Genomic DNA, 288,358 nt, shown 5'->3' with positions numbered 1-288,358 from the left:
CTATTTATTTTTTTATTTTATTTTATGTTATTTTTTTTTCGTTTTTTGAGACAGGGGTTCTCAGTGGTTTGGAGCCTGTCCTGAAACTAGCTCTTATAGACCAGGTTGGTCTTGAACTCACAGAGATCTGCCTGCCTCTACCTCCTGAGTGCTGGGATTAAAGGCCTGCGCCACCACCGTCTGGCTCCAAACAATTTTAAACAGATGGAATTAACAATGCAAAGAAAGTAACAAATTACTGAGACCATATGAAATAATTTGGCCATTTAAATTTTAGAACTGCAAGAAACATTGCTATTCATCAAAACAAAGATGCTCCATTTTATATCTTATTATTTCTTTCTCTGATTCAATTCAATTAAAATTTAAATTCAGTGCACTTAAAAAAAATTTCAACTGGATATAGAATTGTATGGCTATAATTACAACATACAGGCGTGTGGGCTGGGCTGATCTCAGTGAGGCCAGCATATTCCCCAAAATAAATTCCTGGCATCCATGGCTATGTGGAGGTAACCTGTCTTAGAAATAAAAAAAACCCTTAAATTATGGATCTTATGTTCATAAAATATGAGTGGTTCTTGGTTGGCCAGGAAGTACAACCACCTTGTTTTCATTTATTGGTGGCACCAACTATTGGTGACAGTAAAAATAAAATCACTTGTATGCTTACACATAACAAATTTCTCTTATCCCGACTTTTGTTTATAGACCACAATTAACCATCATGCACTTAACTAATTCATCATTCTGAACTATCAATCAATCAGATACAATTAAAAATGGGAGACAGAGCATTCCATAGTAGAAGTCAGCAAACATATCTTTGGCTCCAGAACTTCGTGGTAAATTTTTATAGGGTCTAGTGTGTGGTAATCAAGTAGATCAGTGGTACTAAGAAAGGACATTTCTGGGAAGGAGTTGGAGGTAATTCCCAGTAATACTGCCCAGAAATTATTCAAGATGCTGACATGTTGAATAACAGACCAGACATGGGCTGGAGCCACAAACAAATGCATGACCTTGATACCTGTGGGTGTCTGTCCTAGAGAATTAAATCAGGGCTCCACACATTTTTTTGATTTACAGAAATACAGGGAAAGTGGCCAGCAGGTGTATGACCTGAGCCCTCAGGTCAGATAGAGAAAGAAGACACACAAATAGTAAACTTAGGGTCTCTTAAGAGAGCTGCTTGATTTGTTGCTAATGCTGAGTCATGAAGCCCTTGGTTGAAGGAGGCAAGCTTCTGGTCACTGCTAACAAGCATAGCCCACCAAAGAAAAGGCAGTTACAAAGACGTTGCATTTGACTATGTTTTTGGGTGTTCAGAATTTTTTCCATATTATTTCAGATTTTTTGTGAAAGTTTTGGCTACACATTGGAATGCCATTTGTGAACAGACTTTTTTTCCTAACTAGCAGCTCAAGATTACCAAACAGAGGCTTTTAAGATTTTAAGAATTGAAAATGTTTACCCAAAGATCATAGTTATTACTAGCCTGCTCTTACATTTTAAGTTAACCCATATTCCCCATTTAGTGTCTTCCACTGGTAGAACATTTATCAGCATGGCACATTCATGTCTTCCTCCCTCTGCCTCATGCCCAGCTTCTGGCCAGTCAGTGTTTTATTAAACCCATTTGAGTGACAAATCATTGGAGTATACAAGAGAATTATTCCAACATAGATGTTACTTAGAAATGGGATTTAGTTTACCAAAAACCTTGGTACTCATGGAACAGTGACTTCATTTTTATGTAAAACCTACTCAATGGCTGGGAAAGTTCATGTTACAAATATAAATAAGCATACACAAACATTTAGAAAGCTACACAAAGTTAGTATTGATTTGTATGTATATTTGTAGGTGCAAGTGTATATTGTGTGGAGATGTATGTATGTGTATGATTCTGTATGTGTGTATGATGAGGAAGCTCTATTAACCAATCATGCCTAGTTAAGACATGGCTACCTGGAATCCAGGGACTTACCAGGTGCTCACTCTCTGCATAATTCTCACTGACACAGAGGACGTTGGACTCCCCATTCTTGTGGTGTGAGTTTCCCATTGTAACCATTAAAAATATAATTGTTATCCTTAAGCTGGCCTGGTTATTTCTCATATCGAGCTAATTCACAACATGCATGTTTATATGTGTGGAATACAAGAGAAAATCTGGTGTTATTCCTCTGATTTTCCCAAACTTATTTTTTATTTCTTTTGAGATAGAGTCTCTGATTACTCTGTGACTTTCCAAGTAGACTAGGCTAGCTGGCCAACAAGCCCTATGTAGCCAATATTCTCTGTGTCCCAGTACAGTATTAAAAGTCCTTGTGACCATACTTTTTTTTCTTTTTCTCTTCAGCATGGATTCTGGGCCTCAAATTGATTTCCTTAAGCTTACAAGGCAGGCTCACCTGTCTTCTCATCCCCACACAACTTCAGGTTTTTTGTCCTCTCCCTTTGGTTTTGGCTTAGTTTTTTGAAACATTTTTATGTAGCCATGGCTAGGTGACTTTAAACACACCTATAATACCAGTGTTTATGAGGCTGAGGCAAGATGTTGATAAACTTGATGTCAGCCTGTGCTACACTGTATGACCCAGTACCAAGTAAATAAATAGATACTACTCGTTAGTATTGCCCTCTTCAGTGTCTCCTCAGTCCAGCATCAGGAGTGCCATTTTAGTTACCAATTAAGATTGCATCAATCTGCTGCCTGACATCCATAAATGGCTCCGCATTCCTCTCGAGATGATGAAGATGCTCATCAGCAGGGCCTCACTGCTGTCTGCCTGACTCCCTAGCTCCCAGTTTCTCCCCACTCTTTCATAGTCAATGCAATAAATAACCAAATGTGTCTTTCAATCTTACCGATACTCAGGATGTGACATATCAAACCATGAGCCTCATGGTAAAATATAAAATAATGGAAATGGGTTAATTTAAGATGCAAGTACTAGGTTGGAATAAACCTGAGCTGTTGGCAAAATAGTGTTGTAATTAACAACGTTTTGTGTGATTATTCAGGTTTGGGTGGTCAGGAAACACAAGTGCACTCTCCGTTTACACATCATCCACACCATAGTGAGCTAGGCCTGAGCTCTAACAGTGGTCTGCTGTTGTGGAATATTATTTTCACTGTGTAAAGGTGTGCTACAATTTTCTACTACTTTGTAAAATGATGCAAACATGATACAGTTTTTGATTAAAGGGGATTAACCTGGGGTCAAGGGGCTTTACAGCAATCAATGGACAAGACGTTGTAGGGAGAAGCTAAGAGTAGCAAGTGTTCTTAAGCGGGCTGAGTAGAAGGACAGCACATTTTGGAAGGAGCACGCAATGAGAACATATTAGGTTGCTATTCAATGTCTTTGAATACTTCACCTCAACTTTTAAGTCCTGTGTTCTATAGAAGGATAGAGACTTAGATATGTATTTCCTTACTCGCTTTCATAGCATCCCCTATCTCATGTCTCTATGAGTGTGAGGCTGGAGACCAAGGGACAAACTGCTGCTGGTAAATGTAGAGTTGCAATCATGGGTTGAGACAGCAGTTGCTTGAGGTACAATCACTGGATTAAATGCAAAACATCAGTCTGGGGAACTGGAGAGATGGTTCAGAGGTTAAGAGCACTGACTGCTCTTCCGGAGGTCCTGAGTTCAATTCCCAGCGGAGACATGGTGGCTCACAACTATCTGTAATAAGACTGGTGCCCTCATATGACTAGCAAGGAGACAGACAGAACACTGCATACACAATAAATAAATAAATAAATCTTAAAAAAAGAAAACAAAAATCAATTAAAAAATTGCAAACTTGATGCTCAAGTAGAACAGAAATGCTTAATTAAATTTCTGTGGAGTACAATGTTGAAATGCAACAGATAGAAAACATTTTTAAAGAAATATTGGATTCTTGGAAATTATCATGATGTAATCAATGGGAGGGGAAATATGCAGACCATAAAACATTGTATTAACTTCGGTCCTAATCTTATTTTTTTAATTATTATCCTATGGATATATGTTAAGTCTAGAAAATTCTGGAAAATTGTGCTGAGATACTAATAGTTGCTTCCTTTCTGGGCAATGTGGTTACAGATAACTACTCTTCTTTTCACCCTTTTAGTAATGTTAGATATTTCTAAATAAATATGACCTTGGACCAGAGAAATGATGGTATTCTTTTTAAGAAGGCAGGGGACACCTTGTTCCAAACAGATGGGCTCCATGAGGGTGTAAGTGGTGGAGATGGTGATGCAAGCTCAGCCATGTGGGAAGATAGACAGAGAGGGTCAAAAACAAAAGTAGGAAATACTGACAGGGATGAATAAAATAGTTGGGAGAAGGACATATGTGGGATAGAATATGGGATTTACCTATACTATTTGCCATCCTAGAAAAGGGTGAGGAAGAGGGAAGACTGTGGGCTTCAGGAGATTTCTTGGATGGGTAGAGATGCTACTGCTATCTACTGTGGTGCAAAAAATATGTGCAACACAGGTAGCCTGTGCTGGGGAACTCCTGCAGTCAATAGCCTTTAAGATACCTGCCCACCTTGGGCATCATCTCATGTACGATAAATACAGACAAAGCCTCTTGGCTGTTGGATTTGGTTCCCATTCCCATTGCTCACAGAAGACTCTGGACTAGTATTCTTTCTGTTAGTTTATTTCCAGATGAGTAAACCTTTGTTATCTCTGTTCTGGACTATTTAGGAACTCTTTGTACAACAACAAATTGGTGACCATATGGCCAGAATCCTCACTATTGCTGGGTCTCTCCTGCAGCCTTCTCCCACCACACACAGCTGAACTACCTCTCTGCAACTTAACCACCTCCCCTCTGGCACACAGCTGCACACCATTGTGTTGGCCTCCTGGAAGACAGCTTTACAATTTCCTTCCTCCTATGCCCAAGTGGCTTAGTCCTTCCTACTAAGTGGCTGACTTACTGCTGCTTGTGGCTTTTGGCTGAAACTCCTCTGCAGCTTCCAGCTTCTCTGGATTCTGCCAGCCCTACTCTGATTAGGCTGAGATCTGACTCTGGGAGGAGGGGCGGCTCCAGCTTGCATTTTAGATCAGCAAATGCCTGACCCAAGCTTTGTTCTGTAACCTCATAGCTCACAGCTGTCTGTAAGCTCTATGTTCCTTGATAGTCTGCCCAAAACAAACCTGTATGGGGATATGCTGTTCTTAAGTACTTAGCTAAATTTTGTTGTGATTTGTTTTTGTTAAGATTGATAGAGCATTGTATTTTTTTATTTTTTTTAAATTTATTGAAGCCGGGCAGTGGTGGCGCACGCCTTTAATCCCAGCACTCGGGAGGCAAAGGCAGGCGGATCTCTGTGAGTTCAAGTCCAGCCTGGTCTACAAGAGCTAGTTTCAAGACAGGAACCAAAAGCTACGGAGAGGGCTGGAGAGATGGCTCAGAGGTTAAGAGCACTGGCTGCTCTTCCAGAGGTCCTGAGTTCAATTCCCAGCAACCACATGGTGGCTCACAACCATCTGTACTGACATCTGGTGCCCTCCTCTGGCATGTGGGCAGAGGCAGAATGTTGTATACATAATAAATAAATAAATCTTTAAAAAAAACAAAAACAAAAGCTACGGAGAAACCCTGTCTCAAAATCAATCAATCAATCAATAAATCAATAATTTATTGATTGTTAGATTTAAAATTTCCACCTCCTCCCATCCTCCCATTTCCCTCCCACTCCCTCTCCCCCTCACTCTCCAGGCCTAAGAGAAGTCAGGATGCCCTTTCTTTTCTTTTTTTTTTTTATGAATGAGGCAATTTATTAACCCAGCATCCTTTGTCCTAATGCTTCTTGTTGGCAGCTGCCACCTGGTACGGCAATCCTGTCCAGATCTCTCTGTCCCTGAGGTGTTACCTTGCGGGCCCCCGTCCTGGTCCTTTTCCAGCATTTTCAGTCCCTCCAGGGCTTGGAGAACGCGGCGGGCCACACTTTTGGAGCCTCTACTGAAGTGGCTGGGCCTGATACCATTTCTCTGCCGTCCTCCATAGATCTTGGTCATGGAGCCAACCCCGGCACCACCACACAGGTACACAGGTGCGGTGCTGTAGAGGCAGCTCATGTGTAGAACCAGTTCTCATTATAGGGGCAAGCTCTTTATGTTTGGCCAAATTGACTGTGTCCACCCATTCAGGGACTTTCAGCTTCCCGGACTTTTTGAGGAAGGCTGCCAGAGCTCTGACGAACTCCTGCTGGTTAACGTCTTTTACAGTAACTCCAGGCATTGTGCGGCCTCCGCGCTGCTAGCCAGGGGAAAGGGCAGGATGCCCTTTCTTGTGGGAAGTCCAAGGCCCCCCTCTCCATCCTAGGAAGGTGTGCATCCAAACAGACTAGGCTCCCAAAAAGTCAGTAATGCAGTAGAATCAAAATCCAGTGTCATTATCATTGGCTTCTCAGTCCACCCTCATTATCAGCCACATCCAGAGAGTCTGGTTTGATAACATGCTTGTCCAGACGCAGTCCAGCTGGCCTTGATGAGCTCCCACTCGATTGGTTCGAGAGTCTCCATGGGTGGACGCACCCCTCGTGGCCCTGCCTTCCTTTCTTATATTCTCCCTCCTTCTGCTCTTCATCTGTGCCTTGGCGGCTCAGTCCAGTGCTCCAATGTGGGTCTCTGGGTCTATCTCCATCCATCACCCGATGAAGGTTCTATGATGATATTCAGGATATTCATCAGTGTGGCTATAGGACAAGGACAGTTCAGGCACCCTTTCCTCTACTGATCAAAGACCTAGCTAGGGACATCCCTTTGGACACCTGGGAAGCCCTCTAGAGCCAAGTCTCTTGCCAACCCTAAAATGGCTCCCTTAATTAAGATATCTTCTTCCCTGCTCCCATATCCACCCTTCCTCCATCTAAACCCTCCCAGCCCCCCAAAATCTCCCCTTCTCCCTTATTTCTACCCTCTCTCCTTCCTTCCACTCCAACTCCATCCCCATGCTCCCAACTTTTGCTTGGTGATCTTATCTGCTTCCAATTTCCAGGAGGATCTATATATTTTTCTTTGGGTTCACCTTGTTATTTAGCTTCTCTAGGATCATGAACTATAGGGTAAATGATCTTTGTTCATGGCTAGAATCCACTAATGAGGTAGTACATACCATATTCATCTTTTTGGGTCCTCTCACCACATAATAATCAAAACACTAAACATACAGAGTAAAGAAAGAATATTAAGAGCTGTAAAGGAGGGGGCTGGAGAGATGGCTCAGTTGTTAAGAGCATTGCCTGCCCTTCCAAAAGTCCTCAGTTCAATGCCCAGCAACCTCATGGTGGCTCACAACCATCTGTAAAGAGGTCTGGCACCCTCTTCTGGCCTTCATAGGGACAATGGGGGAGTGTTAAAGGGGGTAGGGAAAAGACAGGAAGGGAAGTAAAGAGCAATGTAGAACTCAAAATTCAATAAAAATGCATTCCTAAAAATATCATCTAGTCATAAAAATATTAGAAACCCCAGTAGCACAGACAATGATAGCAACAATGAACACATGGGACCTTCAGAAACTGAGAAGCTTCTGTAAAGCAAATGATACTCTCATTAAGACAAAAAGGCATCCTACTGGATGGGAGAAGATCTTCACCAACCCTATATTAGACAAAGGACTGATCTCCAAAATATATAATGAACTCAAGAAACTAGACACTAACCGGGCAATGGTGGTGCATGCCTTTAATCCCAGCACATGGGAGGCAGAGGCCGGCGGATCTCTGTGAGTTCAAGACCAGCCTGGTCTACAGAGCTAGTTCCAGGACAGGATCCAAAGCCAAAGAGAAATCCTGTCTTGAACCCCCCCCCCAAAAAAAAAACTAGACAATAAATTCTAATTAACCCAATTTAAAAATGGGGAGCTGAACTGAACAGAGAATTCTCAACAGAAGATGTTCAAATGGCCAAAAGAAACTTAAGGTCATGTTCAACTTCCTTAGTGATCATGGAAATGCAAATCAAAACCACTTTGAGATACCATCTTACACCTGTCAGAATGGCTAAAATCAAAAACACCAATGATAGCCTTTGCTTGAAAGGATGTGGAGTAAGGGGAACGCTCACTCATCCACTGCTGGTCGGAATGCAAACTTGTGCAACCATTTTGAAAATCAGTGTGGTGGTTTCTCAGGAAATTCAGAATCAACCTACCTCAGGATCCAGCCATACCACTCTTGGGAATATACCCAAGAGATGCCCAATCATACTACAAAACCATTTGTTTGACTATGTTTATAGCAGCACTATTTGTAATAACTAGAACCTGGAAATAAGCTAGATGCCCCTCAATGGAAGAGTGGATAAAGTGTGGAATATATATATATATATATATATATATATATATATATATATATATATATATGAGTACTACTTAGTGGTAAAAAAATGACATCTTGAATTTTGCATGCAAATGGATGGAAATAGAAAACACTATCCTGGGTGAGATAACCCAGACCCAACAAAATAAATTTGGTACGTACTCACTCATTTGTGGACTCTAGCCATAAACAAAGGATACTAAGCCTATAGTTCACAAGCCTAGAGAAGCCAAATAACAAGGTGAACCCAAAGAAAAACATATATAAGTCCTCCTGGAAATTGGAAGCAAAAAAGATTTCTAGGAAATAGTTGTGAGCATGGTGGTGGGAGCAGGGGTGGGGGTGAAGTTGGGGGAAGGGGAAAGGGGAAGAGAGAAGGGAGAAGGGAAGGACTGGCAAGAGCTTGGGGGAGGGGGAGTGGAGATGGAGGAAGGGCTGATATAGGAGCAGGGAAGAAGATAACTACATTAAGGAATGCATTTTAGGGTTGGCAAGAGACTTGCCTCTAGAGGAGATCCCAGGTGTTCATGGGGATGTCCCCAGCTAGGTTTTGGACAGCAGAGGCAAAGGTGCCTGAACTGTCCTTGCCCCACTATCACACTGATGTGAGATCAGAAACTCACACTGATCCCAAATATCACCATAGAATCTTCCTTGGGCTGCGACGGATGGAGATAGAGACAGAGACCCTCATCAGAACAACGGACTGAGCTCCCAAGGTCCAGTTGAAGGGCAGAAGGAGGGAGAACATGAGCAAAGAAGTCAGGACCTCGAGGGTTTGGTCCACCCACTGAGACAGTGTGCCTGTTCTAATGGGAGCTCACCAAATCCAGGTGGACCGGGTATGAATGAGCACGTGATCAAACCGGACTCTCTGAATGTGGCTGACAATGGGGGCTGACTGAGAAGCCATTGTTAAAGGCACTGGGACTTGTTTTATGGCATGTTCTGGCTTTTTGGGACCCTAGTCTATTTGGATGCACAGCTCCCTAGGCCTGGATGCAGGGGGGGGGGATAGGGGAGAGGGCCTTGGACTTCCCACATGACAGGGTTCCCTGCCCTCTCTCAAGCAGGGAGAGGGAGGGAGGAGGTAGATTGGGGAGTGGGAAGGGATTTGCTGCAGCCTCTAAGCCATGGCTTGCACTGTTCTCACTATCTGGAATATTTTCATTTTCCTACACTTGTAGTTGATCTGTCTCTTCTGGTTCTGTTTGCACACACCACATGCTTTCTGTCTCAGGAAGGGAGCAGCTACTGACCTATAAGCCTGTGAGTGAGCCCACCCCCAGAGAGATAATCTGTTAGGTGCTTTTTATGGGCTACAGCTTTAGATGTCTCCTTTGTATTTACATCTCTACTTCAGAATCAGAAATGGTTTTAGAATTAGACAGTGTCAATCCTTCTCTAAATCCAAGCAGAACGTTAAAAGAATAACTCTAAACTTCTGTCTCATATCAACAGCCTTCTGCTATGGGACAGAAAGAAGATAGATTTTAAAGGAACATTTTACTTTCCTTCATGCCCATTTTATCTATATCTTATATTTCACTAAAAATATGTCTACATGAATAATATTTATATTTTCAACAATGAACAGCTTCCAAGAAGAAGACATTGGAGCTCCACAATGTCTCTACCTGATTGATATGAATGCATGATGCTAATAGCACTATGAGACCGACTTATGGGTACAAGCTGCAGATATGGTGCACCTTCTTACAACATTCTGGCTACAATTCCAAATAAGAACTTCAGAACAACCCTATCAAATACTTAGAAATCATTTTACTTTTATAATATCACATAGAAAGAACATCGCCCCCATGACATCTGGAAGCAATTCTAGAAGATGCCATCCCCTCTCCCAACAAAGTTTGTCTCCATGGTCAGGGACAACATTTAAGAGTTGATTATTACTCATATAGGGTTGGGTTAAATTATGTATACCCAGAGATCTCAAAAAAAGATGGAAAATTGAATGGGATAATAGGTAGATTACTTACTCACACTACTAATAATAGTTTGTAATAGAAGGAATACTTGTGAACTATTATTTTTGGATAATTTACATTGGTATAGACTTTTCTTTGATACAAATTCAAATTATACATATCATATAGAATATTTCTATTTTTGTTTAGAATGTTTGTAACACCTATGCAAAGTTATTTTGTCAGATTGTATCTATGCATGATTCTACCTGTTTAAAACATTTTGTTTATTGACACAATTTTATGAGATATTTATCATATTGCATTATATAATTCTACCTCTGATCAAGATACTTATACATGGTTTATATTTTGATATCATTTTCCTGCTTTACTGCATAGCTGATTAAAGATTTTTTATATTCTGATAAGAAGTCTTAATCTTCAACATTGTAATGAGACTTTAGTTGATTGCTCAGGCAGTCAGTCGTCTCTGTCATCTACTACACTTTTTGCGGGCTGCTGGACTTCACTACCTGCCTACTCAAGTAATATTAATGCTCTTCTCAGGTCTTTGATGGGGCTGAAGATAAGATAATCATACTTACTAATCATCCTCTTGTGATCTAGCCAAGCCATTTCTACAAGACATGAATTCCTTAGGATAGAATGCTTATCAAAACATTAGTATATATTCCTTCCTTAATATTGATTATGCTTATAACTCTAACTTTATATTTGACATCTGTTTCTTGTATACATAGTTTTTTTTTTTTTGTTTTTTCGAGACAGGGTTTCTCTGTGGCTTTGGAGCCTGTCCTGGAACTAGCTCTGTAGACCAGGCTGGTCTCGAACTCACTGAGATCCGACTGCCTCTGCCTCCCGAGTGCTGGGATTAAAGGCGTGCGCCACCACCGCCCGGCTTGTATACATAGTTTTGTATTGAGTTTGGAATTTCTTTTCTTTTTTTTTTTTGGTTTTTCGAGACAGGGTTTCTCTGTGGTTTTGGAGCCTGTCCTGGAACTAGCTCTTGTAGACCAGGCTGACCTCGAACTCACAGAGATCAGCCTGCCTCTGCCTCCCAAGTGCTGGGATTAAAGGCGTGCGCCACCACCACCCTGCCAAGTTTGGAATTTCTTATTTAAGCAAAAGGGTTAGGTGCTGGGAGAGCTTCTTCAGTCAATAGCCTGTAAGATACCACTCCACTTGGGCATGGTCTCGTACATTATAAATCAATCTGTAAACTGTGTGGTCACTTCCTTCAATTCAGCTCTTGATTTTGCCTGCTAGATTCATTGGATACAACATCCATTGCCCTGGGGCTGGAGATATGGCTCAGTGGTTAAGAGCACTGACTGCTCTTCCAGAGGACCTGGGTTCAATTCCCAGCACCCACATGGTAGCTCACAACTGTCTGAAGATCCAGTTGCAAGGGATCTGACACCTTCACACATAAAAATAAAGTTAAATAAACCATAAAAATATTTTTTTTTAAAAAAATTCATTGCCCTGTAGGTGCTCATCTGACCTATAAAAGCCCAAGATATTCTTATACCCTAACTTGGTATTTTCAAAAGTTAACGATTCAATTAGTACTCACATAGTTCAGGGTCTGTCACTCTGATTTGTACAACCTTCAAAATTAATAATAAAAACATGAACTCAGTGTTTAATGGTGAATTTAGAATGAATGCAGCTATATTAAGTAAAAACAAACACTTCTCTCTCTCATGTGTGTGTGATCATAGGTTTGGAAACATGGGGAGATATGGTATACACCTTCAATTTTCTTTTGGAAAATATGTGTGGATTGCTTTTACTTAAATGTCACAAATCAGTTTGCCTTGGAAAGAGGAATTATTTTATTCAGCTACAAAATTAAGCATATTTCAGCTATTCATTTTGTCCTTTGTATAATTCACCCATGAACTGCTGTTTACCAAGGATTTTTTAAATATCTTTTATTCAACTACTCTCCCTTCCAGTCCCCTTTCCCTTTCCCATGATCCACACGTTCCCAATTTACTAAGATCTTGTCTTTGTCTAAGTCAATATAGAATAGATTTATGTATATCTCTTTGTTTCCATTTTGTTGTGTATGTTCTTTGAGAATTGTAGACTGGTTGTCCTCTGTTTTATATTTAAACACCACTTAGGAGTGAGTACATTTATATTTTTCTTTCTGGGTCTGGGTTAACTCACTCTTATCTTTTCTAGATCCAAAAATTTGCCCATAAATTTGAAGATGTAATTGTCTTTATCCATGTTAATTTCTTTGTCCATTCTTCAGTGGAAGGGATGTTTTTAGGTTCTGGCTGTGAACAAATAATATTGCTGTGAACATAGTTGACCACTAGTCCTTGTAGTATGCCTGAGTATCCACTAGGTACCTATCAAAAGTGGTATTGCTGGGTTTTAAGATAGGTTGTTTCCTAATTTTCTTACTTTATAATTTTTGGTTTTCCAAGACACGGTTTCTCTGTAGATTTGGAGCCTGTCCTGGAACTAGCTCTTGTAGACCAGGCTGGCCTTGAAGTCAGAGGGGCCTGTCTCTGCCTCCCAAGTGCAAGGATTAAAGGCATGCCTCACAACCAGGCAGTTGGCTTTCTAATTTTCTGAGAAAACACCATATCAAAGTGGCTGACTCAGTTTGCACCCCCATCAGCAATGGAGGAGTGTTCCCTTAACCCCACATCCTGTCCAGCGTAAGTTGTCACCAATGTTTTTGATTTTGCCTATTATTACAGATATGAGGGAATTTCAGAGTTGTTCTGATTTTCATTTCTCTAATCGCTAAGGAGTTTGGAAATATCACTAAGTGTCTCTCAGTAATTTTAGATTTATAAGTTGAAAGTTGTTTATGTCTGTACTCCATTTAATATTGGATTATTTATTCTTTTGATGACTATTTCTTTTATTTCTTTATATGTTTTAAAGATCAGTCCTCTGTCCAATGTGGGGTAGGTGAAGATCTTTTCCCATACTATAGGCTGCCTTTTTTGTATTTCTGATCATGTCTTTGGTTCACAGAAACTTTTGTTTCAAAAGGTCTCATTTATTAATTATTTCTCTCAGTGTCTGTGCTGCTGGGGTTATAATTTGAAAGTGGTCTCTTTTGCCAGTGTGTTCAAGTATACTTCCTATGTCTTTTATGTGGCTTAGTGTGTTTGGCTTTCTGCTATGGTCTTTGATCCATTTGGACTTGAGTTTTATTCATGATGATAGATGTGGATCTACTTTCATTCTTCCCCACATTGATATTCAGTTATGCCAGCATCATGTTGAATATGCTTTCTTTTTCCATCATATATTTTTTGGTTCTTTGACAAAATTCAGGTGTAGTAGGTGAGTGGATTGATATACGATTCTCAGAATCATTTCCATTGGTCCTCCTGTCTGTTTTTGTGCCAATACCAGGCTATTTTCAGTACTGTAGCTCTGTAGTAGATTTAAGTCAGGGAATGTGATGACTCCCGAAATTATTTTTTGCATACAGTTGTTTTGCATATCCTGCATTTTTTTTTTTTTGCTTTACTATATGAAGTTGAGTGTTTCTATTTTTGAGCTCTGTGAAGAATTTTTCTGATGTTTACATGGGAATGGCATTGAACCTGTAGATTGTTTTTGGAAAGGTTTTCATTTTTACTATCTTGATTTCTATTTAACAGGGGCAAAGGACATCTACCCATTCTCCGGTGTCTTCTTCAGTTGTTTGCTTCAAAGTTTTAATGTTCATTTCCTACAGTACTTTCACTTCTTTAGTAAGTGATTCCATAATATTTTATATTATTTCTGCCTATGGTTAACGGTCAGATTTCCATAATATATTAATTCTAGCCAACTTTTTCAAAAAATATTCCTTGTAACCACCTTCTTTCTACCTTCCTGATGACCATTCCCAATCTTCTGATAACCATAATTATACCCCAACTTCTAAGGGAACTTTTAAACAAAACATACAAGTAAAGGTATGAGAGATTTGACTGTTCAAGCCTCTCGTATTTCAGTTAATGGTATCCTTTGGGCTTAAAAACATCATTGAATTTTATGATTTTATGGTTCTGGTTTGAGAGCCAAATTGGGTTTCTTTCACAGGCCGTTTTTTAATGTTTTGGCTGTCTTCAGGGACATTTTTTTTACCTAGTTCTAGATTCAGAGATAAAGTGCTTTTCTTTGGCTCTGGTTTCAGGCCCAAGGTTATAATACCCTTGCTGTAAACCATAATACTTCATAAAAGGTTTTATGAAATACAATCCTGGTTTAAAATAGAATAAATAGAGGTATCATGATGCTTAAACAGATTGTGGACAGTATCAAATTTTTCTCTACACAATAGCTGCTTTTGGTTAACTGACTGTAAGTGGCTTAAGATCTTAAAGAATAATTTAAAATGAGCCCCTAGCTTTTTCCTCAGGTCCAAAAGATTATGATAATATGCACAAGCTTTATCAGATTGATTACACACAAAGTCTTACCCTCATATGAAGCACAAAACAATATAACACTGAATTAGTTTATAGAGTTTCACTACAGTATGATGTTTTCTCATGGTTTTGAAGAATAAAGACATTAACTTCAGAGTTGCTCCACAGGTAGGCTCATATTATGTACTTGGAGGTGATTCAAGGAGCTGCCGGCCACAGCTAGCCTCAAATGGGGCCAAGGAAGATCCTCTATTAATCAATGACCTTCCTCCATCATATCCCCTTTATCTGTTTAACAAGTAGGAAAAGCTTTCACTTTAACATGGTAAAATTACATATAACAAAACAGTTACAATTAAGAATTACAATATTTACACCTATTTTATCTTTATCATAACTAAGGAATACTAAAACTATTCTTCAATTCCATCAAAGACTCCAGAAAGATACAATATTAGCTGGACGGTGAGAAATAAGCAACTTAGAAAACTCTAGAAATCACAGAGACATCTCACTTCCTGGACAGTCACCCAAAGTTTCTCTGTACAGTTGGGGCATCCATCTTCGGCCTACAGTGCCATAGTTTCCAGCAGACATTTCAATGAAGCAGGAAATTTCAAAGGCAGTTCAGTCACTATCTGCTGTGTCCTGCAGAATGTCTCACAGACTCTTTCATGAATCAGGAACTCCGAATGATCATCTCACCTTTAGGCAAGCTCAGCAGTCCTCTCTCTGAGGATTTTCTGTGTCCAGTTTATGCAGTATTCCAGGCAAGAGCAGTTTCTTGCCCAAATGGCTATCAAACTCCATAAGGAGCCTCTTCGATGCCCATCTTCCTCTTGAAGCAGCTGATGTTGCCAGGAGCAGATGTGTCTCATTGCCATGCAAAACCCTAAGTTATTAAAATATTTTAAATGCCATATTCTGCAGTCTTTGAAAGATATGAAGAATGCCTATCTAAAATATATCTATGCACATCTAAAAAATCTAACATGACTACAAACTTGACTATTATAGATGAATATCTATTAATAACCTATATACATTACATTTTTAAATAAACTACACAATCACAATACCTTAATCAATATCAGAAATATATACACACATAACAAAATTGACCTTAAATTAGTATCAGAAAAGCAAGATTCATTTCAATCCAAATTATTTATATCAATATTATATCACCCTTTATATATAAAAGAATATTTATAAACAATATTTGGGAATATGGACATAGTTATTTCTCTCCAAACTGCTTCCTGCTGTAAAGGGGCGCTGTTAGTCAGGTTTTTGAGGGTATAACCTGTGTGCTAGATTTGTCTCAGTTTGCAGATAATTAATTTTCTGAAGGTGTTCACAGCAACCTTTCAGAAGGGCACGGTCTATTATACCATATTAGAATAGAAGCAATCCATATGGTCTAATCCTGTGAAAACAAAAGAAGAATCTCTTTTCCAAAGTATCATATCCTTAGATGCAAATTCTGAAGTCAAGGTATTTTCAAAATATCTATCTTGGATTAGTTCAGCAGCATTTATAAACAAATATCTTTTAGCAGATGTTGCTCTTTCCTCACCATTAAAACAATTCAAAGAGCACAATAGCATACACTATCAAGATTCTCTGTGTATTTTCCATCTTTGTGCGGTTTTACTTTAACCTCTATTTCATTTATTTTTACTTTTATTTTATATTCTCTGTATATCTTTGTCCTGGAATAACTCTGTAGAGAAGGCTGTCCTTGAACTCTAAGAGATCTGCCTCCCAGGCATTGGGATTAAAGGTGTGTGCTACCACACCTTGAAGTCACAGAAGTCAATCTCCCTCTGCCTCCCAAGTGTTGGGATTAAAGGTGTGTAGTACCACAACCAAACACTCTCTTTCCTTTTTGTTTTTTACTTTAAGAACTTTAACTTTTAGCCTGCATATATTCTTAACACATTGTAAATCATTTAAAGGTTTTCTTTGTTTTTGAATCTCTCTTTACTATATATCTCCCTCTTTTTTTCTGACCACACGAGCTTTTAAACTACTGAGCAATATGGGCAGGATTAAAGCCGCGGCATTGGCGGCTAGATCCAGCCTTAGCTTTCAGCTTCACGGTGAAGGTACAAGCTGTAGCCATGTTTATTGCCACAAGTCTATGGCGTTTCAAGGTCCCTGCCAGCAAGCAAGCTGGAGCATTCTGCTCCCAGACCACACTCAGTCAACTGCATGCTTTAAGAGTCAGAGTCTGCCCTGGCAGGACAGCCCAGAACAGGGCATTTTAAAATGGCACTTTTTTCCTGCTACTGCTGAAAACAAACAAGCATTCAGTTGGCTTTTATCAACACCATTTAAGTGTTTCTTGGCAGGATCTCTTAAGAGATGCAGGGTTTTGCAGCTAAAGCTCAGTCAGGAAGGCTCTCTTAGATGAGAATGCTTGCTTGCCTCTAGAAAGCAGAGCAGAATGAGAAATTGCTGCTACCAAGAAAACATGCTTTACTCTATTCTTTCCCAAGCTTTCCCACGCTTTTTGTGGAAGTAGTTGTCCACATCGGCACCATTCTGTTGAAGGACCTTCGGGCTGCTTCCTGAAACCCAGCTCCCAGGTGCCTAGCTAGCTTATGCCCAAAAATAACAACACACAAATGGTATAAATTAAAACACTGCTTGGCCCATTATATCTAGCCTCTTCTAGGCTAATTCTCACGTATTAATTTAGCCCATTTCTAATCTGTGTAGCACCAAGAGGTGCGCTTACCGGGAAAGATTCAGCATGTCTGCCCTGGTGGCAGGCTGCATCGCATTTTCCCCGGACAGGAGAGGAAATGACGTCTGCTTCACTTCCCTCTCCCTCCTGGCATTCTGTTCTGTCTACTTCAGCCACCTAAGGGCTGGCCTATCAAATGGGCAAGGCAGTTTCTTGATTAACCAATGACCTTCCCCCACCTACCACAAATTCTATTCATTAATATCTCTACAGTAGGTGCTATATTATGCCTTTCAAGAGTACAGGAGTTCTGTTCTGTAAAGGCCTTACCACACTGATTTCACTCCTAAGGTTTCTTTCTAGCATGCATTCTTTTATGATGTGAAGACTGTTTTCATATTCAAAGGTCTTAACACACTGATTGGATACATAGGGTTTCTATCCAGTATGTGATCTTTTATGCCTTTGAAGTTGACTATGATGGGCAAAGGCCTTGCCACACTGATTGCATTCATAGGGTTTCTCTCCAGTGTGTATTGTTTTATGTATTTGAAGACCACGAAGTTGGGTAAATGCCTTACCACACTGATTACATTCATAGGGTTTCTCTCCAGTATGTGTTCTTTTATGCAATTGAAGATGACTATGGCGTGCAAAGGCCTTACCACACTGATTACATACATAGGGTTTCTCTCCAGTATGTGTTCTTTTATGCAATTGAAGGTGACTATGAGTTACAAAGGCCTTGCCACACTGATTACATTCATAGGGTTTCTCTCCAGTATGTGTTCTTTTATGCAATTGAAGGGAACTATGACGTGTAAATGCCTTACCGCACTGATTACATTCATAGGGTTTCTCTCCAGTATGTGTTCTTTTATGCAATGTAAGAGAACTATGACGTGCAAAGACCTTACCACACTGATTACATTCATGGGGTTTCTCTCCAGTATGTGTTCTCTTATGCAACTGAAGATTACTATGATGTGCAAAGGACTTGCCACACTGATTACATTCATAGGGTTTCTCTCCAGTATGTGTTCTTTTATGCAATTGAAGGGAACTATGACGTGTAAATTCCTTACCGCACTGATTACATTCATGGGGTTTCTCTCCAGTATGTGTTCTTTTATGCAATTTAAGGGAACTATGATGTGCAAAGGCCTTACCACACTGATTACATTCATAGGGTTTCTCTCCAGTATGTGTTCTTTTATGCAATTGAAGATTACTATGATGTGCAAAGCCCTTACCATACTGATTACATTCATAGGGTTTCTCTCCAGTATGTGTACTTTTATGTTTTTGAAAAGCACTGTTGTCAGCAAAGGCCTTTTGCACACTGATTACATTCACAGGGTTTCTCTCCAGTATGTGTTCTTTTATGTTTTTGAAAAGCACTGTTGTCAGCAAAGGCCTTAGAACACTGATTACATTCATAGGGTTTCTCTCCAGTATGTGTTCCTTTATGCACTTGAAGATGACTACGTTGTGCAAAGGCCTTACCACACTGATTACATTCATGGGGTTTCTCTCCAGTATGTGTTCTCTTATGCAATTGAAGATGACTATGATGTTCAAAGGCCTTACCACACTGATTACATTCATAGGGTTTCTCTCCAGTATGTGTTCTTTTATGTTTTTGAAGAGCACTGTTCTCAGCAAATGCCTTAGCACACTGATTACATTCATAGGGTTTCTCTCCAGTATGTGTTCCTTTATGAGTTGGAAGAACACTGTATTGAGTAAAGTCTTTACCACACTGATTATATTCATAGGGTTTCTCTCCAGTATGTGTTCTTTTATGGCTTTGAAGATGATTGTGATGAAGAAAGGTTTTATCACATTGCTTAATTTTCGAGCATTTTTCTCCGGTACATGTTTCATTTTTTAGAAGATGAGTGTTATAACACAAGGCTTTACCACAGTGAGAATATACGGAAAACGCCGCTCCAGTTTGATTTCTTTCAATCCTGCAAGGATAATTTACACATGTAAAAGTTTCACCACATTCAATGCACTGTGAAACCTCATATCTATAGGAATTAACTTCATATTTTTTCCAATTATAAAAAGGAATCAAACATTATGCTTCTATATCTTTGTTTTAAATCATGTTTTGTTCACCCATTAGGGGTCATTTTGCATCTCAAAAAATATTTGTGATGATAATTTCCTTTGTGCCATGGTTTTCCTTTTCATCTATACCTATATTTTTCTATTAAATTTTTTACATTTTTGAAGAGAACTGCATACACTGAGTGCTTTACCAACTTTACTACATTTATAAATTTTACTATATCGTAAATCATTATACATTTGCTAAGTGAACTAAGACACCTAAAAGTATTTGCACAGACCTAGAACTCATCGTGGTTTTTTCATAATGTATGTTTAAGTATTAACAATGATGGTAGAAAATGAATTAATGTTGTATTCTTGTATCAAATTCAACAAGTATACTCTACATAGGAACTACATTTTATCTTCTTAATTGTTCTTAAGGAAAGGTATGCTAAATATTTGCATATCCCTATGCTCATACTCTTGTATCAAGAGTAACATATGATATATATAGGAAAGGAAGAATAGTCAATAAAAGATTTCCACATTGAATCCTCACGGTTTGATTTTCTGTTCCTCAGAGACTTGTGGTATAGGTATTAAGGTTCCTCCACAACACCTGCCCCTTGATCCTTGACTCCAACAGCTGCTTTCATTAAACTTACCACAGTCACAAAAACTATATGACTAATACAAGACTTACTTACCATGGGCTATTGATTTAGTAGAAAGGTTTGCAGCTATATTCATCATCACTGAAATGTGTATACATTTTCTGTCATGAGTAACAAGAAACAAATGGACTGGCAGATGTATAATCTAGCTCTCATGTTTAATGCTAAAATCTGTTTAGTCATTGCTTCCCAGAATTTTTCTTAAATGAATGCCTTGCAAATGCAATTCATATACAGGAAATTGAGTTATATGGATTTGTGAGAATTTATTAACCATCAATTCATTTGAAGCTGTGCTTATTTACACTGTTGTTTTGTTTAAAAGTGTCATAACACATTACAAACTCATCAGAGGCACATTGTTATGAACTTGCATAAGAAAATTACCTTACATGCCTTCTACACCATTGACGATGTTTTTCAGTGTTATGGTCTTCCCAAATGTATCCTATAATATAGTACCAGAATATGTATGTTATATTATTTAACATTGTGAAATAATTAGCTTATATCCTAAGAACTATGACTGTGTTGTTCACCTCATTCTCCTTCTTTCTAAATCAAATTACAGAACAACAACATAAACCAAGGAAGTGTTGTCTCCATATTTTGAAACATGAAAGAAATTTATTTTTACCGATAGTAGTGAGGTTCCTGTAGGTCTCGAGCATCACATCTTTGTAGAGATTCTTCTGGGAAGCATCCAGCAAATCCCACTCTTCCTTACTGAAGTTGATATGCACATCATCATAGGTCACTGCCTTCAAAAATATACCACACATGTGTACAATGTAAGCATGACAGTGGCAACATTGGAATGCATACTTCTTTGAAAGTATAGTTGTATAATGCTGGTGTTATCCACTCTTATTCCATGACATAGACAGTCACTTTAGAATGAAATTTAAAAGGAGAGTCAATTCTTTTATTTCTGTACCCTTTGTACCACCTTATAAGAGAAATATCTATTCATAGGGAGAGAAAAACAGAAAAGATCAACAGTACATTGTATGCATGAGAATATTGTAGAAAAAAACTACTGACTACAGAAAGGAAGAAAAGATGGACAAACTGGGTGTATTGAAGTATTGTGCCTTTAACCACAACACTCAGAAAACAGAGGTGGGAATATTTGTCTCTGAGTTGAATGTCAGTCAAGTCTAAGCAATCAGGTCCAGGAGAGGTGGAAATACACATTGAGACCCTGTTTCCATTGAAAACCGGAATGAAACAAACAATGGGATACAAATAACTGAAAGACTTTTATTGAACTTTCCACAAAGAATTGTTTTCACTCCAGTTAATGACTCAGAACACTCAGGCAGTATTAATGTTATGAATACATGGCATCTTGGCAATCAGAGTGATGCCCTCTGTCAATTTTTAAAATTCAAGAAATTATGAAGCTCAGCACAGCAGTATATACTTGACATAAAAAATACCTACATGCCGGGCGATGGTGGCGCACGCCTTTAATCCCAGCACTCGGGAGGCAGAGGCAGGTGGATCTCTGTGAGTTCGAGACCAGCCTGGTCTACAGAGCGAGTTCCAGGACAGGCTCCAAAGCTACAGAAAAACCCTGTCTCGAAAAACCAAAAAAAAAAAAAAAATACCTACATTCTAGCACCATCATCCAATAACATAAAAACAAATAGAGCCAGGAATGATACCTCCCTTTAGTTACAGGAATTGAGAGCCACACAGTTACTCAGATAAGCAAACGAAACAATTAAAACAGCAGGTTACCTGAGGACTGAATAACAACTGTTTCTGCTATATTTTATGTGATTTAGAGATCGAGCCTATAATGATGTTAAAAGCATTTCAGTATAAGTAGGAAGCTGGCTGATTAATGTCAAGCACAACACAGTAGATATATTTTATTTTATTTATTTTTTTGGTTTTTCCAGACAGGGTTCCTCTGTGGCTTTGGAGCCTGTCCTGGAGCTAGCTCGGTAGACCAGGCTGGTCTCAAACTCACAGAGATCTGCCTGCCTCTGCCTCCCGAGTCCTGGGATTAAAGGTGTGTGCCACCATCGCCCAGTTAACACAATAGATTTAGATGTCAGGAAATTACTTGAGGGTATTGAGATTCATTGGATACAATGAGAAATTTCATATAGAAGGGCTTCTTCTCCTACTAAGGATCCACAGATAATTGAAAGAAAACCACTATGGAGAGAAACTTGTTCAAATACATGATCTTTTCTGGGAAGTTGTTCATTCAGTCAGGTACATTGTGAACCCGGTTACTATTAGTTCATGGTCAACAATGGAAAAAAATGCATTTAGTCATTTCAATGATTCCCATTTAAGGTTGCTTGAAGAAGGATGCTTTAAAGAAATACAACACCAGCTCAGAATTGAGAAATAAATGTATACTTATTTAGGGATGGACTCAAATCAGAAACTTATGCTTGAACAGAGATCAGAATCTGAATCACACAGCCAGAAGAGAGGCCAAACTCATGCTCTACATTGGCAAGTATAGTATAAGATGCCACGCCCCAATGTGCAGGAAACCACTCCCTGTAATTCTTTCTACAGCATCTCCCCCTTTTGTATAAATAAGAGAGTTCTAAACCCAATACAAAATTATATACAATAAGAACAATATATTCAACAATTTTCCCATCCTAACTAGTTTAATTCTTGTTTAATAAATAATTTGGACAAGTTATGAGAGGAAAGTAACTACAACTATCTAGTTTTCAACCCCATTGAATCTGAGAAGGGAAATATTACTTGAGTAAGCAGGAAGTGCAATCAAGCAACTTTTCAAAATGTGCAACAGGGCTGGAGAGATGGCTCAGAGGTTAAGAGCACTGACAGCTCTTCCAGAGGTCCTGAGTTCAATTCCTAGCAACCACATGGTGGCTCAGAGTCATCTATGGTGAGATCTGATTCCCTCTTCTGGCAAGCATACATGGAAGGAATGTTGTATACATAATAAATAAATATTCTTTAAAAAAAACAAAATGTGCAACAAATTACAGAGATAACTGGCTACCTGGGCAATCATGCAAAGTCTCATTTGCAAAGTTGAAGGGACCAACTTTTGCAAAGACCTAGAATAACTGACAGATCATTTTCAGAGAGAGGAAATTTTTCAAAACCATCTTACCCTGTCTTGTCAAGATTTAACAGACCTGTTTATCCATATTCAGACATCATCTATCTTTTCAGTAGTTGAGGCATGAGCATGTTTTTGCCCAAAAGACAGTTTTGCCAAGAAAAAAACAAGCTCCAAGTGGAGTGCTTTCTGTGCTCAACATTCTCTGGGGGAATAGATCAATGCTACCAGGAGCAATAGTGCCTCACTTCAAAAGAACTCTAAGTTAGTTAAATGCCATATTCTACAGTTCTTTGAAGTGGTTGAAGATTGCCTATCTATGCAGAATATAATCTCTACTTATCTAAAGAACCTGATTATTCTAACTATAAGTATGACAAACATAGATGACTATTTTTTTTTTTGGTTTTTCGAGACAGGGTTTCTCTGTGGTTTTGGAGCCTGTCCTGGAACTAGCTCTGTAGACAAGGCTGGTCTAGAACTCACAGAGATCCGCCTGCCTCTGCCTCCCGAGTGCTGGGATTAAAGGCGTGCGCCACCACTGCCCAGCTCCTGTTCTCTCCTTTACCAATAATAGAAAATGGGTTGACTGTTTCACCAAAATTTACAATATTCTCTTGAAGTCTTCTGATGTTTTTCTACTGCAACCCAAAATCCTATACCAATTATAACCAACCCCTAAATGATGTCCCTAACCCTGAGGACAAACTTTGTTGGGAGAGGAGAGGAAGTCTTTTAGAATTACTTCTAGCTGTCATGGGGGCGATGTTCTTTCTTTAGGATCCTGTGAAAGTAAAATGATGGTTAAGTTCCAAGATTACTGTCTGGTATAATTGCAAATAGTCTGACTATTTGGTAAGGTTTTTCTGAGCTTCCTATAAGAAGGTCAATCCAGAACATTGTAAAAAGGGTACCATTTCAGCTAAGATGGAAGCATCTTGAGCATCTGGTACTCAAAACAGATCTTATAGTAGTACTATTATCATCCTGATGTAATGATATCAAGCAATTTGACTTGTTGTGGGGCCCCATCTTCTTCCTGGAAATTTAAAAATTACTGCAGGAAAATACATTGTTCATCGTGGAAGACTTACACATTATTTATATAGACATATACAGACATACATATTCAATGCCATGTACAATAGAGACAAAAATAGATATTAAGAGAAGTGAAAATTTTTCCTAATTTTAAAAGTAACTACTTATTTATACATTTTACATTGATATAGATATGGATGCTTCCTTTTGATACAAACTTGACATTATTTTTGTTAAAACATACTGTCTATGATGTTATATTCTTACTCAAGATATTTTACCTAATACAATTCACTTAAACATACAATGAAATTTTCTAGTCCTCAAAAGTTTTATCATAAACAAATTAGGATATAAAGTACTGCAGGTTAGTAGTTTGTTACTTAATATAATTGAAATTATACTCAAGTTAGCTTTGTTTTCAACATTATACAGAATTTTATTAGATGATTCAACTGGATATACTTTAGAGAAAATGTTTGCTGAAGTAAAGCAAACTTTGTCTCCTTGGGGATTAAAAATTTACAAAATATTCCGAAAATATAAAAAAAGGATATTCTATTAATTATTCAGCATGTAAAATGCTTTTACAAAAATTTGAGCCCTAAATTTAAAAATTAGGAGAAATTATTTGTGAAATCTTAATAATTTTCTGAAATTGCTGCAAGGCATTTACCATCTATAGTCCACTCTTTGGGTAAAAATTTCAAAACAGTAATTAGAACCAAACTATAAAGGGTGACAAAGATTTAAATAGTCAAAGAGAATTATCATCTAAAGCAGAGAAAAAAATTGGATTAGTGGAAATAAAATTATAGGACGCACATATGGATGGTTTGGATCTGAAGTTTGGTTACATTCAAGACATTTTTCTTGATACAGGGTTTCTCTGTAGCCTTGGAACATGTACTGGAAGTAGCTCTTGTAGACCAGGCTGGCCTCAAACTCCACCTGCCTCTGCCATCCAAGTGCTGGGATTAAAGGCATGAGCCACCACCTCATTGTCTTCATTTTAGGCATTTTAACCTCTACGCATTCCCCTATAGGAATTTTACAGCAGAGGAAAAATATTATTTTATTTTATTTTTTCTTTATATTTATTTATTTATGTGCATTGGTGATTTGCCATGGGTGTTGGGTCCCCTGGAACTAGAATTATAGACAGTTGTGAGCTACCATATGGGTGCTGGGAATCGAACTCGGGACCTCTGGAAGAGCAGTCGGTGCTCTTGACCGCTGAGCCATCCTGAAAGATATCATTTTAAAATCTATATTTTTCGCACATAAACAGACAAAAAGTTATAAATTCATGTGGAAAAAATCTGAGTTGATATTAAAAAGAAAATTGAAACATCATCTATTAGCAAGAATTGACCAAGGTTAAATTATAGACTGTTTTACTAATGTTAAAATTGAATCATAATGGACAGCAAGTAAACACTGGCAAAGTGCTTGCAGTAATTTCTTGGGGGAGATTAACAACAAATATCTCTTTTGCCATAATATTAATAATTATAATGATCATCCTGAGTCATTTCAGACTTAAGGAAGCCTTGAGTTCAAGCATGCCTGCTGTACTTCTTCCAGTAAACTTGAGGGCTGTGAATAATATCTGCGTTAGCCAACAGAAAAAGCATTTTGCACAGCTGAAGGAGTCCATTTTTTCTATTAAGATTTGGGCTTGTGCAGGCCAGCCAGAGGCACTCCTTGTTAGTGATTAGAAGCTGCTTAGCTAAATCAGATAATGCGCAGGTTTGAGCTGCCTCCAAGCACAGTGCAGGGAGGTGGGGAGCTGACTGTACTGCTTTTTGATCTGCCATTTGGCTATATTTAGTATATATGCTGGCTGAGAAATAAACTCAGGCTGTTTTCTATTGACCTTTCTCCTCTAGGTCTAACCTATGATCCTGTCTTCATTTCTCTTAATCTAACTTTTCCTAAGCCTCGGCATCCCCTCCAAGGGAACCCCTAGGTGAATTTTGCTAGACTGATTAAATGGGGTATCCTGTCTCTGTAACTCCTCAGACTGAATGCTGTTTCTACAAAGACTCAACCCTCAGCTCCTCTCTCGTACCACCTTATATTCCTCTCTCTGTCCAGACATGTCACTTCCTATCTGCAACTCCTTAGTGATGGGATTAAAGATATGAGACACCAGCATTTGACTCTACAACAAACTAGTGTGACTACTGGGATTAAAGGTGTGTGTCAGACTTGCCTGTGGTGTAAGGCTGGCCATGGCATCTGTTTTACATTATGATCATCAGGCAAGCTTTATTATTAAAATATAAATGAAAAAATAAAATTAAATAATTAGAAGCAAGCATATGAGATCAAGAAGAGAAATGTACAACTGTTTATCACCAAAGAGTATAAGAAATATTCTGAGTACAAAATGGTGAAGGTCCATCATTTTCAAAGACAATGACTGATACGATGAAATTATAGTTCACAAAATCAGCAATATAGATGACACTATTGACAAAACAAATGACAAAGACAAATATATATACATATACATATATATGTTTCTTTTTTTTTTGTGGTTTTTCGAGCCAGCGTTTCTCTGGGGTTTGGAGCCTGTCCTGGAACTAGCTCTTGTAGACCAGGCTGGTCTCGAACTAGCAGAGATCCGCCTGCCTCTGCTCCCCGAGTGCTGGGATTAAAGGTGTGTGCCACCACTGCCCAGCTCCTGTTCTCTCCTTTACCAATAATAGAAAATGGGTTGACTGTTTCACCAAATTTACAATATTCTCTTGATGTCTTCTGATGTTTTTACTTTACAGAAAATAGTTTTGATTACTGAAAGCATCTCATTCTCTTATGATAATAAAATGATGTATGTTAGGATCACTACCATGTTGTTTCTTACAATTGGTGATTGAATCCAAGTCTGCACCACAGTGAGGAAATGAAATTTTTTTAAATGGAATTTCAAGAGAACAACTTTTTAAAGAATCAGTGTACATGTAAAGCAACTTGCTTTACTCCATCTGCTCTATAAGTTCCAAGCACTTTTGAAAATACTGATATTTTTGTGTGTTTGTGCATGACAGAGAATAAATATCATACACACACACAGACACATACATACATACACACACAAACAGGTGACATACAGAAAGGAAGGTTGCTGAATTGGAAATATTAGAGATTTGTTAACTGTAGGCCCATATTTCTGTATGGTGTAGCAGCCAAGCATAAAAGCCATAGCCCTGGTATGAGCTGATCATGTAGCTCATCAGACAAGTTGTCTCTGCATAACAATAGCAAGAATGTATAGTTCCTCTCTTCTTTTGTTACAAATGTAGATTTCCTGAGGAGAGGTATTGGCTGAAACTTGTCATAATGTTTGGTGCCTATTTCTTGGTAACTTGGAGGAAGTCTTATAGAGATGCTAATTCATGGCCTGCTAGACAGCTAGCAGACACTTAGGTGAGGACCTGACTAAAAGCCCATTCACCTGGTTGCCTAGGAGATAGCCTAATGTGTTTTCCCACTCAATAATAAACAAAAAGAGATCTTCGAGAGATCTTGCCCTACAAGGATGACCCTCTAAATTGCGTCTGATCTTTCCTCGTGACTCCATTCCAGTCCAGTTAGGAAAAATAATTATCTGTGTTGGACCCACATGGGCTTCAACAATTAACCTATCAACTAGCATGTAGGTATCTGAATTCAGGTCATCCACATAAAGAATATGTGCGGATCCACCTGCCCAGACACATAAAAGCTTTTATCCAGTAAGTCAAGTCTTTCTCAGATTAATAAAAACAAGAAAAACAAAACATAAAAAAGAAAAAGATGACTCTTATGAAGACGATCTATAAAAATTATGATTTTGTGTATGATAAGTTTTTACCATTAAATGAATACAAATAGCTTTGCCCAACAATTTATAACTGGACAACTTATAATAAACCAATATTCACAGTGGAAACACTCAGAAAGCTCAAGGGATTATGTATTGATTATACCAACACTTAAGTAGCAAAGATTCAAACATGAAGATATCAACAACTGGAAAACATAGAAATGCCAGGAAATGGAAAGAACCAGGCATCAAAGATGAATAAAAGCAGTCTTTTAACATAAACTTTCCAAAAAACAATAATGACCTGATAAAATTAGAAATTTTCTGAATAAAATAGATGAAGGTCCATTATTTTAAAGATAACTAATAATATATGTAGATTACAGTCAGATTACAGAAAAAGTAAGTGTAAAAAATCATGTATGACTTCTATACTTTCCACAATTAAACATAAATAAAAAATGTGCACAATTTTTGTGAAAGCATTAAGGGGAAGGATATAAAAAGGCAAAAGCAGATGCAGAAATCTATAGTCAACTTTTAATCAAAAGACCAAAGAAAACTTAGGCAAGGAAAAGTGTGATCTTGACCAATGTTACCCAGCTACGTTTGATTGTATGTGTACAGAAATTAAATAAACACTGGGCTGGAGAGATGGCTCAGAGGTTAAGAGCACTGGCTGCTCTTCCAGAGGTCATGAGTTCAATTCCCAGCAACGACTTGGTGGCTCACAAATATCCATAATGAGATCTGGTGCCCTCCTCTGGCATGTGGGCATACATGGAGGCAGAATGTTATATGAATAATAAATAAATAAATCTTTAAAAAAAAGAAATTAAATAAATACAAATTGCACAACTTTCAAAAAGTTATATCAAAGTAACACTTAAACTGTTGTTTCTGGCTGGGCGGTGGTGGCACATGCCTTTAATCCCAGCAATCTAGAGGCAGAGACAGGCGTATCTCTGTGAGTTTGAGGCCAGCATGGTCTAAAGAGCTTGTTCCAGAACAGGCTCCAAAGCCACAGAGAAACCCTGTCTCGAAAAACCAACAAAAAAAAAGAAAACAAAAAAACTGTTGTTTCTGACCTCCAATTAGTGACATGTCTTCCAAAGACAGAAACCTCATGATATAGTTGCTCTCTTTGCAAACAGAGGAGATCTATTGTGATGGCTCCCCAGCCCCTTGTGTTTTCTTCTGGTTTCAGATAAATGCTGCTCCACTGATGCCCAATCCCAAACAACCTAGAAAAATGATTTAAGGAGCAGTGGGGGAAGCAGGTGGTTGGAGATTCGTGCCTGAGCAGTGAACCCGGGGCTTTGGGAAGCCTGAGAGGGAGAGAGCCAGGGGTGCAGGGGACCATGGGAACAACCTTCCCAAAGAGCACTGATCCTGTGCCCCCTCTCCAGGTTCTGGGCACATCTGGGGACTCCCTGGCAGCCAGAAGCAGGAAGAAGAGCCAGTACTACTTAAGGTGAACCCCAGGGATAGCATAATTGAGGGTCCAGACGTAGATGTGATCAAAGGTTCCGGGAGTCAGGGAGATAGAGGAAGAGGATGAGAAGTTAAACAAGCTACAAAATGAGGCAGAGAAGAAGATGAATAAGAATACAACCCCAAAATAAGAGTACAACCCCAGGCAATGCTGGCTCAGTGATCGTCTCTTGAGGAGAAGATGGAGGCTGATGCCAGTTCCATCTATGTTGGCAATGTGGACCATGGTGCAACAGCAGAAGAGCTGGAAGCTCACTTTCATGGATGTGGTTCAGCCAAACATGTTACTACAGTCTGTGCCAAATTCAGTGGTCTTGCCAAAGGGTTTGCCTATGTAGAATTCTTAGACAAAGAGTCAGCGAGGAATTCCCTAGCTTTAGATGATTCCCCATTTAGAGGGAGACAGATTAAGGTGATTCCCGTCAGCACAACAGATGGGTTTCCAATGTGCCCAATACCGTGCATGAACTGCCAATTACAGCAGCTCCCAGTCTTGATTCTGGGATAAAAAAAAAGTTAAAAGAAAAGAAAGACAGAAGATGGAAAAATATTTTTTAAAAAAGATATACTGTGGAAGGGGGAGAATCCCATAACTAACTGAGGAGGGACCTACTCTGTGTAGTAGGGCAGGCCCAGGGACTGGGGCAGTGGTGACATGTTCCCTCTGGAGATTCAATATAGACACTTCTTAAATGTGCAACCTGCTCCCTGTTTGCCTGATCCACCTCATTCTCTTTGGGCCTGCTCAAGGGTAGGTGGGCATGGGTGGTAGGAGGGCATTTTTTCAACCAGAGCTCTGGAAGGGCACCAATCTGTTCAGCTTGTTTCCTTCCCTCATTTTCTCCCTGCCTTTCGCAGACCCTGCCTGCCTTCTCCTGTCCTTTCAGGTCTAGTCAAAGTCTGCCTTTCTTTCCTATGGGCTCCTGCTCCTCAAGATTTTCTGGTGAACTATTGTTTGCTTTTTTGTTTCTTTTTCTGTCTTGAGTGTCTTTCTTTGCAGGTTGTTGTAGCAGAAAGAACTCACTCCAGGGGATTCAGTGTGAATTACACTTTCCCTTGGAGAAATACACTACTTTGTTTTGGGAAGTTTTGCAGTGTATTTTTGTTGTTGTTGTTGTTGCTCAAAGAGGAGGAAGCTGAATTTTGTTTATTTTTTTAAACTCATTAAAAAGGAATGGGGTTTAGGCTGGGTGGTGGTGGCACACGCCTTTAATCCCAGCACTTGGGAGGCAGAGGCAGGTGGATCTCTGTGAGTTTAGACCAGCCTGGTGTACAAGAGCTAGTTCAGGTACAGGCTCCAAAACCAGAGAAACCCTGTCTCGAAAAACCAAAAAAAAAAGGGGGGGATGGGGTTTTTTAAAAAACTGTGTCATGAATAAACTTGTTTATGAAAAGAAAGAAATATGATTTAAAATTTATTTTCTCCTACATGGATTATGGTCCAAGATGTGAATTATGCTCTATCTACCTGACCAACACAATGCACTCCTGAGAAATGTCTGCAGATCAGAAACTCCTTTGTCCCCTGGAACTAAGCTTCACTGGATCACATGTTTGCAGCTAACAGCAGGATTACATTAAAAGCATTCTAATCATGCATCGCTAAAAGATCAATATCATCATTTCTTACCAGTTCCTAAACTATTTGTAATCTTTATAACACAAATCTGAAATTGCAATGCAATACTGACAACTTCTGGAATCTAGATCTTCAGTTTTCTAATCTCTCTTCCCACTGCACACCAAGAGCAGTGTCCATGTGTGTACTCTAGACAATCAGCATCATATCCTGAATTTCCAGAGTCTCCCCTGCCCCAACAAATTCATATACAGGGAGGCTCAGAGGATAAGGGCCACTGCCAACATGAACCACATGGACCAACATAACTACAGTCTTGTCATGATCAGTCCAAGTCATAGCAGAAATGACAGTTCAACAGATCTGAACACCCAACACTCACCACGGTATAGCTTGTGATCTTCCTTACTACTCCTTACAGCAGAGGCAGAAGAGAATCATGGAAAGAACCCACAAACTGTCTGCCACTAGTACTCCTGATTTCTAACCCTTACCAGAATTCCTCACAGGCTGGGGCCACCCAGCTGGGCCTCACAATATGAGCAGCTCCTCTATCAGAGATCAAATGACTCAGACAGAAGAGTCCTTCCAGTTCTGCCCTCCCAGCCCAGCAGACAGGGACCTAGTTTAGAAAGACTGTATTTAGTACACCTTATTCTACTCTCCTATACCACATCCTGTTTCTCATCCAAAGCACAGGGTCCTTTCTGTGCACATTCCATTGTACACTCACTTTCCAGTGCAGCCATCCCACTGCCTCAGAGATGGCAAATCCTGCAGACAAACACAAGTCACATTCATAAAGTAATCACTGTTCCTGTGTAACTGTGTTTATTTTATAACTGTTGTTAGACAAAAACAGACCATGAATTAGAAAACAATCAGGATCATGTTAGGGCTTGGAGGGAGCAAAGACAATGTGAATATGTTGTGCTTTTAATTTCAAAAATTATTTTGAAAAGTTGAAACAGGCTTTATGACCCTGTGCTCCAGAGACTAGGGATTTGTATTAGAGCACAATATATATTTCTCATGTATTTTCCCTAAAGATGAAGATCTTATTCCGAAAAGTAATGGTCCTGCTAAGCAGGGACACAACATTTTACCCAGATCATCTATTTTGGAGAAACTACTGAAATATCACACATTAGGTTTCAAGATAAGGTCAGTCCATACCCAGATTGCCATTGTCTGTGGACTGCAAACAATGGTCAATCAGGATAATAATACAGCATCACAACTGACTAACTGATTCCACATAAGTAATCTCTGTTGAAGGAGGAAAGCTCTTACCCTCAGGGGAACCTCTCAGTTCCTGTACCGTATCTCCAACAGCTTCAAAGTTGGTCAATGATTTCAATTATTATACCAATCCCTCTTCATTTCTAAGTACACAGTAAAAGTCAGAAAGTTCAACAGACACTCATTAACTGCTCTATTTTTCTTTCTAACTGACTAGTGCAGGACAAACCTGGAAGGAGTTGCAGGACTGTCGTCCCAGAACTGGGCAGCAGAGGCAGAATTAGGTGTTCAAAATAATTCTCAATTTTTTTTTTCGAGACAGGGTTTTTCTGTAGATTTGGTGACTGTCCTGGAACTAGCTCTTGTAGACCAGGCTGGCCTTGAAGTACCAGAGATCCACTTGCCTCTGCCTCCCGAGGGCTGGGATTAAAGGTTTGTGCCACCACGGCCCGGCAAAATAATTCTCAATTACACAGCATGAGGCAGGCCTAAAGTATAGGAGACATTGATCTACATAGAAATCAACTTAACTTGAAAGGAATGAAATGAAACTATTAATTACTTAGAAACATTGCATAGGTGTTGGAGAGATGGCTCAGTGGTTAAGAGCATTGCCTTCTCTTCCAAAGGTCCTGAGTTCAATTCCCAGCAACCACATGGTGTCTCACAACCATCTGTAATAAGGCCTGCAGACATACACACAGACAGAATATTGTATACATAATAAATAAATATTTAAAAAAGAAAGAAAGAAACATTGGATAACAGAAAACAATAGAGATAAGAGCAGCAATACACTTAAAGAAAGTATTTGAACCAGCGGTGGTGGCCTTTAATCCCAGCATTCAGGAGGCAGAGGCAGGCGGATGTCTGTGAGTCTAAGGCTGGCCTGGTCTACAAGAGCTAGTACCAGGACAGGAACCAAAAGTTACGGAGATCCTGAATTTCCTGAGGAACCGAAACACTGACTGATGAAGAAAGTATGGAATATATACACACTAGAGTACTACGCTGCAGTAAAAAACAATGACTTCTCGAATTTTGCATGCAAATGGATGGAAATAGAAAACACTATCCTGAGTGAGGTATCCCAGACCCAAAAAGATGAACATGGGATGTACTCACTCATAAATGGTTTCTAGCCATAAATAGGGGTCACGGAGTCTACAATAGGTGAACCTAATGAAGCTAAGTAAGAAGAACCTTCATCTAGTGATGGATGGAGATAGAGACAAGGACCCAAACTGGAGCACTGGATAGAGCTCCCAAGGTCCCAATGAGGAGCAGAAGGAGGGTGAACATGAGCAAAGAAGTCGGGACCACGAGGGGTGCACCCACCCACTGAGACAGTGGAGCTGATCTACTGGGAGTTCACCAAGGCCAGGTGGACTGTGACCGAAAAAGCATGGGATAAAACTGGACTCTCTGAACATGGCGAACAATGAGGGCTGATGAGACGCCAAGGACAATGGCACACGGTTTTGAACCTATGCAATGTGCTGGCTTGGTGGGAGCCTAGCCAGTTTGGATGTTCACCTTCCTAGATATGGACGGGGGGGGAGGACCTAGGACTTACCACAGGGCAGGGAACCCTGACTGCTCTTTGGACTGGAGAGGGAGGGGGAGTGGAGTGAGGGGAAGGGGAGAGGGGTGGGAGGAGGGGGAGAAGAGTGGGAGGAGGGGGAGGGAAATGGGAGGCTGGGAGGAGGTGGAAATTTGTTTTTTTTTTATTCTCCTTTTACCAATAAAAAAAAAAAAGTTACGGAGAAACCCTGTCTCGAAAATCCAAAAAAAAGAAAAAGAAAAAGAAAAAAAGAAAAAAGAAAGTATTTGAAACTGATACAAAAAAGTGATTTTTAAAGTGATGATAATAATGCACTTTTAAATGGGCAGTGTGACTCAGGCCTCTAATCCCAGCACTCAGGAGGCAGAAGCAGGCAGATCATTGTTAGTTTGAGGCCAACCTGGTCTACAAGAGCTAGAGCTAGGACAGGCTCCAAAACTACAAGGAAACCTTTCTCAAAAGACCAAAAAAAGGTGCACTTTTAAGATTAAATAAAATTTTCTATATTGACTTTAAAAAAGAGTACGCCCTTCCCGCGGAGAGGGGATGTCATTAACAAGAGATAGGTTGATGGTGCCAATATACATATGTTGACTTCTGAGATCTGTAACCTGACACATAGAGTTAGGAAATGGCCTGTTTCTCAAATCTCCAAGTCGACATAACTCTGTCATGCAAGATTGATCATATTTCTAACCAAATTGAATTTCTTACCAAATTACAGATTGAATACAATGCTCATAAAAATCTTAGAAAAATTCTTCAAAGACTTCAAAAGAATGGTATTCAAATTCATATGAAAAAAAAACAAAAAAAACAGGAAAGCCAAAACAATCCTATACAATAAAAGAACTTCTGGAAGCATCACAATCCCTGACTTCAATCATTACTATAGAGCTACAATACTGAAAACAGCCTGGTATTGGCGTAAGAACAAACAGGAGGAACAATGGAATTGAATAGAAGACACGGATATCAATCCACACATCTTTGCACACCTGATTTTTGACAGGGAACCAAAAAAATATCAAATGGAAAAAAAAGAAAGCATATTTAACAAGTGGTGCTGGCATAACTCGATATCAACATGTAGAAAAATGAAAATAGACCCATATCTATTACCATGCACAAAACTCAAGTCCAAATGGATCAAAGAACTCAACATGAAGCCAGCCATACTGAAACTTATAGAAGAGAAAGTGGGAAGTACACTTGAAGGCATTGGCACAGGCAACCACTTACTAAATATAACGCCAGCAGCACAGACAATGAGAGAAACAATTAAATGGGACCTCTTGAAACTGAAAAGCTTCTGTAAAGCAAAGGACATGGTCAACAAGACAAAATGACAGCCTACAGAATAGGAAAAGATCATCACTAACCCCACATCAGACAAAGGTCTAATCTTTAAAATATACAAGGAACTCAAGAAATTGGACATCAAAAGAACACATCATTCAATAAAAATGGAGTAAAGACCTAAACAGAGAACTCAACAGAGGAATCTAAAATGGCTGAAAGACACTTAAGGAAATATTCAATATCCTTAGTCATCAGAGAAATGCAAATCAAAACTCTGAGATTATAACTGACACCTGAATATATGGCCAAGAAAAAATACTGATCACAACTTATGCTGGAGAGGTTGTGGGGAAAAGGGAACATTTCTGCATTGCTGGTATGAATGCAAGCTGGTACAGCCCCTTTACATGTCAGTGTGGCAATTTCTCAGAAAATTAGGAAACTACCTTTCTCAAGACCAAGTAATACCATTTTGGGGTATATATCCAAAGGATGCTCAATCGTGCCACAAGGACATGTGCTCAACTATGTTCATAGCAGCTTTGTTTGTCCTAGCCAGAACCTGGAAACCACCTAAATGCTGCTCAACTGAAGAATGGATAAGAAAAATGTGGTACATTTACACCATAGAGTGCTACACAGCAGAAAAAATGATGACATCTTGAATTTTGCAGGGAAATTGATAGAACTTGCAAACATTATTTTGCATGAGGTAACCCAAACCCAAAAAAACAATTATCTCATGTACTCACTCATAAATGGTTTTAAAGCACAAAGAAAAGAAAGCCAGCCTACAGACCACAAATCTCAGATCTTAGACAAAAATGAGGATGCTAAGAGAGACTTACAGAGCTCTAATCTACATGGGAAGTATAAAGTATAAAAAGACAAGATATCCTGAGTAATCTGGGTTCATGCGGACCACGGGAGAGGGTTGAATAGGGGAGTGGAGAGGCAGGGAGTGAAGAAAAGGAAATTGTAGAGCTCAATAAATACCAATAAACAAAGATCGATCATATCTGCAGAGGATAGTTGTCTAATTGCAAATTCAATGTTCCTTCAGTCAAGATAACCTTCCTAATCTGGACACCCACACAATCTGCTCTGTGTTCATTCACATGACATTAATTTACACATGCTGGGCAATTACAAACCACTCCTGCTACCACAGTCAGGCCCTTTTTCATAGTGATGGCTGCAACAGCTGATTGCCTATGCTGTGCCCCCTGCAGTGCACACAATAATCTATTCTTCCTATTGTGGTCTGAGGACAGAAGAAATGCTCCATATGCAAATCCTTTTCCTGGGACTGCATTGGGCAGTCAACTACATGCCTCAAATGTATTATTGTATTTTATTTTATTGGTTTTTTTTTTTTTGAGACAAGGTATCTCTGTAGCTTTGGTGACTGTCCTGGAACTGGCTCTTGTAGACCAGCCTGGCTTCAAACTCACAGAGATCTGCATGCATCTGCCTCCTGAGTGCTTGGATTAAAGGCATGCATCATCACTGCCCAGTAAATACATAATTTTAATACTGTGAAATGATTCAGTCACTTAAGAACTTTGAGGGTGTAATATAGAGGACACTCAGGGATGCCTAGGAAAGCAACAAACAGGGACCAAGGCCACCTGAGTCAACATAACAGAAGTTGTATCAGAAGCAATATTTCTATCAGGACAGAAATGCAGCTCTTGTAGAATTAATATGCCTTCCCTCTGAGAAATCACATCACACACTTAGGAGATTAATAAAGAAAAGTATGTTTAATGATGTTATGCATTGATCTCTATCCAATGCTCAAGGGACCGAGGTTAAATAGATTTTTGCATTCATTATATGCTGTTAGTCATAAGTATCCCTTAGGATAATGGTCCGGATTATACTCTGAACAATTGAAATAGAAACAGGCAACTTGCCAGTCTAAATATATAGGCAAAAATATTCTCAAGATATTTTCTTAAGTATGCCCGTGACCTTTTACAGCAGGTCATTCTTCACTGACAGGGTTCTAAGGTGAAGATCAGAAGGGAAGAGAAAGACTGGACTGGACAAGTCAAAGATAAAAAAGATAGGGTGGAGAGGTGTTGCGGAAGATATGTGCAGCCTAGTAAGCTTCTTAAGAAAAATAGCATCTTAGCTGAGCAATGGTGGGACGTGCCTTTAATCCCCGCCAGCAGATCTCTGTGAGTTCAAGGCCAGCCTAGCCTATAAAAGCTTGTTCCAGGACTGGCTTAAAAGCTACAGGGAAATTTGAAAAACCAAAAAAAAAAAAAGAAAAAAGAAAAAAGAAAAATAGCATCTTGCCAGGTGGTGGTGGTTTATACCTTTAAACCCAAGACACAGGGAGAAGAACCCTGTGCCTCTCTGTGAGTTCAAAGCCAGCCTGGTCTGTTACTTCCTAGGGGGAAATGAAATAATTACATGAAGTCAGCAGAAAAATGATGCAATGAGACCAATTTAGGGAGAGGCTAGTCCAACAATTCTACACAAAGGGTATACAGGGTATTTTGAAATCTTTGCTATGTCCAGAATGGCCTTGGTACTGAGAACCATAGCCCCATATGGTGGGAAATGTTGAATTGTCAAGAACTGAATCAACCCCTCCACAAAGGCCTGGGCACCAGACCATTATGGGCTCTCCAATGCACAGTACTGGTTTTAGAAAAAGCTCTCTTTTAGCATCAATACTTCAGGTCCTTAGGGAAACTCAAAGGCTTATGTCCCACGCTGTTACTAGGTCAGCAAGAATGTCCCTCCTCCCTGCCTGAGGTCCTAAAGGAAAGCCTTGATTGATCAGGCGAGTCATTCACACAACAGTGTTTTACATTTCAAATATACGTAACCGGTAATATTGCTCTTCTGACAGAACTATGCCTCTCTCAAAAAGAAAACTGGAACTTTATGGCATGCCAGGTCTTAAGGTTGGTTGTGACCTGTAATGTCTCCTTGAGCAGCTTGTTAACAGGTCTATTCTTTGATATTTGGGTGGGTCTAGTGATATTTTTTTATTTCTTTATTTTTTTGGTTTTTCAAGACAGGGTTAATCTGTGGCTTTGGAGCCTGTTCTGGAACTAGCTCTTATAGATCAGGCTGGCCTTGAACTCACAGAAATCGACCGGCCTCTGCCTCAAGAGTATTGGAATTAAAGGTGTGCACCACAACCACCCAGCAGTGACTTTTTATTTTTAACTCAGTGGTGGCTTCTTTGAAATGGTTTGGAGTCAAATATCTGGACAATCCTGATAAACAATGTATACCTGGGCATTCTAATCTCTACCAGCCCTCATTAGCATAGACTCACAGTTTGGCTGTTTAGACGCATTTCTCCCTCTGATAAATTCTACTTTGTGAGACTTAATAATTTTTTATTTATTTATTTATTTATTTATTCGTTTATTATGTGTACAATCTTCTGTCTGTGTCTATGCTCGAAGGCCAGAAGAGGGCACCAGACCCCATTACAGATGGTTGTGAGCCACCATGTGGTTGCTGGGAATTGAACTCAGGACCTTTGGAAGAGCAGGCAATACTCTTAACCTCTGAGCCATCTCTCCAGCCCGAGACTTAATAATTTTTTAAGCATTGGTCAATGTATTGTATCACCAATTCTACTCTTCTACATTATGACACAGTAGTGGAGAGCTACACAACATGTGAGATGCCTTTGATAACGTCCACAAATTTAAATATAAATTCAGATTATATTTAAAGCTTAAATGCAAAGTGCTCAATATTGAGAAGATACTGGAGAAATGAGGCTTCTCTGAGTTTGGCAACTTGTTTCCATGAATGCAGGAACCCTGTTGAAGTTCACTAGGAAGGTTTTTGTACACGCACCTTCCTGCTCCCAATACTCTAAGCAGATGAAGCCACAGAACAAAGTTATTCAGAGGCCTGCCCCTAGGTCCAGGAGTTAGCAGGGACCATGAGGGACTTCACAATACACGCAATATGGCGGCGGGTTCCCACCCAGACCCATGGAGATAACACCATAGTGTTTTCCGCACCTCGCCCTCTGCTCCTCCCCATCAGGAGACGGCATTCCCTCACTCACCATGTTGTGCTTCTCCATTTTGCCAAAGTTCTCAGCTCATCATCTCCTTGCAACAGCAACTGCACCCGAGAACAGGAATCCACTGGTGCCAGCTCCTCTTCAAAGCCAAGACTGAAGCCGGCTGCCTGAAAGAGACCTGCACTGCTTCTGACTGGCAGGTCATCTGGAGTGCTGATTGGCTAATGAGTCCTGAATGGCTAGAGCACCGCCCATAGGGGTACAGTGTGCTTAAAGAGACAGAATACTGGTTCCTGTCCATTCCACTCACCCCAAGAGAGAACTTCTCCAGATCTGAGAACATATGCATTTTAATAGCACTGGCCCCTGCCTACTAAAGCAATCAATGTCATCTTCTTGCACTCCTAGGAACTTCCCTTTTTTTTCCAGCACACTGCGTGACTTGTAGGGTGCACTGTGCTAGGCGGGTGGAGGAATTTCCTGTCCCACAGATATAAGGATGCCTAGAATACTAACAACTAAACAGTGTTTTAAAGTTACAAAATGAAATATTTGTTCTGTGGCTTCATGCTGAGGTCAGATGAACTGAATGTACTTTTTACATGGCTTTCACAGGGATTTTACACAACAGGAAAGAGAAAAGCAGGAACCAGATCTAAATCAAGATGATTGGTCTTTCCCCCATCAGAAAGCTGGATGATGACTCCATTGTTTATGGGCTTTATTCCTGAAATTCGAAGCAAACTCCAGGCAAATGAATAATAATAAAAAGGGTAATGTTCATGGAAATTTGAATATGTAGAGAATAATGGAGCTAGAAAGAATGTCTTCATGAGCACTATTGTTAGCCAGCACTTCTTCCTCTATAGTCAGGTGAATAAAATATACAGCTGCAGTATTTAAGATTCTCTACATGACCAGGACAGGTAGAATGATTCTCACCATGGATGTAAAAAGTAGGCTTATTAGAATGTCTCACAAGCTGTGGTCCACGTAATTTATGAACAGCTGCATACCAATGGCAATTGAAGAATCCAATAGCTTGCTTCTCAGCCTTTTGTCTAAGATAAAGAGAAGAATCCAGTAGTTGTTCTACCCACAAGGATCTGTGACTCAGCTGGTTTTAAGTATTCACCAAAATTACAATGACTAATGCTAGTAAAAGGATGAGTTTGGTAGCCAGTGCCAGAGCACAGAAGCAAAAAACAAAAAGATATTTCTTCTTCAAAATACTTTATACATGACTGCTGCTGCCAGAATGTAAGATGCTGATTAAAGTTGGGTCATTGGGCTGGAGAGATGGCTCAGTGGTTAAGAGCATTGCCTGCTCTTCCAATTGAGTTCAATTCCCAGCAACCACATGGTGGCTCACAACCATCTGTAATGAGGTCTGGTGCCCTCTTCTGGCCTGCAGACATACATGCAGACAGAATACTGTGTATATAACAAAAATAAATAAATAAATAAATAAATAAATAAATAAATAAATAAATGAAGTTGGGTCATAGTCTTTGTTTGATTCAGTTTTTTGGCTTTTTGTTTGTTGTTTTTTTTTTGTGACTTCAAGACAGGATTTTTCTGTGTATTTGTAGAACTCATTCTATAGTCTAGACTGGTCTCAAATGTAGAAAATCCCACTACCTCTGCTCATGAGTGATGGTGTTAAAACTGTTCACAGACATGGGTGGGAGAGATGGCTCACTGGTTAAGTGTGCACACACACCAATCAGCTTAAGGTGGGTCTTATCATCTCAAATTATACAGATTAATTGAGGATTTTCTCATTTCAAAAACCTTAAAGTAAAATCTCTCTCAGATATAATTAATTCTTTGTGTATCAGATGATCCTAGAGGTAGTCAGTTTTGACAACCCAAAACAGCTATTTCAACAGCCAAGACAGAAGAAATGATAAAAAAAAAATCTTGCCTGCAGGAGCCACAAAGAGCATGAGAATTGTTTACCTAACAGTGTTTTTCTTCAACAAATAAAACATGGAGATTTTATGTAGGGAGTCTGAACATGCTCATGCAATGTTCTCCCTTTGTTAAGCATGCTCAGTTAGCAAATCCACATCTAACCACAATCACAATGTAAACGCAGAGATATTTAGGGACATTCTTACCTCAAAATCATGTAGGAACAAAAGTAAATTAGACAAATGACGGAAAGAAATGCCTCTGGCATGTTCATACTGTACCATAAGGTTTTAGTTGAAATTCAAGTAGATAACACTGTGGAAAGTCGACTATCAATCCTGATGCTAATTCTAAAAGTTAACTTTACCAACACCATAATTTTCACAAACACAAAAGATAGAGAACACAAAACCAGAAAATGCCAAGGAAAAGTAATCTAACAGCCCTCTATAAAGTGCTTCTGGAGAAACAGTTATGATGATCTCTATTAATCTCAGTGAAAGCTGCTTTTGCTCTGTACAAACAGACGAGGCAGAAGGCCACAGCTGCTACATAGTCTACAAACAAAAAAAAAAAAATCCCACCACCCAGGAAAACAAGAAACCTGAATATCATCCAAAAAAGGACCTGTGGAGAATTGGAAAAATATTACCTCTTTTTTTTTTTCGCGATGGGGTTTCTCTGTGGTTTTGGAGCCTGTCCTGGAACTAGCTCTTGTTAACCAGGCTGGTCTCGAACTCACAAAGGTCCGCCTGCCTCTGCCTCCCAAGTGCTGGGATTAAAGGCGTGTGCCAACACCGCCCGGCAAAATATTACCTCTTAAACTCATTCCAAATATCTGCCACTGCTGCCCATAAAAGCATTTGCAAAAATAAATATACTCAAATGTGCAAGCACATACTATTAATTCAATTCACTGGGAAAAACCAAACGTTTGACAGTGGGTCAATGAAATTACTTGGCACAAGTGAGAAGTGTTAAGTCTGGAGCTTAGCCTCCAGCCCCTGGCATTCATCCCAGTACCCCCTGGCCTGGGAGTTGCATTATCCTGGACTCCAAATCCCAGCATACAAGGTACTGATCCCCCATGGAGGAGTCAGGAACTCTCCCACAGCATATTTAGGTGGGATCCTAGAGGAGAAACACTTGGTTCCCAGTTTGCATGGGCTCCCCCCCTGTCCTGATTCCCAACATGAGATCATCCACTAGAGGGCGCTGTACTTAATAAAATGATGGATATTTTGATTTGGTTTTATTTCACCTAATTGGACTTTGTGCTAGTAGAGCTGCGCAATCTTAGGATTTTTTCTTACCAAGAAGGAAACACAGAACACACAAAAAACACTCTTAGGAGATTATTAGAGGGGTCATGCAAAGGCCTGGGAAGTCAGCGTGAAGAGACAGGGAGGAGAATGGTTCATCCAGCTTTTAAAAGCTTCCTGGTGCATGCACACAGGGGTTGACATGGCTCCATCATATGCAGATGATGGGGCTAATGGAAGCGGGCAAGGGCTTAGCTGAGTCATACGTGGATCATGCAGGAGGGGGCCTTTAATATCCCCAGGTGACTGAGGGCTTGTCTGCCCCTGCATGACCCCTAGAACCCAGAAGTACCAACCATATGTGGCTTAATCCATTGCAGTAACCACCTTACCAAGTGATGTGAAATGCCCATCATGAGCTGAATATTACTGATCTATCAAGTTATAAAGTAGGACATGTACACCTGCAACCTGTTATCAAATGGAAGTGGTATATTAGAGATCAGGACCACGTAGGTCCTGAAGACACAAGGAAGATACATGAAGAAATGGCCAACTTCCAATGGTTTCTACTCCTGTTACAATGCCTTCTGCTGTCAAGCATACACCTATAGTCTATTCCCTATGATTGGTTGAATGAGGAAGAGATGACTAGGCCCTGGCTGATGGTTCAATACATCATGTACAAACCACCCAGAATTAGGCAGCTGCAGGATTACAATCCCTGGCTGGGACAACCCTGAAAGATGCTTGTGAAAGGCAATGTTCACAGTGGGCAGAAAATCAAACAATACACATTTGAATGTGGTTTATTTGGAAGGAGAAATGATCTAATCAACAACTAACAATGCACTGATTGATAAACTTTATCCAGCAGTTTGACTGGATGCTGAGGGATTAGTAAAGAGCATGATTAGAAAATTGGTGAGAGAAGACATCTGAGGAAGAAGGATGTGAATAATCTCTGTAAATGGGAGAGGGGGATAAAGATCCTTGTATTCCATGTAAATGCTGATCAAAAGGTGAATGCAGCTGAGGAGGAGTTCCATACTCAAGTAGACAGGATGACTCTTCCGTGTACAATCAGCCTCTTTTTCCAGTTAGTCATGTCAGTGTCCAATGGGCCCATGACCAAAGTGGCCATATTGACAAAATGGGAGAGAGGCATGTGCTCAACAACATGGACTTGCACTCATCATGGCTGACTTGGCTACAGCTTTTGCTGAGTTGCCATATCACACATCAGCAGACACCAAAACTTAGCCCCATATATGACACCATTACTAGAGTGACCAGTCACCAACCTGCTGGCAGGTTGACTACACTGAGAAACTTCCTCTGTGAAAAGGACATTTGGGGTTCAAATGCTCTTAAACCAACAGAATAAAGAAAGAATAACAACTTTAGGCAGGGTGATATATCCAGATTATCATGGGGAAATTGGATTGTCTCTTCACAATAGAGATAAGAAGGATAATATGTCCAGAATGCAGGAGATCTTTTAGGGCATCTCCTTGTGACACCAGGACTTGTCATTAAGATAAATGAGAAACAAAAACAGTGTAATCTAATAAGTATGACAAAGATCACACATTCATCAGGAATGAAGGCATGGGTCACTTTTCTAGGAAAAGACCCAAGACCTTGTGAAGTGCTTGCAGAGGTTGGGAGAAATACAGAATGGGCAGCAGAGTCTGGCAGTTCTAAATACATCTAAAGTCACGTGACTATTCCAGCAATGAGAACTTTAACTGATATGAGTGTTTCTGTTGTATTTTGTTGATAATGCATTTGTAAAGTTATTTCTGTCCTTTAAATTTCCTTATCATATGTTTCAACATCAATTAAGAGAATATTTGTGGTTATCAGAAGTTTGAGATACTAGAAAGATATTCTCCAAGAGACATTGCCACTATTCTAAATATATACTTATTTGTATTTGACATAATTATGTTATGTTTAGTCATAATTACAACCCGGTTATTGATTTTCATTTGAAAATTAATAAGGTGATATGATTGTATGTCATGTTGACAATGGATTGATTATGAAAATTGTTCTTGGTTTTCAACTTTATTATATCAGGAATGAACTACAATTCAAAACTGGAGGGCACAGTTGTGATCTGTACCTTAAGGGAGGAGGACAACAGGCCAATGATCCAAATAGTAAGGAGGGATGACACTCAACTTTGATCTAGATCTTGAAGCTAGAAGGCACACCTTCAATTTGTGTCCCACCTTCTGCTGGAAGGACAGTGGAAGAAGAAAGATGGGGTATTATTTCTCTCTACCAGGGAGCCTTGAGTGCCAGCCTCAGTAACCCCAGAGTGCTTAGAATTGGATGTGTACAACAGGCAAGGATCTGAGTGTAAAAGTTAAACTGAAGTACATTACCACTGCATCTTCTTTAGTTTTCATGCAAGGGTAAAGAAATGAACTGAAGAATGGTAAAGAAAAGAAAAGAAGGAGAAGGGGAAGGGACTGAGAGGAAGGAGAAGGAGAAGAAAGAGTAAGGGGAAGAAGTAGAAGTAGTGAAGAGAAGAACTGTAAGAGTAAAGGTTGATCTCCACGAGGTTTCTAGTCTTTACAGACATAGTTGGAATATTCCCCAAGCAAGAACAATGATAATAGGCATATCAGAATGACAAAAACAGGCAGGTAGAACCTGACACAGCAGTACTCCTTAACACGTGACCTGACCCAGGAAAGATCCAGCATTCAAGGGGAAGTGCCAATATTCCAAATCATTAGATAAGGTTAATAAACAAGCCTGAATCCTGAATTCACCCATTCTCCTTATCTAATCTCTTTGTGATAACCAGTTTTGGGAATGCCCAGATTTGTTTTTTAGCAAAGGTGGGGCATGCTGTCTTACTGCTCAAGGCCTGCCTTCTATAGAAATTTCTATGTGGTCTGTTAGAGGGTAAATTTGTGGGACTGACAAATGTCAATTTGACTGTTGGAAAAAGGAATGAATGTTATCACTCTAAATCCCACTGTAGTGGGGAGGCAAGTTCACACCATTGCCCAGAGAACTCACACTGCTGAGGTGTTTTGGGAACAAATCCCATTTCAAAGGGAAGAATCATGGCTCCACAAATTAACACAGGTACGACAGTGACTTTTCCAAAAGAGAAGTATTCCGACAGCACAGAAAAATGTGTTGCTCCATGTTTGGGTGGATGTATACACTTCCTGTGGATCTGCCTAGTGCTCTGTCACATGTGCATTCCCTGTACAGTCCTGTGGACTCTGACATCGCTGCATTTCCTCACCTTGTCAGCACATGTATTCCTTCATTGTCAGTGAAGTCTACTTTGGGATTCCAGCATATACACAAAACCGCTGAGACACCCAGTCTGGTGGGTCTGAGCTAGATTCTTGAACCTTCCATTCACTGACAGCCATTTTTGGACTGCACTCTGAAAGTTATTCCAAAAAAAATCCCCATATGAACACAGATAGATAGATAGATAGATAGATAGATAGATAGATAGATAGATGATGGATGGATGGGTGGGTGGGTTGGTGGGTGAATGGGTGGATGCATGGATTGATGGACAGACAGATAGATATGATAGATGAATGGAGAGAGATTTAGTCCATAAGTTCCATGACTCGAGAGAACCCTGACTAATATACTGTGAGTTCCAGTCAATTAAATTTTTAAACTTTTAGTTTCTAATTTTTCTATTTATACTCTAACTACACATCAGAAACATTTTAGCAAAAAGTTTAGTATCACATTATAAACATTTTAAGACAATAACCCTTTATACTGTAATTGTAGATGTTTAAGACAATTCTGAAGCCATTTCTGACAACTCTCAGTACTTCCCCACCTCCCCTGGGAACCAACATAACAGCTAAGCATTATGAGATGTTACAAGCATGTACTGAGAGGGGTTGGGAACTTTCCATCTCCCTGAATAGGGAGGGGCAAGATAACCCTTAGGTGTTGACTCAGTTACTGATGTTTTGACTTAGTCCCTGGGAAGGGGCAAAGTGACCCTCAGAAGTTTCCCTTTACCTCACCTCATCTGGCAACCACTCTCCAGCCAATTATTGCTATTTGCCCTTTTGAATAAGCCAATCATAATAGTTAAAGAACACCCCCCAGACACCCCTTCCTTCTATGGTTTTCCCCTTTAAAAATAGCCTGTTCCATACATTCAGGGTCTTCTGGCCTCCTGACTGCTGGAAGACCCTGTCATGATGGAATTAATAAAATTTTCATGCTTTTACATCAGCTATCATGAGAGATGGTCTCTTGGGGTAACTCCTCCTCCTCCTCCTCCTCCTCCTCCTTCTCAGTGATTGGACACTAGGGTCCAATATAATAAGGTAAAAAAAAAGTCAAACAGTGAAGCAAAGGACTGAGTGCTATTTCTGACAAAAGAAAACTATAAAACAGTATGAGGCATTAGATCTACGCAAGATTTGGTTATTTGTTTTAATCAAGTTGAGAGGTACTTGTTAGTGGAAAGTGATTTACCTATTAGTTTATTTTTGCATTCATGTGTCTATTAAAATTGAAAAGTCAAGTAAATTGATGCTTACAAGGAAAATCAAAGCTTGTACCACCAAAGCATGGGAAAGTAAACTCTGTCTCCTGTTCTAAAGCCACATTTAGAATTGTACTTGAACGATGGCAATGGAGAGATGGTACTGTGGTTAAGAGCACTCACTGCCTGCTCTACTAGAGGAACTTGGCTCAGTTCTCAGCAACCACATGGAAGCTCACAACTGTCTATAGTTCCAGTTCTAGAGGACATGACACTATCGCACAGACATCCATGAATGCAAAGCATGATGCACATAACATAAAATAAATACATTTAACATACAGAATGAAATTCACCATTACTTTCTAAATGGAGGTCTCATCTAGTGTCATCTATACTTAATGGATTTTCAGAGGTATGTGTGCATGCTTCAGTAGCTAAACCTGAAGGGATAAAATTGGAATAAAACACTCTAAAACTAAGTGTTAATAATGATGTCGACTCTAAAAATCAATATACCTAAGAAACTTTTGTGGGATTTTTGAAAGTAAATGGTTTGATGAAATTTATTTTACATATCACTCTAGTACAACATCTAATTGTTTTTTATTATAAAAAGACAGAGTCAGATATTGGAATAAATTCTGAAAGATCAGAGAAGTAAATGAGTCAAAGATCTTTTATGTCTACTGAATCCTCAGACCAAAGTGGGCAAGATTGTGTCTCCATGAATACTCAGATTGAATGCTGTGGGCTCCTGTCCCCTCCCACAATATATTCCTCACTCTACCAAGTCAATTTGAGCAGTATAGGTGTTAACTCTTCTTTGAAGTTCTGGTAGAATTCCTCTCTGAACTCATCCAGCCCTGGGGTTTCTTTTGGGGTGGCTGGGAAAGAGACTCTGATTTTCTTTTTTCCTTTTCCTTTTTCAAGACATAGTTTCTCTGTATTGCTTTGCTGCCTGTCCTGGAACTAGATTTTGTAGACCAGGCTGGCCTTGAACTCACAGAGATCTGCCTGCCTCTGCCCCCAAGTGTTGGAATTAAAGACATGTGCCACTACTGCCCAGCTGGAGAATCTGATTTTCTTTCTTTCTTTTTTTTTCTTTTTTTTTTTTGGTGTTTCGAGACAGGGTTTCTCTGTGGCTTTGGAGCCTGTCCTAGAACTACCTCTGTATAACAGGCTGGTCTCGAACTGACAGAGATCCACCTGCCTCTGCCTCCTGAGTGCTGGGATTAAATGTGTGCACCACCATCGCCTGGTGAGAATCTGATTTTCAAGTCACAATAAGACATATGTATCTTTAGTAGGTAGAGCCCAGTTACTATAAATTTTACATAAATCACAGATCTTGCTTAGAGTATGTGATGAATTAATTCATGTAATGGAATATGATTTTAAGATGTGTCAAATGCATTTATGCTGTGGAATATTTGTTTAATGATGCAAAGATTTATTGCATTCATTTTTTTCATTTGTTTAACTCTATAAAGCTGTGTTAATGTGCCTGTCTAAAACACCTGATTAATCAAATATAGACCTTAATAGCCAATGGCTAGACAAGAGAAAGAAATATGTAGGGCTTGTGGGCAGAGACAATAAAGAGGGAGAGCTATCTAAAATTGCAAAAATATGAGAAATGAAGAAGAATAAGAGTCCATGAGCATGCTACCCAGCCACCTGGTCAGCTACAGAGTCAGAAGGAAAGAGATATATAAAAAGCAAAAGAAAAAAATCTCAGAGGTAAAATGTAGTTAAGGAGAAATGGGATAATTTCTTGGCGGTAGCGCATTGTATCACGTGGGCTCTGTTTGCTAGCAGAGGAAGATTTCCTTTAAGAGAGGGTTCCTGACTCAGCATTAAAGGCAGAAACCTTATAGTTCTTTAAGGAAGATCTACCATGAAATATTTAAACTGTATTTATAAGCAGTCAGCTGCAGGCTTCTTGGTGTCTTCATGGACCTAGAAACTCCAGAGTTGTGATAATAAACCTGTCTCTCTTCAGTACCTCCTCAGTGAAGCTAGACTCTCAGCAATCTATGGAATGCAGTGCAGCCAGCCAAAAAAGATGCAGCTTTAATCCTAGCCACGCTGCTAAACAGATTAAAAACTCATTTGCAGACCTCAGAAGAACTCTAAAGCACAGACTGAGAGGACACACAGTGGAACAGTGGAACAAGAGGTGTGTGAGCACACACCCCACTAGGCACCCACTCTCCAGGCCCTTGGCTCCACGCAAAACCTTGGGCCCTGTCCCACCTGCATCAGCTTCTCTAGTCAGCCAGCTGGTAAGATTCCTACAGGTAGTGTGCTCCAAATCCACCACCCTCTCTATTGCACCCTGTAAGCTACAAGTCCCACTCCACCCCCAAACCTTCAAATCTCCTGTGACCTAAGAGGAACTTGCAAGCACAGGCCACTACTGTTAGACTCTAGCGTCCAAACACTGAGAAGGAGTCGCCCCCAGAGACCATCTCACACACCACAGCCGATGGAAACGCATGAGGATTTTATTAATTCTGCAATGACAGGGTCCCCCAGCATTCGGGAAGCCAAGGGACCCCGAATAGCTGGTACAGTCAACTTTTAAAGGGGCCACAGAAGCAAGGGGGGTTGTTCTTTGACTATTCTGATTGGCTGATTTGAAAGGGCTATTACCAATAATTGACTGGGGAGCTGTTGCCAGATCAGATGAGGTAACAGGTCATTTTGACCCCGTTTCCCAGGGGACCGAATCAAAACATACGTATATGGGTAATTGTTCAGGAACTGAGTACGTGCATGTGAGCTGTTAGGTCCTTGGTTCCCAGGGGAGGAGGGGAAGCACTATGGCACAGCGGCTGAGAGGATTCAGAATTGTCAAAAATGGCTTCAGGATTGTCTTAAAGTCTTACATTCCCTCCTCTTATTTGGTCAAATATCTCAATCTTGAGATATTAGTAAATTTGGAGGACCAATTGGATCTATACACAGAGATTAACAAACCAGTGTTGTAGGCCCATCATAGATCAATAGAAGGCACCAGGTCTGTTGTCCTGGGACTTGGGAGAGTTAGGTTTGTTCCCAATTATAGGACGTATGAGAGGTGATATTGTTGAAACTGCCAGATGAGGCTATTCCCTCATAATAGGGAGGTCCTGCTTATAAGCATAGCCAGCAAGATTGTGTCAAGCTGGGGTCAGTACTATTTAGCAAGGAAAAGGCTCTCACTATCAGATTATACAGTCGCTGGCCTGTATTAGAGCTTGCCAGCAGTGGAGCAAGGGTTGCAGAAGGGTTCTTAGCATTAGGAGTAGGGCCTAAGGCCCTGGCAAGGGGGGCTACTTCGGCAGGGGCTAGCTGGCCCTGGTCAGGCAATACCACGTTGGGCCCTAGTACTATGGTCATTGGAGGTGTTACAACAACTCATAGGGTAAACAGAATCCCTATGTCTTTTTTTTCTGGATCATACAACTATAAACCCCAATTTAACCAGCCTATTAACTGGTTAGCTCTTTTTTTTTTTCTCAGTGAAAGTGATTGTTTTTTCTGGTGTGGTATGGGTAAAAGAGACTAAGTCCTTTTTGTTAACCCTCAACCAGGAGACATTGACATTGGTTTTACATCCCCAGGCAGCATAATAAAGTATTTTAGCCCCCCTCCCACATACTGCAGAGTTTGCTTTTTCCCCCCAGACAAATATATCATTCAGAATATTTGTATACAGGATAAAAGTTTCTGGGGTTTGCTCAGTATCCTCCCAAGAGTAATTTGCTAAAACTCACAGGTCAAAAGTTAGCCGGGGGAACCAGGCATCCAGGGGATGAACTGCAGTGGCTAGCCTTAAGGGTGGCCCAGTCTCAAAGTTAATCAGGGTCCAGGTTAAGTAGTCCTGGGTCGTTCTGTGGAGGTGCAGGCTTGATGTGAGAGGCAGGCAGGCTGTAATACCGTCCACTTTGAGGGCAGCAGGTTTAGGGACCCTTCCAGCGAAGTCCAAGATTCTGAGACTAGTGTCTTCGAACATACATAGAATCGCCAACCTGGAACGGGTGTGAGATTTCCGGGTGCCCGGGCTGGTGGTGGGAGGTGCCAGCAAAGAAGCAGGGAAAATAGCTTAGTCCAGCGGACAGCAGCAGGAATAGCTAGGGCCCCTTTAGGGAGGGTCTAGTCTGGCCGGCAGCAGCAGGCTCTGGTCAGATAGTACTTGGTTTTAAATACTATCTCATGCCCCAAGTCCTTCCCCACACCCATGGAGACAGTCCCGCTGCTCGCCCCTGGGAGACAAGTGGGGGAGATGTCACAGGTCCCTGTGCTCCACATGGAGCATTGTTTTGGGGAAGTATCTATGTTCTGGACCCCCGTGCCCAAATATTTTCTCCAGGGGTAAGTCTGCCAGCCTCCAGGGGCAGCTGTGGGGGATATGAATCTCAGATAGCCCAGGAGGCTAGCTCTGCCACTAGTTGACAGAAATTAGGGGTAAGGGCAGGGGTATCAAAGCAAGGGCTTGAGGAGGCATGGATTGCAGGCATGAGCGGGCAGCTGCTGTTCTGGCTGTGGGGTGCTGTAGCTTTCCTCATGTCCCTCCAAATATACCTCAGGTGTCAATTCTGGAATGAATGCGAGATTTCCAGGTGTCAGGGTGGCCAGGGGTCTCTATGCCTGGGCTCGGAGATCTGGAGAGCCTTCAACCACGCCTGCGGATGGGGTTTGTGAGCAAATGGGTCATGAGGGGCCTGAGGAAACTAAGAGGGAGGTCCCCAATATTGGATCTCATAGGGGGTTAGTCCAAGCTGAGATGGGGTGTTTCGTACACAGAACAGGGCTAGGGGAAGGAGCTGTACCCAGTCTCTAGTGCCAGATTCCAAAGGCTAATTTGGTAAGGGTCTTTACTTATCCTTTTTACCTGTCCTGAACTCTGGGGTCTGTATGCACAGTGTAATTTTCTCCAGTCTTACCTATGCCCTGACTCTTCTGAGCAACAAGGCAGCTTTACCATCAACCTCGATTACCTTGAGCAGGCCAAACCTCGAGAAGATTACCTCTTTGATCTTCTTAGTCCTGGTAAGAAAAAGCTTCTCTGCCTTCCGGCCGACGTCCCTTTAAGTAGGCTGCTCAGCTCATTCACCATTACTGCCCTGTCTTCTTCAGCAAATCCTACCAGCATACGTCACCAAAACCGGCTCTGCGGGCGGTGGTGGCGCACGCCTTTAATCCCAGCACTCGGGAGGCAGAGGCAGGCGGATCTCTGTGAGTTCGAGACCAGCCTGGTCTACAGAGCTAGTTCCAGGACAGGCTCCAAAACCACAGAGAAACCCTGTCTCGAAAAACCAAAAAAAAAAAAAAAAAAAAAAAACAAAACCGGCTCTGCTTGGGCATTGCAGTACCCCAAGCTTCCCACAGCTGAGGTCTGGGAGCTGGGAGCAGTTGTTCTCTGTGAAACTTGCAAGCAGCTTGGGAAGGCCATTTGGAATTGGGCTCCAGCATCTCCCAGCCCCTCCTCATTTCAGTCAGTCGCTACCTGCCGGGCCAGTGGCTGTAAGCAGAGTTCTCAGGCTTGGGATGTGACCAAGGCAGCTGGGAGGAGGATTCAGCTGGCAGTGGCTGCAAAGCCTTCCTCAGCGAGGTGGGCATGGCAAAGGCAGAGAGCAGCCTGCTATTCTTTATAGCCCTGGAGAACAGTAGGGGAAGTCAAAGTCTCCAACAGGTCTTTTTGTAATAATAGTGTGGGACACTCAGGAATAATCAGCCATCCTTTTGTCCATAGTCAAATGCTTTAGACATAGCGAGGGGGAACTCCTCCCCCTTTTTCCCCCATACACCCCAGAACTGGACACCAGGGTGTACAGTGTAAACAAGGGGGGGGAATTTCAGTACTGTCACTGTGGATACTGCGTAGGCCTCTCAGGTGGGCAGAGCATCGCTTCAGTAGCCGGCTGTACTCGGTGTCGTTCTCCGACCCGCTTCTGCTCAGCAGCTGCTTTGGGAAGTGTCTCGAGCCCAAAGTCCTGTAGTCCATTTTTCCTCACTGAAGTCCACATTCGACCACTCAGGGGCTGCTCTGTCTGAGGTGTGCAGTCTCTGCAGCTGTCATCTTCTGTTGCCTCCTTATCTGTCTAATTTTTTTCTTTACTAAGTCCTGGAGGGAGCATCTCTGCAGTCCCACCATTCTCTGCAACTTGCTACGAATATCTGATGCTGACTGGCCTATAAAAGACATCACTGCATTGGCTTGGCAATCTGCTGCCATGGGATCAAAAGGGGTTTACACCCTGTACCCCTCCAATAGTTTTTCTAAAAATCCTCTAGGAGTACTATCAGACCTTTGTACTATTGCTCTTACCTTAGCCAAATTAGCAAATTAGTGGGGTGCTTTGCAACCCCCCCTTTCTTTAGACCTGCCAATTGGACTCTGGCAATAAAGACGGAGCTGTTCCCTACCAGCTGGAGTATTGAAGTCCCATCCTCTATCTTGTCCGGTGATTGGGTTGGCCTGCTGTCAGCTCCTGGGATATTTTTTTTTTCCTCTGTGGTTAGGAGCACCTGTAAGAGCTGTTGGCAATCATCCCAAGTGGGGTTATGAATAACCAGAAGAGATTCTATAAGCCTGGTCACAGCCTGAGAGTTTCAAGAAAAGAAGGGTTATAAGTAAAGATTAGAGGCAGAAAAGAACAGTATTGTAATTGGCCTGTGTAACACCCGATTTGGTATTACACCCTCGGTACAGTTCCCTCGCCACTGTACCAAATGCTAGTCGGGCAAAGGCCTGGAGGTTGAAAAGAATACACAGAGAGACCAGGGTCATTCAAAAGGAGATCAGCTGCATGCCACTTTATTCAGCCTTTGGGAAGTCCTTATCTACCTAACTGCAGCACAAGGATTTCCGCCCAGGCAGGTGGGAAATTACCATATTAACAAAGGAGTGAATGCCCTGCAGCTAACCACCAGATGGGGCAGGGTTAGCACAGAAACACACAGGAAGCTTAGTTAATTGATCATAAACTGTCCCCGCAAATGCACCACAGGAATAAGGGAGACCAGGGTATTACATGTCCCCCTTTTGTATAAATTATGGCTAGGCCTGTCTTGGGTGGCATTGGTCGTCAGGCAATACCCCTTACCAGTCATGGGAAAGCATCCAGGTGAAAACACATTTCCTGTCTTAGGTTGAGGCAGCCCCCCAAAAGCCTTTCCCGTCTTTGGCTCATTAGTCATCCATCACCGAGTTCAGCCAGATTTGTGTTGAAAGATTCTCTGGGGCAATAGCTAAGAGGACTTGCCACGTGGCAACATTGACCTGAGCTTGCCTTTGGCTCTGGCATCACAACCATGAAGATGATGCTCCAGCACATGTAAGCGTCCCTTAAGGAGACTGTGCCTGCTCAATTCTTAATAATTTTGCCCAAATTGGAGCCCTGTAAGTAAGGTCTCAGCGCTGGAGAAAATAACCCTGGTATAGCTAACTAGAATAATTTTAAGAGCCAATTTGTAAATTGTACACCTCAGGGTCCGTGAATAACATCAATAAGCTTATTACTGTAACAACTAGCAGTGGTCTTTAACCACAACCAAGAGCAAAATTAACTGCAATATTCATTTGTAAATTTAGCTCAATTTGAATGGCTATGGCCTTTGCAACCTGCCCTTAGAAGGTATCCTTTGTGCTAGCAGGAAGCAACTGACTGACTAATGAAAAATCCAGCAGCTTTAGCTGCTGTGGCAGCAACAGCTGTGGCTGCCGATATCATGGGATGTGTAGATGGGTAGACGAGTAGAGGAACAATCCTATGGTCGACCATCTGGACTGCCAGCAGGGGACTTGGGGTCCATAAGAACAGTTTGTACCCTAGATGGGCTGAGTCAGCATGCATATCTGATTTCTTGGAAACCACAGAACTGTACTCAGTTTGAACCCAAGCCTTATTCAAATTGCCCAATCAGAACCCTGTAACTATGCCTCTCGCTTCTGTAATCGCGCTTCTGTTTCCCTACCCTATAAAAAACCCACTGCTCCAACCTGAAGGCGCGCAAGTCCTCCGAAAAACTTGCTGCCCGCAGGTACCTGTATTTACTTAATAAACCTCTTGCTGTTTGCATCCACACAAGTGGCCTCGCTGTTCCTTGGGAGGGTCTCCCCAGACTGAAAGGCAGCCCACCTTGGTGGTCTTTCATCTTGGTACATTGGCCGGAAATAGGAGACCCCCGCCCAGGGATCATTGACCCACCAAAGGGAGGTAAGCTGGCCAGCAATCGTTCTCTGTGAATATCTGTGCTTCTGTGTTTCTGTGTTTGCGCCTGCGACCGTATCTGTACTAGTTAGCTAGCTAGAATCTGTATTTGGCAAGTTCGCAAAGGAGCTGACGAGCTCGTACTCCCGACTGCAACTCTGGGAGATGTCCCAGAAGTGTCTGGGGCCAAATTTGTGGACCGTCCATATTATATGAATCCTACCAAGATAGGACTGTTCGGGAAGGGGCACCCCCGCTGTCTGAAGGGTATGTGATTCTTCTGGGAGACGAGAGATCCGGACTCTCGCTGTCTCCGTCTGAACACTTGCTTTTGGTTTTACGCCGAAGCCGCGCCACGCATCTGTATTGTCTGTGTATTTTTGTGCTTAATATGTTCTTTGTTTTGTACATCTGTTTGTACTCGAATCTAAATCTGGTACCATGGGCAGTAAGTAACCATCTCTTTGACCCTAACTCTGTGAAAATCCAAAAGGAACGCTGACAGCCTGCCCCTCCTTCACTTCTCTAGGCTGTGCTGCTGAACTGCCCTGCTCGCTACTGAGGCTATGTTCAAAATTCAATTTATATTGTTGCCCTTATGCTAATGTCTTTAATTTGTTTGGATTTCAGTTTTGTACATACAGATGAATATGGATCTATTTTCATTCTTCTACATGATAATGTCTAATTAATTCTTAAAGGGAGAAACTGACAGTCAAAATGTTGGGCTCATGGCAAATCTCAGGGGGGGGGGGCTGCAAGGCACCGAACTAATTCGGCCAAGGTAAGAGAGGTTCTCCAGGGGCCAGTTAAAATCTGTGTTCCTTAAATGATTAATAAAGTTTACAGGCATTTTACCCAACCTCTGAAGGTCAGCAGACAGCAGTAGCCATGGCCTACATAGAACAGGCAACATCAGATATAAAAAAAAAAACCCAAGTAGATGGGTTAAAAGATTGTACTTAGTAAAATTTGGAGGAAAAAATGTTAAACAAGGGACAGAGAAAGAAAGACAGGACTCAGACAGATAAGGAGCCTGGGCAACAGAAGATCAAAGACAAATAAAGAGGGACACTGGAACTGAGTAAAAAGACAAATAAATGACTTGTTCCTCCCTGGTCACTTGTGAATGTATGACCAAAGCCTTTTGTTGACCAAACGAGGGACTTTTGCTTTCGATGCTGTTTTCAGTTCTGCAGGAGACGCAGGCTGCTTGTCTGCCTCTGCTTCTACCATGCCCTCCTCACCAGGATGACCACCTCTCCCTGCCATCACCGCTGAAGAAATCCTCACCTCCTAGCAACTGCCTTGATGCTGTGCTTGCTCTAAAGCCTGCATGAGCCCTGACTGCTCACTCTACAGTCTTGCTCCCCTCACACATGTCAGACCGCGATACAGCAGTAACAATGCTACCACAGATGCCCTCCTGTGCCAGACTACTGCTCCTGTGCTGGGCTGACGTTGATGGACTATGGATCCTGCCAGCATCTGCATAAAGGACAGGTGAATGGCAAAATGGCAGACTAAGCTGTGCCAGGCAGAGCTGAAAATGAGGGTGAAGCTTGCCTGGGGCACAAGGCTGGTGGTCCAAGCTGAGCAGACACACAAGACTGAAGGTAAGCAGAAGACAGGGGCAGCATTGTTGGACAGGAAGGAAATGATCTAGGCCAGTACCCTCCCTTCAGGGATGGCGGCCTGACCAGAACGCTGAACTTGTGGCTTTGATACAAGCTCTACAGATGGCAGAGGGAACGTCTATACTAACAGCAGGTATGCTTTTACCCTCACCTATATACACAAAGCAATATACATCTGCAGAAATTTTGAGCCTCCAGGAGGCCACACATTTGCCAAAGAAGATAGCCATCATACATTGACCAAGATTGAGACACCCAATATAATGGCTAAGAAGATCATAAAAAAAAAATCATCCTAAGATTGGGGATGCCCAAGATGATCGTGTCCCATAATAGACCTGCCTTTGTTGCCCAGGTAAGTTAGGGTGTGGCCAAGATATTGGGGATCAATTGGAAATTAAGCTTACCAACCCCAAAGCTCAGGTCAGATAGATAGGATAAATAAAATTCTAAAAGAACAAATTGACATAATTGGCCCTGGAGACCAGCAAAAATGACTGGACAGACCTCCCTCCCTCCTGTCCTGTTCTGGGTTCAAAACACCCCGGCATCGTTGCCACTAGTTCTGTTGCCTGGCTAGTTAGCTGCCGCTCATGTATCTGCTGACAATGGCTGACATCGATGATGAAATCCTGAGCTCAAGGCTTGCACAGGGCAGACACATCTGCTATAAGATGGGCTTACATCACCTTTAAGGCTCTTCTTTCCTAAAGTCAGAAACCCACAGGGCTCTGCTCATTTTTTTTAATGTCTTTTAAAGCACAATATCAGACAGCGGAAGCAAAAGGCAATTCTGTTCTGTTCCTCCTCTGTGTGTCTGGGACCTATTGACAGGAATTATTTTGTAAAGTTTGAGACTTTTCCAGATCAGACCGTTTTGTGCAGATAACTGCAGAGAGAAGCAAACACACCTAAAGCCTCCTTATCTCTTGACAGGTTTTGTTTTTCTAAAGCCTGGGTATTTATGTCCTCATTGGCTGTCCTCTGGCTTTAGGGCTTTTTGTTTATTTTGAACATTTGTCATCCTGTATTGCATTTTCTCTCATTGTTTGTTAAAGTTCTCACAATGGACACAACCCTGTACATTTGGATAAAGCTGATGCTACAGGATGCAATGGAAACCCGTAAATGCCATGTGTTGCCAGCTGGACCAAAACTGACCTATCCGGCACATTCTCTGGAGTTGAGGATCAACACTCCCGGTGTCTACAGTAAAAGAGATTTGTCTTCATAATACCGGAACTTGTCTCTTATGAGAAGGCATCCATGTGTTTCTTAAGGCTGAGTTAAGCTCTTTGTAGTCAATAGACTATTATTGCCAGAGTGTTGGGTGCTATTCTCTGGTCTACAGTGGTTCACAATGTCTACCATATAGTTACTTTCAAGCCTCATTCAGATAACTTTGCTAAGAGATATTCTGCACACCCTAGAGATGTTCTACTATCTTCTCAACAAGGATAGTTTAAAGGATGGTTTAATAAATCGCCATGGTTAAAAAACCTTAATTTCCACTATAGCTGGGCCCCTATTTATTTTACTTCTTATCTTTACAATCGACTCTTCCATTTTAAATCGCCTGGTGCAATTTATAAAAGACAGACTTTCAGTTATCCAAACCATGGTACTCTCCCAGCAATATCAGATATTAAAGCAGAATGACGTAGAGGTTTTTGAACATATGGATTTATGATTAAATCCATGAAAAAGAAAAAGGGGGAAATGAAAGACCCTCTGGACACCCCCTCCCAGAACCAGCAGCTGGCCTGCTCTCATGAGAACATCCCGTTTGCTTAGGGAAACAGGATGCCTATAGTCAGCACATGTGCCCAACTTATGAAAGACCCCCACCTAGCAGCATTAAGTTAGCAGCAGCAATAACGCAATTTACATGGCTTGAATTTTTGAGCAACATAACTGAAAGCTAGGACAGGGGAGTTCAATTTAGAGATAAGGGCATTGGTCAACTTAGGACAAGGGCGGTTGAGCCAGACAAGATATCTATGGTTGACTATCTGGACTTTAACATACATAAAACCCCACATACTAATAGTGTAAACTTCAATGTTCCCCTCTCACCACTGGACAGGTCATTCACACAAAAAATTAACAGAGAAATAAGGTATCTAACAGATGTTATGACTCAAATGTACTTAAGAGTTTTATAGAATATTCCTTTCGAACAGAAAACAATATATATTCTTCTCCATACCTGATGGAACTTACTCAAAAATCAACCACATACTCAGTAACAAAACAAACCTCAACAAATACAAAGAAAAATCGGAATACCCCTATGTATTTTATCAGATCATCATGGTTAAAAACTAGAAGTCAACAGCAATACTAATTTCATCAAATCCACAAACATGGAAATTAAACAATGCTAACCTGAATCATCAATGGGTAAAGGAAAAAAAAGAAGAAATTAAAGAATCTGTAAAATTCAATGAAAATGATAACACAACATATCCAAATTTATGGGACACAATGAAAGTATTGTTAAGAGAAAAGTTCATAGCACTAAATGCCTACATATAGAAGACAGAAAAATCCAACATTAGTGAATTAAAACCTTTGAAAAGTTTTGAACAAAAAATAGTAAATTCACCAAAGATTCAAGACACCAGGAAAAATCAAATTAAGCGGTGAAATCAACAAAATAGAAACAGAAACAAACAATACAAAGAATCACTGAAACAAAGAATAGGTTCTTATAGAAAATCAGCAAAATAGACAAAACTTTATCCAAATTAAGCAAAAGGCAGAGAGAAAATATGCAATTGAATAAAATCAGAAATGAAAAGGGGGGGCATAACAACAGACATGGAGGAAATACAAAGAATCATCAGGTCATATTTCAAAAACTCCACAAAATTGGAAAACTTAAAGAAATAGACAACTTTCTGGATAAATATCACTTACCAAAATTAAATCAAGACCAGATAAACAAATTAAACACACCTATAACTGCTGAATAAATAGAAACAGCCACCAAAAGACTCCCAACCAAAAAAAGCCCAAGACCAGATGGTTTCACCTCAGAATTATACAAGACTTTCAAAGAAGAACTAATACCAATACTCCTCGAGTTATTCACATGATAGAAACAGAAGGAACAATGGCAAACCCCTTTTTTGAGGCTACAATTACCCTGATACTCAAACCACAGAAAAACATTATAAAGAAAATTGCAGACCAATCTAACTCATGAGCAAAATACAAAAATACAAAAAAAAAATACTGGCAAATCATTTCCAAGAACACATCAGATCATTCGTCCACCATGATCAAGTTGGCTACCTCCAAGAGATGCAAGAATGGTTCAACATACAAAAATCAGTCAGCATAATCCACCATATAAACAAACTGAAAAATAAAAACCACATGATCATCTCATTAGATAACGAAAAAGCATTAGATAAAATACAACATCCCTTCATGATAAAAGGAATATACCTAAACATAATAAATGCAATACTCAGCAAGCCAACAGCCAACATCAAACTAACTGTAGAGAAACACCCAGCTATTCCACTGAAATCAAGAACAAGACAAGATTGTCCACTCTCTTCAAATCTATTCAATATAGGTCTTGAGGCCCTTGGTAGGGCAATAAGACATCAAAAGGAGATCAAGAGACTACAAATCAGAAAAGAAAAAGCCAAATGCTCACTGTTTGTTGATGGCATGATAGTTTACATAAGCGATCCCAAAATTCTACCCAGGAACTTGTAAAACTCATAAACACTTTCAGTAATGTAGCACAATTCTGGATCAGAAAAAAAAATAATATCCCTCCTATACAAAGATAATAAAAGGGCTGGAAAAGAAATCAGAGAAACAACACCCTTCACAATAACCAAAAGTAGCATAAAATATTTCGAAGTAACTCTAACCAAACAAGTGGAAGGCTTGTATACCATTAACTTTGAATCTTTGAAGAAAGAAATTAAGAAGAAAACAGAAAGTGGAAAGATCTCCAATACTTTTTGCTAGGCAGAATAAACATAGTAAAAATGGCAATCTTACTACAAAAGCACTCTACAGATTCAATGCACTGCCCATCAAAATCCCAGAAAAATTCTTCACAGACCTTGAAAGAACAGTACTCAACTTTATATGGAAAAGAAAATATCCCAGGATAGACAAAACAATCCTGTACAATAAAAGAACTTTGGGCCTGGAGTGATGGCTCAGAGGTTAAGAGCACTGACTGCTCTTCCAGAGGTCCTGAGTTCAATTCCCAGCAACCACTTGGTGGCTCACAACCATCTGAAATGAGATCTGGTGCCCTCTTCTGGCCTATAGGTGTACATGCAGACAGAACATGTGTTAACATAATAAATAATTTAACAAAAAAAAAAAAAAAGAACTTGGGAAGGCATCACAATTCCTGACTTCAAACTTTACTGCAGAGCTACAATACTGAAAACAGCCTGGTATTGGCAAAAGAACAGACAGAAGATGAATGAACCAAATCAAAGAACTAGATAATAATCCATACACCTTTGAACACCTGATTTCTGAAAAGCAAAAAATATCACATGGAAAAAAGAAAGCATATTTAACAAATGATGCTGGAATGACTGGATATCAACATGTAGAAGAATAAAAATAGACCCATATCTATCACCATGCACAAAACTCAACTCCAAATGGATCAAAGACCTCAACATGGAGCCAGCCTCACTGAAATTTATAGAAGAGAAAGTGGGAAGTACACATAAACACAAGGACACAGGAGACCACTTCCTAAATATAATCCCAGCATCACAGACACTGAAAGAAACAATTAATAAATTAGACCTCCTGAAACTGAAAATCTTCTGTAAAGCAAAGGAGATGGTCAACAGGACAAAACAACAATATACAGAATGGATAAAGATCATCACAAACCTCACATCACAGGTCTGATCTCCAAAGTAGACAAAGAACTCAAGAAATTGGTCATCAAAAGAACAAATAATCTTATTTTAAAAAATGGAGCACAGACCCAAATAGAGAACTCTCAACAGTGGAATCTAAAAGGGCTGAAAGATACTTAAGGAAATGTTCAACATCTTTAGTCATCAGAGAATTGCAAAACAACTCTGAGATTCTATCTTACACCTGTAAGAATGGCCAAGATCAGAAACACTGATCACAACTTATGCTAGAGAGATTGTGGGGAAAAGGAAACACCTCTGTATTGCTGGTGGGAATTCAAGGGGTACAACCTCTTTGGATATCAGTGTTGCGATTTCACAGAAAATTAGGAAACAACTTTCCTCAAGACCCAATAATACCACTTTTGGGTATATAAACAAAGGATGCTCAAAAATGCACAAGGACATGTGCTCAACTATGTTCATAGCAGCTTTGTTTGTCATAGCCAGAACCTGGAAACAACCTAAATGTTCTTTGACCGAAGAATTGATAAGGAAAATGTGGTACATTTACAAAATGGAGTACTACACAGCAAAAAAAAAATAATGGCAGGTTGAATATTGCAGGAAAATGGATATAGCTAGAAAACATTATTTTGAGTGAGGTAACCAAGACACAGAAAGAAAACTGACACATATCCTCACTCATCGGTGGTTTTTAAACGTAAAGCAAAGAAAGCTAGCCTACAAACCACAATCCCAGAGAACTTAGACAACAATGAGGACATTAGGAGGGACTTACATAGATATAATGTACATGGGAAGTAGAGAAAGACAGGATCTCCTGACTAAATTGGCAGCATAGGGACAATGGGGGAGTGTTAAAGGGAGTAGGGAAAAGACAGGACGGGGAGTAAAGAGCAATGTAGAAGCCAAAAAAAATCAATAAAAAATACATTCCTAAAAATATCATCTGGTCATAAAAATATTAGAACCCCCAGTAGCATAGACAATGAGAGCAACAATGAATAAATGGAACCTCCAGAAACTGAGAAGCTTCTGTAAAGCAAATGATACTCCCATTAAGACAAAAAGGCATCCTACTGAATGGGAGAAGATGTTCATCAGACAAAGACTTATCTCCAAAATATATAATGAACTCAAGAAATTAGAAACTAGCCGGGCGATGGTGGCATATGCCTTTAATCCCAGCACTCGGGAGGCAGAGGCAGGCGGATCTCTGTGAGTTCGAGACCAGCCTGGTCTACAGAGCTACTTCCAAGACAGGCTCCAAAGCCACAGAGAAACCCTGTCTCGAGAAACAAAACAAAACAAACAAACAAACAAAAAAAAAACTAGACACTAAAATTCTAATAAACCCAATTTAAAAATGGATGGGGAGCTGAACTGAACAGAGAATTCTCAACAAAAGAAGTTCAAATGGCCAAAAGACACTTAAGGTCATGTTCAACTTCCTTAGTGATCACGGAAATTTAAATCAAAACAACGTTGAGATACCATCTTACACCTGTCAGAATGGCTAAAATAAAAAACACCAATGATAGCCTTTGCTTGAAAGGATGTGGAGTAAGGGGAACGCTCACTCATCCACTGCTGGTGGGAATGCAAACTTGTGCAACCATTTTGGAAATCAGTGTGGTGGTTTCTCAGGAAATTCAGAATCAACCTACCTCAGGATCCAGCAATACCACTCTTGGGAATATATTCAAGAGATGCCCAATCATGCTACAAAAGCATTTGTTCGACTATGTTTATAGCAGCACTGTTTGTAATAACTAGAACCTGGAAATAACTCTCTCAAGCAGGGAGAGGGAGGGAGGAGGTAGATTGGCCTGCAGGCATACACACAGACAGAATATTGTATACATAATAAATAAATATTAAAAAAACAAATTATTTATATCTATATTATATCACCCTTTAAATGTAGAAGAACATTTATAAACAATATTTGGGAATATGGACGTAGTTATTTCTCTCCAAACTGCTTCCTGCTGTACAGGGGTGCTGTTAATCAGGTCTTTGAGGGTATAACCTGTGTGCTAGATTTTTCTCAGTTAGCAGATAAGAAATTTTCTGAAGGTGTTCACAGCAACCTTTCAGGAGGGCGTGGTCTATTGTACCATATTACAATAGAAGCAATCCATAGGGTCTTATCCTGTGAAAACAAAAGAAGAATCTCTTTTCCAAAGTATTATATCCTTAGATCCAAATTCTGAAGTCAAGGTTTTTTCAAAATATGTTTCTTGGATTAGTTCAGCAGCATTTATAAACAAATATCTTTTAGCAGATGTTGCTCTTTCCTCACCATTAAATCAATTCAGAGAAGACAATAGCATACAGTATCAAGATTCTCTGTGTATTTTCTATCTTTGTGCGGTTTTACTTTAACCTCTATTTCGTTTATTTTTACTTTTATTTTATATTCTCTGTATATCTTTGTCCTGGAATAACTCTGTAGTCCAGGCTGTCCTTGAACTCTCAGAGATAAATTAAAACACTGCTTGGCCAATTATATCTAGCCTCTTCTAGGCTAATTCTCACATATTAATTTAGCCCATTTCTAATCTGTGTAGCACCAAGAGGTGCGCTTACCGGAAAAGATTCAGCATGTCTGCCCTGGTGGCAGGCTGCATCGCATCTTCCCCGGACAGGAGAGGAAATGATGTCTGCTTCACTTCCCTCTTCCTCCTGGCATTCTGTTCTATCTACATCACCCACCTAAGGGCTGGCCTATCAAATGGGCCAAGGCAGTTTCTTGATTAACCAAGGACCTTCCTCCACCTACCACAAATTCCATTCATCAATATCTCTACAGTAGGTGTTATATTATGCCTTTCAAGAGTAAAGGGGTTCTGTAAAGGCCTTACCACACTGATTTCACTCATAAGGTTTCTTTCTAGTGTGCATTCTTTTATGAATGTGAAGACTATTTTCATATTCAAAGGTCTTAACACACTGATTGGATTCATAGGGTTTCTATCCAGTATGTGATCTTTTATGCCTTTGAAGTTGACTATGATGTGCAAAGGCCTTGCCACAATGATTGCATTCATAGGGTTTCTTTCCAGTGTGTATTGTTTTATGTATTTGAAGACCACTAAGTTGGGTAAATGCCTTACCACACTGATTACATTCATAGGGTTTCTCTCCAGTATGTGTTCTTTTATGCAATTGAAGATGACTATGGCGTGCAAAGGCCTTACCACACTGATTACATTCATAGGGTTTCTCTCCAGTATGTGTTCTTTTATGCAATTTAAGAGCACTGTTGTCAGCAAAGGCCTTAGCACACTGATTACATTCATAGGGTTTCAATCCAGTATGTGTTCTTTTATGCAATTGAAGATGACTATGACGTGCAAAGGCCTTACCACACTGATTACATTCATAGGGTTTCTCTCCGGTATGTGTTCTTTTATGTTTTTGAAGAGCACTGTTGTCAACAAAGGCCTTAGCACACTGATTACATTCATAGGGTTTCAATCCAGTATGTGTTCTTTTATGCAATTGAAGATAATAATGGCGTGCAAAGGCCTTACCACACTGATTACATTCATAGGGTTTCTCTCCAGTATGTGTTCTTTTATGCAATTTAAGGGAACTATGATGTGCAAAGGTCTTACCACACTGATTACATTCATAGGGTTTCTCTCCAGTATGTATTCTTTTATGCAATTGAAGATGACTATGACGTGCAAAGGCCTTGCCACACTGATTACATTCATAGGGTTTCTCTCCAGTATGTGTTCTTTTATGCAATTGAAGATGACTATGATGTGCAAAGGCCTTAGCACACTGATTACATTCATAGGGTTTCTCTCCAGTATGTGTTCTTTTATGCACTTGAAGATCACTGCTGTCAGCAAAGGCCTTAGTACACTGATTACAATCATACGGTTTCTCTCCAGTATGTGTTCTTTTATGTTTTCGAAGAGCACTGCTGTCAGCAAAAGCCTTAGGACACTGATTACATTCATAAGGTTTCTCTCCAGTATGTATTCTTTTATGTTTTTGAAGAGCACTGTTGTCAGCAAAGGCCTTAGCACACTGATTACATTCATAGGGTTTCAATCCAGTATGTGTTCTTTTATGCAATTGAAGATGAGTATGACGTGCAAAGGCCTTACCACACTGATTACATTCATAGGGTTTCTCTCCGGTATGTGTTCTTTTATGTTTTTGAAGAGCACTGTTGTCAACAAAGGCCTTAGCACACTGATTACATTCATAGGGTTTCAATCCAGTATGTGTTCTTTTATGCAATTGAAGATAATAATGGCGTGCAAAGGCCTTACCACACTGATTACATTCATAGGGTTTCTCTCCAGTATGTGTTCTTTTATGCAATTTAAGGGAACTATGATGTGCAAAGGTCTTACCACACTGATTACATTCATAGGGTTTCTCTCCAGTGTGTGTTCTTTTATGTTTTTGAAGAGAACTGCTGTCAGCAAAGGCCTTAGCACACTGATTACATTCATAGCGTTTCAATCCAGTATGTGTTCTTTTATGCACTTGAAGATGACTACGATGTGCAAAGGCCTTACCACACTGATTACATTCATAGGGTTTCTCTCCACTATATGTCCTTTTATGTTTTTGAAGAACACTGTTGTCAGCAAAGGCCTTAGCACACGGATTACATTTATAGGATTTCTCTCCAGTATGTGTTCCTTTATGAGTTTGAAGAACACTGTTGTCAGCAAAGGCCTTAGCACACTTATTATATTCATAGGGTTTCTCTCCAGAATGTGTTCTTTTATGCCTTTGAAGATGATTGTGATGAACAAAGATTTTATCACATTGCTTAATTTTAGAGCATTTTTCTCCGGTATATGTGTTTTCATTCCTTAAAAGATGAGTGTTATAAGACAAGGCTTTAGCACAGTGAGAATATACGGAAAACGTCGCTCCAGTTTGATTTCTCTCAATCCTGCAAGAATAATTTACGCATGTAAAAGTTTCACCACATTCAATGCACTGTGAAACCTCATATCTATAGGAATTAACTTCATATTTTTTCCAATTGTAAAAAGGAATCTTTGTTTTAAATCATGTTTTGTTCACCCATTAGGGGTCATTTTGCATCTCAAAAAATATTTGTGATGATAATTTCCTTTGTGCCATGGTTTACCTTTTCATCTATACCTATATTTTTCTATTATATTTTTTACATTTTTGAAGAGAACTGCATACATTGAGTGCTTTACCAACTTTACTACATTTATAAATTTTACTATATCGTGAATCATTATACATTTGCTAAGTGAACTAAGACACCTAAAAGTATTTGCACAGACCTAGAACTCATCGTGGTTTTTTCGTAATGTTAGTTTATGTATTAACAATGATGGTAGAAAATGAATTAACTTTGTATTCTTGTATCAAATTCAACAAGTACACTCTACATAGGAACTACATTTTATCTTCTTAATTGTTCTTAAGGAAAGGTATGCTAAATATTTCCTTATCCCTATGCTCATACTCTTGTGTCAAGAGTAACATATGATATATATAGGAAAGGAAGAATAGTCAATAAATGATTTCCACATTGAATCCTCACGGTTTGACTTTCTGTTCCTCACAGACTTGTGGTATAGATATTAAGGTTTTTCCACAACATCTGCCCCTTGATCCTTGACTCCAACAGCTGCTTTCATTAAACTTAACACAGTCATAAAAACTATATGAGCAATACAAGACTTACCATGGGCTATTGATTTAGTAGAAAGTTTTGCTGCTATATTCATCATCACTGAAATGTGTATACATTTTCTGTCATGAGTAACAAGAAACAAATGGACTGGCAGATGTATAATATAGCTCTCATTGTTTAAGCTAAAATCTGTTTATTCATTGCTTCCTTGAATTTTTCTTAAATGAATGCCTTGCAAATGCAATTCATATACAGGAAATTGAGCTATATGGATTTGTGAGAATTTATTAACTATCAATTCATTTAAAGCTGTGCTTATTTACACTGTTGTTTTGTTTAAAAGTGTCATAACACATTACAAACTCATCAGAGGCACATTGTAATAAACTTGCATAAGAAAATTACCTTACATGCCTTTTACACCATTGACGATGTTCCTCAGTGTTATGGTCTTCCCAAATGTATCCTAAAATATAGTACCAGAATATGTATGTTATAGTATTTAACATTGTGAAATAATTAGCTTATTATCCTAAGAACTATGACTGTGTTGTTCACCTCATTCTCCTTCTTTCTAAATCAAATTACAGAACAACAACATAAACCAAGGAAGAGTTGTCTCCATATTTTGAAACATGAAAGAAATTTATTTTTACCGATAATAGTGAGGTTCCTGTAGGTCTCGAGCATCACATCTTTGTAGAGATTCTTCTGGGAAGCATCCAGCAAATCCCACTCTTCCTTACTGAAGTTGATATGCACATCATCATAGGTCACTGCCTTCAAAAATATACCACACATGTGTACAATGTAAGCATGACAGTGGCAACATCGGAATGCATACTTCTTTGAAAGTACAGTTGTATGATGCTGGTGTTATCCACTCTTATTCCATGACATAGACAGTCACTTTAGAATGAAATTTAAAAGGAGAGTCAATTCTTTTATTTCTGTACCCTTTGTACCACCTTATAAGAGAAATATCTATTCATAGGGAGAGAAAAACAGAAAAGATGAACAGTACATTGTATGCATGAGAATATTGTGCAAAAAAATTACTGACTACAGAAAGGAAAAAAAGATGGACAAACTGGGTGTATTGAAGTATTGTGCCTTTAACCACAACACTCAGAAAACAGAGGCGGGAATGTTTGTCTCTGAGTTGAATGCCAGTCAAGTCTAAGCAATCAGGTCCAGGAGAGATGGAAATACACATTGAGGCCCTGTTTCCATTGCAAATTGGAATGAAAAAAACAATGGGATACAAAGAACTGCAAGACTTTTATTGAACTTTCCACAAAGAATTGTTTTCACTCCAGTTAATGACTCAGAATACTCAGGCAGTATTAATGTTATGAACACATGGCATCTTGGCAATCAGAGTGATGCCCTCTGTCAATTTTTAAAATTCAAGAAATTATGAAGCTCAGCACAGCAGCATATACTTGACATAAAAAAATACCTACATTCTAGCCCCATCATCCAATAACATAAAAACTAATAGAGCCAGGAATGATGCATCCCATTAGTTACAGGAATTGGGAGCCACACAGTTACTCAGATAAGCAAATGAAACAATTAAAACAGCACGATACCAAACTTCTGAGGTCTGAATAACAACTATTTCTGCTATATTTTATGTGATTTGGAGATCGAGCCTATAATGATGTTAAAAGCATTTCAGTATAAGTAGGAAGCTGGCTGATTAATGTCAAGCACAACACAGTAGATTTATTTTTTTTTATTTTTTGGTTTTTCCAGACAGGGTTCCTCTGTGGCTTTGGAGCCTGTCCTGGAGCTAGCTCGGTAGACCAGGCTGGTCTCATACTCACAGAGATCTGCCTGCCTCTGCCTCCCGAGTGCTGGGATTAAATGCGTGCGACACCATCGCCTAGCTAACACAGTAGATTTAAATGTCAGGAAATTACTTGAGGGTATTGAGATTCATTGGATACAATGAGGAATTTCATATAGAAGGGCTTCTTCTCCTACTAAAGATCCATAGAAAATTGAGAGAAAACCACTATGGAGAGAAACTTGTTCAAATACATGATCTTTTCTGGGAAGTTGTTCATTCAGCCAAGTACATTGTGAACCCGGTTACTATTAGTTCATGGTCAACAATGGAAAAAATGCATTTAGTCATTTCAATGATTCCCATTTAATGTTGCTTGAAGAAGGATGCTTTAAAGAAATACAACACTGCCGGGCGGTGGTGGCGCACGCCTTTATCCCAGCACTCGGGAGGCAGAGGCAGGCGGATCTCTGTGAGTTCGAGACCAGCCTGGTCTACAAGAGCTAGTTCCAGGACAGGCTCCAAAACCACAGAGAAACCCTGTCTCGAAAAAAAACAAAAAAAAAAAAAAAAAAGAAATACAACACCAGCTCAGAATTCAGAAATAAATGTATACTTATTTAGGGATGTACTCAAATCAGAATCTTATGCTTGAACAGAGATCAGAATCTGAATCACACAGCCAGAAAAGAGGCCAAACTCATGCTCTACATTGGCAAGTATAGTATAAGATGCCACGCCACAATAGGCGGGAAATCTCTGGCTGTAATTCTTTCTACAGCATCTCCCCCTTTTGTATAAATAAGAGAGTTCTAAGCCCAATACAAAATTATATACAATAAGAACAATATATTCAACAATTTTCCCATCCTAACTAGTTTAATTCTTGTTTAATAAATAATTTGGACAAGTCATGAGAGCAAAGTAACTACAACTATCTAGTTTTCAACCCCATTGAATCTGAGAAGGGAAATATTACTTGATTAAGCAGGAAGTGCAATCAAGCAACTTTTCAAAATGTGCAACAGGGCTGGAGAGATGGCTCAGAGGTTAACAGCACTGACAGCTTTTCCAGAGGTCCTACGTTCAATTGCCAGCAACCACATGGTGGCTCCAAGTCATCTATGGTGAGATCTGGTGCCCTCTTCTGGCAAGCATACATGGAAGGAATGTTGTATACATAATAAATAAATAAATCTTTAAAAAAAAACAAAATGTGCAACAAATTACAGAGATAAATGGCTACCTGGGCAATCATGCAAATTCTCATTTGCAACATTGAAGGGACCAACTTTTGCTATGACCTGGAATAACTGACAGATCATTTTCAGAGGGAGGAAATTTTTCAAAACCATCTTACCCTGTCTTGTCATGATTTAACAGACTTGTTTATCCATATTCAGACACCATCTATCTTTTCAGTAGTTGAGGCATGAGCATGTTTTTGCCCAAAAGACAGTTTTGCCAAGAAAAAAAACAAGCTCCAAATGGAGTGCTTTCGGTTCTCAACATTCTCTGGGGGAATAGATCAATGCTACCAGGAGCAATAGTGCCTCACTTCAACAGAACTCTAAGTTAGTTAAATGCCATATTCTACAGTTCTTTGAAGTGGTTGAAGATTACCTATATATGCAGAATATAATCTCTACTTATCTAAAGAACCTGATTATTCTAACTATAAGTATGACAAACATAGATGACTATTGATCTATAATTTTTAATACCTATATAACTTAAAGACTAAGATTTCATATGAGAACATTATACAATATTGCAACAAATGAGGACAATGACCTCAAAATGTAAACACTGTATAGGTATCTTGATCAGTGGTAGAAATGTGCCATGCAATATGAAAAATATATATCAATATATAAAATATTTTAAGGAGAGGTAGAAGCATGAATGCATATAATATTCAATATGACTTAACATTATATCAATATAAGAATATATACAAATCACCGGGCGGTGGTAGTGCATGCCTTTAATCCCAGCACTTGGGAGGCAGAGTCAGGAGGATCTCTGTGAGTTCGAGGACAGCCTGATCTACAAGTGCTAGTTCCAGGATAGGAACCAAAAGCCACAGAGAATCCCTGTCTCGAAAAGTCAAAAAAATAAAAATCACTATTATTAGTGTGTGTAAGCTCACACTAATCTATTATTTCATCCAATTTTCGCACTTTTTTTAAAGACATCCCTGAGCCTTTAAAATTTCCCCTCCAGCCGTGCGGTGGTGGTGCATGCCTTTAATTCCAGCACTTCGGAGGCAGAGGCAGGTGGATCTCTGTCAGTTTGAGACCAGCCTGGTCTACAAGAGCTAGTTCCAGGACAGGCTCCAAAACCACAGAGCAACCCTGTCTCAAAAAACCAAAAAAATTAAAAATAAAATTTCCCCTCCAACCCACAATCCTATACCAATTATAACCAACCCCTAAATGATGTCCCTAACCCTGTGGACAAACTTTGTTGGGAGAGGAGAGGAAGTCTTTTAGAATTACTTCCAGCTGTCATGGGGGCGATGTTCTTTCTTTGGGATCCTGTGAAAATAAAATGATAGTTAAGTTCCAAGATTACTGTCTGGTATAATTGCAAATAGTCTGACTATTTGGTAAGGTTTTTCTGAGCTTCCTATAAGAAGGTAAATCCAAAACATTGTAAAAAGGGTACCATTTCAGCTTCTAAGATGGAACCATCTTGAGCATCTGGTACTCAAAACAGATCTTATAGGAGTGCTATTATCATCCTGATGTAATGATATCAACCAGGTTGACTTGTTGTTTGCCCCATCTTCTTCCTGGAAATTTAAAAATTACTGCAGGAAAATCCATTGTTCATCATGGAAAACTTAAACATCATTCATATAGACATATACAGATATACATATTCAATGGCATGTACAATAGAGACAAAAATAGAGAATTGAAAATTTTTCTGAATTCTTTTTTCTTTTGATCCCATGCTCCTGACATGAGACAGAAACTCTAAATTATTTTTAACAACATGCTTGGATTTATAGAGGGACATAGCCAGTTTCCACCACTATATACTCATAAATATACATCCACCTAAAAAAAGGCACCCAATGAAATGATAGGATAAAAGTGTAGATTGCTGAATCTGCTCTAAAAAGAATAAAGTGGCATATGCATGTATGATGAGATAAAAGGGTAGATCATTGAAATAAATTTTAAAAGTAACTACTTATTTATACATTTTACATTGATGTAGAAATGGATGCTTCCTTTTGATACAAACATGACATTATTTTTGTTAAAACATACTGTCTATGATGTTATATTCTTACTCAAGATATTTTACCTAATACAGCTCACTTAAACATGCAATGAAAATTTCTAGTCCTCAAAAGTTTTATCATAAACAAATTAGGATATAAAGTACTGCAGGTTAGTAGTTTGTTACTTATTATAATTGAAATTATAATCAAGTTAGGTATGTTTTCAACATTATACAGAATTTTATTAGATGATTCAAATGAACATACTTTAGAGAAAATGTTTGCTGAAGTAAAGCAAACTTTGTCTCCTTGGGGATTAAAATATACAGAATATTCTGAAAATATACAAGAAGGAGATTCTATTAATTATTCAGCATGTAAAATACTTTTACAAAAATTTGAGCCCTAAATTTAAAAATTAGAAAAGATTATTTGTGAAATCTTAATAATTTCAGGAAATTGCAGCAAGGCATTTACCATCTATAGTCCACTATTTGGGTAAAAAATTCAAAACAGTAATTAGAACCAACCTATAAAAGGTGACAAAGATTTAAATAGTCAAAGAGAATCATCATCTAAAGCGGAGAAAAAAATTGGTTTAGTGGAAATAAAATTATAGGACGCACATACAGATGGTTTGGATCTGAAGTTTGGTTACATTCAAGACATTTTTCTTGATACAGGGTTTCTCTGTAGCCTTGGAACGTCTACTGTTAGTAGCTCTTGTAGACCAGGCTGGCCTCAAACTCCACCTGCCTCTGCCATCCAAGTGCTGGGATTAAAGACCTCATGGTCTTCATTCTAGGCATTTTAACCTCTATGCATTCCCCTATAGGAATTTTACTGCAGAAGAAAGATATTATTTTAAAATCAATATTTTTACCATATAAACAGACAAAAATCTATAAAGTTATGTGGAAAAAAATCTGCGTTGATATTAAAAAGAAAATTGAAAATTCATCTATTAGCAAGAATTGACCAACATTAAATTATATGAATAACATCTGCATCAGCCAAGAGAAAAAGCATTTGCCCAGCTGAAAGAGTGCATTTTTTCTATTAAGATTTGGGCTAGTGCAGGCCAGCCAAGGGCACTCCTTGTTAGTGATTAGAAGCTGCTTAGCTGAGTCAGATAATGCACAGGTTTGAGCTGCCTCCAAGCACAGTGCAGGGAGGTGGGGAGCTGACTGTACTGCTTTTTGTTCTGCCTTTTGACTATATTTAGTATATATGCTGGCTGAGAAATAAACTCAGGCTGCTTTCTATTGACCTTTCATCCTCTAGGTCTAACCTATGATTCTGTCTTCATTTCTCTTAATCTGACTTTTACTAAGCCTCAGCATCCCCTCCAAGGGAAGCCCTAGGTGAATTTTGCTAGACTGATTAAATGGGGTATCCTGTCTCTGTAAGTCCACAGACTGAATGTTGTTTCTACAAAACACTCAATCCTCAGCTCCTCTCTCGTACCACCTTATATTCCTCTCTTTGTCCAGACATGTCACTTCCTATCTGCAACTCCTTAGTGATAGGATTAAAGATGTGAGACTCCAGCATTGACTCTACAACAAACTAGTGTGACTACTGGGATTAAAGCTATGTGTCAGCCTTGCCTGTGGTGTAAGGCTGGCCATGGCATCTGTTTTACTTTATGATCTTCAGGCAAGTTTTATTATTAAAATATAAATGAATAAAATTAAATAATTAGAAGCAAGCATCTGAGATCAAAAAGAGAAATGTAGAACTGTTTATCACCAAAGAGCATAAGAAATATTCTGAGGGGCTGGAGAGATGGCTCAGTGGTTAAGAGCATTGCCTGCTCTTCCAACGGTCCTGAGTTCATTTCCCAACAACCACATGGTGGCTCACAACCATCTGGAATGAGACAAACATAAAAATATATACATATACATATATATGTTTCTTAAAGAAGAATTGTATATGTGTGTGTGTTTCTTAAAGAAGACCTGTATATATGTGTGTGTGTGTGTCTGTGTATGTGTGTGTGTGTATTTCTTAAAGAAGTATTGTAAGATTCTAATCAAAATCAATTCCCGAGAAATCACTGGCCGTCATTCATCCTGTACACTCCTGTTCCCTCCTTTTTTTTTTTTTAATTGGTTTTTCGAGTAGAGACAGGGTTTCTCTGTGGTTTTGGAGCCTGTCCTGGAACTAACTCTTATAGACCAGGCTGGTCTCGAACTCACAGAGATCCGCCTGCCTCTGCCTCCCGAGTGCTGGGATCAAACGCGTGCCACCACTGCCCGGCTCCTGTTCTCTACCAATAATAGAAAATGAGTTTGGTGAAAAGGACTGTTTCACCAAAATTTACAATATTCTCTTGAAGTCTTCTGATGTTTTTACTTTACAGAAAATAGTTTTGATTACTGAAAGCATCTCATTCTCTTTTAATAAAGAAAATGATGTCTGTTAGGATCACTTACCATGTTGTTTCCTACAATTGGTGATTGAATCCAAGTCTGCACCACAGTGAGGAAATGAAATCTTTTTCAATGGAATTTCAAGAGAACAGATTTTTAAAGAATCAGTGTACATGTAAAGCAACTTGCTTTACTCCAACTGCTCTATAAGTTCCAAGCACTTTTGAAAATAAGGTTACTGATATTTTTGTGTGTTAGTGCATGACAGAGAATATCATACACACACACAGACACATACACACACAAACAGGTGACATACAGAAATGAAGGTTGCTGAATTGGGAATATTAGAGATTTGTTAACTGTAGGCCCATATTTCTGTATAGTGTAGCAGCCAAGCAAGAAAGCCATAGGCCAGGTATGAGCTGATCCTGTAGCTCATCAAACAAGCTGTCTCTGCGTAACAATAGCCAGAATGTGTAGTTCCTTTCTTCTTTTGTTAGAAATGTAGATCTCCTGAGGAGAGGTATTGGCTGAAACTGGTCAGGATGTTTGGTGCCTATTTCTTGGAAATTTGGAGAAAGTCTTTTGTTTTTTTTTTTTTTGTTTTTTTCTTTTTTGTTTTTCGAACAGGGTTTCTCTGTGGTTTTGGTTCCTCTTCTGGAACTAGCTCCTGTAGACCAGGCTGGTCTTGAACTCACAAAGATCCGCCTGCCTCTGCCTCCCAAGAGCTGGGATTAAAGGCCTATGCCACCACCGCCTGGCTTGAAGGAAGTCTTATAGACATGCTAATTCGTGGCCTGCTAGACAGCTAGCATACACTTAGGTGAGGACCTGACTAAAAGCCCATTCACCTGGTTGCCTAGGAGAAAGCCTAATGTGTTTTCCCACTCAATAAGGTGTTTGGTTAATAAACAAAAAGAGATCTTCCAGAGATCTTGCCCTACAAGGATGACCCTGTAAATTTTGTCTGATGATTCCTAGTGACTCCATTACAGTCCAGTTAGGGCAAATAATTATCTGTGTTGGACCCACAAGGGCTTCAACAATTATCCTATCAACTAGCATGTAGGTATCTGAATTCAGGTCATCCACAAAAAGAATATGTGCTGAGCCTCCTGCCCAGACACAAAAAAAGCTTTTATCCAGTAAGTCAAGTCTTTCTCAGATTAATAAAAACAAGAAAAACAAAACATAAAAAAGAAAAATAAGACCCTGATGAAGACGATCTATAAAAACTATGATGCTGTGTATGATAAGTTTTTACCATTAAATGAATACAAATAGCTTTGCCCAACAATTTATAACTGGACAACCGATAACAAACCAATATTCACAGTGGAAACACTCAAAAAGCTCAAGGGATTATGTTTTGTTTATACCAACACTTATGTAGCAAAGATTCAAACATGAAGATAGCAACAACTGGAAAAGATAGAAATGCCGGGAAATGGAAAGATGCAGGCATCAAAGATGAATTAAAGCAGTCTTTTAACATAAACTTTCCAGAAAACAATAATGACCTGATAAAATTAGAAATTTTCTGAATAAAATTGATGCAGGTCCATTATTTTAAAGATAACCAATAATATATTTAGATTACAGTCAGATTACAGAAAAAGTAGTATACATATATATACATACATAATTATATATAAATAAAAATATACATAAATATAAATTTATACATAAATAATTATGCATAAATAAAAATTTAAATAAATGAAAATACATAAATAAAAAATGTGCACAATTTTGTGAAAGAATTAAGGGGAAGGATATAAAAAGGCAAAAGCAGATGCAGAAATGTATAATCAACTTTTAATCAAAAGACCAAAGAAAACTTAGGCAAGGAAAAGTGTGGTCTTCACCAATGTTACCCAGCTACCTCTGATTATATGTGTACAGAAATTAAATAAACACAAACTGCAAAACTTTCACAAAGTTATCTCAAAGTAACACTTAAACTGTTGTTTCTGGCTGGGTGGTGGTGGCACATGCCTTTAATCCCAGCACTCTGAAGGCAGAGACAGGTGGATCTCTGTGAGTTCGAGGGCAGCCTGGTCTAAAGAGCTAGTTCCAGGACAGGCTCCAAAGCCACAGAGAAACCCTGTCTCGAAAAACCAAAAAAATAAATAAATAAAATAAAATAAACAACAACAAAACTGTTGTTTCTGACCTCCAATTAGTGATACGTCTTCCAAAGACAGAAACCTCATGATATAGTTGATCTCTTTGCAAACAGAGGAGATCTATTGTGATGGCTCTCCAGCCCCTTGTGTTTTCTTCTGGTTTCAGATAAATGCTGCTCCACTGATGCCCAATCCCAAACAACCTAGAAAAATGATTTAAGGAGCAGTGGGGGAAGCAGGTGGTTGGAGATTCGTGCCTGAGCAGTGGACCCGGGGCTTTGGGGAGCCTGAGAGGGAGAGAGCCAGGGGTGCAGGGGACCATGGGAACAGCCTTCCCAAAGAGCACTGGTCCTGTGCCCCCTCTACAGGTTCTGGGCACACCTGGGGAGTCCCTGGCAGCCAGAAGCAGGAAGAAGAGCCAGTACTACTTAAGGTGAACCCCACAGATAGGTCCCAGATATTGAGGGCCCAGAGCTAGAAGTGATCAAAGCTTCAGGGAGTCAGGGAGATAGAAGAAGAGAATGAGAAGTTAAAGGAGCTACAAAATGAGGTAGAGAAGCAGATGACTAAGAGTACAACCCCAGGCAATGCTGGCTCAGTGATCATCTCATGAGGAAAAGATGGAGGCTGATGCCAGTTCCATCTATGTTGGCAATGTGGACCATGGTGCAACAGCAGAAGAGCTGGAAGCTCACGTTCATGGCTGTGGTTCAGCCAAACATGTTACTACAGTCTGTGACAAATTCAGTGTTCTTGCCAAAGGGTTTCCCTATGTAGAATTCTTAGACAAAGAGTCAGTGAGGACTTCCCTGGCTTTAGATGATTCCCCATTTAGAGGGAGACAGATTAAGGTGATTCCCTTCAGGACAACAGATGGGTTTCCAATATGCCCAATACCGTGCATGAACTGCCAATTACAGCAGCTCCCAGTCTTGATTCTCGAAGAAAAAAAAAAGAGTTAAAAGAAAAGAAATAAAAACAGAAGATGGAAAAATATTTTTTTTAAAAATGTTATACTGTGGAAGGGGGAGAATCCCATAACTAACTGAGGAGGGACCTACTCTGTGTAGTAGGCCAGGCCCAGGGACTGGGGCAGTGGTGACAAGTTCCCTCTGGAGATTCAATATAGAAACTTCTCAAATGTGCAACCTGCTCCCTGTTTGCCTGATCCACCTCATTCTTTTGGGCCTGCTCAAGGGTAGGTGGGCATGGGTGGTAGGAGGGCATTTTTTCAACCAGAGCTCTGGAGGGCACCAATCTCTTCAGCTTGTTTCCTTCCCTCATCTTCTCCCTGCCTTTCGCAGACCCTGCCTGCCTTCTCCTGTCCTTTCAGGTCTAGGCAAAGTCTGCCTTTCTTTCCTAGTGGCTCCTGCTCTAAGATTTTCTGGTGAACTATTGTTTGCTTTTTTATTTTTCTGTCTTGAGTGTCTTTTTTTGCAGGTTTTTGTAGCAGAAAGAACTCACTCCAGGGGATTCAGTGTGAATTACACTTTCCCTTGGAGAAATACACTACTTTGTTTTGGGAAGTTTTGCAGTGTATTTTTGTTGTTGTTGTTGTTGTTCAAGGAGGAGGAAGCTGGATTTTGTTTATTTTTTTAACTCATTTAAAAGGAATGGGTTTAGGCTGGGCGGTGTTGGTGCATGCCTTTAATCCCAGCACTGGGTGGGCAGAGGCAGACCGATTTCTGTGAGTTCGAGACCAGCTTGGTCTACAAGAGCTAGTTCCAGGACAGGCTCCAAAACCAGAGAAACCCTGTCTTGAAAAACAAAAAAAAAAAATAAAAGAGGATGGGTTTTTTTTAAAAAACTGTGTCATGAAGAAACTTGTTTATGTAAAGAAAGAAATATAATTTAAAATTTATTTTCTCCTACATGGATTATGTTCCAAAATGTGAATTATGCTCTATCTACCTGACCAACACAATGCACTTCTGAGAAATTTCTGCAGATCACAAACTCCTTTGTCCCCTGGAACTAAGCTTCACTGGATCACACCTTTGCAGCTAGTGGCAGGATCACATTAAAAGCATTCTAATCATGCATCGCTAGAAGATCAATATCATCATTTCCTACCAGTTCCTAAACTATTTGTAATCTTTATAAAACAAATTTGAAATTGCAATGCAATACTGACAACTTCTGGAATCTAGATCTTCAGTTTTCTAATCTCTCTTCCCACTGCACACCGAGAGCAGTGTCCATGTGTATACTCTGGACAATCAGCATCATATCCTGAATTTCCAGAGACTCCCCTGCCCCAATAAATTCATATACAGGGAGGCTCAGAGGATAAGGGCCACTCCCAACATAAACCACATGGACCAACATAACTGCAGTCTTGCTCAGGATCAGTCCAAGTCACAGCAGACATGACAGTTCAACAGATCTGAACACCCAACACTCAGCACGGTATAGCTTGTGATCTTCCTTACTACTCCTTACAGCAGAGGCAGAAAAGAATCATGGAAAGAACCCACAAACTGTCTGCCACTAGTACTCCTGATTTCTAACCCTTCCCAGAATTCCTCACAGGCTAGGGCCACCCAGGTGGGCCTCACAATATGAGCAGCTCCTCTATCAGAGATCAAATGACTCAGACAGAACAGTCCTTCCAGTTCTGCGCTCCCTGCCCAGCAGACAGGGACCTAGTTTAGAAAGACTGTATTTAGTACACCTTATTCCACTCTCCTACACCACATCCTGTTTCTCATCCAAAGCACAGGGTCCTTTCTGTGCACATTCCATTGTACACTCACTTTCCAGTGCAGCCATCCCACTGCCTCAGAGATGGCAAATCCTGCAGACAAACACAGGTCACATTCATAAAGTAAACACTGTTCCTGTGTAACTGTGTTTATTTTGTAACTTTTGTTAGACAAAAACAGACCATGAATTAGAAAACAATCAGGATCATGTTAGGGCTTGGAGGGAGCAAAGACAATGTGAATATCATGTAGTTTTAATCTCAAAAATTATTTTGAATAGTTGAAACAAGCTAAAAGCCATGTCCTCCAGAGACTAGGGATTTGTATTAGAGCACAATATATATTTCTCATGTATTTTCCCTAAAGATGAAGATCTTATTCCAGAAAAGTAAAGGTCCTCTTAAGCAGGGACACAACATTTTACCCAGATCATCTATTTTGGATAACTACTGTAAATATCACACATTAGGTTTCAAGATAAGGTCAGTCCATACACAGATTGCCATTGTCTGTGGACTGCTAAAAATGGTCAATCAGGATAACAATACAGCATCACAATTGACTACCTGATTCCACATAAGTAATCTCAGTCGAAAGAGGAAAGCTCTCACCCTCAGGCTAACCTCTCACTTCCTGTGTCTCCACCAGCTACAAAGTTGGTCAATGAGTTCAATTCTTATAACAATCCCTCTAGATTTCTATGTTCCCAGTAAAAGTCAGAAAGATCAACAGACACTCATTAACTGCTCTATTTTTCTTTCTAACTGACTAGTGAAGGACAAACCTGGAAGGAGTTGCAGGACTGTCCTCCCAGAACTGGGCAGCAGAGGCAGAATTAGGTGTTCAAAATAATTCTCAATTTTTTTTTTCGAGATAGTGTTTCTCTGTAGATTTGGTGAGTATCCTGGAACTAGCTCTTTTAGACCAGGCTGGCGTCGAACTCCCGGAGATCTGCCTGCCTCTGCCTCCCAAGGGCTGGTATTAAAGGTGTGTGCCACCACCGACTGGCAAAATAATTCTCAATTAAACAGCATGAGGCAAGCCTAATGTATAATAGACATTGATCTACATAGAAATCAACATAACTTGAAAGAAATGAAATGAAACTATTAATGACTTAGAAACATTGGATAACAGAAACAAATAGAGATAAGAGCAGCAATACACTTAAGGAAAGTATTTGAGCCGGGCAGTGGTGTCGCACGCCTTTAATCCCAGCACTCGGGAGGCAGAGGCAGGCGGATCTCTGTGAGTCTGAGGCTTGCCTGGTCTACAAGAACTAGTACCAGGACAGGAACCAAAAGCTATGGAGAAACCCTGTCCGGAAAATCCAAAAAAAAAAAAAAAAAAAAAAACAAAAGAAAAAGAAAAAGAAAAAAAGAAAGTATTTGAAAATGATACCAAAAAGTGATTTTTAAAGTCATCATAATAATGCACTTTTAGATGGGCAGTGTGACTCAGGCCTTTAATCCCAGCACTCAAGAAGCAGAAGCAGGCAGATCATTGTTACTTTGAGGCCCACCTGGTCTACAAGAGCTAGTTCTAGGACAGGCTCCAAAACTACATAAATCCTTTCTCAAAAAACCAAAAAAAGTACACTTTTAAGATTAAATAATATTTTCTATATTGACTTTAAAAAAGAGTAGGCTCTTCCCTAGGAGAGGGGATGTCATTAACAAGAGATAGATTGATGGTGCCCATATACATATGTTGACTTCTGAGATCTGTAACCTGACACACAGAGTTAGGAAATGGCCTGATTTGCAAATCTCCAAGTCGACATAACTCTGTCAAGCAAGATTGATCATATTTCTTACCAAAAGCAATCTACAGATTGAATACAATGCTCATCAAAATCCCAGAAAAATTCTTCAAAGACTTCAAAATAATGGTATTCAAATTCATATGAAAAAACAAAAAACAAAAAACAAAAAAAAAAACCCAGGAAAGCCAAAACAATCCTATACAATAAAAGACCTTCTGGAAGGATCACAATCCCTGGCTTCAATCTTTACTACAGAGCTACAATACTGAAAACAGCCTGGTATTGGTGTAAGAACAGACAGGTGGAACAATGGAACCAAACAGAAGACCCAGATATCAACCCACACATCTTCGAACACCTGATTTTTGACAGGGAACCAAAAAAATATCAAATGGAAAAAAAGAAAGCATATTTAACAAGTGGTGCTGGCATAACTGGATATCAACATGTAGAAAAATCAAAATAGACCCATATCTATCACCATTCACAAAACTCAAGTCCAAATGGATCAAAGAACTCAACATGAAGCCAGCCACACTGAAACTTATAGAAGAGAAAGTGGGAAGTACACTTGAAGGCAATAACACAGGCAACCACTTCCTAAATATAACCCCAGCAGCACAGACACTGAGAGAAACAATTAAATGGGACCTTCTGAAACTGAAAAGCTTCTGTAAATCAAAGGACATGGTCAACAAGACAAAATGACAGCGTAGAGAATAGGAAAAGATCATCACTAACCCCACATCAGTCAGAGGTCTGATCTTTATTTATTTATTTATTTATTTATTTATTTTTTTTTTTTGGTTTTTCGAGACAGGGTTTCTCTGTGGTTTTGGAGCCTGTCCTGGAACTAGCTCTTGTAGACCAGGCTGGTCTCGAACTCACAGAGATCCGCCTGTCTCTGCCTCCCGAGTGCTGGGATTAAAGGCGTGCGCCACCACCGCCCGGCGAGGTCTGATCTTTAAAATATAAAAGGAACTCAAGAAATTGGACATCAAAAGAACACATCATTCAATAAAAAATGGAGTAAAGACCTAAACAGAGAACTCAACAGAGGAATCTAAAATGGCTGAAAGACACATAAGGAAATATTCAATATCCTTAGTCATCAGAGAAATGCAAATTAAAACAACTCTGAGACTATAACTGACACCTGAATATATGGCCAAGATCAAAAATACTGATGACAACTCATGCTGGAGAGGTTGTGGGGAAAAGGGAACATTTCTGCATTGCTGGTATGAATGCAAGCTGGTACAGCCCCTTTAGATATCAGTATGGCAATTTCTCAGAAAATTAGGAAACTACTTTTCTCACGACCCAGTAACACCACTTTGGGGTATATATCCAAAGGATGCTCAATCGTGCCACAAGGACATGTGCTCAACTATGTTCATAGCAGCTTTGTTTGTCCTAGCCACAACCTGGAAACAACCTAAATGCTGCTCAACTGAGGAATGGATAAGAAAAATGTGGTACATTTACACCATGGAGTGCTACACAGCAGAAAAAATAATGACATCTTGAAATTTGCAGCGAAATGGATAGAACTTGCAAACATTATCTTGCATGAGGTAACCCAGACCCAAAAAGACAATTATCACATGTACTCACTCATAAGAGGTTTTAAAGCACAAAGAAAAGAAAGCCAGCCTACAGACCACAAATCCCAGATCTTAGACAAAAATGAGGATGCTAAGAAATACTTACAGAGCTCTAATCTATATGGGAAGTATAAAGTATAAAAAGACAAAATCTCCTGAGTAAACTGGGTGCATGCGGACCATGGGAGAGGGTTGAAGTGGGGAGTGGAGAGGCAGGGAGTGAAGCAAAGAAAATTGTAGAGCTCAATAAATACCAATAAACAAAGATCGATCATATCTGCAGGAGATAGTTGTCTAATTGCAAATTCAATGTTCTTTCACTCAAGATAACCTTGCTAATCTGGACACCCACACAATCTGGTCTGTGTTCATTCACATGACATGAATTTACACATGCTGGGCAATTACAAACCTCTCCTGCTACCACAGTCAGGCCCTTTTTCATAGTGGTGGCTCCAACAGCTGATTGCCTATGCTGTGCCCCCTGCAGTGCACACAATAATCTATTCTTCCTATTGTGGTCTGAGGACAGAAGAACTGCTCCATATGCAAATCCTTTTCCTGTGACTGCATTGGGCAGTCAACTACATGCCTCAAATGCATTATTTATTTACTGGTTTTTTTTTTTTGAGACAAGGTATCTCTGTAGCTTTGGTGACTGTCCTGGAACTAGCTCTTGTAGACCAGCCTGGCTTCAAACTCACAGAGATCTGCATACATCTGCCTCCCGAGTGCTTGGATTAAAGGCATGCATCACCACTGCCCAGCAAATACATAATTTTTTTTAAATGTATTTTATTTTATTTTTTATTTATTTATTTTTTTTGGATTTTCGAGACAAGGTTTCTCTGTAGCTTTTGGTTCCTGTCCTGGAACTAGCTCTGTAGACCAGGCTGGCCTTGAACTCACAGAGATCTGCCTGCCTCTGCCTCCCGAGTGCTGGGATTAAAGGCGTGCGCCACCACCGCCCGGCCAAATACATAATTTTAATACTGTGAATTGGTACAGTCACTTAAGAACTTTGAGGGTGTAATATAGAGGACACTCAAGGTTGCCTAGGAAAGCAACAAAGAGGGACAAAAGCCACCTGAGTCAACATAACAGAAGTTGTCTCAGAAGCAATATTTCTATCGGGACAGAAATGCAGCTCTTCTAGAATTAATATGACTTCCCACTGAGAAATCAAATCACACACTTAGCAGATTAAAAAGAAAATTATCTTTAATGATGTTATGCATTGATCTCTGTACAATGCTCAAGGGACAGAGGTTAGATAGATTGTGCATTCAATATATGCTGTTAGTCATAAGTATCCCTTAGGATAATGATCCGGATTATACTCTGAACAATTGAAATAGAAACAGGCAACTTGCCAGTCTAAATATATAGGCAAAAATATTCTCAGAAGGGGGCTGGAGAGATGGCTCAGCGGTTAAGAGCATTGCCTGCTCTTCCAAAGGTCCTGAGTTCAATTCCCAGCAACCACATGGTGGCTCACAACCATCTGAAATGAGGTCTGGTGCCCTCTTCTGGCCTTCAGGCATACACACAGACAGAATATCGTATACATAATAAATAAATAAATAAATATTTAAAAAAAATATTCTCAGAATATTTTCTTAAGTATGCCCGTGACCTGTTACAGCAGGTCATTCTACACTGACAGGGTTCTAAGGTGAAGATCACAAGGGAGGAGAAAGACTGGACTGGACAAGTAAAAGATAAAAAAGATACGGTGGGGAGGTGTTGCAGAAGATACATCCCAGCCTAGTAAACTTCTTAAGAAAAATAGCATCTTAGCTGAGCTGTGGTGGGGCAGGCCTCGAATTCCTGCCAGCAGATCTCTGTGAGTTCAAGGCCAGCCTAGTCTATAAAAGCTTGTTCCAGGGCTGGAGTGATGGCTCAGAGTTTAAGGATGCTGACTGTTCTTCCAGAGGTCCTGAGTTCAATTCCCAGCAACCACATGGTGGCTCACAACCATCTACAATGAGATCTGGTGCCCTCTTCTGGCGTGCAGGCATACATGGAGGCAGTGCACTGTATTGTATACATAATAAATAAAATCTTTAAAAAAAAAAAAAAAAAAAGCTTGTTCCAGGACCGGCTCCAAAGCTACAGAGAAACTTGAAAAACCAAAAAAAAAAAAAAAAAAAAAAATGAAAAGAGAAAAATAGCATCTTGCCAGGTGGTGGTGGCCTATACCTTTAATCCCAAGACACAGGGAGAAGAACCTTGTGCCTGTCTGTGAGTTCAAAGCCAGCCTGGTCTATTACTTCTAGGGGGAAATGAAAGAATTACATGAAGTCAGCAGAAACTATGATACAATGAGACAAATTTAGGGAGAGGCTAGTCCAACAATTCTACACAAAGGGTATACAGGATATTTTGAAATCTTTGCTAGCTCCATATAATGGGAAAGGTTGAGCTGTCAAGATCTGAAGCAACCCCTCCACAAAGGCCTGGGCACCAGACCATTATGGGCTCTCCAATGCACAGTGCTGGTTTTAGAGAAAGAGCTCTGTTTTAGTATCAATACATCAGGTCCTTAGGGAAACTCACAGGCTTATGTCCCAGGCTGTTACTAGGTCTGCAAGAATGTCCCTCCTCCCTGCCTGAGGTCCTAAAGGAAAGCCTTGATTGATCAGGCAAGTCATTCACACAACAGTGTTTTACATTTCAAATATGTGTCACCGGTGTAATATTGCTCTTTTGACAGAACTATGCCTCTCTCAAAAAGAAAACTGTGACTTTATGGCATGCCAGGTCTTAAAGTTGGTCGTGACGTGTAATGTCTCCTTGAGCAGCTTGTTAACAGGTCTATTTTTTGATATTTGGATGGGTCTAGTGATTTTTTTATTTTATTTTTCAAGACAGGGTTTCTCTGTAGCTTTGGAGCCTGTCCTGGAACTCACTCTTGTAGATCAGGCTGGCCTTGAACTCACAGAAATCCACCGGCCTCTGCCCCAAGAGTATTGGAATTAAAGGTGTGCACCACCACCACCCAGCAGTGACTTTTTATTTTTAACTCAGTGATCGCTTCTTTGAAATGGTTTGGAGTCAAATATCTGGACAATCCTGATAAACAATGTATACCTGGGCATTCTAATCTCTACCAGCCCTCATTAGCATAGACTCACAGTTTGGACGTTTTAGACACATTTCTCCCTCTGATAAATTCTACTTTGTGAGACTTAATTATTTTTTAAGCATTGGTCAATCTATTGTATCACCAATTCTACTCTTCTACATTATGAAACAGTAGTGGAGAGCTACACGACATGTGAGATGCCTTTGATAACGTCCACAAATTTAAATATAAATTCAGATTATATTTAAAGCTTAAATGCAAAGTGCTCGATATTGAGAAGATATTGGAGAAACTATTCTTCTCTGAGTTTGGCAACTTGTTTCCATGAATGCAGGAACCCTGTTGAAGTTGACTAGGAAGGTGTTTGTACACGCAGCTTTCTGCTCCCAATACTCTAAGCAGATGAAGCCACAAAGCAAAGTTATTCAGAGGCCTGCCCCTAGGTCCAGGAGTTAGCAGGGACCATGAGGGACTTCACAATACAGGCAATATGGCGGCGGGTTCCCACCCAGACCCATGGAGGTAACAACATAGTGTTTTCCGCACCTCGCCCTCTGCTCCTCCCCATCAGGAGACAGCATTTCCTCACTCACCATGTTGTGCTTCTCCATTTTCCCAAAGTTCTCAGCTCATCGTCTGCCTGCAACAGCAACTGCACCCGAGAACAGGAATCCACTGGCGCCAGCTCCTCTTCAAAGCCAAGACTGAAGGCGGCTGGCCGGAAGAGACCTGCACTGCTTCTGACTGACAGGTCATCTGGAGTGCTGATTGGCTAATGAGTCCTGAGTGGCGAAAGCACCGCCCATAGGGGTACAGTGTGCTTAAAGAGACAGAATACTGGCGCCTGTCCATTCCATTTACCCCAAGAGAGAACTTCTCCAGATCTGAGAACATATGCATTTTAATAGAACTGGCCCCTGGCTACTAAAGTAATCAATGTCATCTTCTTGCACTCCTAGGAACTTCCCTTTTTCTTCCAGCACACTGTGCGACTTGTACGGTGCACTGTGCTAGGCAGGTGGAGCAATTTCCTGTCCCACAGTTGTAAGGATGCCTATAATACTAACAACTAAAGAGAGTTTTAAAGTTACAAAATGAAATATTTGTTCTGTGGTCAGGACCTCTCCCACAGCATATTTAGGTGGGATCCTAGAGGAGAAACACTTGGTTCCCAGTTTGCATGGGCTCCCCTGTCCTGAGTCCCAACATGGGATCAACCACTAGAGGGCGCTGTACTTAATAAAATGATGGATATTTTGATTTGTTTTCATTTCACCTAATTGAACTTCTATGTGCTAGCAGAGTTGCGCAATCTTAGGATTTTTTTTCTTACCAAGAAGGAAGCACAGAACACACAACAAACACTCTTAGGAGATTATTAGAGGGGGCGTGCAGAGGCCTGGGAAGTTAGTGTTCAGAGACAGGGAGGAGGATGGCTCATCCAGATTTTACAAGCTTCCTGGTGCATGCACACAGGGGTTGACATGGCTCCATCATATTCAGATGATGGGGCTCATGGAAGCGGGCAAGGGTTTAGCTGAGTCATACGTGGTTTATGCAGGAGGGAACCTTTAACATCCCCAGGTGACTGAGGGCTTGTGTGCCCCTGCATGTCCCCTAGAACCTAGAAGTACCAACCATATGTGGCTTAATCCATTGCAGTCACCACCTTACCAAGTGATGTGAAATGCCCATCATGAGCTGAATATTACTGGATCTATCAAGTTATAATGTAGGACATTTACAGCTACAACCAGTTATCAAATAGAAGTGCTATATTAGAGATCAGGACCAAGTAGGTCATGAAGACACAAGGAAGATACATGAAGAAATGGCCAACTTCCAATGGTTTCTACTCCTGTTACTATGCCTTCTGCTGTCAAGCATACACCTATAGTCTATTCCCTATGATTGGTTGAATGAGGAAGAGATGACTAGGTAGTGGGATTTTCTGAGTTTGAGACCAGTCTGGCATACAGAATCAGTTCCACAATTACACAGAAAAATCCGGTCTTGAAATCACCAAAAAAAAAAAAAAAAAAACTGAATCAAACAATAACTATGACCCAACTTCAATCAGCATCTTACATTCTAGCAGCAGTAGTCACATATAAAGTATTTTGAAGAAGAAAAGTCTCGTTTTGCCTCTGTGCTCTGGCTCTGGCTACCAAGCTCATTCCTGTACTAGCATTGGCGCCTACGTCATTGTAATTTTGGTGAATACTTAAAATGAGCTGAGAAGCCAAGCTTTGTGGGCTGAACAACTACTGGATTCTTCACTTGATCTTAGAGAAAAGGCTGAGAAGCAATCTATTGGATTCTTCAATTGCCATTGGTAAGCAGCTGTTCTTAAGTTACCTGGACCACAGCTTGTAAGACATTCTAATAAGCTCACTTTTTACATCCATGGTGAGAATCATTCTACCTGTCCTGTTCATGTAGAGAATCTTGAATACTGCAGCTGTATATTTTATTCACCTGACTATGGAGGAAGATGTGCTGGCTGACAATAGTGCTCATGAAGTCATTCTTTCTAGCTCCATTATTCTCTACATATTCAAATTTCCACGAACACTACCCTTTTTATAATTATTCATTCGCCTGGAGTTTGCTTCGAATTTAAGGAATAAAACCGATAAACAATGGAGTCATCATCCAGCTTTCCGATGGGGGAAAGACCAATCATCTTGAGACCTGGTTCCTGCTTTTCTCCTTCCTGTTGTGTAAAATCCCTGTGAAAACCATGTAAAAAGTTCCTTCAGTTGATCTGACCTCAGAGTGAAGGCATAGAACAAATATTTCATTTTGTAACTTTATTTTTTATTTATTTATTTTTTGTTTTTTCGAGACAGGGTTTCTCTGTGGTTTTGGAGCCTGTCCTGGAACTGGCTCTTTTAGACCAGGCTGGTCTCGAACTCCCAGAGATCCCCCTGTTGAGTGCTGGGATTAAAGGCGTGCACCACCACTGCCCAGCTCATTTTGTAACTTTAAAATTCTCTTCTCGAGGGGCGGGGTGGAGCTGCGGCAGGAAGGCGAGGGCGGGTCCTGCTGGGAGCAAGGCAGAAGCGGCGTGAGCGGGCGCCAGCGAAGGGCCTGCTGTGTGCTCAGGCACGGCGGGCGCGCTCTGCTCGTGTGTGCGGGATGCAGGCTGTTGTGCTCCCGGTTCTGCTCGGTCCCACCTCTGCGGCTGGCTGAGGCCCCAAGCGCTGAGCTGTGGGGCGCATCCCTTCCTTCCCCGCTTGTCCTGCCTGGCTCCTCTGGCGCTGAGCTGTCTGTGAGAGGCCAGACAGGCCCGGCCCGGATATGGCTCGTGGACAGCAGAAGATTCAGTCTCAGCAGAAAAATGCCAAAAAGCAGACTGGACAAAAGAAGAAACAAGAACACGACCAAAAGGCTGCTGCCAAAGCTGCCTTAATATACACCTGCACAGTCTGTAGGACACAAATGCCAGACCTGACTCTTGTACTGTCTCAGACCTAGGTAACAATCCTGCAGCTGCTTTTTTTTCTTTTCTTTTTCTCTCTCTTTTTTTTATTTTTTATTTTTCGAGACAGGGTTTCTCTGTAACTTTTTTTTTTTGGGGGGGGGGGTGTTCCTGTCCTGGAACTAGCTTTTGTAGACCAGGCTGGCCTCGAACTCACAGAGATCTGCCTGCCTCTGCCTCCTGAGTGCTGGGATTAAAGACGTGCTCCACCACCGCCCCGCGGCAGCTGCTTTTTTAAACAAACTGTTGATCAGCAAAAATAAAGGGGCTACAGAAACATTCATTTTCATGCTGTTCCCTTTGGGCTTCATGCAAAGACAATTCTGTGTAAGTGTGCAGTCAACTTTGATTTGGAAATCTGAAAAATCACTCCATTCTTGTTATAAAATTTTTTTACAATTGTAATTATATTGATATTCATATTGTGTAAAATAACTCATTTAATAAAGTAGTGCTTTGATTTTACAACATCACAAGAAATAAAAACTCTTTATAGTTGTTAGTGTTCTAGGCATCCTTACCCCTGCTGGACAGTAAATTGCTCGATCCACCTAGTACAGTGCACTGTACAAGCTAGCTAGTCACCATTGCATCCAATAGGAAAAAAGGAAAGTTCCTCTGGAGAACAAGAAGATGACATTGATTGCTTTAGTAGCCAGGGGCAAGTGCTATTGAAATGCATACATTCTCAGATCTGGAGAAGTTCTCTTTTGGGGTGAATGGAATGGACAGGAACCAGTATTCTGTCTCTTTAAGCACACTGTACCCCTATGGGCGGTGCTCTAGCCACTCAGGACTCACTAGCCAATCAGCACTCCAGATGACCTGCCAGTCAGAAGCAGTGCAGGTCTCTTCCAGCCAGCCGCCTTCAGTCTTGGCTTTGAAGAGGAGCTGGCGCCAGTGGATTCCTGTTCTCTGGTGCATTTGCTGTTGCAGGGAGACGATGAGCTGAGAACTTTGGCAAAATGAAGAAGCACAACATGGTGACTGAGGGAATGCCGTCTCCTGATGGGGAGGAGCAGAGGGCGAGGTGCGGGAAACACTATGGTGTGTCCTTCCGTCATCTGCATGGAAACCTGCCGCCATAGTCCCTGTACTTTAAGTCCCTCATGGTCCCTGCTAAACTCATGGATCTAGGGGCAGGCCTGTGTATAATTTTGCTCTGACTCAATCAGAGCTAAGGATATGCTAAGCAGGGCTGGTAGAGATTAGAATGCCCAGGTATACATTGTTTACCAGGATTGTCCAGATATTTGACTCCATACCATTTCAAAGAATCCATCACTGATTTTTTTTTTTTTAAATTGCCGGTGGGCAACCGTGGTGCACACCTTTAATCCCTGTAATCCTGAGGCAGAGGCAGGTGGATCTCTGTGAGTTCAAGGCCAGCCTTGTCTACAAGAGCAAGTTCTAGGACTGGCTTCAAAGCTACAGAGAAACCCAGTCTCGAAAAATCAAAAGTAAATAAATAAAAATCACTAGGCTCATCCAAATATCAAAAAACAGACCTCTTATGAATCTGCTCAAAGAGGCATTACAGAGTCACAGCCAACCATAAGGCCTGGTCTGATTTAAAGTTCCTGTTTTCCTTTTGAGAAAAGCATAGTTCTACCAGATGGTAGAAATATATGACGCCAGGTGACACATATTTGAAATGTAAAACTCTGTTGTGTGAAGAACTGGCCTGAACAATCAAGGCTTTCATTTAGGACCTCAGGCAGGGAGGAGGGACATTCTTGGGAGATCTAGAAACAGCCTGGGACATAAGCCTTGTGAGTTTCCCTAAGAACCTGATGTATTGATAATAAAACAGAGCTCCTTCTCTAAAACCAGGAATATGCAATGGAGCTGGTAATGGTCTGGTGCCATTTGTGGAGGGGTTTGCTTCAGATCTTGACAACCCAACCCTTCCCACTAGATGGAGCTCTGCGCTTAGCCAAGATTTCAAAATACCCTGTATATGCTTTGTGTAGAATTGTTGGACTAGCTTCTTCCTAAATTTGTCTCATTGCATGATAGTTTCTGCTGACTTCATATAATTCTTTCATTTCTCCTCAGGAATTAGGATACAAAATGCTAGACATCATCTTCTCTCTCTCTCCCTCTATTCTTTTTCTTGATATAGTGTTTCTCTGGCCTTGAACTCACAGAGAAGCACAGGGCTCTTCTCCTTGTGTCTTGGGATTAAAGGCATATGCTACCACCACCTGGCTGTTTTTCATAAGAAGCTTAGTAGCATGGGATGTATCTTCTGCAACACCTCCCCCCCTGTCTTTTTTTATTTTTTACTTGTCCAGTATTTCTCATCCCTTGTGACCTTTACCTTAGAACCCTGTCAGTGAAGAATGACCTGCTGTAACAGGTCACTGGCGTACTTAAGAAAATATTCTGGGAATATTTCTTGTCTAAATATCTAGACAGACATGTTGCGTGTTGTTTTCTCAATTGTTCAAAGTATAATCTGGACATGGTGGTGGCGCATGCCTTTAATCCCAGCACTCAGGAGGCAGAGGCAGGCGGATCTCTGTGAGTTCAAGACCAGCCTGGTCTACAACAGCTGGTTCCAGGACAGGTTCCAAAAACCACGGAGATACCCTGTCTCAAAAAACCAAAAAAAAAAAGGGGCTGGAGAGATGGCTCAGTGGTTGAGAGCACCTGCTGCTCTTCCAGAGGTTCTGAGTTCAATTCCCAGCACCCACATGGTGGCTCACAACCATCTGTAATGAGATCTGGCACCCTCCGGTGTTTGGACATACATGGAGGTAGAATGTTGTATACATAATAAATAAATGAATCTTTAAAAAAAAAGTATAATCTGGACCAAGTGCCTAAGAGATACTTAAAAGATAACAGCATATATTGAATGCAAAATCTGTCTAACCTGGTTCCACTTGAGCATTGGACAGAGATTGATGCATACTCTCATTATAGAGATGTTTTTTCATTAATCTCCTAAGTGTGTGATGTGATTTCTCAGTGAAAAGGCATATTAATTCTAGAAGAGTTTCATTTCCATCCTGATAGAAATATTGTTTCTGAGACAGGTTGTGTTATGTTGACTCAGGTGGCCTTGGTCCCTGTCTGCTGCCTTACAAAGCAGTGACCTTGAGTGTCCTCTATATTACACCTTCAAAATTCCTAAGTGACTACACAAACTCACAATTTTAAAATTAAGTATTTGCTGGGCAGTGGTGGTGCATGCCTTTAATCCCAGCACTCAGGAGGCAGAGGCAGGCAGGTCTCTGTAAATTCAATGATAGCCTAGTCTACAAGAGCTAGTTCCAGGACAGACACCAAGGCTACAGAAAAACCCTGTCTCAAAAAACAAAACAAAATAAATAAAATAATGCATTTGAGGCATGTAGTTGACTGCCCAATGCAGTCTCAGGAAAAGGATTTGCATATGGAGCAGTTCTTTTGTCCTCAGACAACAATAGGAAGAATAGATTATTGTGTGCACTGCAGGGGGCAGAGCATAGGCAATCAGCTGTTGCAGCCACCACTATGAAAAAGGGCCTGACTGTGGTAGCAGGAGTGGTTTGTAATTTGCTAGCATATTTAAATTAATGTCATGTGAATGAACACAGACTAGATTGTGTGCTATACATATTGGGAAGGTTGTCTTGAGTCAAGAAATATTGAATTAGCAAATAGGCAACTATCCTCTGCAGATATGATTGATCTTGCTTGACACAGTTATTTCGGCTCAGTGATTTGAAAAACAGGCCATTGACTAACTCTATGTGTCAGGTTACAGATCTCAGCAGCAAACATATGTATATGGGCATCATCAATCTTATTAATGACATCCCCTCCCCTAGGGAAGGGCCTTCTCTTTTTTCAAAGTTATTATAGAAAATTTTATTTAATCTTAAAAGTACATTATTATCAGCACTTCAAAAATCACTTTTTGGTATCAGTTTCAGATACTTTCTTTAAGTGTATTGTTGCTCTTATCTCTATTTGTTTCTTTTTTATTTACTAGCATGAGTTCTCAGCTTTTAATTTGTAATAACCATTGACAAGTATGAATAAATATTTATACAGACAAGGACAAAAATATTGAAGTGTTTGTATATCTTATAGAAATCTTCTCATTTAGTATAATTTTCACAAAAAGAAATCTAATTTTTTAATTTACAAAATTATTTCAAATCTCCCCAAAGAAGCTACATTCAGGCCTACTTCTTTGTTTCTCTATTTGTTTCTGTTCTCGAATGTTTCTAAGTCATTAGTAATTTTATTTCATTTCTTTCAAGTTATGTTCATTTCTTTGTAGAGCAATGTCTCCTGTAGCTTAGGCTTGCTTCATGTTGTGTAATTGAGAATTATTTTCAACAGCTAATCCTGCGTCTGCAGCCCAATGCTGGGAAGACAGTCCTGCAACTCCTTCCAGGTTTGGCCTTGACTAGTCAATGAGAAAGAAAAATAGAGCAGTTAATGAGTGTCTGCTAATCTTTCTGGCTTTTATTTGGGGACTTAGAAATGAAGAGGGATTGCTATAGGCTTGCAGTCTTCTGTTCCTATTTAAAGTGTTCAGAGTGTGGAGCCTGAACCTAAAAAATGCAAAGATGGTAACATGTGGAATGCAGAATCTCTTCTAGCCTGGCTTCTCTTTGAGCTGCATCTAGAGATGGGTGTACCATATAATCAAAGAGACTTTTTTTTATTGATCTCTCAAATGTGTAGAGTGAATTCTCTCTGGGGAAGTCCTATCAGTTCTAGACAGCCGTAGTTTCAGGCTTTCAGAAATTCCTTTCTGAGACTAGCTATCTTACGATGACATAAGTGGCTTTGGTCCCAGACTTTTCCTCTCCAGGGCAATGACCTTGTTGTCCTGTATGACACCTTCAAAATGTTAAATTAAATGATTGTAGCACCTCAGTTTCAAAGTTACACATTTGAGTCAGGAAACTGAATATCCATTGCAGGAAAAATATTTGCATGTGGTCTCTCTCTTCAGACCAGAATAGAAACAACTATCTCTATTTTTTCTCTTCTCCAATGTTTCTAGGTCATTAATAGTTTCATTCCATTTTTCAAGTGGTGTTGATTGTTGATTTCTTTGTAGAGTAATGTCTTCTGTGGCTTAAGCTTGCCTCATGCTAAGTAATTGAGAATTGCTTGAACACCTAATCCCACCTCTGTTGTCTACCACAAGTTAGAAGCCAAATTTGGGCGATACCGCATGTTATACTTGTACTGGAAACAAGAAAGATGCACAATCGATAAGTGATAGAATCTTCTTCTCAAGTTCACTTCAGCACTGTTGCACCAATCTGTTTTGCAGAGTTGGAAACTCAGTTAAGATTCTGTGAGAGTTTACTGAATGAATTTGTAAAAATGAAGCCACAGTTGTATGATGCGATGATAGGATGTTGAGATACCAAGCTATGAGACATATGCCATAAAGAGCTTCATACGGGGAGTGGAAGCAGCAAAAGAGAGACATATACAGGAATAGAACTATGTAAGCCCTTTGAGAATGAAGTCCTGACAGCCTGAGACAGACCTACATGATTCATTGTTTGCCCTAATAAGTTTTAGTCTTACCTTGGTCAAATACCCTAACTGTACTCATATTCCTTTTCTTTAAAAAAATTATTCTTCTCTCATACTATACAATGAGTCAATACACCCAATTTTTTCATCTTATTTTTCCTTTCAGTAGTTAGTAATTCTTTTTTTTTTAATATTTATTTATTTATTATGTATACAATATTCTGTCTGTGTGTATGTCTGCAGGCCAGAAGAGGGCACCAGACCTCATTACAGATGGTTGTGAGCCACCATGTGGTTGCCGGGAATTGAACTCAGGACCTTTGGAAGAGCAGGCAATGCTCTTAACCACTGAGCCATCTCTCCAGCCCCCAGTAGTTAGTAATTCTTCATTCAGCTTCAGTTTTCTTATGTGTACTGTGTACATTGATCTGCTTCCTTGCCTCTCTCTGTTAATAGACATTTCTCTTGTAAGGTGATATCTTATTCAAAGGGTACAGAAGTATAGAATCCTGAACATAATTAGCTGTTAGTCTAGGACCAGGAAAATGGAAATAAATGTTAGGAATAATGTCAGAAATTGGGTATTGTGGTCATAGGATTTCAGTTGGAAATAAACTCCAAAAAATAATTAATCCTTAGGTCGTTTGTGTGATATTTTGGCTAAAATCTTTCTTCCTCTGCCTATGCTCTATAAATTGAGTAAGACAGAATTAAACAATAATGAGCTAATATAATAATGAGCTAGTGGAACATTGAATGTGTTCAAAGGTTATCACTTATGACTCATTCAGGTGCACAGTGGAAAAAAACAAGTGGAGCAAAATTAATAAAAATAAGAAGGTAGTTTCAGACAGCAGTCATGTGTTGAGATAGGCAGGAATTTTCAGGGTGTTTATCACCATTATAGAGAAGGTCCATGCTACGTAATGGAAGCTTATCAAGGTGCCCCAAGCGTAAGACTCTGGCCACAGAAAACTTCAATTTAGGGAAGCTGTGAGCAAAGTGATTCATAGTCTCAGGAAGCTACTTCTTTTTTTGTTTGTTTGTTTCTGTTTTTCCAGACAGGGTTTCTCTGTGGTTATGGAGCCTGTCCTGGACCTAGCTCTTTTAGGCCAGGCTGGTCTCGAACTCACAGAGATCTGCCTGCCTCTGCCTCCCGAGTGCTGGGATTAAAGGCGTGCACCACTACCGCCCAGCATGAAGCTACTTCTTTCAAAACCTTCTGCACCTGTGGTCCAAGCTTGTTAGTGTCCTTGACAAATAAGAAATCACAAATTTCAGCATCACCCCAATGTGTTGCTGTTGGAAACAAGAAAGAATCAAAATTTAACATCACAAATTTTTAGTTTATGGTTACAGTTTATCATTGTTGCAGGCATCTATGTTATGCAGAGTTAGAAGCCCAGTGAGGAGACTGTGAGAGTTCATTGCATGGAGCCCTGAGGATTGAAGCCTGGCGTTGTTGGTTGTTTTCTTTTACTTCTTTCTCTATTGAGAACCTGCTACCCATTTATCAAATAAATCTCACACATGGAGCCTTATGGTTTCTTTTTTGTTTGTTTGTTTGTTTTTTATTTTTGGTTTTTCGAGACAAGGTTTCTCTGTGGTTTTGGAGCCTGTCCTGGAACTAGCTTTTGTAGACCAGGCTGGTCTTGAACTCACAGAGATCCGCCTGCCTCTGCCTCCCGAGTGCTGGGATTAAAGGCGTGCACCACCACCTCCCGGCTGGCTTACGTTTTCTTTGCTTTGGCTTCTTTAAAGGATGGTTATTTTTAACTTAATTTTTTCTTTCTATCTTTTCACTCTGGCCTTCATCTTTCTCTATTCTGTATTCCCTTCTTTATTTCTGACTTCATGGTTTGCTCTGTAGGTAGGTGAATGTCTCCTGTTGTTCTCTCTTTTTCTTGCCTTGTCTTCCTTTTTCCTCCCAGAGTTCTCCTTTCTTTTATTCTCTTTGGCGGCCAGCCCTCTCTATGCTTTCTTGTCATTCTCTTGGGCATTCTGTTCTTTTCCATATAAACCAGGTATTTTAGATAGGCAAAGTATCACAACTTCACAGAGCGAAACCTAATGCAGCATAAAAATGGCAGCACTTCTTTGCATCATTAAATCAAAAGTTCTACAGCATAAACAAGTACAACACAATTAGAAATGTTATTTCACAACACACTGGGTTGCATTTTGAGCCCAAAGACGTTAAGATACCTAAGTTATGACACAACTTCCATGGAGACCTAGCTGATCATAGTGAGTGGAAGTTACCAACGAGAGAAATGCATGAGAAGTCACAAGGATAGGGCCATTTAAGTCATTTGAAACTGAAGCCATACATCTGACAAGAGAGCTACAGGATTTGATGTTTATCTTGCTCTGCTTCAATCTTGCCATGGACCAATTGTCCCTCACTGTGTCTCCATTTTTCTCTTTTGGAATGTTAATGGTATTTTGTGCCATTCTATATTGGCAATATGTAACTAGTTTTCATATTTTTGTTTTTTTTGTTTTGTTTTGTTTTTGTTTTTCGAGACAGGGTTTCTCTGTGGCTTTGGAGCCTGTTCTGGAACTAGCTCTTGTAGACCAGGCTGGTCTCGAACTCACAGAGATCCACCTGCCTCTGCCTCCCGAGTGCTGGGATTAAAGGCGTGCGCCACCACCGCCTGGCTAGTTTTCATATTTTACCAGATGTTACTGTCAAGAGACAGAAGCTTCTCAGCTTCAGGATGTGCCATTTATTATCTGCGCTACTGTGGTTTTACATAGGAAGTGGTCTACTGTGCCCATATATTACAGGCTACTTCCCACTTTCTCTTCTATCAGGTTCAGTGTGTTCAGATTGATATTGAGATCTTTAATCCATTGGGACTTGAGTTTTGTTAATGGTGACAAACATGGATCTCTTTTTATTCTTCTACAGGTTGTCATCCAGTTATGCCAACACCATTTGTTAAAGATGCTTTCTTTCTTCCATTGTATAATTTTAGCTTCTTTGTCAAAATTCAGGTGTTCATAGGTTTGTGGGTTAATATCTGTGTCTTCAATTCAATTCCATTGGTCAACGTCTCTGTTATTATGCCAATGCCAAGCTTATTTTGTTTTTGTTTTGTTTTTTCAAAACAGGGTTTCTCTGTAGCTTTGGGGCCTGTCCTGGAACTAACTCTTGTAGACTAGGCTCATCTTGAACTCACAGGGATCCACCTGCCCTGCCTCCCAAGTGCTGGGATTAAAGGCATATGCTACCAGCACCCAGCCAATACCAAGCTTTTTTCATTGCTGTAGAGTTTGATGTTAGGAGGGTCATGCCTCTGGAAGTTCCTTTATTGTATAGGATTGTATTGGCTATCCTGGGTTTTTTGATTTTCCATATAATGTTGATTATTGTTCTATCAAGATCTGTGAAGAATTTTGTTGGGATTTTGATAGAGATTGCACTGAATCTATAGATTGCCTTTGGTAGAAATGCCATTTTACTATGTTCATCCTACCAATCCAAGAGCATGGGAGATCCTTCCATTTTCTGGTCTCCTCTTCAATTTCTTTTTTGGAAGACTTAAAGTTTTTGTCAAATAGATCTTTCACTTCCTTGGTTAGAGTTACCCCAAGATATTTTATGCTATTTGTGGCTATCGTTAAAGGTGATATTTCTCTGATTTCCCTCTCCACTTCTTTATCTTTGTGTATAGGAGGACTACTGATTTTTTTATGTTGATCTTGTATCCTGCCACATAACTTAATGTATTTATTAGCTGTAGACATTCTCTGGTAGAGGTTTGGGGGTCACTAATGTACACTATTATATCATCTGCAAATAACGAAACTTTAACTTCTTCCTTTCCAATTTGAATCCCCTTGATCTCCTCATGTTGTTTTATTGTTATTACTAGAACTTCAAGCACCACATTGAAGAGATATGGTGAGCCTGGACAGCCTTGTCTTGATCCTGATTTTAGTGGAATGGCTTTGATTTTCTCTCCATTTAATTTGATGTTAGCTGTCAGCTTGCTGCATATTGCTTTTATTATATTCAGATATGATCCTTGTATCCCTCTTCTCTCCAAGACCTTTATCCTCAGTATGGGAGCAGGGCCTCTTGCCTGGCTCCAAGGCCCTCACAGAGAAAAAGGCCATGCATCATTCTTTGTAGGAACTTCAGTAAACATCTCTGAATTCTTTGATTTGTTCTTTCATTGATTTTATTCAATGGATACAGTGTCTTAATGTATACTTCCACCTGTCCTGGACATGATTCCATAGACTTGGCTGACATTCAAATCAGAGGAAAATATACCCACCTCTGCTTCTGAAATTCTGAGTTTAAAGGCCTGAGTCAATACACTCAGTTTGTCTACTGTATTTTGTTTTTTGTGATTAGTATTTCTTCATACAATTTTCTCATGAGCACTCTGTCCTATTGATCTATTTCCTTTGTTGCTCTATTAATAGTTCTTTTGTGAGGTGGTATCCCATTCAAAGGGTACAGAAATGACAGAGGTGACTCTCCTATTCAATTTCCTTCTAAAGTGATTGTCTGTGTCTTGGAATATTATCAGAATTTTATGACTATACAGTCAAAGAAGTATACATTTACAATGTTGTCACCATCATGCTTTCTATTATACATGTGACTGAAATATTTTAGAGGGCAGTGACCTATGATGATGTGCATATCAACTTCAGTCAGGAAGAGTGGAATTTGCTGGATCCTTCCCAGAAGAATCTCTACAAAGATGTGATGCTGGAGACCTACAGGAACTTCAGTACTATAGGTAAAAATGAATTTTCTTCATGTTTCAAAATAAGGGGATAATTTTTTCTTGTTTAATGTTGTTCTTCTGTAATTTGATTTAGAAAGAATGAGTTGAATAAAGCAGTCATAAGTTCTAAGGGTCCCTTGAGATAACAGCTTAAATATTGCATAATTTTCAATAACTTAACATATATTTTCTGGTATTATATTTTAGAATGCATTTGGGAAGACCATAATAGTGAAGAACATTGTCAATTTTCTAGAAGACATGAAAGGAAATTTTCATGTGCAAGCTGATAAGAGCTTTGTTTTAGATCTGCAAATAAATTTCTTTTTGCTACTCATAATACAAAAGTATACACATTGAAGTGATGATAAGTATATCTGCAAAATTTTGTACTAAACCAATAGCCCATAGTAAATCTTGTATTCCTTGTACACTTCTTGTGACTGTGCTAAGTTTAGTGAGAGAAGCAGTTAGAGTTGAATCATTGGCAGTTGTTCTGCAGAAACCTTGATATCTATACCATAAGTCTGTGAGGAACAGCAAGTTCCCTTAGAACTCCACGTGAAAATATTTTATTTGAAATTCTTCTTTACTATGTATACCATAGGTTCCTCTTGATACAAGAATATGAGCATAGGGATATAGAGAGATGTAGCATCACACACTCTAAGAATAATTAGATAACTGATAGTCCCCAGATGGAGTATACTTGTTGAATTGGATTAAATTATACAATTAATTGCTTTTCCACCATCACTGTTAATATATGAACAAACTCTCACTGCAAGAAGCCCTATTAGTTCTAGAACTGGGCAAATACTGTTGGGTGTCCTAGTTCACATAGCATATGTAATATTATTCACAGTATAGGAGAATTCATGAATGTTAAAGCTCTGAGTTTATCCAGTTGTCTTCACCTTTGTGCAAAATATCATAGAGAAAAAAGTTTCTGTGACTATAAGAAGGTAAGCCATAAAAGAAAGGCATTTGCCATTGGAGGTATCTTTCAAGTTGCAAAGCAGTGCCTAATCAAAGAGCAAAGCATGAGTTTAGACAGACTTACGAAAACATAGTATCTGATTCCTCCTTATAATTGGAACATATAATAAAATTCATAGAAATGTGTAGGCACAACAGTGTATTGAATGTGGTAAAGCTTTTACATGTGCCAATTATTCTTACAGGAGTGAGAGAATTCAAACTGGAGAGAAAACTTCAGTAAATTTTCAACGTGGTAAATTCTTGACATATGACAAGCAACTTAAATGGAATGAAAGAACACATACTGGAGAGAAACGCTATGAATGTAATCAGTGTAGGAAGGCCTTTGCACAGCATAATGCTCTTCAATACCATGGAAGAACACATACTGGAGAAAAACCCTATGAATATAATGAGTGTGGTAAAGCCTTTGCAGCTCAAAGTACTCTTCAAAACCATAAAAGAACACATACTGGAGAGAAATCCTCTGAATGTAATGAGTGTGGTAAGGCCTTTGCAGCTCACGGCACTCTTCAAAACCATAAAACAACACATACAGGAGAGAAACTGTATGAATGTAATCAGTGTGGCAAGGCCTTTGCAGTTCACAGTAATCTTCAAAACCATAAAAGAACACATACTAGAGAAAAACCCTATGAATGTAATGAGTGTGGTAAGGCCTTTGCACAACACAGTAATCTTCAAAACCATAAAAGAACACATAGTGGAGAGAAACCCTATGAATGTAATCAGTGTGGGAAGGCCTTTGCACAATGCAGTAATCTTCAAAAGCATAAAAGAACACATACTGGAGAGAAACCCTAAGAATGTAATGAGTGTGGTAAGGCCTTTGCATTTCACAGTAATCTGAAAAGCCATAAAAGAACACATACTGGAGAGAAACCCTATGAATGTAATGAGTGTGCTAAGGCCTTTGCAGCTCACGGCACTCTTCAAAACCATAAAAGAACACATACAGGAGAGAAACTGTATGAATGTAATCAGTGTGGCAATGCCTTTGCAGTTCACAGTAATCTTCAAAGCCATAAAAGAACACATACTGGAGAAAAACCCTATAAATGTAAAGAGTGTGGGAAGTCCTTTGCATCCCACAATAATCTTCAGAACCATAAAAGAACACATACTGGAGAGAAACCCTATGAATGTAATGAGTGTGGGAAGGCCTTTGCAGCTCATCGTACTCTTCAAGTACATAAAAGAATACATACTGGAGAGAAACCCTATGAATGTAATGAATGTGGTAAGGCTTTTTCACAGTACATTATTCTTCAATGCCATAAAAGAACACACACGGGAGAAAAACCATATGTATGTAATCAGTGTGGCAAGGCCTTTGCATCTCACAGTAATCTTCAAAACCATAAAAGAACACATACTGGAGAGAAACCCTATGAATGTAATCAGTGTGGGAAGGCATTTGCAGCTCGCAGTACTCTTAAAAGGCATAAAATATCTCACTCTAGATAGAAACTCTTTGAACTTAATCAGTGTGGTAAGAGCATAGCACAGCACAGTCATTTTCAAAGGCATAAAAGAACAGACAAAAAAGAGAAACCTGATGGATGTATTTCATGTGGTAAAGCACAGTACTCTTCAAAGACTTAAAAGAACAAGAAACAGGATGAAATCAGCATGATAAAGCCTTTTCATGTCTTATTCATCTTCAAATGCATATATGTACACCTACAGGATAGAAACCGTAAATGGAATCTATGTGGTTAATCCTTTGTCACAATAATCTCCCAATACATTAAGCAATCCATCCTGGAAAGAAACTATGAATTTAATGAGTACACTCTTCAAAAAGATTTTTTAAAAATCATACTGCAGTGAAATTCTCTGAATATGTCCATTATGGTAATGTTTTGTACTTTATACAGGAATAAACCTTTTTGTGTATACATCTGATAAAGCTTGTGCAAATTACAATATCCTTTGATTACCTAAAGAAGAACCTAAGGGCTTATTCTAAATTATGTTTTAAGATCCTTACAGTCAGCTAACTAACAACATTCATTCTGTAGAAAAAAAATTAATAGTGTCAATGATCTGTTCAATATGATAGCTCTTTATTTTGTTTGCAACAGCAAACTAATGAACAAAAGCTAATTCTTGAATTTATGAAATCCTATGGGTAGGAGAAAAGGCTAGTCAAACACATCCTGATCCAGAAATGAGATCTAAAATAAAACATGTTATCTCTGAATCTAGAACTGGTTATCAAAACAATATCACCCTGAAAACAGAACCAAAAAGATAAAAAGGGCCAGTGAAGAAAACACACTTTTGCTCTCAATCCAGAGCCAAAGAAACACACTCTTCCCTTGTTCAACTGAGCACCAAAGCAACGAATCTCTGAGCACAGAATTCTGCCCATGTCTCAGCTTGTTCAAACTCAGGGACTGAAATCTGACAAATTTCCACCTTCAAAATCTCCTTAGATCTGGTTTTAAGAAGCCCTGTATGATTCATATTGCTCATTCAGTTAGCAGCTGTTTCTTTCCACCCTGGCAGAGGCAGTCACTCTCTTCCCTCCCAAATAAATCTCCTGACTGAGGTTTCTGTGAAGAACTTCTTTCACTGGAATGGATCAGAAACTCCCTAGTAGAGTTGAATTGAGACATAATTGATACTTCTACTTGAAAGTCATTTAGCCCAGAGGAGCACAGCAGCAATGGACACCTCTTTTGAGGCACTACGTTAGGGGAGTGGAACAGATCAGTAACAGGCATTTCTGCTGGGAAACTCTCTTAGAAGAATGGAGCAGATCCCAGCTTTGATGGCTCTCTCTCAGAGAGGAACATCATTGCCTCATCTAGTGTGGTGCCCTTCTCTTCACAACTGTAGGTGTTTCCTGACTTCAGGGAGTAAGGGTACCTTTCCCTTCAGAACTGTAACTCTTGAGTTGTGAATTTGAATGATAATGTAACTTTTTAGATTTTATACTTCTTCAATTGCAAGACCTAAGTAATTAAGGTATAAGGATTTATGGATGGGTACTTGGGTCTTTTGTTTTGTTTTTCAAGACAAGGTTTCTTTGTAGCTTTGAGCCTGTCCTGGAACTAACTAGAGTTGTAAATGTTTTAAATTCTATTTAGCTCACTTTTAAGTCTGAGGTAGGAACAAACTCAGAATGAAGAAGTTCATATTCATGAAAAAAATGTTAATGGCTTTAAACATCACAGATTTCTTTAGCTTCAAGAAAAATAATTTTTCATCATAGCCTTGCAAGAAGTAAATTACATACCATGTTCATTCAAAACTGATAGAGGAGATAATTGCATTGTGGTTTCTATTTTTAAGCATTTGAGGTAGTCACTAGAGTGTGCTGTACGTGTGGCAAATCCATTTAGTAAAGTTTAATTTGTAGACTTTATATTCCTTCTATGACTTTTTTCATCTTCTGTTGTGCCTGTACCTTGTGATAGGTATTTCTGCTGTAATGTATGTAATGGAGCCCTTATCATATAATTTTTCTCAATGGTTATTGAAATATCAGGCCACATTAAGCATACTTTCACAAAACAGTGGTGACTTATCCTTCTGGTTTGATTTTTTTCTTTTCACAAGTATTTCATTGAAATTTTGTTGTTTGATATCCATCTTATCTTGGATATCAGTAATGATTCAGGGATACATTTGAACTCATGAGTACAAGTCCAAGGGTAGATGATGAACTACCAATGTGCTGTTTTTTCAAGAGAATTTAACAATGTTAATTTTAAAATGACTGATAAAAATTATAAGAAACATTAAATACCCCATGTGTGTATTCAAAGAAGTATTTTCATTTATCTGATATGGATGTAATAATTCATAAGAATCAGCAAACATCTGTGTATGTAATTCCATAGCTTGAGGTTCTATAGGAATTGAGGTAAGATTTCTAGTCTTGCTCCCAACAGTGCTTTCCCACTGAACCATTTCAGTGGTGCTCAAATCCCATTTGAATAAATATTACACTAGTAAAATATGTTCATTTTGAGGAGTAGACATTTATTTGTAAAACTTTTTCAGAACCAAAATTATACACCAGGAAATTGCCTCATTTAGTAAAGATCATTGCTGCTAAGTCTGATGACCTGGGATCTATCTCTGGGTTATGCACAATACCTTTACAAGTTTTCTCATATTTCTTTACGTTAGCAGTTACCCATAGACACTCCTCCAACAGCTCATTCATTCATGAATAATTTTTAAACCCAAAGAAGTGCCACTGAGGTCATTTGTAGGCAAATATCTCCATAGGTTTAATCACTAGAATTCACAAAGCAGAAGTAGATCATAGACCCCTGTTAGCTTTCCTGTCAGTGCTACATACACATCATGGCACAGGTGTATTCACACAAACACACTCCAAACAATTTTATTTTATTTATTTTTTTATTTTATTTTATGTTTTTTTTTTCGTTTTTTGAGACAGGGGTTCTCAGTGGTTTGGAGCCTGTCCTGAAACTAGCTCTTATAGACCAGGCTGGTCTTGAACTCACAGAGATCTGCCTGCCTCTACCTCCTGAGTGCTGGGATTAAAGGCCTGCGCCACCACCGTCTGGCTCCAAACAATTTTAAACAGATGGAATTAACAATGCAAAGAAAGTAACAAATTACTGAGACCATATGAAATAATTTGGCCATTTAAATTATAGAACTGCAAGAAACATTGCTATTCATCAAAACAAAGATGCTCCATTTTATATCTTATTATTTCTTTCCCTGATTCAATTCAATTAAAATTTAAATTCAGTGCATTTAAAAAAATTTCAACTGGATATAGAATTGTATGGCTATAATTACAACACACAGCAGTGTGGGCTGGGCTGATCTCAGTGAGGCCAGCATATTCCCCCAAATAAATTCCTGGCATCCATGGCTATGTGGAGGTAACCTGTCTTAGAAATAAAAAAAACCTTAAATTATGGATCTTATGTTCATAAAATATGAGTGGTTCTTGGTTGGCCAGGAAGTACAACCACCTTGTTTTCATTTATTGGTGGCACCAACTATTGGTGACAGTAAAAATAAAATCACTTGTATGCTTACACATAACAAATTTCTCTTATCCCGACTTTTGTTTATAGACCACAATTAACCATCATGCATTTAACTAATTCATCATTCTGAACTATCAATCAATCAGATACAATTAAAAACGGGAGATAGAGCATTCCACAGTAGAAGTCAGCAAACATATCTTTGGCTCCAGAACTTTGTGGTAAATTTTTATAGGGTCTAGTGTGTGGTAATCAAGTAGATCAGTGGTACTGACTAAGAAAGGACATTTCTGGGAAGGAGTTGGAGGTAATTCCCAGTAATGCTGCCCAGAAATTATTCAAGATGCCGTAATGTTGAATAACAGACCAGACATGGGCTGGAGCCACAAACAAATGCATGACCTTGATACCTGTGGGTGTCTGTTATAGAGAATTAAATCAGGGCTCCACACATTTTTTTGATTTACAGAAATACAGGGAAAGTGGCCAGCAGGTGTATGACCTGAGCCCTCAGGTCAGATAGAGAAAGAAGACACACAAATAGTAAACTTAGGGTCTCTTAAGAGAGCTGCTTGATTTGTTGCTAATGCTGAGTCATGAAGCCCTTGGTTGAAGGAGGCAAGCCTCTGGTCACTGCTAACAAGCATAGCCCACCAAAGAAAAGGCAGTTACAAAGACGTTGCATTTGACTATGTTTTTGGGTGTTCAGAATTTTTTCCATATTATTTCAGATTTTTTGTGAAAGTTTTGGCTACACATTGGAATGCCATTTGTGAACATACTTTTTTTCCTAACTAGCAGCTCAAGATTACCAAACAGAGGCTTTTAAGATTTTAAGAATTGAAAATGTTTACCCAAAGATCATAGTTATTACTAGCCTGCTCTTACATTTTAAGTTAACCCATATTCCCCATTTAGTGTCTTCCACTGGTAGAACATTTATCAGCATGGCACATTCATGTCTTCCTCCCTCTGCCTCATGCCCAGCTTCTGGCCAGTCAGTGTTTTATTAAACCCATTTGAGTAACAAATCATTGGAGTATACAAGAGAATTATTCCAACATAGATGTTACTTAGAAATGGGATTTAGTTTACCAAAAACCTTGGTACTCATGGAACTGTGACTTCATTTTTATGTAAAACCTACTCAATGGCTGGGAAAGTTCATGTTACAAATATAAATAAGCATACACAAACATTTAGAAAGCTACACAAAGTTAGTATTGATTTGTATGTATATTTGTAGGTGCAAGTGTATATCTGTGTGGAGATGTATGTATGTGTATGATTCTGTATGTGTGTATGATGAGGGAGCTCTATTAACCAATCATGCCTAGTTAAAACATGGCTACCTGGAATCCAGGGACTTACCAGGTGCTCACTCTCTGCATAATTCTCACCGACACAGAGGATAGTGGACTCCCCATTCTTGTGGTGTCAGTTTCCCATTGTAACCATTAAAAATATTATCCTTAAGCTGGCCTGGTTATTTCTCATATCAAGCTAATTCACAACATGCATGTTTATATGTGTGAAATACAAGAGAAAATCTGGTGTTATTCCTCTGATTTTCCCAAACTTATTTGTTATTTCTTTTGAGATAGAGTCTCTGATTACTCTGTGACTTTCCAAGTAGACTAGGCTAGCTGGCCAAAAAGCCCTATGTAGCCAATATTCTCTGTGTCCCAGTACAGTATTAAAAGTCCTTGTGACCATACTTTTTTTTTCTTTTTCTCTTCAGCATGGATTCTGGGCCTCAAATTGATTTCCTTAAGCTTACAAGGCAGGCTTACCTGTCTTCTCATCCCCACACAACTTCAGGTTTTTTGTCCTCTCTCTTTGGTTTTGGTTTAGTTTTTTGAAACATTTTCATGTAGCCATGGCTAGGTGCCTTCAAACACACCTATAATACCAGTGTTTATGAGGCTGAGGCAAGATGTTGACAAACTTGATGTCAGCCTGTGCTACACTGTATGACCCAGTACCAAGTAAATAAATAGATACTACTTGTTAGTATTGCCCTCTTCAGTGTCTCCTCAGTCCAGCATCAGGAGTGCCATTTTAGTTGCCAATTAAGATTGCATCAATCTGCTGCCTGACATCCATAAATGGCTCGGCATTCCTCTCGAGATGATGAAGATGCTCATCAGCAGGGCCTCACTGCTGTCTGCCTGACTCCCTAGCTCCCAGTTTCTCCCCACTCTTTCATAGTCAATGCAATAAATAACCAAATGTGTCTTTCAATCTTACCGATACTCAGGATGTGACGTATCAAACCATGAGCCTCATGGTAAAATATAAAATAATGGAAATGGGTTAATTTAAGATGCAAGTACTAGGTTGGAATAAACCTGAGCTGTTGGCAAAATAGTGTTGTAATTAACAATGTTTTGTGTGATTATTCAGGTTTGGGTGGTCAGGAAACACAAGTGCACTCTCCGTTTACACATCATCCACACCATAGTGAGCTAGGCCTGAGCTCTAACAGTGGTCTGCTGTTGTGGAATATTATTTTCACTGTGTAAAGGTGTGCTACAATTTTCTACTACTTTGTAAAATGATGCAAACATGATACAGTTTTTGATTAAAGGGGATTAACCTGGGGTCAAGGGGCTTTACAGCAATCAATGCACAAGACGTAGGGAGAAGCTGAGAGTAGCAAGTGTTCTTAAGCGGGCTGAGTAGAAGGACAGCACATTTTGGAAGGAGCACGCAATGAGAACATATTAGGTTGCTATTCAATGTCTTTGAATACTTCACCTCAACTTTTAAGTCCTGTGTTCTATAGAAGGATAGAGACTTAGATATGTAGTTCCTTACTCGCTTTCATAGCATCCCCTATCACATGTCTCTATGAGTGTGAGGCTGGAGACCAAGGGCCAAACTGCTGCTGGTAAATGTGGAATTGCAATCATGGGTTGAGACAGCAGTTGCTTGAGGTACAGTCACTGGATTAAATGCAAAACATCAGTCTGGGGAACTGGAGAGATGGTTCAGAGGTTAAGAGCACTGACTGCTCTTCCGGAGGTCCTGAGTTCAATTCCCAGCGGAGACATGGTGGCTCACAACTATCTGTAATAAGACTGGTGCCCTCATATGGCTAGCAAGGAGACAGACAGAACACTGCATACACAATAAATAAATAAATAAATAAATCTTAAAAACAGAAAACAAAAATCAATTAAAAATTGCAAACTTGATGCTCAAGTAGAACAGAAATTTTTAAATAAATTTCTGTGGAGTACAATGTTGAAATGCAACAGATAGAAAACATTTTTAAAACTATTTTTTATATTTATTTATTTAGTATACAGTATTCTGTCTGCTTGTATGCTTGCAGGCCAGAAGAGGGCACCAGACCTCATTACAGATGGTTGTGAGCCACCATGTGGTCACTGGGAATTGAACTCAGGACCTTTGGAAGAGCAGGCAATGCTCTTAACCACTGAGCCATCTCTCCAGCCCTAGAAAACATTTTTAAAGAAATATTGGATTCTTGGAAATTATCATGATGTAATCAATGGGAGGGGAAATATGCAGACCATAAAACATTGTATTAACTTCGGTCCTAATCTTATTTTTTTAATTATTATCCTATGGATATATGTTAAGTCTAGAAAATTCTGGAAAATTGTGCTGAGATACTAATAGTTGCTTCCTTTCTGGGCAATGTGGTTACAGATAACTACTCTTCTTTTCACCCTTTTAGTAATGTTAGATATTTCTAAATAAATATGACCTTGGACCAGAGAAATGATGATATTCTTTTTAAGAAGGCAGGGGACACCTTGTTCCAAACAGATGGGCTCCATGAGTAAGTGATGGAGATGGTGATGCAAGCACAGCCATGTGGAAATATAGACAGAGAGGGTCAAAAATAAATCATGAATATTGACAGGGATGAATAAAATAGTTGGGAGAAGGACATATGTGGGATAGAATATGGGATTTACCTATACTATTTGCCATCCTAGAAAAGGGTGAGGAAGAGGGAAGACTGTGGGCTTCAGGAGATTTCTTGGATGGGTAGAGATGCTACTGCCATCTACTGTGGTGCAAAAAATATGTGCAACACAGGTAGCCTGTGCTGGGGAACTCCTGCAGTCAATAGCCTTTAAGATACCTGCCCACCTTGGGCATCATCTCATGTACGATAAATACAGACAAAGCCTCTTGGCTGTTGGATTTGGTTCCCATTCCCATTGCTCACAGAAGGCTCTGGACTAGTATTCTTTCTGTTAGTTTATTTCCAGATGAGTAAACCTTTGTTATCTCTGTTCTGGACTATTTAGGAACTCTTTGTACAACAACAAATTGGTGACCATATGGCTGGAATCCTCACTATTGCTGGGTCTCTCCTGCAGCCTTCTCCCACCACACACAGCTGAACTACCTCTCTGCAACTTAACCACCTCCCCTCTGGCACACAGCTGCACACCATTGTGTTGGCCTCCTAGAAGACAACTTCACAATTTCCTTCCTCCTATTCCCAAGTGGCTTAGTCCTTCCTACTAAGTGGCTGACTTACTGCTGCTTGTGGCTTTTGGCTGAAACTCCTCTGCAGCTTCCAGCTTCTCTGGCTTCTGCCAACCCTACTCTGATTAGGCTGAGCTCTGACTCTGGGAGGAGGGGCTTCTCCAGCTTGCATTTTAGATCAGCAAATGCCTGACACAAGCTTTGTTCTGTAATCTCATGGCTCACTGCTGTCTGCAAGCTCTATGTTCCTTGATGGTCTGCCCAAAACAAACCTGTATGGGGATGTGCTGTTCTTAAGTAATTAACTAAATTTTGTTGTGTTTTGTTTTTTTTAAAGATTGATAGAGCGTTGTATTTTTTATTTTTTTATATTTATTGATTGATTGATTTAAATTTTCTACCGCCTCCCATCCTTCCATTTCCCTCCCATTCCCTCTCCCCCTCTCTCTCCAGTCCTAAGAGAAGTCAGGATGCCCTTTCTTGTGGGAAGACCAAGGCCCCCCTCTCCATTCTAGGAAGGTGTGCATCCAAATAGACTAGGCTCACAAAAAGCCAGTACATGCAGTAGAATCAAAATCCAGTGTCATCATTGGCTTCTCAATCCACCGTCATTGTCAGCCACATCCAGAGAGTCTGGTTTGATAACATGCTTGTCCAGACCCAGTCCAGCTGGCCTTGGTGAGCTCCCACTTGATCGGTTCCAGAGTCTCCGTGGGTGGACGCACCCCTCATGGTCCTGCCTTCCTTTCTTATATTCTCCCTCCTTCTGCTCTTCATCTGTGCTTTGGCGGCTCAGTCCAGTGCTCCAATGTGGGTCTCTGTCTCTATCTCCATCCATCACCCGATGAAGGTTCTATGATGATATTCAAGATATTCATCAGTGTGGCTATAGGACAAGGCCAGTTCAGGCACCCTTTCCTCTACTAATCAAGGACATAGCTACGGACATTCCCTTGGACACCTGGGAAGCCCTCTAGAGCCAAGTCTCTTGCCAACCCTAAAATGGCTCCCTTAATTAAGATATCTTCTTCCCTGATCCCATATCCACCCTTCCTCCATCTAAACCCTCCCAGTCCCCCAAAATCTCTCCATACTCCCCTTTTCCCTTCTTTCTTCCCCTCTCCCCATCCCTCAACTCCAACCCCTTCCCCATGCTCCCAACTTTTGCCTCGTGATCTTGTCTGCTTCCAATTATTAGGAAAATCTATATGTTTTTCTTTGGGTTCACCGTGTTATTTAGCTTCTCTAGGATCATGAACTATAGGCTCAATGACCTTTGTTCATGACTAGAATCCACTAATGAGGTAGTACATACCATATTCATCTTTTTGGGTCCTCTCACCACATAATAATCAAAACACTAAACATACAGAGTAAAGAAAGAATATTAAGAGCTGTAAAGGAGGGGGGTGGAGAGATGGCTCAGTGGTTAAGAGCATGGCCTGCTCTTCCAAAGGTCCTGAGTTCAATTCCCACCAAATACATGGTGGCTCACAACCATCTGTAAAGAGGTCTGGCACCCTCTTCTGGCCTTCAGGCATACAGGCAGAATATTGTATACATAATAAATAAATAGTTTTTTTTTAAAAAAAAAAAAGAGCTGTAAAGGAAAAAGGCCATGTACCACTTAAGGCAGACCTATCAGAATTACACCTGACTTCTCATTGAAAACAATAAAAGCCAGAAGGTCACTGTCAAGATTTATGCAGACATTAAGAGACCACAGATGCCAGCCCAGACTACTATACCCAGTAAAACTTTCAATAACCATAGAAGGACAAAACAAGATATTCCAGGACAAAACTAGATTTAACCAGTACCTAGCCACAAACTCAGCCATACACAAAATACTAAAAGGAAAACTGAAGAAAGTTAGGTTAACCAACAAAAGCACAGAAAATTGATGGTCTCATAGCAGTAAATCCAAAAGAAGGGAAAAAGGCACGAATTAACATCACCAACAATGAATACTAAATTAATGGAAGATAGCAATCACTGGTCATTAATAACTCTTAATATAAATGGAATCAACACACCTATATAAAGACACAGGCAAACACAATGGATACAAATTCAGAATCCATTCTCCTCCTGCATAAAAGAAACACATCTCAATCTCAAAGACAGACATTGTCTCAGAGTAAAGGGTTAGAAAAAGTATTCAATCAAATTGACCTAAGAAACAAGTGGCTGTAGATATCCTAATATCTAACAAGATAGACTTCAAGCTAAAATTGATCAGAAGAGACAAGAAGGTCATTTCATATTAGTCATAAGAAAAATCTATCAAGAGAAATCTCATTACTGAACATCAATGTCCCAAATATAAGGCCACGCTCATATGTAAAAGAAACACTTCTAAAGCTTAAAACATACATAAAACCCCACATACTAATAGTGGAAACTTCAAAGTTCCCCTCTCACCACTGGACAGGTCATTCAGACAAAAAAGTAACAGAGAAATAAGGTATCTAATAGATGTTATGACTCAAATGTACTTAACAGACTTTTATAGAATATTCCTTTTAAACAGAAAAGAATATATTTTCTTCTCCATACCTGCTGGAACTTACTCAAAAATCAACCACATACTCAGTAACAAAACAAACCTCAACAAATACAAAAAAAAATCAGAATACCCCTATGTACTTTATCAGATCATCATGGTTAAAAACTAGAAGTCAACAGCAATACTAATTTCATCAAATCCACACACATGGAAATTAAACAATGCTAATCAGAATCATCAATGGGTCAAGGAAGAAAAAAAAGAAGAAATTAAAGAATTTCTAAAATTCAATGAAAATGACCACACAACATATCCAAATTTATGGGACACAATGAAAGTAGTGTTAAGAGAAAAGTTCATAGCACTAAATGCCTACATATAGAGGACAGAAAAATCCCACATTAGTGAATTAACAAAACCTTTGAAAACTTTTGAACAAAAAGTAGTAAACTCACCTAAGAAATTAAGACAGCAGGAAAAATCAAATTAAGAGCTGAAATCAACAAAATAGAAACAGAAAAAACAATACAAAGAATCACTGAAACAAAGAGTAGGTTCTTATAGAAAATCAGCAAAATAGACAAAACTTTATCCAAATTAACCAAAAGGCAGAGAGAAAATATGCAAATGAACAAAATCAGAAATGAAAAGGGGGGCAGAACAACAGACATGGAGGAAATACAGAGAATCATCAGGTCATATTTTGAAAACTCCACAAAATTGGAAAACTTAAATGAACGGACAACTTTCTGGATCAATATCACTTACCAAAATTAAATCAAGACCAGATAAACAAATTTAACACACCTATAACTGCTGAATAAATAGAAACAGCCATCAAAAGACTCCCAACCAAAAAAAGCCCAGGACCAGATGGTTTCAGCTCAGAATTCTACAAGACTTTCACAGAAGAACTAATACCAATACTCCTTGAGTTATTTCACATAATAGAAACAGAAGCAACAATGCCAAACCCCTTTTTTGAGGCTACAATTACCCTGACACTCAAACCACAGAAAGACATTATAAAGAAAATTACAGACCAATCTCACTCGTGAACATTGATCCAAAAATACAAATAAAAAAAAAACAAAAAAACTGGCAAATCAAGTCCAAGAACACATCAGATCATTCATCCACCATGATCAAGTTGGCTACATCCAAGAGATGCAAGAATGGTTCAACATACAAAAATCTCTCAGCATAATCCACCATATAAACGAACTGAAAAATAAAAACCACATGATCATCTCATTAGATAACGAAAAAGCATTAGATAAAATACAACATCCCTTCATGATATAAGGAATATACCTAAACATAATAAATGCAATACTCAGCAAGCCAACAGCCAACATCAAACTAAATGTAGAGAAACACCCAGCAATACCATTGAAATCAAGAACAAGACAAGATTGTCCACTCTCTTCATATCTATTCAATATAGTTCTTGAGGTTTTAGGTAGGGCAATAAGACACCATAAGGAGATCAAGGGACTACAAATCAGAAAAGAAAAAGCCAAATGCTCACTGTTTGTTGATGGCATGATAGTTTACATAAGCGATCCCAAAATTCTACCAAGGAACTTTTACAACTCATAAACATTTTCAGCAATGTAGCATGATCACGGATCAGAAAAAAAAAAACAATATCCCTCCTATACAAAGATAATAAAAGGGCTGGAAAAGAAATCAGAGAAACAACACCCTTCACAATAACCAAGAGTAGAATAAAATATTTCGAAGTAACTCTAACCAAACAAGTGGAAGACTTGTATAACAAGAACTTTGAATCTTTGAAGAAAGAAATTAAGAAGAAAACAGAAAGTGGAAAGATCTCCCATACTTTATGCTAGGCAAAATAAACATAGTATAAATGGCAATCTTACTACAAAAGCACTCTACAGATTCAATGCACTGCCCATCAAAATCCCAGAAAAATTCTTCACAGACCTCGAAAGAACGGTACTCAATTTCACATGGAAAAGAAAATATCCCAGGATAGCCAAAACAATCCTGTGCAATAAAAGAACTTGGGGAGGCATCACAATTCCTGACTTCAAACTTTACTACAGAGCTACAATACTGAAAACAGCCTGATATTGGCAAAAGAACAGACAGAAGATGAATGAACCAAACCAAAGAACCAGATATTAATCCATACACCTTTGAACACCTGATTTCTGACAAAGCAAAAAATATCAAATGGAAAAAAGAAAGCATATTTAACAAATGATGCTGGAATGACTGGATATCAACGTGTAGAAGAATAAAAATAGACCCATACCTATCACCATGCACAAAACTCAACTCCAAATGGATCAAAGACCTCAACATGGAGCCAGCCTCATTGAAATTTATAGAAGAGAAAGTGGGAAGTACACATGAACACAAGGGCACAGGAGACCACTTCCTAAATATAACACCAGCATCACAGACACTGAAAGAAACAATTAATAAATTAGACCTCCTGAAACTGAAAATCTTCTGTAAAGCAAAGGAGATGGTCAACAGGACAAAACAACAGCCTACAGAATGGGAAAAGATCATCACTAACCCCACATCAGAGGTCTGATCTCCAAAGTAGACAAAGAACTCAAGAAATGGGTCGTCAAAAGAACAAATAATCTAATTTTAAAAAATGGAGCACAGACCTAAACAGAGAACTCGCAACAGAGGAATCTAAAAGGGCTGAAAGACACTTAAGGAAATGTTCAACATCTTTAGTCATCAGAGAATTGCAAAACAACTCTGAGATTCTGTCTTATACCAGTAAGAATGGCCAAGATCAGAAACACTGATCACAACTTATGCTGGAGAGATTGTGGGGAAAAGGGAACACTTCTGCATTGCTGGTGGGAATTCAAGGGGTACAACCTCTTTGGATATCAGTGTTGCGATTTCACAGAAAAGTAGGAAACAACTTTCCTCAAGACCCAATAATACCACTTTTGGGTATATAACCAAAGGATGCTCAAAAATGCACAAGGACATGTGCTCAACTATGTTCATAGCAGCTTTGTTTGTCATAGCCAGAGCCTGGAAACAACCTAAATGTTCTTTGACCAAAGAATGGATAAGGAAAATGTGGTACATTTACACAATGGAGTACTACACAGCAAAAAAAAATGACAGCTTGAATATTGCAGGAAAATGGATATAGCTAGAAAATATTATTTTGAGTGAGGTAACCAAGACACAGAAAGAAAACTGACACATATACTCACTTATAGGTGGTTTTTAAAAATAAAGCAAAGAAAACTAGCCTACAAACCACAATCCCAGAGAACTTAGACAACAATGAGGACATTAGGAGGGACTTACATAGATATAATGTACATGGGAAATAGAGAAAGACAGGATCTCCTGACTAAATTGGCAGCATAGGGACAATGGGGGAGTGTTAAATGGGGTACTGAAAAGACAGAAAGGGGAGTAAAGAGCAATGTAGAACTCAAAAAATTCAATAAAAAAATACATTCCTAAAAATGTCATTTGGTCATAAAAATATTAGAAAACCCATTAGCACAGACAATGAGAGCAACAATGAATAAATGGCACCGCCAGAAACTGAGAAGCTTCTGTAAAGCAAATGATACTCTCATTAAGACAAAAAGGCATCCTACTGAATGGGAGAAGATTTCACCAACCCCATATTAGACAAAGGACTGATCTCCAAAATATACAATGAACGGAAAAAACTAGACACTAGCCGGGCGATGGTGGCGCATGCCTTTAATCCCAGCACTCGGGAGGCAGAGGCAGCCAGATCTCTGTGAGTTCAAGACCAGCCTGGTCTACAGAGCTAGTTCCAGGACAGGCTCCAAATCCACAGAGAAATCCTGTCTCGAAAAACCAAAAAACAAAACAAAAAAAACCTAGACACTAAAATTCTAATTAACCCAATTTAAAAATGGGGAGCTGAATTGAACAGAGAATTCTCAACAGAAGAAGTTCAAATGGCCAAAAGACACTTAAGGTCATGTTCAACTTCCTTAGTGATCATGGAAATGCAAATCAAAAAACTTTGAGATACTATCTTACACCTGTCAGAATGGCTAAAATCAAAAACATCAATGATAGCCTTTGCTTGAAAGCATGTGGAGGAAGGGGAATGCTCGCTCATCCACTGCTGGTGGGAATGCAAACGTGTGACACCATTTTGGAAATCAGTGTGGTGGTTTCTCAGGAAATTCAGAATTAACCTACCTCAGGATCCAGCAATACCACTCTTGGGAATATATCCAAGAGATGCCCAATCATGCTACAAAAGCATTTGTTCGACTATGTTTATAGCAGCACTGTTTGTAATAACTAGAACCTGGAAATAACCTTGATGCCCCTCAATGGAAGAATGGATAAAATGTGAAATATATATATATATATATATATATATATATGAGTACTACTTAGTGGGAAAAAAATGACATCTTGAATTTTGCATGCAAATGGATGGAAATAGAAAACACTATCCTGAGTGAGATAACCCAGACCCAAAAACATGAATTTGGTACGTACTCACTCATTTGTGGACTCTAGCCATAAACAAAGCATACTAAGCCTATAGTTCACAAGCCTAGAGAAGCCAAATAACAAGGTGAACCCAAAGAAAAACACATATAAGTCATCCTGGAAATTGGAAGCAAAAAAGATTTCCAGGCAACAGTTGTGAGCATGGGGCTGGGGGTAGGGGTGGGGGTGAAGTTGGCAGAAGGGGAAAGGGGAAGAGAGAAGGGAGAAGGGAAGGACTGGCAAGAGCTTGGGGGAGGGGGAGGATGGAGATGGAGGAAGGGCCCATATAGGAGCAGGGAAGAAGATAACTACATTAAGGAATGCATTTTAGGGTTGGCAAGAGACTTGCCTCTAGAGGAGATCCCAGGTGTTCATGGGGATGTCCCCAGCTAGGTCCTTGGACAGCAGAGGCAAAGGTGCCTGAACTGTCCTTGCCCCACTATCACACTGATGTGAGATCAGTCTATCACACTGATCTCGAATATCACCATAGAATCTTCCTTCGGCCACGATGGATGGAGATAGAGACAGAGACCCTCATCAGAACAACGGACTGAGCTCCCAAGGTCCAGTTGAAGGGCAGAAGGAGGGAGAACATGAGCAAAGAAGTCAGGACCGCGAGGGTTTGGTCCACCCACTGAACCCGTTCTAATGGGAGCTCACCAAATCCATGTGGACCGGGTATGAATGAGCACGTGATCAAACCGGACTCTCTGAATGTGGCTGACAATGGGGGCTGACTGAGAAGCCATTGTTAAAGGCACTGGGACTTGTTTTATGGCATGTTCTGGCTTTTTGGGACCCTAGTCTATTTGGATGCACAGCTCCCTAGGCCTGGATGTCGGGGGGGGGGGGGGGCTTGGACTTCCCACACGACGGGGTTCCCTGCCCTCTCTCAAGCAGGGAGAAGGAGGGAGGAGGTAGATTGGGGAGTGGGAAGGGATTTGCTGCAGCCTCTAAGCCATGGCTTGCACTGTTCTCACTATCTGGAATATTTTCATTTTTCCTACACTTGTAGTTGATCTGTCTCTTCTGGTTCTGTTTGCACACACCACATGCTTTCTGTCTCACGAAGGGGGCAGCTACTGACCTATAAGCCTGTGAGTGAGCCCAACCCCAGAGAGATAATCTGTTAGGTGCTTTGTATGGGCTACAGCTTTAGATATCTCCTTTGTATTTACATCTCTACTTCAGAATCAGGAATGGTTTTAGAATTAGACAGTGTCAATCCTTCTCTAAATCCAAGCAGAACGTTAAAAGAATAACTCTAAACTTCTGTCTCATATCAACAGCCTTCTGCTATGGGACAGAAAGAAGATAGATTTTAAAGGAACATTTTACTTTCCTTCATGCCCATTTTGTCTATATCTTATATTTCACTAAAAATATGTCTACATGAATAATATTTACATTTTCAACAATGAACAGCTTCCAAGAAGAAGACATTGGAGCTTCACAATGTCTCTACCTGATTGATATGAAAGCATGATGCTAATAGCACTATGAGACCGACTTATGGGTACAAGCTGCAGATATGGTGCACCTTCTTACAATGTTCTGGCCACAATTCCAAATTAGAACTTCAGAACAACCCTATCAAATACTTAGAAATCATTTTACTTTTATAATATCCCATAGAAAGAACATCTGGAAGCAATTCCAGAAGATGCCATCCCCTCTCCCAACAAAGGTTGTTTTCATGGTTAGGGACAACATTTAAGAGTTGATTATTACTCATATAGGGTTGGGTGAAATTATGTATACCCAGAGATCTCAAAAAAAGATGGAAAATTGAATGGGATAATAGGAAGATTACTTACTCACACTACTAATAATAGTTTGTAATAGAAGGAATACTTGTGAACTATTATTTTTGGATAATTTACATTGGTATAGACTTTTCTTTGATACAAATTCAAATTATACTTATCAGATAGAATATTTCTATTTTTGTTTAGAGTGTTTGTAACACCTATGCAAAGTTATTTTGTCAGATTGTATCTATGCATGATTCTACCTGTTTAAAACATTTTGTTTATTGACACAATTTTATGAGATATTTATCATATTGCATTATATAATTCTACCTCTGATCAAGATACTTCTACATGGTTTATATTTTGAGATCATTTTCCTGCTTTACTGCATAGCTGATTAAAGATTTTTTATATTCTGATAAGAAGTCTTAATCTTCAACATTGTAATGAGACTTTAGTTGATTGCTCAGGCAGTCAGTTGTCTCTGTCATCTACTACACTTTTTGCGGGCTGCTGGACTTCACTACCTGCCTACTCAAGTAATATTAATGCTCTTCTCAGGCCTTTGATGGGGCTGAAGATAAGATAATCATACTTACTAATCATCCTCTTGTGATCTAGCCAAGCCATTTCTACAAGACATGAATTCCTTAGGATAGAATACTTATCAAAACATTAGTAGATATTCCTTCCTTAATATTGATTATGCTTATAACTCTAACTTTATATTTGACATCTGTTTCTTGTATACATAGTTTTGTATTGAGTTGGGAATTTCTTTTTTTCTTTTTTTGGTTTTTTGAGACAGGGTTTCTCTGTGGTTTTGGAGCCTGTCCTGGAACTAGCTCTTGTAGACCAGGCTGACCTTGAACTCACAGAGGTCCGCCTGCCTCTGCCTCCCAAGTTCTGGGATTAAAGGCGTGCGCCACCACCACCCTGCCAAGTTTGGAATTTCTTATTTAAGCAAAAGGGTTAGGTGCTGGGAGAGCTTCTTCAGTCAATAGCCTGTAAGATACCACTCCACTTGGGCATGGTCTTGTACATTATAAATCAATCTGTAAACTGTGTGGTCACTTTCTTAAATTCAGCTCTTGATTCTGGCTGCTAGATTCATTGGATACAACATCCATTGCCCTGGGGCTGGAGATATGGCTCAGTGGTTAAGAGCACTGACTGCTCTTCCAGAGGACCTGGGTCCAATTCCCAGCACCCACATGGTAGCTCACAACTGTCTGAAGATCCAGTTGCAGGGGATCTGACACCTTCACACATAAAAATAAACTTAAATATATCATAAAAATATTTTTTTAAAAAAAAAAAGATCCATTGCCCAGTAGGTGCTCAACTGACCTATAAAAGCCCAAGATATTCTTATACTCTAACTTGGTATTTTCAAAAGTTAAAGATTCAATTAGTACTCACATAGTTCAGGGTCTGTCACTCTGACTTGTACAACCATCAAAATTCATAATTAAAACATGAACTCCGTGTTTAATGGTGAATTTAGAATGAATGCAGCTATATTAAGTAAAATCAAACACTTCTCTCTCTCATGTGTGTGTGATCATAGGTTTGGAAACATGGGGAGATATGGTATACACCTTCAATTTTCTTTTGGAAAATATGTGTGGATTGCTTTTACTTAAATGTCACAAATCAGTTTGCCTTGGAAAGAGGAAATATTTTATTCAGCTACAAAATTAAGCATATTTCAGCTATTCATTTTGTAATTTGTATAATTCACCCATGAACTGCTGTTTGCCAAGGATTTTTTAACTATCTTTTATTCAACTACTCTCCCTTCCAGTCCCCTTTCCCTTTCCCATGATCCACACGTTCCTAATTTACTAAGATCTTGTCTTTGTCTAGGTCTATATAGAATAGATTTATGTATATCTCTTTGTTTCCATTTTGTTGTATATGTTCTTTGAGAATTGTAGACTGGTTGTCCTCTGTTTTATATTTATTTATTTATTTTTAAAAAAATATTTATTTATTATGTATACAATATTCTGTCTGTATGTCTGCAGGCCAGAAGAGGGCATCAGACCTCATTACAGATGGTTGTGAGCCACCATGTGGTTGCCGGGAATTGAACTCAGGACCTTTGGAAGAGCAGGCAATGCTCTTAACCACTGAGCCATCCCTCCAGCCCTGTTTTATATTTAAACGCCACTTAGGAGTGAGTACATTTATATTTTTCTCTCTGGGTCTGGGTTAACTCACTCTTATCTTTTCTATATCCAAAAATTTGCCCATAAATTTGAAGATGTAATTGTCTTTATCCATGTTAATTTCTTTGTCCATTCTTCAGTGGAAGGGATGTTTTTAGGTGCTGGTTGTGAACAAATAATATTGCTGTGAACATAGTTGACCACTAGTCCTTGTAGTATGCCTGAGTATCCATTAGGTACATATCAAAAGTGGTATTGCTGGGTTTTAAGATAGGTTGTTTCCTAATTTTCTTACTTTATAATTTTTGGTTTTCCAAGACACGGTTTCTCTGTAGATTTGGAGCCTGTCCTGGAACTAGCTCTTGTAGACCGGGCTGGCCTTGAAGTCAGAGGGGTCTGTCTCTGCCTCCCAAGTGCAGGGATTAAAGGCATGCCTCACAACCAGGCAGTTGGCTTTTGAATTTTCTGAGAAAACACCGTATCAAAGTGGCTGACTCAATTTGCACCCCCATCAGCAATGGAGGAGTGTTCCCTTAACCCCACATCCTCTCCACATTAAGTTGTCACCAATGTTTTTGATTTTGGCTATTATTACAGATATGAGGGAATTTTAGAGTTGTTCTGATTTTCATTTCTCTAATCGCTAAGGAGTTTGGAAATATCACTAAGTGTCTCTCAGTAATTTTAGATTTATAAGTTGAAAGTTGTTTATGTCTGTACTCCATTTAATATTGGATAATTTATTCTTTTGATGACAATTTCTTTTATTTCTTTATATGTTTTAAAGATCAGTCCTCTGTCCAATGTGGGGTAGGTGAAGATCTTTTCCCATACTATAGGCTGCCTTTTTTGTATTTCTGATCATGTCTTTGGTTCACAGAAACTTTTGTTTCAAAAGGTCTCATTTATTAATTATTTCTCTCAGTGTCTGTGCTGCTGGGGTTATAATTTGAAAGTGGTCTCTTTTGCCAGTGTGTTCAAGTATACTTCCTATGTCTTTTATGTGGCTTAGTGTGTTTGGCTTTCTGCTATGGTCTTTGATCCATTTGGACTTGAGTTTTATTCATGATGATAGATGTGGATCTACTTTCATTCTTCCCCACATTGATATTCAGTTATGCCAGCATCATGTTGAATATGCTTTCTTTTTCCATCATATATTGTTTTGGTTCTTTGACAAAATTCAGGTGTAGTAGGTGAGTGGATTGATATCCGATTCTTAGAATCAGTTTCAGTGGTCCTCCTGTCTGTTTTTGTGCCAATACCAGGCTCTTTTCAGTACTGTAGCTCTGTAGTAGATTTAAGTCAGGGAATGTGATGACTCCAGAAATTATTTTTTGCATACAGTTGTTTTGCATATCCTGCATTTTTTTTGCCTTACTATATGAAGTTGAGTATTTTTATTTTGAGGTCTGTGAAGAATTTTTCTGATGTTTACATGGGAATGGCATTGAACCTGTAGATTGTTTTTGGAAAGGTTTTCATTTATACTATCTTGATTTCTACCTAACAGGGGCAAGGGACATCTACCCATTCTCCGGTGTCTTCTTCAGTTGTTTTCTTCAAAGTTTTAATGTTCATTTCCTACAGTACTTTCACTTCTTTAGTAAGTTATTTCATAATATTTTATATTATTTCTGGCTATGGTTAATGGTGATATTTCCATAATATATTAATTCTAGCCAACTTTTTCAAAAAATATTCCTTGTAACCACCTTCTATCTACCTTCCTGATGACCATTCCCAATCTTCTGATAACCATAATTATACCCCAACTTCTAAGGGAACTTTTAAACAAAACATACAAGTAAACGTATGAGAGATTTGACTCTTCAAGCCTCTCGTATTTCAGTTAATGGTATCCTTTGGGCTTAAAAACATCATTGAATTTTATGATTTTATGGTTCTGGTTTGAGAGCCAAATTGGGTTTCTTTCACAGGCCGTTTTTTAATGTTTTGGCTGTCTTCAGGGACATTTTTTTTACCGAGTTCTAGATTCAGTGATAAGGTGCTTTTCTTTGGCTCTGGTTTCAGGCCCAATGTTAGAATACCCTTGCTGTAACCCATAATACTTCATAAAAGGTTTTATGAAATACAATCCTGGTTTAAAATAGAATAATTAGAGGTATCATGATGCTTAAACAGATTGTGGACAGTATCAAATTTTTCTCTACACAATAGCTGCTTTTGGTTAACTGACTGTAAGTGGCTTAAGATCTTAAAGAATAATTTAAAATGAGCCCCTAGCTTTTTCCTCAGGTCCAAAACATTATGATAATATGCACAAGCTTTATCAGATTGATTACACACAAAGTCTTACCCTCATATGAAGCAAAAACAATATGACACTGAATTAGTTTATAGAGTTTCACTACAGTATGATGTTTTCTCATGTTTTTGAAGAATAAAGACATTAACTTCAGAGTTTCTCCACAGGTAGGCTCATATTATGTATTTGGAGATGATTCAAGGAGCTGCCGGCCACAGCTGGCCTCAAATGGGGCCAAGGAAGATCCTCTATTAATCAATGACCTTCCTCCATCATTTCCCCTTTATCTGTTTAAACAAGTAGGAAAGGCTTTCACTTTAACATGGTAAAATTACATATAACAAAACAGTTACAATTAAGAATTACAATATTTACATCTATTTTATCTTTATCATAACTAAGGAAAACTATAACTATTCTTCAACTCCATGAAAGACTCCAGAAAGATACAATATTAGCTGGACGGTGAGAAATAAGCAACTTAGAAAACTCTAGAAATCACAGAGACATCTCACTTCCTGGACAGTCACCCAAAGTTTCTCTGTACAGTTGGGGCATCCATCTTCGGCCTACAGTGCCATAGTTTCCAGCAGACATTTCAATGAAGCAGGAAATTTCAAAGGCAGTTCAGTCACTATCTGCTGTGTCCTGCAGAATGTCTCACAGACTCTTTCATGAATCAGGAACTCCGAATGATCATCTCACCTTTAGGCAAGTTCAGCAGTCCTCTCTCTGAGGATTTTCTGTGTCCAGTTTATGCAGTAGTCCAGGCAAGAGCAGTTTCTTGCCCAAATGGCTATCAAACTCCATAAGGAGCCTCTTCGATGCCCATCTTCCTCTTGAAGCAGCTGATGTTGCCAGGAGCAGATGTGTCTCATTGCCATGCAAAACCCTAAGTTATTAAAATATTTTAAATGCCATATGCTGCAGTCTTTGAAAGATATGAAGAATGCCTATCTAAAATATATCTATGCACATCTAAAAAATCTAACATGACTACAAACTTGACTATTATAGATGAATATCTATTAACAACCTATATACATTACATTTTTAAATAAACTACACAATCACAATACCTTAATCAATATCAGAAATATATACACAAATAACAAAATTGACCTTAAATTAGTATCAGTAAAGCAAGATTCATTTCAATCCAAATTATTTATATCTATATTATATCACCCTTTTTATGTAAAAAAACATTTATAAACAATATTTGGGAATATGGGCGTAGTTATTTCTCTCCAAACTGATTCCTGCTGTATAGGGGCGCTGTTAATCAGGTCTTTGAGGGTATAACCTGTGTGCTAGATTTGTCTCAGTTTGCAGATAATTAATTTTCTGAAGGTGTTCACAGCAACCTTTCAGAAGGGCGCGGTCTATTATACCATATTAGAATAGAAGCAATCCATATGGTCTAATCCTGTGAAAACAAAAGAAGAATCTCTTTTCCAAAGTATCATATCCTTAGATCCAAATTCTGAGGTCAAGGTATTTTCAAAATATCTATCTTGGATTAGTTCACCAGCATTTATAAACAATTATCTTTTAGCAGATGTTGCTCTTTCCTCACCATTAAAACAATTCAAAGAGCACAATAGCGTAGAGTATCAAGATTCTCTGTGTATTTTCCATCTTTGTGCGGTTTTACTTTAACCTCTATTTCATTTATTTTTACTTTTATTTTATATTCTCTGTATATCTTTGTCCTGGAATAACTCTGTAGAGAAGGCTGTCCTTGAACTCTCAGAGATCTGCCTGTCTCTGCCTCCCAGGCATTGGGATTAAAGGTGTGTGCTACCACACCTTGAAGTCACAGAAGTCAATCTCCCTAGGCCTCCCAAGTGTTGGGATTAAAGGTGTGTACTACCACAACCAAACACTCTCTTTCCTTTTTTTTTTTACTTTAAGAACTTTAACTTTTAGCCTGCATATATTCTTAACACACTGTAAATCATTTAAAGGTTTTCTTTGTTTTTGAATCTCTCTTTACTATATATCTCCCTCTTTTTTTCTGACCACACGAGCTTTTAAACTACTGAGCAATATGGGCAGGATTAAAGCCGTGGCATTGGCGGCTAGATCCAGCCTTAGCTTTCAGCTTCATGGTGGAGGTACCAGCTGTAGCCATGTTTGTTGCCACAAGTCTATGGCATTTCAAGGTCCCTTCCAGCAAGCAAGCTGAAGCATTCTGCTCCCAGACCACACTCAGTCAGCTGCCTGCCTGAAAGAGTCAGAGTCTGCCCTGGCAGGACAGCCCAGAAGGGGGCATTTTAAAATGGCACTTTTTAGCCGGGCGGTGGTGGCGCACGCCTTTAATCCCAGCACTCGGGAGGCAGAGGCAGGTGGATCTCTGTGAGTTCGAGGCCAGCCTGGTCTACAAGAGTTAGTTCCAGGAGAGGCTCCAAAACCACAGAGAAACCCTGTCTCGAAAAACCAAAAAAAAAAAAAAAAAATGGCACTTTTTTTCCTGCTACTGCTGAAAACAAACATGCATTCAGTTGGCTTTCATCAACACCATTTAAGTGTTTCTTGGCAGGACCTCTTAAGAGCTGCAGGGTTTTGCAGCTAAAGCTCAGTCAGGAAGCCTCTCTTAGATGAGAGTGCTTGCTTGCCTCTAGCAAGCAAAGCAGAAGGAGAAATTGCTGCTACCAAGAAAACATGCTTTACTCTATTCTTTCCCAAGCTTTCCCAGGCTTTATGTGGAAGCAGTTGTCCACATGGGCACCATTCTGTTGAAGGAGCTGTGGGCCGCTTTCTGCCACCTAGGTCCCAGCTGCCTGGCTAGCTTATGCCCCAAAATAACATCACACAAATTGTATAAATTAAAACACTGCTTGGCCCATATTATATCTAGCCTCTTCTAGGCTAATTGTCACGTATTAATTTAGCCCATTTCTAATCTGTGTAGCACCAAGAGGTGCGCTTACCGGGAAAGATTCTGCATGTCTGCCCTGGTGGCAGGCTGCATCACATCTTCCCCAGACAGGAGAGGAAATGACGTCTGCTTCACTTCCCTCTTCCTCCCGGCATTCTGTCTACTTCACCCACCTAAGGGCTGGCCTATCAAATGGGCCAAGGAAGTTTCTTGATTAACCAATGAACTTCCTCCTCCTACCACAAATTCCATTCATCAATATCTCAACAGTAGGTGTGATTTTATACCTTCCAAGAGTACATGGGTTCTGTAAAGGCCTTACCACACTGATTTCACTCATAAGGTTTCTTTCTAGTGTGCATTCTTTTATGAATGTGAAGACTAGTTTCATATTCAAATGTCTTAACACACTGATTGGATTCATAGGGTTTCTATCCAGTATGTGATCTTTTATGCCTTTGAAGTAGACTATGATGTGCAAAGGCCTTGCCACACTGACTGCATTCATAGGGTTTCTCTCCAGTGTGTATTGCTTTATGTATTTGAAGACCACCAAGTTTGGCAAATGCCTTACCACACTGACTGCATTCATAGGGTTTCTCTCCAGTATGTGTTCTTTTATGCAACTTAAGATAATAATGACGTGCAAAGGCCGTAGCACACTGATTACATTCATAGGGTTTCTCTCCAGTATGTGTTCTTATATGCAATTTAAGATGATCATGACGTGCAAAGGCCTTAGTACAGTGATTACATTCATAGGGTTTCTCTCCAGTATGTGTTCTTTTATGCTTTTGAAGAGCACTGTTGTCAGCAAAGGCCTTAGCACAGTGATTACATTCATAGGGTTTCTCTCCAGTATGTGTTCTTTTATGTTTTTGAAGAGCACTGTTTTCAGCAAAGGCCTTAGCACACTGATTACATTCATAAGGTTTCTCTCCAGTATGTGTTCTTTTATGCAATTGAAGTTGATAATGACGTGCAAAGGGCTTACCACACTGATTACATTCATAAGGTTTCTCTCCAGTATGTGTTCTTTCATGCAATTGAAGATGACTGTGACGTGCAAAGGCCTTACCACACTGATTACATTCATAGGGTTTCTCTCCAGTATGTGCTCTTTTATGCAATTGAAGGTAACTATGATGTTCAAAGTTCTTAGCACACTGATTACATTCATAGGGTTCCTCTCCAGAATGTGTTCTTTTATGTTTTTGAAGAGTACTGTTGTCAGCAAAGGCCTTAGCACACTGATTACATTCATGGAGTTTCACTCCAGTATGTGTTCCTTTATGAGTTTGAAGAACACTGTATTGAGTAAAGTCTTTACCACACTTATTATATTCATAGGATTTCTCTCCAGTATGTGTTCTTTTATGCCTTTGAAGATGATTGGGATGAACAAAGGTTTTATCACATTGCTTAATTTTCGAGCATTTTTCTCCGGTATGTGTTTTTTCATTCCTTAGAAGATGAGTGTTATAAGACAAGGCTTTAGCACAGTGAGAATATATGGAAAATGTCGCTCCAGTTTGATTTCTTTCAATCCTGCAAGGATAATTTACACATGTAAAAGTTTCACCCCATTCAATGCACTGTTAAGCCTCATATCTATATGAATTAACTTCATATTTTTTCCAATTGTAAAAAGGAATCAAACATTATGGTTTTATAACTATGTTTTTAATCATGTTTTGTTCACCCAGTAGGGGTAATTTTGCATCTCAAAAAATATTTGTGATGGTAATTTCCTTTGTGCCACGGTTTACCTTTTCATCTATACCTATATTTTTCTATTATATTTTTTTACATTTTTGAAGAGAACTGCATACACTGAGTGCTTTACCAACTTTACTACATTTATAAATTTTACTATATTGTGAATCATTATACATTTGCTAAGTGAACTAAGACACCTAAAAATATTTGCACAGACCTAGAACTCATCGTGGTTTTTTTATAATGTGAGGTTATGTATTCACAATGATGGTAGAAAATGAATTAACGTTGTATTCTTGGATCAAATTCAACAAGTATACTCTACATAGGAACTACATTTTATCTTCTTAATTGTTCTTAAGGAGAGCTATGCTAAATATTTCCATATCCCTATGCCCATACTCTTGTGTCAAGAGTAACATATGATATATATAGGAAAGGAAGAATAGTCAATAAATGATTTCCACATTGAATCCTCATGGTTTGACTTTCTGTTCCTCACAGACTTGTGGTATAGATATTAATGTTTCTCCACAACATCCTTGATTCCAATAGCTGCTTTCATTAAACTTAACACAGCCACAAAAACTATATGAGAAATACAAGTCTTACCATGGGCTATTGATTTAGCAGAATGTTTTGCAGCTATATTCATCATCACTGAAATGTGTGTACATTTTCTGTCATGAGTAGCAAGAAACAAATGGAGAGGTAGATGTATAATATAGCGCTCATGGTTAATGGTAAAATCTGTTTAGTCATTGCTTCCTTGACTTTTTCTTAAATGAATGCCTTGCAAACGGAATTCACATACAGGAAATTGAACTATATGGATTTGTGAGAATTTAATAACCATCAATGCATTTAAAGCTGTGCTTATTTACAATGTTGTTTTGTTTAAAAGTGTCATAACACATTACAAACTCATCAGAGGCACATTGTTATAAACTTGCATAAGAAAATTACCTTGCATGCCTTCTACACCATTGACGATGTTCTTCAGTGTTATGGTCTTCCCTAATGTATCCTAAAATACAGTAACAGAATATGTATGTTATATTATTTAAAATTGTGCAATAATTAGCTTACTATCCTAAGAACTATGACTGTGTTATTCACCTCATTCTCCTTTCTAAATCAAATCACAAAACAACAACATAAACCAAAGAAAAGTTGTCATCATATTTTGAAACATGAAAGAAATTTATTTTTACCAATAGTTGTGAGGTTCCTGTAGGTCTCCAGCATCACATCTTTGTAGAGATTCTTCTGGGAAGCATCCAGCAAATCCCACTCTTCCTTACTGAAGTTGATATGCACATCATCATAGGTCACTGCCTTCAAAAATATACCACACATGTGTACAATGTAAGCATGACAGTAGCAACATTGGAATGCATACTTCTTTGAAAGTATAGTTGTATTATTCTGGTGTTATCCAGTCTTGTTCCATGACATAGACAGTCACTTTAGAATGAAATTTTAAAGGAGATAAAATTTTATTTCTGTACCCTTTGTACCACCTTATAAGAGAAATATCTATTCATAGGGAGAGAAAAACAGAAAAGACCATAAGTACATTGTGTGCATGAGAATATTGTATGAAAAATTACCGACTATAGAAAGGAAAAAAAGATGGACAAAGTGGGTGTATTGAAGTATTGTGCCTTTAAGCACAACACTCAGAAAACAGAGGCGGGAATGTTTGACTCTGAGTAGAATGTCAGTCAAGTCTAAGCAATCAGGTCCAGGAGAGGTGGAAATACACATTGAGACACTGTTTCCATTGCAAACCGGAATGAAACAAACAATGGGATAGAAAGAACTGAAAGACTTTTATTCAACTTCCCACAAAGAATTGTTTTCACTCCAGTTAATGACTCAGAATACTCAGGCAGTATTAATGTTATGAATACATGGCATCTTGGCAATCAGAGTGATGCCCTCTGCCAATTTTTAAAATTCAAGAAATTATGAAGCTAAGCACAGCAGCATATACTTGACATAAAAAATACCTGCATTCTAGCACTATCATCTAATAACATAAAAACAAATAGAGCCAGGAATGATGCCTCCCATTAGTTACAGGAATTGAGAGCCACACAGTTACTAAGATACGCAAACGAAACAATTAAAACAGCACGTTACCAAACTCCTGAGGACTGAATAACAACTGTTTCTGCTATATTTTATGTGATTTAGAGATCGAGCCTATAAGGATGTTAATAGCATTTCAGTATAAGTAGGAAGCTGGCTGATTAATGTCAAGCACAACACAGTAGATTTATTTTTCTTTTTATTTTTTGGTTTTTCCAGACAGGGTTCCTCTGTGGCTTTGGAGCCTGTCCTGGAGCTAGCTCGGTAGACCAGGCTGGTCTCGAACTCACAGAGATCTGCCTGCCTCTGCCTCCCGAGTGCTGGGATTAAAGGCGTGCGACATCATCGACCAGCTAACACAGTAGATTTAAATGTCAGGAAATTACTTGAGGGTATTGAGATTCATTGGATACAATGAGGACTTTTATACAGAAGGGCTTCTTCTCCTACTAAAGATCCACAGAAAATTGAAAGAAAACCACTATGGAGAGAAACTTGTTCAAATACATGATCTTTTCTGGGAGGTTGTTCATTCAGCCAAGTACATTGTGAACCCGGTTACTATTAGTTCATGGTCAACAATGGAAAAAATGCATTTAGTCATTTCAATGATTCCCATTTAATGTTGCTTGAAGAAGGATGCTTTAAAGAAATACAACACCAGCTCAGAATTGAGAAATAAATGTATACTTATTTAGGGATGGACTCAAATCAGAATCTTTTTTTTTTTTTTTTTTTTGGTTTTTCGAGACAGGGTTTCTCTGTGGCTTTGGAGCCTGTCCTGGAACTAGCTTTGTAGACCAGGCTGGTCTCGAACTCACAGAGATCCGCCTGCCTCTGCCTCCCGAGTGCTGGGATTAAAGGCGTGCGCCACCATCGCCCGGCTCAAATCAGAATCTTATGCTTGAACAGAGATCAGAATCTGAATTACACAGCCAGAAAAGAGGCCAAACTCATGCTCTACATTGGCAAGTATAGTATAAGATGCCACGCCACAATGGGCAAAAATCACTAGCTGTAATTCTTTCTACAGCATCTCCCCCTTTTGTATAAATAAGAGAGTTTTTAAGCACAATACAAAATTATATACAATAAGAACAATATATTCAACAATTTTCCCATCCTAACTAGTTTAATTCTTGTTTAATAAATAATTTGGACAAGTCACGAGAGAAAAGTAACTACAACTACCTAGTTTTCAACCCCATTGAATCTGAGAAGGGAAATATTACTTGAGTAAGCAGGAAGTGCAATCAAGCAACTTTTCAAAATGTGCAACAGGGCAGGAGAGAAGGCTCAGAGGTTAAGAGCACTGACAGCTCTTCCAGAGGTCCTAAGTTCAATTGCCAGCAACCACATGGTGGCTCAGAGTCATCTATGGTGAGATCTGGTGCCCTCTTCTGGCAAGCATACATGGAAGGAATGTTGTATACATAATAAATAAATAAATCTTTTTAAAAAACAAAATGCAACAAATTACAGAGATAACTGGCTACCTGGGCAATTATGCAAAGTCTCATTTGCAACATTGAAGGGACCAACTTTTGCTATGACCTGGATTAACTGACAGATCATTTTCAGAGGTAGGAAAATTTTCAAAACCATCTTACCCTGTCTTGTCAAGATTTAACAGACTTGTTTATCCATATTCAGACACCATCTATCTTTTCAGTAGTTGAGGCATGAGCAGGTTTTTGCCCAAAAGACAGTTTTGCCAAGAAAAAAACAAGCTCCACGAGGAGTGCTTTTGGTGCTCAACATTCTCTGGGGGAATAGATCCATGCTACCAGGAGCAATAGTGCCTCACTTCAAGAGAACTCTAAGTTAGTTAAATGCCATATTCTACAGTTCTTTGAAGTGGTTGAAGATTACCTATATATGCAGAATATAATCTCTACTTATCTAAAGAACCTGATTATTCTAACTATAAGTATGACAAACATAGATGACTATTGATCTATAATTTTAATACCTATAACTTAAAGACTAAGATTTCATATGAGAACATTATATAATATTGCAAGAAATGAGGATAATGACCTCAAAATGTAAATAATGTATAGGTATCTTGATCAGTGGTAGAAATGTGCTTTGCAATATGAAAAATATATATCAATATATAAAATATTTTAAGGAGAGGTAGAAGCATGAATGCATATAATATTCAATATGACTTAACATTATATCAATATAAGAATCTATACAAATGGCCGGGCGGTGGTAGCGTATGCCTTTAATCCCAGCACTCGCGAGGCAGAGTCAGGAGGATCTCTGTGAGTTTGAGGACAGCCTGGTCTACAAGTGCTAGTTCCAGGATAGGAACCAAAAGCCACGGAGAAACCCTGTCTCGAAAAGTCAAAAAAATAAAAATAAAATAAAAAAAAAGAATCTATACAAATGCAATTGCATATAAATTATAACTCACAAGCATTCACTCTATTACTCACTATTATTAGTGTGTGTAAGCTCACACTAATCTATTATTTCATCCAATTTTTGCACTTTTTTTAAAAAGAGATCCCTGAGCCTTTAAAATTTCCCCTCCAGCCAGGCGGTGGTGGTGCATGCCTTTAATCCCAGCACTTGGGAGGCAGAGGCAGGTGGATCTCTGTCAGTTTGAGACCAGCCTGGTCTATAAGAGCTAGTTCCAGGACAGGCTAAAAAACCACAGAGCAACCCTGTCTCAAAAAACCAAAAAAATTAAAAATAAAATTTCCCCTCCAACCCACAATCCTGTGACAATTATAACCAACCCCTAAATGATGTCCCTAACCCTGAGGACAAACTTTGTTGGGAGAGGAGAGAAAGTCTTTTAGAATTACTTCCAGCTGTCATGGGGGCGATGTTCTTTCTTTGGGATCCTGTCAAAGTAAAATGATGGTTAAGTTCCAATATTACTGTCTGGTATAATTGCAAATAGTCTGACTATTTGGTAATGTTTTTCTGAGCTTCCTATAAGAAGGTCAATCCAGAACATTGTAAAAAGGGTACCATTTCAGCTAACTAAGATGGAACCATCTTGAGCATCTGGTACTCAAAACAGATCTTATAGTAGTGCTATTATCATCCTGATGTAATGATATCAACCAGGTTGACTTGTTGTGGGGCCCCATCTTCTTCCTGGAAATTTAAAAATTACTGCAGGAAAATCCATTGTTCATCGTGGAAAACTTGAGCATTATTTATATAGACATATACAAACATACATATTCAATGCCATGTACAATAGAGACAAAAATAGATAAGAGAATTGAAAATTTTTCTGAGTTCTTTTTTCTTTTGATCCCATGCTCCTGACATGAGACAGAAACTCTAAATTATTTTTAACAACATGCTTGGATTTATAGAGGGAGATAGCCAATTTCCACCACTATATACTCATAAATATACATCCACCTAAAAAAAGGCACCCGATGAAATGATAGGATAAAAGTGTAGATTACTGAATCTGCTCTAAAAAGAATAAAGTGGCCTATGCATGTATGATGAGATAAAAGGGTAGATCATTGAAATTAATTTTAAAAGTAACTACTTATTTATACATTTTACATTGATATAGATATGGATGCTTCCTTTTGATACAAACATGACATTATTTTTGTTAAAACATACTGTCTATGATATTATATTCTTACTCAATATATTTTACCTAATACCATTCACTTAACCATGCAATGAAAATTTCTAGTCCTCCAAAGTTTTATCATAAACAAATTAGGATATAAAGTACTGCAGGTTAGTAGTTTGTTACTTATTATAATTGAAATTATAATCAAGGTAGGTATGTTTTCAACATTATACAGAATTTTATTAGATGATTCAAATGAACATACTTTAGAGAAAATGTTTGCTGAAGTAAAGCAAACTTTGTCTCCTTGGGGATTAAAAATATACAGAATATTCTGAAAATATACAAAAAGGAGATTCTATTAATTATTCAGCATGTAAAATACTTTTACAAAAATTTGAGGCCTAAATTTAAAAATTAGAAGGGATTATTTGTGAAATCTTAATAATTTCCGGAAATTGCTGCAAGGCATTTACCATCTATAGTCCACTATTTGGGTAAAAAATTCAAAACAGTAATTAGAACCAAACTATGAAAGGTGACAAAGATTTAAATAGTCAAAGAAAATTGTCATCTAAAGTGGAGAAAAAAATTGGTTTAGTGGAAATAAAATTATAGGACGCACATACGGATGGTATGGATCTCAAGTTTGATTACATTCAAGACATTTTTCTTGATACAGGGTTTCTCTGTAGCCTTGGAACGTCTACTGGAAGTAGCTCTTGTAGACCAGGCTGGCCTCAAATTCCACCTGCCTCTGCCATCCAAGTGCTGGGATTAAAGGCATGAGCCACCACCTCATGGTTTTCATTCTAGGCATTTTAACCTCTATGCATTCCCCTATAGGAATTTTACTGCAGGGGAAAGATATTATTTTAAAATCAATATTTTTACCATATAAACAGACAAAAAGCTATAAAGTTATGTGGAAAAAATCTGCATTGATATTAAAAAGAAAATTGAAAATTCATCTATTAGCAAGAATTGACCAAGGTTAAATTATATGAATAACATCTGCGTCAGCCAAGAGAAAAAGCATTTGCCCAGCTGAAAGAGTGCATTTTTTCTATTAAGATTTGGGCAAGTGCAGGCCAGCCAAGGGCACTCCTTGTTAGTGATTAGAAGCTGCTTAGCTGAGTCAGATAATGCACAGGTTTGAGCTGCCTCCAAGCACAGTGCAGGGAGGTGGGGAGCTGACTGTACTGCTTTTTGTTCTGCCTTTTGACTATGTTTAGTATATATGCTGGCTGAGAAATAAACTCAGGCTGCTTTCTATTGACCTTTCATCCTCTAGGTCTAACCTATGATTCTGTCTTCATTTCTCTTAATCTGACTTTTACTAAGCCTCAGCATCCCCTCCAAGGGAAGCCCTAGGTGAATTTTGCTAGACTGATTAAATGGGGTATCCTATCTCTGTAAGTCCACAGACTGAATGTTGTTTCTACAAAACACTCAATCCTCAGCTCCTCTCTCGTACCACCTTATATTCCTCTCTCTGTCCAGACATGTCACTTCCTATCTGCAACTCCTTAGTGATAGGATTAAAGATATGAGACACCAGCATTTGACTCTACAACAAACTAGTGTGACTACTGGGATTAAAGCTATGTGTCAGCCTTGCCTGTGGTGTAAGGCTGGCCATGGCATCTGTTTTACTTTATGATCTTCAGGCAAGTTTTATTATTAAAATATAAATGAAAAAATAAAATTAAATAATTAAAAGCAAGCATCTGAGATCAAGAAGAGAAATGTAGAACTGCTTATCACCAAAGAGTATAAGAAATATTCTGAGTGGCTGGAGAGATGGCTCAGTGGTTAAGAGCATTGCCTGCTCTTCCAACGGTCCTGAGTTCAATTCCCAGCAACCACATGGTGGCTCACAACCATCTGGAATGAGACAAACATAAATATATATATACATATACATATATATGTTTCTTAAAGAAGAATTGTATATGTGTGTGTGTGTTTCTTAAAGAAGACCTGTATATATGTGTGTGTGTGTCTGTGTGTGTGTATGTGTGTGTTTCTTAAAGAAGTATTGTAAGATTCTAATCAAAATCAATTCCCGAGAAATCACTGGCCATCATGCATCCTGTACACTCCTGTTCCCTCCTTTTTTTTTTTGGTTTTTCGAGTACAGACAGGGTTTCTCTGTGGTTTTGGAGCCTGTCCTGGAACTAACTCTTGTAGACCAGGCTGGTCCCGAACTCACAGAGATCCGCCTGCCTCTGCCTCCCAAGTGCTGGGATTAAAGGTGTGTGCCACCACTGCCCAGCTCCTGTTCTCTCCTTTACCAATAATAGAAAATGAGTTGACTGTTTCACCAAAATTTACAATATTCTCTGTAAGTCTTCTGATATTTTTACTTTACAGAAAATGGTTTTGATTACTAAAAGCATCTCATTCTCCTATGATAATGAAAATGATGTCTGTTAGGATCACTACCATGCTTTTTCCTACAATTGGTGATTGAATCCAAGTCTGCATCACAGTGAGGAAATAAAATCTTTTTCAATGGAATTTCAAGAGAACAGATTTTTAAAGAACAGTGTACATGTAAAGCAACTTGCTTTACTCCAACTGCTCTATAAGTTCCAAGCACTTTTGAAAATATGGTTACTGAAATTTTTGTGTGTTTGTGCATGACAGAGCATATCATACACACACAGACACATACAACACAAACAGGTGACATACAGAAAGGAGGGTTGCTGAATTGGGAATATTAGGGATTTGTTAAATGTAGGCCCATATTTCTGTATAGTGTAGCAGCCAAGCATAATAGCCATAGGCCAGGTATGAGCTGATCACGAAGCTCATCAGACAAGCTGTCTCTGCATAACAATAGCAAGAATGTATAGTTCCTTTCTTCTTTTGTTAGAAATGTAGATCTCCTGAGGAGAGGTGTTGGCTGAAACTGGTCAGGATGTTTGGTGCCTATTTCTTGGAAATTTGGAGGAATTCTTTTGTTATTTTTTTGTTGTTTTTTCTTTTTCGAACAGGGTTTCTCGGTGGTTTTGGTTCCCACCTGGAACTAGCTCTTGCAGACCAGGCTGGTCTAGAACTCACAAAGATCCACCTGCCTCTGCCTCCCAAGTGCTGGGATTAAAGGCATGCACCACCACTGCCTGGCTTGGAGGAAGTCTTATAGAGATGCTAATTTATGGCCTGCTAGACAGCTAGCATACACTTAGGTGAGGACCTGACTAAAAGCCCATTCACCTGGTTGCCTAGGAGACAGCCTAATGTGTTTTCCCACTCAATAAGGTGTTTGGATAATAAACAAAAAGAGATCTTCCAGAGATCTTGCCCTACAAGGATGACCCTGTAAATTTCATCTGATCATTCCTAGTGACTCCATTACAGTCCAGTTAGGGCAAATAATTATCTGTGTTGGACCCTCACGGGCTTCAACAATTATCCTATCAACTAGCATGTAGGTATCTGAATTCAGGTCATCCACAAAAAGAATATGTGCTGAGCCTCCTGCCCAGACACAAAAAAGCTTTTATCCAGTAAGTCAAGTCTTTCTTAGATTAATAAAAACAAAAAAAACAAAACATAAAAAAAAAATAAGACCCTAATGAAGACGATCTATAAAAACTATGATGTTGTGTATGATAAGTTTTTACCATTAAATGAATACAAATAGCTTTGCCCAACAATTTATAACTGGACAACTGATAACAAACCAATATTCACAGTGGAAACACTCAGAAAGCTCAAGGAATTATGTATTGTTTATACCAACACTTAAGTAGCAAAGATTCAAACATGAAGATAGCAACAACTGGAAAAGATAGAAATGCCTGGAAATGGAAAGACGCAGGCATCAAAGATGAATACAAGCAGTCTTTTAACATAAACTTTCCAAAACACAATAATGACCTGATAAAATTAGAAATTTTCTTAATAAAATTGATGAAGGTCCATTATTTTAAAGATAACCAATAATATATTTAGATTACAGTCAGATTACAGAAAAAGTAGTATACATATATATACATAATTATATATAAATAAAAATATACATAAATACACATAAATAAAAATTTATACATAAATAATTATACATAAATAAAAAATTTACATAAATAAAAATACATAAATAAAAAATGTGCACAATTTTGTGAAAGAATTAAGGGGAAGGATATAAAAAGGCAAAAGCAGATGCAGAAATGTATAATCAACTTTTAATCAAAAGACCAAAGAAAACTTAGGCAAGGAAAAGTGTGGTCTTCACCAATGTTACCCAGCTACCTTTGATTATATGTGTACAGAAATTAAATGAACACAAACTGCAAAACTTTCACAAAGTTATCTCAAAGTAACACTTAAACTGTTGTTTCTGGATGGGTGGTGGTGGCACATGCCTTTAATCCCAGCACTCTGGAGGCAGAGACAGGTGGATCTCTGTGAGTTCGAGGCCAGCCTGGTCTAAAGAGCTAGTTCCAGGACAGGCTCCAAAGCCGCAGAGAAACCCTGTCTCGAAAAACCAAAAAAAATAAATAAATAAAATAAAATAAACAACAACAAAACTGTTGTTTCTGACCTCCAATTAGTGATACGTCTTCCAAAGACAGAAACCTCATGATATAGTTGCTCTCTTTGCAAACAGAGGAAGGAGATCTATTGTGATGGATCCCCAGCCCCTTGTGTTTTCTTCTGGTTTCAGATAAATGCTGCTCCACTGATGCCCAATCCCAAACAACCCAGAAAAATGATTTAAGGAGCAGTGGGGGAAGCAGGTGGTTGGAGATTCGTGCCTGAGCAGTGGGCCCGGGGACTTTGGGGAGCCTGAGAGGGAGAGAGCCAGGGGTGCAGGGGACCATGGGAACAGCATTCCCAAAGAGCACTGGTCCTGTGCCCCCTCTCCAGGTTCTGGGCACACCTGGGGACTCCCTGGCAGCCAGAAGCAGGAAGAGCAAATACTACTTAAGGTGAACCCCACGGATAGGTCCCAGATATTGAGGGCCCAGAGCTAGAAGTGATCAAAGCTTCAGGGAGTCAGGGAGATAGAGGAAGAGGATGAGAAGTTAAAGGAGCTACAAAATGAGGTAGAGAAGCAGATGAAGAAGAGTACAACCCCAAGTAATGCTGGCTCAGTGATCTCATCTCTTGAGGAAAAGATGGAGGCTGATGCCAGTTCCATCTATGTTGGCAATGTGGACCATGGTGCAACAGCAGAAGAGCTGTAAGCTCACTTTCATGGATGTGGTCCAGTCAACCGTGTTACTACAGTCTGTGTCAAATTCAGTGGCCCTGCCAAAGGGTTTGTATATATAGAATTTTTAGACAAAGAGTCAGTGAGGACTTCCCTGGCTTTAGATGATTCCCAGTTTAGAGGGAGACAGATCAAGGTGATTCCCATCAGCACAACAGATGGGTTTCCAATGTGCCCAATACTGTGCATGAACTGCCAATTACAGCAGCTCACAGTCTTGATTCTGGGATCAAAAAAAAAAGAGTTAAAAGAAAAGAAATAAAAACAGAAGATGGAAAAATATTTTTTAAAAAAGATATACTGTGGAAGGGAGAGAATCCCATAACTAAGTGAGGAGGGACCTACTCTGTGTAGTAGGCCAGGCCCAGGGACTGGGGCAGTGGTGACATGTTCCCTCTGGAGATTCAATATAGACACTTCTCAAATGTGCAACCTGCTCCCTGTTTGCCTGATCCACCTCATTCTCTTTGGGCCTGCTCAAGGGAAGGTGGGCATGGGTGGTTGGAGGGCAGTTTTTCAACCAGAGCTCTGGAGGGCACCAATCTGTTCAGCTTGTTTCCTTCCCTCATCTTCTCCCTGCCTTTTGCAGACCCTGCCTGCCTTCTACTGTCCTTTCAGGTCTAGGCAAAGTCTGCTTTTCTTTCCGAGGGGCTCCTGCTCCAAGATTGTCTGGTGAACTATTGTTTGCTTTTTTATTTTTCTGTCTTGAGTGTCTTTCTTTGCAGGTTTTTGTAGCAGAAAGAACTCACTCCAGGGGATTCAGTGTGAATTACACTTTCCCTTGGAGAAATACACTACTTTGTTTCGGGAAGTTTTGCAGTGTATTTTTGTTGTTGTTGTTGTTGTTCAAGGAGGAGGAAGCTGGATTTTGTTTATTTTTTTAAACTCATTTAAAAGTAAAGGGTTTAGGCTGGGCGTTGTTGGTGCATGCCTTTAATCCCAGCACTCAGGAGGCAGAGGCAGACCGATTTCTGTGAGTTCGAGACCAGCCTGGTCTACAAGAGCTAGTTCCAGGAAAGGCTCCAAAACCAGAGAAACCCTGTCTTGAAAAACCAAAAAAAAAAAAGGGATGGTTTTTTTTTAAAAAACTGTGTCATGAATAAACTTGTTTATGTAAAGAAAGAAATATGATTTAAAATTTATTTTCTCCTACATGGATTATGGTCCAAGATGTGAATTATGCTCTATCTACCTGCCCAACACAATGCACTCCTGAGAAATGTCTGCAGATCAGAAACTCCTTTGTCCCCTTGACCTAAGCTTCACTGGATCACACCTTTGCAGCTAGTGGCAGGATTACATTAAAAGCATTCTAATCATGCATCACTAGAAGATCAATATCATCATTTCCTACCAGTTCCTAAACTATTTGTAATCTTTATAACACAAATCTGAAATTGCAATGCAATACTGACAACTTCTGGAATCTAGATCTTTAGTTTTCTAATCTCTCTTCCCACTGCACACCTAGAACAGTGTCCATGGGTATACTCTGGACAATCAGCATCATATCCTGAATTTCCAGAGACTCCCCTGCCCCAATAAATTCATATACAGGGAGGCTCAGAGGATAAGGGCCACTGCCAACATGAACCACATGGACCAACATAACTACAGTCTTGTCATGATCAGTCCATGTTATAGCAGAAATGACAGTTCAACAGACCTGAACACCCAACACTCACCACGGTATAGCTTGTGATCTTCCTTACTACTCCTTACAGCAGAGGCAGAAGAAAATCATGGAAAGAACCCACAAACTGTCTGCCACTAGTACTCCTGATTTCTAACCCTTCCCAAAATTCCTCACAGGCTATGGCCACCCAGCTGGGCCTCACAATATGAGCAGCTCCTCTATCAGAGATCAAATGACTCAGACAGAACAGTCCTTCCAGTTCTGCCCTCCCAGCCCAGCAGACAGGGACCTAGTTTAGAAAGACTGTATTTAGTACACCTTATTCCACTCTCCTACACCACATCCTGTTTCTCATCCAAAGCACAGGGTCCTTTCTGTGCACATTCCATTGTACACTAACTTTCCAGTGCAGCCATCCCACTGCCTCAGAGATGGCAAATCCTCCAGACAAACACAGGTCACATTCATAAAGTAACCACTGTTCCTGTGTAACTGTGTTTATTTTGTAACTGTTGTTAGACAAAAACAGACCATGAATTAGAAAACAATCAGGATCATGTTGGGGCTTGGAGGGAGCAAAGACAATGTGAATATGTTGTACTTTTAATCTCAAAAAATTATTTTGAAAAGTTGAAACAGGCTTTATGACCCTGTGCTCCAGAGACTAGGGATTTGTATTAGAGCACAATATATATTTCTCATGTATTTTCCCTAAAGATAAAGATCTTATTCCAGAAAAGTAATGGTCCTCTTAAGCAGGGACACAACATTTTACCCAGATCATCTATTTTGGATAAACTACTGTAAATATCACACATTAGGTTTCAAGATAAGGTCAGTCCATACACAGATTGCCATTGTCTGTGGACTGCTAACAATGGTCAATCAGGATAACAATACAGCATCACAATTGACTACCTGATTCCACATAAGTAATCTCAGTGGAAAGGGGAAAGCTCTCACCCTCAGGCTAACCTCTCACTTCCTGTACTGTGTCTCCACCAGCTACAAAGTTTTCAATGAGTTCAATTCTTATAACAATCCCTCTAGATTTCAATGTTCCCAGTAAAAGTCAGAAAGATCAACAGACACTCATTAACTGCTCTATTTTTCTTTCTAACTGACTAGTGAAGGACAAACCTGGAAGGAGTTGCAGGACTGTTCTCCCAGAACTGGGCAGCAGAGGCAGAATTAGGTGTTCAAAATAATTCTCAATTTTTTTTCGAGATAGCGTTTCTCTGTAGATTTGGTGACTATCCTGGAACTAGCTCTTGTAGACCAGGCTGGCCTCGAACTCCCAGAGATCTGCCTGCCTCTGCCTCCCAAGGGCTGGGATTAAAGGTGTGCGCCACCACTGCCCGGCAAAATAATTGTCAATTACACAGCATGAGGCAAGCTTAAAGTATAGGAGACATTGATCTACATAGAAATCAACATAACTAGAAGAAATGAAATGAAACTATTAATGACTTAGAAACTTTGGATAACAGAAACAAATAGAGATAAAAGCAGCAATACACTTAAGGAAAGTATTTGAGCCAGGCGGTAGTGTCGTATACCTTTAATCCCAGTACTCGGGAGGCAGAGGCAGGCGGATCTCTGTGAGTCTGAGGCTTGCCTGGTCTACAAGAACTAGTACCAGGGCAGGAACCAAAAGCTATGTAGAAACCCTGTCTGGAAAATCCAAAAAAAAAAAAAAGAAGAAAAAGAAAAAGAAAAAAAGAAAGTATTTGAAACTGATACCAAAAAGGGATTTTTAAAGTGATGATAATAATGCACTTTTAGATGGGCAGTGTGACTCAGGCCTTTAATCCCAGCACTCAGGAGGCAGAAGCAGGCAGATCATTGTTAGTTTGAGGCCAACCTGGTCTACAAGATCTAGTTCTAGGACAGGCTCCAAAACTACAAAGAAATCCTTTCTCAAAAAACCAAAAAAAGTACACTTTTAAGATTAAATAAAATTTTCTATATTGACTTTAAAAAAGAGTAGCCTCTTCCCTAGGAGAGCGGATGTCATTAACAAGAAATAGATTGATGGTGCCGAAATACACATGTTGACATCTGAGATCTGTAACCTGACACACAGAGTTAGGAAATGGCCTGTTTTGCAAATCTCCAAGTAGACATAACTCTGTCAAGCAAGATTGATCCAATTTCTTACCAAAAGCAATCTACAGATTGAATACAATGCTCATCAAAATCCCAGAAAAATTCTTCAAAGACTTCAAAAGAATGGTATTCAAATTCATATGAAAAAAAAAAAACAAAAAAAACAGGAAAGCCAAAACAATCCTTTACAAAAAACGAACTTCTGGAAGCATCACAATCCCTGACTTCAATCTTGACTACAGAGCTACAATACTGAAAACAGCCTGGTATTGGTGTAAGAACAGACAGGAGGAACAATGGAACCGAACAAAAGACCCTGATATCAACCCCACACATCTTCGAACACCTGATTTTTGACAGAGAACCAAAAAAATATCAAATGGCAAAAAAGAAAGCATATTTAACAAGTGGTGCTGGCATAACTGGATATCAACATGTAGAAAAATGAAAATAAAACCATATCTATCACCATTCACAAAACTCAAGTCCAAATGGATCAAAGAACTCAACATGAAGCCAGCCACACTGAAACTTATAGAAGAGAAAGTGAGAAGTACACTTGAAGGCAATGGCACAGGGAACCACTTCCTAAATATAACCCCAGCAGCACAGACAATGAGAGAAACAATTAAATGGGACCTCCTGAAACTGAAAAGCTTCTGTAAAGCAAAGGACATGGTCAACAAGACAAAATGACAGCCTACAGAATAGGAAAAGATCATCACTAACCCCACATCAGTCAGAGCTCTGATCTTTAAAATATACAAGGAACTCAAGAAATTGGACATCAAAAGAACACATCATTCAATAAAAAATGGAGTAAAGACCTAAACAGAGAACTCAACAGAGGAATCTAAAATGGCTGAAAGACACTTGAGGAAATATTCAATATCCTTAGTCATCAGAGAAATGCAAATCAAAACAACTCTGAGATTATAACTGACACCTGAATATATGGGCAAGATCAAAAATACTGATGACAACTTATGCTGGAGAGGTTGTGGGGAAAAGGGAACATTTCTGCATTGCTGGTATGAATGCAAGCTGATACAGCCCCTTTACATGTCAGTGTGGCAATTTCTCAGAAAATTAGGAAACTACCTTTCTCAAGACCCAGTAACACCACTTTGGGGTATATATCCAAAGGATGCTCAATTGTGCCACAAGGACATGTGCTCAACTATGTTCATAGCAGCTTTGTTTGTCCTAGCTAGAACCTGGAAACAACATAAATGCTGCTCAACTGAAGATTGTATGAGAAAAATGTGATACATTTACACCATGGAGTGCTACACAGCAGAAAAAATAATGACATCTTGAATTTTGCAGGGAAATGGATGCAACTTGCAAACATTATTTTTCATGAGGTAACCCAGACCCAAAAAGACAATTATCACATGTACTCACTCATAAGTGGTTTTAAAACACAAAGCAAAGAAAGCCAGCCTACAGACCACAAATCCCAGATCTTTGACAAAAATGAGGATGCTAAGAAAGACTTACAGAGCTCTAATCTACATGGGAAGTATAAAGTATAAAAAGACAAGATCTCCTGAGTAAACTGGGTGCATGCAGACCGTGGGAGAGGGTTGAAGTGGGGAGTGGAGAGGCAGGGAATGAAGCAAAGAAAATTGTAGAGCTCAATAAATACCAATAAACAAAGATCGATCATATCTGCAGGAGATAGTTGTCTAATTGCAAATTCAATGTTCCTTCACTGAAAATAACCTTCCTAATCTGGACACCCACACAATCTGGTCTGTGTTCATTCACATGACATTAATTTACACATGCTGGGCAATTACAAACCACTCCTGCTACCACAGTCAGGCCCTTTTTCATAGTGGTGGCTCCAACAGCTGATTGCCTATGCTGTGCCCCCCGCAGTGCACACAATAATCTATTCTTCCTATTGTGGTCTGAGGAGAGAAGTACTGCTCCATATGCAAATCCTTTTCCTGAGACAGCATTGGGCAGTCAACTACATGCCTCAAATGCATTATTTATTTACTGTTTTTTTTTTTTGAGACAAGGTATCTCTGTAGCTTTGATGACTGTCCTGGAACTAGCTCTTGTAGACCAGCCTGGCTTCAGACTCACAGAGATCTGCATACATCTGCCTCCCGAGTGTTTGGATTAAAGGCATGCATCACCACTGCCCAGCAAATACATAATTTTAATACTGTGAATTGGTACAGTCACTTAAGAACTTTGAGGGTGTAATATAGAGGACACTCAAGGTTGCCTAGGAAAGCAACAAAGAGGGACCAAAGCGACCTGAGTCAACATAACAGAAGTTGACCTAGAAGCAATATTTCTATCAGTACAAAAATGCAGCTCTTCTAGAATTAATATGCCTTCCCACTGAGAAATCACATCACACACTTAGGAGATTAAAAAGAAAAGTATCTTTAACGATGTTATGCATTGATCTCTGTCCAATGCTCAAGGGACAGAGCTTAGATAGATTGTGCATTCAATATATGCTGTTATTCATAAGTATCCCTTAGAATAATGGTCCGGATTATACTCTGAACAATTGAAATAGAAACAAGAAACTTGCCAGTCAAAATATATAGGCAAAAATATTCTCAAAATATTTTCCTAAGTATGCCCGTGATCTTTTACAGCAGGTCATTCTTCACTGACAGGGTTCTAAAAGCTCATTCCAGGATGGGCTCAAAAGCTTCAGAGAAACTTGAAAAACCAAAAAAAAAAAAAAAATGAAAAAAGAAAAATAGCATCTTGCCACGTGGTGGTGGCTTATACCTTTAATCCCAAGACACAGGGAGAAGAACCCTGTGCCTCTCTGTGAGTTCAAAGCCAGCCTGGTCTATTACTTCCTAGAGGGAAATGAAAGAATTACATGATGTCAGCAGAAACTATGATACAATGTGACAAATTTAGGGAGAGGCTAGTCCAACAATTCTACACAAAGGGTATACCGGGTATTTTTTGAACTCTTTGCTACTTCCAGAATGGCCTTGGTACTGAGAACCATAGCTCCATATGGTGGGAAATGTTGAGTTGTCAAGATCTGAAGTAACCCCTCCACAAAGGCCTGGGCACCAGACCATTATTGGCTCTCCAATGCACAGTGCTGGTTTTAGAGAAAGAGCTCTGTTTTAGTATCAATACATCAGGTCCTTAGAGAAACTAACAGGCTTATGTCCCAGGCTGTTACTAGGTCAGCAAGAATGTCCCTCCTCCCTGCCTGAGGTCCTAAAGGAAAGCCTTGATTGATCAGGCGAGTCATTCACACAACAGTGTTTTACATTTCAAATATACGTCACCGGTAATATTGCTCTTCTGACCAGTAATATTGCTCTTCTGACAGAACTATGCCTCTCTCAAAAAGAAAACTGGAACTTTATGGCATGCCAGGTCTTAAGGTTGGTTGTGACCTGTAATGTCTCCTTGAGCAGTTTGCTAACAGGTCTATTTTTTGATATTTGGATGGGTCTACTGATTTTTTTTTTATTTTTCAAGACAGGGTTTCTATGTAGTTTTGGGGCCTGTCCTGGAACTCACTATTGTAGATCAGGCTGGCCTTGAAGTCATAGAAATCCACCGTCCTCTGCCTCAAGAGTATTAAAATTAAAGTTGTGCACCACCACCACCCAGCAGTGACTTTTTATTTTTAAGTCAGTGATCACTTCTTTGAAACGGTTTGGAGTCAAATATCTGGACAATCCTGATAAACAATGTATACCTGGGCATTCTAATCTCTACCAGCCCTCATTAGCATAGACTCACAGTTTGGCTGTTTAGATGCATTTCTCCCTCTGATAAATTCTACTTTGTGAGACTTAATTATTTTTTAAGCATTGGTCAATCTGTTTTATCACCAATTCCACTCTTCTACATTATGACACAGTAGTGGAGAGCTACACGACATGTGAGATGCCGTTGTTAACGTCCACAAATTTAAATATAAATTCAGATTATATTTAAAGCTTAAATGCAAAGTGCTCGATATTGAGAAGATACTGGAGAAACTATTCTTCTCTGAGTTTGTCAACTTGTTTCCATGAATGCAGGAACCCTGTTGAAGTTGACTAGGAAGGTGTTTGTACACGCAGCTTCCTGCCCCCAATACTCTAAGCAGATTAAGCCACAGAGCAAAGTTATTCAGAGGCCTGCCCCTAGGTCCAGGAGTTAGCAGGGACCATGAGGGACTTCACAATACACGCAATATGGCGGCGGGTTCCCACCCAGACCCATGGAGGTAACAACATAGTGTTTTCCGCACCTCGTCCTCTGCTCCTCCCCATCAGGAGACAGCGTTCCCTCACTCACCATGTTGTGCTTCTCCATTTTGCTAAAGTTCTCAGCTCATCATCTCCCTGCAACAGCAACTGCACCCGAGAACAGGAATCCACTGGCGCCAGCTCCTCTTCAAAGCCAAGACTGAAGGCGGCTGCCAGGAAGAGACCTGCACCTCTTCTGAATGGCAGGTCATCTGGAGTGCTGATTGGCTAGTGAGTTCTGAGTCACTAGAGCACCACCCATAGGGGTACAGTGTGCTTAAAGAGACAGAATACTGGCTCCTGTCCATTCCACTCACCCCAATAGAGAACTTCTCCAGATCTGAGAACGTATGCATTTTAATAGCACTGGCCCCTGGCTACTAAAGAAATCAATGTCATCTTCTAGCACTCCTAGGAACTTCTTTTTTTTTTCCAGCACACTGTGCGACTTGTACAGTGCACTGTGCTAGACGGGTGGAGCAATTTCCTGTCCCACAGATTTAAGGATGCCTAGAATACTAACAAGTAAAGAGAGTTTTAAAGTTACAAAATGAAATATTTGTTCTGTGGCTTCATGCTGAGGTCACATGAACTGAATGTACTTTTTACATGGTTTTCACAGTGATTTTACACAACAGGAAAGAGAAAAGCAGGAACCAGATCTCAATCAAGATGATCGGTCTTTCCCCCATCGGAAAGCTGGATGATGACTCCATTGTTTATGGGCTTTATTCCTGAAATTCGAAGCAAACTCCAGGCAAATGAATAATAATAAAAAAGGGTAGTGTTCATGGAAATTTGAATATGTAGAGAATAATGGAGCTAGAAAGAATGACTTCATGAGCACTATTGTCAGCCAGCACTTCTTCCTCTATAGTCAGGTGAATAAAATATACAGCTGCAGTATTTAAGATTCTCTACATGACCAGGACAGGTAGAATGATTCTCACCATGGATGTAAAAAGTTGGCTTATTAGAATGTCTCACAAGCTATGGTCCACGTAACTTACGAACAGCTGCATACCAATGGCAACTGAAGAATCGGATAGCTTGCTTCTCAGCCTTTTGTCTAAGATCAAGGGAAGAATCCAGTAGTTGTTGTGCCTACAAGGATCTGTGACTAGGCTGGTTTTAAGTATTAACCAAAATTACAATGACTAATGCTAGTAAAGGGATGAATTTGGTAGCCAGTGCCAGAGCACAGAAGCAAAAAAAAAAAGATTTTTCTTCTTCAAAATACTTTATATGTGACTGCTGCTGCCAGAATGTAAGATGCTGATTAAAGTTGGGTCATAGTCTTTGTTTGATTCAGTTTTTTGATTTTTTGTTGGTTTGTTTGTTTTGGTTTGGTTTTTTTTTTTGTGACTTCAAGACAGGATTTTTCTGTGTATTTGTAGAACTCATTCTGTAGTACAGACTGGTCTCAAATGTAGAAAATCCCACTACCTCTGCTCAGGAGTGATTGTCTTAAAACTGTTCACAGACATGGGTGGGAAAGATGGCTCACTGGTTAAGTGTGCACAAACACCAAGAAGCTTAAGGTGGGTCCTATCATCTCAAATTATACAGATTAATGGAGGGTTTTCTCATTTCAAAAACCTTAAAGTAAAATCTCTCTCAGATATAATCAATTCTTTGTGTATCAGATGATCCTAGAGGTAGTCAGTTTTGACAACCAAAAACAGCCATTTCAACAGCCAAGACAGAAGAAATGATAAAAAAAAATTCTTGCCTGCAGGAGGCACAAAGAGCGTGGGAATTGTTTTCATAACAGTGTTTTTCCTCAACAAATAAAACATGGAGATTTTACATAGGGAGTCTGAACATGAACAAGCAATGTTGTCCTTTTCCTTAAGCATGCTCAGTTAACAAATCCACTTCTAACCACAATCACAATGTAAAAGCAGAGATATTTAGGGCATTCTTACCTCAAAATCATGTAGGAACAAATGTAAATTAGACAAATGATGGAAAGAAATGCCTCTGGCTTGTTCATACTGTACCATAAGGTCTTAGTTGAAATTCAAGTGGAAATTGAATTTCCACACTGTGGAAAGTCGACTATCAATTTTTTTTAAATATTTATTTATTTATTATGTACACAATATTCTGTCTGCATGTATGCCTACAGGCCAGAAGAGGGCACCAGACCTCATTATAGATGGTTGTGAGCCACCATGTGGATGCTGGGAATTGAACTCAGGTACTTTGGAAGAGCAGGCAACGCTCTTAACCACTGAGCCATCTCTCCAGCCCTCGACTATCAATCTTGATGCTTATTCTAAAAGATAACTTTACCAACACCATAATTTTTACAAACACAAAACGTAGAGAACACAAAACCAAAAAATTCAAGGAAAAGTCACCTAACAGCCCTCTGTACAGTGCTTCTGGAGGAGCAGTTATGATGATCTCTATTAATCTCAGTGAAAGCTGATTTTGCTCTGAACAGACAGACTAGGCAGAAGGCCACAGCTGCTACATAGTCTACAAACAAAAAAATTCGAACGACCCAGGAAAACAAGAAACCTGAATAACATCCTAAAAAGGAGCTGTGGAGAATTGAAACAATATTATCTCTTAAACTCATTCCAAATATTTGCCACTGCTGCCCATAAAAGCATTTACAAAAATAAATATACTCAAATATGCAAGCACATACTATTAATTCAATTCACTGGGAAAAACTGAACATTTGACAGTGGGTCAATGAAATTACTTGGCACAAGTGAGAAGTGTTAAGTCTGGAGCTTAGCCTCCAGCCCCTGGCATTCATCCCAGTACCCCCTGGACTGGGAGTTGCATTATCCTGGACTCCAAATCACAGCATGCCAGGTCCTGACCCCCCAGGGAGGAGTCAGGACCTCTCCCACAGCATATTTAGGTGGGATCCTAGAAGAGAAACACTTGGTTCCCAGTTTGCATGGGCTCCCCCATCCTGATTCCCAACATGGGATCAACCACTAGAAGGCGCTGTACTTAATAAAATGATGGATATTTTGATTTGGTTTCATTTCACCTAATTGGACTTCTTTGTGCTAGCAGAGCTGCGCAATCTTAGGATTTTTTCATACCAAGAAGGAAACACAGAACACACAACAAACACTCTTAGGAGTTTATTAGAGGGGGCATGCAGAGGCCTGGGAAGTCAGTGTTCAGAGACAGGGAGGAGGATGGCTCATCAAGCTTTTAAAAGCTGCCTGGTAGCCGGGCGATGGTGGCGCACGCCTTTAATCCCAGCACTTGGGAGGCAGAGGCAGGCGGATCTCTGTGAGTTCGAGACCAGCCTGGTCTACAGAGCTAGTTCCAGGACAGGCTCCAAAGCCACAGAGAAACCCTGTCTCGAAAAACAAAAAAACAAAACAAAAAAAAACCAAAAAACAAAAAAAAAAAGCTGCCTGGTGTATGCACACAGGGGTTGACATGGCTCCATCATATGCAGATGATGGGGCTCATGGAAGCGGGCAAGGGTTTAGCTGAGTCACACGTGGATCATGCAGGAGAGCACCTTTAACATCCTCAGGTGACTGAGGGCTTGTCTGCCCCTGCATGACCGTTAGAACCTAGAAGTACCAACCATATGTGGCTTTAATCATTACATTCACCACCTTACCAGGTGATGTGAAATGCCCATCATGAGCTGGGTATTTCTGGATCTATCAAGTTATAAAGTAGGACATTTACACCTGCAACCTGTTATCAAATGGAAGTGGTATATTAGAGATCAGGACCACGTAGGTCCTGAAGACACAAGGAAGATACATGAAGAAATGGCCAACTTCCAATAGTTTCTACTCCTGTTACTATGCCTACTGCTGTCAAGCATACACCTATAGTCTATTCCCTGTGAGTGGTTGAATGAGGAAGAGATGACTAGGCCCTGGCTGATGGTTCAATATATCACGCACAAACCACCCAGAATTAGGCAGCTGCAGGATTACAATCAATGGCTGGGACAACCATGAAAGATGCTTGTGAAAGGAAATGTTTACAGTGGGCAGAAAATTAAACAAAACACATTTCAATGTGGTTTATTTGGAAGGACAGATGGTCTAATCGACAACTAGCAATGCACTGATTGATAAACTTTATCCAGCAGTTTGACTGGATGCTGAGGGATTAGTAAAGAGCATGATTAGAAAATTGGTGAGAGAAGACATCTGAAAAAGGAGGTGTGAATAATCTCTGTAAATGGGAAAGGGGGATAAAGATCCTTGTATTCCATGTAAATGCTGATCAAAAGGTGAATGCAGCTGAGGAGGAGTTCCATACTCAAGTAGACAGGATGACTCTTCCATGTACAGTCAGCCTCTTTTTCCAGATAGTCATGTCAGTGTCCAATGGGCCCATGACCAAAGTGGCCGTATTGACAAAATGGGAGATAGGCATGGGTTCAACAACATGGACTTGCACTCATCATGGCTGACTTGGCTACAGCTTTTGCTGAGTTGCCATATCACACATCAGCAGACACCAAAACTTAGCCCAATTTATGACACCATTACTAGAGTGACCAGTCACCAACCTACTGGCAGGTTGACTACACTGAGAAACTTCCTCTGTGAAAAGGACATTTGGGGTTCAAATGCTCTTAAACCAACAGAATAAAGAAAGAATAACAACCTTAGGCAGGGTGATATATCCAGATTATCATGGGGAAATTGGATTGTCTCTTCACAATAGAGATAAGAAGGATAATATGTCCAGAATGCAGGAGATCTTTTAGGGCATCTCCTTGTGATACCAGGACTTGTCATTAAGATAAATGAGAAACAAAAACAGTATAATCCAATAAGTATGACAAAGGTCACATATCCATCAGGAATGAAGACATGGGTCACTTCTCTAGGAAAAGACCCAAGACCCTGTGAAGTGCTTGCAGAGGTTGGGAGAAATACAGAATGGGCAGCAGAGTATGGCAGTTCTAAATACATCTAAAGTCACGTGACTATTCCAGCAATGAGAACTTTAACTGATATGAGTGTTTCTGTTGTATTTTGGTGATAATGCATTTGTAAAGTTATTTCTGTCCTTTAAATTTCCTTATCATATGTTTCAACATCATTTAAGAGAATATTTGTGGTTATCAGAAGTTTGAGATACTAGAAAGATATTCTCCAAGAGACATTGCCACTATTCTAAATATATACTTATTTTTATTTGACATAATTATGTTATGTTTAGTCATAATTACAACCCGGTTATTGATTTTCATTTGAAAATTAATAAGGTGATATGATTGTATGCCATGTTGACAATGGATTCATTATGAAAATTGTTCTTGGTTTTCAACTTTATTATATCAGGAATGAACTACAATTCAAAACTGGAGGGCACAGTTGTGATCTGTACCTTAAGGGAGGAGGACAACAGACCAATGATCCAAATAGTAAGGAGGGATGACACTCAACTTTGATCTAGATCTTGAAGCTAGAAGGCACACCTTCAATTTGTGTCCCACCTTCTGCTGGAAGGACAGTGGAAGAAGAAAGATGGGGTATTATTTCTCTCTACCAGGGAGCCTTGAGTGCCAGCCTCAGTAACCCCAGAGTGCTTAGAATTGGATGTGTACAACAGGCAAGGATCTGAGTGTGAAAGTTAAACTGAAGTACATTACCACTGCATCTTCTTTAGTTTTCATGCAAGGGTAAAGAAATGAACTGAAGAAGGGGAAAGAAAAGAAAAGAAGGAGAAGGGGAAGGGACTGAGAGGAAGGAAAAGGAGAAGAAAGAGTAAGGGGAAGAAGTAGAAGTAGTGAGGAGAAGAAGTGTAAGAGTAAAGGTTGAACTCCACCAGGTTTCTAGTCTTTACAGACATAGTTGGAATATTCCCCAAGCAAGAACAATGATAATAGGCATGTCAGAATGACAAAAACAGGCAGGTAGAACCTGACACAGCAGTACTCCTGAACACGTGACCTGAGGAAAGAGCCAGCATTCAAGGGCAAGTGCCAACATTCCAAACCATTAGATAAGGTTAATAAACAAGCCTGAATCCTGAATTCACCCATTCTCCTTATCTAATCTCTTTGTGATAACCAGTTTTGGGAATGCCCAGATTTGTTTTTTAGCAAAGGTGGGGCATGCTGTCTTACTGCTCAGTGCCTGCCTTCTATAGAAATTTCTATGTGGTCTGTGAGAGGGTAAATTTGTGGGACTGACAAGTGTCAATTTGACTGGTAGAAAAAGGAATGAATGTTATCACTCTAAATCCCACTGTTGTGGGGAGGCAAGTTCACACCATTGCACACAGAAGTCACACTGCTGAGGTGTTTTGGGAACAATCCCATTTCAAAGGGAAGAATCATGGCTCCACAAATTAACACAGGTACGACAGTGACTTTTCCAAAAGAGAAGTATTCCGACAGCACAGAAAAATGGGTTGCTCCATGTTTGGGTGGATGTATACACTTCCTGTGGATCTGCCTAGTGCTCTGTCACATGTGCATTCCCTGTAGAGTCCTGTGGACTCTGACATTGCTGCATTTCCTCACCTTGTCAGCACATGTATTCCTTCATTGTCAGTGAAGTCTACTTTGGGATTCCAGCATATACACAAAACAGCTGAGACACCCAGTCTGGTGGGTCTGAGCTAGATTCTTGAACCTTCCATTCACTGACAGCCACTTTTGGACTGCACTCTGAAAGTTTTTCCAAAAACAATCCCCATATGAACACAGATAGATAGATAGATAGATAGATAGATAGATAGATAGATAGATAGATGGATGGATGGATGGATGGATGGATGGATGGATGGATGGATGGATGGATGGGTGGGTGAGTGGGTTGGTGGGTGGGTGGGTGGGTGGATGGATGGATGGATGGATTGACAGACAGATAGATATGATAGATGAATGGAGAGAGATTTAGTCCATAAGTTCCATGACTCTAGAGAAACCTGACTAATATACTGTGAGTTCCAGTCAATTAAATTTTTAAACTTTTAGTTTCCAATTTTTCTATTTATACTCTAACTACACATCAGAAACATTTTAGCAAAAAGTTTAGTATCACATTATAAACATTTTAAGACAATAACCCTTTATACTGTAATTGTAGAAGTTTAAGACAATTCTGAAGCCATTTCTGACAACTCTCAGTACTTCCCCACCTCCCCTGGGAACCAACATAACAGCTAAGCATTATGAGATGTTACAAGCGTGTACTGAGAGGTGCTGGGAACTTTCCATCTCCCTGAATAGGGAGGGCAAAGATAACCCTTAGGTGTTGACTCAGTTACTGACGTTTTGACTTAGTCCCTGGGAAGGGGCAAAGTGACCCTCAGAAGTTTCCCTTTACCTCACCTGATCTGGCAACCACTCTCCAGCCAATTATTGCTATTTGCCCTTTTGAATAAGCCAATCATAATAGTTAAAGAACAACCCCCAGACACCCCTTCCTTCTATGGTTTTCCCCTTTAAAAATAGCCTGTTCCAGACTTTCAGGGTCTTCTGGCCTCCTGACTGCTGGAAGACCCTGTCATAATTGAATTAATAAAATCCTCATGCTTTTACATCAGCTGTCATGAGAGATGGTCTCTTGGGGTAACTTCTCCTCCTCCTCCTCCTCCTCCTCCTCCTCCTCCTCAGTGATTGGACACTAGGGTCCAACATAATAAGGTAAAAAAGTCAAAAGTGCAGCAAAGGATTGAGTGCTATTTCTAACAAAAAAAAAGTATAAAACAGTATGAGGCATTAGATCCATGCAAGATTTGGTTATTTGTTTTAATCAAGTTGAGAGGTACTTGTTAGTGGAAAGTGATTTACCTATTAGTTTATTTTTACATTCATGTGTCTATTAAAATAGAAAAGTCAAGTAAATTGACGCTTACAAGGAAAATCAAAGCTTGTACCACCAAAGCATGGGAAAGTAAACTCTGTCTCCTGTTCTAAAGCCACATTTAGAATTGTACTTGAATGATGGCAATGGAGAGATGGGACTGTGGTTAAGAGCACTCACTGCCTGCTCTACTAGAGGAACTCGGCTCAGTTCTCAGCAACCACATGGAAGCTCACAACTGTCTATAGTTCCAGTTCTAGAGGACATGACACTATCGCACAGACATCCATGAATGCAAAGCATGATGCACATAACATAAAATAAATACATTTAACATACAGAATGAAATTCACCATTACTTTCTAAATGGAGGTCTCATCTAGTGTCATCTATACTTAATGGATTTTCAGAGGTATGTGTGCATGCTTCAGTAGCTAAACCTGAAGGGATAAAATTGGAATAAAACACTCTAAAACTAAGTGTTAATAATGATGTCGACTCTAAAAATCAATATACCTAAGGAACTTTTGTGGGATTTTTGAAAGTAAATGGTTTGATGAAATTTATTTTACATATCACTCTAGTACAACATCTAATTGTTCTTTATTATAAAAAGACAGAGTCAGATATTGGAATAAATTCTGAAAGATCAGAGAAGTAAAGGAGTCAAAGATCTTTTATGTCTACTGAATCCTCAGACCAAAGTGGGCAAGATTGTGTCTCCATGAATACTCAGATTGAATGCTGTGGGCTCCTGTCCCCTCCCACGATATATTCCTCACTCTACCAAGTCAATTTGAGCAGTATAGGTGTTAACTCTTCTTTGAAGTTCTGGTAGAATTCCTCTCTGAACTCATCCAGCCCTAGGGTTTCTTTTGGGGTGGCTGGGAAAGAGACTCTGATTTTCTTTTTTCCTTTTCCTTTTTCAAGACGTAGTTTCTCTGTATTGCTTTGCTGCCTGTCCTGGAACTAGATTTTGTAGACCAGGCTGGCCTTGAACTCACAGAGATCTGCCTGCCTCTGCCCCCAAGTGTTGGAATTAAAGACACGTGCCACTACCGCCCAGCTGGAGAATCTGATTTTCTTTCTTTCTTTTTTTTTCTTTTTTTGGTGTTTTGAGACAGGGTTTCTCTGTGGCTTTGGAGCCTGTCCTAGAACTACCTCTGTATAACAGGCTGGTCTCGAACTGACAGAGATCCACCTGCCTCTGCCTCCCGAGTGCTGGGATTAAATGCGTGCACCACCATCGCCTGGCGAGAATCTGATTTTCAAGTCACAATAAGACATATGTATCTTTAGTAGGTAGAGCCCAGTTACTATAAATTTTACATAAATCACAGATCTTGCTTAGAGTATGTGATGAATTAATTCATGTAATGGAATATGATTTTAAGATGTGTCAAATGCATTTATGCTGTGGAATATTTGTTTAATGATGCAAAGATGTATTGCATTCATTTTTTTCATTTGTTTAACTCTATAACGCTGTGTTAATGTGCCTGTCTAAAACACCTGATTAATCAAATATAGACCTTAATAGCCAATGGCTAGACAAGAGAAAGAAATATGTAGGGCTTGTGGGCAGAGACAATAAAGAGGAAGAGATATCTAAAATTGCAAAAATATGAGAAATGAAGAAGAGTAAGAGTCCATGAGCAAGCTACCCAGCCACCTGGTCAGCTACAGAGTCAGAAGGAAAGAGATATATAAAAAGCAAAAGAAAAAATCTCAGAGGTAAAATGTAGTTAAGCAGAAATGGGATAATTTCTTGGTGGTAGCGCATTGTATCACGTGGGCTCGGTTTGCTAGAGGCAGAGGAAGGTTTCCTTTAAGAGAGGGTTCCTGACAGAGCATTTAAGGCAGAAACCTTATAGTTCTTTAAGGAAGATCTACCATGAAATATTTAAATTGTATTTATAAGCAGTCGGCTGCAGGCTTCTTGGTGTCTTCATGGACCTAGAAACTCCAGAGTTGTGATAATAAACGTGTCTCTCTTCAGTACCTCCTCAGTGAAGCTAGACTCTCAGCAATCTATGGAATGCAGTGCAGCCAGCCAAAAAAGATGCAGCTTTAATCCTAGCCACGCTGCTAGACAGATTAAAAACTCATTTGCAGACCTCAGAAGAACTCTAAAGCACAGACTGAGAGGACACACAGTGGAACAGTGGAAGAAGAGGTGTGTGAGCACACACCCCACTTGGCACCTACTCTCCAGGCCCTTGGCTCCATGCAAAACCTTGGGCCCTCTCCCACCTGCATCAGCTTCTCTAGTCAGCCAGCTGGTAAGATTCCTACAGGTAGTGTGCTCCAAATCCACCACCCTCTCTATTGCACCCTGTAAGCTACAAGTCCCACTCCACCCCCAAACCTTCAAATCTCCTGTGACCTAAGAAAAACTTGCAAGCACAGGCTGCTACTGTTAGACTCTAGCGTCCAAACACTGAGAAGGAGTCACCCCCAGAGACCATCTCACACACCACAGCCGATGCAAACGCATGAGGATTTTATTAATTCTGTCATGACAGGGTCCCCCAACATTCGGGAAGCCGAGGGACCCCGAATAGCTGGTAAAGTCAACTTTTAAAGGGGCCACAGAAGCAAGGGGGGTTGTTCTTTGACTATTCTGATTGGCTTATTTGAAAGGGCTATTACCAATAATTGACTGGAGAGCTGTTGCCAGATCAGATGAGGTAACAGGTCATTTTGACCCCGTTTCCCAGGGGACCGAATCAAAACATAGGTATATGGGTAATTGTTCAGGAACTGAGTACGTGCGTGTGTAGCTGATAGGTCCTTGGTTCCCAGGGGAGGAGGGGAAGCACTATGGCACAGCGGCTGAGAGGATTCAGAATTGTCAAAAATGGCTTCAGGATTGTCTTAAAGTCTTACATTCCCTCCTCTTATTTGGTCAAATATCTCAATCTTGAGATATTAGTAAATTTGGAGGACCAATTGGATCTATACACAGAAATAGAAGGCACCAGGTCTGTTGTCCTGGGACTTGGGAGAGTTAGGTTTGTTCCCAATTATAGGACGTATGAGAGGTGATATTGTTGAAACTGCCAGATGAGGCTATTCCCTCATAATAGGGAGGTCCTGCTTACAAGCATAGCCAGCAAGATTGTGTCAAGCTGGGGTCAGTACTATTTAGCAAAGAAAAGGCTCTCACTATCAGATTATACAGTCGCTGGCCTGTATTAGAGCTTGCCAGCAGTGGAGCAAGGGTTGCAGAAGGGTTCTTAGCATTAGGAGTGGGGCCTAAGGCCCTGGCAAAGGGGGCTACTTCGGCAGGGGCTAGCTGGCCCTGGTCAGGCAATACCGGGTTGGGCCCTAGTACTCTGGTCATTGGAGGTGTTACAACAACTCATAGGGTGAACAGAATCCCTATGTCTTTTTTTTTTTCTGAATCATACAACTATAAAGTATTGCCTATTAACTGGTTAGCTCTTTTTTTTTTCTCAGTGAAAGTGATTGTTTTTTCTGGTGTGGTACGGGTGAAAGAGACTAAGTCCTTTTTGTTAACCCTCAACCAGGAGATATTGACATTGGTTTTACATCCCCAGGCAGCATAATAAAATATTTTAGCCCCCCTCCCACATACTGCAGAGTTTGCTCCCCCCCCCCCAGACAAATATATCATTCAGAATATTTGTATGCAGGATAAAAGTTTCTGGGGTTTGCTCAGTATCCTCCCAAGAGTAATTTGCTAAAACTCACAGGTCAAAAGTTAGCCGGGGGAACCAGGCATCCAGGGGATGAACTGCAGTGGCTAGCCTTAAGGCTGGCCCAGTCTCAAAGTTAATCAGGGTCCAGGTTAAGTAGTCCTGGGTCGTTCTGTGGAGGTGTAGGCTTGATGTGAGAGGCAGGCAGGCTGTAATACTGTCCACTTTGAGGGCAGTAGGTGTAGGGTCCCTTCCAGCGAAGTCCAAGATTCTGAGACCGGTGTCTTCGAACGTACATAGAATCGCCAACCTGGAATGGGTGTGAGATTTCCGGGTGCTCGGGCTGGTGGTGGGAGGTGCCAGCAAAGAAGCAGGGAAAATAGCTTAGTCCAGCGAACAGCAGCAGGAATAGCTAGGGCCCCTTTAGGGAGGGTCTAGTCTGGTCGGCAGCAGCAGGCTCTGGTCAGATAGTACTTGGTTTTAAATACTATCTCATGCCCCAAGTCCTTCCCGACACCCATGGTGACAGTCCCGCTGCTCGCCCCTGGGAGACAAGTGGGGGAGATGTCACAGGTCCCTGTGCTCCACATGGAGCATTGTTTTGGGGAAGTATCTATGTTCTGGACCCCCGTGCCCAAATATTTTCTCCAGGGGTAAGTCTGCCAGCCTCCAGGGGCAGCTGTGGGGGATATGAATCTCAGATAGCCCAGGAGGCTAGCTCTGCCACTAGTTGACAGAAATTAGGGGTAAGGGCAGGGGTATCAAAGCAAGGGCTTGAGGAGGCATGGATTGCAGGCATGAGCGGGCAGCTGCTGTTCTGGCTGTGGGGTGCTGTAGCTTTCCTCATGTCCCTCCAAATATACCTCAGGTGTCAATTCTGGAATGAATGCGAGATTTCCAGGTGTCAGGGTGGCCAGGGGTCTCTATGCCTGGGCTCGGAGATCTGGAGAGCCTTCAACCGCGCCTGCGGATGGGGTTTGTGAGCAAATGGGTCATGAGGGGCCTGAGGAAACTAAGAGGGAGGTCCCCAATATTGGATCTCATAGGGGGTTCGTCCAAGCTGAGACGGGGTGTTTCGTACACAGAACAGGGCTAGGGGAAGGAGCTGTACCCAGTCTCTAGTGCCAGATTCCAAAGGCTAATTTGGTAAGGGTCTTTACTTATCCTTTTTACCTGTCCTGAACTCTGGGGTCTGTATGCACAGTGTAATTTTCCCCAGTCTTACCTATGCCCTGACTTTTCTGAGCAACAAGGCAGCTTTACCATCAACCTCGATTACCTTGAGCAGGCCAAACCTCGAGAAGATTACCTCTTTGATCTTCTTAGTCCTGGTAAGAAAAAGCTTCTCTGCCTTCCGGCCGACGTCCCTTTAAGTAGGCTGCTGAGCTCATTCACCATTGCTGCCCTGTCTTCTTCAGCAAATCCTACCAGCATACATCACCAAAACCGGCTCTGCTTGGGCATTGCAGTACCCCAAGCTTCCCACAGCTGAGGTCTGGGAGCTGGGAGCAGTTGTTCTCTATGAAACTTGCAAGCAGCTTGGGAAGGCCATTTGGAATTGGGCTCCAGCATCTCCCAGCCCCTCCTCATTTCATTCAGTTGCTACCTGCAGGGCCGGTGGCTGTAAGCAGAGTTCCCAGGCTTGGGCTGTGACCAAGGCAGGTGGGAGGAGGATTCAGCTGGCAGTGGCTGCAAAGCCTTCCTCAGCGAGGTGGGCATGGCAAAGGCAGAGAGCAGCCTGCTATTCTTTATAGCCCTGGAGAACAGTAGGGGAAGTCAAAGTCTCCAACAGGTCTTTTTGTAATAATAGTGTGGGACACTCAGGAATAATCAGCCATCCTTTCGTCCATAGGCAAATGCTTTAGACATAGCGAGGGGGAACTCCTCCCCCTTTTCCCCCATACACCCCAGAACTGGACACCAGGGTGTACAGTGTAAACAAGGGGGGGGGATTTCAGTACTGTCACTGTGGATACTGCGTAGGCCTCTCAGGTGGGCAGAGCATCGCTTCAGTAGCCGGCTGTACTCGGTGTCGGTGCCGTTCTCCGACCTGCTTCTGCTCAGCAGCTGCTTTGGGAAGTGTATCGAGCCCAAAGTCCTGTAGAGCCATTTTTCCTCACTGAAGTCCACATTCGACCACTCAGGGGCTGCTCTGTCTGAGGTGTGCAGTCTCTGCAGGTGTCATCTTCTGTTGCCTCCTTATCTGTCTAATTTTTTTCTTTACTAAGTCCTGGAGGGAGCATCTCTGCAGTCCCTCCATTCTCTGCAACTTGCTACGAATATCTGATGCTGACTGGCCTATAAAAGACATCACTGCATTGGCTTGGCAATCTGCTGCCATGGGATCAAAAGGGGTTTACACCCTGTACCCCTCCAATAGTCTTTCTAAAAATCCTCTAGGAGTACTATCAGACCTTTGTACTATTGCTCTTACCTTAGCCAAATTAGCAAATTAGTGGGGTGCTTTGCAACCCCCCCCCTTTCTTTAGACCTGCCAATTGGACTCTGGCAATAAAGACGGAGCTGCTCCCTACCAGCTGGAGTATTGAAGTCCCATCCTCTATCTTGTCCGGTGATTGGGTTGGCCTGCTGTCAGCTCCTGGGATATTGTTTTTCCTCTGTGGTTAGGAGCACCTGTAAGAGCTGTTGGCAATCATCCCAAGTGGGGTTATGAATAACCAGAAGAAATTCTATAAGCCTGGTCACAGCCTGAGAGTTTCAAGAAAAGGAAGGGTTATAAGTAAAGATTAGAGGCAGAAAAGGGCAGTATTGTAATTGGCCTGTGTAACACCCGATTTGGTGTCACACCCTCAGTACAGTTCCCTCGCCACTGTACCAAAGGCGAGTTGGGCAAAGGCCTGGAGGTTGAAAAGAAGACATAGAGAGACCAGAGTCATTCAAAAGGAGATCAGCTGCATGCCACTTTATTCAGCCTTTGGGAAGTCCTTATCTACCTAACTGCAGCACAAGGATTTCCCCCCAGGCAGGTGGGAAATTACCATATTAACAATGGAGTGAATGCCCTACAGCTAACCACCAGATGGGGCAGGGTTAGCACAGAAATATGCAGGAAGCTTAGTAGTTGATCATTAACTGTCCCCGTGAATGCACCACAGGAATAAGGGAGACCAGGGCATTACAGGTCCCCCGTTTGTATAAATTATGGCTAGGCCTGTCTTGGGTGGCATTGGACGTCAGGCAATACCCCTTACCAGTCATGGGAAAGCATCCAGGTCAAAACACATTTCCTGTCTTAGGTTGAGGCAGCCCCCCAAAAGCCTTTCCGGTCTGTGGCTCACTAGTCATCCATCACCGAGTTCAGCCAGATTTGTGTTGAAAGATTCTCTGGGGCAATAGCTAAGAGGACTTGCCACGTGGAAACATTGACCTGAGCTTGCCTTTGGCTCTGGCATCACAACCATGAAGATGATGCTCCAGCACATGTAAGCATCCCTTAAGGAGACTGTGCCTGCTCAATTCTTAATAATTTTGCCCAAATTGGAGCCCTGTAAGTAAGGTCTCAGCGCTGGTGAAAATAACCCTGGTATAGCTAACTAGAATAATTTTAAGAGCCAATTTGTAAATTGTACACCTCAGGGTCCGTGAATAACATCAATAAGCTTATTACTGTAACAACTAGCAGTGGTCTTTAACCACAACCAAGAGCAAAATTAACTGCAATATTCATTTGTAAATTTAGCTCAATTTGGATGGCTAGGGCATTTGCAACCTGCCCTGAGAAGGTATCCTTTGTGCTAGCAGGAAGCAACTGACTGACTAATGAAAAATCCAGCAGCTTTAGCTGCTGTGGCAGCAACAGCTGTGGCTGCCGATATCATGGGATGGGTAGATGGGTAGACGAGTAGAGGAACAATCCTTGGCACTCAGACCACCGCAGCCAGCTCCTCAGGAAACCAGAAACTCTTCAGTTGACAAGCCAGAATCTCTTTGATCTCTCGGCTCTGTCCTGTCTTCAGGCTTCTGGACAGGAAAATCCACAGCACGCACTAGCCGCTCAGGTACCCATATTGGATTGTCAGCATCCTGTGGGAAAACACAAACAGCCCCTCTTCCCCACACCAGTACAGGATCTGGACCATGCCAGGTGCCATCTGATAGATTCTTCCATTTGACATGAGGCATCCCGGAAGAATCTTGCTGCCAATGCCTGTCAGCGGCGGTATGAGATTGAGCATCAACAGTCAAAAAATTTAAAATGTATAAAATAAAAGATAAATGATCTCTGGGGGTGGAACCATATACCCCCTTTTTTGTTTTATGAAAATAGGCTTTGAGCGTATGATGCGCTCGCTCCACTACAGCTTGTCCTTGAGGATTATAAGGTATTCCCGTTTTGTGCGAAATAGAAAACTCAGAGCAAAATTTAGCAAAGCTAGTATAGGCTGGTCCATTATCAGTCTTAACAGTTTTAGGAACTCCCATGTAGGCAAATGCCTGGAGACAATGACTTTTAACATCCCGTAATCTTTCTCCTGTGTGAGCTGAGGCAAAAATGAGATGAGAATATGTATCTACGGTTACGTGAACATATTGCATGTGCCCAAAAGAAGGAACATGGGTGACATTCATTTGCCATAAATGATTAGGGGCAAGCCCACGAGGATTGACTCCCAAATGGGGAACAGTTAAAAGTTCTGTACACAGAGAGCACTTTTTAACAATATTAGTTACTTGCTCTCGAGATATCTTAAAATGAAATCTTAAAAATCCAGCATTGAGATGAAAATGATTATGAGCTTTTTCTGCAGCTTCATAAGATTCCTGACTCACTACATAAATTTGACGAGTAAGCTGATCAGCCAAAGCGTTTCCCTCACTCAAAGGACTAGGGAGGTCAGTATGAGCCCGCAAATGCCCTAAGTAAATGGGTACAGATCGTGCCCAAAGCAAAGTTTGAATAGCCAATAACTGCATCTGGACTCGAGATACAGAGGCAACATAAGCTGCAGTTTCCAGTGGTGCAAGAATTTTGCTTATATACTGACTGTCAGTAAAAAGGTTAAATGGAATATCAGCATATTTCTCTAGGGCCATCTGGACAGCAACCAATTCAGCCACCTGAGAAGAGTTAGTATTAACAGACTGAATGTCAAAATCAGGAGGGGAGGCTACCACAGCTCTCCCGGTGGAAGATCCATCAGTAAACACATTTCGTGCCCCTGCCAGAGGCTGCAAAGAAACAATTTTAGGGAAACATACCGGATAATTTTTAAAGAAGGTGACTAACTCATCAGAAGGATAATGACTGTCTAACATGCAGGGATTAGTGCATAAAAGTAAAGTCCAATCTTCAGCAAAATTTTGCAACCAAATGCTGCCTGGGCATATGGTGTAATAACCTCATGAGGTAAAATTCCAAAAGTTTGCAAACTAAGCTTATATCCTTTCTGAATAACACGTAGCACAGCTGATGGATATGAGATAACAATTTTTACAGGTGACACATGTTCATGCACCCACAGGATGTGTCCTTGCTGCCAAAAAAACTCCAGTAGGACTATGCTTGGAGGGTGAAATTATCAACAGCAGTGGCTGACTATAGTCAATATAATTAATATGAGCAGAGGCAAGATTTTCTTCGATTAAAGTAATACATTGCTTTGCTTGAGGTATTAACTCATGAAAGGACGTTGGGTCTGGATTCCCCTGCAGAATGTCAAAAAAGTGGTTTTAAGTCTCCAGTAGGAATTCCCAGACTGGGCCGGACCCAAGTCAGGTCCCCAAGCAACTTTTAAAAATAATTCAAAGTTTGTAGTTTATCTAGGCGAAGAGTAACTTTCTGTGGTTTTACTCCTGTCTGCAACAGCTGATGCCCCAAGTATTGATATGGAAACTGTTGTTGTACTTTTTCAGAAGCAATAACTAACCCAGCATGTGCTAGGCATTCTTGCAAGTCAGCAAAAGTCTCAAGGACTATTTCTGGGTCCTGTCCAGCTAATAGGATGTCATCCAAATAATGACTTATATACAGTTGAGAATATACCTTATAGGGGCAATAACCTGTACCACAAACATTTGGCAAATTACAGAACTATTGGCCATACCCTGGGGCAATGTTACCCATTGGTAGCGCTTGTATGGTTCTTTGAAATTTATAGACGGTACACTGAAAGCAAATTTATCAGAGTCTTTTGGATGCAAGGGAATGGTGAAAAAACAATCCTTCAGGTCAATAACTAAAAGATGATATCCTGCAGGAATACCTACAGGCTGAGGCAACCCAGGTTGAGTTGTCCCCATAATTTCCATGCAATCATTTACTGCTCTAAGATCTTGCAATAACCTCCATTTACCAGAATTTTTCTTAATACTAAAGATAGGGGTATTCCTGGGAGAAGTGGATGGCACTATGTGTCCTGCCTCTAGCTGTTCCTGGACTAGAGTACAAGCAGCCTGTAATTTCTCCTTACTCAGGGGCCATTGTTCTATCCAAACAGGCTTTTCAGTTTTCCATTTTATAGGAATGCTTTCTGGCTGCTCTGCAATGACCCTAGGAAAAGTTTCCTAACCCTGCACTCTGTTCAGGTGACTGTTGTATTATTTTCTTGTCTGCTAAAATCTGCACATCCCCCTGCAGATTTTGGCCTAAACCCTGACCAGGGACAAAGCCCTGCTTCGATAGCATACGCTGCACAGGTTCAGTGGTCAGAACTGCTCCCATAGCTTGCAAAACATCTCTTCCCCACAAATTAAGAGGAAGGTGTTCTGGGACAAATGGTTTAAAAATGCCCTTATGGCCTTCTTCGTCCTCCCAATCTAAATATTGAGTACTGCACTCTGGAGAACTGGCCGTTCCTACTCCCTGCAAGGTCGTTGAGGCTGGCTGTAGAGGCCAGGTTGCAGGCCAGTGCTTTTTAGCAATCACTGAAGAATCAGCCCCTGTATCAGGAAGGCCTTGGAACCTTTTCCCATTTACTGTTAAAGTGAGGGTGGGGCGGTTCTCTAAACTAAGAAACCCAAAAAGCTCCAGGGGATCCAGTGAAGCCAAATCCCTTGTCTCCTCGTTCTTGTTTAAAGAAAGGATTAGTAGAGAGAAACATGGGTAAAAGCACTAATTGAGCTATTCTCGCTCTTTGAGGGATGACAAGGACTCCCATACCAGCTTCAATCATACTTTTAATTTCTCCAGTATAATCACAGTCTATAATTCCTGGTAAAATTTTGATTCCTTTGAGCGCAGAACTACTTCTACCCAAAACTATACCTACTGAATACTCTGGGATAGGTCCAAATACTCCAGTGCCCAAGGCCTGCACACCCATTTGTGGGGTCAATACTGCTCAGGCGGAGGTACAGAGATCTAGTCCTGCACTTCCTCAGGTGCCTCGTACAAGGTTATTCTGGGGGAAACCTGCTTCAGCATTTTTGCCTGCCGTCTTTTTTGCAATTTTCCTATATTTTACCTCTCCATAACAAGTAATCTCCCCCTGAAAGACAAGCCCTGCAAAGCTGCATCCAGTCACTGGGTATAAGGTTGAGCTCTGCAAAGGATTCCAATAAAGCTACAGTGAAAGGAGCATGAACTCCATAGTCCACAACTGTTTCTTTTAACTGCTTAATATCCTTAAAGGCCAGAGGGTTATGCTGCCTGGCCCTCTGTCCCTGCTGATCAATGTTTTCCACAACAGGATAAATCTGCTTCTCTCCACTTAGATTATTTAACCTGTCCCGGATCTCTCGGGTTTCTGCCTCTAAGTCCATAGGGGCAGAAGCAGTAGTGCAAGGATTTTGCGGAGGAGGTCTCATGGAGACATCTCCGTTTGCTTCCTTCCTTTCCTCTTTTTCTAACTTCTTTTTTATCAGTGCGATCTCCTTTTCTAAAATTTCTTCTTCTTCTTCTTCTATATCCTTTCTATTACTTCCTGTTCCTATAACTTCCTGTTCCTCAAAACTCTTAATAGAACTCACAGATTCTACTCCTCGAATCTCCTCAAGGGTTTTGTTTACACTCTCTAATTGCTCTTTCACTTTAACATCATCACTGAGAAGAGCATCTCTGACCAAGAGCCATAGTGAAAATATCGCCATGGGGAATTCTTGTGGCCCTCGCTCTTTCAGTGCATTTTGAAGATCAGCCTTTACCTGCTCCCAATCAGTAATATTAAAACCCCCTGATGTAGGAACCAGGGACTAAACTCTAACTGTCTTAATAATCTCTTTTGCTTTCTCAACTTTAATACCGGTGCCTTTATTTTCCAAAAGACCTAACAACTGGCCTGTTAACCGGCCCTTTAACAATGGAACAGAATAACTTGCACCCATAACCAATTCACCCTCGCGGCACAATTTCTTACCTGCTGGCCAGCCTTCCCGAGGGCGACCTCTCAGGGATCTCTACTTCTCGATCTCGCAGATGGGTCTAGTTGCCGATGATCATCCCAGCGGGGCCTCCAATTGTAACATCCGATTTGGTGTTACACCCTCGGTACAGTTCGCGCGCCACTGTACCGAATGTGAGTCGGGCAAGGGCCGGGAGGTTGAAAAGAAGACACGTAGAGACCAGGGTCATTTGAAAGGTGAGCAGCTGAGTACCACTTTATTCAGCCTTTGGGAAGTCCTTATCTACCTAACTGCAGCACAAGGATCTCCCCCCAGGCAGGTGGGAAATTACCATATTAACAATGGAGTGAATGCCCTGCAGCTAACCACCAGATGGGGCAGGCATAGCACAGAAACACACAGGAAGCTTAGTTAGTTGATCATAAACTGTCCCCGCGAATGCAGCACAGAAATAAGGGAGACCAGGGCACTACAGGCCTGCAACTGAGCGAAGGGGAAATGCTTGGGAAGTCATTTTCATCTTTCCCCTGTCCCAGCATAGATGCTGAGTACTGAAGTTTTCAGGGCTAGGGCCCGACCAGCTGGGCTCCTCAGGAACGAAGTGCTTCCTCTGGGGGAGGAGGAGGAAGAAGTCTGTCCTGTTCTGCTGGATATCAGGAAGAACCAGAGGTGCCTGGATTCTGGGTTTCTTTTGCTCCTGTACAGGAAAGAGAGAAGACAAAGGGCTTGGGGAGGGGCAGCCATCACCTCTTCCAGTGGTGAGGCTGCTTTCGGAATCAGGGAAACTGATGATGGCTAGGGGGCCCGGTGCCAGGTTCTGAATTCCTGCAGGTGGATTTTAACAAAGACAAACTGACATACAAAAACAAAAAATACAATGAGACAGACATAAACTCAAAACCAGAAGTTGGTGCTCTCACCACCACTCTGGTGGAGAACTGAAAAAACACAAGAACAAAAAGACAGACATAGACTCAAAATCAGAAGCAGCGCGGCAACAAACTGATATTAACCTGGAAGGGAGTGGGCGATAAGGGCCACACTCCCTAGAAACTAAGATGACCTGGTCGCTCCTAGTTTCACAAATTGCCAGTGAAGCGTCCTCCACAGCTGGGCCAGGGAATGTTCCCGGACACGTCTGTCCCAAAGCCTGGTCCCCTTCAAATACTAGCCCTGCGCAGGTACAATGCTCAAGGTACTAATTCACAATTACACAGAAACAGAAACACAATACACAAACAGACAGACATAAAAATGAGCTCGTTGCTTTATACCTCCAACTGGGTTTAGAGTGTGTCTGGCAGCGACTTGATTCCCGGTCAGGGAACCAAACGTTGGACTCTAGCATCCAAACACCGAGAAGGAGTCGCCCCCAGAGACCATCTCACATACCACAGCCAATGCAAAAGCATGAGGATTTTATTAATTCTGTCATGACAGAGTCCCCCAGCATTCGGGAAGCCGAGGGACCGAACCAAAACTTACATATATGGGTAATTGTTCAGGAACTGATTACGTGCGAGTGTAGCTGTTAGGTCCTTGGTTCTCAGGGGAGGAGGGGAAGCACTATGGCACAGAGGCTGAGAGGATTCAGAATTGTCAAAAATGGCTTCAGGATTGTCTTAAAGTCTTACATTATAAATTACATTATTTGTTTTATTTATTCTTTTTTGAGACAAGGTCTTATGCTTTGCCTGGTCTGGAACTCACTAGGTCAGTGTGCCTCTTTGGTATGGGAAGTCCCTTTGTATATGTGTTGCTTATGATGGTTAATGAATAAAGAAGCTGCTTTCAGCCAATGACTTAACAGAATGTAGCCAGACTGGAAAAGCTATATAGAGAAAGTAGGCATAATCAGAAGAGAAGCCTTGTAGCCACCACAGGAGAAAGACACCACCAAGCGGTGGTATTAAAGCCTTATGCCACTATACTCAGCTATGAATTACATCCTTTAAGATATGTGGCAAATATTTCTGTATCTTTTGTAAAGACACCTAAGCACAGTGTCTCTCTCTATTTAGTACCTAATCTTCTGTGTACACACTTCCCCCTCAATGTCTCTTTGGCTTTTGCTGAAATATTTTCCTGTAGTGTAACCAAGGATTCAATATTACCCAAGTGGTGGTTCCTAAATAGGGCTCTTCCCAAGGCATTTGTAGCAATTCTGGACTGGATCTGCCACTGAAGTTGATACAGAGGTGAAAGGGAAGTTACCAGGGCTCAGAGACATCTTCTGAGCATGCATGAGTCAGGGCTGGCATCAGTCTGGCTAGGCTACTTTTAATTCAATCTCTGACAGGATATTATCTTCCCTTAAAAACTTAGTGTATCAGCTTTTCTTGATCTTGTGCATATTGTTAAATAAAGAGTTGGAGGGGTAATAAATCAATATGAACCTCTTACACAGTAATTGGAAAACAGGGTCCTTAAACATGAGATCGGTTAATCCTTCACTGGCAGCACTAGGAATCTAGTTGAAGAAAAATTGAAGGGCACAGCTATATCATGGTGGTGCCTACCTATAATCCTAGCACTTAGGAGACAGAAACAGGGAGATCAGAAGTTAAAGGCACTCCTCAAACACAAAGCAAGCTTAAGATCAGCCAGGGAAACATGAGACACATTCACACGCACATACACGCGCAGGTGCACATTCACACACACAAGAATAAAAGAAAAATATGCAGCACTTGAGAGGCAGAGGCAGGCAGATGTCTGTGAGTTCGAGAACAGCCTGGGCTACAAGAGCTATTCCAGGACAGACTCCAAAGCTACAGAGAAACCCTGTCCTGAAAAACCAAAAAAAAAAAAAAGAAAAATCTGGTACAGTTATGATTAATATGTACAAATTCTACTTACAGGACAAAATACATTAATCCAAGTTAGAAAAAAATTGCAAACTTGATGCTCAAGTAGAACAGAAATGTTTAAATAAATTTCTGTGGAGTAAAATGGTGAAATGCAAAAGATAGAAAACATTTTTAAAGAAATATTGGATTATAGGAAATTATCATGATGTAATCAATGGGAGGGGAAATATGCAGAGTATAAAATATTGCATTAACTTCTGACGAATCTTATTTTTTTTTTAATTATTGTCCTATGGATATATGTTTAGGTCTAGAAAATTCTGGAAAATTGTGGTGAGATACTAATACTTGCTTCCTTTCAGGGCAATGTGGTTACAGATAACTACTCTTCTTTTCACCTTTTTAGTAACGTTAGATATTTCTAAATAAATATGACCTTGGACCAAAAAAATGATGGTATTCTTTTTAAGAAGGCAGGGGACACCTTGTTCCAAACAGATGGGCTCCATGAGGGTGTAAGTGATGGAGATGGTGATGCAAGCTCAGCCATGTGGGAAGATAGACAGAGAGGGTCAAAAATAAAAGTAGGAAATACAGACAGGGATGAATAAAATAGTTGGGAGAAGGACATATGTGGGATAGAATATGGGATTTACCTATACTATTTGCCATCCTAGAAAAGGGTGAGGAAGAGGGAAGACTGTGGGCTTCAGGAGATTTCTTGGATGGGTAGAGATGCTACTGCCATCTACTGTGGTGCAAAAAATATGTGCAACACAGGTAGCCTGTGCTGGGGAACTCCTGCAGTCAACAGCCTTTAAGATACCTGCCCACCTTGGGCATCATCTCATGTACGATAAATACAGACAAAGCCTCTTGGCTGTTGGATTTGGTTCCCATTCCCATTGCTCACAGAAGACTCTGGACTAGTATTCTTTCTGTTAGTTTATTTCCAGATGAGTAAACCTTTGTTATCTCTGTTCTGGACTATTTAGGAACTCTTTGTACAACAACAAATTGGTGACCATATGGCCGGAATCCTCACTATTGCTGGGTCTCTCCTGCAGCCTTCCCCCACCACACACAGCTGAACTACCTCTCTGCAACTTAACCACCTCCCCTCTGGCACACAGCTGCACACCATTGTGTTGGCCTCCTAGAAGACAACTTCACAATTTCCTTCCTCCTATTCCCAAGTGGCTTAGTCCTTCCTACTAAGTGGCTGACTTACTGCTGCTTGTGGCTTTTGGCTGAAACTCCTCTGCAGCTTCCAGCTTCTCTGGCTTCTGCCAACCCTACTCTGATTAGGCTGAGCTCTGACTCTGGGAGGAGGGGCTTCTCCAGCTTGCATTTTAGATCAGCAAATGCCTGACACAAGCTTTGTTCTGTAATCTCATGGCTCACTGCTGTCTGCAAGCTCTATGTTCCTTGATGGTCTGCCCAAAACAAACCTGTATGGGGATGTGCTGTTCTTAAGTAATTAACTAAATTTTGTTGTGTTTTGTTTTTTTTAAAGATTGATAGAGCATTGTATTTTTTATTTTTTTAAATTTATTGATTGATTGATTTAAATTTTCTACCTCCTCCCATCCTTCCATTTCCCTCCCACTCCCTCTCCCCCTCTCTCTCCAGTCCTAAGAGAAGTGAGGATGCCCTTTCTTGTGGGAAGACCAAGGCCCCCCTCTCCATTCTAGGAAGGTGTGCATCCAAATAGACTAGGCTCCCAAAAAGCCAGTACATGCAGTAGAATCAAAATCCAGTGTCATCATTGGCTTCTCAGTCCACCCTCATTGTCAGCCACATCCAGAGAGTCTGGTTTGATAACATGCTTGTCCAGACCCAGTCCAGCTGGCCGTGGTGAGCTCCCACTCGATCGGTTCCAGAGTCTCCGTGGGTGGACGCACCCCTCATGGTCCTGCCTTCCTTTCTTATATTCTCCCTCCTTCTGCTCTTCATCTGTGCTTTGGCGACTCAGTCCAGTGCTCCAATGGAGGTCTCTGTCTCTATCTCCATCCATCACCCGATGAAGGTTCTATGATGATATTCAAGGTATTCATCAGTGTGGCTATAGGACAAGGCCAGTTCAGGCACCCTTTCCTCTACTGATCAAGGACGTAGCTACGGACATTCCCTTGGACACCTGGGAAGCCCTCTAGAGCCAAGTCTCTTGCCAACCCTAAAATGGCTCCCTTAATTAAGATATCTTCTTCCCTGATCCCATATCCACCCTTCCTCCATCTAAACCCTCCCAGTCCCCCAAAATCTCTCCATACTCCCCTTTTCCCTTCTTTCTTCCCCTCTCCCCTTCCCTCAACTCCAACCCCTTCCCCATGCTCCCAACTTTTGCCTCATGATCTTGTCTGCTTCCAATTATTAGGAAAATCTATATGTTTTTCTTTGGGTTCACCGTGTTATTTAGCTTCTCTAGGATCATGAACTATAGGCTCAATGACCTTTGTTCATGACTAGAATCCACTAATGAGGTAGTACATACCATATTCATCTTTTTGGGTCCTCTCACCACATAATAATCAAAACACTAAACATACAGAGTAAAGAAAGAATATTAAGAACTGTAAAGGAGGGGGGTGGAGAGATGGCTCAGTGGTTAAGAGCATGGCCTGCTCTTCCAAAGGTCCTGAGTTCAATTCCCAGCAAATACATGGTGGCTCACAACCATCTGTAAAGAGGTCTGGCACCCTCTTCTGGCCTTCAGGCATACAGGCAGAATATTGTATACATAATAAATAAATAGTTTTTTTTAAAAAAAAAAGAGCTGTAAAGGAAAAAGGCCAAGTACCACTTAAGTCAGACCTATCAGAATTACACCTGACTTCTCATTGAAAACAATAAAAGCCAGAAGGTCACTGTCAAGATTTATGCAGACATCAAGAGACCACAGATGCCAGCCCAGACTACTATACCCAGTAAAACTTTCAATAACCATAGAAGGACAAAACAAGATATTCCAGGACAAAACTAGATTTAACCAGTACCTAGCCACAAACTCAGCCATACACAAAATACTAAAAGGAAAACTGAAGAAAGTTAGGTTAACCAACAAAAGCACAGAAAATTGATGGTCTCATAGCAGTAAATCCAAAAGAAGGGAAAAAGGCACGAATTAACATCACCAACAATGAATACTAAATTAATAGGAGATAGCAATCACTGGTCATTAATAACTCTTAATATAAATGGAATCAACACACCTATATAAAGACACAGGCAAACACAATGGATACGAATTCAGAATCCATTCTCCTCCTGCATAAAAGAAACACATCTCAACCTCAAAGACAGACATTGTCTCAGAGTAAAGGGTTGGAAAAAGTATTCAATCAAATTGACCTAAGAAACAAGTGGCTGTAGATATCCTAATATCTAACAAGATAGACTTCAAGCTAAAATTGATCAGAAGAGACAAGAAGGTCATTTCATATTAGTCATAAGAAAAATCTATCAAGAGAAATCTCATTACTGAACATCAATGTCCCAAATATAAGGCCACTCTCATATGTAAAAGAAACACTTCTAAAGCTTAAAACATACATAAAACCCCACATACTAATAGTGGAAACTTCAAAGTTCCCCTCTCACCACTGGACAGATCATTCAGACAAAAAAGTAACAGAGAAATAAGGTATCTAACAGATGTTATGACTCAAATGTACTTAACAGACTTTTATAGAATATTCCTTTTAAACAGAAAAGAATATATTTTCTTCTCCATACCTGCTGGAACTTACTCAAAAATCAACCACATACTCAGTAACAAAACAAACCTCAACAAATACAAAAAAAAAATCAGAATACACATATGTACTTTATCAGATCATCATGGTTAAAAACTAGAAGTCAACAGCAATACTAATTTCATCAAATCCACAAACATGGAAATTAAACAATGCTAACCAGAATCATCAATGGGTCAAGGAAGAAAAAAAAGAAGAAATTAAAGAATTTCTAAAATTCAATGAAAATGACCACACAACATATCCAAATTTATGGGACACAATGAAAGTAGTGTTAAGAGAAAAGTTCATAGCACTAAATGCCTACATATAGAGGACAGAAAAATCCCACATTAGTGAATTAACAAAACCTTTGAAAACTTTTGAACAAAAAGTAGTAAACTCACCTAAGAAATTAAGACAGCAGGAAAAATCAAATTAAGAGCTGAAATCAACAAAATAGAAACAGAAAAAACAATACAAAGAATCACTGAAACAAAGAGTAGGTTCTTATAGAAAATCAGCAAAATAGACAAAACTTTATCCAAATTAACCAAAAGGCAGAGAGAAAATATGCAAATGAACAAAATCAGAAATGAAAAGGGGGGCAGAACAACAGACATGGAGGAAATACAGAGAATCATCAGGTCATATTTTGAAAACTCCACAAAATTGGAAAACTTAAAGGAATGGACAACTTTCTGGATAAATATCACTTACCAAAATTAAATCAAGACCAGATAAACAAATTTAACACACCTATAACTGCTGAATAAATAGAAACAGCCATCAAAAGACTCCCAACCAAAAAAAGCCCAGGACCAGATGGTTTCAGCTCAGAATTATACAAGACTTTCACAGAAGAACTAATACCAATACTCCTTGAGTTATTTCACATAATAGAAACAGAAGGAACAATGCCAAACCCCTTTTTTGAGGCTACAATTACCCTGACACTCAAACCACAGAAAGACATTATAAAGAAAATTACAGACCAATCTCACTCGTGAACATTGATCCAAAAATACAAATAAAAAAAAAAAAACAAAAAACTGGCAAATCAAGTCCAAGAACACATCAGATCATTCATCCACCATGATCAAGTTGGCTACATCCAAGAGATGCAAGAATGATTCAACATACAAAAATCTGTCAGCATAATCCACCATATAAACTAACTGAAAAATAAAAACCACATGATCATCTCATTAGATAACGAAAAAGCATTAGATAAAATACAACATCCCTTCATGATAAAAGGAATATACCTAAACATAATAAATGCAATACTCAGCAAGCCAACAGCCAACATCAAACTAAATGTAGAGAAACACCCAGCAATTCTATGGAAATCAAGAACAAGACAAGATTGTCCACTCTCTTCATATCTATTCAATATAGTTCTTGAGGTTTTAGGTAGGGCAATAAGACACCATAAGGAGATCAAGGGACTACAAATCAGAAAAGAAAAAGCCAAATGCTCACTGTTTGTTGATGGCATGATAGTTTACATAAGCGATCCCAAAATTCTACCAAGGAACTTCTACAACTCATAAACATTTTCAGTAATGTAGCATGATCCCGGATCAGAAAAAAAAAACCAATATCCCTCCTATACAAAGATAATAAAAGGGCTGGAAAAGATATCAGAGAAACAACACCCTTCACAATAACCAAGAGTAGAATAAAATATTTTGAAGTAACTCTAACCAAACAAGTGGAAGACTTGTATAACAAGAACTTTGGGAGCTGGAGAGATGGCTCAGTGGTTAAGAGCATTGCCTGCTCTTCCAAAGGTCCTGAGTTCAATTCCCAGCAACCACATGGTGGCTCACAACCATCTGTAATGAGGTCTGGTGCCATCTTCTGGCCTGCAGACATACACACAGACAGAATATTGTATACATAATAAATAAATAAAATATTTAAAAAAAAAAGAACTTTGAATCTTTGAAGAAAGAAATTAAGAAGAAAACAGAAAGTGGAAAGATCTCCCATACTTTTTGCTAGGCAAAATAAACATAGTAAAAATGGCAATCTTACTACAAAAGCACTCTACAGATTCAATGCACTGCCCATCAAAATCCCAGAAAAATTCTTCACAGACCTCGAAAGAACGGTACTCAATTTCACATGGAAAAGAAAATATCCCAGGATAGCCAAAACAATCCTGTACAATAAAAGAACTTGGGGAGGCATCACAATTCCTGACTTCAAACTTTACTACAGAACTACAATACTGAAAACAGCCTGATATTGGCAAAAGAACAGACAGAAGATGAATGAACCAAATCAAAGAACCAGATATTAATCCATACACCTTTGAACACCTGATTTCTGACAAAGCAAAAAATATCAAATGGAAAAAACAAAGCATATTTAACAAATGATGCTGGAATGACTGGATATCAACATGTAGAAGAATAAAAATAGACCCATACCTATCACCATGCACAAAACTCAACTCCAAATGGATCAAAGACCTCAACATGGAGCCAGCCTCATTGAAATTTATAGAAGAGAAAGTGGGAAGTACACATGAACACAAGGGCACAGGAGACCACTTCCTAAATATAACACCAGCATCACAGACACTGAAAGAAACAATTAATAAATTAGACCTCCTGAAACAAAAAATCTTCTGTAAAGCAAAGGAGATGGTCAACAGGACAAAACAACAGCCTACAGAATGGGAAAAGGTCATCACTAACCCCACATCAGAGGTCTGATCTCCAAAGTAGACAAAGAACTCAAGAAATTGGTCATCAAAAGAACAAATAATCTAATTTTAAAAAATGGAGCACAGACCTAAACAGAGAACTCGCAACAGAGGAATCTAAAAGGGCTGAAAGACACTTAAGGAAATGTTCAACATCTTTAGTCATCAGAGAATTACAAAACAACTCTGAGATTCTGTCTTACACCAGTAAGAATGGCCAAGATCAGAAACACTGATCACAACTTATGCTGGAGAGATTGTGGGGAAAAGGGAACACTTCTGCATTGCTGGTGCGAATTCAAGGGGTACAACCTCTTTGGATATCAGTGTTGCGATTTCACAGAAAAGTAGGAAACAACTTTCCTCAAGACCCAATAATACCTCTTTTGGGTATATAAACAAAGGATGCTCAAAAATGCACAAGGACATGTGCTCAACTATGTTCATAGCAGCTTTGTTTGTCATAGCCAGAACCTGGAAACAACCTAAATGTTCTTTGACCAAAGAATGGATAAGGAAAATGTGGTACATTTACACAATGGAGTACTACACAGCAAAAAAAATGACAGCTTGAATATTGCAGGAAAATGGATATAGCTAGAAAATATTATTTTGAGTGAGGTAACCAAGACACAGAAAGAAAACTGACACATATACTCACTTATAGGTGGTTTATAAAAATAAAGCAAAGAAAACTAGCCTACAAACCACAATCCCAGAGAACTTAGACAACAATGAGGACATTAGGAGGGACTTACATAGATATAATGTACATGGGAAATAGAGAAAGACAGGATCTCCTGACTAAATTGGCAGCATAGGGACAATGGGGGAGTGTTAAAGGGGGTATGGAAAAGACAGAAAGGGGAGTAAAGAGCAATGTAGAACTCAAAAAATTCAATAAAAAAATATATTCCTAAAAATGTCATTTGGTCATAAAAATATTAGAAAACCCATAAGCACAGACAATGAGAGCAACAATGAATAAATGGCACCGCCAGAAACTGAGAAGCTTCTGTAAAGCAAATGATACTCTCATTAAGACAAAAAGGCATCCTACTGAATGGGAGAAGATTTCACCAACCCCATATTAGACAAAGGACTGATCTCCAAAATATATAATGAACGCAAAATACTAGACACTAGCCGGGCGATGGTGGCGCATGCCTTTAATCCCAGCACTCGGGAGGCAGAGGAAGCCAGATATCTGTGAGTTCAAGACCAGCCTGGTCTACAGAGCTAGTTCCAGGACAGGCTCCAAATCCACAGAGAAATCCTGTCTCGAAAAACCAAAAAACAAAAAAAACACCTAGACACTAAAATTCTAATTAACCCAATTTAAAAATGGGGAGCTGAATTGAACAGAGAATTCTCAACAGAAGAAGTTCAAAAGGCCAAAAGACACTTAAGGTCATGTTCAACTTCCTTAGTGATCATGGAAATGCAAATCAAAAAACTTTGAGATACTATCTTACACCTGTCAGAATGGCTAAAATCAAAAACATCAATGATAGCCTTTGCTTGAAAGGATGTGGAGTAAGGGGAATGCTCACTCATCCACTGCTGGTGGGAATGCAAACGTGTGACACCATTTTGGAAATCAGTGTGGTGGTTTTTTAGGAAATTCAGAATCAACCTACCTCAGGATCCAGCAATACCACTCTTGGGAATATATCCAAGAGATGCCCAATCATGCTACAAAAGCATTTGTTCGACTATGTTTATAGCAGCACAGTTTGTAATAACTAGAACCTGGAAATAACCTTGATGCCCCTCAATGGAAGAATGGATAAAATGTGAAATATATATACATGAGTACTACTTAGTGGGAAAAAAAATGACATCTTGAATTTTGCATGCAAATGGATGGAAATAGAAAACACTATCCTGAGTGAGATAACCCAGACCCAAAAACATGAATTTGGTACGTACTCACTCATTTGTGGACTCTAGCCATAAACAAAGGATACTAAGCCTATAATTCACAAGCCTAGAGAAGCCAAATAACAAGGTGAACCCAAAGAAAAACACATATAAGTCCTCCTGGAAATTGGAAGCAAAAAAGATTTCCAGGCAATAGTTGTGAGCATGAGGGTGGGGGTAGGGGTGGGGGTGAAGTTGGCGGAAGGGGAAAGGGGAAGAGAGAAGGGAGAAGGGAAGGACTGGCAAGAGCTTGGGGGAGGGGGAGGATGGAGATGGAGGAAGGGCCCATATAGGAGCAGGGAAGAAGATAACTACATTAAGGAATGCATTTTAGGGTTGGCAAGAGACTTGCCTCTAGAGGAGATCCCAGATGTTCATGGGGATGTCCCCAGCTAGGTCCTTGGACAGCAGAGGCAAAGGTGCCTGAACTGTCCTTGCCCCACTATCACACTGATGTGAGATCAGACTATCACATTGATCTCGAATATCACCATAGAATCTTCCTTCGGCCACGATGGATGGAGATAGAGACAGAGACCCTCATCAGAACAACGGACTGAGCTCCCAAGGTCCAGTTGAAGGGCAGAAGGAGGGAGAACATGAGCAAAGAAGTCAGGACCTCGTGGGTTTGGTCCCCCCACTGAGACAGTGTGCCTGTTCTAATGGGAGCTCACCAAATCCATGTGGACCGGGTATGAATGAGCACGTGATCAAACCGGACTCTCTGAATGTGGCTTACAATGAGGGCTGACTGAGAAGCCATTGTTAAAGGCACTGGGACTTGTTTTATGGCATATTCTGGCTTTGTGGGACCCTAGTCTATTTGGATGCACAGCTCCCTAGGCCTGGATGTCGGGGGGGGGGGGGAAGGGGGGACCTTGGACTTCCCACAAGACAGGGTTCCCTGCCCTCTCTCAAGCAGGGAGAGGGAGGGAGGAGGTAGATTGGGGAGTGGGAAGGGATTTGCTGCAGCCTCTAAGCCATGGCTTGCACTGGTCTCACTATCTGGAATATTTTCATTTTTCCTACACTTGTAGTTGATCTGTCTCTTCTGGTTCTGTTTGCACACACCACATGCTTTCTGTCTCACGAAGGGGGCAGCTACTGACCTATAAGCCTGTGAGTGAGCCCACCCCCAGAGAGATAATCTGTTAGGTTCTTTGCATGGGCTACAGCTTTAGATGTCTCCTTTGTGTTTACATCTCTACTTCAGAATCAGAAATGGTTTTAGAATTAGACAGTGTCAATCCTTCTCTAAATCCAAGCAGAACGTTAAAAGAATAACTCTAAACTTCTGTCTCATATCAACAGCCTTCTGCTATGGGACAGAAAGAAGATAGATTTTAAAGGAACATTTTACTTTCCTTCATGCCCATTTTGTCTATATCTTATATTTCACTAAAAATATGTCTACATGAATAATATTTACATTTTCAACAATGAACAGCTTCCAAGAAGACATTGGAGCCCCACAATGTCTCTACCTGATTGATATGAAAGCATGATGCTAATAGCACCATGAGACCGACTTGTGGGTTCAAGCTGCAGATATGGTGCACCTTCTTACAACGTTCTGGCTACAATTCCAAATAAGAACTTCAGAACAACCCTATCAAATACTTAGAAATCATTTTACTTTTATAATATCACATAGAAAGAACATCTGGAAGCAATTCTAGAAGATGCCATCCCCTCTCCCAACAAAGGTTGTTTTCATTGTCAGGGACAACATTTAAGAGTTGATTATTACTCATATAGGGTTGGGTGAAATTATGTATACCCAGAGATCTCAAAAAAAGATGGAAAATTGAATGGGATAATAGGTAGATTACTTACTCACACTACTAATAATAGTTTGTATTAGAAGGAATAGTTGTGAACTATTATTTTTGGATAATTTACATTGGTATAGACTTTTCTTTGATACAAATTCAAATTATACTTATCATATAGAATATTTCTATTTTTGTTTAGAATGTTTGTAACACCTATGCAAAGTTATTTTGTCAGATTGTATCTATGCATGATTCTAACTGTTTAAAACATTTTGTTTATTGACACAATTTTATGAGATATTTATCATATTGCATTATATAATTCTACCTCTGATCAAGATACTTCTACATGGTTTATATTTTGATATCATTTTCCTGCTTTACTGCATAGCTGGTTAAAGATTTTTTATATTCTGATAGGAAGTCTTAATCTTCAACATTGTAATGAGACTTTAGTTGATTGCTCAGGCAGTCAGTCGTCTCTGTCATCTACTACACTTTTTGCGGGCTGCTGGACTTCACTACCTGCCTACTCAAGTAATATTAATGCTCTTCTCAGGCCTTTGATGGGGCTGAAGATAAGATAATCATACTTACTAATCATCCTCTTGTGATCTAGACCAGCCATTCCTACAAGACATGAATTCCTTAGGATAGAATGCTTATCAAAACATTAGTATATATTCCTTCCTTAGTATTGATTATGCTTATAACTCTAACTTTATATTTGACATCTGTTTCTTGTATACATAGTTTTTTTTTTTTTTTTTTTGGTTTTTTCGAGAGTTGGTTTCTCTGTGGCTTTGGAGCCTGTCCTGGAACTAGCTCTGTAGACCAGGCTGGTCTCGAACTCACTTAGATCCGACTGCCTCTGCCTCCCGAGTGCTGGGATTAAAGGCGTGCGCCAACACCGCCCGGCTTGTATACATAGTTTTGTATTGAGTTTGGAATTTCTTTTTTTTTTCTTTCTTTTTTTTTTTCTGGTTTTTCGAGACAGGGTTTCTCTGTAGCTTTGGAGCCTGTCCTGGAAATAGCTCTTGTAGACCAGGCTGACCTCGAACTCACAGAGATCCCCCTGCCTCTGCCTCCCAAGTGCTGGGATTAAAGGCGTGCGCCACCACCACCCTGCCAAGTTTGGAATTTCTTATTTAAGCAAAAGGGTTAGGTGCTGGGAGAGCTTCTTCAGTCAATAGCCTGTAAGATACCACTCCACTTGGGCATGGTCTCGTACATTATAAATCAATCTGTAAACTGTGTGGTCACTTTCTTCAATTCAGCTCTTGATTCTGGCTGCTAGATTCATTGGATACAACATCCGTTGCCCTGGGGCTGGAGATATGGCTCAGTGGTTAAGAGCACTGACTGCTCTTCCAGAGGACCTGGGTTCAATTCCCAGCACCCACATGGTAGCTCACAACTGTCTGAAGATCCAGTTGCAGGGGATCTGACACCTTCACACATAAAAATAAAGTTAAATAAACCATAAAAATATTTTTTTAAAAAAAATCCATTGCCCTGTAGGTGCTCATCTGACCTATAAAAGCCCAAGATATTCTTATACTCTAACTTGGTATTTTCAAAAGTTAACGATTCAATTAGTACTCACATAGTTCAGGGTTTGTCACTCTGACTTGTACAACCTTCAAAATTCATAATAAAAACATGACCTCAGTGTTTAATGGTGAATTTAGAATGAATGCAGCTATATTAAGTAAAATCAAACACTTCTCTCTCTCATGTGTATGTGATCATAGGTTTGGAAACATAGGGAGATATGGCATACACCTTCAATTTTCTTTTGGAAAATATGTGTGGATTGCTTTTACTTAAATGTCACAAATCAGTTTGCCTTGGAAAGAGGAATTATTTTATTCAGCTACAAAATTAAGCATATTTCAGCTATTCATTTTGTACTTTGTATAATTCACCCATGAATTGCTGTTTACCAAGGATTTTTTAACTATCTTTTATTCAACTACTCTCCCTTCCAGTCCCCTTTCCCTTTCCCATGATCCACACGTTCCCAATTTACTAAGATCTTGTCTTTGTCTAAGTCTATATAGAATAGATTTATGTATATCTCTTTGTTTCCATTTTGTTGTCTATGTCCTTTGAGAATTGTAGACTGGTTGTCCTCTGTTTTATATTTAAATGCCACTTAGGAGTTAGTACATTTATATTTTTCTTTCTGGGTTGGGTTAACTCACTCTTATCTTTTCTAGATCCAAAAATTTGCCCATAAATTTGAAGATGTAATTGTCTTTATCCATGTTAATTTCTTTGTCCATTCTTCAGTGGAAGGGATGTTTTTAGGTTCTGGCTGTGAACAAATAATATTGCTGTGAACATAGTTGACCACTAGTCCTTGTAGTATGCCTGAGTATCCACTAGGTACCTATCAAAAATGGTATTGATGGGTTTTAAGATAGGTTGTTTCCTAATTTTCTTACTTTATAATTTTTGGTTTTCCAAGACACGGTTTCTCTGTAGATTTGGAGCCTGTCCTGGAACTAGCTCTTGTAGACCAGGCTGGCCTTGAAGTCAGAGGGGCCTGTCTCTGCCTCCCAAGTGCAGGGATTAAAGGCATGCCTCACAACCAGGCAGTTGGCTTTCTAATTTTCTGAGAAAACACCATATCAAAGTGGCTGACTCAGTTTGCACCCCTATCATCAATGGAGGAGTGTTCCCTTAACCCCACATCCTGTCCAGTGTAAGTTGTCACCAATGTTTTTTATTTTGCCTATTATTACAGATATGAGGGAATTTTAGAGTTGTTCTGATTTTCATTTCTCTAATCGCTAAGGAGTTTGGAAATATCACTAATCTCTCAGTAATTTTAGATTTATAAGTTGAAAGTTGTTTATGTCTGTACTCCATTTAATATTGGATTATTTATTCTTTTGATGACTATTTCTTTTATTTCTTTATATGTTTTAAAGATCAGTCCTCTGTCCAATGTGGGGTAGGTGAAGATCTTTTCCCATACTATAGGCTGCCTTTTTTGTATTTCTGATCATGTCTTTGGTTCACAGAAACTCTTGCTTCAAAAGGTCTCATTTATTAATTATTTCTCTCAGTGTCTGTGCTGCTGGGGCTATAATTTGAAAGTGGTCTCTTTTGCCAGTGTGTTCAAGTATACTTCCTATGTCTTTTATGTGGCTTAGTGTGTTTGGCTTTCTGCTATGGTCTTTGATCCATTTGGACTTGAGTTTTATTCATGATGATACATGTGGATCTACTTTCATTCTTCCCCACATTGATATTCAGTTATGCCAGCATCATGTTGAATATGCTTTCTTTTTCCATCATATATTTTTTTGGTTCTTTGACAAAATTCAGGTGTAGTAGAGGAGTGGATTGATATCCGATTCTTAGAATCAGTTCCATTGGTCCTCCTGTCTGTTTTTGTGCCAATACCAGGCTCTTTTCAGTACTGTAGCTCTGTAGTAGATTTAAGTCAGGGAATGTGATGACTCCAGAAATTATTTTTTGCATACAGTTGTTTTGCATATCCTGCATTTTTTTTTGCCTTACTATATGAAGTTGAGTATTTCTATTTTTGAGGTCTGTGAAGAATTTTTCTGATGTTTACATGGGAATGGCATTGAACCTGTAGATTGTTTTTGGAAAGGTTTTCATTTTTACTATCTTGATTTCTACCTAACAGGGGCAAGGGACATCTTCCCATTCTCCGGTGTCTTCTTCAGTTGTTTTCTTCAAAGTTTTAATGTTCATTTCCTACAGTACTTTCACTTTTTTAGTAAGTGATTCCATAATATTTTATATTATTTCTGCCTATGGTTAACGGTGATAATTCCATAATATATTAATTCTAGCCAACTTTTTCAAAAAATATTCCTTGTAACCACCTTCTATCTACCTTCCTGATGACCATTCCCAATCTTCTGATAAACATAATTATACCCCAATTTCTAAGGTAACTTTTAAACAAAACATACAAGTAAACGTATGAGAGATTTGACTCTTCAAGCCTCTCATATTTCAGTTAATGGTATCCTTTGGGCTTAAAAACATCATTGAATTTTATGATTTTATGGCTCTGGTTTGAGAGCCAAATTGGGTTTCTTTCACAGGCCATTTTTTAATGTTTTGGCTGTCTTCAGGGACATTTTTTTTACCTAGTTCTAGATTCAGAGATAAAGTGCTTTTCTTTGGCTCTGGTTTCAGGCCCAATGTTAGAATACCCTTGCTGTAACCCATAATACTTCATAAAAGGTTTTATGAAATACAATCCTGGTTTAAAATAGAATAAATAGAGGTATCATGATGCTTAAACAGATTGTGGACAGTATCAAATTTTTCTCTACACAATAGCTGCTTTTGGTTAACTGACTGTAAGTGGCTTAAGATCTTAAAGAATAATTTAAAATGAGCCCCTAGCTTTTTCCTCAGGTCCAAAAGATTATGATAATATGCACAAGCTTTATCAGATTGATTACACACAAAGTCTTACCCTCATAAGAAGCACAAAACAATATAACACTGAATTAGTTTATAGAGTTTCACTACAGTATAATGTTTTCTCATGTTTTTGAAGAATAAAGACATTAACTTCAGACTTTCTCCACAGGTAGGCTCATATTATGTATTTGGAGATGATTCAAGGAGCTGCCGGCCACAGCTGGCCTCAAATGGGGCCAAGGAAGATCCTCTATTAATCAATGACCTTCCTCCATCATTTCCCCTTTATCTGTTTAAACAAGTAGGAAAAGCTTTCACTTTAACATGGTAAAATTACATATAACAAAACAGTTACAATTTAGAATTACAATATTTACATCTATTTTATCTTTATCATAACTAAGGAATACTAAAACTATTCTTCAATTCCATCAAAGACTCCAGAAAGATACAATATTAGCTGGACGGTGAGAAATAAGCAACTTAGAAAACTCTAGAAATCACAGAGACATCTCACTTCCTGGACAGTCACCCAAAGTTTCTCTGTACAGTTGGGGCATCCATCTTCGGCCTACAGTGCCATAGTTTCCAGCAGACATTTCAATGAAGCAGGAAATTTCAAAGGCAGTTCAGTCACTATCTGCTGTGTCCTGCAGAATGTCTCACAGACTCTTTCATGAATCAGGAACTCCGAATGATCATCTCACCTTTAGGCAAGTTCAGCAGTCCTCTCTCTGAGGATTTTCTGTGTCCAGTTTATGCAGTAGTCCAGGCAAGAGCAGTTTCTTGCCCAAATGGCTATCAAACTCCATAAGGAACCTCTTCGATGCCCATCTTCCTCTTGAAGCAGCTGATGTTGCCAGGAGCAGATGTGTCTCATTGCCATGCAAAACCCTAAGTTATTAAAATATTTTAACTGCCATATGCTGCAGTCTTTGAAAGATATGAAGAATGCCTATCTAAAATATATCTATGCACATCTAAAAAATCTAACATGACTACAAACTTGACTATTATAGATGAATATCTATTAATAACCTATATACATTACATTTTTAAATAAACTACACAATCACAATACCTTAATCAATATCAGAAATATATACACACATAACAAAATTGACCTTAAATTAGTATCAGTAAAGCAAGATTCATTTCAATCCAAATTATTTATATCTATATTATATCACCCTTTATATGTAAAAGAATATTTATAAACAATATTTGGGAATATGGACGTAGTTATTTCTCTCCAAACTGCTTCCTGCTGTAAAGGGGTGCTGTTAGTCAGGTCTTTGAGGGTATAACCTGTGTGCTAGATTTGTCTCAGTTTGCAGATAAGTAATTTTCTGAAGGTGTTCACAGCAACCTTTCAGAAGGGCGTGGTCTATTGTACCATATTAGAATAGAAGCAATCCATAGGGTCTTATCCTGTGAAAACAAAAGAAGAATCTCTTTTCCAAAGTATCATATCCTTAGATCCAAATTCTGAAGTCAAGGTATTTTCAAAATATCTATCTTGGATGAGTTCAGCAGCATTTATAAACAAATACCTTTTAGCAGATGTTGGTCTTTCCTCACCATTAAAACAATTCAAAGAGCACAATAGCATAGAGTATCAAGATTCTCTGTGTATTTTCCATCTTTGAGCGGTTTTACTTTAACCTCTATTTCATTTATTTTTACTTTTATTTTATATTCTCTGTATATCTTTGTCCTGGAATAACTCTGTAGAGAAGGCTGTCCTTGAACTCTCAGAGATCTGCCTGTCTCTGCCTCCCAGGCATTGGGATTAAAGGTGTGTGCTACCACATCTTGAAGTCACAGAAGTCAATCTCCCTAGGCCTCCCAAGTGTTGGGATTAAAGGTGTGTACTACCACAACCAAACACTCTCTTTCCTTTTTGTTTTTTACTTTAAGAACTTTAACTTTTAGCCTGCATATATTCTTAACACACTGTAAATCATTTAAAGGTTTTCTTTGTTTTTGAATCTGTCTTTACTATATATCTCCCTCTTTTTTTCTGACCACACAAGCTTTTAAACTACTGAGCAATATGGGCAGGATTAAAGCCGCGGCATTGGCGGCTAGATCCAGCCTTAGCTTTCAGCTTCAAGGTGAAGGTACCAGCTTTAGCCATGTTTATTGCCACAAGTCTAAGGCGTTTCAAGGTCCCTGCCAGCAAGCAAGCTGGACCATTCTGCTCCCAGACCACACTCAGTCAACTGCCTGCTTTAAGAGTCAGAGTCTGCCCTGGCAGGACAGCTCAGAACAGGGCATTTTAAAATGGCACTTTATTCCTGCTACTGCTGAAAACAAACAAGCATTCAGTTGGCTTTTATCAACACCATTTAAGTGTTTCTTGGCAGGATCTCTTAAGAGATGCAGGGTTTTGCAGCTAAAGCTCAGTCAGGAAGCCTCTCTTAGATGAGAGTGCTTGCTTGCCTCTAGCAAGCAGAGCAGAATGAGAAATTGCTGCTACCAAGAAAACATGCTTTACTCTATTCTTTTCACGCTTTTTGTGGAAGCAGTTGTGCACATCGGCACCATTCTGTTGAAGGACCTTCGGGCCGCTTCCTGAAACCCAGCTCCCGGGTGCCTAGCTAGCTTATGCCCAAAAATAACAACACACAAATTGTATAAATGAAAACACTGCGTGGCCCATTATATCTAGCCTCTTCTAGGCTAATTCTCACGTATTAATTTAGCCCATTTCTAATCTGTGTAGCAGCAAGAGGTGTGCTTACCGGGAAAGATTCAGCATGTCTGCCCTGGTGGCAGGCTGCATCGCATTTTCTCTGGACAGGAGAGGAAATGACGTCGGCTTCACTTCCCTCTCCCTCCCGGCATTCTGTTCTGTCTACTTCAGCCACCTAAGGGCTGGCCTATCAACTGGGCAAGCCAATGACCTTCATCCACCTACCACAAATTCAATTCATTAATATCTTTACAGTAGGTGCTATATTATGCCATTCAAGAGTACAGGAGTTCTGTTCTGTAAAGGCCTTACCACACTGATTTCACTCCTAAGGTTTCTTTCTAGCATGCATTCTTTTATGAATGTGAACACTGTTTTCATATTCAAAGGTCTTAACACACTGATTGGATTCATAGGGTTTCTATCCAGTATGTGATCTTTTATGCCTTTGAAGTTGACTATGATGTGCAAAGGCCTTGCCACACTGACTGCATTCATAGGGTTTCTCTTCAGTGTGTATTGTTTTATGTATTTGAAGACCACGAAGTTGGGTAAATGCCTTACCACACTGATTACATTCATAGGGTTTCTCTCCAGTATGTGTTCTTTTATGCAATGTAAGAGAACTATGACGTGCAAAGGCCTTACCACACTGATTACATTCATAGGGTTTCTCTCCAGTATGTGTTCTCTTATGCAATTGAAGATGACTATGCTGTGCAAAGGCCTTGCCACACTGATTACATTCATAGGGTTTCTCTCCAGTATGTGTTCTTTTATGCAATTGAAGGGAACTATAACGTGTAAATGCCTTACCACACTGATTACATTCATGGGGTTTCTCTCCAGTATGTGTTCTTTTATGTTTTTGAAAAGCACTGTTGTCAGCAAAGGCCTTAGCACACTGATTACATTCATAGGGTTTCTCTCCAGCATGTGTTCTTTTATGTCTTTGAAAAGCACTGTTGACAGCAAAGGCCTTAGAACACTGATTACATTCATAGGGTTTCTCTCCAGTATGTGTTCTTTTATGCACTTGAAGATGACTACGTTGTGCAAAGGCCTTACCACACTGATTACATTCATAGGGTTTCTCTCCAGTATGTTTTCTTTTATGCACTTGAAGATGACTATGCTGTGCAAAGGCCTTACCACACTGATTACATTCATAGGGTTTCTCTCCAGTATGTGTTCTTTTATGCAATTGAAGGGAACTATGACATGTAAATGCCTTACCGCACTGATTACATTCATGGGGTTTCTCTCCAGTATGTGTTCTTTTATGCAATTGAAGGGAACTATGACGTGCAAAGGCCTTACCACACTGATTACATTCATAGGGTTTCTCTCCAGTATGTGTTCTCTTATGCAATTGAAGATGACTATGCTGTGCAAAGGCCTTGCCACACTGATTACATTCATAGGGTTTCTCTCCAGTATGTGTTCTTTTATGCAATTGAAGGGAACTATGACGTGTAAATGCCTTACCGCACTGATTACATTCATGGGGTTTATCTCCAGTATGTGTTCTTTTATGCAATTGAAGGGAATTATGATGTGCAAAGGCCTTACCACACTGATTACATTCATGGGGTTTCTCTCCAGTATGTTTTCTCTTATGCAATTGCAGATGACTATGATGTGCAAAGGCCTTACCACACTGATTACATTCATAGGGTTTCTCTCCAGTATGTGTTCCTTTATGTTTTTGAAAAGCACTGTTGTCAGCAAAGGCCTTAGAACACTGATTACATTCATAGGGTTTCTCTCCAGTATGTGTTCTTTTATGCACTTGAAGATGACTACGCTGTGCAAAGGCCTTACCACACTGATTACATTCATGGGGTTTCTCTCCAGTATGTTTTCTCTTATGCAATTGCAGATGACTATGATGTGCAAAGGCCTTACCACACTGATTACATTCATAGGGTTTCTCTCCAGTATGTGTTCCTTTATGTTTTTGAAGAGCACTATTCTCAGCAAAGGCCTTAGCACACTGATTACATTCATAGGGTTTCTCTCCAGTATGTGTTCCTTTATGAGTTTGAAGAACACTGTATTGAGTAAAGTCTTTACCACACTGATTATATTCATAGGGTTTCTCTCCAGTATGTGTTCTTTTATGCCTTTGAAGATGATTGTGATGAAGAAAGGTTTTATCACATTGCTTAATTTTCGAGCATTTTTCTCCAGTACGTGTTTTTTCATTCCTTAGAAGATGAGTGTTATAACACAAGGCTTTAGCACAGTGAGAATATACGGAAAACGCCGCTCCAGTTTGATTTCTTTCAATCCTGCAAGGATAATTTACGCATGTAAAAGTTTCACCACATTCAATGGACTGTGTAACTTCATATCTATAGGAATTAATTTCATATTTTTTCCAATTGTAAAAAGGAATCAAACATTATGGTTCTATATCTTTGTTTTAAATCATGTTTTGTTCACCCATTAGGGCTCATTTTGCATCTCAAAAAATATTTGTGATAATTTCCTTTGTGCCATGGTTTACCTTTTCATCTATACCTATATTTTTCTATTAAATTTTTTACATTTTTGAAGAGAACTGCATACACTGAGTGCTTTACCAACTTTACTACATTTATAAATTTTACTATATCGTGAATCATTATACATTTGCTAAGTGAACTAAGACACCTAAAAGTATTTGCACAGACCTAGAACTCATCATGGTTTTTTCATAATGTATGTTTAAGTATTAACAATGATGGTAGAAAATGAATTAACTTTGTATTCTTGTATCAAATTCAACAAGTATACTCTACATAGGAACTACATTTTATCTTCTTAATTGTTCTTAAGGACAGGAATGCTAAATTTTTGCATATCCCTATGCTCATACTCTTGTGTCAAAAGTAACATATGATATATATAGGAAAGGAAGAATAGTCAATAAAAGATTTCCACATTGAATCCTCACGGTTTGACTTTCTGTTCCTCAGAGGCTTGTGGTATAGGTATTAAGGTTTCTCCACAACACCTGCCCCTTGATCCTTGACTCCAACAGCTGCTTTCATTAAACTTAACATGGTCACAAAAACTATATGAGTAATACAAGACTTACTTACCATGGGCTATTGATTTAGTAGAAAGGTTTGCAGCTATATTCATCATCACTGAAATGTGTATACATTTTCTGTCATGAGTAACAAGAAACAAATGGACTGGCAGATGTATAATCTAGCTCTCATGATTAATGCTAAAATCTGTTTAGTCATTGCTTCCCAGAATTTTTCTTAAATGAATGCCTTGCAAATGCAATACATATACAGGAAATTGAGTTATATGGATTTGTGAGAATTTATTAACCATCAATTCATTTGAAAAGTGCTTATTTACACTGTTGTTTTGTTTAAAAGTGTCATAACACATTACAAACTCATCAGAAGCACATTGTTATAAACTTGCATAAGAAAATTACCTTACATGCCTTCTACACCATTGACGATGTTCCTCAGTGTTATGGTCTTCCCAAATGTATCCTAAAATATAGTACCAGAATATGTATGTTATATTATTTAACATTGTGAAATAATTAGCTTATTATCCTAAGAACTATGACTGTGTTGTTCACCTCATTCTCCTTCTTTCTAAATCAAATTACAGAACAACAACATAAACCAAGGAAGAGTTGTCTCCATATGTTGAAACATGAAAGAAATTTATTTTTACCGATAGTAGTGAGGTTCCTGTAGGTCTCGAGCATCACATCTTTGTAGAGATTCTTCTGGGAAGCATCCAGCAAATCCCACTCTTCCTTACTGAAGTTGATATGCACATCATCATAGGTCACTGCCTTCAAAAATATACCACACGTGTGTACAATGTAAGCATGACAGTGGCAACATTGGAATGCATACTTCTTTGAAAGTATAGTTGTATGATTCTGGTGTTATCTACTCTTATTCCATGATAAGGACACTCACTTTAGAATGAAATTTAAAAGGAGAGTCAATTCTTTTATTTCTGTACCCTTTGTACCACCTTATAAGAGAAATATCTATTCATAGGGAGAGAAAAACAGAAAAGATCAACAGTACATTGTGTGCATGAGAATATTGTACAAAAAAACTACTGACTACAGAAAGGAAGAATAGATGGACAAACTGGGTGTATTGAAGTATTGTGCCTTTAACCACAACACTCAGAAAACAGAGGTGAGAATATTTGTCTCTGAGTTGAATGCCAGTCAAGTCTAAGCAATCAGGTCCAGGAGAGGTGGAAATACACATTGAGACCCTGTTTCCATTGAAAACCGGAATGAAACAAACAATGGGATACAAAGAACTGAAAGACTTTTATTGAACTTTCCACAGAGAATTGTTTTCACTCCAGTTAATGACTCAGAACACTCAGGCAGTATTAATGTTATGAATACATGGCATCTTGGCAATCAGAGTGATGCCCTCTGTCAATTTTTAAAATTCAAGAAATTATGAAGCTAAGCACAGGAGTATATACTTGACATAAAAAATACCTACATTCTAGCACCATCATCCAATAACATAAAAACTAATAGAGCCAGGAATGATGCCTCCCTTTAGTTACAGGAATTGAGAGCCACACAGTTACTCAGATAAGCAAACGAAACAATTAAAACAGCAGGTTACCTGAGGACTGAATAACAACTGTTTCTGCTATATTTTATGTGATTTAGAGATCGAGCCTATAATGATGTTAAAAGCATTTCAGTATAAGTAGGAAGCTGGCTGATTAATGTCAAGCACAACACAGTAGATTTATTTAATTTTATTTATTTTTTGGTTTTTCCAGACAGGGTTTCTCTGTGGCTTTGGAGCCTGTCCTGGAGCTAGCTCGGTAGACCAGGCTGGTCTCGAACTCACAGAGATCTGCCTGCCTCTGCCTCCCGAGTCCTGGGATTAAAGGTGTGCGCCACCATCGCCCAGTTAACACAATAGATTTAAATGTTAGGAAATTACTTGAGGGTATTGAGATTCATTGGATACAATGAGAAATTTCATATAGAAGGGCTTCTTCTCCTACTAAGGATCCACAGATAATTGAAAGAAAACCACTATGGAGAGAAACTTGTTCAAATACATGATCTTTTCTGGGAGGTCGTTCATTCAGTCAGGTACATTGTGAACCCGGTTACTATTAGTTCATGGTCAACAATGGAAAAAAATGCCTTTAGTCATTTCAATGATTCCCATTTAATGTTGCTTGAAGAAGGATGCTTTAAAGAAATACAACACCAGCTCAGAATTGAGAAATAAATGTATACTTATTTAGGGATGGACTCAAATCAGAATCTTATGCTTGAACAGAGATCAGAATCTGAATCACACAGCCAGAAAAGAGGCCAAACTCATGCTCTACATTGGCATGTACAGTATAAGATGCCATGCCCCAATGGGCGGGAAACCACTGCCTGTAATTCTTTCTACAGCATCTCCCCCTTTTGTATAAATAAGAGAGTTCTAAACCCAATACAAAATTATATACAATAAGAACAATATATTCAACAATTTTCCCATCCTAACTTGTTTAATTCTTGTTTAATAAATAATTTGAACAAGTCATGAGAGGAAAGTAACTACAACTATCTAGTTTTCAACCCCATTGAATCTGAGAAGGGAAATATTACTTGAGTAAGCAGGAAGTGCAATCAAGCAACTTTTCAAAATGTGCAACAGGGCTGGAGAGATGGCTCAGAGGTTAACAGCACTGACAGCTCTTGCAGAGGTCCTGAGTTCAATTCCCAGCAACCACATGGTGGCTCAGAGTCATATATGGTGAGATCTGATTCCCTCTTCTGGCAAGCATACATGGAAGGAATGTTGTATACATAATAAATAAATAAATCTTTAAAAAAAGACAAAATGTGCAACAAATTACAGAGATAACTGGCTACCTGGGCAATCATGCAAAGTCTCATTTGCAAAGTTGAAGGGACCAACTTTTGCAAAGACCTAGAATAACTGACAGATCATTTTCAGAGGGAGGAAATTTTTCAAAACCATCTTACCCTGTCTTGTCAAGATTTAACAGACCTGTTTATCCATATTCAGACATCATTTATCTTTTCAGTAGTTGAGGCATGAGCATGTTTTTGCCCAAAGACAGTTTTTCCAAGAAAAAAACAAGCTCCAAGTGGAGTGCTTTCGGTGCTCAAATTTCTCTGGGGGAATAGATCCATGCTACCAGGAGCAATAGTGCCTCACTTCAAAAGAACTCTAAGTTAGTTAAATGCCATATTCTACAGTTCTTTGAAGTGGTTGAAGATTGCCTATCTATGCAGAATATAATCTCTACTTATCTAAAGAACCTGATTATTCTAACTATAAGTATGACAAACATAGATGACTATTTTTTTTTGGTTTTTCGAGACAGGGTTTCTCTGTGGTTTTGGAGCCTGTCCTGGAACTAGCTCTGTAGACAAGGCTGGTCTAGAACTCACAGAGATCCACCTGCCTCTGCCTCCCGAGTGCTGGGATTAAAGGCATGTGCCACCACCACCCGCCTAGATGACTATTGTTCTACTATTTTTAATACCTATAATTAAAGACTAAAATTTCATAGGAGAATATTATACAATATTGCAACAAATGAGGACAATGACCTCAAAATGTAAACAATGTATAGTTATCTGGATCAGTGGTAGAAGTGTGCATTGCAATATGATAAATATGTATCAATGTATAAAATATTTTAAGGAGAGGTAGAAGCATGAATGCATATAATATTCAATATGACTTAACATTATATCAATATAAGCATCTATACAAATGGCTGGTGGGTGGTGGTGCACTCCTTTAATCCCAGCACTCAGGAGGCACAGTCAGAATGATCTCTGTGAGTTCGAGGCCAGCCTGGTCTACAAGAGCTAGTTCCAGGAGAGGAACCAAAAGCCACGGGAAAACCCTGTCTTGAAAAGTCAAAAAAAAATCAATACAAATGCAATTGCCTATAAATTATACCTCACAAGCATTTACTCTATTACTCCCTATTATTAGTGTGTGTAAGCTCAGAATAATCTATTATTTCATCCAATTTTCCCATTTTTTTTGAAAGAGATCCCCGAGCCTTTAAAATTTCCCTTCTAGCTGGGCGGTGGGGGTGCATGCCTTTATTCCCAGCACTTGGGAGGCAGAGGCAGGTGGATCTCTGTGAGTTTGAGACCAGCCTGTTCTACAAGAGCTAGTTCCAGGACAGGCTCCAAAATCACAGAGAAACCCTGTCTTGAAAAACCAAAAAAAATAAAATTTCCCCTCCAACCCAAAATCCTATACCAATTATAACCAACCCCTAAATGATGTCCCTAACCCTGAGGACAAACTTTGTTGGGAGAGGAGAGGAAGTCTTTTAGAATTACTTCTAGCTGTCATGGGGGCGATGTTCTTTCTTTAGGATTCTGTGAAAGTAAAATGATGGTTAAGTTCCAAGATTACTGTCTGGTATAATTGCAAATAGTCTGACTATTTGGTAAGGTTTTTCTGAGCTTCCTATAAGAAGGTCAATCCAGAACATTGTAAAAAGGGTACCATTTCAGCTAACTAAGATGGAACCATCTTGAGCATCTGGTACTCAAAACAGATCTTATAGTAGTGCTATTATCATCCTGATGTAATGATAACAAGCAATTTGACTTGTTGTGGGGCCCCATCTTCTTCCTGGAAATTTAAAAATTACTGCAGGAAAATACATTGTTCATCGTGGAAGACTTACACATTATTTATATAGACATATACAGACATACATATTCAATGCCATGTACAATAGAGACAAAAATAGATATTAAGAGCAGTGAAAATTTTTCCTAATTTTAAAAGTAACTACTTATTTATACATTTTACATTGATATAGATATGGATGCTTCCTTTTGATACAAACTTGACATTATTTTTGTTACAACATACTGTCTATGATGTTATATTCTTACTCAAGATATTTTACCTAATACCATTCACTTAAACATGCAATGAAAATTTCTAGTCCTCAAAAGTTTTATCATAAACGAATTAGGATATAAAGTACTGCAGGTTAGTAGTTTGTTACTTAATATAATTGAAATTATACTCAAGTAAGCTTTGTTTTCAACATTATACAGAATTTTATTAGATGATTCAACTGAACATACTTTAGAGAAAATGTTTGCTGAAGTAAAGCAAACTTTGTCTCCTTGGGGATTAAAAATTTACAAAATATTCTGAAAATATACAAAAAGGAGAATCTATTAATTATTCAGCATGTAAAATGCTTTTACAAAAATTTGAGCCCTAAATTTAAAAATTAGGAGAGATTATTTGTGGAATCTTAATAATTTTCTGAAATTGCTGCAGGGCATTTACCATCTATAGTCCACTCTTTGGGTAAAAATTTCAAAACAGTAATTAGAACCAAACTATAAAGGGTGACAAAGATTTAAATAGTCAAAGAGAATTATCATCTAAAGCAGAGAAAAAAATTGGATTAGTGGAAATAAAATTATAGGACGCACATATGGATGGTTTGGATCTGAAGTTTGGTTACATTCAAGACATTTTTCTTGATACAGGGTTTCTCTGTAGCCTTGGAACATGTACTGGAAGTAGCTCTTGTAGACCAGGCTGGCCTCAAACTCCACCTGCCTCTGCCATCCAAGTGCTGGGATTAAAGGCATGAGCCACCACCTCATTGTCTTCATTTTAGGCATTTTAACCTCTACGCATTCCCCTATAGGAATTTTACAGCAGAGGAAAAATATTATTTTATTTTATTTTTTCTTTATATTTATTTATTTATGTGCATTGGTGATTTGCCATGGGTGTTGGGTCCCCTGGAACTAGAATTATAGACAGTTGTGAGCTACCATATGGGTGCTGGGAATCGAACTCGGGACCTCTGGAAGAGCAGTCGGTGCTCTTAACCGCTGAGCCATCTCTCCAGCCCCCGAAAGATATTATTTTAAAATCAATATTTTTCGCACATAAACAGACAAAAAGCTATAAATTTATGTGGAAAAAATCTGAGTTGATATTAAAAAGAAAATTGAAACATCATCTATTAGCAAGAATTGACCAAGGTTAAATTATAGACTGTTTTACTAATGTTAAAATTGAATCATAATGGACAGCAAGTAAACACTGGCAAAGTGCTGCAGTAATTTCTTGGGGGAGATTAACAACAAATATCTCTTTTGCCATAATATTAATAATCATAATGATCATCCTGAGTCATTTCAGACTTAAGGAAGCCTTTTGAGTTCAAGCATGCCTGCTGTACTTCTTCCAGTAAACTTGAGGGCTGTGAATAACATCTGCGTTAGCCAAGAGAAAAAGCATTTTGCACAACTGAAAGAGTGCATTTTTTCTATTAAGATTTGGGCTTATGCAGGCCAGCCAAGGGTCCTCTTTGTTAGTGATTAGAAGCTGCTTAGCTGAATCAGATAATGCACAGGTTTGAGCTGCCTCCAAGCACAGTGCAGGGAGGTGGGGAGCTGGGTGTACTGCTTTTTGATCTGCCATTTGGCTATATTTAGTATATATGCTGGCTGAGAAATAAACTCAGGCTGTTTTCTATTGACCTTTCTCCTCTAGGTCTAACCTATGATCCTGTCTTCATTTCTCTTAATCTAACTTTTCCTAAGCCTCGGCATCCCCTCCAAGGGAACAACTAGGTGAATTTTGCTAGACTGATTAAATGGGGTATCCTGTCTCTGTAAGTCCTCAGACTGAATGCTGTTTCTACAAAGACTCAACCCTCAGCTCCTCTCTCGTACCACCTTATATTCCTCTCTCTGTCCAGACATGTCACTTCCTATCTGCAACTCCTTAGTGATGGGATTAAAGATATGAGACACCAGCATTTGACTCTACAACAAACTAGTGTGACTACTGGGATTAAAGGTGTGTGTCAGACTTGCCTGTAGTGTAAGGCTGGCCATGGCATCTGTTTTACATTATGATCATCAGGCAAGCTTTATTATTAAAATATAAATGAAAAAATAAAATTAAATAATTAGAAGCAAGCATATGAGATCAAGAAGAGAAATGTACAACTGTTTATCACCAAAGAGTATAAGAAATATTCTGAGTACAAAATGGTGAAGGTCCATCATTTTCAAAGACAATGACTGATACGATGAAATTATAGTTCACAAAATCAGCAATATAGATGACACTATTGACAAAACAAATGACAAAGACAAATATATATACATATACATATATATGTTTCTTTTTTTTGTGGTTTTTCGAGCCAGCGTTTCTCTGGGGTTTGGAGCCTGTCCTGGAACTAGCTCTTGTAGACCAGGCTGGTCTCGAACTAGCAGAGATCCGCCTGCCTCTGCTCCCCGAGTGCTGGGATTAAAGGTGTGTGCCACCACTGCCCAGCTCCTGTTCTCTCCTTTACCAATAATAGAAAATGGGTTGACTGTTTCACCAAAATTTACAATATTCTCTTGATGTCTTCTGATGTTTTTACTTTACAGAAAATAGTTTTGATTACTGAAAGCATCTCATTCTCTTATGATAATAAAATGATGTATGTTAGGATCACTACCATGTTGTTTCTTACAATTGGTGATTGAATCCAAGTCTGCACCACAGTGAGGAAATGAAATTTTTTTAAATGGAATTTCAAGAGAACAACTTTTTAAAGAATCAGTGTACATGTAAAGCAACTTGCTTTACTCCATCTGCTCTATAAGTTCCAAGCACTTTTGAAAATAAGGTTACTGATATTTTTGTGTGTTTGTGCATGACAGAGAATATCATACACACACACAGACACATACATACATACACACACAAACAGGTGACATACAGAAAGGAAGGTTGCTGAATTGGAAATATTAGAGATTTGTTAACTGTAGGCCCATATTTCTGTATGGTGTAGCAGCCAAGCATAAAAGCCATAGGCCTGGTATGAGCTGATCATGTAGCTCAGCAGACAAGTTGTCTCTGCATAACAATAGCAAGAATGTATAGTTCCTCTCTTCTTTTGTTACAAATGTAGATTTCCTGAGGAGAGGTATTGGCTGAAACTGGTCATAATGTTTGGTGCCTATTTCTTGGTAACTTGGAGGAAGTCTTATAGAGATGCTAATTCATGGCCTGCTAGACAGCTAGCATACACTTAGGTGAGGACCTGACTAAAAGCCCATTCACCTGGTTGCCTAGGAGATAGCCTAATGTTGTTTTCCCACTCAATAATAAACAAAAAGAGATCTTCCAGAGATCTTGCCCTACAAGGATGACCCTGTAAATTGCGTCTGATCTTTCCTCGTGACTCCATTCCAGTCCAGTTAGGGAAAATAATTATCTGTGTTGGACCCACATGGGCTTCAACAATTAACCTATCAACTAGCATGTAGGTATTTGAATTCAGGTCATCCACATAAAGAATATGTGCGGATCCACCTGCCCAGACACATAAAAGCTTTTATCCAGTAAGTCAAGTCTTTCTCAGATTAATAAAAACAAGAAAAACAAAACATAAAAAAGAAAAAGATGACTCTTATGAAGACGATCTATAAAAATTATGATTTTGTGTACGATAAGTTTTTACCATTAAATGAATACAAATAGCTTTGCCCAACAATTTATAACTGGACAACTGATAATAAACCAATATTTACAGTGGAAACACTCAGAAAGCTCAAGGGATTATGTATTGATTATACCAACACTTAAGTAGCAAAGATTCAAACATGAAGATAGCAACAACTGGAAAACATAGAAATGCCAGGAAATGGAAAGAAGCAGGCATAAAAGATGAATGAAAGCAGTCTTTCAACATAAACTTTCCAAAAAACAATAATGACCTGATAAAATTACAAATTTTCTGAATAAAATTGATGAAGGTCCATTATTTTAAAGATAACTAATAATATATGTAGATTACAGTCAGATTACAGAAAAAGTAGTGTAAAAAATCATGTATGACTTCTATACTTTCCACAATTAAACATAAATAAAAAATGTGCACAATTTTTGTGAAAGCATTAAGGGGAAGGATATAAAAAGGCAAAAGGAGATGCAGAAATCTATAGTCAACTTTTAATCAAAAGACCAAAGAAAACTTAGGCAAGGAAAAGTGTGATCTTGACCAATGTTACCCAGCTACGTTTGATTGTATGTGTACAGAAATTAAATAAACACTGGGCTGGAGAGATGGCTCAGAGGTTAAGAGCACTGGCTGCTCTTCCAGGTCATGAGTTCAATTCCCAGCAACAACTTGGTGGCTCACAAATATCCATAATGAGATCTGGTGCCCTCCTCTGGCATGTGGGCATACATGGAGGCAGAATGTTGTATGCATAATAAATAAATAAATCTTTAAAAAAAAGAAATTAAATAAATACAAACTGCACAGCTTTCAAAAAGTTATATCAAAGTAACACTTAAACTGTTGTTTCTGGCTGGGCGGTGGTGGCACATGCCTTTAATCCCAGCAATGTAGAGGCAGAGATAGGCGGATCTCTGTGAGTTTGAGGCCAGCATGGTCTAAAGAGCTTGTTCCAGAACAGGCTCCAAAGCCACAGAGAAACCCTGTCTCGAAAAACCAACAAAAAAAAAGAAACCAAAAAAACAACAAAACTGTTGTTTCTGACCTCCAATTAGTGATACGTCTTCCAAAGACAGAAACCTCATGATATAGTTGCTCTCTTTGCAAACAGAGGAGATCTATTGTGATGGCTCCCCAGCCCCTTGTGTTTTCTTCTGGTTTCAGATAAATGCTGCTCCACTGATGCCCAATCCCAAACAACCTAGAAAAATGATTTAAGGGGCAGTGGGGGAAGCAGGTGGTTGGAGATTCTTGCATGAGCAGTGGGCCCGGGGACTTTGGGGAGCCTGAGAGGGAGAGAGCCAGGGGTGCAGGGGACCATGGGAACAACCTTCCCAAAGAGCACTGATCCTGTGCCCCCTCTCCAGGTTCTGGGCACACCTGGGGACTCCCTGGCAGCCAGAAGCAGGAAGAAGAGCCAGTACTACTTAAGGTGAACCCCAGGGATAGCATAATTGAGGGTCCAGACGTAGATGTGATCAAAGCTTCTGGGAGTCAGGGAGATAGAGGAAGAGGATGAGAAGTTAAACAAGCTACAAAATGAGGTAGAGAAGAAGATGAATAAGAATACAACCCCAAAATAAGAGTACAACCCCAGGCAATGCTGGCTCAGTGATCTCATCTTTTGAGGAGAAGATGGAGGCTGATGCCAGTTCCATCTATGTTGGCAATGTGGACTATGTGCAACAGCAGAAGAGCTGGAAGCTCACTTTCATGGATGTGGTTCAGCCAAACATGTTACTACAGTCTGTGCCAAATTCAGTGGTCTTGCCAAAGGGTTTGCCTATGTAGAATTCTTAGACAAAGAGTCAGCGAGGAATTCCCTAGCTTTAGATGATTCCCCATTTAGAGGGAGACAGATTTAGGTGATTCCCATCAGCACAACAGATGGGTTTCCAATATGCCCAATACCGTGCATGAACTGCCAATTACAGCAGCTCCCAGTCTTGATTCTGGGATAAAAAACAAGTTAAAAGAAAAGAAAGACAGAAGATGGAAAAATATTTTTTAAAAAAGATATACTGTGGAAGGGGGAGAATCCCATAACTAACTGAGGAGGGACCTACTCTGTGTAGTAGGCCAGGCCCAGGGACTGGGGCAGTGGTGACATGTTCCCTCTGGAGATTCAATATAGACACTTCTTAAATGTGCAACCTGCTCCCTGTTTGCCTGATCCACCTCATTCTCTTTGGGCCTGCTCAAGGGTAGGTGGGCATGGGTGGTTGGAGGGCATTTTTTCAACCAGAGCTCTGGAAGGGCACCAATCTGTTCAGCTTGTTTCCTTCCCTCATTTTCTCCCTGCCTTTCGCAGGCCCTGCCTGCCTTCTCCTGTCCTTTCAGGTCTAGTCAAAGTCTGCCTTTCTTTCCTAGGGGCTCCTGCTCCTCAAGATTTTCTGGTGAACTATTGTTTGCTTTTTTGTTTCTTTTTCTGTCTTGAGTGTCTTTCTTTGCATGTTTTTGTAGCAGAAAGAACTCACTCCAGGGGATTCAGTGTGAATTACACTTTCCCTTGGAGAAATACAATACTTTGTTTTGGGAAGTTTTGCAGTGTATTTTTGTTGTTGTTGTTGTTGTTCAAGGAGGAGGAAGCTGAATTTTGTTATTTTTTTAAACTCATTAAAAAGGAATGGGGTTTAGGCTGGGTGGTGGTGGCACACGCCTTTAATCCCAGCACTTGGGAGGCAGAGGCAGGTGGATCTCTGTGAGTTTAGACCAGCCTGGTGTACAAGAGCTAGTTCCGGTACAGGCTCCAAAACCAGAGAAACCCTGTCTCGAAAAACCAAAAAAAAAAGGGGGGGGGATGGGGTTTTTTAAAAAACTGTGTCATGAATAAACTTGTTTATGAAAAGAAAGAAATATGATTTAAAATTTATTTTCTCCTACATGGATTATGGTCCAAGATGTGAATTATGCTCTATCTACCTGACCAACACAATGCAATCCTGAGAAATGTCTGCAGATCAGAAACTCCTTTGTTCCCTGGAACAAGCTTCACTGGATCACATGTTTGCAGCTAACGGCAGGATTACATTAAAAGCATTCTAATCATGCATCGCTAAAAGATCAATATCATCATTTCTTACCAGTTCCTAAACTATTTGTAATCTTTATAACACAAATCTGAAATTGCAATGCAATACTGACAACTTCTGGAATCTAGATCTTCAGTTTTCTAATCTCTCTTCCCACTGCACACCAAGAGCAGTGTCCATGTGTGTACTCTAGACAATCAGCATCATATCCTGAATTTCCAGAGTCTCCCCTGCCCCAACAAATTCATATACAGGGAGGCTCAGAGGATAAGGGCCACTGCCAACATGAACCACATGGACCAACATAACTACAGTCTTGTCATGATCAGTCCAAGTCATAGCAGAAATGACAGTTCAACAGATCTGAACACCCAACACTCACCACGGTATAGCTTGTGATCTTCCTTACTACTCCTTACAGCAGAGGCAGAAGAGAATCATGGAAAGAACCCACAAACTGTCTGCCACTAGTACTCCTGATTTCTAACCCTTACCATAATTCCTCACAGGCTAGGGCCACCCAGCTGGGCCTCATAATATGAGCAGCTCCTCTATCAGAGATCAAATGACTCAGACAGAACAGTCCTTCCAGTTCTGCCCTCCCAGCCCAGCAGACAGGGACCTAGTTTAGAAAGACTGTATTTAGTACACCTTATTCTACTCTTCTACACCACATCCTGTTTCTCATCCAAAGCACAGGGTCCTTTCTGTGCACATTCCATTGTACACTCACTTTCCAGTGCAGCCATCCCACTGCCTCAGAGATGGCAAATTCTGCAGACAAACACAGGTCACATTCATAAAGTAATCACTGTTCTTGTGTAACTGTGTTTATTTTATAACTGTTGTTAGACAAAAACAGACCATGAATTAGAAAACAATCAGGATCATGTTATGGCTTGGAGGGAGCAAAGACAATGTGAATATGTTGTGCTTTTAATTTCAAAAATTATTTTGAAAAGTTGAAACAGGCTTTATGAACCTGTGCTCCAGAGACTAGGGATTTGTAATAGAGCACAATATATATTTCTCATGTATTTTCCCTAAAGATGAAGATCTTATTCCGAAAAGTAATGGTCCTGTTAAGCAGGGACACAACATTTTACCCAGATCATCTATTTTGGAGAAACTACTGAAATATCACACATTAGGTTTCAAGATAAGGTCAGTCCATACCCAGATTGCCATTGTCTGTGGACTGCAAACAATGGTCAATCAGGATAATAATACAGCATCACAACTGACTAACTGATTCCACATAAGTAATCTCCGTTGAAGGAGGAAAGCTCTTACCCTCAGGGGAACCTCTCAGTTCCTGTACTGTGTCTCCAACAGCTTCAAAGTTGGTCAATGAGTTCAATTATTATACCAATCCCTCTTCATTTCTAAGTACACAGTAAAAGTCAGAAAGTTCAACAGACACTCATTAACTGCTCTATTTTTCTTTCTAACTGACTAGTGAAGGACAAACCTGGAAGGAGTTGCAGGACTGTCGCCCCAGAACTGGGCAGCAGAGGCAGAATTAGGTGTTCAAAATAATTCTCAATTTTTTTTTCGAGACAGGGTTTTTCTGTAGATTTGGTGACTGTCCTGGAACTAGCTCTTGTAGACCAGGCTGGCCTCGAAGTACCAGAGATCCACCTGCCTCTGCCTCCCGAGGGCTGGGATTAAAGGTTTGCGCCACCACAGCCCGGCAAAATAATTCTCAATTACACAGCATGAGGCAAGCCTGAAGTATAGGAGACATTGATCTACACAGAAATCAACTTAACTTGAAAGGAATGAAATGAAACTATTAATTACTTAGAAACATTGCATAGGGGTTAGAGAGATGGCTCAGTGGTTAAGAGCATTGCCTTCTCTTCCAAAGGTCCTGAGTTCAATTCCTAGCAACCACATGGTGTCTCACAACCATCTGTAATAAGGCCTGCAGACATACACAGACAGAATATTGTATACATAATAAATAAATATTTAAAAAAGAAAGAAAGAAACATTGGATAACAGAAAACAATAGAGATAAGAGCAGCAATACACTTAAAGAAAGTATTTGAACCAGCGGTGGTGGCCTTTAATCCCAGCATTCAGGAGGCTGAGGCAGGCGGATGTCTGTGAGTCTAAGGCTAGCCTGGTCTACAAGAGCTAGTACCAAGACAGGAACCAAAAGTTACGGAGATCCCGAATTTCCTGAGAAACCGAAACACTGACTGATGAAGAAAGTATGGAATATATACACACTAGAGTACTACGCTGTGGTAAAAAACAATGACTTTTCGAATTTTGCATGCAAATGGATGGAAATAGAAAACACTATCCTGAGTGAGGTATCCCAACCCAAAAAGATGAACATGGGATGTACTCACTCATAAATGGTTTCTAGCCATAAATAGGGGTCACGGAGTCTACAATAGGTGAACCTAATGAAGCTAAGTAAGAAGAACCTTCATCTGGTGATGGATGGAGATAGAGACAAGGACCCAAACTGGAGCACTGGACTGAGCTCCCAAGGTCCCAATGAGGAGCAGAAGGAGGGAGAACATGAGCAAAGAAGTCGGGACCACGAGGGGTGCACCCACCCACTGAGACAGTGGAGCTGATCTACTGGGAGCTCACCAAGTCCAGCTGGACTGTGACCGAAAAAGCATGGGATAAAACTGGACTCTCTGAACATGGCGAACAATGGGGGCTGATGAGACACCAAGGACAATGGCACACGGTTTTGAACCTATGCAATGTGCTGGCTTGGTGGGAGCCTAGCCAGTTTGGATGTTCACCTTCCTAGATATGGGGGGGGGGACCTAGGACTTACCACAGGGCAGGGAACCCTGACTGCTCTTTGGACTGGAGAGGGAGGGGGAGAGGAGTGGGGGAAGGGGAGAGGGGTGGGAGGAGGGGGAGAAGAGTGGGAGGAGGGGGAGGGAAATGGGAGGCTGGGAGGAGGTGGAAATTTGTTTTTTTTATTCTCCTTTTACCAATAAAAAAAAAAGTTACAGAGAAACCCTGTCTCGAAAATCCAAAAAAAAAGAAAGAAAAAGAAAAAGAAAAAAAGAAAAAAGAAAGTATTTGAAACTGATACAAAAAAGTGATTTTTAAAGTGATGATAATAATGCACTTTTAAATGGGCAGTGTGACTCAGGCCTCTAATCCCAGCACTCAGGAGGCAGAAGCAGGCAGATCATTGTTAGTTTGAGGCCAACCTGGTCTACAAGAGCTAGATCTAGGACAGGCTCCAAAACTACAAGGAAAACCTTTCTCAAAAGACCAAAAAAAAGGTGCACTTTTAAGATTAAATAAAATTTTCTATATTGACTTTAAAAAAGAGTACGCCCTTCCCGCGGAGAGGGGATGTCATTAACAAGAGATAGGTTGATGGTGCCAATATACATATGTTGACTTCTGAGATCTGTAACCTGACACATAGAGTTAGGAAATGGCCTGTTTCTCAAATCTCCAAGTCGACATAACTCTGTCAAGCAAGATTGATCATATTTCTAACCAAATTGAATTTCTTACCAAATTACAGATTGAATACAATGCTCATCAAAATCCCAGAAAAATTCTTCAAAGACTTCAAAAGAATGGTATTCAAATTCATATGAAAAAAAAAACAAAAAAAAACAGGAAAGCCAAAACAATCCTATACAATAAAAGAACTTCTGGAAGCATCACAATCCCTGACTTCAATCATTACTATAGAGCCACAATACTGAAAACAGCCTGGTATTGGCGTAAGAACAAACAGGAGGAACAATGGAATTGAATAGAAGACACGGATATCAATCCACACATCTTCGAACACCTGATTTTTGACAGGGAACCAAAAAAATATCAAATGGAAAAAAAGAAAGCATATTTAACAAGTGGTGCTGGCATAACTCGATATTAACATGTAGAAAAATGAAAATAGACCCATATCTATTACCATGCACAAAACTCAAGTCCAAATGGATCAAAGAACTCAACATGAAGCCAGCCATACTGAAACTTATAGAAGAGAAAGTGGGAAGTACACTTGAAGGCATTGGCACAGGCAACCACTTCCTAAATATAAACCCAGCAGCACAGACACTGAGAGAAACAATTAAATGGGACCTCTTGAAACAGAAAAGCTTCTGTAAAGCAAAGGACATGGTCAACAAGACAAAATGACAGCCTACAGAATAGGAAAAGATCATCACTAACCCCACATCAGACAGAGGTCTAATCTTTAAAATATACAAGGAACTCAAGAAATTGGACATCAAAAGAACACATCATTCAATAAAAATGGAGTAAAGACCTAAACAGAGAACTCAACAGAGGAATCTAAAATGGCTGAAAGACACTTAAAGAAATATTCAATATCCTTAGTCATCAGATAAATGCAAATCAAAACAACTCTGAGATTATAACTGACACCTGAATATATGGGCAAGATCAAAAATACTGATGACAACTTATGCTGGAGAGGTTGTGGGGAAAAGGGAACATTTCTGCATTGCTGGTATGAATGCAAGCTGATACAGCCCCTTTACATGTCAGTGTGGCAATTTCTCAGAAAATTAGGAAACTACCTTTCTCAAGACCCAGTAATACCATTTTGGGGTATATATCCAAAGGATGCTCAATCGTGCCACAAGGACATGTGCTCAACTATGTTCATAGCAGCTTTGTTTGTCCTAGCCACAACCTGGAAACAACCTAAATGCTGCTCAACTGAAGAATGGATAAGAAAAATGTGGTACATTTACACCATGGAGTGCTACACAGCAGAAAAAATGATGACATCTTGAAATTTGCAGGGAAATGGATGGAACTTGCAAACATTATTTTGCATGAGGTAACCTAGACCCAAAAAGACAATTATCACATGTACTCACTCATAAGTGGTTTTAAAGCACAAAGCAAAGAAAGCCAGCCTACAGACCACAAATCCCAGATCTTAGACAAAAATGAGGATGCTAATAGAGACCTACAGAGCTCTAATCTACATGGGAAGTATAAAGTATAAAAAGACAAGATATCCTGAGTAATCTGGGTGCATGCAGACCATGGGAGAGGGTTGAATAGGGGAGTGGAGAGGCAGGGAGTGAAGAAAAGAAAATTGTAGAGCTCAATAAATACCAATAAAAAAATCAATCATATCTGCAGAGGATAGTTGTCTAATTGCAAATTCAATGTTCCTTCAGTCAAGATAACCTTCCTAATCTGGACACCCACACAATCTGCTCTGTGTTCATTCACATGACATTAATTTACACATGCTGGGCAATTACAAACCACTCCTGCTACCACAGTCAGGCCCTTTTTCATAGTGGTGGCTGCAACAGCTGATTGCCTATGCTGTGCCCCCTGCAGTGCACACAATAATCTATTCTTCCTATTGTGGTCTGAGGACAGAAGAAATGCTCCATATGCAAATCCTTTTCCTGGGACTGCATTGGGCAGTCAACTACATGCCTCAAATGTATTATTGTATTTTATTTTATTGGTTTTTTTTGAGACAAGGTATCTCTGTAGCTTTGGTGACTGTCCTGGAACTGGCTCTTGTAGACCAGCCTGGCTTCAAACTCACAGAGATCTGTATGCATCTGCCTCCTGAGTGCTTGGATTAAAGTCATGCATCATCACTGCCCAGCAAATACATAATTTTAATACTGTGAAATGATACAGTCACTTAAGAACTTTGAGGGTGTAATATAGAGGACACTCAGGGATGCCTAGGAAAGCAACAAACAGGGACCAAGGCCACCTGAGTCAACATAACAGAAGTTGTATCAGAAGCAATATTTCTATCAGGACAGAAATGCAGCTCTTCTAGAATTAATATGCCTTCCCTCTGAGAAATCACATCACACACTTAGTAGATTAATAAAGAAAAGTATGTTTAATGATGTTATGCGTTGATCTCTATCCAATGCTCAAGGGACCGAGGTTAGATAGATTTTTGCATTCATTATATGCTGTTAGTCATAAGTATCCCTTAGGATAATGGTCCGGATTATACTCTGAACAATTGAAATAGAAACAGGCAACTTGCAAGTCTAAATATATAGGCAAAAATATTCTCAGGATATTTTCTTAAGTATGCCCGTGACCTTTTACAGCAGGTCATTCTTCACTGACAGGATTCTAAGGTGAAGATCACAAGGGAAGAGAAAGACTGGACTGGACAAGTCAAAGATAAAAAAGGTAGGGTGGAGAGGTGTTGCGGAAGATATGTGCAGCCTAGTAAGCTTCTTAAGAAAAATAGCGTCTTAGCCGAGCAATGGTGGGACGTGCCTTTAATCCCCGCCAGCAGATCTCTGTGAGTTCAAGGCCAGCCTAGCCTATAAAAGCTTGTTCCAGGACTGGCTTAAAAGCTACAGGGAAATTTGAAAAACCAAAAAAAAAAAAAAAAAGAAAAAAGAAAAATAGCATCTTGCCAGGTGGTGGTGGTTTATACCTTTAAACCAGAGACACAGGGAGAAGAACCCTGTGCCTCTCTGTGAGTTCAAAGCCAGCCTGGTCTGTTACTTCCTAGGGGGAAATGAAATAATTACATGATGTCAGCAGAAACTATGATGCAATGAGACAAATTTAGGGAGAGACTAGTCCAACAATTCTACACAAAGGGTATACAGGGTATTTTGAAATCTTTGCTACGTCCAGAATGGCCTTGGTACTGAGAACCATAGCTCCATATGGTGGGAAAGGTTGAGTTGTCAAGAACTGAATCAACCCCCATCAACCCCTCCACAAAGGCCTGGGCACCAGACCATTATGGGCTCTCCAATGCACAGTGCTGGTTTTAGAAAAAGCTCTCTTTTAGCATCAATACTTCAGGTCCTTAGGGAAACTCACAGGCTTATGTCCCAGGCTGTTACTAGGTCAGCAAGAATGTCCCTCCTCCCTGCCTGAGGTCCTAAAAAAAAGCCTTGATTGATCAGGCGAGTCATTCACACAACAGTGTTTTACATTTCAAATATACGTAACCGGTAATATTGCTCTTCTGACAGAACTATGCCGCTCTCAAAAAGAAAACTGGAACTTTATGGCATGCCAGGTCTTAAGGTTGGTTGTGACCTGTAATGTCTCCTTGAGCAGCTTGTTAACAGGTCTATTCTTTGATATTTGGGTGAGTCTAGTGATATTTTTTTGTTTTTTATTTTTTTTTGTTTTTCAAGACAGGGTTAATCTGTGGCTTTGGAGCCTATTCTGGAACTAGCTCGTATAGATCAGGCTGGCCTTGAACTCACAGAAATCGACCGGCCTCTACCTCAAGAGTATTGGAATTAAAGGTGTGCACCACAACCACCCAGCAGTGACTTTTTATTTTTAACTCAGTGGTGGCTTCTTTGAAATGGTTTGGAGTCAAATATCTGGACAATCCTGATAAACAATGTATACCTGGGCATTCTAATCTCTACCAGCCCTCATTAGCATAGACTCACAGTTTGGCTGTTTAGACGCATTTCTCCCTCTGATAAATTCTACTTTGTGAGACTTAATTATTTTTTAAGCATTGGTCAATCTATTGTATCACCAATTCTACTCTTCTACATTATGACACAGTAGTGGAGAGCTACACGACATGTGAGATGCCTTTGATAACGTCCACAAATTTAAATATAAATTCAGATTATATTTAAAGCTTAAATGCAAAGTGCTCGATATTGAGAAGACACTGGAGAAACGAGGCTACTCTGAGTTCGGCAACTTGTTTCCGTGAATGCAGGAACCCTCTTGAAGTTGACTAGGAAGGTGTTTGTACACACAGCTTCCTGCTCCCAATACTCTAAGCAGATGAAGCCACAGAGCAAAGTTATTCAGAGGCCTGCCCCTAGGTCCAGGAGTTAGCAGGGACCATGAGGGACTTCACAATACACGCAATATGGCGGCGGGTTCTCACCCAGACCCATGGAGGTAACAACATAGTGTTTTCCGCACCTCGCCCTCTGCTCCTCCCCATCAGGAGACGGCATTCCCTCACTCACCATGTTATGCTTCTCCATTTTGCCAAAGTTCTCAGCTCATCGTCTCCCTGCAACAGCAACTGCACCCGAGAACAGGAATCCACTGGCGCCAGGTCCTCTTCAAAGCCAAGACTGAAGGCGGCTGCCCAGAAGAGAACTGCACTGCTTCTGACTGGCAGGTCATCTGGAGTGCTGATTGGCTAGTGAGTCCTGAGTGGCTAGAGCACCGCCCATAGGGGTACAGTGTGCTTAAAGAGACAGAATACTGGCTCCTGTCCATTCCACTCACCCCAACAGAGAACTTCTCCAGATCTGAGAACATATGCATTTTAATATCACTGGCCCCTGGCTACTAAAGCAATCAACGTCATCGTCTTGCACTCCTAGGAACTTCCCTGTTTTTCCCAGCACACTGTGTGACTTGTAGGGTGCACTGTGCTAGGCGGGTGGAGCAATTTCCTGTCCCACAGATATAAGGATGCCTAGAATACTAACAACTAAAAAGAGTTTTAAAGTTACAAAATGAAATATTTGTTCTGTGCCTCATGCTGAGGTCAGATGAACTGAATGTACTTTTTACATGGCTTTCACAGGGATTTCACACAACAGGAAAGAGAAAAGCAGGAACCAGATCTAAATCAAGATGATTGGTCTTTCCCCCATCGGAAAGCTGGATGATGACTCCATTGTTTATGGGCTTTATTCCTGAAATTCGAAGCAAACTCCAGGCAAATGAATCATAATAAAAAGGGTAGTGTTCATGGAAATTTGAATATGTAGACAATAATGGAGCTAGAAAGAATGTCTTCATGAGCACTATTGTTTGCCAGCACTTCTTCCTCTTTAGTGAGGTGAATAAAATATACAGCTGCAGTATTTAAGATTCTCTACATGACCAGGACAGGTAGAATGATTCTCACCATGGATGTAAAAAGTAGGCTTATTAGAATGTGTCACAAGCTGTGGTCCACGTAATTTATGAACAGCTGCATACCAATGGCAATTGAAGAATCCAATAGCTTGCTTCTCAGCCTTTTGTCTAAGATAAAGAGAAGAATCCAGTAGTTGTTCTGCCCACAAGGATCTGTGACTCAGCTGGTTTTAAGTATTCACCAAAATTACAATGACTAATGCTAGTAAAGGGATGAGTTTGGTAGCCAGTGCCAGAGCACAGAAGCAAAAAAAAAGATTTTTCTTCTTCAAAATACTTTATACGTGACTGCTGCTGACAGAATGTAAGATGCTGATTAAAGTTGGGTCCTTGGGCTGGAGAGATGGCTCAGTGGTTAAGAGCATTGCCTGCTCTTCCAAAGGTCCTTAGTTCTATTCCCAGCAACCACATGGTGGCTCACAACCATCTGTAATGAGGTCTGGTGCCCTCTTCTGGTCTGCAGACATACACACAGACAGAATATTGTATACATAATAAAAATAAATAAATAAATAAAGTTGGGTCATAGTCTTTGTTTGATTCAGTTTTTTGGTTTTTTGTTTGTTGTTTTTTTTGTGACTTCAAGACAGGATTTTTCTGTGTATTTGTAGAACTCATTCTATAGCCTAGACTGGTCTCAAATGTAGAAAATCCCACTACCTCTGCTCATGAGTGATGGTGTTAAAACTGTTCACAGACATGGGTGGGAGAGATGGCTCACTGGTTAAGTGTGCACAAACACTAAGCAGCTTAAGGTGGGTCCTATCATCTCAAATTATACAGATTAATGGAGGATTTTCTCATTTCAGAAACATTAAAGTAAAATCTCTCTCAGATATAATCAATTCTTTGTGTATCAGATGATCCTAGAGGTAGTCAGTTTTGACAACCCAAAACAGCTATTTCAACAGCCAAGACAGAAGAAATGATAAAAAAAAATCTTGCCTGCAGGAGGCACAAAGAGCGTGGGAATTGTTTTCCTAACAGTGTTTTTCCTCAACAAATAAAACATGGAGATTTTACATAGGGAGTCTGAACATGTTCATGCAATGTTCTCCCTTGTTAAGACTGCTCAGTTAGCAAATCTACATCTAACCACAATCACAATGTAAACGCAGAGATATTTAGGGACATTCTTACCTCAAAATCATGTAGGAACAAAAGTAAATTAGACAAATGATGGAAAGAAATGTCTCTGGCATGTTCATACTGTACCATAAGGTTTTAGTTGAAATTCAAGTAGATGACACTGTGGAAAGTCGACTATCAATCCTGATGTTAATTCTAAAAGTTAACTTTACCAACACCATAATTTTCACAAACACAAAAGATAGAGAACACAAAACCAGAAAATGTCAAGGAAAAGTAATCTAACAGCCCTCTATAAAGTGCTTCTGCAGGAGCAGTTATGATGGTCTCTATTAATCTCAGTGAAAGCTGCTTTTGCTCTGTACAGACAGACGAGGCAGAAGGCCACAGCTGCTACATAGTCTACAAACAAAAAAAAATTCCACAACCCAGGAAAACAAGAAACCTGAATAACATCCAGAAAAGGAGCTGTAGAGAATTGGAACAATATTACCTCTTAAACTCATTTGAAATATCTGCCCCTGCTGCCCATAAAAGCATTTGCAAAAATAAATATACTCAAATGTGCAAGCACTTTAGGTTAATTCAATTCACTGGGAAAAACCAAACATTTGCCAGTGGGTCAATGAAATTACTTGGCACAAGTGAGAAGTGTTACGTCTGGAGTTTAGCCACCAGCCCCTGGCATTCATCCCAGTATCCCCGGCCTGGGAGTTGCATTATCCTGGACTCCAAATCCCAGGATACCAGGTACTGATCCCCCATGGAGGAGTCAGGAACTCTCCCACAGCATATTTAGGTGGGATCCTAGAGGAGAAACACTTGGTTCCCAGTTTGAATGGGCTCCCTCTGTCCTGATTGCCAACATGAGGTCAGCCACTAGAGGGTGCTGTACTTAATAAAATGATGGATATTTTGATTTGGTTTCATTTCACCTAATTGGACTTCTTTGTGCTAGCAGAGCTGCGCAATCTTAGGATTTTTTCTTACCAAGAAGGAAACACAGAACACACAACAAACACTCTTAGGAGATTATTAGAGGGGGCGTGCAGAGTCCTGGGAAGTCAGTGTTCAGAGACAGGGAGGAGAATGGCCCATCCAGCTTTTAAAAGCTTCCTGGTGCATGCACACAGGGGTTGACATGGCTCCATCATATGCAGATGATGGGACTCATGGCAGCGGACAAGGGCTTAGCTGAGTCATATGTGGATCATGCAGGAGAGCACCTTTAACATCCCCAGGTGACTGAGGGCTTGTGTGCAATTGCATGACCCCTAGAACCTAGAAGTACCAACCATATGTGGCTTAATCCATTGCAGTCACCACCTTACCAAGTGATGTGAAATGCCCATCATGAGCTGAATATTACTGATCTATCAAGTTATAAAGTAGGACATGTACACCTGCAACCTGTTATCAAATGGAAGTGGTATATTAGAGATCAGGACCATGTAGGTCCTGAAGACACAAGGAAGATACATGAAGAAATGGCCAACTTCCAATGGTTTCTACTGTTACTATGCCTTCTGCTGTCAAGCATACACCTATAGTCTATTCCCTATGATTGGTTGAATGAGGAAGAGATGACTAGGCCCTGGCTGATGGTTCAATACATCATGCACAAACCACCCAGAATTAGGCAGCTGCAGGATTACAATCCCTGGCTGGGACAACCCTGAAAGATGCTTGTGAAAGGCAATGTTCACAGTGGGCAGAAAATCAAACAATACACATTTGAATGTGGTTTATTTGGAAGGAGAAATGATCTAATCAACAACTAACAATGCACTGATTGATAAACTTTATCCAGCGGTTTGACTGGATGCTGAGGGAATTAGTAAAGAGCATAATTAGAAAATTGGTGAGAGAAGACATCTAAGGAAGGAGGATGTGAATAATCTCTGTGAAAGGGAAAGGGGAATAAAGATCCTTGAATTCCATGTAAATGCTGATCAAAAGGTGAATGCAGCTGAGGAGGAGTTCCATATTCAAGTAGACAGGATGACTCTTCCGTGTACAGTCAGCCTCTTTTTCCAGATAGTCATGTCAGTGTCCAATGGGCCCATGACCAAAGTGGCCATATTGACAAAATGGGAGACAGGCATGGGCTCAACAACATGTACTTGCACTCATCATGGCTGACTTGGCTACAGCTTTTGCTGAGTTGCCATATCACACATCAGCAGACACCAAAACTTAGCCCCATATATGACACCATTACTAGAGTGACCAGTCACCAACCTGCTGGCAGGTTGACTACACTGAGAAACTTCCTCTGTGAAAAGGACATTTGGGGTTCAAATGCTCTTAAACCAACAGAATAAAGAAAGAATAACAACCTTAGGCAGGGGTGATATATCCAGATTATCATGGGGAAATTGGATTGTCTCTTCACAATAGAGATAAGAAGGATAATATGTCCAGAATGCAAGAGATCATTTAGGGCATCTCCTTTTGATACCAGGACTTGTCATTAAGATAAATGAGAAACAAAAACAGTGTAATCTAATAAGTATGGCAAACATCACATATCCATCAAGAATGAAGGCTTGGGTCACTTCTCTCGCAAAAGACCCAAGACCTTGTGAAGTGCTTGCAGAGGTTGGGAGAAATACAGAATGGGCAGCAGAGTGTGGCAGTTCTAAATACATCTAAAGTCACGTGACTATTCCAGCAATGAGAACTTTAACTGATATGAGTGTTTCTGTCTTATTTTGTTGATAATGCATTTGTAAAGTTATTTCTGTCCTTTAAATTTCCTTATCATATGTTGCAACATCAATTAAGAGAATATTTGTGGTTATCAGAAGTTTGAGATACTAGAAAGATATTCTCCAAGAGACATTGCCACTATTCTAAATATATAATTATTTGTATTTGGCATAATTATATTATGTTTAGTCATAATTACAACTCGGTTATTGATTTTCATTTGGAAATTAATAATGTGATATGATTGTTTTCCAAGTTGACAATGGATTGATCATGATAGTTGTTCTTGGTTTTAAACTTTATTATATCAGGAATAAACTACAATTCAAAAAGGAAGGGCATAGTTATGATCTGGACCTTAAGGGAAGAGGACAACAGGCCAATGATCCAAATAGTAAGGAGGGATGACACTCAACTTTGATCTAGATCTTGAAGCTAGAAGGCACACCTTCAATTTGTGTCCCACCTTCTGCTGGAAGGACAGTGGAAGAAGAAAGATGGGGTATTATTTCTCTCTACCAGGGAGCCTTGAGTGCCAGCCTCAGTAACCCCAGAGTGCTTAGAATTGGATGTGTACAACAGGCAAGGATCTGAGTGTAAAAGTAAAACTGAAGTACATTACCTCTGCATCTTCTTTATTTTTCATGCAAGGGTAAAGAAATGAACTGAAGAATGGTAAAGAAAAGAAAAGAAGGAGAAGGGGAAGGGACTGAGAGGAAGGAAAAGGAGAGTAAGGGAAAGAAGTAGAAGTAGTGAGGAGAAGAAGCGTAAGAGTAAAGGTTGATCTCCACGAGGTTTCTAGTCTTTACATAAGAATATTCCCCAAGCAAGAACAATGATAATAGGCATGTCAGCATGACAAAAACAGGCAGGTAGAACCTGACACAGCAGTACTCCTGAACACGTGACCAGACCCAGGAAAGAGCCGGCTTTCAAGGGGAAGTGCCAATATTCCAAATCGTTAGATAAGGTTCATAAACAAGCCTGAATCCTGAATCCACCCATTCTCCTTATCTAATCTCTTTGTGATAACCAGTTTTTGGAATGCCCAGATTTGTTTTTTAGCAAAGGTGGGGCATGCTGTCTTACTGCTCAAGGCCTGCCTTCTATAGAAATTTCTATGTGGTCTGTTAGAGGGTAAATTTGTGGGACTGACCGATGTCAATTTGACTGTTAGAAAAAGGAATGAATGTTATCACTCTAAATCCCACTGTTGTGGGGAGGCAAGTTCACACCATTGCCCACAGAAGTCACACTGCTGAGGTATTTTGGGAACAAATCCCATTTCAAAGGGAAGAATCATGGCTCCACAAATTAACACAGGTACGACAGTGACTTTTCCAAAAGAGAAGTATTCCCAGACCTCAGAAAAATGGGTTGCTCCATGTTTGGGTGGATGTATACACTTCCTGTGGATCTGCCTAGTGCTCTGTCACATGTGCATTCCCTGTACAGTCCTGTGGACTCTGACATTGCTGCATTTCCTCACCTTGTCAGCACATGTATTCCTTCATTGTCAGTGAAGTCTACTTTGGGATTCCAGCATATACACAAAACCGCTGAGACACCCAGTCTGGTGGGTCTGAGCTAGATTCTTGAACCTTCCATTCACTGACAGCCATTTTTGGACTGCCCTCTGAAAGTTATTCCAAAAAAATTTCCATATGAACACAGATAGATAGATAGATAGATAGATAGATAGATAGATAGATAGATGGATGGATGGATGGATGGATGGATGGATGGGTGGGTGGGTGGGTGGGTGGGTGGGTGGGTGGGTGGGTGGGTGGATGGATGGATGGACAGACAGATAGATATGATAGATGAATGGAGAGAGATTTAGTCCATAAGTTCTATGACTCTAGAGAACCCTGAATAATATACTGTGAGTTCCAGTCAATTAAATTTTTAAACTTTTAGTTTCTAATTTTTCTATTTATACTCTAACTACACATCAGAAACATTTTAGCAAAAAGTTTAGTATCACATTATAAACATTTTAAGACAATAACCCTTTATACTGTAATTGTAGAAGTTTAAGACAATTCTGAAGCCATTTCTGACAACTCTCAGTACTTCCCCACCTCCCCTCGGAACCAACATAACAGCTAAGCATTATGAGATGTTACAAGCAGGCCGGGCGGTGGTGGCGCACGCCTTTAATCCCAGCACTAGGGAGGCAGAGGCAGGCGGATCTCTGTGAGTTCGAGACCAGCCTGGTCTACAGAGCTAGTTCCAGGACAGGCTCCAAAGCCACAGAGAAACACTGTCTCGAAAAACCAAAAAAAAAAAAAGAAAAAGAGATGTTACAAGCATGTATTGAGAGGTTTTGGGAACTTTCCATCTCCCTGAATAGGGAGGGGCAAGATATCCCTTAGGTGTTGACTCAGTTACTGACATTTTGACTTAGTCCCTGGGAAGGGGCAAAGTGACCCTCAGAAGTTTCCCTTTACCTCACCTCATCTGGCAACCACTCTCCAGCCAATTATTGGTATTTGCCCTTTTGAATAAGCCAATCATAATAGTTAAAGAACAACCCCCAGACACCCCTTCCTTCTATGGTTTTCCCCTTTAAAAATAGCCTGTTCCATACATTCAGGGTCTTCTGGCCTCCTGACTGCTGGAAGACCCTGTCATGATGGAATTAATAAAATTTTCATGCTTTTACATCAGCTGTCATGAGAGATGGTCTCTTGAGGTAACTCCTCCTCCTCTTCCTCCTCCTCCTCCTTCTCAGTGATTGGACACTATGGTCCAATATAATAAGGTAAAAAAAAAGTCAAACACTGAAGCAAAGGACTGAGTGCTATTTCTGACAAAAGAAAACTATAAAACAGTATGAGGCATTAGATCTACGCAAGATTTGGTTATTTGTTTTAATCAAGTTGAGAGGTACTTGTTAGTGGAAAGTGATTTACCTATTAGTTTATTTTTGCATTCATATGTCTATTAAAATTGAAAAGTCAAGTAAATTGACGCTTACAAGTAAAATCAAAGCTTGTACCACCAAAGCATGGGAAAGTAAACTCTGTCTCCTGTTGTAAAGCCACATTTAGAATTGTACTTGAATGATGGCAATGGAGAGATGGTACAGTGGTTAAGAGCACTCACTGCCTGCTCTACTAGAGGAACTCGGCTCAGTTCTCAGCAACCACATGGAAGCTCACAACTGTCTATAGTTCCGGTTCTAGAGGACATGACACTACCGCACAGACATCCATGAATGCAAAGCATGATGCACATAACATAAAATAAATACATTTAACATACAGAATGAAATTCACCATTACTTTCTAAATGGAGGTCTCATCTAGTGTCATCTATACTTAATGGATTTTCAGAGGTATGTGTGCATGCTTCAGTAGCTAAACCTGAAGGGATAAAATTGGAATAAAACACTCTAAAAGTAAGTGTTAATAATGATGTCGACTCTAAAAATCAATATACTTAAGAAAATTTTGTGGGATTTTTGAAAGTAAATGGCTTGATGAAATTTATTTTACATATCACTCTAGTACAACATCTAATTGTTCTTTATTATAAAAAGACAGAGTCAGATATTGGAATAAATTCTGAAAGATCAGAGAAGTAAAAAAGTCAAAGATCTTTTATGTCTCCTGAATCCTCAGACCAAAGTGGGCAATATTGTGTCTCCATGAATACTCAGATTGAATGCTGTGTGCTCCTGTCCCCTCCCACAATATATTCCTCACTCTACCCAGTCAATTTGAGCAGTATAGGTATTAACTCTTCTTTGAAGTTCTGGTAGAATTCCTCTCTGAACTTATCCAGCCCTGGGGTTTCTCTTGGGGTGGCTGGGAAAGACTCTGATTTTCTTTTTTCCTTTTCCTTTTTCAAGACATAGTTTCTCTGTATTGCTTTGCTGCCTGTCCTGGAACTAGATTTTGTAGACCAGGCTGGCCTTGAACTCACAGAGATCTGCCTGCCTCTGCCCCCAAGTGTTGGAATTAAAGACACGTGCCACTACCGCCCAGCTGGAGAATCTGATTTTCTTTCTTTCTTTCTTTCTTTTTTTTTTTGGTGTTTCGAGACAGGGTTTCTCTGTGGCTTTAGAGCCTGTCCTAGAACTAGCTCTGTAGAACAGGCTGGTCTCGAACTCACAGAGATCCACCTGCCTCTGCCTCCCGAGTGCTAGGATTAAATGCGTGCACCACCATCGCCTGGCGAGAATCTGATTTTCAAGTCACAATAAGACATATGTATCTTTAGTAGGTAGAGCCCAGTTACTATAAATTTTACATAAATCACAGATCTTGCTTAGAGTATGTGATGAATTAATTCATGTAATGGAATATGATTTTAAGATGTGTCAAATGCATTTATGCTGTGGAATATTTGTTTAATGATGCAAAGATGTATTGCATTCATTTTTTTCATTTGTTTAACTCTATAAAGCTGTGATAATGTGCCTGTCTAAAACACCTGATTAATCAAATATAGACCTTAATAGCCAATGGCTAGACAAGAGAAAGAAATATGTAGGGCTTGTGGGCAGAGAAAATAAAGAGGAAGAGATATCTAAAATTGCAAAAATATGAGAAATGAAGAAGAGTAAGAGTCCATGAGCAAGCTACCCAGCCACCTGGTAAGCTACAGTGTCAGAAGGAAAGAGATATATAAAAAGCAAAAGAAAAAATCTCAGAGGTAAAATGGAGTTAAGGAGAAATGGGCTAATTTCTTGGTGGTAGCGCATTGTATCATGTGGGCTCTGTTTGCTAGAGGCAGAGGAAGGTTTCCTTTAAGAGAAGGTTCCTGACTCAGCATTAAAGGCAGAAACCTTATAGTTCTTTAAGGAAGATCTACCATGAAATATTTAAATTGTATTTATAAGCAGTCAGCTGCAGGCTTCTTGGTGTCTTCATGGACCTAGAAACTCCAGAGTTGTGATAATAAACGTGTCTCTCTTCAGTACCTCCTTAGTGAAGCTAGACTCTCAGCAATCTATGGAATGCAGTGCAGCCAGCCAAAAAAGATGCAGCTTTAATCCTAGCCACGCTGCTAAACGGATTAAAAACTCATTTGCAGACCTCAGAAGAACTCTAAAGCACAGACTGAGAGGACACACAGTGGAACAGTGGAACAAGAGGTGTGTGAGCACACACCCCACTTGGCACCTACTCTCCAGGCCCTTGGCTCCACGCAAAACCTTGGGCCCTCTCCCACCTGCATCAGCTTCTCTAGTCAGCCAGCTGGTAAGATTCCTACAGGTAGTGTGCTCCAAATCCACCACCCTCTCTATTGCACCCTGTAAGCTACAAGTCCCACTCCACCCCCAAACCTTCAAATCTCCTGTGACCTAAGAAAAACTTGCAAGCACAGGCTGCTACTGTTAGACTCTAGCGTCCAAACACTGAGAAGGAGTCGCCCCCAGAGACCATCTCACACACCACAGCCGATGCAAACGCATGAGGATTTTATTAATTCTGTCATGACAGGGTCCCCCAACATTCGGGAAGCCGAGGGACCCCGAATAGCTGGTAAAGTCAACTTTTAAAGGGGCCACAGAAGCAAGGGGGGTTGTTCTTTGACTATTCTGATTGGCTTATTTGAAAGGGCTATTACCAATAATTGACTGGAGAGCTGTTGCCAGATCAGATGAGGTAACAGGTCATTTTGACCCCGTTTCCCAGGGGACCGAATCAAAACATACGTATATGGGTAATTGTTCAGGAACTGAGTACGTGCGTGTGTAGCTGATAGGTCCTTGGTTCCCAGGGGAGGAGGGGAAGCACTATGGCACAGCGGCTGAGAGGATTCAGAATTGTCAAAAATGGCTTCAGGATTGTCTTAAAGTCTTACATTCCCTCCTCTTATTTGGTCAAATATCTCAATCTTGAGATATTAGTAAATTTGGAGGACCAATTGGATCTATACACAGAGATTAACAAACCAGTGTTGTAGGCCCATCATAGATCAATAGAAGGCACCAGGTCTGTTGTCCTGGGACTTGGGAGAGTTAGGTTTGTTCCCAATTATAGGACGTATGAGAGGTGATATTGTTGAAACTGCCAGATGAGGCTATTCCCTCATAATAGAGAGGTCCTGCTTACAAGCATAGCCAGCAAGATTGTGTCAAGCTGGGGTCAGTACTATTTAGCAAAGAAAAGGCTCTCACTATCAGATTATACAGTCGCTGGCCTGTAATAGAGCTTGCCAGCAGTGGAGCAAGGGTTGCAGAAGGGTTCTTAGCATTAGGAGTGGGGCCTAAGGCCCTGGCAAGGGGGGCTACTTCGGCAGGGGCTAGCTGGCCCTGGTCAGGCAATACCAGGTTGGGCCCTAGTACTATGGTCATTGGAGGTGTTACAACAACTCATAGGGTGAACAGAATCCCTATGTCTTTTTTTTCTGGATCATACAACTATAAAGTATTGCCTATTAACTGGTTAGCTCTTTTTTTTTTCTCAGTGAAAGTGATTGTTTTTTCTGGTGTGGTACGGGTGAAAGAGACTAAGTCCTTTTTGTTAACCCTCAACCAGGAGATATTGACATTGGTTTTACATCCCCAGGCAGCATAATAAAATATTTTAGCCCCCCTCCCACATACTGCAGAGTTTGCTTCCCCCCCAGACAAATATATCATTCAGAATATTTGTATGCAGGATAAAAGTTTCTGGGGTTTGCTTAGTATCCTCCCAAGAGTAATTTGCTAAAACACACAGGTCAAAAGTTAGCTGGGGGAACCAGGCATCCAGGGGATGAACTGCAGTGGCTAGCCTTAAGGGTGGCCCAGTCTCAAAGTTAATCAGGGTCCAGGTTAAGTAGTCCTGGGTCGTTCTGTGGAGGTGTAGGCTTGATGTGAGAGGCAGGCAGGCTGTAATACCGTCCACTTTGAGGGCAGTAGGTGTAGGGTCCCTTCCAGCGAAGTCCAAGATTCTGAGACCGGTGTCTTCGAACGTACATAGAATCGCCAACCTCGAACGGGTGTGAGATTTCCGGGTGCTCGGGCTGGTGGTGGGAGGTGCCAGCAAAGAAGCAGGGAGAATAGCTTAGTCCAGTGGACAGCAGCAGGAATAGCTAGGGCCCCTTTAGGGAGGGTCTAGTCTGGTCGGCAGCAGCAGGCTCTGGTCAGATAGTACTTGGTTTTAAATACTATCTCATGCCCCAAGTCCTTCCCCAAACCCATGGAGACAGTCCCGCTGCTCGCCCCTGGGAGACAAGTGGGGGAAATGTCACAGGTCCCTGTGCTCCACATGGAGCATTGTTTTGGGGAAGTATCTATATTCTGGACCCCGTGCCCCAATATTTTCTCCAGGGGTAAGTCTGCCAGCCTCCAGGGGCAGCTGTGGGTGATATGAATCTCAGATAGCCCAGGAGGCTAGCTCTGCCACTAGTTGACAGAAATTAGGGGTAAGGGCAGGGGTATCAAAGCAAGGGCTTGAGGAGGCACGGATTGCAGGCATGAGCGGGCAGCTGCTGTTCTGGCTGTGGGGTGCTGTAGCTTTCCTCATGTCCCTCCGGATATACCTCAGGTGTCAATTCTGGAATGAACGCGAGATTTCCAGGTGTCAGGGTGGCCAGGGGTCTCTATGCCTGGGCTCGGAGATCTGGAGAGCCTTCAACCGCGCCTGCGGATGGGGTTTGTGAGCAAATGGGTCATGAGGGGCCTGAGGAAACTAAGAGGGAGGTTCCCAATATTGGATGTCATAGGGGGTTAGTCCAAGCTGAGACGGGGTGTTTCGTACACAGAACAGGGCTAGGGGAAGGAGCTGTACCCAGTCTCTAGTGCCAGATTCCAAAGGCTAATTTGGTAAGGGTCTTTACTTATCCTTTTTACCTGTCCTGAACTCTGGGGTCTGTATGCACAGTGTAATTTTCCCCAGTCTTACCTATGCCCTGACTTTTCTGAGCAACAAGGCAGCTTTACCATCAACCTCGATTACCTTGAGCAGGCCAAACCTCGAGAAGATTACCTCTTTGATCTTCTTAGTCCTGGTAAGAAAAAGCTTCTCTGCCTTCCGGCCGACGTCCCTTTAAGTAGGCTGCTCAGCTCATTCACCATTACTGCCCTGTCTTCTTCAGCAAATCCTACCAGCATACGTCACCAAAACCGGCTCTGCTTGGGCATTGCAGTACCCCAAGCTTCCCACAGCTGAGGTCTGGGAGCTGGGAGCAGTTGTTCTCTGTGAAACTTGCAAGCAGCTTGGGAAGGCCATTTGGAATTGGGCTCCAGCATCTCCCAGCCCCTCCTCATTTCAGTCAGTCGCTACCTGCCGGGCCGGTGGCTGTAAGCAGAGTTCCCAGGCTTGGGATGTGACCAAGGCAGCTGGGAGGAGGATTCAGCTGGCAGTGGCTGCAAAGCCTTCCTCAGCGAGGTGGGCATGGCAAAGGCAGAGAGCAGCCTGCTATTCTTTATAGCCCTGGAGAACAGTAGGGGAAGTCAAAGTCTCCAACAGGTCTTTTTGTAATAATAGTGTGGGACACTCAGGAATAATCAGCCATCCTTTTGTCCATAGTCAAATGCTTTAGACATAGCGAGGGGGAACTCCTCCCCTTTTTTCCCCCATACACCCCAGAACTGGACACCAGGGTGTACAGTGTAAACAAGGGGGGGGGGATTTCAGTACTGTCACTGTGGATACTGCATAGGCCTCTCAGGTGGGCAGAGCATCGCTTCAGTAGCCGGCTGTACTCGGTGCCGTTCTCCGACCCGCTTCTGCTCAGCAGCTGCTTTGGGAAGTGTCTCGAGCCCAAAGTCCTGTAGAGCCATTTTTCCTCACTGAAGTCCACATTCGACCACTCAGGGGCTGCTCTGTCTGAGGTGTGCAGTCTCTGCAGGTGTCATCTTCTGTTGCCTCCTTATCTGTCTAATTTTTTTCTTTACTAAGTCCTGGAGGGAGCATCTCTGCAGTCCCACCATTCTCTGCAACTTGCTACGAATATCTGATGCTGACTGGCCTATAAAAGACATCACTGCATTGGCTTGGCAATCTGCTGCCATGGGATCAAAAGGGGTTTACACCCTGTACCCCTCCAATAGTCTTTCTAAAAATCCTCTAGGAGTACTATCAGACCTTTGTACTATTGCTCTTACCTTAGCCAAATTAGCAAATTAGTGGGGTGCTTTGCAACCCTCCCCCTTTCTTTAGACCTGCCAATTGGACTCTGGCAATAAAGACGGAGCTGCTCCCTACCAGCTGGAGTATTGAAGTCCCATCCTCTATCTTGTCCGGTGATTGGGTTGGCCTGCTGTCAGCTCCTGGGATATTGTTTTTCCTCTGTGGTTAGGAGCACCTGTAAGAGCTGTTGGCAATCATCCCAAGTGGGGTTATGAATAACCAGAAGAAATTCTATAAGCCTGGTCACAGCCTGAGAGTTTCAAGAAAAGGAAGGGTTATAAGTAAAGATTAGAGGCAGAAAAGGGCAGTATTGTAATTGGCCTGTGTAACACCCGATTTGGTGTCACACCCTCAGTACAGTTCCCTCGCCACTGTACCAAAGGGGAGTCGGGCAAAGGCCTGGAGGTTGAAAAGAAGACACAGAGAGACCAGGGTCATTCAAAAGGAGATCAGCTGCATGCCACTTTATTCAGCCTTTGGGAAGTCCTTATCTACCTAACTGCAGCACAAGGATTTCCCCCCAGGCAGGTGGGAAATTACCATATTAACAAAGGAGTGAATGCCCTGCAGCTAACCACCAGATGGGGCAGGCATAGCACAGAAACACACAGGAAGCTTAGTTAGTTGATCATAAACTGTCCCCGCGAATGCACCACAGGAATAAGGGAGACCAGGGCATTACAGGTCCCCCTTTTGTATAAATTATGGCTAGGCCTGTCTTGGGTGGCATTGGACGTCAGGCAATACCCCTTACCAGTCATGGGAAAGCATCCAGGTCAAAACACATTTCCTGTCTTAGGTTGAGGCAGCCCCCCAAAAGCCTTTCCGGTCTGTGGCTCACTAGTCATCCATCACCGAGTTCAGCCAGATTTGTGTTGAAAGATTCTCTGGGGCAATAGCTAAGAGGACTTGCCACGTGGCAACATTGACCTGAGCTTGCCTTTGGCTCTGGCATCACAACCATGAAGATGATGCTCCAGCACATGTAAGCATCCCTTAAGGAGACTGTGCCTGCTCAATTCTTAATAATTTTGCCCAAATTGGAGCCCTTTAAGTAAGATCTCAGCGCTGGTGAAAATAACCCTGGTATAGCTAACTAGAATAATTTTAAGAGCCAATTTGTAAATTGTACACCTCAGGGTCCATGAATAAAAGCAATAAGCTTATTACTGTAACCACTAGCAGTGGTCTTTAACCACAACCAAGAGCAAAATGAACTGCAATATTCATTTGTAAATTTAGCTCAATTTGAATGGCTATGGCATTTGCAACCTGCCCTGAGAAGGTATCCTTTGTGCTAGCAGGAAGCAACTGACTGACTAAAAAATCCAGCAGCTTTAGCTGCTGTGGCAGCAACAGCTGTGGCTGCCGATATCATGGGATGGGTAGATGGGTAGACGAGTAGAGGAACAATCCTTGGCACTCAGACCACCACAGCCAGCTCCTCTGGAAACCAGAAACTCTTCAGTTGACAAGCCAAAATCTCTTTGATCTCTCGGCTCTGTCCTGTCTTCTGGCTTCTGGACAGGAAAATCCACAGCATGCAGCAGCTCCTCAGGTACCCATATTGGATTGTCTGCATCCTGTGGGAAAACACAAACAGCCCCTCTTCCCCACACCAGTACAGGATCTGGACCATGGAGGTGCCATCTGATAGATTCTTCCATTTGACTGAAAGACCCACTGGACACCCCCTCCCAGAATCCGCAGCTGGCCTGCTCTCATGAGAACATCCCGTTTGCTTAGGGAAACAGGATGCCTATAGTCAGCACATGTGCCCAACTTATGAAAGACCCCCACCTAGCAGCATTAAGTTAGCAGCAGCAATAACGCTATTTTACAAGGCTTGAATTTTTGAGCAACATAACTGAAAGCTAGGACAGGGGAGTTCAATTTAGAGATAAGGGCGTTGGTCAAGTTAGGGGCAAGGGCCATTGAGGCAGACAAGATATCTATGGTCGACCATCTGGACTGCCAGCAGGGGACTTGGGGTCCATTAGAACAGTTTGTACCCTAGATGGGCTGAGTCAGCATGCATATCTGATTTCTTGGAAACCACAGAACTGTACTCAGTTTGAACCCAAGCCTTATTCAAATTGCCCAATCAGAACCCTGTAACTATGCCTCTCGCTTCTGTAATAGCGCTTCTGCTTCCCTACCCTATAAAAAACCCACTGCTCCAACCTGAAGGCACGCAAGTCCTCCGAAAGACTTGCTGCCCGCAGGTACCTGTGTTTACTTAATAAACCTCTTGCTGTTTGCATCCACACAAGTGGCCTCGCTATTCCTTGGGAGGGTCTCCCCAGACTGAAAGGCAGCCCACCTTGGGGGTCTTTCATCTTGGTGCATTGGCTGGGAATAGGAGACCCCCGCCCAGGTATCATTGACCCACCAAAGGGAGGTAAGCTGGCCAGCAATCGTTCTCTGTGAATATCTGTGCTTCTGTGTTTGCGCCTGCGACCGTATCTGTACTAGTTAGCTAGCTAGAATCTGTATTTGGCAAGTTCGCGGAGGAGCTGACGAGCTCGTACTCCCGACTGCAACTCTGGGAGACGTCCCAGAAGTGTCTGGGGCCAAATTTGTGGCCCGTCCATATTCTATGAATCCTACCAAGATAGGACTGTTCGGGGGGGGGGGGCACCCCCGCTGTCTGAAGGGCATGTGATTCTTCTGGGAGACGAGAGATCCGGACTCTCGCTGTCTCCGTCTGAACACTTGCTTTTGGTTTTACGCCGAAGCCGCGCCACGCATCTGTATTGTCTGTGTATTTTTGTGCTTAATATGTTCTTTGTTTTGTACATCTGTTTGTACTCGAATCTAAATCTGGTACCATGGGCAGTAAGTAACCATCTCTTTGACCCTAACTCTGTGAAAATCCAAAAGGAACGCTGACAGCCTGCCCCTCCTTCACTTCTCTAGGCTGTGCTGCTGAACTGCCCTGCTCGCTACTGAGGCTATGTTCAAAATTCAATTTATATTGTTGCCCTTATGCTAATGTCTTTAATTTGTTTGGATTTCAGTTTTGTACATACAGATGAATATGGATCTATTTTCATTCTTCTACATGATAATGTCTAATTAATTCTTAAAGGGAGAAACTGACAGTCAAAATGTTGGGCTCATGGCAAATCTCAGGGGGGGGCTGCAAGGCACCCCACTAATTCGGCCAAGGTAAGAGAGGTTCTCCAGGGGCCAGTTAAAATCTGTGTTCCTTAAATGATTAATAAAGTTTACAGGCATTTTACCCAACCTCTGAAGGTCAGCAGACAGCAGTAGCCATGGCCTACATAGGACAGGCAACATCAGATATAAAAAAAGATACAGCAAGTAGATGGGTTAAAAGATTGTACTTAGTAAAATTTGGAGGAAAAAATGTTAAACAAGGGACAGAGAAAGAGAGAAAGGACTCAGACAGATAAGGAGCCTGGGCAACAGAAGATCAAAGACAAATAAAGAGGGACACTGGAACTGAGTAAAAAGACAAATAAATGACTTGTTCCTCCCTGGTCACTTGTGAATGTATGACCAAAGCCTTTTGTTGACCAAACGAGGGACTTTTGCTTTCGATGCTATTTTCAGTTCTGCAGGAGACGCAGGCTGCTTGTCTGCCTCTGCTTCTACCACGCCCTCCTCACCAGGATGACCACCTCTCCCTGCCGCCGTCACCGCTGAAGAAATCCTCACCTCCTAGCAACTGCCTTGATGCTGTGCTTGCTCTAAAGCCTGCATGAGCCCTGACTGCTCACTCTACAGTCTTGCTCCCCTCACACATGTCAGACCGCGATACAGCAGTAACAATGCTACCACAGTTGCCCTCCTGTGCCAGACTACTGCTCCTGTGCTGGGCTGATGTCGATGGACTATGGATCCTGCCAGCATCTGCATAAAGGACAGGTGAATGGCAAAATGGCAGACTAAGCTGTGCCAGGCAGAGCCGAAAATGAGGGTGAAGCTTGCCTGGGGCACAAGGCTGGTGGTCCAAGCTGAGCAGACACACAAGACTGAAGGTAAGCAGAAGACAGGAGCAGCATTGTTGGACAGGAAGGAAATGATCTAGGCCAGTACCCTCCCTTCAGGGATGGCGGCCTGACCAGAACGCTGAACTTGTGGCTTTGATACAAGCTCTACAGATGGCAGAGGGAACGTCTATACTAACAGCAGGTATGCTTTTACCCTCACCTATATACACAAAGCAATATACATCTGCAGAAATTTTGAGCCTCCAGGAGGCCACACATTTGCCAAAGAAGATAGCCATCATACATTGACCAAGATTGAGACACCCAATATAATGGCTAAGAAGATCATAAAAAAAATCATCCTAAGGTTGGGGATGCCCAAGATGATCGTGTCCCATAATAGACCTGCCTTTGTTGCCCAGGTAAGTTAGGGTGTGGCCAAGATATTGGGGATCAATTGGAAATTAAGCTTACCAACCCCAAAGCTCAGGTCAGATAGATAGGATAAATAAAATTCTAAAAGAACAAATTGACATAATTGGCCCTGGAGACCAGCAAAAATGACTGGACAGACCTCCCTCCCTCCTGTCCTGTTCTGGGTTCAAAACACCCCGGCATCGTTGCCACTAGTTCTGTTGCCTGGCTAGTTAGCTGCTGCTCATGTATCTGCTGACAATGGCTGACATCGATGATGAAATCCTGAGCTCAAGGCTTGCACAGGGCAGACACATCTGCTATAAGATGGGCTTACATCACCTTTAAGGCTCTTCTTTCCTAAAGTCAGAAACCCACAGGGCTCTGCTCATTTTTTTTAATGTCTTTTAAAGCACAATATCAGACAGCGGAAGCAAAAGGCAATTCTGTTCTGTTCCTCCTCTGTGTGTCTGGGACCTATTGACAGGAATTATTTTGTACAGTTTGAGACTTTTCCAGATCAGACCGTTTTGTGCAGATAACAGCAGAGAGAAGCAAACACACCTATAGCCTCCTTATCTCTTGACAGGTTTTGTTTTTCTAAAGCCTGGGTATTTATGTCCTCATTGGCTGTCCTCTGGCTTTAGGGCTTTTTGTTTATTTTGAACATTTGTCATCCTGTATTGCATTTTCTCTCATTGTTTGTTAAAGTTCTCACAATGGACACAACCCTGTACATTTGGATAAAGCTGATGCTACAGGATGCAATGGAAACCCGTAAATGCCATGTGTTGCCAGCTGGACCGAAACTGACCTCTCCGGCACATTCTCTGGAGTTGAGGATCAACACTCCCGGTGTCTACAGTAAAAGAGATTTGTCTTCATAATACTGGAAATTGTCTCTTATGAGAAGGCATCCATGTGTTTCTTAAGGCTGAGTTAAGCTCTTTGTAGTCAATAGACTATTATTGCCAGAGTGTTGGGTGCTATTCTCTGGTCTACAGTGGTTCACAATGTCTACCATGTAGTTACTTTCAAGCCTCATTCAGATAACTTTGCTAAGAGATATTCTGCACACCCTAGAGATGTTCTACTATCTTCTTAACAAGGATAGTTTAAAGGATGGTTTAATAAATCGCCATGGTTAAAAAACCATAGCTGGGCCCCTATTTATTTTACTTCTTATCTTTACAATCGACTCTTCCATTTTAAATCGCCTGGTGCAACTTATAAAAGACAGACTTTCAGTTATCCAAACCATGGTACTCTCCCAGCAATATCAGATATTAAAGCAGAATCACGTAGAGGTTTTTGAACATATGGATTTATGATTAAATCCATGAAAAAGAAAAAGGGGGAAATGAAAGACCCTCTGGTACCCCCTCCCAGAACCCGCAGCTGGCCTGCTCTCATGAGAACATCCCGTTTGCTTAGGGAAACAGGATGCCTATAGTCAGCACATGTGCCCAACTTATGAAAGACCCCCACCTAGCAGCATTAAGTTAGCAGCAGCAATAATGCAATTTACATGGCTTGAATTTTTGAGCAACATAACTGAAAGCTAGGACAGGGGAGTTCAATTTAGAGATAAGGGCATTGGTCAACTTAGGACAAGGGCGGTTGAGCCAGACAAGATATCTATGGTTGACTATCTGGACTTTAACATACATAAAACCCCACATACTAATAGTGTAAACTTCAATGTTCCCCTCTCACCACTGGACAGGTCATTCACACAAAAAATTAACAGAGAAATAAGGTATCTAACAGATGTTATGACTCAAATGTACTTAAGAGTTTTATAGAATATTCCTTTTGAACAGAAAACAATATATATTCTTCTCCATACCTGATGGAACTTACTCAAAAATCAACCACATACTCAGTAACAAAACAAACCTCAACAAATACAAAAAAAAATCGGAATACCCCTATGTATTTTATCAGATCATCATGGTTAAAAACTAGAAGTAAACAGCAATACTAATTTTATCAAATCCACAAACATGGAAAATAAACAATGCTAACCTGAATCATCAATGGGTAAAGGAAAAAAAAAGAAATTAAAGAATCTGTAAAATTCAATGAAAATGACCACACAACATATCCAAATTTATGGGACACAATGAAAGTATTGTTAAGAGAAAAGTTCATAGCACTAAATGCCTACATATAGAAGACAGAAAAATCCCACATTAGTGAATTAAAACCTTTGAAAACTTTTGAACAAAAAGTAGTAAATTCACCAAAGATTCAAGACTCCAGGAAAAATCAAATTAAGCGCTGAAATCAACAAAATAGAAACAGAAAAAAACAATACAAAGAATCACTGAAACAAAGAATAGGTTCTTATAGAAAATCAGCAAAATAGACAAAACTTTATCCAAATTAAGCAAAAGGCAGAGAGAAAATATGCAAATGAATAAAATCAGAAATGAAAAGGGGGGCATAACAACAGACATGGAGGAAATACAAAGAATCATCAGGTCATATTTCAAAAACTCCACAAAATTGGAAAACTTAAAGAAATAGACAACTTTCTGGATAAATATCACTTACCAAAATTAAATCAAGACCAGATAAACAAATTAAACACACCTATAACTGCTGAATAAATAGAAACAGCCACCAAAAGACTCCCAACCAAAAAAAGCCCAGGACCAGATGGTTTCAGCTCAGAATTATACAAGACTTTCAAAGAAGAACTAATACCAATACTCCTCGAGTTATTCACATGATAGAAACAGAAGGAACAATGGCAAACCCCTTTTTTGAGGCTACAATTACCCTGATACTCAAACCACAGAAAAACATTATAAAGAAAATTACAGACCAATCTAACTCATGAGCAAAATACAAAAATACAAAAAAAAAAATACTGGCAAATCATTTCCAAGAACACATCAGATCATTCGTCCACCATGATCAAGTTGGCTACATCCAAGAGATGCAAGAATGGTTCAACATACAAAAATCAGTCAGCATAATCCACCATATAAACAAACTGAAAAATAAAAACCACATGATCATCTCATTAGATAACGAAAAAGCATTAGATAAAATACAACATCCCTTCATGATAAAAGGAATATACCTAAACATAATAAATGCAATACTCAGCAAGCCAACAGCCAACATCAAACTAACTGTAGAGAAACACCCAGCGATTCCACTGAAATCAAGAACAAGAGAAGATTGTCCACTCTCTTCAAATCTATTCAATATAGGTCTTGAGGCCCTTGGTAGGGCAATAAGACATCAAAAGGAGATGAAGAGACTACAAATCAGAAAAGAAAAAGCCAAATACTCACTGTTTGTTGATGGCATGATAGTTTACATAAGCGATTCCAAAATTCTACCAAGGAACTTCTACAACTCATAAACACTTTCAGTAATGTACCATAATACTGGATCAGAAAAAAAAACAATATCCCTCCTATACAAAGATAATAAAAGGGCTGGAAAAGAAATCAGAGGAACAACACCCTTCACAATAACCAAAAGTAGCATAAAATATTTCAAAGTAACTCTAACCAAACAAGTGGAAGGCTTGTATAACAAGAACTTTGAAGAAAGAAATTAAGAAGAAAACAGAAAGTGGAAAGATCTCCAATACTTTTTGCTAGGCAGAATAAACATAGTAAAAATGGCAATCTTACTACAAAAGCACTCTACAGATTCAATGCACTGCCCATCAAAATCTCAGAAAAATTCTTCACAGACCTTGAAAGAACAGTACTCAACTTCATATGGAAAAGAAAATATCCCAGGATAGACAAAACAATCCTGTACAATAAAAGAACTTTGGGCCTGGAGTGATGGCTCAGAGGTTAAGAGCACTGACTGCTCTTCCAGAGTTCCTGAGTTCAATTCCCAGCAACCACTTGGTGGCTCACAACCATCTGAAATGAGATCTGGTGCCCTCTTTTGGCCTGTAGGTGTACATGCAGACAGAACATGTGTTAACATAATAAATAATTTAACAAAAAAAAAAAAAAGAACTTGGGAAGGCATCACAATTCCTGACTTCAAACTTTACTACAGAGCTACAATACTGAAAACAGCCTGGTATTGGCAAAAGAACAGACAGAAGATGAATGAACCAAATCAAAGAACCAGATAATAATCCATACACCTTTGAACACCTGATTTCTGACAAAGCAAAAAATATCAAATGGAAAAAAGAAAGCATATTTAACAAATGATGCTGGAATGACTGGATATCAACATGTAGAAGAATAAAAATAGACCCATATCTATCACCATGCACAAAACTCAACTCTAAATGGATCAAAGACCTCAACATGGAGCCAGCCTCACTGAAATTTATAGAAGAGAAAGTGGGAAGTACACATGAACACAAGGGCACAGGAGACCACTTCCTAAATATAACCCCAGCATCACAGACACTGAAAGAAACAATTAATAAATTAGACCTCCTGAAACTGAAAATCTTCTGTAAAGCAAAGGAGATGGTCAACAGGACAAAACAACAGTCTACAGAATGGATAAAGATCATGACAAACCTCACATCACAGGTCTGATCTCCAAAGTAGACAAAGAACTCAAGAAATTGGTCATCAAAAGAACAAATAATCTAATTTTAAAAAATGGAGCACAGACCTAAACAGAGAACTCTCAACAGAGGAATCTAAAAGGGCTGAAAGATACTTAAGGAAATGTTCAACATATTTAGTCATCAGAGAATTGCAAAACAACTCTGAGATTCTGTCTTACACCTGTAAGAATGGCCAAGATCAGAAACACTGATCACAACTTATGCTGGAGAGATTGTGGGGAAAAAGGAACACTTCTGTATTGCTGGTGGGAATTCAAGGGGTACAACCTCTTTGGATATCAGTGTTGCGATTTCACAGAAAAGTAGGAAACAACTTTCCTCAAGACCCAATAATACCACTTTTGGGTATATAAACAAAGGATGCTCAAAAATGCACAAGGACATGTGCTCAACTATGTTCATAGCAGCTTTGTTTGTCATAGCCAGAACCTGGAAACAACCTAAATGTTCTTTGAGCGAAGAATTGATAAGGAAAATGTGGTACATTTACAAAATGGAGTACTACACAGCAAAAAAAATAATGGCAGGTTGAATATTGCAGGAAAATGGATATAGCTAGAAAACATTATTTTGAGTGAGGTAACCAAGACACAGAAAGAAAACTGACACATATCCTCACTCATCGGTGGTTTTTAAACGTAAAGCAAAGAAAGCTAGCCTACAAACCACAATCCCAGAGAACTTAGACAACAATGAGGACATTAGGAGGGACTTACATAGATATAATGTACATGGGAAGTAGAGAAAGACAGGATCTCCTGACTAAATTGGCAGCATAGGGACAATGGGGGAGTGTTAAAGGGAGTAGGGAAAAGACAGGAAGGGGAGTAAAGAGCAATGTAGAAGCCAAAAAAATCAATAAAAAATACATTCCTAAAAATATCATCTGGTCATAAAAATATTAGAACCCCCAGTAGCACAGACAATGAGAGCAACAATGAATAAATGGAACCTCCAGAAACTGAGAAGCTTCTGTAAAGCAAATGATACTCCCATTAAGACAAAAAGGCATCCTACTGAATGGGAGAAGATGTTCATCAGACAAAGACTTATCTCCAAAATATATAATGAACTCAAGAAACTAGACACTAGCCGGGCGATGGTGGCATATGCCTTCAATCCCAGCACTCGGAAGGCAGAGGCAGGCGGATCTCTGTGAGTTCAAGACCAGCCTGGTCTACAGAGCTAGTTCCAAGACAGGCTCCAAAGCCACAGAGAAACCCTGTCTCGAAAAACAAAACAAAACAAAAAAACAAACAAACAAACAAAAACTAGACACTAAAATTCTAATTAACCCAATTTAAAAATGGAGGGGGAGCTGAACTGAACAGAGAATTCTCAACAGAAGAAGTTCAAATGGCCAAAAGACACTTAAGGTCATGTTCAACTTCCTTAGTGATCACGGAAATTTAAATCAAAACAACGTTAAGATACCATCTTACACCAGTCAGAATGGCTAAAATAAAAAACACCAATGATAGCCTTTGCTTGAAAGGATATGGAGTAAGGGGAACGCTCACTCATCCACTGCTGGTGGGAATGCAAACTTGTGCAACCGTTTTGGAAATCAGTGTGGTGGTGTCTCAGGAAATTCAGAATCAACCTACCTCAGGATCCAGCAATACCACTCTTGGGAATATATCCAAGAGATGCCCAATCACGCTACAAAAGCATTTGTTCTACTATGTTTATAGCAGCACTGTTTGTAATAACTAAAACCTGGAAATAACTCTCTCAAGCAGAGAGAGGGAGGGAGGAGGTAGATTGGCCTGCAGGCATACACACAGACAGAATATTGTATACATAATAAATAAATAAATATTAAAAAAACCAAATTATTTATATCTATATTATATCACCCTTTAAATGTAGAAGAACATTTATAAACAATATTTGGGAATATGGACGTAGTTATTTCTCTCCAAACTGCTTCCTGCTGTATAGGGGTGCTGTTAATCAGGTCTTTGAGGGTATAACCTGTGTGCTATATTTGTCTCAGTTTGCAGATAAGTAATTTTCTGAAGGTGTTCACAGCAACCTTTCAGGAGGGCGTGGTCTATTGTACCGTATTACAATAGAAGCAATCCATAGGGTCTTATCCTGTGAAAACAAAAGAAGAATCTCTGATCCAAAGTATCATATCCTTAGATGCAAATTCTGAAGTCAAGGTATTTTCAAAATATCTTTCTTGGATTAGTTCAGCAGTATTTATAAACAAATATCTTTTAGCCGATGTTGCTCTTTCCTCACCATTAAATCAATTCAGAGAGCACAATAGCATACAGTATCAAGATTCTCTGTTTATTTTCTATCTTTGTGCGGTTTTACTTTAACCTCTATTTCGTTTATTTTTACTTTTATTTTATATTCTCTATATATCTTTTTCCCGGAATAACTCTGTAGACCAGGCTGTCCTTGAACTCTCAGAGATAAATTAAAACACTGCTTGGCCCATTATATCTAGCCTCTTCTAGGCTAAGCCTTACGTATTAATTTAGCCCATTTCTAATCTGTGTAGCACCAAGAGGTGCGCTTACCGGGAAAGATTCAGCATGTCTGCCCTGGTGGCAGGCTGCATCGCATCTTCTCCGGACAGGAGAGGAAATGATGTCTGCTTCACTTCCCTCTCCCTCCCGGCATTCTGTTCTGTCTACTTCAGCCACCTAAGGGCTGGCCTATCAAATGGGCAAAGGCAGTTTCTTGATTAACCAATGACCTTCCTCCACCTACCACAAATTCCATTCATCAATATCTCTACAGTAGGTGTTATATTATGCCTTTCAAGAGTACAGGGGTTCGGTAAAGGCCTTACCACACTGATTTCACTCATAAGGTTTCTTTCTAGTGTGCATTCTTTTATGAATGTGAAGACTATTTTCATATTCAAAGGTCTTAACACACTGATTGGATTCATAGGGTTTCTATCCAGTATGTGATCTTTTATGCCTTTGAAGTTGACTACGATGTGCAAAGGCCTTGCTACAATGATTGCGTTCATAGGGTTTCTTTCCAGTGTGTATTCTTTTATGTATTTGAAGACCACTAAATTGGGTAAATGCCTTACCACACTGATTACATTCATAGGGTTTCTCTCCAGTATGTGTTCTTTTATGCAATTGAAGATGACTATGACGTGCAAAGGCCTTACCACACTGATTACATTCATAGGGTTTCTCTCCAGTATGTGTTCTTTTATGTTTTTGAAGAGCACTGTTGTCAGCAAAGGCCTTAGCACACTGATTACATTCGTAGGGTTACAATCCAGTATGTGTTCTTTTATGCTATTGAAGATGACTATGATGTGCAAAGGCCTTACCACACTGATTACATTCATAGGGTTTCTCTCCAGTATGTGTTCTTTTATGTTTTTGAAGAGCACTGTTGTCAACAAAGGCCTTAGCACACTGATTACATTTTAGGGTTTCAATCCAGTATGTGTTCTTTTATGCAATTGAAGATAATAATGACGTGCAAAGGCCTTACCACACTGATTACATTCATAGGGTTTATTTCCAGTATGTGTTCTTTTATGCAATTTAAGGGAACTATGATGTGCAAAGGTCTTACCACACTGATTACATTCATAGGGTTTCTCTCCAGTATGTGTTCTTTTATGCAATTGAAGATGACTATGATGTGCAAAGGCCTTAGCACACTGATTACATTCATAGGGTTTCTCTCCAGTATGTGTTCTTTTATGTTTTTGAAGAGCACTGTTGTCAACAAAGGCCTTACCACACTGATTACATTCATAGGGTTTCTCTCCAGTGTGTGTTCTTTTATGTTTTCGAAGAGCACTGTTGTAAGCAAAGGCCTTAGCACACTGATTACATTCATAGGGTTTCTCTCCAGTATGTGTTCTTTTATGGTTTCGAAGAGCACTGCTGTCAGCAAAAGCCTTAGCACACTGATTACATTCATAGGGTTTCTCTCCAGTATGTGTTCTTTTATGTTTTTGAAGATCACTGCTGTCAGCAAAGGCCTTACCACACTGATTACATTCATAGGGTTTCTCTCCAGTGTGTGTTCTTTTATGTTTTCGAAGAGCACTGTTGTAAGCAAAGGCCTTAGCACACTGATTACATTCATAGGGTTTCTCTCCAGTATGTGTTCTTTTATGTTTTCGAAGAGCACTGCTGTCAGCAAAAGCCTTAGCACACTGATTACATTCATAGGGTTTCTCTCCAGTATGTGTTCTTTTATGCAATTGAAGATAATAATGACGTGCAAAGGCCTTACCACACTGATTACATTCATAGGGTTTCTCTCCAGTGTGTGTTCTTTTATGTTTTTGAAGAGAACTGCTGTCAGCAAAGGCCTTAGCACACTGATTACATTCATAGGGTTTCTCTCCAGTATGTGTTCTTTTATGCACTTGAAGATGACTACGATGTGCAAAGGCCTTACCACAATGATTACATTCATAGGGTTTCTCTCCAGTATATGTTATTTTATGTTTTTGAAGAGCACTGTTGTCAGCAAAGGCCTTAGCACATGGATTACATTCATAGGGTTTCTCTCCAGTATGTGTTCCTTTATGAGTTTGAAGAACACTGTTGTCAGCAAAGGCCTTAGCACACTTATTATATTCATAGGGTTTCTCTCCAGAATGTGTTCTTTTACGCCTTTGAAGATGATTGGGATGAACAAAGGTTTTATCACATTGCTTAATTTTAGAGCATTTTTCTCCGGTATATGTTTTTTCATTCCTTAAAAGATGAGTGTTATAAGACAAGGCTATAGGACAGTGAGAATATATGGAAAACGTCGCTCCAGTTTGATTTCTCTCAATCCTGCAAGGATAATTTATGCATGTAAAAGTTACACCACATTCAATGCACTGTGAAACCTCATATCTATAGGAATTAACTTCATATTTTTTCCAACTGTAAAAAGGAATCAAACATAATGGTTCTATATCTTTGTTTTAAATCATGTTTTGTTCACCCATTAGGGGTCATTTTGCATCTCAAAAAATATTTGTGATGATAATTTCCTTTGTGCCATGGTTTACCTTTTCATCTATACCTATATTTTTCTATTATATTTTTTACATTTTTGAAGAGAACTGCATACATTGAGTGCTTTACCAACTTTACTACATTTATAAATTTTACTATATCGTGAATCATTATACATTTGCAGAGTGAACTAAGACACCTAAAAGTATTTGCACAGACCTAGAACTCATCGTGGTTTTTTTTGTAATGTTAGTTTATGTATTAACAATGATGGTAGAAAATGAATTAACTTTGTATTCTTGTATCAAATTCAACAAGTATACTCTACATAGGAACTACATTTTATCTTCTTAATTGTTCTTAAGGAGAGGTATGCTAAATATTTCCTTATCCCTATGCTCGTACTCTTGTATCAAGAGTAACATATGATATATATAGGAAAGGAAGAATAGTCAATAAATGATTTGCACATTGAATCCTCACGGTTTGACTTTCTGTTCCTCACAGACTTGTGGTATAGATATTAAGGTTTCTCCACAACATCTGCCCCTTGATCCTTGACTCCAACAGCTGCTTTCATTAAACTTAACACAGTCACAAAAACTATATGAGTAATACAAGACTTACCATGGGCTATTGATTTAGTAGAAAGTTTTGCTGCTATATTCATCATCACTGAAATGTGTATACATTTTCTGTCATGAGTAACAAGAAACAAATGGACTGGCAGATGTATAATATAGCTCTCATGGTTAATGCTAAAATCTGTTTAGTCATTGCTTCCTTGAATTTTTCTTAAATGAATGCCTTGCAAACGCAATTCACATACAGGAAATTGAGCTATATGGATTTGTGAGAATTTATTAACCATTAATTCATTTAAAGCTGTGCTTATTTACACTGTTGTTTTGTTTAAAAGTGTCATAACACATTACAAACTCATCAGAGGCACATTGTAATAAACTTGCATAAGAAAATTACCTTGCATGCCTTCTACACCATTGACGATGTTCCTCAGTGTTATGGTCTTCCCAAATGTATCCTAAAATATAGTACCAGAATATGTATGTTATATTATTTAACATTGTGAAATAATTAGCTTATTATCCTAAGAACTATGACTGTGTTATTCACCTCATTCTCCTTCTTTCTAAATCAAATTACAGAACAACAACATAAACCAAGGAAGAGTTGTCTCCATATTTTGAAACATGAAAGAAATTTATTTTTACCGATAGTAGTGAGGTTCCTGTAGGTCTCGAGCATCACATCTTTGTAGAGATTCTTCTGGGAAGCATCCAGCAAATCCCACTCTTCCTTACTGAAGTTGATATGCACATCATCATAGGTCACTGCCTTCAAAAATATACCACACATGTGTACAATGTAAGCATGACAGTGGCAACATTGGAATGCATACTCCCTTGAAAGTATAGTTGTATGATGCTGGTGTTATCCACTCTTATTCCATGACATAGACAGTCACTTTAGAATGAAATTTAAAAGGAGAGTCAATTCTTTTATTTCTGTACCATTTGTACCACCTTATAAGAGAAATATCTATTCATAGGGAGAGAAAAACAGAAAAGATCAACAGTACATTGTACAACAGTACATATGCATGAGAATATTGTACAAAAAAATTACTGACTACAGAAAAGGAAAAAAAGATGGACAAACTGGGTGTATTGAAGTATTGTGCCTTTAACCACAACACTCAGAAAACAGAGGCGGGAATGTTTGTCTCTGAGTTGAATGCCAGTCAAGTCTAAGCAATCAGGTCCAGGAGAGGTGGAAATAAACATTGAGGCCCTGTTTCCATTGCAAACTGGAATGAAACAAACAATGGGATAAAAAGAACTGCAAGACTTTTATTGAACTTTCCACAAAGAATTGTTTTCACTCCAGTTAATGACTCAGAATACTCAGGCAGTATTAATGCTATGAACACATGGCATCTTGGCAATCAGAGTGATGCCCTCTGTCAATTTTGAAAATTCAAGAAATTATGAAGCTCAGCATAGCAGCATATACTTGACATAAAAAAATACCTACATTCTAGCACCATCATCCAATAACATAAAAACTAATAAATAGAGCCAGGAATGATGCCATCCATTAGTTACAGGAATTGGGAGCCACACAGTTACTCAGATAAGCAAATGAAACAATTAAAACAGCACGATACCAAACTTCTGAGGTCTGAATAACAACTGTTTCTGCTATATTTTATGTGATTTAGAGATTGAGCCTATAATGATGTTAAAAGCATTTCAGTATAAGTAGGAAGCTGGCTGATTAATGTCAAGCACAACACAGTAGATTTATTTCTTTATTTTTTGGTTTTTCCAGACAGGGTTCCTCTGTGGCTTTGGAGCCTGTCCTGGAGCTAGCTCGGTAGACCAGGCTGGTCTCAAACTCACAGAGATCTGCCTGCCTCTGCCTCCCGAGTGCTGGGATTAAAGGCGTGTGACACCATCGCCTAGCTAACACAGTAGATTTAAATGTCAGGAAATTACTTGAGGGTATTGAGATTCATTGGATACAATGAGGAATTTCATATAAAAGGGCTTCTTCTCCTACTAAAGATCCACAGAAAATTGAGAGAAAACCACTATGGAGAGAAACTTGTTCAAATACATGATCTTTTCTGGGAGGTTGTTCATTCAGCCAAGTACATTGTGAACCCGGTTACTATTAGTTCATGGTCAACAATGGAAAAAATGCATTTAGTCATTTCAATTATTCCCATTTAATGTTGCTTGAAGAAGGATGCTTTAAAGAAATACAACACCAGCTCAGAATTGAGAAATAAATGTATACTTATTTAGGGATGGACTCAAATCAGAATCTTATGCTTGAACAGAGATCAGAATCTGAATCACACAGCCAGAAAAGAGGCCAAACTCATGCTCTACATTGGCAAGTATAGTATAAGATGCCACGCCACAATAGGCGGGAAATCACTGGCTGTAATTCTTTCTACAGCATCTCCCCCTTTTGTATAAATAAGAGAGTTCTAAGCCCAATACAAAATTATATACAATAAGAACAATATATTCAACAATTTTCCCATCCTAACTAGTTTAATTCTTGTTTAATAAATAATTTGGACAAGTCATGAGAGCAAAGTAACTACAACTATCTAGTTTTCAACCCCATTGAATCTGAGAAGGGAAATATTACTTGAGTAAGCAGGAAGTGCAATCAAGCAACTTTTCAAAATGTGCAACAGGGCTGGAGAGATGGCTCAGAGGTTAACAGAACTGACAGCTCTTCCAAAGGTCCTAAGTTCAATTGCCTGCAACCACAAGGTGGCTCCGAGTCATCTATGGTGAGATCTGGTGCCCTCTTCTGGCAAGCATACATGGAAGGAATGTTGTATACATAATAAATAAATACATCTTTTAAAAAAACAAAATGTGCAACAAATTACAGAGATAACTGGCTACCTGGGCAATCATGCAAATTCTCATTTGCAACATTGAAGGGACCAACTTTTGCTATGACCTGGAATAACTGACAGATCTTTTTCAGAGGTAGGAAATTTTTCAAAACCATCTTACCCTGTCTTGTCAAGATTTAACAGACTTGTTTATCCATATTCAGACACCATCTATCTTTTCAGTAGTTGAGGCATGAGCATGGTTTTGCCCAAAAGACAGTTTTGCCAAGAAAAAAACAAGCTCCAAATGGAGTGCTTTCAGTGCTCAACATTCTCTGGGGGAATAGATCAATGCTACCAGGAGCAATAGTGCCTCACTTCAACAGAACTCTAAGTTAGTTAAATGCCATATTCTACAGTTCTTTGAAGTGGTTGAAGATTACCTATATATGCAGAATATAATCTCTACTTATCTAAAGAACCGGATTATTCTAACTATAAGAATGACAAACATAGATGACTATTGATCTATAATTTTTAATACCTATATAACTTAAAGACTAAGATTTCATATGAGAACATTATACAATATAGCAACAAATGAGGACAATGACCTCAAAATGTAAACAATGTATAGGTATCTTGATCAGTGGTAGAAATGTGCTTTGCAATAGGATAAATATATATCAATATATAAAATATTTTAAGGAGAGGTAGAAGCATGAATGCATATAATATTCAATATGACTTAACATTATATCAATATAAGAATCTATACAAATCGCCGGGCGGTGGTAGTGCACGCCTTTAATCCCAGCACTTGGGAGGCAGAGTCAGGAGGATCTCTGTGAGTTCAAGGACAGCCTGATCTACAAGTGCTAGTTCCAGGATAGGAACCAAAAGCCACAGAGAAACCCTGTCCCGGCCGGGCAGTGGTGGCGCACGCCTTTAATCCCAGCACTTGGGAGGCAGAGGCAGGAGGATCTCTGTGAGTTCGAGGCCAGCCTGGTCTACAAAGGGAGTTCCAGGACAGTCTCCAAAGCTACAGAGAAACCCTGTCTCGAAAAACCAAAAAAAAAAAAAACAAAAAAAAAAAAAAACAACAAAAAAAAAAGAAACCCTGTCCCGAAAAGTCAAAAAAATAAAAATAAAAATAAAATAAAAACAAGAATCTATACAAATGCAATTGCCTATAAATTATAACTCACAAGCATTCACTCTATTACTCACTATTATTAGTGTGTGTAAGCTCACACTAATCTATTATTTCATCCAATTTTCGCACTTTTTTAAAAAGAGATCCCTGAGCCTTTAAAATTTCCCCTCCAGCCGTGCAGTGGTGGTCCATGCCTTTAATCCCAGCACTTGGGAGGCAGAGGCAGGTGGATCTCTGTCAGTTTGAGACCAGCCTGGTCTACAAGAGCTAGTTCCAGGACAGGCTCCAAAACCACAGAGCAACCCTGTCTCAAAAAACCAAAAAAATTAAAAATAAAATTTCCCCTCCAACCCACAATCCTATACCAATTATAACCAACCCCTAAATGATGTCCCTAACCCTGTGGACAAACTTTGTTGGGAGAGGAGAGGAAGTCTTTTAGAATTACTTCCAGCTGTCATGGGGGCGATGTTTTTTCTTTGGGATCCTGTGAAAATAAAATGATAGTTAAGTTCCAAGATTACTGTCTGGTATAATTGCAAATAGTCTGACTACTTGGTAAGGTTTTTCTGAGCTTCCTATAAGAAGGTCAATCCAGAACATATTTAGTATATATATCCAGACTATATTTAGTATATATGCTGGCTGAGAAATAAACTCAGGCTGTTTTCTATTGACCTTTCATCCTCTAGGTCTAACCTATGATCCTGTCTTCATTTCTCTTAATCTAATTTTTCCTTAGCCTCAGCATCCCCTCCAAGGGAAGCCCTAGGTGAATTTTGCTAGACTGATTAAATGGGGTATCCTGTCTCTGTAAGTCCACAGACTGAATGCTGTTTCTACAAAACACTCAATCCTCAGCTCCTCTCTCGTACCACCTTATATTCCTCTCTCTGTCCAGACATGTCAGTTTCTATCTGCAACTCCTTAGTGATAGGATTAAAGATATGAGACACCAGCATTTGACTCTACAACAAACTAGTGTGACTACTGGGATTAAAGCTATGTGTCAGCCTTGCCTGTGGTGTAAGGCTGGCCATGGCATCTGTTTTACTTTATGATCTTCAGGCAAGTTTTATTATTAAAATATAAATGAAAAAATAAAATTAAATAATTTGAAGCAAGCATCTGAGATCAAGAAGAGAAATGTAGAACTGTTTATCACCAAAGAGTATAAGAAATATTCTGAGGGGCTGGAGAGATGGCTCAGTGGTTAAGAGCATTGCCTGCTCTTCCAACGGTCCTGAGTTCAATTCCCAGAAACCACATGGTGGCTCACAACCATCTGGAATGAGACAAACATAAATATATATACATATACATATATATGTTTCTTAAAGAAGAATTGTATATGTGTGTTAGTGTGTGTTTCTTAAAGAATAACTGTATATATGTGTGTGTGTGTGTGTATGTGTGTGTTTCTTAAAGAAGAACTGTAAGATTCTAATCAAAATCAAGTATTTGAGCCGGGCTAAGAGCAGCAATACACTTAAGGAAAGTATTTGAGCCGGGCTAAGAGCAGCAATACACTTAAGGAAAGTATTTGAGCCGGGCAGTGGTGTCGCATGCCTTTAATCCCAGCACTCGGGAGGCAGAGGCATGGGGATCTCTGTGAGTCTGAGGCTTGCCTGGTCTACAAGAACTAATACCAGGACAGGAACCAAAAGCTATGGAGAAACCCTGTTGGAAAATCCAAAAAAAAAAAAAAAAAGAAAAGAAAAAGAAAAAAAGAAAGTATTTGAAAATGATACCAAAAAATGATTTTTAAAGTGATCATAATAATGCACTTTTAGATGGGCAGTGTGACTCAGGCCTTTAATCCCAGCACTCAGGAAGCAGAAGCAGGCAGATCATTGTTACTTTGAGGCCCACCTGGTCTACAAGATCTAGTTCTAGGACAGGCTCCAAAACTACAAAAAATCCTTTCTCAAAAAACCAAAAAAAGTACACTTTTAAGATTAAATAATATTTTCTATATTGACTTTAAAAAAGAGTAGGCTCTTCCCTCGGAGAGGGGATGTCATTAACAAGAGATAGATTGATGGTGCCGAAATACACATGTTGACTTTTGAGATTTGTAACCTGACACACAGAGTTAGGAAATGGCCTGTTTTGCAAATATCCAAGTAGACATAACTCTGTCAAGCAAGATTGATCATACCAAAAGCAATCTACAGATTGAATACAATGCTCATCAAAATCCCAGAAAAATTCTTCAAAGACTTCAAAAGAATGGTATTCAAATTCATATGAAAACACACACACACAAAAAAAAAACACTCAGGAAAGCCAAAACAATCCTATACAATAAAAGACCTTCTTGAAGCATCACAATCCCTGACTTCAATCTTTACTACAGAGCTACAATACTGAAAACAGCCTGGTATTGCTGTAAGAACAGAAAGGTGGAACAATGGAACCAAACAGAAGACCCAGATATCAACCCACACATCTTCGATCACCTGATTTTTGACAGGGAACCAAAAAAATATCAAATGGAAAAAAAGAAAGCATATTTAACAAGTGGTGCTGGCATAACTGGATATCAACATGTAGAAAAATGAAAATAGACCCATATCTATCACCATTCACAAAACTCAAGTCCAAATGGATCAAAGAACTCAACATGAAGCCAGCCACACTGAAACTTATAGAAGAGAAAGTGGGAAGTACACTTGAAGGCAATGGCACAGGGAAACACTTCCTAAATATAACCCCAGCAGCACAGACAATGAGAGAAGCTTCTGAAACTGAAAAGCTTCTGTAAATCAAAGGACATGGTCAACAAGACAAAATGACAGCGTACAGAATAGGAAAAGATCATCACTAACCCCACATCAGTCAGAGGTTTGATCTTTAAAATATACAAGGAACTCAAGAAATTGGACATCAAAAGAACACATCATTCAATAAAAAATGGAGTAAAGACCTAAACAGAGAACTCAACAGAGGAATCTAAAATGGCTGAAAGACACATAAGGAAATATTCAATATCCTTAGTCATCAGAGAAATGCAAATCAAAACAACTCTGAGACTATAACTGACACCTGAATATATGGCCAAGATCAAAAATACTGATGACAACTTATGCTGGAGAGGTTGTGGGGAAAAGGGAACATTTCTGCATGGCTGGTATGAATGCAAGCTGGTACAGCCCCTTTAGATATCAGTGTGGCAATATCTCAGAAAATTAGGAAACTACTTTTCTCACAATCCAGTAACAACACTTTGGGGTATATATCCAAAGGATGCTCAATCGTGCCACAAGGACATGTGGTCAACTATGTTCATAGCAGCTTTGTTTGTCCTAGCCAAAACCTGGAAACAACCTAAATGCTGCTCAACTCAAGAATGGATAAGAAAAATGTGGTACATTTACACCATGGAGTGCTACACAGCAGAAAAAATAATGACATCTTGAAATTTGCAGGGAAATGGATGGAACTTGCAAACATTATCTTGCATGAGGTAACCCAGACCCAAAAAGACACTTATCACATGTACTCACTCATAAGTGTTTTTAAAGCACAAAGCAAAGAAAGCCAGCCTACAGACCACAAATCCCAGATCTTAGACAAAAATGAGGATGCTAAGAGAGACTTACAGAGCTCTAATCTACATGGGAAGTATAAAGTATAAAAAGACAAAATCTCCTGAGTAAACTGGGTGCATGCGGACCATGGGAGAGGGTTGAAGTGGGGAGTGGAGAGGCAGGGAGTGAAGCAAAGAAAATTGTAGAGCTCAATAAATACCAATAAAACAATCGATCATATCTGCAGAGGATAGTTGTCTAATTGCAAATTCAATGTTCCTTCAGTTAAGATAACCTTGCTAATCTGGACATCCACACAATCTGCTCTGTGTTCATTCACATGACATTAATTTACACATGCTGGGCAATTACAAACCTCTCCTGCTACCACAGTCAGGCCCTTTTTCATAGTGGTGGCTCCATCAGCTGATTGCCTATGCTGTGCCCCCTGCAGTGCACACAATAATCTATTTTTCCTATTGTGATCTGAGGACAAAAGAACTGCTCCATATGCAAATCCTTTTCCTGCGACAGCATTGGGCAGTCAACTACATGCCTCAAATGCATTATTTATTTACTGGTTTTTTTTTGAGACAAGGTATCTCTGTAGCTTTGATGACTGTCCTGAAACTAGCTCTTGTAGACCAGCCTGGCTTCAGACTCACAGAAATCTGCATACATCTGCCTCCCGAGAGCTTGGATTAAAGGCATGCATCACCACTGCCCAGCAAATACATAATTTTAATACTGTGAATTGGTACAGTCACTTAAGAACTTTGAGGGTGTAATATAGAGGACACTCAAGGTTGCCTAGGAAAGCAACAAAGAGGGACCAAATCTACCTGAGTCAACATAACAGAAGTTGACTCAGAAGCAATATTTCTATCAGTACAAAAATGCAGCTCTTCTACAATTAATATGCCTTCCCACGGAGAAATCACATCACACACTTAGGAGATTAAAAAGAAAAGTATCTTTAACGATGTTATGCATTGATCTCTGTCCAATGCTCAAGGGACAGAGGTTAGATAGATTGTGCATACAATATATGCTGTTATTCATAAGTATCCCTTAGAATAATGATCTGGATTATACTCTGAACAATTGAAATAGAAACAGGAAACTTGCCAGTCAAAATATATAGGCAAAAATATTCTCAGAATATTTTCCTAAGTATGCCCGTGATCTTTTACAGCAGGTCATTCTTCACTGACAGGGTTCTAAAAGCTCATTCCAGGATGGGCTCAAAAGCTTCAGAGAAACTTGAAAAACCAAAAAAAAAAAAAATGAAAAAAGAAAAATAGCATCTTGCCAGGTGGTGGTGGCTTATACCTTTAATCCCAAGACACAGGGAGAAGAACCCTGTGCCTCTCTGTGAGTTCAAAGCTAGCCTAGTCTATTACTTCCTAGGGGGAAATGAAAGAATTACATGATGTCAGCAGAAACTATGATACAATGTGACAAATTTAGGGAGAGGCTAGTCCAACAATTCTACACAAAGGGTATACCAGGTATTTTTTGAACTCTTTGCTACGTCCAGAATGGCCTTGGTACTGAGAACCATATCTCCATATGGTGGGAAACGTTGAGTTTTCAAGATCTGAAGTAACCCCTCCACAAAGGCCTGGGCACCAGACCATTATGGGCTCTCCAATGCACAGTGCTGGTTTTAGAGAAAGAGCTCTGTTTTAGTATCAATACATCAGGTCCTTAGGGAAACTAACAGGCTTATGTCCCATGCTGTTACTAGGTCAGCAAGAATGTCCCTCCTCCCTGCCTGAGGTCCTAAAGGAAAGCCTTGATTGATCAGGCGAGTCATTCACACGACAGGGTTTTACATTTCAAATATATGTAACCGGTAATATTGCTCTTCTGACAGAACTATGCCTCTCTCAAAAAGAAAACTGGAACTTTATGGCATGCCAGGTCTTAAGGTTGGTTGTGACCTGTAATGTCTCCTTGAGCAGCTTGTTAACAGGTCTATTCTTTGATATTTGGGTGGGTCTAGTGATTTTTTTTATTTTTTATTTTTTTTTTGGTTTTTCAAGACAGGGTTAATCTGTGGCTTTGGAGCCTGTTCTGGAACTAGCTCGTATACATCAGGCTGGCCTTGAACTCACAGAAATCAACCGGCCTCTGCCTCAAGAGTATTGGAATTAAAGGTGTGCACCACAACCACCCAGCAGTGACTTTTTATTTTTAACTCAGTGGTGGCTTCTTTGAAATGGTTTGGAGTCAAATATCTGGACAATCCTGATAAACAATGTATACCTGGGCATTCTAATCTCTACCAGCCCTCATTAGCATAGACTCACAGTTTGGCTGTTTAGACGCATTTCTCCCTCTGATAAATTCTACTTTGTGAGACTTAATTATTTTTTAAGCATTGGTCAATCTATTGTATCACCAATTCTACTCTTCTACATTATGACACAGTAGTGGAGAGCTACACGACATGTGAGATGCCTTTGATAACGTCCACAAATTTAAATATAAATTCAGATTATATTTAAAGCTTAAATGCAAAGTGCTCGATATTGAGAAGATACTGGAGAAACGAGGCTTCTCTGAGTTTGGCAACTTGTTTCCGTGAATGCAGGAACCCTGTTGAAGTTGACTAGGAAGGTGTTTGTACACGCACCTTCCTGCTCCCAATACTCTAAGCAGATGAAGCCACAGAGCAAAGTTATTCAGAGGCCTGCCCCTAGGTCCAGGAGTTAGCAGGGACCATGAGGGACTTCACAATACAGGCAATATGGCGGCGGGTTCCCACCCAGACCCATGGAGGTAACAACATAGTGTTTTCCGCACCTCGTCCTCTGCTCCTCCCCATCAGGAGACAGCGTTCCCTCACTCACCATGTTGTGCTTCTTCATTTTGTCAAAGTTCTCAGCTCATCGTCTCCCTGCAACAGCAACTGCACCCGAGAACAGGAATCCACTGGCGCCAGCTCCTCTTCAAAGCCAAGACTGAAGGCGGCTGCTGGGAAGAGACCTGCACTGCTTCTGACTGACAGGTCATCTGGAGTGCTGATTGGCTAGTGAGTCCTGAGTGGCTAGAGCACTGCCCATAGGGGTACAGTGTGCTTAAAGAGACAGAATACTGGCTCCTGTCCATTCCACTCACCCCAACAGAGAGCTTCTCCAGATCTGAGAACATATGCATTTTAATAGCACTGGCCCCTGTCTACTAAAGCAATCAATGTCATCTTCTTGCACTCCTAGGAACTTCCCTTTTTTTTCCAGCACACTGCGTGACTTGTACAGTGCACTGTGCTAGACGGGTAGAGCAATTTCCTGTCCCACAGATGTAAGGATGCCTAGAATACTAACAAGTAAAGAGAGTTTTAAAGTTACAAAATGAAATATTTGTTCTGTGGCTTCATGCTGAGGTCAGATGAACTGAATGTACTTTTTACATGGTTTTCACAGTGATTTTACACAACAGGAAAGAGAAAAGCAGGAACCAGATCGCAATCAAGATGATCGGTCTTTCCCCCATCGGAAAGCTGGATGATGACTCCATTGTTTATGGGCTTTATTCCTGAAATTCGAAGCAAACTCCAGGCAAATGAATAATAATAAAAAAGGGTAGTGTTCATGGAAATTTGAATATGTAGAGAATAATGGAGCTAGAAAGAATGTCTTCATGAGCACTATTGTTAGCCAGCACTTCTTCCTCTATAGTCAGGTGAATAAAATATACAGCTGCAGTATTTAAGATTCTCTACATGACCAGGACAGGTAGAATGATTCTCACCATGGATGTAAAAAGTTGGCTTATTAGAATGTCTCACAAGCTATGGTCCACATAACTTACGAACAGCTGCATACCAATGGCAACTGAAGAATCGGATAGCTTGCTTCTCAGCCTTTTGTCTAAGATCAAGAGAAGAATCCAGTAGTTGTTCTGCCTACAAGGATCTGTGACTAGGCTGGTTTTAAGTATTAACCAAAATTACAATGACTAATGCTAGTAAAGGGATGAATTTGGTAGCCAGTGCCAGAGCACAGAAGCAAAAAAAAAAAGATTTTTCTTCTTCAAAATACTTTATATGTGACTGTTGCTGCCAGAATGTAAGATGCTGATTAAAGTTGGGTCATAGTCTTTGTTTGATTCAGTTTTTTGATTTTTTGTTGGTTTGTTTGTTTTGTTTTGGTTTTTTTTTTTTGTGACTTCAAGACAGGATTTTTCTGTGTATTTGTAGAACTCATTCTGTAGTACAGACTGGTCTCAAATGTAGAAAATCCCACTACCTCTGCTCAGGAGTGATTGTCTTAAAACTGTTCACAGACATGGGTGGGAAAGATGGCTCACTGGTTAAGTGTGCAAAACACCAAGAAGCTTAAGGTGGGTCCTATCATCTCAAATTATACAGATTAATGGAGGGTTTTCTCATTTCAAAAACCTTAAAGTAAAATCTCTCTCAGATATAATCAATTCTTTGTGTATCAGATGATCCTAGAGGTAGTCAGTTTTGACAACCAAAAACAGCCATTACAACAGCCAAGACAAAAGAAATGATAAAAAAAAATCTTGCCTGCAGAAGGCACAAAGAGCGTGGGAATTGTTTTCATAACAGTGTTTTTCCTCAACAAATAAAACATGGAGATTTTACATAGGGAGTCTGAACATGAACAAGCAATGTTGTCCTTTTCCTTAAGCATGCTTAGTTAACAAATCCACTTCTAACCACAATCACAATGCAAAAGCAGAGATATTTAGGGCATTCTTACCTCAAAATCATGTAGGAACAAATGTAAATTAGACAAATGATGGAAAGAAATGCCTCTGGCTTGTTCATACTGTACCATAAGGTCTTAGTTGAAATTCAAGTGGAAATTGAATTTCCACACTGTGGAAAGTCGACTATCAATTTTTTTTAAATATTTATTTATTTATTATGTACACAATATTCTGTCTGCATGTATGCCTACAGGCCAGAAGAGGGCACCAGACCTCATTATAGATGGTTGTGAGCCACCATGTGGATGCTGGGAATTGAACTCAGGAACTTTGGAAGAGCAGGCAATGCTCTTAACCACTGAGCCATCTCTCCAGCCCTCGACTATCAATCTTGATGCTTATTCTAAAAGATAACTTTACCAACACCATAATTTTTACAAACACAAAAGGTAGAGAACACAAAACCAAAAAATTCAAGGAAAAGTCACCTATCAGCCCTCTGTACAGTGCTTCTGGAGGAGCAGTTATGATGATCTCTATTAATCTCAGTGAAAGCTGCTTTTGCTCTGTACAGACAGACTAGGCAGAAGGCCACAGCTGCTACATAGTCTACAAACAAAAAAATTCGAACAACCCAGGAAAACAAGAAACCTGAATAACATCCTAAAAAGGAGCTATGGAGAATTGAAACAATATTATCTCTTAAACTCATTCCAAATATCTGCCACTGCTGCCCATAAAAGCATTTGCAAAAATAAATATACTCAAATATGCAAGCACATACTATTAATTCAATTCACTGGGAAAAACTGAACATTTGACAGTGGGTCAATGAAATTACTTGGCACAAGTGAGAAGTGTTAAGTCTGGAGCTTAGCCTCCAGCCCCTGGCATTCATCCCAGTACCCCCTGGACTGGGAGTTGCATTATCCTGGACTCCAAATCACAGCATGCCAGGTCCTGACCCCCCAGGGAGGAGTCAGGACCTCTCCCACAGCATATTTAGGTGGGATCCTAGAAGAGAAACACTTGGTTCCCAGTTTGCATGGGCTCCCACATCATGATTCCCAACATGGGATCAACCACTAGAAGGCGCTGTACTTAATAAAATGATGGATATTTTGATTTGGTTTCATTTCACCTAATTGGAATTCTTTGTGCTAGCAGAGCTGAGCAATCTTAGGATTTTTTCTTACCAAGAAGGAAACACAGAAAACACAACAAACACTCTTAGGAGTTTATTAGAGGGGGCATGCAGAGGCCTGGGAAGTCAGTGTTCAGAGACAGGGAGGAGGATGGCTCATCAAGCTTTTAAAAGCTGCCTGGTAGCCGGGCGATGGTGGCGCACGCCTTTAATCCCAGCACTTGGGAGGCAGAGGCAGGCGGATCTCTGTGAGTTCGAGACCAGCCTGGTCTACAGAGCTAGTTCCAGGACAGGCTCCAAAGCCACAGAGAAACCCTGTCTCGAAAAACAAAAAAAACAAAAAACAAAAAAAAAGCTGCCTGGTGTATGCACACAGGGGTTGACATGGCTCCATCATATGCAGATGATGGGGCTCATGGAAGCGGGCAAGGGTTTAGCTGAGTCACACGTGGATCATGCAGGAGAGTGCCTTTAACATTCTCAGGTGACTGAGGGCTTGTCAGCCCCTGCATGACCGCTAGAACCTAGAAGTACCAACCATATGTGGCTTTAATCATTACATTCACCACCTTACCAGGTGATGTGAAATGCCCATCATGAGCTGGGTATTTCTGGATCTATCAAGTTATAAAGTAGGACATTTACACCTGCAACCTGTTATCCAATGGAAGTGGTATATTAGAGATCAGGACCACGTAGGTCCTGAAGGCACAAGGAAGATACATGAAGAAATGGCCAACTTCCAATAGTTTCTACTCCTGGTACTATGCCTACTGGTGTCAAGCATACACTTATAGTCTATACCCTGTGATTGGTTGAATGAGGAAGAGATGACTAGGCCCTGGCTGATGGTTCAATATATCATGCACAAACCACCCAGAATTAGGCAGCTGCAGGATTACAATCAATGGCTGGGACAACCATGAAAGATGCTTGTGAAAGGAAATGTTTACAGTGGGCAGAAAATTAAACAAAACGCATTTCAATGTGGTTTATTTGGAAGGAGAGATGGTCTAATCGACAACTAGCTATGCACTGATTGATAAACTTTATCCAGCGGTTTGATTGGATGCTGAGGGATTAGTAAAGAGCATGATTAGAAAATTGGTGAGAGAAGACATCTGAAAAAGGAGGTGTGAATAATCTCTGTAAATGGGAGAGGGGGATAAAGATCCGTGTATTCCATGTAAATGCTGATCAAAAGGTGAATGCAGCTGAGGAGGAGTTCCATATTCAAGTAGACAGGATGACTCTTCCATGTACAGTCAGCCTCTTTTTCCAGATAGTCATGTCAGTGTCCAATGGGCCCATGACCAAAGTGGCCATATTGACAAAATGTTAGATAGGCATGGGTTCAACAACATGGACTTGCACTCATCATGGCTGACTTGGCTACAGCTTTTGCTGAGTTGCCATATCACACATCAGCAGACACCAAAACTTAGCCCCATATATGACACCATTACTAGAGTGACCAGTCACCAACCTGCTGGCAGGTTGACTACACTGAGAAACTTCCTCTGTGAAAAGGACATTTGGGGTTCAAATGCTCTTAAACCAACAGAATAAAGAAAGAATAACAACTTTAGGCAGGGTGATATATTCAGATTATCATGGGGAAATTGGATTGTCTCTTCACAATAGAGATAAGAAGGATAATATGTCCAGAATGCAGGAGATCATTTAGGGCATCTCCTTGTGATACCAGGACTTGTCATTAAGATAAATGAGAAACAAAAACAGTATAATCCAATAAGTATGACAAAGGTCACATATCCATCAGGAATGAAGACATGGGTCACTTCTCTAGGAAAAGACCCAAGACCCTGTGAAGTGCTTGCAGAGGTTGGGAGAAATACAGAATGGGCAGCAGAGTATGGCAGTTCTAAATACATCTAAAGTCATGTGACTATTCCAGCAACGAGAACTTTAACTGATATGAGTGTTTCTGTTGTATTTTGGTGATAATGCATTTGTAAAGTTATTTCTGTCCTTTAAATTTCCTTATCATATGTTTCAACATCATTTAAGAGAATATTTCTGGTTATCAGAAGTTTGAGATACTAGAAAGATATTCTCCAAGAGACATTGCCACTATTCTAAATATATACTTATTTGTATTTGACATAATTATGTTATGTTTAGTCATAATTACAACCCAGTTATTGATTTTCATTTGAAAATTAATAAGGTGATATGATTGTATGTCATGTTGACAATGGATTGATTATGAAAATTGTTCTTGGTTTTCAACTTTATTATATCAGGAATGAACTACAATTCAAAACTGGAGGGCACAGTTTTGATCTGTACCTTAAGGGAAGAGGACAACAGACCAACGATCCAAATAGTAAGGAGGGATGACACTCAACTTTGATCTAGAACTTGAAGCTAGAAGGCACACCTTCAATTTGTGTCCCACCTTCTGCTGGAAGGACAGTGGAAGAAGAAAGATGGGGTATTATTTCTCTCTACCAGGGAGCCTTGAGTGCCAGCCTCAGTAACCCCAGAGTGCTTAGAATTGGATGTGTACAACAGGCAAGGATCTGAGTGTGAAAGTTAAACTGAAGTACATTACCACTGCATCTTCTTTAGTTTTCATGCAAGGGTAAAGAAATGAACTGAAGAAGGGTAAAGAAAAGAAAAGAAGGAGAAGGGGAAGGGACTGAGAGGAAGGAAAAGGAGAAGAAAGAGTAAGGGGAAGAAGTAGAAGTAGTGGGGAGAAGAAGTGTAAGAGTAAAGGTTGAACTCCACGAGGTTTCTAGTCTTTACAGACATAGTTGGAATATTCCCCAAGCAAGAACAATGATAATAGGCATGTCAGAATGACAAAAACAGGCAGGTAGAACCTGACACAGCAGTACTCCTGAACACGTGACCTGAGGAAAGAGCCAGCATTCAAGGGCAAGTTCCAACATTCCAAACCATTAGATAAGGTTAATAAACAAGCCTGAATCCTGAATTCACCCATTCTCCTTATCTAATCTCTTTGTGATAACCAGTTTTGGGAATGCCCAGATTTGTTTTTTAGCAAAGGTGGGGCATGCTGTCTTACTGCTCAAGGCCTGCCTTCTATAGAAATTTCTATGTGGTCTGTTAGAGGGTAAATTTGTGGGACTGACAAATGTCAATTTGACTGTTGGAAAAAGGAATGAATGTTATCACTCTAAATCCCACTGTTGTCGGGAGGCAAGTTCACACCATTGCCCACAGAAGTCAACCTGCTGAGGTGTTTTGGGAACAAATCCCATTTCAAAGGGAAGAATCATGGCTCCACAAATTAACACAGGTACGACAGTGACTTTTCCAAAAGAGAAGTATTCCGACAGCACAGAAAAATGGGTTGCTCCATGTTTGGGTGGATGTATACACTTCCTGTGGATCTGCCTAGTGCTCTGTCACATGTGCATTCCCTGTACAGTCCTGTGGACTCTGACATCGCTGCATTTCCTCACCTTGTCAGCACATGTATCCCTTCATTGTCAGTGAAGTCTACTTTGGGATTCCAGCATATACACAAAACCGCTGAGACACCCAGTCTGGTGGGTCTGAGCTAGATTCTTGAACCTTCCATTCACTGACAGCCATTTTTGGACTGCACTCTGAAAGTTATTCCAAAAAAAATCCCCATATGAACACAGATATATATATATATATATATATATATATATATATATATATATATATGGATGGATGGATGGATGGATGGGTGGGTGATTGGGTTGGTGGGTGGGTGGGTGTGTGTGTGGGTGGGTGGGTGGGTGGATGGATGGATGGATGGATTGACAGACAGATAGATATGATAGATGAATGGAGAGAGATTTAGTCCATAAGTTCCATGACTCTAGAGAACCCTGACTAATATACTGTGAGTTCCAGTCAATTAAATTTTTAAACTTTTAGTTTCTAATTTTTCTATTTATACTCTACACATCAGAAACATTTTAGCAAAAAGTTTAGTATCACATTATAAACATTTTAAGACAATAACCCTTTATACTGTAATTGTAGAAGTTTAAGACAATTCTGAAGCCATTTCTGACAACTCTCAGTACTTCCCCACCTCCCCTGGGAACCAACATAACAGCTAAGCATTATGAGATGTTACAAGCATGTACTGAGAGGTGCTGGGAACTTTCCATCTCCCTGAATAGGGAGGGCAAAGATAACCCTTAGGTGTTGACTCAGTTACTGACATTTTGACTTAGTCCCTGGGAAGGGGCAAAGTGACCCTCAGAAGTTTCCCTTTACCTCACCTGATCTGGCAACCACTCTCCAGCCAATTATTGCTATTTGCCCTTTTGAATAAGCCAATCATAATAGTTAAAGAACAACCCCCAGACACCCCTTCCTTCTATGGTTTTCCCCTTTAAAAATAGCCTGTTCCAGACTTTCAGGGTCTTCTGGCCTCCTGACTGCTGGAAGACCCTGTCATAATGGAATTAATAAAATCCTCATGCTTTTACATCAGCTGTCATGAGAGATGGTCTCTTGGGGTAACTTCTCCTTCTCCTCCTCCTCCTCTTCCTCCTCCTCCTCCTCCTCCTCCTCCTCCTCCTCCTCCTCCTCCTCAGTGATTGGACACTAGGGTCCAACATAATAAGGTAAAAAAGTCAAAAGTGAAGCAAAGGATTGAGTGCTATTTCTAACAAAAAAAAAAGTATAAAACAGTATGAGGCATTAGATCCATGCAAGATTTGGTTATTTGTTTTAATCAAGTTGAGAGGTACTTGTTAGTGGAAAGCTATTTACCTATTAGTTTATTTTTGCATTCATGTGTCTATTAAAATAGAAAAAGTCAAGTAAATTGACGTTTACAAAGAAAATGAAAGCTTGTACCACCAAAGCATGGGAAAGTAAACTCTGTCTCCTGTTCTAAAGCCACATTTAGAATTGTACTTGAATGATGGCAATGGAGAGATGGTACTGTGGTTAAGAGCACTCACTGCCTGCTCTACTAGAGGAACTTGGCTCAGTTCTCAGCTGTCAGGAGCCAATTTTCTCCTAAAATCATTACAGAAACCATCACCCTGGGGAGTCTGCAGAGAACCCCACACCCATAATTGTGTTAGGAATCAAAGCCTACCCCACACCCAAATTGGCTGCTAATGAGAGCTATCTGTTAGCAGAACCCACCCCACATTCCAAACTATCTAGGGAGCTAGGTGTGTCAACTTCCAGGCCTACAGTGACTTGACCGAAGATAACCTCCTGCCTAAGTGACCAACTCGGACCAGGTAACCAACGTGAACCACGCGGCAAGAACCCAGGCCCCTGTGCCCATCCCCCAACTCTTTACCATATATAAAGCTGTACCCCATCTGTAATGAACGGAGGCTCTGACAAACTTTGCATGGCCTTCTTCTTGTCTCCTAGCCCATATCTTACAGGTAGTTCCTCTCCGGGACCCTGGAATAACTGAACTGCCAGGCGGGCTAATAACCCTAGACTAAGTAGCCCGCCAAGGCAATCAACAGAGCACTCACTGCCTTCTCTACTAGAGGAACTCGGCTCAGTTCTCAGCAACCACATGGAAGCTCACAACTGTCTATAGTTCCAGTTCTAGAGGACGTGACACTATCGCACAGACATCCATGAATGCAAAGCATGATGCACATAACATAAAATAAATACATTTAACATACAGAATGAAATTCACCATTACTTTCTAAATGGAGGTCTCATCTAGTGTCATCTATACTTAATGGATTTTCAGAGGTATGTGTGCATGCTTCAGTAGCTAAACCTGAAGGGATAAAATTGGAATAAAACACTCTAAAAGTAAGTGTTAATAATGATGTAGACTCTAAAGAAACAATATACCTAAGGAACTTTTGTGGGATTTTTGAAAGTAAATGGCTTGATGAAATTTATTTTACATATCACTCTAGTACAACATCTAATTGTTCTTTATTATAAAAAGACAGAGTCAGATATTGGAATAAATTCTGAAAGATCAGAGAAGTAAATGAGTCAAAGATCTTTTATGTCTACTGAATCCTCAGACCAAAGTGGGCAAGATTGTGTCTTCATGAAGACTCAGATTGAATGCTGTGGGCTCCTTTCCCCTCCCACGATATATTCCTCACTCTACCCAGTCAATTTGAGCAGTATAGGTGTTAACTCTTCTTTGAAGTTCTGGTAGAATTCCTCTCTGAACTCATCCAGCCCTGGGGTTTCTTTTGGGGTGGCTGGGAATGAGACTCTGATCTTCTTTTTTCCTTTTCCTTTTTATTTTTTTATTTTTTTTTTAAAAACATTTTATTTATATATTATGTATACAGTGTTCTGTCTGTCTGTATGCTTGCTGGCCAGAAGAGGGCACCAGATCTCATTACAGATGGCTATGAGCCAACATGTGGTTGCTGGGAATCGAACTCAGGACCTCTGGAAGAGCAGTCAGTGCTCTTAAACTCTGAGCCATCTCTCCAGCCCTTCCTTTTCCTTTTTAAAGACATAGTTTCTCTGTATGGCTTTGCTGCCTGTCCTGGAACTAGATTTTGTAGACCAGGCTGGCCTTGAACTCACAGAGATCTGCCTGCCTCTGCCCCCAAGTGTTGGAATTAAAGACATGTGCCACTACCGCCCAGCTAGAGAATCTGATTTTTTTCTTTCTTTCTTTCTTTCTTTCTTTTTTTTTTTTTTTTTTTTTTTTTTTTTTTTTTTTTTTGGTTTGTTGAGACAAGGTTTCTCTGTGGCTTTGGAGCCTGTCCTAGAACTAGCTCTGTAGAACAGGCTGGTCTTGAACTCACCTGCCTCTGCCTCCCGAGTCCTGGAATTAAAGGCGTGCGCCTGGCGAGAATCTGATTTTCAAGTCACAATAAGACATATGTATCTTTATTAGGTAGAGCCCAGTTACTATAAATTTTACATAAATCTCAGATCTTTTTTTTTTTTTTTTTTTGGTTTTTCGAGACGGGGTTTCTCTGTGGCTTTGGAGCCTGTCCTGGAACTAGCTCTGTAGACCAGGCTGGTCTCGAACTCACAGAGATCCACCTGCCTCTGCCTCCCGAGTGCTGGGATTAAAGGCGTGTGCCACCATCGCCCGGCCCTAAATCTCAGATCTTGCTTAGAGTATGTGATGAGTTAATTCATGTAATAGAATATGATTTTAATATGTGTCAAATGCATTTATGCTGTGGAATATTTGTTTAATGATGCAAAGATGTATTGCATTCATTTTTTTCATTTGTTTAACTCTATAAAGCTGTGTTAATGTGCCTGCCTAAAACACCTGATTAATCAAATATAGACCTTAATAGCCAATGGCTAGACAAGAGAGAGATATATGTGGGGCTTGTGGGAAGAGACAATAAAGAGGAAGAGATATCTAAAATTGCAAAAATATGAGAAATGAAGAGGAGTAAGAGTCCATGAGCAAGCTACCCAGTCAACTGGTCAGCTACAGAGTCAGAAGGAAAGAGATATATAAAAAGCAAAAGAAAAAAATCTTAGAGGTAAAATGTAGTTAAGGAGAAATGGGATAATTTCTTGGTGATAGCGCATTGTATCACGTGGGCTCTGTTTGCTAGAGGCAGAGTAAGGTTTCCTTTAAAAGAGGGTTCCTGACATAGCATTAAAGAGCCTTGTAGTTCTTTTAGGAAGATCTACCATGAAATATTTAAATTGTATTTATAAGCAGTCGGCTGCAGGCTTCTTGGTGTCTTCATGGACCTAGAAACTCCAGAGTTGTGATAATAAACGTGTCTCTCTTCAGTGCCTCCTCAGTGAAGCTAGACTCTCAGCAATCTATGGAATGCAGTGCAGCCAGCCAAAAAAGATGCATCTTTAATCCTAGCCATGCTGCTAAACAGATTAAAAACTCATTTGCAGACCTCAGAAGAACTTTAAAGCACAGGCTGAGAGGACACACAGTGGAACAAGAGGTGTGTGAGCACACACCCCACTAGGCACCCACTCTCCAGGCCCTTGGCTCCAGGCAAAACCCTGGGCCCTCCCCCACCTGCATCAGTTTCTCTAGTCAGCCAGGTGATAAGATTCCTATAGGAACTTGCAAGCACAGGCTGCTACTGCACACAGCAGACAAAGAGGTAAGTGAACACCCACCCAGCTTGATACCCCACTCTCTAAGCCCTCAGTACAGTAAGGTTCTGGTCATCCAGCCGGTCAGCAGACAAGCTTCCAGCAGTTTGGCTGCTCCAAATCTCTCAGAGTAGGAGGCTTCAAGCTAGAAGTCCTCCTCTGGCCCCAAAACCTCTATCCTGCATGGCCTCAGAGGAACTCTGAAACAGAGACTGTTAGTGCACAGAGAATATCAAGAGAGCAGACCAAGACAGGAATTATCAATCACTGGTTATTAATATCTCCAAATATTATTGGACTCAATTCAACTATAAAAAGACACACACAGGCTAAGAGAATAGATATGAAAGCAGAATATATCCCTCTGCTGTATATAAGAAACACACCTCAACCTCAAGGATAGACATTGCCTCAGAGTAAAAGGTCGGGAAAAGATTTTAAGCCTGGCAGTGGTGGCCCACTCCTTTAATCCCAGCACTCCGGAGGCAGAAGCGGGCGGATCTCTGTGAGTTCATGACCAGCCTGGTCTACAAGAGCTAGTTCCAGGACAGGCTCCAAAACCACAGAAAAACCCTGTCTAGAAAAACCAAAAAAAGCCGGGTGGTGGTGGCGCACACCTTTAATCCCTGCACTGGGGAGGCAGAGGCAGATCTCTGTGAGTTCGAGACCAGCCTGGTCTAGAAGAGCTAGTTCCAGGACAGGCTCCAAAATCACAGAGAAACCCTGTCTCAAAAAAAAAGTACAAACATATCCATTTTATGATGTTACAGTTACCCTGATACTAATCCTACACAAAGTATCAAAAAGGAGAATTACATATCAGTCTCCATCATGATCATTAATGCAAAAATATCCAGTGAAATACTGACAAACTGAATCTATGAATACACCAAAAATATAGTCACCATGATGAAATTGGCTTCATCCTAGAGATGCAGAATGCTTTAATATATGAAAGTCTGGCAATGTAACACCATATAAATAAATTGAAAGAAAAAATATAATCATCTCATTAGATGCTGAGAAGCATTTGACAAAACCCAACACCCCTTCATGATAAAGGTCTTAGAGAGATCAGGAATAAAAGGAAGGTATCTTTTTTTTTTTTTGAATTTTCACGACAGGGTTTCTCCGTAGCTTTTGGGTTCCTGTCCTGGAACTAGCTCTTGTAGATCAGGCTGGCCTCGAACTCACAGAGATCCACCTGCCTCTGCCTCCCGAGTGCTGGGATTAAAAGTGTGCACCACCACCGCCCGGCCAAGGAAGGTATCTTAACATAATGAAAGGAATGGACAGAAAGCCTACAGCAAACATCAAAAAATGGGGAGAAACTCAAAATGATCCCACTAAGCTCAGGAACAATACAAGACTGTCCTCTCTCACCATACCTAGTAAACTTAGTCTTGAAGCTCTAGCTAGAGCAAAGAGAAAACACAAGAAGATCATGGGAATCCAAATTGAAAAGGAATAAGTCAAGCTTTTGCTATTTGCAGATGATATGATAGTATAAATAAGTGACCCCAAGAACTCTATCAAGAAACTCCTACAACCCATAAACATCTTCAGTAAGGTATCAGGATACAAGATCAGCTCAAAAAATCAGTGGCCCTCCTATATACAAATAATAATAAAGCTGAGAAAGAAATCAGAGGAGCATTGCCATTTACAATAGCCACAAATAATTTAAAACATCCCAACATGATTCTTCACAGACCTTGAAAGCACACTACTCAAATTAATATCAGAAAAAAAACAGTAGAGGGGTTGGAGAGATGGCTCAGTGGTTAAGAGCATTGCCTGCTCTTCCAAAGGTCCTGAGTTCAATTTCCAGCAACCACATGGTGGCTCAAAACCATCTGTAATGAGGTCCAGTGTCCTCTTCTGGCCTGCAAGCATACACACAGAAAGAATATTGTATACATAATAAATAATAAATAAATATTTTTATTTTTGGTTTTTCGAGACAGGGTTTCTATGTGGTTTTGGAGCCTGTCCTGGAACTAGCTCTTGTAGACCAGGCTGGCCTCGAACTCACAGAGATCCGCGTGCCTCTGCCTCCCACGTGCTGGGATTAAAGGCGTGCGCCACCACCGCCCGGCTAAATAAATATTTTTAAAAAAGAAAAAAAAACAGTGAAAAACAAAACACCCAGGATAGCCAAAGTATCCTGTACAGTAATGGAACTTCTGGAGGTATCCCCATGCCTAACATAAACCTGGATTATAGAGCTACAGTAATGAAAATAGATTGGTATTGGCATAAATGTAGACAGGTTGACCAAAGAATCAAAACAAAAACTCAGATATGAATCCATAGACCTATCAACACCTAATTTTTGACAAAGAAGCTAAAATTATACAATGGAAAAATGAACGCATCTTGAGCAAATTGTGCTGGCATAACTGGAAATCAAAATGAAGAGAAATGCAAGTAGATCCATATCTATCACCATGCACAAACTCAAGTCCAAATGGATTAAATACCTCAATACAAATCTGGCCACATTGAAGATAGTAGAGGCAAAGTGGAAAGTAGCCTTCAGTGCATGGGCATAGGAAACTGCTCCCTAAATATAACTTCAGTAGCACAGATACTGAGAGCACTGATAAATAAATGAGACCTTCTGAAACTGAGAAGATTCTGTAAAGCAAAGGACTCAGTCAATGAGATAAAAAGGCATCCCACTGAATGGGTAAAGATCTTCATAACCCCAGATCAGACAAAGGACTGATCTCCAAAATACATAAACTACTCAAGATAATAGACATCAAATTCCAAATATTCCAGATAAAAGTGGGATACAGATCTCAATAGAGAAATTTCAACAGAATCTCAAATGTCTAAAGGTCACTTAAGGAAATGTTCAACATTCTTAGTAATCATGAAAATGTAAATCAAAGTGACTCTGAGATAGCATCTTACAATAGTCAGAATGGATAAGATTAAAAGCACCAATGATAACTTATGTTCCTACACGACTTTGAGGTAAGAATGCCCCTAAATATCTCTATTTTTACCTTGTGATATTGTTTCAGAAGTGGATTTGTTAACTGAGCATGCTTTAAAAAGTAGAAGATACATGAGCATGTTCAGATTCCCTAATAAAATCCCCATGCTTCCTTTGTTGAGGAGAAACACTGTTTTGAAAATAACTCCCATGCAGTTTGTGCCTCCTGCAGGCAAGTATTTCTTATTTCTTCTCTCTTGACTGTTTAGATGTTGATTTTGGGTAGTCATACTACCTCTGGGATTACCTAAAAATTGATTATGCCTGAGAGAGATTTTACTTAAAGGGTTTTAAATGGGAAAAAACCTCCATTAATCTATAATTTGAGATGATAGGACCACCTTTAACTGCTTGGTGGCAGTGCACACTTTTAACACCATGACAATCATCTTTTTTTGTTACCTTAATATTCTCTTTAGCTGTTAATATTCTGGACATCTTTTTCCCTCTGGGACAGGAAATCACTGCACCCACCTAGATAAGCACAGTGCACAGTACAAGCCAGCTAGCCACAGAGTGTCCTGGAAGAAAAAGCAGAAGTTCCTGTGGAGTACAAGATCTTGACTGTGTCTGCTTTTGTTGCCAAGGGCTAGTGCTATTAAAATGCTCACTTTGGCCTATCTAGAAAAGATCTTTGAATGGGGTGGGAGAAATGGTCGGGAATGACTATGCTGAGTATTTAAGCACATTACAGCCCTGTGGACAGTGTGCTTGTCACTCAGACTGCACGAGCCAATCAGGCCCTCCAGGTGACCTGCCAGTCATAAGGAGTGCAGGGCTCTTCCGGGCAGCCTCCTTTAGATTTGGCTTTGCCGAGGCGCTGTTTTTAGTTGTTTCCTCTGCTCTGGTGAAGTTGCCGCTGCAGGAAGTTGATGAACTGAGAGCTTTGGCGACCTGAGGAACCACAGCATGGTGAGCGGGGCAATGCTGTCTCCAGATGGGGAGGAGCCGAGGGTGAAGTGCGGGAGACAGCATGGTGCGTCCTCCCAGGATCCGTGTGGGAACCTGCCGCCATATTCCCTGTGCTGTGAAGTCCCACGTGGTCCTGTTAATTCCTAGACCTAGGGACAGAACTCTGAATAAATTTGTAAAGTGGCCTTAATCTGCTTAGAGGATTGGGAGCAGGGTGCTGTGTGTACAAACATTTTTCTTGTCAACTTTAATATGCCATACTCAGAGAGGCCTAGTTTCTCCAGTATCTTCTTGAAATTGAGCACTTTGCATGTAAGCTTTGCACACAGTCTCCATTTGTGTTTAACTATGTGGATGGTATCAAGGCATCTCGCCTGTTGAGTAGCGCTGCACTTCTAAGCCGCAATGTAGAAGAGGAGAATTGCTGATATAAATGATTTTCCAATGCCTTGGAAATAGTTCAGTCAAACAAAGTAGAATTAGCTGAGAGAGGGCTGCCTCTAAATCACCCAGAAGATAAATGTGTTTTAATCAGGGCTGTTAGAATTTAGGATGCTGGGGCACACTTGTTCAATTGCATTGTCCAGATATTTAGTTCCAAACTACTACAGAGAAGTCACCACTGATTTAAAACCAGACACCAGGCACATCCCCATACCAAAAAAACAACAAGCTTTTAAAGGAGGCTTTCTAGGTTTCTAACCTACTTTAAGGCCTGATGTGGTTTAAAGTTCCAGTTTCCTTTTGAGAAAATCACAGTTCTTCCAGATGGGCAATATACACCAGGTGATACTTAATTGAAATGCAAAACAGTGTTGTGTGGAGGAGTTACACGATCAATCAATGCTTTTGTTTTTTTATTAAAATTTATTTATTATGTATACATATTCTGTCTGTGTGTATGCCTGCAGGCCAGAAGAGGGCACGAGACCTCATTGTAGATGGTTGTGAGCCACCCTGTGGTTGCCAGGAATTGAACTCAGGACCTTTGGAAGAGCAGGCAATGCTCTTAACCACTGAGCCATCTCTCCAGTGCAATCAATGCTTTTCTTTTATGCCCTCTTCAGGAAGAAGGAACAATCATGAGAGACCTAGTAACAGCCTAGGGCCTAAGCCTTGTGAGTTTCCCTAAGGACCTGATGTATTGATAATAAAACAGAGCTCCTTCTCTAAAACCAGGAATATGCTTTGGGGAGCTGCTAATGGTCTGGTGCCAAGGCCTTTCTGGAGGGGTTGCTTCATATTCTAAGAATCCAATTCTTCCCAAAATATGGGGCTATAGTTATCAGTCCCATGGCCGCTCTGCTCTTAGTAAAGTTCTTGAGATACCCTGAGTTCTCCTTGTATAGAATTGTTTGAGTAGCCTCCTCCTAAATTCATGTGATAGTTTGTACTGACTTCTTATAATTCTCCCATTTCTCTCCATTTCTCCTCTGGAAGTATACAAGATGCTATTCTTCTCCTTTTTTGTTTTTTTGAGACAGGGTTTCTCTGTAGCTTTGGTGCCTGTCCCGGAACTAGCTCTTGTAGACCAGGCTGGCCTCAAACTCCCAGAGATCCGCCAGCCTCTTCCTCCCGAGTGCTGGGATTAAAGGCAAGCACCACCACCACCCGGCCTAAACTGTACTCTTTTTTTTTAATATTTATTTTTATTTATTATGCCTGCGTTTATGCCTACAGACCAGAAGAGGGCACCAGACCTCATTACAGATGGTGTGAGCCATCATGTGGTTGCTTGGGACCTTTGGAAGATGAGACAATTTTTTTAACACCTGAGCCATCTCTCTAGCTTCTCTTCTCCTTTTTTAAAAATTTTTTTTGAGAAAAAGTTTCTCCGTAGGAGTGTCCTGACGATTCTGGAACTCACTGGATTGATCAGGCTGTCCTTGAACGCACAGAGATCACTTGGCTCAGCAAGGGTGTGTGCCACCAATGCCCAGCAAGATGCTTACTAGAAATCTGTAAGACCTTCCCACCCTAGCTTTTTATCTTTTTTTGTTTTTGTTTTTTTGTTTTTAAAGACAGGGTTTCTCTGTGGTTTTGGAGACTGTCCTGGAACCAGCTCTTGTAGACCAGGCTGGTCTCGAACTCACATATATCTGCCAGCCTCTGCCTCCCAAATGCTGGGATTAAAGGCCTGTGCCACCACCGCCCAGCTTTTTTTTTTTTTTTTTTTTGATTTTCGAGACAGCGTTTTTCCACAGCTTTTTGTTTCCTGTCCTGGAACTAGCTCTTGTAGACCAGGCTGGCCTCAAACTTGCAGAGATCTGCCTGTCTCTGCCCCCCTAGTGCTGGGATTAAAGGCGTGCGCCACCACTGCCCAGCAATTTTTATCTTTTTTACATTTTAGTTTTCCTATCTTTCTCATCCCCTGTGACATTCACCTCAGGACCCTGTCACTGAAGCATGACCTGCTGATTCCTGTTACCAGTGTAATGAAGAAATTACCCTGGGAATACCTTTGCTCTGTAACTCCGCTATCTGCCTAAATGTCTAGCCTGGCAAGGTGCCTGTTTCTATTTCAATTGTTCAAAGTGTAACCTAGAGCCTAAGCCTAAAGGAGGCTTAAGGACAACAGCAAATGTGGAATCTGTCTAGCTGGCTCCTCTTTGAGCTCTAGCCAGAGATTGATGTCTACCATCTTTAAAGAGGTTTTTCTTTATTAATCTCTTAGGTGTGTGAATTGATTTCTCAATGGAAAGGCATATTAATTCTAGAACAGCTCCATCTCTATCTTGTTAGAAAAATAGTTTCTGAGACAAGTGCTCTTATTTTGACCCAGGTGGCCTTGGTCTTCTCCTGTCCAGGGCAATGGCCTTGCTGTCCTGGACATTAGACTTTCAAAATTCCTAAAAAAAATACTGTACCACCTCACAGTTTTAAAATTATGCATTTGATGGATAGGCGGTGGTGCATGCCTTTAATCCCAGCACTTGGGAGGCAGAGGCAGGCGGATCTCTGTGAGTTCGAGACCAGCCTGGTCTACAGGGCTAGTTCCAGTACAGGCTCCAAAGCCACAGAGAAACCCTGTCTCTAAAAACCAAAAAGAAAATAATAATAATAATAAATAAAATAAAATTATGCATTTGAGTCATGTAGTTGACTATGCATTGCAGTTGCAGGGAAAGGATTTGTATATTGAGCATTCCTTCTGTCTTCAGACCACAGCAGGAGGAATAGTTTATTGTGTATACTGCAGGGGCAAGAGTGGAGGCAATCAACTATTAGAGCCACCATTATGAAAAAGTTCCTGGCTGGCAGAGGTGGCACAGGCCTTTAATCCCAGCACTAGGGAGGCAAAGGCTGGCTGTTCGTTCAAGGCCAGCCTGGTCCACAAAAGCTAGTTAAGGATAGGCAATTAGGCAATAATTCTATGCAAATATGGTTGATCTTGCCAGGCGATGGTGGCACACGCCTTTAATCCCAGCACTGTGGAGGCAGAGGCAGGCGGATCTCTGTGAGTTCGAGGCCAGCCTGGTCTACAAGAGCTAGTTCCAGGACAGGAACCAAAAAGCTATGGAGAAAACCTGTCTCGAAAAAAATCCAAATATATGGGGGCTGGAGAGATGGCTCAGTGGTTAAGAGCACTGCCTGCTCTTCCAAAGGTCCTGAGTTCAATTCCCGGCAACCACATGGTGGCTCACAACCATCTGTAATGAGGTCTGGTGCCCTCTTCTGGCCTGCAGACATACACACAGACAGACTATTGTATACATAATAAAAAAATATTAAAAAAAAATCCAAATATATGTATATATGTATATATGGTTGATCTTGCTTGACACAGTTATGTCTGCTTAGAGATTTGAGAAACAGACCATTGACTAACTTTCATGTGTCAGGTTACTGATCTCAGTAGCCAACATATGTATATGGAAATCATTAATCTATCTCTTATTAATGACATCCCCTCTTTTATAGAAAGGCCTACTCTGTTTCAAAGTCAATATAGAAAGTTTTATTTAATCTCAAGAGTGCAGTATGTTTATCATTTGAAAGTCACTTATTGGTGTCATTTTCAGATATTTTTGTGTATCTGCTCTTATTTCTGTTTTTGTTCTCCAATGTCTCAAAGTTATTAATAGTGGCATTTTATTTCTCTCAGGTGATGTTGATTTTGACTTCTGTGTAGAACATTGTCTCCTAATGTTTAGGCTTGCCTCATGCTATATAATTGAGAATCATTTTGAACACCTAATCTTGCCTCTGTTGCCCAGTGCTGAGAAAACAGTTCTGCAACTTCTCACAGGTTTGGCCTTGACTTGTCAATGAAGAAGAAATGTAGAGTAGTTGTGGCCCTGCTTAACAGGAGGACTGTTACATTTCTTCATTAAGATGTTCATCTTTAGAGAAAATATATGAGAAATCTTTAACATGCTCTAATACAAATCCCTAGTCTCTGGAGCACATGGCCATAAAGTCTATTTCAAGTTTTCAAAATAATTTTTGAGATGATATCCACATTATATTTACATTCTCCAAACCCAAATATGCCCGGATTGTTTTCTAATTCATGGTGTGTTTTTCTTTAACAACAGTTACAAAGTAACCACAGTTACACAGTAACAGGAGTTACTTTATGAATGTGACTGTTGTATGTCTGTAGGATTTCCCATCTCTGATGCAATGGGATGGATGCACTGGAAAGTGAGTGTGCAATGGAATGTGCACACAAAGGACCCTGTGCTTTGGATGAGGAAGAGGATGTACTGTAGGGGAATGGAATAATGTGTGCTAAATACAACCTTTGTAAACTGGGGCCCTGTCTGCTGGGCTGAAAGAACGGACATGGAAGAACTATGCTGTCTGAGTAATTTGATCTCTGATCCTCCAGTAGAGGATCTGCTAATATTGTGAGTCCCAGCTGGGTGGCCCTGGCCACTGATGGATTCTGGGAAACCTTAGCAATCAAGAGTACTAGTGGGAGAAAAGCGTTAACGTGGCTTATATTGTCATATTTTTGTTCAGTATTAAAGGATGTCAGCAAAGGAACTTAAAGAGGGCAGGATTCTTTTTTTTTGTTTTTTTGTTGTTGTTGTTGTTTTTGATTTTCGAGACAGGGTTTCTCTGTGGCTTTGGAGCCTGTCCTGGAACTAGCTCTGTAGACTAGGCTGGTCTTGAACTCACAGAGATCCGCCTGCCTCTGCCTCCTGAATGCTGGGATTAAAGGCGTTCGCCACCATCGCCTGGCTTGTGCCACCATCGCCTGGCTGAGGGCAGGATTCTTAATGGATTTTTGTATGTTGAACAATTTTTGCATCTCTGAGATGAAGCTGACTTCATCATGGTAGAGGATTTTTTGCTGTGTTCTTGGGATTTATTTGCTAGTATTTTATTGAGTATTTTTGCATCTATATTCATCAGTGAGATGGGTCTGTAATTCTCATTCTTGGTTGTATGTTTGCATGATTTTGGTATTGGGGTAACTGTATCATCATAAAAGGGGTTTGGCATTGTTCCTTCTGTTTTTATTATGTGGACCCCCTTGAGGAGTATTGTTATTAGGTCTTAGTTCTGATGGAATTCTACACTGACACTCTCTGGCCCTGGGCTTTTTTTTTTTTGGTTGAATGGCTTCTCTTTCCTTGCAGGTTATAGGTTGATTTAAATTATTCACCTGGTCTTGATTTAATTTTGGTATGTGATACCTATTCAGAATATTGTTCATTTCTTTTTTTGAAAATCATTGATTTACTATAATATGCATGAGGAAACCTTAACATTGAAACACAAAGATAACAATATTGACCAAAGAATTTCCTCTTTACTACACAAAACACGACCCAGCAGTAAAAACAAGCCATTTTCCTTTTTTTCCAATAAAACAAATGATATGGTTTTGGTAATAAAATAATTTTGAATATAGCCCAACTATATTTACCTATTATCCAGTCAGAAAGTTTTATCATAATTTAGTGTATTGGTTGTATCTCCACTAACAAAATATTTAACCCCTAAAGCTGTAGTCATTTATAGCAACTGTGGTACCAACATCAAAGGGGAAAACTGGTTTTAAAAATGGTGCAAAAGCCATTCTGGACTGTAGAACAACATATCACAGAAGAGAATGAATACAAGTTTTGTGATTTTATATATACGTACTTCAAGAAGTTTGTCAGTACTCAAATTATTTTTAGTACAATGGATTTTTTGGGATATATTCTCAAGAGCCACATAAAAATAGATTCAAGGAACAGATTAAATTGATGTCCTAGATTAAATGTTTCATTTAAAGAATTTTCTACAGCAAATTTCCTGTTTATGTATGAAAAGTTATCTTACCTTATATGAATATGTCATGAAGTATTTTTCTACACTATACTAAATGTATTTCCCAAGAGGGAAAAAGTAAAATATCTAAAATATACTAGATTAAGTTTACAAAACCATAATAGATATTATGAACATGCATCTGTTTACAGAATTAACTGTATACAAAATGTATTTTTCATTAGAGATCATAAAGAATTGAGTTGGTGACAACCATCCTTTACACCACATTATCAACTCACTTTAACCACAAGTGTGTCCGTGGCATGTGAGTAAAAGAAACAGGTTCATTCCCTCCTCATTAAATCATCCACAGATTTACTTAAAAGATAAAGGTACAGAAATGTGAAATATGTTACCTATATTTTTTTTCTTTTAAACAACATCCCAAGCATGGCGTAGCACCCTGAAATTACAAAATACTTAACTGGGGTTTAGTTATCTATACAGACTGCTTGAATGTGAATTAAGTTTCCAAATTAGCACATCAAATAACAAAACCAGCCATAAAGCAGGCTGAAAGCATTAAACATTTCATATGAGTTTTTTTTAAATATCTATTTATTTATTATGTATTACATTATTTTGTCTGCCTGTATGCCTGCAGGCCAGAAGAAGGCACCAGATCTCATTACAGATGGTTGTGAGCCACCATGTGGTTTCTGGGAATTGAACTCAGGACCCCTGGAAGAGCAGGCAGTGCTCCCAACCACTGAGCCATCTCTCCAGCCCCTCATATGAGTTTTAAATCATTTAATTTCTATAGAACAATTTTATACACAATAAAATGTGACAGAAATTGCTACAGGAATGATATACTGATTCAACAAGGCTGCATGTAGCAGCAGCTTTGTGTTTTTATTTTTATTTATTTATTATTATTATTATTATTATTGGTTTCTCGAGACAGGGTTTCTCTGTAGCTTTGGAGCCTGTCCTGGAACTCCCTTTGTAGACCAGGCTGGCCTTGAACTCACAGAGAACCGCCTGCCTCTGCCTCCTGAGTGCTGGGATTAAAGGCGTGCACCACCACCGCCCAGCTAGCTTTGCATTTTTATAACTATTATTTGTTTATAAAAATTAGGCCTCTCCAGTCATGCTTCCCACATTTTTAGGTTTGCAGTGTAAGTTAACAGGGAATACCAAATAATTCAAAGAGAAAATGTCTTGTCATTTTGAATATGGATTATCTGTATGAAACATGAAATATACTACTAAACCCTGAACTGTGCATGTCTAGGATACCTATCTTAGTGTGTTGCTTAGGTCCATGTGATTTGAAAACCTTTTCCCAACACTTTAGTCTTAGGCAATGTTTGTCTTTGAGGTTTAGGTTTGTTTCTTTTATAAAGCAAAAGGATGGATCCTGCTTTTGGATTCATTGTCTAAGCTTGTGCCTTTTTATAGGCAAATTGTGTCTGTTGATAGTAAGAGATATAAATGATCAGTGATTGCTAGTTCCTGTTTTGTTTCGGAAGTAGTGAAGTAGTCTGTTTCTCTTCTTTGGTGTTTGCAGATGTCAGGTTATCTGTTTTCTGTGTTTACAGTTAGCTTCCTTGGGTTGGAGTTTCCCCTCTAGTACTTTCTGCATGACTGGATTTGTGTGGACAAGTATTGTTTAAATCTGGTTTTGTCATGGAATACCTTGTTTTCTCCATTGATGGTACCTTCATTCTTGTACCTTCATAGGTATATCCTTCTTTGGGTTGGAAAAGTTTTCTTCTATGATATTTTTTTGTTGAATATATTTTCTGTGCCTTTGAGTTGGTGTTCTTCTCTTTCTTCTATCCCTATTATTCTTAGATTTGGATTTTTTCATGGTGTCCCAGATATCCAGGATATTTTGTGTAAGGAATTTGTTGGAGTTATTGTTTTCCTTGACCAATAAATCTATTTCCTATATAGTATCTTCAGCACCTGAGATTCTCTCTTCTATCTCTTGTATTATGTTGGTTACACTTCCTGCTATACTTCCCATTTGTTTAACCAGATTTTCCATATACAGAATTCCCTTCATTTGTGTTTTCTTTATTGCCTCTGTTTTAGTCTTCAAGTCTTTTTTTTTTATTTTGATTTTTTAAGACAGGGTTTCTCTGTAGCACTGAAGCCTGTCCTAGAACTAGCTCTTGAAGACCAGGCTGTACTTGAATTCACAGAGATCCACCTCCCTCTACCTCCCAAGTGCTGGGATTAAAGGCATGTGCACCACCACTGCCCACCCCAGTCTTCAAGTCTTAAGTTGTTCGCTTCACCTGGTTGATTGGTTTTTTTTCTTGGTTTCTTGGGTTTCTTTGATAGATTTATTGATGTCTTCCAAGTTTTTGTTTATGTTTTCATCAATTTCTTTAAGGGAATTTTAATTTCCTCATCATACTCACAAAGTTACATTGAAAATCATTTTCTTTTACTTCTTCTGGGTTAGGATGATCAAATCTTCTTGTTGTATGACCACTGGGTTCTGGTGTTACCATGTTGCTTTCTATGTTGTTGGATGAAATCTTGCATTGGTGCCTACCCATCTCATCCTTCAATTGGTGCCAGCAGTGTCTTCGCCTCTTGGCCCAATCCTTAAAGTAGCTGTTTTTGTTTTTGAGACCTGTTTTTGGCCTACTCTGTGTTTGAGAGAGCAACACCTCTGAAGACTATCTTTGCCCTCCCTCTTGGCCTGCTCTTTTGGTCTGCTCTCCTGGGTCACTCTCTTTTGTTCAGTCTGTGCAGTTCATTGAATGAACAACTTCCCAGAAAAGATCATGTTTCTCTCCTTGGTGGCCTTTCAATTTCCTATGAACCTTCAGTAAAAAAGGCTTTCAAGATGAAATTCCTCATTGTATGTGATGAGTATCAATATCGTTAACTAATTTTCTGACTTTTATGTCTACTGTGTTGTGGTTGGAATTAATCAGCCAACTTCCCACTTACACTGAAATGCTTTTATCATCGTTATAGGCTTGATCTGTAAATCACAGAAAATATAGAAGAAACAGTTGCTGTTCAGGGCTAAGGAGTTTTGTAGCCTGTAGTTTTAATTGTTTTGTTTGCTTGTCTGAGTAACCTTTGATGTGTGGCTCCAAATTCCTCAAAGTAAAGTGAGGGGGGCTTCATTCATGGTTTTGTTTTTATGTTGTTGGATGATGACCCTGAATGTAGGCTTTTAACATATCAAGCATATGCAGCTTCACACATACCTTGAATTTTAAATTCTGATTCCCAGGATGCCATTTATTCATGACATTAATACTACCTGAGAAATCTGAGTCTTTTTTGGTTTTTCGAGACAGGGTTTCTCTGTGGCTTTGGAGCCTGTCCTGGAACTAGCTCTTGTAGACCAGGCTGGTCTCGAACTCACAGTGATCCACCTGCCTCTGCCTCCCAAGGGCTGGGATTAAAGGCGTGCGCCACCACCGCCCGGCCGCAATCTGAGTCATTGAATTGCAGGTGCATGAACTTCTTTCTGCTTGATTAGCTTGCTTTTATTTTCTCACTCAATTTGCCTATTTTATGGGTCTGCATGGATATATACCTTATGGGTACTTGGTCATCAGAGTGATCAAAGCTTCTCAGAAATCCTGAACTTAGAATAATAAATAGTTGTGATCCCCATGTAAGTACTGGCATTTGTGCCCACCTCTTTCAAGACCAGGAAGAGCTCAGTAGTACTCAGCCCTATTTCCAGACCTGTGTTAATTTGTTATGACCAACATTTATATTGCTAATGTTTTTGATATGTCCATTTGTAATTACTTTAAACATAAAGTACCTTTTTATAAAATGTTTTTGGGATTGTAGTATAAAATAGAACACTTCAGCTATCTGGGAGATGAACACAGAACTGGAGTGAATGCATAATTCTCTGTAGGAACTTCAGTAAACAGCTCTGAATTTTTTTCTATCTGCTTTGTTTGTTTCACTGATTTTTACTATGGAGACTGGGGCTTAATGTGTACTTCTACCTGTCATGGACTGATTTTATAGATTTGGTTGGCATTCAACTCAGAGACAAATATACACACCTGTGCTGAGTGCTGTGCTTAAAGGGATGAGTCAATATACCTAGTTTGTCCACTGGGTTTTTCTATTTTGTAATTAGTATTTCTTTATACAATTTTCTCAGTGTACTATGTCCGGTTGATCTGTTTCCTTGGCTGTCTCTATTAATAGTTCGGCTGTAAGGTGGTATCCCATTCAAACGGTACAGAAATGACAGAGGTGACCCTCATATTCAGTTTCCTTCATGACTGTCTGTGCCATGAAATGTTAGTGTTGAACACCAGAATTTTATGACTATACTGTTAAAGAAGTATACATTTACAATATTGTCACCATAATGCTTCTATTATACACATGAATGAAATATTTTAGACGGCAGTGACCTATGATGATGTGCATATCAGCTTCACTCGGGAAGAGTGGGATTTGCTGGATCTGTCCCAGAAGAATCTCTACAAAGATGTGATGCTGGAAACCTACAGGAACCTTGCTACTATAGGTAAAAGTAAATTTCCTTCATGATTCAAAATAAGGGGGGCAGTCGGGTGGTGGTGGCATACGCCTTTAATCCCAGCACTCAGGAGGCAGAGGCAGGTGGATCTCTGTGAGTTTGATGCCAGCCTGGTCTACAAGAGCTAGTTCCAGAACAGGCTCCAAAGCCACAGAGAAACCCTGTCTCGAAAAAAAAGGGGGGGGGGGAACAACTTTTTCTTGGTTAATGATGGTCTTCTGTAATTTGATTTAAAAATAATAAGAATGGGTTGAATAAAGCAGTCATAGTTCTAAGGGTCCCTTAAGATAACACCTTAACTACTGCACAATTTTTAATAATATAACATACATTTTCTGGTATTATATTTTAGGATGCATTTGGGAAGACCATAATACTACAGAACACTCTCCATTTTCTAGAAGAAATGAAAGGTAATTTTCATGTGCAAGCTGATAAATATGTGCCTCTGATGAAACTTCTGTGTCCTGAAAGTTTTGGTCTAAAGCAAAATAGATAAGCACAGTTTTAAGTGCACTAATGGTTATCAAATTTTTACAAATCCATATTTCATATATGTGAGTTGCATTTGAATGACATTCTTTTAAGGAAGAAGTCAAGAAAGCAATGACTAGTAAGATATCACCTTGTGAGGCATAGTACCATGAGAGCTTTGTTGTAGATCTGCAAATAAATTTCTTTTTGCTACTCATAATACAAAAGGTATATGAAGAGATGATAAGTATATCTGCAAAACTTTGTACTAAACCAATAACCCATAGTAAATCTTGTATTCCTCATACACTTATTGTGACTGTGATAAGTTTAGTGAGAGAAGCAGTTAGAGTTGAGTCAAGTGGCAGTTGTTCTACAGAAACCTTGATATCTATACCACAAGTCTGTGAGGAACAGCAAGAAAATGCTGAGAATTCAATGTGGAAATTTTTTATTTGTTATTCTTCTTTACTATGTATACCATAAGTTATTTTTGATATAAGTGTATTAGCATACGGATATAGACAGATATAACATACCACTCTCTAAGAACAATTAGATAACCAGTAGTCCCCAAGTTGAGTAAATTTGTAGAATTTGATTCAAGTATACAAATATTTGGTTTTCCACCATCATTGTTAATACATGAACAAACTCAGACTGCAAAAAAGCTCAATGAGTTCTAGAACTGTGCAAATAATTCTGGGTGTCCTAGTTCACATAGCATATGCAATATGATTCACAGTAAAGGAGAATTCATGTATGTTAAAGCTCTGAGTTTATCCAGTTCTCTTCACACATGTATCAAACATCATATAGAAAAAAGTTTCTGTGAAGGTAAAAAGGTAAGCCATAAAAGAAAGGAATTGACCATTGGAGGTATCTTCTAAGTGGCAAAACAGTGCCTAATTAAAGAGCAAAACATGAGTTTAGACACAGCTATAAAAACTTAGTATCTGATTCCTCTTTATAATTGGAACATATTATAAAATTAATTCATACAAACGAATAGGCACAACAGTGTATTAAATGTGGTAAAGCTTTTAAATGTGTCAATTATTCTTTCAGGATTGAAAAAATTCAAACTGGAGAGAAACTTTCAATATATATTCAATGTGGTAAACTCTTGACATATGACTGTCACCTAAAAGGGAATGAAAGAACACATACTGGAGAGAAGCTCTATAAATGTAATCAGTGTGGAAAGGCCTTTGCAGCTCAGAGTCACCTTCAAATTCATAAAAGAACACATACTGGAGAGAAACCCTATGGATGTAATCAGTGTGGTAAGGCCTTTGCATCTTCTGGTAATCTCCAAACGCATAAAAGAACACATAGTGGAGAGAAACCATATGATTGTGATCAGTGTGGTAAGGCCTTTACAACTCATAGTATTCTTCAAAACCATAAAAGAGTACATACTGGAGAGAAACCCTATAAATGTAATCACTGCGGTAAGGCCTTTTCAGTTCATAGTATTCTTCAAACCCATAAAAGAATACATACTGGAGAGAAACCCTATGGATGTAATCAGTGTGGTAAGGCCTTTGCATCTTCTAGTAATCTCCAAATGCATAAAAGAACACATAGTGGAGAGAAACCATATGATTGTGATCAGTGTGGTAAGGCCTTTACAACTCATAGTAATCTTCAAAAGCATAAAAGAATACATACTGGAGAGAAACCCTATAAATGTAATCACTGTGGTAAGGCCTTTTCAGTTCATAGTATTCTTCAAACCCATAAAAGAATACATACTGGTGAGAAACCCTACGGATGTAATCAGTGTGGTAAGGCCTTTTCATTGTATTATGCTCTTCAATGCCATAAAAGAACACATACTGGAGAGAAACCCTATGTATGTAATCAGTGTGCTAAGGCCTTTGCTGACGACAGTGCTCTTCAAAGACATAAAAGAACACATACTGGAGAGAAACCCTATGAATGTAATCACTGTGTTAAGGCCTTTACTCGAAGCAGTACTCTTCAAAATCATAAAAGAACACATACTGGAGAAAAACCCTATGAATGTAATCAGTGTGGTAAGGCCTTTGCAGCTCAGAGTCATCTTCAAATTCATAAAAGAACACATACTGGAGAGAAACCCTATGGATGTAATCAGTGTGGTAAGGCCTTTTCACAGTATTGTTCTCTTCAATACCATAAAAGAACACACACTGGAGAAAAACCATATGAGTGTAATCAGTGTGGTAAGGCCTTTGCATCTTCTAGTAATCTCCAAACGCATAAAAGATCACATAGTGGAGAGAAACCATATGATTGTGATCAGTGTGGTAAGGCCTTTACAACTCATAGTATTCTTCAAAAGCATAAAAGAGTACATACTGGAGAGAAACCCTATAAATGTATTGCATTTGCAACTTCTGGTAATCATAAAGTGCATAAAAGATCTCACCAGAGATAGAACTTCTTTTTTTTTAAAGATTTATTTATTATGTATACAGTATTCTCAGTATTCTGTCTGCACGTATGCCTGCAGGCCAGATGAGGGCACCAGATCTTATTACAGATGGTTGTGAGCCACCATGTGGTTGCTGGAAATTGAACTCAGGACCTTTGGAAGAGCAGGCAGTGCTCTTAACCAATGAGCCACCTCTCCAGCCCTAGATAGAACTTCTTTGAATGTAATCAGTGTGGTATGAGGTTTGCACAGCACAGTGATCTTCAAATGCATAAAAGAACAGAGAAACCCCATGGATGTATTCAGTGTGGTAAAGCCTTTGAAGATCACAGTAATCTTCAAAGGCTTAAAAACAGTATGAATGAAGTCAGTGTGATAAAACCTTTCATGTCTTATTCATCTTCAAGTGCATAAATGTACACATATAAGAGAAAAACATGGATAGAATCTACGCGGTAAATCCTTTGTCACAAAAATTTACAAGTATATTAAATAAACCATCAAGGAAGGAAACTAAATTTAATAAAAGTAGTCTTCAAAAGCATGACAAAAATTATACTGCAGTGAAAGTCTATTTATGAAGACCTATGGGCAGGAGAAAGAGCCGGTCAAAGAATCCCACCCTATTACTGAAATGAGATCCAAAGGAAAACGCTTTGTCCCTGAATCTAGAGACAACCTCACCCTGAAGACAGAGCTAAAAGCCAGTGAAGAAAAAACACTTTGGCTCTCAAACTAGAGCCAAAGAAACACATTCTACCCTTGTTCAACTGAGCACAAAACCAACCAATCTCTGAGCACAAAATCCAGCCCATGCCTCAGCTTGTTCAACTCAGCGATTGAGATCTGACCAGTTTCCACCTTCAAAATCTCCTTGGAAGAAATCTGGTTTTAAGAAGCCCTGTATGTGCCATATGCTCATTCAATTGGCAGCTGCCCCTTTCCACCGTGGCAGAGGCAGTCACTCTCTTCCCTCCCAAATAAATCTCTTGATTGAGATTTCTGTGAAGACCTTCTTGCACTGGAATGGATCAGAAACTCCCTAGTGCAGTTGAATTGAGACATAATTGATACTTCTACTTGGAAAGTCATTTAACCCAAAGGATCACAGCAGCAATGGACACCTCTTATGGGACAATCTATTAGGGGAGTGGAGCAGATCAGTAACAGACATTTCTGCTGGGAAACTCTCTTAGAAGAATGGAGCACATCCCAGCTGTGATGGCTCTCTGTCAGAGAGGAACATTATTGCCTCCACTAGTGTGGCACCCTTCTCTTCACAACTGTAGGTGTTTCCTGACTTCAGACAGTAAGGGTACCATTCCCTCTTGCACTATGAATTTGAATGATAATGAAACCCTATTAGATTTTATACTTCTCTTCAATTGCAAGGCATAAGTAATTCAGGTATAAATATTTAAGGATGTGTACTCACTCCTTTTGTTGTGACATCATCTTTATTTCAAATTATAAATGCATTTTATTTGGCCCTTGGTCCTAGAAGATAAGAGAATCACCATGAAAGTTCCATGGCAAAAATTGTCAGACATGGCACCTGAAGCAGGAGCTTAAGAACTCACATCCTTAATCTCCCACATGAAGCAGAGAATGGAATTGGAACTGGTGTGTGGATGTAAATTCTCATAACCTACACTTAGTGACATATTTCTTTCAGCAGGACAGCATGTCCTAAATCTTCCCAAATGATACCACGATTTAGAAGGACTAGTTTTTTTGTTTTTTTTGTTTTTTTGGTTTTTTCGAGACAGGGTTTCTCTGTGGTTTTGGAGCCTGTCCTGGAACTAGCTCTGTAGACCAGGCTGGTCTCGAACTCACAGAGATCCACCTGCCTCTGCCTCTCGAGTGCTGGGATTAAAGGCATGTGCCACCATCACCAGGCAGGACTAGTTTTTCTTGCTTCAAGCTTAAACTTGCTTTCTCTTTCATGAACCAATTCATGAAGAAAAACTCTGTAAGTGAGCTGTAAAATGCCCCAACTCCTCATTTAGTGTAATGCATGCTTACAGGAGAAATATGTTTATGAGTGAAAAACTGATTAAAAAGTTGTTTTAATTGTAATTATGTGGTGTTGTATGTGTGTGCCTATTTGAATGTGCAATCTGTATCTTGAGAAAATTAACACTTCTTGTAGCAGGACTTACAGGAAGCTGTTAAAAATTTGATTTTAGTCATGGGAATGAACATTTCTTAGTCACCTTTCCATGACTCTAGTGCTATAAATGTTTTAAATTCTACTTGGGTCACTTTTCAGTCTGCAATAGGAACAAACTCATAAAGAAGACATTCCTATTCATGAAAAAATTTTGTTAATAACATTAAACATCACAGATTTCTTTAGCTTCAAGAATAATTATTTTTCATCGTAGCATTTAAGGAAGTAAATTACATACCATATTCAGTCAAGTCTGATGGATATTATTGTATTGTGGTTTCTATTTTAAAATATTTGAGGGAGTCACTAAAGTGTGCTGTATACAAATCCATTTAGTGAAGTTTATTTTGTAGATCTTGTATTTCTTCGATGACTTTTGTTTATCTTCTGTCTGTACCTAGTGATAGGTATTTTTCTACTGTAATGTATATAATGGAACCTCCATCATATAATTTTCCCACTGGTTATTGAAATATCAGGCCATGTTTGATGATGCTTTACACATAGGGTGGTGGTTTGTGTTCCTGGTTTTGATTTTCATCTTTTCACAAATTCCCTTGAGATTTTGTTATTTGTTATTCGTCTTACCTTGGATGTCAGTAGTGATTCAGGGATACATTTGAACTCATGATGCTCGTTTGTCTTACTCTTGAGTACAAGTCCAAGGGTACATGAGGAACTTCCAATGTGCTGGGTTTTCAAGAGAATTTAACAATGTATATGTTAAAATGACTAATAAAAGAAATTATAAGAAACATTAAATAATTCATGTGTGTATTTAAAGATTTTCATTTATATGATATGGATGTAATAATGTATGAGAATCAGCAAACATCTGTATCTAATACCACAGCTTGATGTTCTATAGAAATTGAGGATAAGTTTCTAGTCTTACACACAACAGTCCTTTCCCCCTGAGCTAATACATTGGTGCTCAAACTCAATTTGAAGAAATATTACAACAGGAAAATTTGTTCACTTTGAGGACTATGCATTTATTTATAACACTTTCTTAGGACCAAAATTATACACCAAAAAATTGCCTCATTTAGTAGAGTTCATTGCTGCTAAGTCGGACCTGGGTTTTATCTCTGGGTTATGCACCATACTTCTACAATTTTTCTCATATTTTCTCACGTCACAAGAAGTGCCATTGAGGTCATTTGCAGTCAAATAACTCCAAAGGTTTAATCACTAGAACTCACAAAGCAGAAGTAGATCATAGATCCCTGTTGGTTTTCCTGTCAGTGCTACATACACATCATGGCACAGGTGTATTCACACAGTCACACTTCAATATTTTTAAACAGATGTAATTAACAATGCAAAGTGAATAACCCATTCTTGAGAACATATGAAATGTTGTGGCCATTTAAAGTATAGAATTTCAAGAACCATTACTCTTCATCAAAACAGTAATGCTCCATTTTAAATTTTATTATTATTTTTTCTCTGACTCAATGATAAGTCCTTTACAAACACATATTTCAACTGGACTTACAGGTGTATGGCTATAATTATAGCACATGAGAGTGTGGGTGGTCCTGATCTTCATGAGGCCAGCTTTCCCATAATAAATTCATGGCATCCATGGCTATGACAAAGTATCCTGTCTCAGAAATTCTAACAGAGTCTATGTAAAATTATGTAACTTTTTGTGAATAAGATCTGGCTGGACTCAGATTGATTTCAACCAACTTTTTGTTATCTTTACTCACACAAGAAAAACTGTGATAACAATAACATAAGCATTATAGATGTTCCATTCACATTCAAGCCGTTGAATTTTTTGGCAACCATCTAGAGGGCATTTATGTGCTAAGAGACAGAAGGAACAGTGGAACACCTTCACCTTCCACATTATAATGACATGTGTGGGAACTGGAGAGTTGTCTCAAAGTACTGCTTCTCTTGGGTACCCGAGTTTGGTTTATAGCCCCACAACCCAGGTACCAGTGGTGATAAAAAGATGGTGTCTAATGCTCTTTGTCTGGAGTTACAGACTGCTGTGGGTATGTAGTATCAATGTTAGGCCCTGTGGATGAGTATCCAGTGTTCTAAGTGCTGAGTCCTCAGCCTCATGAGCATGTCATTAATAATAGTGAGGTGGGAAAGGCTGATATAATAAGTTTACCTTTTCCTCACCCTTCATGACCCAGAAGAACCAAAGATTGACAGCACCAGAATCTAACTTAGACTTGGTTCTTTTAGAATTTCTGATCATTATGCATGATCAAAAAGATAGTTTTGCTCTGTAAATCTCCATCTGCCTAAGTGGTTAGATGTGCCGTTTTCTTTGTTGTTGTTAGTTTTTTGTTTTGTTTTGTTTTTCAAGACAGGATTTCTCTGTAGCTTTAAATCCTCTCCTGAAACTAGCTCTTGTAGACCAGGCTGGCCTTGAAGTCACACAGATCCACCTGCCTCTGCTTCCAAAGTGCTGGGAGTAAAGGCATGTGCAACCACTGCCTAAGTTCTCTTGTTTCTTTTTAAATTGTTCACAGTATAACCTTGGGCCTGAACACAAAAGAGACTTAAAAATGACATTTTATATGGTATGCAAAATTTTTTTCCAGGCTGGCTCGCTCCTCTTTTAAAATTTAACCAGTGTGCTGGGCGGTGGTGGCACATGCCTTTAATCCCAGCACTCGGGAGGCAGAGGCAGGCGGATCTCTGTGAGTTCGAGACCAGCCTGGTCTACAGAGCTAGTTCCAGGACAGGCTCCAAAGCCACAGAGAAACCCTGTCTCGAAAAACCAAAAAAAAAAAACTAACCAGTTTTTAAAGAGATTTTTTTATTAAACTTAATTTTGTGGAATAATTTATCCAGAGGAAGGCATATTAATTCTAGAACATCAGTATCTCCAATTTATAAAAAAAATGTTTCTGAATCAAAAGTTCTCATTTTGGATCAAGTACCCTTGATGCCACTCCATTGTTCCCCAGGGAAATGACCTTGCTCTCATGGTTAAACCAACTAAATTTCAGATTAACTCAATCACCACTCAGTCATAAAATGACCTTTTGTATTGCGATACGTTAAAGAATACAGGAAACCATGAAGCACAGCGTGAGTGTTATTTCTGATGAAAAATTTATTAAACAGTAAGAACCATTAGATCCTTGACAAGATTTGGTTAATTGTTTTGATCAAGGTAATTGGTACTTGTTGGTGGAAAGCTATTTACCTATTAATTTAATCTTGCAGCCATTTGTTCAGGTCTATTAAAATTTAAAATTAAGCAAATCGATGCTTAAAAGGGAAATACCACCATTAAAGCTCCAACCACCTAGGAATGAGAAAGTAACTTCTGTCCCCATTCCTAAAGCCACATTTAGAATTGTAGTTGATTGATGGAGCTGGAGAGATAACGCTGTGTGTAAGAATACTGACTGTTGGGCTGCAGAGATGGCTCAGTGGTTAAGAGCATTGCCTGCTCTTCCAAAGGTTCTAGTTCAATTCCCGGCAACCACATGGTGGCTCACAGCCATCTGTAATGAGGTCTGGTCCCCTCTTCTGGCCTGCAGACATACACACAGACAGAATATTGTATACATAATAAATAAATAAATATTAAAAAAAAAGAATACTGACTGCTCTTCTAGAGGACCCAAGTTCAATTGTCAGCACCCACATGGAACCTCACAACTGTGTTTAGCTCCAGGTCTAGGGGACATGACACCATCACACAGACAAACGTGCACATGTAACACGAATGCACATAAAATAAAAATAAATCAACTGGCCAGGCGGTGGTGTAGCATGCCTTTAATCCCAGCACTCGGGAGGCAGAGGCAGGCGGATCTCTGTGATTTCGAGACCAGCCTGTTCTACAAGAGCTAGTTCCAGGACAGGCTCCAAAACCACAGAGAAACCCTGTCTCGAAAAACCAAAATAAATAAATAAATAAACTGAATAAACATACTGAATGGAAATCAACATCACTTGCTAAATGCAAGTATCTTATTCTAGTATCATCTCAACTAAGGTGATTTTTAGAGGTATGTGTGTATGCTTTAGTTGCTAAAGCTGAAGATAAAATTAGAACCAGAGTTGACCATAGGAGGTACCAAAGATCTTCCAATCAGATTTTAGGGCGTGTTTCTATCAGATATCCAAATAATTCAGCAATAACAGTTGTCTCAATTTCCCCTTCAATAAAGAAAGCTGTCTTGGTAGATTAAAAAAAAAAAGCTTTTGCCGGGCGATGGTGGTGCACGTCTTTAATCCCAGCATTTAGAAGGCAGAGGCAGGCAGATCTCTGTGAGTTTGAGACCAGCCTGGTCTACAGAGCTAGTTCCAGGACAGGCTCCAAAGCCACAGAGAAACCCTGTCTTGAAAAACCAAAAAAAAAAAAAAAAAGCGTTTAAAGGATGGGTTAATAATGATGTTAGACTCTAAAAAACAACAAGAACAAGAGAGTTTTGTTGGCTTTTTGGAAGTTAATGGATTGATAAAATTTTAATCAAAATTTAATAAAATTTATTTTACATATCACTGTAGCACAAATTCCAATTGTTCCCCAAAATAAAAAGCCATAGTCAGATATTGAGAAAGATGAGAGAAATAAAGGAGCCAATCACTATAAAGCTCTTTTACCTCTATAGAACTCTTAGATTCAAATGCAAAAGACCTGTCTCCATGAATCCTGAGACTGAGTGCTGTGGGTTCCATTTCCCTCCCACTTTAATAATATATAATCCATTGGACACCAAAAACCACCTGCCCCACTATAAACAGCACTGCACTTTCAATTTCCGGACACCTATGACTGAATAATCACAGTGACTATATTAATTTCAACACAGTTTGGTCAATAACTCAGGCATATTTCTGTTAACTCTCACATCTTAAATTAGCCCATTTCTATTAGTCTATGTATAGTCATATAGCCATCGCAATACCTCATTTTCTTATTTTTTTAAGATTTATTTATTATGTGTACAGCATTCCTTCCATGTGTGCCCGCAGGCCAGAAGGGGGCGCCAGGTCTCATTATAGATGCCTGTGAGCCACCATGTGGTTGCTGGGAATTGAACTCAGGACCTCTGGAAGAGCAGTTAGTGCTCTTAACCACTGAGCCATTTCTCCAGCCCCAATACCTCATTTTCTACATGTCTTTTTTCCTTGGCACCTCACTGGTGTCCGCTTGACCCGACCTACTGTCTCTCTATATTTCTGTTCAGATTTCCTGCCTGGTTTTACTCTGCTCAACCATTGGCTAAAAGAGCAGTATTCATCAACTAATTAAAGCAACACATATACAAAAGAACATTCCACATCACTCATCTACTTGGGAATGTGACTGTTTTGTTCTTAAATGTTTATTTCCTGCTGCCTGGGGGTGATGGCATTTTCATGGGATCCTTAAAAATGTGGGTTAATCATCACATTTTAAGAGTGGTAGCTACATCACTGTATGTCCAGTCTCTGTGTAAGGGGACAGTGTAGGACTTGTCTCAAGCCCTAGCTAAAGTAGCCTGAGAGGCTGGGTCACCTCAGCTAGGTACCTCAAAATCTTCCTGAGCAGTTTATATTCCAAATAAGATCTTTAGGTGGTGTTTTTCAGCTTTGTGCTGTTATCATAGTCCTGGTGGAATCTTCCTTATGGGGAGTCATCATTCTTTTGAAGACTTCAAAGGCTGCTGTTAGGCATAGACATGGTTCACTGGAGAAAAGAGATAGAGACTCAAACTCCAGGAAGGTGTGCATCCAAACAGACTAGGCTCCCACAAAGCCCATCCATGTAGTAGAATCAAAACCCAGTGCCATTGTCCTTGGCTTCTCAGTGAGCCTCCACCATCAGCCACATTCAGAGAGTCCAGTTTGATTACATGCTCCATCAGTTCCATTCCAACTGGCCTTGGTGATCTCCCATTAGATCAGTCCCACCGTCTCAGTGGGTGGGTGCACCCCACGCAGCCCTGACTTCTTTGCTCATGTTCTCCCTCCTTCTGCTCCTCATTTGGACCTTGGGAGCTCAGTCCAGTGCTCCAATGTGGGTCTCTGTCTCTATGTCCATCCATTGCCAGATGAAGGTTCTATGATAATACACAAGATATTCATTAGTGTGGCTATAAGACAAGGCCAATTCAGGCACCCTCTCCTCTGCTGCCCCAGGAACAAGTTGGGGACATCTCCTTGGATACATGGGAACCCCTCTAGAGTCAAGTCCCTTGCCAACCCTAAAATTGCTTCCTTTATTAAAATATCTACTTCCCTGCTCCCACATCCGCCCCTCCTCCATCCCAACCATCCCATTCCCTCAAGCTCTTCCCATCCTCCCCTTCTCCCTTCTTTCTCCTCATCTCCCCTTATCCCCACCTCACCCCCACCCCCATGCTTCCAACCCCTGCCCAGAAATCTTGTCCACTTCCAATATCCAGGAGGATAACTATATGTTTTTCTTTGGGTTCACCTTCTTATTTAACTTCTCTAGGATCATGAATTATAGGCTCAATGTCCTGTATTTATTCCTAGAATCCACTTATGAGTGATTTTCCTCTTTTTGGGTCTGGGTTACCTCACTCAGTAAAGTGTTTTGTATTTCCATCCATTTGCATGCAAAATTCAAGATGCACTGACAGGGTTTTAATGTGAAGATCACAATGGATGAGAAAGACAGGACAAGTAAAAAGTAAAAAGATAGGGTGGGGAAGTATTGCAGAAGATACATCCCACCCCTATTAACCTCCTTAAGAAAAATAGCATCTTGCTTGGGATTGGTGGCGCACACATTTAATCTCAAGACTCAGGGTGAAGAACCATGTGGTTGTCAGTGAGTTCAAGGCCCACCTGGTACACAGAGTGAGTTCCAGGATAGTCATGACTGTCCCAGAGAAAAGTTATCTTGAAAAAACAAAAATGAAGAAGAAGAAGAAGAAGAGAGAAGAAAAGAAGGAAAGAAAGAAAATATTATCATTTTTGCATACTACTTCCAAGAAGGAAATGGAAGAATTATATGAATTATATGAAGTCAATAGAAACTATCACACAATGAGACAAGTTTAGGAGGAGGCTAGTCCAACAACTCTACACAAGAGGTACACAGTGTATTTTTAAATATTTACTAAGTGCATAGTTGCCTTGAGCTGATAACCATAGCTCCATATAGGGAAAAGAACTGTTTTCTCAAGATCTGAAGCAACTCCTCCACAAAGGACTTGACACCAGAACATTACCAGCTCTCCAAAGTATATTCCTAGTTTTACTGAAGGAGCTCAGTTTTATTATCAATACATCAGGTCCTTCCTGAAACTCACAAGGCTTAGGTCCCAAATTATACTAGGTCTCCCAAGATTATACCTCTTCCCTGCCTGAGGTCCAAAATAAAATTTTTGATTGATCAGGCCAGTCCTTCACACAACAGTGTTTTACATTTCAAACATATTCTCTGCTGTCATATTCTCCATCTGGCAGAACTATGTTTTTCTCTAAAAGAAAACTGGAATTTTATGGCTAATCGGCCTTAAGATTGTTTGTGACCCTGTAATGCCTCATTGAGCAGCTTGTTAGAGGTCTGTTCTTTGATATGGGGATGGGCAAGGTGACTGGTTTTAAATCAGTGATGGTTTCTTTATAATGGTTTGTAGCCACTGGACAATCGTGGTAAACAATGTGTACCCAAGCATTCTTATCTCTAACAGCCCTGATTAACATATTCTTATCTTTTGAGTGTTCAGATGCAGTCGATTCTGAGCTCTATTCTACCTTATGACACTTAACTCTTTCCTAAGCATTGGTAAATTTTTTATATCACTAATCCTACAGTTCTACATTATTGTTAAGTTGGGAGTGTCATCCTAGCCCCTGACATTAATCCCAGATCCATGGCCTGGGAGTTGCATTGGTCTGGACTCCAAATCCCAGCATGCCAGGTTCTGACCCCTCCCATAGGGTATTTAAGGGGGTTTCTAGGGAGGAACAAGTGATCCTGGCTTTACATGTGCTCCCCCATTTTCTGTCTCCTCTGCCATGCCCTCAGCCACCCGAGAGCATTGCACTTAATAAACCATGGACATTTTCATTTGATATAATCTGTTTTATTTGTACTTTTGTGTGACAGCAAAGTGAGTGGCTTGTCTTAGAATTTTTCCTAACATGGAGGTACCACCAATGAGGTTCAGTTTTTCCTGTGGACTCAGGTCCCAGGACAATGCTGGAAAATGCCCTTCTTTTTTTTTATTTATTTATTATGTATACAATATTCTGTCTCTGTGTGTGTCTGCAGGCCAGAAGAGGGCACCAGAACTCATTACAGATGGTTGTGAGCCACCATGTGGTTGCTGGGAATTGAACTCAGGACCTTTGGAAGAGCAGGCAATGCTCTTAACCACTGAGCCATCTCTCCAGCCCGAAAATGCCCTTCTTGTGCACGTACTCCACCAAGCACGTTGCCTTTACTTGGTGAGTTCCCCTTTTGAAACTGCATGCAGGTAGAGATTTGGGGTGACCCATTCACTTTTTAGGCTTTTGCTGAAGACTCAGACATGCCAAAAGCCTGGCACACACATGCGGCAGAGGCAGGCCTCTTGCTGAGATGCGATTTGGGAAGGAAATGTCCCTGGCCAATTTCTCATGTACCCCTGTTTCCTGACTCAACGCCAGTCAGTGGATGCACTGCAATGGCCTTGAGTCACAGGCCTGCATTTAAAGTGGGTTTCTTGTGATCCCTAGCCAATTTCAAAAATGCCGTTAAGCAGGCATTTACAGATTTTTTTGGAGACTATCCAACTTAAAGAAATTTCGCCCAAAATGCAAGTTTTTCTAAGTGCACCCTCATTCTTACCCCCCTTCTGCTTTTCTTTCTCTGTTTATTTGCAACCATGCAACCAAGCAGTTGGCCCCACCCCTATTTCTGCCTTTCTTTGTCTGCTCATTCCCAGAAGACTCTCTTGTCCTATGTTCGGGTGCTCAGGCTCTGTGTTTGGCCTTGTCTGTAAACAGTTCTCTCATCCTGTCTCCACTTCCAACTCTCTCTGTGTGCTTAGTCAAGGACAGATCTCTTGTTGTGCTCTAACTTCCATTTAGCACCCTCCCACTTGGCTGCCTCCTCGCAGTTGGGACCTGGTTCTCCAGTGCCTTTCTGTCCTGCCCCAACTTCTGTTTCCCCTCCTGCTTGTTCACAGACAGCACTCTCATGCCACCCCATAAGCCCAGCAGATGGGCTCTGACATGACTCTGATGATGCGCCCTGTCCCTAAGCCGCAGCATAGGCCAGACACTCAGCCTTGTCAGCCACAGCTGTGGCATGAATAACAAGGACTCAAAACATAAGTTTTATGTACATGTGCGCTTCCAAATTATAACAGCTCTAAACATTTAGCTTATATGCCCAGTTTAAAATACCTGGCTCTCAAGTGTCTTTAGAGATCTGAGATTATGGCATTTGAACAACAAGAGCTTCTCACACACAGACATGCCAGATTTTGTAGCACCCTATGGCTTCTTCAAGAAGACAGAAGACCTGCTGTCTCCAGACTTGCTCAGGGTGTGGCAAAATCACGCACACAGAAGCAAAAAGAGACATTTTACCACTCCAGCCTCCTGGATGCTTCACCCAGGGAATCAATCCCCTCATCTTAGCAAGACAGTTAGATTAAATCTTCTCCCTCGCAGGAAAAACTTTGGGCCTCTCACACACAGCAGCTAATAGCAAGC

At 39.9% G+C, this 288,358-nt stretch overlaps 4 protein-coding genes and 4 pseudogenes across 8 annotated transcripts; 4 read left to right on the top strand and 4 right to left on the bottom strand.

Moving 5' to 3' along the window:
* Nucleotides 1-17,832: 17,832 nt before the first annotated feature.
* Nucleotides 17,833-20,208, bottom strand: LOC142840068 (uncharacterized). The gene is given in 3 exon segments (XM_075956546.1): nucleotides 17,833-18,625; nucleotides 18,711-19,110; nucleotides 20,166-20,208. Coding segments are annotated over 3 exon segments (1,236 nt in total).
* A 5,782-nt stretch (nucleotides 20,209-25,990) lies between these two features.
* On the top strand, nucleotides 25,991-30,147 carry LOC142840067 (polyadenylate-binding protein 2 pseudogene; annotated as a pseudogene).
* Nucleotides 30,148-64,648: 34,501 nt separating this feature from the next.
* LOC142839963 (uncharacterized) lies at nucleotides 64,649-68,018 on the bottom strand. 2 transcript variants are annotated; one of them, XM_075956409.1, is made up of 4 exons: nucleotides 67,985-68,018; nucleotides 67,734-67,794; nucleotides 65,711-66,437; nucleotides 64,649-65,542 (listed from the first exon to the last, which is right to left on the bottom strand). In XM_075956409.1, the coding sequence occupies exons 1-4, from the start codon at nucleotides 68,016-68,018 to the stop codon at nucleotides 64,649-64,651; spliced, it is 1,716 nt and encodes a 571-aa protein (XP_075812524.1). The 2 variants fall into 2 exon arrangements, with proteins under 2 accessions (XP_075812524.1, XP_075812522.1); XM_075956407.1 differs by having other exon boundaries at nucleotides 64,649-66,437.
* A 27,930-nt stretch (nucleotides 68,019-95,948) lies between these two features.
* Nucleotides 95,949-283,949, top strand: LOC142840066 (uncharacterized). Its single transcript, XM_075956545.1, is given in 7 exon segments — nucleotides 95,949-95,975; nucleotides 99,659-99,785; nucleotides 99,981-100,054; nucleotides 101,139-102,188; nucleotides 275,314-275,733; nucleotides 275,818-276,400; nucleotides 283,885-283,949. Coding segments are annotated over 7 exon segments (2,346 nt in total).
* LOC142839958 (uncharacterized) lies at nucleotides 126,779-190,505 on the bottom strand. 4 transcript variants are annotated; one of them, XM_075956395.1, is made up of 5 exons: nucleotides 190,472-190,505; nucleotides 190,221-190,281; nucleotides 188,768-188,904; nucleotides 187,338-188,671; nucleotides 126,779-127,504 (listed from the first exon to the last, which is right to left on the bottom strand). In XM_075956395.1, exons 1-5 carry the CDS (start codon nucleotides 190,503-190,505, stop codon nucleotides 126,779-126,781), a joined length of 2,292 nt encoding a protein of 763 aa, XP_075812510.1. The 4 variants fall into 4 exon arrangements, with proteins under 4 accessions (XP_075812510.1, XP_075812511.1, XP_075812512.1 ...); XM_075956396.1 differs by lacking the exon at nucleotides 126,779-127,504 and having other exon boundaries at nucleotides 187,200-189,072; XM_075956397.1 differs by lacking the exon at nucleotides 126,779-127,504 and having other exon boundaries at nucleotides 187,200-188,988.
* On the top strand, nucleotides 127,736-139,206 carry LOC142840018 (polyadenylate-binding protein 2 pseudogene; annotated as a pseudogene).
* On the top strand, nucleotides 191,837-200,356 carry LOC142840017 (polyadenylate-binding protein 2 pseudogene; annotated as a pseudogene).
* On the bottom strand, nucleotides 234,860-238,375 carry LOC142840016 (uncharacterized; annotated as a pseudogene).
* Nucleotides 283,950-288,358: the final 4,409 nt, after the last annotated feature.

This window comes from Microtus pennsylvanicus, chromosome 22, assembly GCF_037038515.1.
Source record: "Microtus pennsylvanicus isolate mMicPen1 chromosome 22, mMicPen1.hap1, whole genome shotgun sequence".
NCBI classification, from domain to species: Eukaryota; Metazoa; Chordata; class Mammalia; order Rodentia; family Cricetidae; genus Microtus; species Microtus pennsylvanicus.
The sequence above is the reverse complement of the archived record's forward strand: the minus strand, read 5'-3'. Positions and strand labels throughout refer to the sequence as shown.

Excerpts from the sequence above, each read along its gene's own strand:
- LOC142839958 (XM_075956395.1), bottom strand. The coding sequence starts at position 190,505 with ATGCTCGAGACCTACAGGAACCTCACTACTATCG. Across the intron at positions 190,282-190,471 it reads CAGGAACCTCACTACTATCG|GATACATTTGGGAAGACCAT; the intron begins GTAAAAATAAAT and ends ACTATATTTTAG. Across the intron at positions 127,505-187,337 it reads AATGTAATCAGTGTGGTAAG|AACTTTGAACATCATAGTTA; the intron begins GCATTTACCCAA and ends CAGTGTGCTAAG.
- LOC142839963 (XM_075956407.1), bottom strand. The coding sequence starts at position 68,018 with ATGCTCGAGACCTACAGGAACCTCACTATTATCG. Across the intron at positions 67,795-67,984 it reads CAGGAACCTCACTATTATCG|GATACATTTGGGAAGACCAT; the intron begins GTAAAAATAAAT and ends ACTATATTTTAG. Across the intron at positions 66,438-67,733 it reads TGGTGTAAAAGGCATGTAAG|GCATAAAAGAACACATTCTG; the intron begins GTAATTTTCTTA and ends TCATCTTCAAAG.